This window comes from Paralichthys olivaceus, chromosome 4 (assembly GCF_024713975.1).
Source record: "Paralichthys olivaceus isolate ysfri-2021 chromosome 4, ASM2471397v2, whole genome shotgun sequence".
Classification (NCBI taxonomy): Eukaryota; Metazoa; Chordata; class Actinopteri; order Pleuronectiformes; family Paralichthyidae; genus Paralichthys; species Paralichthys olivaceus.
In genome coordinates, this window is record NC_091096.1 from 1,170,623 (window position 1) to 1,381,279 (window position 210,657).

General features: G+C 42.9%; 9 protein-coding genes and 1 long non-coding RNA gene across 30 annotated transcripts in view; 6 read left to right on the top strand and 4 right to left on the bottom strand.

Annotated features, from left to right (window-relative positions):
* sh2d3cb (SH2 domain containing 3Cb) overlaps nt 1–3,562 on the bottom strand; it is a 15,680-nt gene extending 12,118 nt beyond the window's left edge. Inside the window, exons 1-2 of one of the 2 annotated variants that reach the window (XM_069523220.1) lie at nt 2,992–3,562; nt 84–837 (exon numbers count right to left, since the gene is read on the bottom strand). In XM_069523220.1, the coding sequence (XP_069379321.1) occupies nt 84–837; nt 2,992–3,010 (773 nt within the window). In that variant the 5' untranslated portion in view covers nt 3,011–3,562. Of the gene's footprint in view, nt 1–83; nt 838–906; nt 1,211–2,991 lie in introns of those variants that run through there. The other variant, XM_069523221.1, reaches the window with a different exon arrangement.
* Nucleotides 3,563–5,868: 2,306 nt separating this feature from the next.
* On the top strand, nt 5,869–11,639 carry LOC109641275 (STAM-binding protein-like A). The gene is made up of 10 exons (XM_020105676.2): nt 5,869–6,073; nt 7,266–7,490; nt 7,835–7,910; nt 7,998–8,093; nt 8,396–8,798; nt 8,986–9,110; nt 9,858–9,995; nt 10,572–10,684; nt 10,805–10,904; nt 11,233–11,639. The coding sequence occupies exons 2-10, from the start codon at nt 7,285–7,287 to the stop codon at nt 11,287–11,289; spliced, it is 1,314 nt and encodes a 437-aa protein (XP_019961235.2). The 5' UTR covers nt 5,869–6,073; nt 7,266–7,284; the 3' UTR covers nt 11,290–11,639.
* A 1,529-nt stretch (nt 11,640–13,168) lies between these two features.
* Nucleotides 13,169–32,345, top strand: ppil2 (peptidylprolyl isomerase (cyclophilin)-like 2). Its single transcript, XM_069523222.1, has 20 exons — nt 13,169–13,350; nt 13,545–13,594; nt 13,953–13,998; nt 14,166–14,228; nt 14,340–14,391; nt 14,810–14,861; nt 15,196–15,287; nt 15,582–15,671; nt 15,776–15,851; nt 16,344–16,504; nt 19,433–19,508; nt 20,433–20,539; nt 23,292–23,381; nt 25,019–25,052; nt 27,589–27,706; nt 28,112–28,168; nt 30,977–31,049; nt 31,157–31,219; nt 31,462–31,598; nt 32,118–32,345. The coding sequence occupies exons 1-20, from the start codon at nt 13,319–13,321 to the stop codon at nt 32,221–32,223; spliced, it is 1,575 nt and encodes a 524-aa protein (XP_069379323.1). The 5' UTR covers nt 13,169–13,318; the 3' UTR covers nt 32,224–32,345.
* Nucleotides 32,346–40,222: 7,877 nt separating this feature from the next.
* On the bottom strand, nt 40,223–64,461 carry ypel1 (yippee-like 1). 2 transcript variants are annotated; one of them, XM_069523223.1, is made up of 5 exons: nt 61,547–61,810; nt 57,288–57,571; nt 46,872–46,915; nt 45,596–45,704; nt 40,223–44,567 (listed from the first exon to the last, which is right to left on the bottom strand). In XM_069523223.1, exons 2-5 carry the CDS (start codon nt 57,402–57,404, stop codon nt 44,478–44,480), a joined length of 360 nt encoding a protein of 119 aa, XP_069379324.1. In that variant the 5' UTR covers nt 57,405–57,571; nt 61,547–61,810; the 3' UTR covers nt 40,223–44,477. The 2 variants fall into 2 exon arrangements, with proteins under 2 accessions (XP_069379324.1, XP_069379325.1); XM_069523224.1 differs by lacking the exon at nt 61,547–61,810 and adding an exon at nt 63,983–64,461 and having other exon boundaries at nt 42,916–44,567.
* An 889-nt stretch (nt 64,462–65,350) lies between these two features.
* Nucleotides 65,351–85,206, bottom strand: mapk1 (mitogen-activated protein kinase 1). Of its 2 annotated transcripts, none has more exons than XM_020104808.2 (9): nt 84,827–85,205; nt 74,024–74,206; nt 73,410–73,599; nt 73,081–73,197; nt 72,687–72,801; nt 72,299–72,430; nt 72,007–72,116; nt 71,772–71,900; nt 65,351–66,124 (listed from the first exon to the last, which is right to left on the bottom strand). In XM_020104808.2, the coding sequence occupies exons 1-8, from the start codon at nt 84,970–84,972 to the stop codon at nt 71,784–71,786; spliced, it is 1,110 nt and encodes a 369-aa protein (XP_019960367.1). In that variant the 5' UTR covers nt 84,973–85,205; the 3' UTR covers nt 65,351–66,124; nt 71,772–71,783. The 2 variants fall into 2 exon arrangements, with proteins under 2 accessions (XP_019960367.1, XP_019960366.1); XM_020104807.2 differs by lacking the exon at nt 65,351–66,124 and adding an exon at nt 67,898–70,824 and having other exon boundaries at nt 84,827–85,206.
* A 1,013-nt stretch (nt 85,207–86,219) lies between these two features.
* grsf1 (G-rich RNA sequence binding factor 1) lies at nt 86,220–89,321 on the top strand. Its single transcript, XM_069523232.1, has 10 exons — nt 86,220–86,590; nt 87,183–87,327; nt 87,482–87,637; nt 87,739–87,873; nt 87,997–88,135; nt 88,245–88,333; nt 88,442–88,527; nt 88,628–88,763; nt 88,993–89,044; nt 89,203–89,321. The coding sequence occupies exons 1-10, from the start codon at nt 86,393–86,395 to the stop codon at nt 89,204–89,206; spliced, it is 1,140 nt and encodes a 379-aa protein (XP_069379333.1). The 5' UTR covers nt 86,220–86,392; the 3' UTR covers nt 89,207–89,321.
* A 377-nt stretch (nt 89,322–89,698) lies between these two features.
* rufy3 (RUN and FYVE domain containing 3) lies at nt 89,699–103,262 on the bottom strand. 8 transcript variants are annotated; one of them, XM_069523226.1, is made up of 19 exons: nt 102,563–103,262; nt 97,683–97,856; nt 97,444–97,561; nt 97,219–97,320; nt 96,863–96,986; nt 96,221–96,285; nt 95,630–95,695; nt 95,469–95,538; nt 95,284–95,373; nt 94,916–94,999; nt 94,578–94,745; nt 94,165–94,262; nt 93,020–93,139; nt 92,695–92,815; nt 92,530–92,615; nt 92,415–92,442; nt 91,836–92,051; nt 91,634–91,711; nt 89,699–91,440 (listed from the first exon to the last, which is right to left on the bottom strand). In XM_069523226.1, exons 1-19 carry the CDS (start codon nt 102,801–102,803, stop codon nt 91,297–91,299), a joined length of 2,193 nt encoding a protein of 730 aa, XP_069379327.1. In that variant the 5' UTR covers nt 102,804–103,262; the 3' UTR covers nt 89,699–91,296. The 8 variants fall into 8 exon arrangements, with proteins under 8 accessions (XP_069379327.1, XP_069379326.1, XP_069379329.1 ...); XM_069523225.1 differs by having other exon boundaries at nt 95,630–95,704; XM_069523228.1 differs by lacking the exon at nt 102,563–103,262 and adding an exon at nt 99,581–100,129.
* A 5,004-nt stretch (nt 103,263–108,266) lies between these two features.
* Nucleotides 108,267–146,647, top strand: slc4a4a (solute carrier family 4 member 4a). 11 transcript variants are annotated; one of them, XM_069523242.1, is made up of 27 exons: nt 108,267–108,417; nt 109,030–109,125; nt 112,973–113,046; nt 117,468–117,644; nt 123,659–123,794; nt 124,926–125,086; nt 126,162–126,341; nt 130,039–130,115; nt 133,100–133,257; nt 134,126–134,213; nt 134,318–134,472; nt 134,671–134,781; nt 134,969–135,143; nt 135,230–135,363; nt 135,552–135,826; nt 135,926–135,984; nt 136,704–136,889; nt 137,016–137,129; nt 137,944–138,105; nt 139,039–139,217; nt 139,783–139,855; nt 140,248–140,316; nt 140,398–140,571; nt 140,711–140,866; nt 141,763–141,856; nt 142,708–142,787; nt 144,486–146,647. In XM_069523242.1, the coding sequence occupies exons 2-26, from the start codon at nt 109,112–109,114 to the stop codon at nt 142,749–142,751; spliced, it is 3,225 nt and encodes a 1,074-aa protein (XP_069379343.1). In that variant the 5' UTR covers nt 108,267–108,417; nt 109,030–109,111; the 3' UTR covers nt 142,752–142,787; nt 144,486–146,647. The 11 variants fall into 11 exon arrangements, with proteins under 11 accessions (XP_069379343.1, XP_069379337.1, XP_069379344.1 ...); XM_069523236.1 differs by lacking the exon at nt 141,763–141,856 and adding an exon at nt 127,958–128,053 and having other exon boundaries at nt 108,281–108,417; XM_069523243.1 differs by having other exon boundaries at nt 108,281–108,417; nt 126,162–126,314.
* Nucleotides 146,648–171,068: 24,421 nt separating this feature from the next.
* On the top strand, nt 171,069–193,789 carry npffr2a (neuropeptide FF receptor 2a). The gene is made up of 5 exons (XM_069523302.1): nt 171,069–171,387; nt 176,853–177,187; nt 183,910–184,009; nt 185,661–186,543; nt 187,761–193,789. The coding sequence occupies exons 2-4, from the start codon at nt 176,860–176,862 to the stop codon at nt 186,511–186,513; spliced, it is 1,281 nt and encodes a 426-aa protein (XP_069379403.1). The 5' UTR covers nt 171,069–171,387; nt 176,853–176,859; the 3' UTR covers nt 186,514–186,543; nt 187,761–193,789.
* Nucleotides 193,790–202,961: 9,172 nt separating this feature from the next.
* On the top strand, nt 202,962–206,863 carry LOC138407427 (uncharacterized). Its single transcript, XR_011240833.1, has 2 exons — nt 202,962–206,018; nt 206,258–206,863. It is a non-coding gene; the product is annotated as an uncharacterized lncRNA (long non-coding RNA).
* The last annotated feature ends 3,794 nt before the right edge of the window (nt 206,864–210,657 follow it).

The window sequence follows — 210,657 nt, forward strand, 5'->3', positions numbered from 1 at the left end:
TTCTCGAGTCATTTGCTTGAAGTTCAGGTTAAAACACCAGACAGACCCTGGAGGAACCATCACTGCACTGAATCAACTCTCACCTTACATCCTGTGAGCCGCCCCCCCCGGCTGTGGGTTCCTGTGCTGGGTCTCTTTGCTGCTTCTCTCTTTGGTCGTAGCGAGCAGCTTCAGTGATCGGGTCCATCGGTACGTACACATCCTGCGCTGGAACCACTTTGGGGCCATTAGTTGCCATGTTTGATAGATTGTTCACAGGTCTGCTGATTTCTAAAGCATCCTTGCTCCTCGATGGTGCCTCCTGGCTCTTACCGAGTTCTCCTGAAGGACGTCGGAAGCCTTCGGGGCCTGAGGTCAAAGGTGAGGCTCGGCTGGGCGTTGGAGTGGCGGGCAGCGGCCGGGCCGTTGGAGAAACAGGCAGAGGTCGGTCCGCGCTGGTCAAAGTGAGGCTGGACAGGGCACTGAGCAGGAGGGAGTCTGGGACATGCTCCCCCGCCTTCCACTGGCCCTGCCCTCCACTCACCCCCCCATCATCCTCCTCATCCTTCCCCCTCTTCTTCTTTTCCTTCAGACTCCTGCTGCTCTTCTTCTGCCTCTCGCTGCGGGGCACAGTGCCCACATGTGTGTACATGTCACTGGAGCGGGCGTAGCTGGGGCTGTGGAGGCAGGACTCCATGTCGTCCACTGACTGGTCCCCCAACGCTGCTGGTCTGGCGCCGCAGAGGCTCCCATCATGCTTCGGGGCTGCCTTGATGTCGGCCGTGAGGTCGGCCTTGATGTCGGCCTTGGACTGGCGGCGGGAGGAGATATTGGCGAGGCTCCCAAACCACCTGAGACCTGGAGATAGAAGGAAACAGTTAATCAATAAGTTTATTAATAAGCTCTCCAAGTGAGATTATCATTTACCTTCTCATGCAGATTCACTGAGGAAAAACTTTCTGTGAAATAAAGTCAAAAAACTGAATTCGGCTTCTTTGCATGTGCACCTCCAGCATCTCTGTTCTCAGGATCATTCGTCTATATTTAGCTGAGGAAACGGAGGAGGGGGCGACATAATAAAACACTGCCGAGATCTCCAGGGGCCGCGGATCAGAATAGAAACCGATGAGAGTTTAAAGGGTACAACAACAACATTCCTTGAGTGACTCCAACGCAAGGACAACCTTTATTTTCTCACAGCAGAGAAAGAATTCTCCTCCTTTAACCTATTTAACAAGATTAATAGTCACTCTGTGTATTTTCCTGTTTCACTCAACATGTCAGTTCCTGCTCTTCAACATTCAGTGTCTCAGATCAGTGTCGGGGCCTGAGAAAGGAGATTTAAGTAAGACAGATGAAAGATTTTACTCAAAAGATATTTATCTTCTACTGAACGCTAAAGAAAACTTATCACACAAATAACAAGAGCAAAAGTCTTGGAGAGCAACTGGGTCAAAGTTCAGAAGAGTGAGAGAAACCCAGTTGACAGGAAACAGCCACATGAGGCTGTGATGCACATAAACAGTTTGTCCTGAGGCGTCTCGTCAAACTCAGACCTGCTATCAGACGTATCTTAGAGTCAGTGTGGGAGGAGTTAGAACAAGTGGTTTGTTTAGACGGGATGTGAGACCAGCTTTTACTCTACTCTTCTCCCTCACCTGTGATTATTAACACGTCCTCCACCTGAACCTCTAAACTTCTGTCCAACTCATCCCGACCCGTCACCTAAACTCTAGAGCATCAGTGAGGCGTCCTGCAGGTGTCAGGTCCCACCTTCTACTTTATCCTTCTCTGATTGGTTAATGGCGTAATGGAGTCTGGCTGCGACATCGCCACGTGAAGACACGTCCTGCAGCGTACTTCTGTCCTGACGGTCGCTGAAGCCCAAAGAGAAGCTGCAGCACAGTGAACAGATCACTGTGCTGCAGCTTCAGGCTTCTGAATGAACGCCCCTCAGATGCATCGTGGGTACGTTTGAACAGTGAGCGAGCAGCGAGCAGACGGACAGAAGCACAGTGACACTCGCTGTCTTTTCTTAGCCCTGAGCTAAACTCCGCCCTCAGCCGCACCAGTGTCCATTAATGCTGCACAAAGACTCGTTTATGCTTCGTTTACAATGGACCAAAAACAACCACAGTGTGAGTGGAACAGTGGACAAAGGGGCGAGACACACAAACACCACATTATCACACAGCATCACACAGCAACACAACACTCAATAGTTCACAGTCTCTAAACTCTGCCCCTTTTTCGCTGACTCATGAAACACTGAAGCCTTTTTCGGACATGAACTCCAGAACATGTCTGCACAGTTTGGTCTGGACATGTTGTGTAGTCATGTTGTGTAGTCAGTGTGTGTAGCAGATTGTCGACTCGTTCACAACAACAGGAACATGTGGGGACATTCAGGTGAGGGGTGGAGCCTGTAGAGCAGCAGGAGGCGGGACATGACGTCTAAACTCCGCTGTGTAAAGATCAGTGTTGTTGTTTACAGCTCGTCCACACGGCGTCGGCCCTCATCACCAAAACATCTGGAACCTCCTCGTCTTTCCAAGTGGACGTCTTCGTCTTCTACGTGTACGGCTCCTCTTCTTCATCCTGAGACATTTGTGTTCTTCCAGTTTCACGTCCGTCACGTGTTAGAAACCTCAGAGACACGCCCACTCGGCTACTTTCCACCAACTCCCAGAACTCATCTCACGACCCTTCACATTTATATAGGGACCCTTTAAAGGGCCCTGACCCAGAGGTTGGGAACCAATGGATTAAATAACATCTACAACTTTATAATTGAACGGGTTTTTTGCGGCTTATATTTCCCTTTATTATTATGTATGATGTTGAATAAAGGAATTCAACTTGTAATTGAATATTTTCACATAGTACTTGTACTTCAGTTCACATAAAGACCACTTCTGTCATATTTAAATCAACATCATTGCAGTGAATGAACAAATACAGTCTCTCATCAGAGAGTGTAACTTTCCTCTGCATCAGAAACGTGGAACTTACTCAGTTTTCGTTTGTTCATGTTCTCAGACGTTGACGAAGATGTTCCCTGAAGAACTCGGACATGAAGATGTCGTAAAGAACTGTATCTTCCTCTGGTTCCTGCAGTGTGATGATGAGGAGCCGCATGTTCTTCACTCCGCTCAGTGAATCTGCTTCCTGTCTCCTCATCACAGCGGAAGAACTGTGGTTTTGAGTTGTGTTGATGCAATCAGATGGCACATTCACATTCCGCACAGGAAGTGTGTGTCACTTACTCTTTCCCCAAAACCGTCCAATCTGCCGAGCAACAGTCACACCAAAAATAATAAAGTTGTTAAATTGGACAAGTCAAAATTAAACCTTCCTCGTTGAAGAGAAACAGGAAATTGAGACCTTGTACAAAGAAAAAAAAAATTCAGAAAAACACTTTTTATCTCTCTACATTTACTTCACAACCTCCGCTATCAATCAATCAATCAATCAGAAATGGGGCGGTATTGAATTACAGTTCAGAAATTCATCTGAGATCAGCAGGAGGATGAATTAGAGAAGAGGATAAAAAAAAACCCTGAATCCATTAAAAGACTCAAGTTTCCCAAACAGATTCACTTCCTGTTTCAGTTCTTAAAACCACTGGGTGGAGCTCAGCTGCACTGATAAACTAGATGAGTCCAAAGTGTTGCACAATGAAAGGACACAATGAGAAGTAGAAAGATTTAAAAAAAATCTAAACTGTTCAGATTTTCTTATTGTGTTGTATTTGATCGAGTCAGTTGTGTGTCTGTGCTGTAAGAGTCATTCTTCTCGTTCTCTCTTCTTGATGATGTTAAATAAAACTCGACTTATGTTTCCAAATCTCTCAAAGAACTCACGACAGACGTCTCTGTGGGGCAATAGGTCAGCGTGTCGGACTGTTAACTGAAAGGTTGGTGGTTCAAACCCGCCCAGGGGTTATTTGTTATCATCAGAATCAGAAATACTTCATAAATCCCCGTAGGGAAATTCAAACGTCACATTGCTCCTGAGAAAGAGGTGAAAGAGCAAGAAGCAGGTATAAACATATAGCAATATAAAATCAAGGAAGAATAAAATGAAATAAAAGATATACATAAGCAGATATGTATAGATTTACTTTTGTACGTAAGTTAAAGTAAACACAGTATACAGTATTAAGCTTTGTTTACAAGTTGTCATATGAAGTTTGACAGCCACAGGCAGGAATGATTTCTTGTGGCGTTCAGTCGAGCAGCGTGGGTGGATGAGTCATTATCATATATTCTGAGCGAGCACCATATCTCTAAACCAGCAAGCCAAGAGAATTAAACATTATTTCATCATATATTGGTTTTTCTATAGAAATGACTCAACTTCTCACTTTTCCCTGAGAGAGACAGATTCAAGCAGTGACTCCTCCTCATGTTCCTCAGCTCAGCTGTGACTTCAGACTGGTCTTCTGTCTCAAACACACAACAGTGGTTCTATCGTCTGAACAAGGACGACTCAGTGTCAACACACAGGACTGTACCAACCGAGTCGTGTGACCACACTGAAACAAGAAATCAGCTCGGAGGAAACGTTCACTGAGTTCAAACAAAGGCCACGGTCATCTGATACGTGCAAACAGCATCATGTCATGTAACCGTGTTTGTGGACATCATTCTAGTGTCATTCTGGTTAAAGCCTCTCTACGGCCTCACTGGAGGTCAGTGCGTTCAGCTGTTAACTGAGAGGTTTGAGGTTCAAGTCCACCTAGCGATGATTTACTCTTCTTCCCAATGCACTGAATTCATCACACCACAATCACGATGAGCTCTGACCGGCTCACTGCATGTTGTTCTTACTCTCCTCTAGTTTCATATTGGTTAAGTCTCTCTGAAGACTCACAGGCCAGGTCTCTGTGGTGCATCAGCTCAGCACATTCTGCTGTTAAACGAAAGGTTGGTGGTTCAAGTCCATCCAGGGACACGTTTCTCTCCTTCCAACACTCAGCATTGTTTTCACTGTTGAATGCAAATATATTTATTTGATCAGATAATCGACTGCAGGTTGATTTATAGTTTCTCACACTTTATACTTTTTTGATTTTTCCATTCCACATCATATCAGAGAGAAAAGCCTTTTATAAGAACTGATGATTATTCATTTCTACAAGAACTGAACTAACCATGTTTGTTTCATTTTGACAACTGGACTCTTCAAACATTTCAACCCAGGACCTCTGACTTCATATTTTCTCTTACTTTGTGTCATGTTTCCGTTTCGCCATATATGAGAGCGAGAACACTGGAGAAGGTAAAGACAGATGATTACAGGCACTGATGAGTATTTGAGGAGGTCTCACTGATAACAAGGAGTAATTCTAAAGTAGAACAAGAGAACAGAACATTACAAACAGGTAAATCTGTATTATTATTATATTCAATCAGCACACTGACACTCAGCTCTCTGTACTCCACTAAATGTGATAGTGGAGTTTAGCCACAGGGTGGAGCAGTAGACTCACCACTTACAATTTGACAGCCTGTGACAGGAGCTGATCTGATCTGGGATCAGAACCCAGAACCTCCTGCAGACGGAAGGAGTCAGTGATTCCTCCAACAGGACACTGCAGTCACAGGACCACGGTTCTACCTTATTATACATCAAACTGGACGAAGCTCAAAGTGTGAGAGCTGAAAGAGAATTCAGTTTGTTTCACCTTCAGACAGTTTCTTAAATTGTTTTTTTATTTTATATTGTTTTTGTTTAATTGAATTTAAATGAATTAAATTAAATTAAATTAAATTAAATGTATTTTTGATCTCATCTTATATTGTTTTGGTTTAATTGAATTTAAATGAATTAAATTAAATTAAATTAAATGATTTTTTGATCTTATCTTATTTTGTTTTTTACGTTACCCAACATCCCGCGGGGCGTGTGTCGTCATGCGGAAGTTGTTGGGATTGCGGAAGTGTGCAGCGGAGTTGGGTCGCTGGAGTGAAACCAGAGTGAAACCATAGAGAAGCCACAGTAACGGATCGTCCGTGGACCTGAAGCGGTTCTGGTTCGGGTCATCTCTGTATGTAGGACCTGCGGGAGCCTCGGGTCACTGCTCGGTTCGGTGAGGACCAACATTCACTTCCTGTTCGAGCATCTTAAACTCGGAGCCTGGTTTAGCTAAGTTAGCCGCTAACGCTCCGTGGCACAGAAACAGTGAAGCTGAAACATCTCGATCTGTTTGAACAGAGGAGCTTCGAAGACAACGTGGTTTGTAGAAGACGTGAAAAGGTTTCTCGTCTCGTCTGGTTCACGACTGAAGTGTCCGTGAGTTCAAGTCCCTGGAATCACTCGTTGTGTTTCAGCTTCAACTGAAACTCATCTACAACTTTCACTGACATTTACACTGAAGCTTCCACATCTAGCGTTTCTCAACGGACCACGTTGATATTCATTTATTTATTCATTTATTCATTTATTTATTTATGTGAAGCATAAAACACCGACTTCATACTTGTCTCTACTCCACCTGCATCAGATCCGGTGGAGCTCAGGAACCACCACCTGTCAAATCTGCTCCGGATTTAACCAGAGAAGCTGCAGAGTTTAAAACAAGGCTTGAGATTGAAAACCTTTATTTCTAATAATAATAATGATGATGATGATGATTTCCCACCTGGACCACATCAGATTAAAAGACCAATAAACCTGTGAATGTCAGGACTGTTAAGTTTGTTCTAAACATAGTTTGATATTTGTAAAAAACTTTATTTCTCCTTGTATAAACACAGAATTTGCAACGTCTCAGTTTTTTCTCCACCTGGACCCCATCACATCACGTTTAACTCAAAAATCAACAGTCCTGTCATACCTGGACTGGATTAACCCAGAGAAGCAAATGTTTTAAACTTGGATTGAGAATATTAAAACTGATTTATATATATAGACACGAAACAAAGTACTGTTTTGCTGCCTCTTTCCTCACCCACACCACATCTACCGTTTGGTTTTTAGATTTAAATTTGTTTCCTCCAGAGACTAACAGGCCTTGTGTTAAATAATCTTTCAAGTGCATCAACCTTTCACCTTTTATCAGAGCCACACCTCTGTGTCTACACCGCTCACAGCCACAATACAATGTGTGGCTGTGGGCTGACATCAGCACACCAAGGATCTGTCGGTGTGGAATCAGTGCAGCCCATGTGACTGTCAGTCAGCGCGCCGATGAAGCGTTCTCACATTTGACCTCAGTTGATCGATGAGCAGAAAAGCCAGAGTCATGGAGCAGCATGAAACATCTGTCCCTCTCTCCCCAGTGTTCGAGGTTGGGTGGTCATGATGGCGGAACACACGGATGTCAGCCTGCAGCCGGAGGAGCGGGTCCGCGTGCTCACCAAGAAGGGAAGCGCGGTGGAGGTTAATGACTATGTGCCTCTGCGCCGCTACTTCCGCTCAGGCATGGAGATGATACGCATGGCGAAGATCTACACAGACGAGGGCAACATCGAGCACGCCTTCGTCCTTTACAACAGATACATTACGTACGTGTGCTGCCTTTGTTCCAGTGTTTACTTCGTCATTCCCTGCAGAGTTTAGAACCACAATTAAATGCATTAAATTTGTTGGGAGGACATTTTTATATGAAAGAAGGATAAGATGCTGAAGAAGGAAATTTTTATCTTGAGATATTCAAGTCAGAATGCTGTCAACCCGTCCTTGCCTTAGTTTTGTGGCACTTCAAAAAGAGGACAAACAGCCAATTCAAAGTCTACAGTCTGTCATTACTTTGAATTACAAAGTTTAGTCCCTGGTTTTGAAAAGACTTTCTCAGCACAAGCACACAGATATTTCAGTCAATAACTAGAATTTCTTTTCTCTCCAAAAGGCTCTTTATAGAAAAACTTCCCAAGCATCGCGATTACAAGACCGCTAACATTCCCGAAAAGAAGGACACACTGAAGGTACGAACACTGAGTTCATTCTGTCCTGTAAAGTGTATTTCAAATTGTTTTAGCTCAACATATAACTCAGCTTTCTTTCTTCCGCAGAAACTGAAGGATGTTGCGTTTCCTCAAGCAGAGATTCTGAAAAAAGGTCTTTTGAGGAGATTTGAACAAGAACACACACAATATCTTGCCAAAAAGGTAAAGTGTCCTGACTTTCATCCGTCAAAATGACTGTAGATCATATGCATTACAGCGTACAGTACTCTGATTTCACTGTGTATCGTCTGGGCTGTAAATGGGCTGAAACATTAACCAGGGTTGTAATGAAAGGAGGCAGTCTTTCATTATCGGAGGCAAAACGAAAACATTGACCCTGAATAGTCACATTGTTTATTACAATGAATGAAACACATTCATTTGAGATCAACTTACCACTTTTATTAATTGTTCTGCTGCTGAAACTAAAACCTGCACGTATCTCGTGTTTGCTTTGTGCTCAGAAAGTGGCGGATGAGGCCTTGGTGCAGGAGCAGTCAAGGCGGCGAGCGCTGGACGCCGAGCGGGAGCGCGTGGCCGAGATGCAGCGGCGGCAGCGGGAGCAGGAGCAATTCAGTGCCTTTGAGGAGATGATCCGCCGCCAGGAGCTGGAGAAGGAACGCCAGCGCGTGCTCCTTGAGTTCGCCACACCCAACGTGCCCCCCCCTGAAGCACCCCTCCTTCCAGGCATCCAGGGCCCCCCGATCGTCTCCCCCACCGCCCCCCCACAGAGCCTGGGGGACGTGTCCAGTGGCACCAACCACGAGCACAACCCCCCTCATTCAACCGTCGGCACACCTGCCACCGCCCTGCCCACCTTCGACCGGTCGCTCAAGCCTGGCTCTCTGGTCAGCCCAGGGAACAATAGTGAGTTAATCTTTTTGTGACACGAGGGGCTGGCCCTCAGAGGATTTAAATACTGCCCTGTTCCTGCTCCAGTATTTATTCTTCTGAGCTTGTTTCTTCCCCCTGACCTACTTCCTGTCCTGTTTACACCATGCCTTGCTCCAGAAGAGAATCTAACTTTTGTGCTTTAACTCTCTGGTTTGTGCAGATACGATGGTGGATGCCCTTCGGCAGTTGTCGGTTCCTGCGGAGCTGTGCCGGAGCTTTCTGAGGTTGGCGGAGGCCAACACGAGCCGAGCTGTAGAAACTTGTGGCATCCTGTGTGGCAAACTGGTAAGACTCTTGAATTGAGCAAGTCGTATTAAACCTGTTTTCTGCTGGGTCGTAAAAAGTCTAATATTTACTCATCTTCATTTTTGGCCTTAAAAAGTCTAAATGACCAAGTACGTACATTTTACGCACAAGCTCTTGAATACGCTGATGCGTTGATTTCAAATATGTTAATGTTCATTGAACGCTACTTCCCTCGTGCTTTAAAACGAGTTTCTTAAAGAAAAGTTTGTCCATAGTTTGTTGTAATTCTTTGTCATCGATCCAGATATTTGGCAACGCTGTCATGAAGGCTACACTCACACTACTACGTTTTCATTTGAAAATAATGTTTTCAAACTAAAACGTGTGTTTTGGCTCCGTATCAGTTGTTTTCTTCTAGAAAGGAGGTCATGTGATAGGAGAACAACGAATCAGCGAAAAAGCTACATCGAGACCGCAAAGACCCAATCAGCAGGCGGTTGTGTCTGTTGCTGCAGAGGCCATGATGAAAACTGCTTCTGTTACAGGAGGCACAAAAACAATAGAATGATTTTAAATTAGCAACGTTAATCCAGAGCCAAACATGTGGGATTGAATTTAGTCACTTTTGATGACTGGCCCTTATTTGCTCGACGCAGCGAACTGGTCAGAACGCAGTTCATTAGATTCAGAGACTGTTGACAGCTTGTTGGCAGACGGCGACTTTGCATCATTTAAAGCAGTGCAAAAAAAAAAAAAACAGTGTGACGCTTTGTGTGTTTGTTCCAGACCAGAAATGCGTTTACTGTGACCCACGTCATCGTACCGAAGCAGAGCGGTGGACCAGACTATTGTGACACGGAAAATGAGGAGGAGCTCTTTCTCATACAGGACCAGTACGATCTCATCACCCTGGGCTGGATTCACGTGAGTGAACGTCACAAAACCTCAGCAGCAAATCAGAAGCTACAGCAGCTGCTCTAGAAATATCATCGTCTTCCGAGATATTTGTGTTCCTGTAGTTTCAGTTTCACCTCTAGATAATCTGCCGTGTTCTCACGTGAGCTCATTCAGACATTATCCAGAGTTTTCACTCAGGAGAATGTCCGCAGCAACTGGCTCAGAGATTTGTGTTCTCACTTACAGATCCTCTGGATAATTTCAGGATTATCCGGAGTTCAGTGCAGGTCTGAGAGCAGCTTTACAGTATTATTCATAGCAACCGTTGGGTTTGAGTTATTATCAAATTCAGAATCAAGTGCTTATGTTTAATCTCTGGATATTAATATTTAGATGAAACATTAGATTTGTGTGAGTGTCAGTAATTCATAGTTTTACACTGAACTCCTACAAACTACGTGCAAAATGTGGTTTGTCAAGTCAGAGGCTCACGAGAACAAGTCGTCATGTGGAGGCGCCGTTAACTTTTCACTCTGTTCTATTTTTTACAGTAAATTGAAACCAGCGGAGCAGGAAACTGAAGTCTGGGCTTTTTCTTTTCAGACTCACCCGACACAGACGGCCTTCCTGTCCAGCGTGGACCTCCACACACACTGCTCCTACCAAATGATGCTGCCCGAGGCCATTGCTATCGTCTGCTCGCCCAAGTTCAACGAGTGAGTCTGAAACCCGCTCGTGTCTCGTGGTTACAAACACAGGATTATTTCTGTGTTTGTCCGTTTGTGCCAACGTATTTCCTCTTTGCTGAAGTGTGACTGCGACTGTGTTTGTCCCAGAATCGGCTACTTCAGGTTGACGGACCGAGGAACAGATGAGATCTCCACGTGTAAAGAGAAAGGCTTTCACCCTCACAGCAAAGACCCCCCTCTGTTTACAGTGAGTACACCTCCACTTCGAGAGCAACGCACAGTTCAGTGTTTAAACCGTTTTCCTTATAGAAACTGTTTTATTTTATTTTTGTAATCGTCAAGTATAGTTTTCTAGATATTAGCCCTGACAGAATGGAAAGTACTCGTGCTTATCTTATCAGCAGATCGTCGACTCGTTCACAACAACAGGAACATGTGGGTGACATTCAGGCGAGGGGTGGAGCCTGTAGAGCAGCAGGGGGCGGGACATGGAAACATCAGTGTTGTTGTTTACAGCTCGTCAGGTTCATGTGTGTCCATGTGAACAGACTCTAACACCTGTCTCTTCTCTCCAGCACGCGGCACACGTCACCATCACCAATGACTCTGTGTCCATGATGGATTTGCGGTGATTTTATTTTTGTTTTCACCAGAAGACTCACTGACTGTTTTATCAAACTACAGACCGGACCAGAGCCTTGTTTTATTGTCAGGACGGTACCGAGCAAATGCCGCCTACGAGTTTACCATTTAAATGGACTTCAGTTGTTCTCAAAGGGAACAACAACAATGTGAACTTATCTTTTGCCCTGTCAGGAAACAAATCTACATATTACTGCACTTTTCGAGCAAAAACAACTACAATCCACTTCATGGACTCACAAACCTCTGGCTCTTCAACCCCTTTGTCTTTGTGAACGTGTGCTTTACTTCCCATTCAGATTTTTGTTTTATAAATAAAAGTGTGTTTGTCAGTACCAGGTAAGCGTCTGGAAACTCAGCCTTTGTTCCATCGTTGTAAAAGTTTGGTCCTGCCTGACGGGTAAAGTGCCAAAGAAGAGAACGTTCACTCGTCCAGTTGTTCGTTGTGCAACATGAAGTTCAGTGTAAAGTCTAAAGTTTGCAATCGAGGCTTTGTTCTTTTAATAGACTGTAAATAAAGATGGACGATACGTCCCCACCCCCTCCAACTGTGCAAAAATAAAGCCAATCATCCCAAATAACTAACTTCAGTCATGTCCCATAGTTTATAACCTAAACTGCAGCCAGCCACCAGGGGGCGAGCCAGATGTTTTGGCTTCACTGTCTGGGAGCTGTCATGTCGTCCATCTTTATTTACGGTCTACTGGTCATTTGACTCATAAGATGTTCGAAGTGCTGTGAGTGATGAGAAGTGGAAGCTTGTTGTAACTCAGGTATGTCGACAGTGTTGCTGCTGCTGCTCTGTTTTATATTTTAATATGAAAACACATCATCACTTCCCAGCATCCTTTTTTAAAACAAGCGTTTTGTTTGAAGTTCACTTCCTGATGTCAATGGCTCCACCTCCTCCACGTTTCTCTGTGTGATTCGGGGGAAAAGAAGTTTGAAGTACCTGTCGAGGCCGTCCCTGCTTCAGACGCACGACAGGTAACCTGAATGTACCTTCTGCTACTGTCACTAACCCCCCCCCGCCACGGTTCATGCTGCTCTCCGTGTTTTTGTCAGAAGTCAATGATTAGAGATAAATCTGAGAATTCCCTTAATGAATGAAATGCCAAGACAAAATAAATTTATTGTAGATTCATTTATTCTGTATTGTTTTATTTGTTGTGTGTTCAGTTACTTACAGAGTATAAAAAGTTATTATTACTGCTTTAGCATTTAACATGTGTCACACTGGGATTACGAGCACCCAGTGTAGAAGAAGAGTAAACATTTGCTCTAATAATAAATTCTACAGCTGCTCTTAGTGTTGTGCTTACAGAGAATGTTTAGATTTACTCTGATCATAAGTTATTTGCAGTCAAGCAGGTGGAGAGATACGAGCATCAACACTGAGCTGTATATGTACAGAATATTTCTAATATTATATATTATATATAATGATGGCGTTTTTTTAAAAACCTGGCAACATAAAGTCGTTCCACACGTTCCTGCAGGTGAGTAATCACTGCTACTGCTACTTTCTGTCTTGCAATTCCACTTGGTTGGATGTTGGGCAGTATATGGAATAAGCACAATTAACTTGTAATCAGGTGAAACATAGACAGACTCGTGTACTTTGACTTTTTCTAGATGTCACATATTTGATCGGTTACAGGGAAGCGAGATAAACGTTTATTTTATGGAACCAGAAGGAAAATAACTTCGGTGATACATTTTTATTTCATTTATTAACTTATTTACATATTCATGTATTCACTTATTTGTGTATTTATATGTATTTGTACACACATGAGCAGACGTGAACTTGTTGATGCTGTGGAGGTTAATTGGACTGAACCACTCTTCCGCTAGGGGGCAGCAGAGAGTCGCTGTAGCAGGTGGAGCGGAAGAAGATAAACGACGAAGAAGAAGGTAAACCGGAAAAGAAACAGAGCACTTCGTGTTTTTGTGTCGGTGAAATATTTGTTTTTTTTTTCTGGAGAAAATCTTTTGGTTTTCACACAGAAACTAAAAATGGGGAAGCGGCAGCACCAGAAAGATAAAATGTGAGTGTTCACGTGTTTCCGGATGAAACAGCGACACCGCGACGCGCTGGTTGTTGTTAGCTTAGCAAGCTAACGCTGTTTGTAAACGAGCTAACTTTACATTTACTTGTATCCATGTATTCCATGTATTCCATGTATTCCATGTATTCATGTATTCCATGTATTACATGTATTCATGTGTTCATGTATTACAGGTACATCACGTGTACAGAGTACACGAACTTCTATGGAGGAAAACGAAACGGTGAGTTTGTAGTTTTTTCATCTTTCAACCTACAAACAGTTTTTATTACAAACGTTATTAACTTAAACTTATTCTCTGTTTTATTTCACTAACGTAAATAATAATAATAACAAAGATAATAAAGTCGGCGCCACAGCGGGATGATAAACCGATATCGATACTTATCGCGATATGAATTTCATTAATCGTACTAAAGTCCAGAACAAATCATTGGTTTATTGATTATAAATTATGTAATCACACGCATGGCTGTCTTCAAAATAAAGTGTCGAGCTGCTGTTCACGGACCAGTTCTTCAAAATGTCTTAAAAACAAAGTAGATGCGTTTAAAGTTTCTCTTTATGCTTTTACTTTTCAGTTATCCCTCAGGCAAACTTCAGACGCCTTCCATTCGACCACTGCAGGTAAGAAGACACTCGTTTAAATGAGACAACCATGAAATCAAGTCCTCGCTGTCCCATTAATATTTGATAATCTGACAATAGTATTGTAAACTGCTCGGATGTTAAAAACTGGATTCACTCTAAATTTCACTGCTGAATTTGAACTAGTTTTCTCTGAAACTTTTCAGCTTGTCCCTTCAGCCATTTGAGTATCCTGTCTGCACGGAGGAGGGAGTCGTCTTCGACCTGCTGTAAGAACACGGTGTTATTTAAAAGATATACATTTTAAAGATGTCTGTTGGACTATACCTGATATATTGATGTGATATGCTGATGCTGTTAATTCCTTTCTTCCCTTTTAGGAGCATCGTTCCCTGGATTAAGAAGTTTGGCACCAATCCGATCTCTGGAGAGGTAAGAAAACATCAAGGTCCTTTTCTCTACTGTCATTTATTTACCACAATGTTCACATGTGTTCTGCAGCTGTTCGGGGGTTGAAATATGAAAATGTGTATATGATATATGATGTTTTCAGACCTGACTCACTGGTGTTTTCCAGATATTTTCTGGAGGGGCTGCATGTGGGGATACAAAAACAACTTTTCCTGCAGCCCCTCCCCCGAGCAAGTTGACGTGTTGATTATGTCGCTAACACGTGACAGACATCAATAACAATACGTTTCCATTTTATCAAATATGAGGATTTGTTTTTATATTTAATGCCATTATTATCGAGACAGTTAAAAATCAAAAATGAAAATCTTAATTTGTTGTATCTAAATGTAAAAACGTGGTTGATTGCACATTAACACTTGTTTATTCATTCTCATAGAAACTGGAAGCAAAGTCCCTCATCAAACTCAACTTTGCCAAGAACAACGATGGTAAATAAGCAGGAGTTCCGTCTAATTTAACCTTAAAAGTTTCACACAGAAACTAATAACAGAGCATAATAAGGTTAAAACTGACATTAGGGCTTAATTGCTCAGCTGAAAATCACCAACATCAGTGGGTAGTTGGGAAATAGAAAGGTCAGAGCCGCACTTCAGTAACTGCAGTTCTGTGTGAGAGCAGCTTGTGAAGGAGCAAATTAAAGCAAGTGGAAATGGGAGGTGATGTAATTCAGCGGGGGGCACATTCAGTCAGGCGTTCTTGAGTTCTCAGTCTGTGACTCTGCTGCTTTGCTTTCCTCTGATTCTTCTTTTCCTTCTGGTCCAGGGAAATATCACTGCCCCGTTCTGTACAACGTCTTCACAAACAATTCTTACATCGTCACCAACAAGGTCACAGGCAACGTCTTCTCTCATGAGGTGGGTGACATCACAGACGTACCACTGATCCTTATACGACACACAAACACACACTGAGATGTTATTGGTTTTGTTTCTCTAAATAAAACGAGGATTAAACATTGTGCACGATACATTTCCTCTGCTTTTACAGATCATCAACAAAGTAGAACCTGCCGACATTTTTTTTATAATTGAGTAGGCTAAAAGTAGTAGGGTGACGATTAGAAATAAAAATAAAAGACCTCTAGTTTCCTTCTCTTTCAACTTGGTGTGTGTCAAAAAGAGATTTCAAATATTTCTGTTTCCACTCAGGCTGTGGAGCAACTCAACATTAAGACCAAGAGTTACAGAGATTTGCTCAGTGATGAACCCTTCACCAGAAAGGACATCATCACACTTCAGGTGGGTTGTTGCTTTGCTTCGAGAAGGTGAAAGCACATTGTCATTATTATTTTTGGGGGAAAGTCGTGTATATTTTATAATTTATTTTTGTTTCATCTTCGTAGGATCCAACAAACCTGGATAAATTTAATGTTTCCGACTTTTTCCACGTGAAGAACAACCTGAAGGTGTTGGATCCAGGTGAGTTGTAGAGTTTGTTGTTTGCACATTAAACTTCTTGAAATCAAGTGATGATGATCTGTTGTTCTTTTATTAAAGAAGAAGAGAAAAAGATTAAATACCGGGAAATAATATTGATGAAGAACTTTGTGAGTTTCACTGGTTCAGGAACTTCAGCCGCTTCAGGACTTTTTCCAGGATGTTTGAGGAACTGCTGCAACGACCGCTCATAGTTTCTATATTTAATCCTCAAGTTTTTCATTTGAGGAACGTCCTGTTTGTTCCCAGCTTTGGTTAATTCATTTCTGTCGCCTGTTGCTTGATCCTATTTTCAGTTTAACTACATCACATCCTTTTAAAGACAAAGTCAAAGGAACAAGAGCTAAAGACGATTATGAGATAAATCAACAAATAAAATTGAGTGTGCAAACGTCTCAAGTGTTCTTTGGATTTGAAAGAGCTTTTATTAAACCATTTCCTTCCTCTCTCTATTTTTGGTCTGGCACGGCTCAGATGAGGAAAAGGCCAAACTGGACCCGTCGTACCACCTGAAGAGCACCAACCTCGAGACCAGGGAGACCTTAGCTGAACTCTACAAAGACTACAAGGGCGATCAGCTGCTGGCGTCCACCATGAAGGAGCCCGTGGCCAAGAAGACGGACAAGTTGAACGCTGTAAGCAAAAACATTGTGATGCTCAGTTTATTAATGACTGAAACACGAGGAAGTGACTGAACAAGAAACAACAATATCAAACAGATTCTCATCTTGGAGATGATCGAGTCTGAACAAGTAAATCCCCTGATGGTTGCTGGTTCACATCCTCCTCACACTCAAATATCACTCACATGCTTTTTGAATAATTCATTATTCTGATTCATTATTCTGATTCATTATTATCAGGCAGGTGTTACGCACATGAAAGATCTGGAAGTCTTCATCATCTTCCTCCTCCTCAGTTTCCTGTAGCTTTAATCCCACGATAAATCACTCAGATCGTCAGTTGTCCTAAGTTCATCTCGCTCTCTCAATAACAAACACTTTCCATGTGGAACGTTCGCTTGAAACGATGTCATTCGGCTTTGAGGTACGTTTTCTCTTGTTTGGTGTCAAAGGTGATTCAGCAGCGACGTGTACATACTGAAGAGAGAGAGAGACAAGTGGAGTCAGGATTAATTAAATGAATATATATATAATTAAATATACCTAACAAGTGCCAGTTCAAAGGTTAATTTATTCAGTAGAGTGAATTCTCTCGGAGGCCGACTATTATTTTAGCTACATAAAATTCTTCCACATCAAAAACTTCAACCCAATCAGCAATAAAAAGTAGTAATTCTCTTATGAATAATTAATTAAAAACATTTTAATAGATGTACCAGTTCTACAGTAGAGCTGCTGTGAGGAATTTATCCAGTGAAGAAGTGTAAGTTTTAGTTTGTACACCAGGAGGAGCCAAACACACACTAATGGATTAACACAGCACTGACGGCAACAAGACAAAACAACTGCATCCAGAAACAGAACAAAGGATGTTTTCAGTGTTGAGAGGATTATAGATCATATTCAACACGTTTAATGAATTACAGCAAATTTATATATTCACAAAACATGTTAACACCTCAAATATTAGACATGATTAAACCTTTGTGTTTGAAATGTAATTGGTACAAAGGATTCCTCAGCTAAGCTGCGGGTCGGTGTGATTTACTTTAAAATACCGTCAGGATACTTTGTGCGTGACCTCGTGTTAACATCTGCCCTCGGTCGTTTCTGGTCGGGTTTGACTATCAGGGAAACAAACGTACAACTGCTGAACAAAGAAGGTCATCCGTGGTCACGTTACACTGAGACTGTATCCTTGAATAACCGGGTGGGTGGTGGTGGAGGGAGGAATCCTGATTCACTTTGAAAGACAACATCACTGCTTTTATCAGCCGATGCTCCTCCGTGTCTGGTTTTCAGAGTTGGAGAGCAGCAGAGTTCATGGGGAAGATATTAAAAATACAAATTATGAGTAAGTAGATTTAATTACAGTTATAATGTGTAGCGCAAACATACATTACTCCCATTGGAAATTAGAGAAAGATTTTACTACTACCTTTTGGTAAGTGAGCTAGCGTCACATCTGGGGGAAAGTTAAGTAGAAAATAAAATCACATTTTATTTTAAGATGATTAGTTGCAGGACAAAGAGAAAATTCAAATAGTTTAATGTTTGTCTTGTCTACTGGTTTTCACTTTAAGAAAGTAACGAGGGAAGGTTGCATCAGACTGAACATGAGTTTTTCTGTCACTGTTGTTTGAATCAAGCTCGACCACTGATGATTTTGTCATTTGTAGTCATATTAATTTAAAAAAAATCAATCCCCCTGAACTCTGCTCATTTCACACCAGAGCTTTTCCTCGGTTGCTCTCTGCCTAAGTTCACCGTTGAGGTGACGCTCAGACGACATCTGAGATAAACAGGGAATATAGGTCAGACGGAGCAAACAAGGTGAAGTCTGTGCTTTCATGCGTCTTCACAAGAACTAGAGCAGAAGAATTCTAAGCCAGGACTGTAGAATAGACGTGAGCTTTTGAAATCCATTTTCACTTCTCGGCTTTCATCCTCGCTCAGTTCTTATTCTCTCAGACTTAAATAACTCCCCCAGTCCCACTGCAGTGTTTTGTGGTATTTTTAGGTGAACATCACTGTTCGGCAAATGTATTCTACTATAATTTAGGCTCAAACAACCTGAAAGCATCTTAAGTGCTGTTAAATTATGAGATGGCAGCGATTTCTCCACACCGAGGTGGGGGCTGTGCTCTCAGTCATACAGAAGCCGCCGAAGCCGCACGTGAGAACGCAAATGTACGAGTCGTTTGCTTCGGACATTTTCTGCAATTTGTCCTGCAGCCCCCCCGGTATCATGTCTGTAAAACCTCAGAGTGATGTGAGAAAACAGCAGGAAGATCCACAGCGAGCGAGTGGACGTGTCAATGACGTTTGTAACACGTGATGAAGGTGATGGAGGTGAAACTGGAACAAATATCCACATCATCGCTTTAAATCTTTCACTTATAATACTTGTTATTGTTCTTCAAGAAGGTGCACCTCCGAAAGAAAACCAGATTTCTGATTTGAAAATGAAAAATGTGCATCTTTGGCAAAGTTGACCCTGAAGACAACTACACGGTTGTAAAGAGAACGTTTTAATTGGTCACTGTGCAAAATATGAAGTCATTACCTAGAACCAATCTGCAGTTATTAAGGTGTCAGACACAATTCTCACAGGTTTGTTTTCTTCCTTGGTTGCCATGGCTATTGTGCCATGTGCTTCTGCTTCCTGTGTATCTGTCTTCACCCCCGAACCTCTCTGTGTCTGTCCAGTGCAAGTTTTATTCTGCCATTCATTTTAATTAATAGCATAATCAAACTTGCATGAAACAAAAATTATTAATGAGGTCTCTGCTGTGTACAACTAAAATCAATTCAATTTTTTAAATTCAGTGGCTGTTGAAGTGAACCAATATTATAAATATGTTCATTAACAGTAGAAGTAGTGTTTAGAAGATAGAGTGAGAAAACATTAAAACTGTCATCTCCTCTTTTCTCCCTCAGGCTCATTACTCCACAGGCAGAGTTTCCGCCTCCTTCACATCCACGGCCATGACTCCTGCAACTACACACGAAGCAGGCGAGTGAACATCTCTCGCGCTCTGAGAATGTCTGCAGAGCCCCAGCAGAAAGAAACGTGCACCTCTGGTTTAGTTTTCTGCTTTAATCGTTATTCATCCAGCGAAGACGGGACAGTCAGACAGTTTGTCCTCACACAGTCGACTGTGCTGCTCAGTTCTCCTCCTGTCAGACTGAGCTGCTTAATGGGAAAGATTCACTGTTACGCAACTGTGTTGTTGTACGTTCACTACACTTCAGAAGAAGATGATAGGTTTTACATTCGGTGACCGTGGAGTTGTTCCCCCCCCTTCGCAGCCATAAAAGCTTCCACTCTTCTGGGGGAAAGCGTTCTATAAGATTTTGCAGCGTGTCTGTGGGATTCTTTGCCCATTCATCCAGAAGAGCATTTGTTTGGTCAGTCATCGATGTTGTCGACGTCTAGTTCGCCCCAAAGGTGTTTGATGGGGTTGAGGTCAGGGTTGAGGTCAGGGTTGAGGTCAGGGCTCTGTGTGGGTCAAGTTCTTCCACACCAAACTCACCAAACCATCCCTTTAAGGACCCTGCTTTGTGCACTGGGACAGAGTCGTGCCTGATCAGAAAAGGGTCAAACGGTTCCACAAAGTTGTCACAGGAACTAAAGGACCTGGTCCAACTAATGGGACTGAATGAGACACCTGAATCCAATGATTAAGAGGCGTTTGTCCCAATACTTATGTCCATATGGTGTATGTATATAAATATATGCATGTGTTTGTTTGTGTATATAGTATTGAATAGACAGGAGTTACTGATTTTGTATTTTTGAATATAACTCGTAGTGAAACAGTGAAAAATCTAAATAACAGTCACACTGTCGAAGCTCTGAGGGTTTTTAAAGTCTCAATCTCAAAGGTTGTCAATGAAGCTGCACCTCAAGAACTGAACGTGTATTTCTCTGTCACAGACGCCATCGCAGACGACACCGTGCGTTACCAGTACGTGAAGAAGAAAGGCTACGTCCGTCTACACACAAACAAGGGGGACCTGAATCTGGAGTTACACTGTGATAAGGTAATAACATTATACATTCAATCTGCTGATATAGAGTCGTCATGTTATGCTGCTGTGACGCAGGTTCGGCCTGAGCTGGCGGTCGACTCATCCAAACACTTAAATCCACTTTGTGCGGAGTCCGTCCTCCAGGTTGCCAAGTTTACATCTCGGCAAAAATGTGTTTCTTGTGTTCCTCCTTTCTAAGGTTAGACTCGGGGCTCCTGAGAGACAGCATGCGTTCCAGGAATGCGTTTCTACCCTGGTAACCAGGCGTCTCATGTGCTGGGTTTTTATTGGCTTCTGAGCCGTCGAATCAGAATAATGAGGCGAAAGTGGCAGCGGTTAGACAACCTGCCCTCGGTGCCCCGCATCCTCCTCCTCCTCCTCCTCCTCCTCCTCCTCCTCACCACCTTCCTCCCTGGTGGTTTTCACACAGCAGCTCTATTCGTGGCCTGCTGTTTATGAATTAATGAGCGCTGCTTCACTGTCACATACACTCTCAGTCACACAAATCCAGAGCCCACCTCCCCGTAAAGTGCCCATTTGCTGCCCTCGTTGTCCCCGAGCCGGGATGAGATGTGAGGGGGCAGACGACGGATAACTGGATGACACAGCTTGTACCTTCAGATTAAAACCGAGGAAGGTACAGCTTCATTATATTCGACAGCTTCACCTGAGTGGTGGGATGACTGTGTCAGATTTACAATTGTTTTTATATTCAGAGACAAACACAAATCTGAATCATTCCCTCCATATATTTATATTTTCATTGCTGTTTGTTTGTCTGTCAGCGGGACATAAAACCACTGAACCCGTTTTCTTGAAACTCATTATTTGTTGAAAGCGATTAAATCGAGGGGGCGGACCCAGGATGTTTTTGTGTTTGAGGGGATTTTGACATTTTCACGAGAGTTCCCAGGAACAGTTTATGCATCTTGAGGAGAAAAAGGGGTGTCATTTTTAAAAGCGGATTAAATTAAAGATCTAGGTTGTTCTTTTCACTCTGTGACCTCAGTACATGTATATATATATACATATGTCTTGACCGATACCACATCCAGCTGTTAACGTTAATGAAAATCCCTCCAGTAGTTTTTGTGTAAATCCAGACAAACAAACAAACGCAGATGAAAACACAACCTCCTTGGCGGAGGCGATAATGTCTACATTTATAGAACATCCTTCAGGCTCTAATGTCAGGTTTTAAAAATCCAATGATGTGCGTCGGTTGTTGGGGATCTAAATAAATGTGCACAATCTTGGCAGAATACATTTTTTTATTTTTTCAGACTAATGAAATTATTTTAATGGATTTTATGTCCCATCGTTTTATTGTCTCACCCCCCCCCCCCTGGGTAATACTTGTAAAAGAGAAGAGCTTGTAAGTAAATGTGAATTAACAAGTCAGCATCAGCAAATTTAGTTTCCACGCTGACATCACTGATTGCTGACAGCTTTAGGCAGCCAGGCGTGTTTTTATGTGGATTGAAACATTGCCGGACTAAAAACCCTCTCAGGGAAACGGACACACAATCAGAGGCATGCAGGCAGACACGCTAAATTAACCACTCGTACCGGGCGGCAGCAGCAGGCAGACGACGCCTGCGTGTTGCAGATAAAGATCTCTGACGTAAAAGTTTCTGGTTACAGATCAGAAGCATTTAGATGAAAGAAAGGAAACACAGAAAGGAAATGTTATTCATGCAAACTAGTTATCTGTTCTAACAAGACAGTTTGTCATTAGATTACTGTTTGAGGCGTTCTTTTCCATTCCAGAAATTTAATTTAATGGCTAAAATTGGTTAAATCCTGTTTTGTTTTTATTTATTTTTTTAGTCGAAGGGTTGTAAACAGTAAGCCTCTTTGTGCCACAGTGAAAAACCAGGGTTTATCATGAAGGAGGTAAAGGAAGCAGAGTAGAGACGTAGAGGACATAAGACCAGTAGAGCTTAGGAGAACAAGTTTTATGAAAGCATCTGGTGGTTCTTGAAAACCACCAACCATTGTTGCCGGGGGGGGGGAGGGGGGGTTTAGATTTTCTCATAAACACACAGAAGTGTTCCTCGAGGCTGTCGATGATAACAACACTGGACCAGCCGGCTCATTTCACAGAGCGACAGTCGGTCGACAGCAGCTTCTCTCAGCGGGTGTGTTTGTTACGATTTACCAGACGCCAACGCTTTTTTTTAGGAAACAGGATGACCCTTCGGCAAGAGGAGAAAAAAAAACATACCAACACAACATCTCTGTAGGATTTATATCACATTTCTAACAATAGATCCTTTCACCTTAACTGTAAACACTGGACCTTTAAATGGAGATTTAAGAAGGTAGACTTACCACAAACTACGAGATTGTGAAACGAGTTTACATGAAACCTTGTTTTAAGGAAAACTCATTATATAACACGATATGTGTTCTGTTCTGATATCTATGGGACGATATCTGGAAGTTGGAACGTACTGAAACCTGACGCCTGTTCTGTGTCTTCTGATAAATACATAAGAAATATATGTTGAATGTCAAAGTAAGAAAAATCTCTGTAGATCCATCCCAGAACAAACAAACAACACAGGTGACAACATAATCTCTTTGGCAGAGGTGATCAGCTTACAGAGCAACTGATGTTATTGACTGTGGAGAAACTATTCACGACGTCAGTTACTGAGAAACGGAACTTTGTCCGTTAATGATGACGTTTCATGGTGGTTGATCTAATTAACGTGTCTCTCTCTCTCTCTCTCTCTCTCTCTCTCTCTCTCTCCTCCAGGTTCCCAAAGCTGGAGAGAACTTTGTCCGTCTGTGTAAAAAAGGATTCTACAATGATACGATCTTCCACAGATCCATCAGGAATTTCATGGTGAGGACTTAAACTCGACTGAAATGCTTTTCTGCTTTGCTCTCGTCGGGATGTTCGCTCTCCTCTGCACGATATTGACCAAAACAGCAATGCAGAGAATTTTAATACAGAGAGTGAAATGTAATAAAAGCACAAGTGACAGTTTCCAGAAAAAAAAAAAAAGATTTTTATGGAAGCAATTTTGCAAATGGGTGGGAATTTTTTTGTGCCTAAAGGGACGTCTCAGAACTGGACATGTCTCCAGTTGAATCCTGGTGTATGTCTGTCCTCAGAGACAAATGTGCGTTAATAGTAGTCAGTGATTATCCAGAAGTTAACACCCACCATCACAATGTATTTTTAAATCTGAATTGTTTTTCCCCTAACGTAACTGAGACACTCCAGACTGTGACATGTTACATGTATGTTGGTGAATAAGACATTATTTTATATGTAGGTGGTTCCTGTACCCAATCCACCTACTCATGAATTACTACCCAGGGTGTCATTCACCTCGTCTTTTGTTGAGATAATTATTCATTTGAGTGTTTCTCACTTCAGAGACGAGGAAACACACAAACTCTTTGTTCTAACTCGCTCTCCAACTAAAGCGTCTTGACCCAGACTCTGAATTTGAACCGACAGATCTCTGATCAGCTCCTCGTCCGTTTACTTCACAGCCTCCGCTCCCATAATTAAAGTGGCTCTGAGTGGACATCTGCTCTCAAGAGGACTCTTGCCTTTTTTAAATTCTATCCCCCGGTTTTTATACGCAGTGGTTGCAAGCTTTGAATTGTTTATCCCTAATTACTGGGTGGCCTCCAAGGTGGCCTTGGAGAGAATATTGTCGCAACAACAAGCGCTTAAAATGCAGTGTGTTAATGAGAACAGAAACGTGGCCCCTGCTTCCTTTTTTAAAGCTGTTCATCCCGACCGCGTCCTGTATATATAAATCACAGTAGGACGTAATGTTGATGTGAGTCATAGTCTGAAATGAAGTGTAACATGTAAACAAGAACATGAATGGATTATTTTAGCTACGACTCATGTAAACATCATAATGAAGATAATGTCTTAATAATAATAAGTTAAACAACAGTTGGATTATTCGTGTAAATGTAGTCAGAGTGTTGGTAGAATATCTGTGTACTGGTTTTTATTCAGCTTTGTGAAACGCAGAGTTTCTCCTGCTTCTCTACTCTCGGTTCTGCTGCTAAATAAACAGCAAACAATGGGAAAACGTTTGACAAACAATCAGCTCCTGCTTCCTCTACTGTTGGCAGAAATGATTTTGCCAGGCCTGGGGTCATGACGTCCACACAAACACTGCAGGAACCCACTCATCAAACTTTGCTCCGCAGCAGCGGTGGTCAGAACCTGCAGCTTTTCAGAGAAGTGCTCTTGATTAACAATGAACAATAGAGGCCAGTATCCTGGACGGCTTTGACGTCTGTTCCTAATGATTACAAGGAACATGACTCCAGTTTGGCTGTTTGACAAAATTAAATATAAGGTTACACATTAAACTTTCATTCCACCACTTCACAGAAATTGAACATTTTCCTGTAATAAGTAAAAGGAACAAAGTGTGTATTCAATTTTGAATCGCACGCAGCCAGCGCCACCCATTCGTAACAAGAGTTTGTTTTTGTTTCCAGATTCAAGGAGGAGACCCGACTGGCACCGGTACAGGTGAGACGAGGACTGCACTCAAACCGCATTTTGACTTGCATAACATCTCACTGTGAATTATTAATAGTTCTCCTCTGGAAGCTTCGCGTAAATACCTCCAGCAACTTAAGATGTAAGTCAAGAGTGTTACTAAATATACTCCGTGGAGGTGTGCACAACACACACACACACACATGCACACACAGGGAGTGATTATTTGGAGGGAAAGGGGCTGAGTGTATGGTGCAGAAAGGGGGGGGGGGTGTTGAACAACCAAACAACCAGCATGTGGTGTCATTTTCCTGTTTTTAAAAGTGGGTTTAAAAGGCAGCTAGGTGTAATTGACTGCAAGGCCTCTTGCAGTTAATTTCCTGCCTTCATGCCGTCTGTGCCGCTGCGAGACTCCGCTGCACAAAGCGTGCTTTGTGTTTACACAGAATACAAGACAGGTTTATGAAGGTGCAGAATTCCTGGCCTGTGGGTAAAATTCTCCCCCTCACCTGGACCGAACAACATGTGCACTCAAACTCATGGACGGACCTTCAGATGTTTTTGAACGTGACTTACATTCACAGAACGAACGTTGTGCTTTTACTTTGAAGACGAGCCGCTAACGAGGAAGTGATTCTATGATTTTGTTTTTACCATGACAGAGATCTTCACCCGTCTCAGTCCGACATCGTGAAATAAAAGTCGTCAGATTATCAAAATGATTTTCAGAATCCTCAAAATCGTGTGTGAGGCCGATAAAAGACGGTTCTCGAGATATGAGACACAGACAGACAGAGATCTCTGGAATTAATGGACGGATGGATTATTTTACTCACTGTAAATAATCGAAATAAAGACAAAGGGCAGGAATGGAAGGAGGAAATTGTCTCCCTGAATTTAGGCCATGCGATAAAAATGTAAGCTCATTTTGAGTGAACCCTCTTTTTCATTGTCTCCACGTAAATTGAAAAGAGACACATCCTGGAGCTGCTCACTGTGACGTTCCTCCGCACGTTCAGATAAGCCTCGTTTATCCAAAACCCTTGAGAAGGAGACGCTTCGGAGGAAGACATGTTTTAAACATTGACTTGTAAAATGAAAACACGGACACGTGTTCCACCAAGTGAAAAACGCAAGCTCACGTCTTCTGCAGTGGTCAAATAATGTGCTCGTTAGCAGAGATGCCTCACAGCTGTCAGACGGCCAAGTCCATTTCTATTTCCCCCACGCTCTCTGAATTGAGATGTTGATGTTGAAGGGGAATCATCTGAAATGACATCAGAGCGACTGCAGCTTCATTTATTGGTTGAATGTTCGTCGAGAAGTCATCTCTCTCTCTCTCTCTCTCTCTCGCTCGCTCGTCGTCCTCCTGTTCATCTATGATCCAGACGTACGGAGGTAAAATGTCAGCAAGATGATAAATTATGCAAAAATGTCACCGGGGGGATGTTGACGGCTGCACAACACCTCTGAGGAGCTGATTGGTTGGTGCTTTATGTTTACATACCTCCAACCAATCTCACACACACACACACACACACACACACACACACACACACAGAGTTTCATGCACGTACACCAGCTGGCAGGACACAAACTGAAACGCACCTCAGGGCGACGGATCCTCTTCCCCCATCGTGAGCCAATAAGCTCCTGTGGCGCGTGTTCCTGTAAACTCATCACGATGATTCTCAACGATGAAGTCAGTCTGAATAATGATTCACAGCTGATCCATGTTCGAGGGCGAACAGGCCTTTTGCTTCTTATGGAATCACACTGTCTCTGTGAGGGTGCGGTGGTTTAATGACAGAGCAAGTTACTTTTCATTATCGAGGACCTTTTTTATTCGTACGTTAAAATATTCCCTGTGTGATTATTTGAAGATGCTGTTTTTTTTTTTTTTACTTACACTCACATGATTCCTTTCTTAAACTTTTGCAAACTGAGGTTTTGACTTGTTGTATCTGGATGATAAAGATGGACGACATGATTGACAGCTTAGACTGACTCACCATTGGTGTATGTGTGTGTGTGTATGTGTGTGTGTGTGTGTGAGCGGGACGTTGATACCACAGCTCAATCAAAGTTTGAATCCGGGACGTTCTGGCTTCATTTCTGGAGAGTGGGAGAAAGTGGAGATGTGTCTTTATTCCTCAGACTGAGACACAGACTGGAAGTGGTTTTCATTTTATACAGTTTTTGCTTTTAAGAGAGAAGAAGTAAGATCTTATTTGTGACAGTTTAAAAAAAAAAAATGTGTCAAGTGTGTATCATCGGGAAATCTTCTCTCCGTCTCCTCGAGTAATTTGTTCCCCTTCAAGTGAAAACCCACTGATAGAAAGTCCTGTCCTTGAGTGAACCGGGACACTGACTATGTCAAAATGTCTCCTGCGAGGAAACTTCATCGTCTGAATAAATATTTGAGTTTTACCAAATATACGTTACCGTGCCACACTGACTGATGGGGGGGGGGGACGAGCTGAAGCTCCATCTTCACTAGAAATCAGATAAAACCTTTTCTTGTCTCCTTGCGTCTTTCCTTCCTCCCTCACCCTCTCTCCTTCAGGCGGAGAATCCTTCTGGGGAAAACCTTTCAAGGACGAGTTTCGGCCCAATCTGTCCCACACCGGCAGGGGAATTCTCAGCATGGCAAACTCCGGTCCAAACACCAACAAGTCCCAGTTGTAAGAAGTGTTTCTTTAAAAACGTTGAACAGTCGCTCTTGTCCTAGAAACTGGTTTGGTTTCTTCTCTTCCTCTGTTCGATGTCTTTGTTGACGTCCCACAGGTGAATAAGAAGAGAACCGTGAAATTCTGTCAGAATGTCTTCCCATAGACGTACAGAGAAACCTTTTACTGTGTTGTGGGATTTATCGTCCTCATCTATTATTTAACATCATCGTTTCACCACATTCAATTCATTTTTATTAACAGTGAACGATTAAAAAGGGGGTGGGGGGGTCGTACCTTTTTAACAGAATATAACAAAATGCGTACGCAGCTACAGGTCTGCTACTCTTTTCTTTTTTTAAATCTTATTTCTAACGATTTGTACTAACGTTGCTTTTTGTTCTGTTTTTTTTTTCTCAGCTTCATCACATTCCGCTCGTGCATCTACCTCGACAGAAAGCACACAATCTTTGGAAGGTAAGCTTTTTATTTTTTTGTTGTTGTAGTAAGTAATTTAGATGTTTGAGAGGAGATCATCCTGACAGACGCTTGTTAAATCTTCTCCTCAGTCTCTCTGTCTCTTCCTCTCACATTATTTTTTAATACCTGTGGAGCTGCAGTCATGAGATAAAGAAGGAAGGTGGTGCTGTAGTTTTTGAGTAATCCTGCAGATAAACAAACAAACCAACAGCGGTGAAGACGTCCTGCTGCAGGTAATGAAGCCAAAGGACTTAATATTGTGGAGCCACGACTTCAGTAGTTTGATTTAGACGCTCGCTGGTCTGCAGGCTGTTTAATCCACAATTAAGAAACGGAAATAAAGTGGTCTGACTTTTTATTGTAACTAGATTTGTGATGAAATAATATTTTACTTGGTGTGTGTGCACATTCACAATGTGGGGGGAGGGGGGGGTCTTTGTTTTGTATAATGCATGACTCCACTTGTAAAAAGCATTAATTTTGAGCCTGGTGCGTCTGAGTGAGTGACAGTCGAGCTGATCCTCAGTTCAACAGAACTCCCTCTCATGTGAGATTTCCAGTGTGACTCTGCCAGGAGCAGTGAAAAATTTATCAGATGCTGAGTCTAAACTGAATCTCTCTCTCTCTCTCTCTCTCTCTCTCTCTCTCTCTCTCTCTCTCTCTCTCTCTCTCTCTCTCTCTCTCCGACGGCTTTCAACTGATTCTTCACATGGTCAACGCTCTGAAAGCTTTTCTGCTTTAACCCAGTGCAGCTTTTCATGCTCTCCAGCCCGTGGTTGCCTTCAGGACCTTGTAAAGTTGGAGAACCTGGTGTTCATCCTGTTGGTGCAAAAGACTTAAAGAATAGTCAGTGTATTTTATTTTGGTAGAATGAAAGGTGTCGTTGGCAGTGATGAACGAGTACTTTCCTCTGTATCTGCCGCTCCCCTCGTGTTTCTCTTTGCTTCAGCTCATTGTTTTGCTCTCAGCCCACATCTCTACTATTTTGGTTCACTCTCGTCTCACAGCTTCCATCGTGTCTTTTTTTTTTTTGGTCCCAGCTGTTTGCAGTCTAAAGACAGACGCAGTCAGAGAGCAGCTGGACAACACAGTGCAGCATTTAGCAGCTGAAGAGACCGATGCTAACTCAGGCGTCGGTAGAGACTAAAAACTGAGCTGGAAGAGGCTGAATATTGGTCTCCAGGGGTTTTCAGACAGCGGGGGACTCTGCTGTGGCCACCACTCAGCAGTGATGGTGTTTGAATCAGTGGCAGCATCCATCCAGTGTAACGTCCCGACAGGAGCTGATTTTTATCTTGTGGGCACAAGATATTAACTTGAATCATTTGCTGCACATAAACTAATTTGTTCCCACACAGTCGTTATCTAGTGGCAAGAAGTTCAGATATTTATCCTGTGGGAACAAGTTAATATCCTGTGGACACCTGTCGACTTTAGGGACTAGTATCATTAAACTTGGATTTCTTTGCTCAGACTTGATAATGATCTGTTTCCCATCTTGGCTCGGTTACTTTTTCGAACTGGGACACAAATGCAGTGCCTGGTTTTATTTTGCACAGATGTTAAAAATGGGTTCTGCACTTTTGAGCGTTCGTCCATCTGGAGGTTCTGTGACCCAAATCCAACTATAGTACCTTTGGTCAACGAGGTTCTATCATGAATTATTGCCGCCATGTTCAATTCCCTGAGTTATGAGATCCTGTCACACACGTCTACAATCTGCAGTTTGGTGTTTGAGCAGCTTAGAAACTTTCCGTCTGAACGTCCTGGCTTGTGTTTCCTCTTCTCACCTTTACACACGTTATCTCAGGCTCCTGCACACTTTTAAACACAGAACCATTGTCCGTCTGAACAGGAAGTCGGGTTTAAGTTCTCCCTCCCTCCTCCGGTGGAAGGTCGGCCGCAGGGTCGACTGCAGTTCGGCGGCCCTGTAATGGAGATGGATTTAGTGTCTGGCTAAAGGGCACTTCACCAGCCTGAGTGATGTCACATCTTCATAAAGGTTATGTAATTTCGAATTGGGAAAAATAAAAAGCTGCATTCGCTTCGGTGGCCGTTCCCTCGGCGGGTCTGTTCTGTCGATCCATTAATTAAGGCAAAGTTAAAAAGGTAACGTTCACAGCTTCTTCTTTAAAGTCGACACGGACGTTTCCGTTCTCGGGTTAAAATGTGCGTCAGTAGATTCAATCAGCTGCAGCTAATTAAAGGTAACGGTGTAACGGCTCCACTGAAACCTAAGCTTGTTGGTTGTAGCTCCTCGCCGCCGCTGACTCGCCTCAAAAACATACATCACCGTGTTACATCACTGTTACATCACCGTGTTACATCACCGTGTTACATCAACCCTACGACTGCAGGTGAACTGTGGTAACGATCAGCTGACGAGAGTCTGAGCTCATTAGACTCATAGTTGTGAACGAGGGACTCGATTACATGGATCAAGAAGTTTGTGGGTTTAGTAATTAATCAATTAACATTTATCACGTGTGTTTCAGGTTGTGAAATTCAATGAGGCTAAATGAAAGAATCTTGAAGAGTCTTGATTGACCGTCATTAAAGTGTATTTCTGTCTTCTCATATTTCTTCTCTTGATCTTTCTCTTCTAGTTATTTACAGTGAAATCTACTCAGTGAGATTCTGTGGAGGATTTGAGAGGATTCAGATTTGATTCTAGATTTGGATTCAGTAAAATATTGGTTTGGTTTAACTTGAGCTGGGAACCCGGGCCTCTCTTCTTCTTCTTCTTCTTCTTCTCCTTCTCTCGATGAAAATGGTAGAACATGAAGGATGTGTCTGCCTTTGCAGGGTTGTTGGGGGGTTTGAGACCCTCACAGCGATGGAGAATGTGGAGAGTGATCCCAAAACCGACAAACCAAAGGTGAGAGTCAGAGATGGATTGGGAACGTTAACAGGAGCTGAGAGCTCAAGACTCAGTCACAGTCGTCTGCTCTCCAGCTTCTACATGACTCTGCCTCTGTGTTCCAGTCGGAGATCAAGCTCATCAGTGCGACGGTGTTCGTGGACCCGTACGAAGAGGCCGACGCCGAGGTACGTGTCTGACTCTTCACATCCGTGAACAGTTCTGAATCAATGATGGAATAGTTTTATCCACATCTGGACAGAGTCAGACTGAAGAGTCACAGACAAACTATTAATGCCACTGGAGGTCTGACTGTCTGAGTGGACGGGAAAAACTTTATGGAAACTTTGTCTGTAGTGTTACTGTTAATCGTTTAAAATAGCTGCGTCATGATTTGTTGGGTGACTAATCAGTTCATCCTGATCCTCAGATCGCAGCAGAGCGAGAGAAGGAGCTGCAGAGGCAGGAGGAGGAGAAGCAGCAGGTCTCCCTGAAGAAAACCAAGGAGGAGGAGGCGCCAAAGACCTTCAAGGAGGGTGTGGGGAAATACATCAACCCTTCCACAGCGTAAGAACACACACACACACACACACACACACACACACACTCACACCTGCACTAGATGTTTCCTCCGTTAGTGGCTGGATGAAACAAATGGATGATTGAACATTATAGTTACACAGGATGAGCGGAGGCATGAAGTTCTGAATCATCAGTTATAGAGAAGATTACCTTCTTTCCTCTTGAGGATAATTCAGGTACGTTTTATTGGATTTGGGGTTTTTGTAGGATGGTTCATGTTCATGTTTCATGTTTGTAGGATGTGAAGAGAGGTTTCTTCATTGAATTCAGCCGCACGGGGCTTCTATGATGGTTCATGGTAGAAAGAGTTTGTGTTGGAAGACGTTTTTTCTTCAGAATGAAAACCTCTTGTCCTCTTGTTGCTGCCGTCTCATCCTGTTCAGAGCACGTCAGGATAAACGCTTCCAGTGAAGGAACGTGTGTGTGTGTGTGAGCAGTGAGCAGGTGGTGACATACGAAGATTCATCTTCCTCAGTGTTGATCTTCTGGTTCTTGCTGTTTCAGAAAACGTCCGGCAGCTGAATGTGACAGCGGACCGTCCACCAGCGGAGCGGCTGCACCCAAGAAGTCCAAAGGCAAGACGAGTCTCGGAGACTTCAGCTCCTGGTAGCAGCGACACTCCGTTCTGTATTTTATGAATGAGTCTCATTCACACCTACACGTCTGTTATTGTTCATCTCTCAGTTTTTGGCGTCTTGTGAAAGTTTAGATTAAAGCTACGTTTTTATCAAAGACGGTGTGTTACTTTTTATTCTGTCACATCCTGTTTGTGCACGGAGCAGCAGCTCAACACTGCTCAGCAAGAAGTAATTTATATTATCACCGAGACCATCTGATCAATATTCGAGATCGATCTCTTCGGTTGTGGGAAGTTTAATCAATGTCGGTGCAGGACGATCTCCTCAGTGAACATGAGGAACACCCGAGGAGGGAAGGAGAGGGAGAGAGAGAGAGAGAGAGAGAGAGGAAGGAGGGTTCACGCTCTGGTTAGAGAACGACGCCATCGCAGCCCCCAGCTCTGTTGATGGTTCTGCTCGTCACGTGTCTATAATCCTTCAGCTCCAGGTAAAGATCGGATCAGAGTCAAGGTTGGCCACACATAAAAAATTCATCTGGAGCTCGGTCACTTTATGTCCACAGTGGACGTCTGGTTATTTTAGGACACGCTCAGATTCTCCTCACTCAACGAAAACCTTCTAAAAGTGTCTGAAACTGAAGAGAAGAGTTTCTGAGGAGCTCCTCTCACATCACCGTCACATTCAAGAAGACAATCAAGTTGGAATATTATGAGAATAAAGTTGTAATTTACCAAGAATCAAATCTTAGCATTATGAAAATACACTAAAATCATAATATTTGGCTGAAGTTTTAACTTAACAAGAAGATTAAAGTTTTAATTTAATGATAAAAAGAGTAAAAAGAACCGATCATTGCTCTGTTGCAGTTTAAAGTTTCCGACCCTCGAGTGTCATTAAGATCTAAAATGGCCGCTGTTGTGTGGGATGACTCCTCGTGGCTCAGGAGCAACGGTGGAACCTCGATCACACTCTTGTGTCACATTATCTATAATCCATCAGATGCTCGGTTGCAGCTCTAAGTCTTTTTTTTTTTTTTTTTTAACTCTGCAGCAGTTTGTCAGGGTTTTTATTTTTTCTTCTCCGCAGCCTGAGTGAGGTGAAGCTGCGTGAACACCAGAGGTGAGAGATGAAGTCTGCGTCCTTCAAAACCGAAGCTACACGATTTTGCTCTTCACACGCGAGCGGAGCGCGAGTCGTTTGTTTTGTCTCGGAGGCGGAAGATGAATTCCAGCCGACGCTTCCTCACTGAAGTCGCTAATTCAATGAATAATTGATGTCTGGTGGTTTTGGACGGTGATTTGAAACTGGAGTCAAGTGTAACTTTAGACGTGAAGTCGTTCACATAATGTAAAGACACAGTGTCACTAGGTTTACCTGCACAGTGCAGTGTTCAGTACAACTGACCTGTAATATACAGATACTTGATATATACGTACAGATACTTTAAGGTTTTGTAGGTTTTCTCGGGATCAAGTAATTTAAGTGTTAAATTCTCTTGATGAATGTTTGAATCAGATCCTGGCAGAGTTTTTTGGAGGCCCAAAGTTTCCAGTGTAATAAATAAATCGGCTGATGTGTATTTAAATGTGCGTTTGATAAATATTAAATACTTATACTTATAAAATTGGCAGTGAGAGTTTGAGCAATTCTAAACTTGAGACGTGCACTGAACTCCACATCATCTCCCGACACGCTCAGAAGGAGCTGATGAAGTTATAATGTTTTCTGGTGTTGATGCTTCAGAATTCTTCCTCGTCATCAGTGAGTCATCTTCCTCCAGCCGCTACAACCCGTCTCCTCCTCCTCCTCCTCATCAAACATCTTCTTCCTTCAATCCCAGAGAAACGATGAGAGTCAACTCTTCTCGGCTCAACCTATCCCAGAATTCATTGGAACTACTTTTGGACTGAGAGACCCCTCGAGGCCAAAGTTACATATCGTCTGTTTTCAGTCATCAAATCTGACCAAAACACAAAATCACCAAAACACAACATAGAAGAAAGACGTGTTGAACCGAAGCGTGTGAGAAGTTCAGTCTCACGGCCTCTGAGGGACAAACCGTCAACTCGTCTTCAGGCCTGTTTGTGTGTCCTCTCCTCAAAATTACAACCATCAGCTGTTTTCATTTCTCCATCCTTTTTATAGTTTCACTGAGATTCGTCTGAAAGTAATGGAGATCACTTGTTACTTGTTAAGACGGGAAGTGAATCAGAGGAAGGTAATCCGTGACGCTCCCTTCCTCTGCGCACCGCGCCGAGGGCAGAGGGTTTATTTGAGCCGCAGCGTTTTAATCTAAAACATTTATGATGTGACACAGTCCAGAGAGAGTTGTTGAAGCCACAGAAACTCTCCCCGATCAGAACAGCTCCCCCACTCTCACTCCGCTGGATTACGAGCTCGTCTGAGCGTTTGCAGACGCAGTTAAAAGCTTTTTTCTGACTTTCCTAATCTGATTACGACACAAACGCTGTATTAATTCTGCTAATATGAAGTTATATTTGTGATGAAAGCTTTTCGTGAAAGGGATTAAAGACTCATCACAGACTCACGAAACCACCGGGTCTAAGAAGCCAAATGGTGAATTCAGCTTTATTGTTTTTTATACGTAGAGAAAATGTCCCAAAATGATACGGGCAAATTTAGAAATATTTATATATATATAAAATATTTATTTTGAAGATTATATATATATATTTATATATATTTATACACACAATCTTTGTTTATTTTGAAGATTTGTGAATTCTGGTCGGCAGTTCGTTCAACAGTTCAGTGAATCATTCAACTCAAAGCTCGAACCACACGTGAAAACTGATAAAGAAAATTCCTTTTGGGAAAAACTATGAAATCTTCCGTGCAGATAAACCAGAGAGGATGAACACAACGTTCTGTTTATAAAAGCTCTGCACACACAGACAATAACAAGTGACAGAAGAGTAGAAGAAGAGTTTGAGGACGAGGAAGACAAGAGACACAACTTTAGACAAACGTTTACAACATTATATAATACAGGAGTTTACAGTAAAGTTGTAACTGAAGCAGAAGAATAGAATAGAAGCAGACGGACAGGAAGTGTTAAAGGTAAAGAACTCGTTAAAACGCTGAAGATGCTTCAAAGGTGATTTGACATCAGACTCCAGGAGATCACAGGACCATGATGCAGCAGTGAAATCAGAAAGAGACGAGAGACGAGGCACGAGAAAACAAATGGAAATGTCTCCACTTGCACGTCGTGGTTTCAGAGACGTCTCCTCTCGTCATCACCAGCATCCACTGGATTTCATTCTCTCCTGCTGTTGTCACGGGAAGTTCAGATGTTTTCACTTGTTCTGATAAGTCGCCTCGTCTTTTTGAAAACTTTTAGTTTTAGTTTGAAAAGTCTGAGGAGTTTTAGTTTGAAAAGTCTGAAAAGTCTGAGGAGTTTTAGTTTGAAAAGTCTGAGGAGTTTTAGTTTGAAAAGTCTGAGGAGTTTTAGTTTGAAAAGTCTGAGGAGTTTTAGTTTGAAAAGTCTGAGGAGTTTTAGTTTGGACGAGCAGAAACACGATGTTTGGAAACGATGACGTAGACGCTCGACTGCTCGCTGTTTGGATTCGAAGAAGAAGAAGAGGAAACAAGAGGACGTTCATTTGGTGCATTTGAACTAGTGTGAAGTACTGTAGTACTGTGTAGTACTGTGGAGTACTTTGGAGTACTGTGGATTACTGTGGAGTGCTGCAGTAATGTGGAGTACTGTGGAATACTGCGGAGTACTGTGTGTTTCCGGTAAGTGACAGTAAAGTACAGTAAAGTTTAAATCATTATATTCAAATCTGTTTTTTCAGTCCTGTGATATTTTCCAGCTCTGTTCCAAACTCCGCCCTGACTCCTCCCCCACCGTGACGAGCCTCTGGGGGGGGGGTTCATCAGCTGACGTCCTCTCACCTGCGTCCTCCAGAGACACGACGGCTCACGTGACCGTCCGTCCCCTGGAGTCGGTGCGTCAGCAGATCTCTGAGTACTGTGGCAGATGCGGAGCCGTAACCATGGCGACAGTGGATGCTGTGTGGGCAGAGTCTGAATGAGGATGACATCACTCAGGGAGACGGGAGAAAAACAACGTCTCCCTCAGTTCCTGTTTTTCTGTCTGCGACGAACAACAACTCACGTTTTCCAGAATCTGATGGACGAGTTCGATTTGTCGACAGGAACGAACGAGGCCACGACCGAAGCTGGTTTGTTTAAAAAAAAAAAGGTTTAAAGAGAAACGACAGCTTTGATCATAAAATGTAAATAAATAAATAAATAAATAAATCAGTTGTTATTGATATAACACTGATTATTATTATTATTATTATTATAATTATTATTATTTTTATCATCGAAGCAACAACACCATCAAGTCAAATCAAAGATTAGATGGATGAAGATTTAAACAAATGAAGAATGAATTCAAAACAAATTAACGTCAAGAAGAGAAATAATTGAGAAGTATTTTAAAAAAAGATATAAAATATTTATGTTTATATAAACGTCTTAAGGTTTGATGAAGTTTACAGAATAAAACGGTTTCATCACAGTTTGAAACTGGTTTCACTTCTGTTGTTGTTTTAACATCGTGTTCGACCACAGAGAGAAGCTGTTGTTTTGATGCTGTGAACCCCCCCATCTCCCCCGTCCTCTCTCCTCTCCTCCTCTCTCTCCTCTCCTCTCTCTCCTCTCCTCTCCTCTCCTCCCTCAGTCTGTGACTCACCCCTCATGATGACCAGCTCCTCCCTGATGACATCAAACCTCCTGAAATAGCTGCAGCATCGAGGAAGCTTCCAGCTCAGGCTTCACTTCCATCTGAGAGGGGAGGAAGGAGGGAGGAGGGAGGAATGAGGAGGAAGGAGCCAGGAGCCATGGGTGAGGAGGAAAGAGTGAGGAGGGAGGAACGAGGAGGAAGGAGCCAGGAGCCATGGGTGAGGAGGAAGGAGGAGGAGGCTGGAAAAGAAAAGCGAGACAGAGGAGATGATGAAGTGACGGAGCAACAAGTCGGTGAAGGTCACATCCTGTTTCAGATCAGAAATCACAGTCTCTCCAGACTTGTTGAAAACTAATTCACACACTCGTCTTCTCTGCTCTTTAAGAGTATTCAAAGTATTCCTACTAACACAGTACTACTACTACCACAGTACTACTCCTACTACCACAGTACTACTACTACTACCACAGTACTACTACTACCACAGTACAACAATCCTGTACTTAAGGTTTTACTTTGACCTCCATGTGTTTCCTTGTGAACGTGATCTCACAGAACATCTTGAGCAGAATCGTGTTTATCTGAGGTTTTTCACTTTTTGATCAGTTTTCACTGAAGATGATTTTAAATAAAAACATGTCGTTACATCCAGAGGAAGTAGATTCTAGAAAACTGAGTGTGTGTGTGTGTGTGTGTTTGTGTGTGTGTGTGTGTGTGTGTGTTCTTCATGGTGGTGGAGATCTATTCTGTGTTGTTTTGTGTTTGTGTTCATTTTCTGTTTTGCAGAACTTGTGGTTTGTTTGATGTCTTCACTTTGTGTCTCTCTCTCATAATTGTGTGTCTCTGTCTCTTCACTTTGTGTCTCCTTGTGGTCAGTTTGTGTTTGTTTGTCCTGTTTTTCTCTCTGTGGTTTTTTTTATGTCTTTTCTCTTCATTAAGTCTTTTTCTTGTCTGCTCATTGTCTCGTCTGTTTTCTAGTCTTGCGTCTCTTTGTGGTTGTATTTTTATCTCCCACCGTGTAAAACTGATTATTTACATTGTGTTTATCAGTGATAATGGATTAATCAGACACTAAAATAAGATGAGTCTTTCATTTTAGTCTGAAGCTGAAGTGATGACTGTGAGAGAGAGAGAGGGAGGGAGATAAATCTGACGGCTGCTTGAAGACGAGCCAACTCCTCAAGGCCGTGAAAACATGAAGCTGTGTGGGCTTCAGCATCACCATCATCTACTGCCATGGCAACGCCAGACCATCAAACTCTGAGGTCTGATTGGCCGAGCTGCAGCGTCTCTGATGATTTCATTTATCTTTATTTACAGATGTTTCATCATCACGTTCCCTCGTCTCCGAGCTTCTACAACAGAGAGACGAGCGTCCCACAGACACATGAACAGGTGGATCATAATGAACTGATTTTGTTTGTCTGCTCGTTGACCCCTGCAGTCACACACACACACACGCACGCACACACGCACATGCACACACACACACACACACACACACACACACACAGACTGAGACGCTCTGAGATTCACTCGTCGTCTCTGAGCAACATTTTCATCAGGTGAGAGAAAAATATTTGTTTTTGTCTCTGACTCGAAACACACAAACTTTATTCGTACGTCATAAACATGTGAGCGCTCAAGTATCATATCGGCACCAGGATCATTTCTTTTGAGTCGCAGGTCCATCCTATAATAATAATAATAATAATAACAATAAGATAATATAATTATATAATAATCATAACATCGGCACTGTAACATTATTTTTAGCCTTAATCCAAACAAGTCCAAGCTTCGGTGAAGAGGAAGTGAAGCTCCCGACTTCTTAACAAAGAAGTTTCACAGTGATAAGCTGCTCTCTCCTCCCGTGAGACTGAAACACTCAGTGAATCTCACGTTTCTCTAATTCTTCCACATTTAAAGAGAATTTTCAGACACGTTCTCCGTCTGATGTTAAAGTTCAGCCTCTGTTGAACCGTCACACTTCCAATCTTATCACATCGACCACAGACAAGTTTCACAACTCGTGGCTTCCTGTTTTTCTAACTGTAACATGCTGATGTTCATGTTTTATGAATCTTACCATGTAGAAATATTTGTGTTTATTTGTGCAAATCCAGTGACGGAAAATCATCTATTTTTAAACCATGACCTCAAAATATCAAATACACAAGTTACTTCATAAAATAATTTACTTACTGTAAATACAAAGAATCCGGACAAATTGCACAACTACACAATTTTATTTTTACTCTGCACATTTTAAAAAAGCCTCATTTTTTTAAATCTTATGTATCTTTAGGTTTGTATTTTTATTTCTTACAACATTTCCCCCTCATGCTGCTACTTCCCTGAGCTGCGGGGTCAGTTTACAATCATTCAAGGTGCATGGTATCACACCTTAAAGAAGATGATCGTATCCTGTATCATCGTATATTATCTTATCTTATTCTACGTTAACGTATCAAATATTATTTTTTACAAGTTTAAATAGAAATGTGCAAAAATACATGAAGTTCAGTCCCCAAATCCAGAACTTTAAGGAAATATACAACTGCTTCATGAATGTATACAAAGCACTGAGGCGACATTTTAAAGTGTTAAAGGTTCAGTGTGTAGAATTTAGTGACATCTAGTGGTGAAGTGTCATGTTGCAGCTGAACACCCCTCCCCCTCCCCCTCTCCTTCCAAACATGAAGAAGAACCTGTGGCAGCTTCAGTCGTCATAAAAACTCAAAAGGTTTTTAGTTTGTTCAGTCTGGACTCATGTAAACAACATGGCGGCCTCCGTAGAGAGGATCCCCTCCATGTAAATATAAAGTATTTAAATATAAAGTATTTAAATATAAAGGGCCTTTTCTGAGGTAAAGAAAACTACAACTCATATAATTTAGATGAAACAAACTAGTGAAAACATCGTGAGGATTATTCTACATTTCTGTTTCCTTTCACCTGAATCTTAAAACTGGACCTTTAGTAACGTTGAGTGTTTGTCGACAGCTTCCAGACGTCCTGAGTTTTGTCTTTATCTCTGAAGCTGCTGATCTAAATCACTGACGCACGTTTGTTTTTCAGGCTTGAGGAGTGAACGCTCCTCTCGGCTGGTGAAGTCATCAAGGAATAACCTGGAATTCTTCTTCTGCTTGAATTTCAGAAACAAATGATCCAACACGTGGCGGAGACGGAAACAAGAAGAAAACTTCCACCGTCGTCCGACAAACTGCGAAAGATCACGTGCGTATTTTTAAAATTCACTTTCCTCTGAAAACTCAATAAAACTGTGAAATATTTGACAAACAACTTAATGCCATTGAAAATTTATTGTGATATCTGATAGTTTACATTAGAGTGAAAACAGACATGTGACATGGCTTCACTAATACAGAATGCAAAGCAATGTAGTCAAATAAAAAGCATATATTTGTTTTAAAATTTAGGAAAAAATAATAATAATAATAATAATAAAACAGGCACGACATATAGCCATTATAAATACAACATGCGTCAGACCTGTCGCTGCACAGTCCTAAGAAAAGAACAGTCTGTTCCCCTGTGGACCCTCGGAGCAACATCCCGTCAGGTTTGTGTGTCGCGGAGCAGCGGAGCTCAAAAAGTAGGTAGCCAGTGTCACAGGAAAACAACGAAGAGTAAACAGTGTTCAGCAGCGAGTATCTACATCTGTCTTCCAGGACGCAGTGACGCTGCCGAGTCCAGAGAATCAAAACATTCTACAGAAAGACAAACGTCACGACTGACGGGATTTCTCCTCTTTGATTTTGGTTTTTCACGGTTGAATCTGCAGAAGACGCCCGGTGCCTGGCGTCTTTCCTTCCTGTCGACTGACACGCGACGGTTTCGATAGAACCTGGTTCTTATTTGGTAAACGCCGGCGTGACACTGGCAACGGCTTTTTGTCGGTTCCACTTATTCTGACTGATCGAGGGGAGAGAACGGAGGCTCTGCTGCCGGACGCCATGTCGGAGTACACGGGCTGCGTGGAAGAAGAAAGTGGGACCAGTGCCGCTCCGTCCAGCAACGATTAAAGCAGACGTCTGCGAGAACGAGCCAGAGATTTGTTGTGGCGCCCCTGCTGGCCACAATTATAATTAGTGATTAAATGTTCTAAATCATATTTTAAGCAGAAATCCTGGTTCCGGCTTCTTATATTTAAATATTTGTTGTTTTTATGACGATACATTTAACGTTGTATTTTCAGAATGTCACTTTGGGCCTTTTCCACTATTTTCCACTATTATCGATAATTGAACTGACACAAACAATAACAGTTGACGGACCAGTCATCGTTTAAAACTTGTGATTAATCAAATTTTATGGGCCCAAAAAAAAAAAAGGTTTCCTACAAATGCTGGTTCCCTCCGAGTTTTGACACGAACCTAAAATGCTTCATCCCAGTTCAGGAGCCGTTATCTTTAAGGGTGGAGCCCTTGAAAGTCAGAGTTTGAGTTCGAGTTCAAGTCAGGAGCAAAGTTGAGACGTGGATGTTCAGATGTCTCGTCCTCGGAGCTCTTTAAAAAAACTCAGGGACAAAAACAAAAGTGTGAACCTCATCAGTTGAATCACTGAGAAACTCTGGCGAGTTTCCAGAAACCAGAGTTCATGAAATGTACTTTACCAGTTTACCAGCACCGATGACTCAGTGTGGTCACGTCTATTTCCCAAAGGTTACGGTTTAACAGAGACTTTCATTTTTGGGCTTTAAAACTGAATTATTTTTGAAATGTCTTGAAACACAAAGTGTAACGGCAGCAGCTCCTCGACTGGGACGAAGCAACTGAGGTCGACATCATCAAAACAATCAAATCAAAGCGTTCAGGGAAAAAAACCTGCAAGAAAATGAGCAAGTTTTCAAGAAATACAATCAGACATTCACAGCCAGCGTTGCTCAAAGCTGAGGACGTCCACTGCGGCTGCCAGAGGGACGACGTCCTCCGTACAGACACTGACTGTGGTGGGAAAGGTTTTTTTTTTGTAAAGGCTCTCCCTGCGACACGGTGGGAGATTCCAGCTCGCCCTCGACGTCTACATGTCTCAGCAGAGACCTGAACCCTCCAACAGGCTCGCACCACGAGCTACAATAAACCAACCAAACGAACAACGGGGATAAATCTCCTCCAAACAAACTACAACCTGACTCCAACACCGCAGATCACCGGGAGAGACGGTGACACCGAACAGCTGTGACAGAAAAAACACAAACAACTGAACCCATCAGATAAAAAAACTTCCAAACTAAACAGACGGAAAAACAGAGAAATAAAACAGTCGGAGGAAAAGGAACTGAACATTCGCTTTCGTGTGCCGGAGACACACACACACACACACACACACAGCCAGAGGTACAGTGAACAAAAGTGCTTCAAGTTGGGGAAGTAAAAGAACTAACCCGGTAGAAATACATATAAAACCTTAAATATTACTTTATGTACAAAAACTGTAACAGGGCCAATATCTCAGCTGTTTATCTTCAAGTAGGTTTCACTGCTCAGGGTTTGCATTGTCTTTGTTTTCAGGATTAAAGGTGGTGATATGACTGACCTCGCCGGCAAAGTAATCAATCACTGCTGATTTCTAAATCTCTCCCTGTCCCACCTGCGGCCATCTCAAACGACAAGCCCCGCCCCCACCCCTCGTCGTCCAAAACGTCTCCCTCCGTCTTCACCCGGAGATTCAAGAGACTGAATATTCATCTGTGTCTGCACCTCGAAATCTGAACATAGAAAATATATATACGTGTGTCTGTGGAACGCAGAATCAGGAATTTGGTGAAGAAGGTTCTCGAGGGCCACGTCGAACCAGGGGGGCGGAGTTATGCACTGCACAACAGAAAGAGAACACAATAAACGGAGGGGGGGAGGGGGGGCGTTCATGTTTTGAAGAGGCACAGGATTCATGCGGCTTAGAGGCAAATCACAGACGGCGTCCGCAAAGAGACGGATAAGCATAAAGTGCAAAAGACCTACCGGAGGGGGGAGGGGAGGGGAGAGGGGGGAGGGGGAGGGGGGGTGACAGCAGCAAAGAAACAACTCTTTTCTCCTCAGGTTGAAAATCAGCCCGAGGTGAAAAGCAGAATTGATTTAGATGAAATCAGAAATCTGCTGCCGACACTAAAGTCCCGACAAACCATCAAAGCTCCTCTCAGTCTCCGACAACCTGTCGTTCATCTGCGAGAAAACACAAAACTGAAAAACAGACGACGCTTTGCCTCCAAACCGACACGAAGCGACGGCCTCTGCAAAGTGCAAACGAAGTAGCGTCGTTCAAGTGTGCGGCTGTGTAATGGTGACCACACACAGTGCATATATATACACACACACAGTCATATGCATATATACATATGTGCATGACAGCAAATATATATATATATATTTAGAATCCATGTTCCAATATCTACGTACTACGAACATTTTCATAGTATTTATGGATATGTAATCATAGGATGTGTTTTTATACTCATATGTACTTGTGTCTCTCATATTACTACACGATGGAATAATACAATCTGTTTTATGACGAGTGACACTGACGTCAGGTTCTGCTCCTTTTCATGTTTCTGCTGCAAAATGGGACCAGCCACAATCGCAATTAGCCAAACACCACAAATATAATTAATGTGTGTGTGTATATTATATACACACACACACACACACACACACACCTTTATGTCGAAAAGGAAAATATCAGGTGCTACCAGAAGGGGGAGTAAACGAAGATTCACAACTAAGAAAAAAAAAGATATAAACAGAAAATAGTATCAGGTATAAAATCTCACACTACTGCAATCAGATCCGCTGCCACTTTAAAAACAAGCGAGATGCTGCTACATGTTCGTTACTACGCTAAACTCCCTTCCCCCTCCGCACCCGTCCCTGATCGCTCATTTGGACATTAGCAAAGAAAAGCATGCTCAGCTACAGGCAGAGTCACGACGAGCCCGAAACAAATAAACAGAACGTGACGGGGAAATAAAATGCTAACCAGTAACATTCACACGCCATCAAACCAAAAAAAAAAAAAAAACCTTGACCAAACCCACTAAACTAAAGCAAATTAAAAATCAAACACGTCGTCAGAGTCGTTTCGCTGGATGAGGGAAACAAAGAAATGTCCTTTCAGTGAAGTCCGTCCCCGGTGGCAGAGCGGGCGCCACATCACCACAATCACTTGTAAGCGTGTTTCGCGGTGGGGAGGAGGGTCGGGGGTGGGTGAGTGAGTGAGTGGGTGAGTGAGCATCGAACCCAAAAGCTCTGGAGCCGCGAAGGAGGACGCACAATCTTCAGCGTAAACGACCGGACTCCTGCGACGTGATTTTTCAAGAAGAGTTGCCCCGCCTCCTCGCCGTTCGCCCTGTTTCACGATGAGCAGGTGGGCGTGTGCACGCGAAGGAGACGAGCGGGTGACTGTTCGTGGAGGTGTGTCTTTGCTTCTTTTTGGGCGCGGTGGGCGGTGGTTGGGGAGGGGCGGGGTGATGGGAGGACATCATCGCTCCACGCAGTTCAATAAAGATTATTCCAAGGTCGGAGGAAAGGAGGAGTCGGAGCGTCACTCCCAGCCGTTGTCCTTGATCATGTGAGCCAGCTCGATGATGAACTTTCCCTCCTTGTACTTCTGACTGCTCTCGAAGGCGTGTTCCTGCAAAACAACCAGAGACGAGAGAAACACGTCAGCGACGCGAACAATCCCTGAGAACCAGAACCTTTCAAACACTCATCTAGATTTAATTTGAATTTAGTTTGATTCACTCAAAACTTTAAAACTTTTCCCTTTAGAGTTTCTACTCTAACACGATCTACTCTGATGGTTTCCTACATTTTAATCATTTCATTAAAAAAGTAATTAACAGAAGGAATAATAAACAAAATCAGAGAAATCATATGATAATATATTTCATTTCACGTTTATTAACACGTGACCACTCTCATACTCTGGACATGCGTGTTCCGCTGTCAACAGGAAGCTTTCGGTCGTTAGCGGCAGAAGAAGCTGTTAAATAATAAACCGTCTGTTCGTCATCCTCTTCAGTGAAAAGCAGAATTTTGAGCGATGCAGTGAAAACTGAAGTTTCCTCTCCTGACCGTGCGTCTCATGAAGATCTGTGTGAAACGTCTCGTCCTGCTGAGCGTCACGAGAACCAGGACGTCGCCCGGCGCCCACGTCTGTGATTATTTTCCTCCGCCTGCTTCGCCTTGTGAACCAGCTCCGCTCTGATCTGCTCGCGGCGCCTTTCTGAGAATCTCTAATTGTTTCTGTCACTGACTGAAGCTTTAAGTGAGTCTCTGTCTCATACTCTGTTCAGTTATTTTACACCCTTCTACAGCCGTTTCAGACAATTACCGCGACAGGCCTCCTCAAAACGTCCTGACATTTAATCACTGCAGACTCTCCGAGGAACCGCTCTGGCTGTCGGCTGCCAACCTTTCGGCTCTGTAATTATCTCCTGCTCCAGGAGACCAAAGAGCAGCTCGGCCTCGGAGTCTAAACACAAACCTGAGCATAAAAAACCGTCACCACGGCTTTAACAAACGGCTCTTTAATGAGCGACCCTGTTCTCCTGACCTGTCGCTCTATCGTTCGTCCATTTGGAGCCACTTAGCCACCGACGTGTTGTAAAGCTGCACATCACAAACAGGTAAAAGGTCTCAGGTGGAACTTTGACTCACGTATTTCCAGCCCAGCGTGGTTTTACAGTTTTCACAGTAGATGTCAGCCACAGCGTGTAAACCCGTGAGGAGAACCCGCTCCTCCGCTGGCCCGCAGCCGACATTCACCCTGGAGACGAGAGGTCAGAGGTCAGAGACAGAAGATCTGAAATCACCACATAGAGGAATTAACATTTTGAAGTGCTGTTCGAATGTTTAGTGAAATTTGTTATGCCCTATATATATATATAGTGCACTCATTGTTTCCCACAGTGCATCGTTAAAAAGTAGTGTGCAACCGATGGTCACTAACCATCATGCATTGCGCTTGTGGCATTGACAGGAAGAGAAATGGCGGAGAGACGAGAGGAGAGAGAGAGCAGCACGTCTCAGCTCTCTCTCTCTCTGGAGATTCTTCTCCTTCTTATTCGGATCAAAATATCTGAATCATTGTGTGAATAAAGACAAACAGGTTTATGAGGTTTACATTGAGTCTAATGGTTCTGATGGTGGAGTTTGTTTTCATGACAAAACAAACCTGCGACTTGCTGCAGTGAAATATGTGAAAAGAGCCGAGCAGCTCATCACAAACTGCAGAACACAAGCTGATTTTTTTATATTTAAAGATCAATTTTACTTAAAATATGAAACTCAAGTGTGAAATTAACATTTAAAATGTTTTTTCACCGGCCGACTTTGTAAAACTGGGTTAAAATATTCATATTTAAATTCATATCTCTATTAATTGTCCATATATGAGATTTAAAGAAATTCACTGAATCTTTGTCTAAAACATTTTGGCATCAAACAAAATGAGCGTTGACATTTTGGAGACAGAGCTAACGACTTAACACAAACAGCATCAATTAAAGTTCTCAGACAAAATAAAACTCTGGAAGACGTCGACGGGGACTCGTTTACTCGAGAAACTGCACGTTAACCGGTAATGAAAATAATCATTCAAATCTGAGGAGACTCCCAGCAGGGTCGTGATCAAGGACTCAAACTAAAAGAGACGATGGAAACATCACTATCGTCTCTTCTCTGGCCCGAACACCTCACACGGATCCTTCTGGCTCACATGCATCTGCACGCGTCCTGTTATTGTTGTTACTAGCTTGTATGTTAACTTCACGTGTGCCAGCGTCCCGTGTGTCGGAGAACACACGTAAAGAACGACACTGAATGACACGAAGGCAGAGGCTTCAGGAGAATGAGTCCAACGAATGACTTGTGAACAAACCATCATCACTTTGAGATGAGAACAATGGAGGTGAGTTGTGAGACTCGTACTTACACTGAGTTAAACAGGTAGGCTCGTCCTTGACTGCCTTGAAATGACTGAAACAAGAGAGAAAAACAAAGATCATGTAAGTTGACATTGACGAGCGGCACCAGACTGAGACACAGGAACGTCTGCAGCAGACGCCCCGGGCGGCTTCTCTCCCGCTAACTCCTGCCCATACTCGTTCTTCCACCTCATCAGGTTTCCCACAATCCAGTTTGGCTGCAGGTGAGAATAAAACGAGGTGGAAACACAAAGACAGAGCGAGTCAATCAACCGTCGTGTCGAGAGCTGACGCTGGATTTCTATCGTTCAACAGGAAAACTTCAAACTTCATTTTAACTTTCTGGAAAACGTGACGTTAAAAAGCTGGTGGCACTTTTAAAATCTGTCAAAGTTTAATAGAATGTGAAGCGATGGATGAAGTTACATTTACCAGATTAATCTAAATCTGGATAAAAATCCGTTAATAAAAAGGGTCAGATTTCTACTTTGGTGTTGAGCTTCACCGATGATGTGTCGTGTTCCAGATATTCAGCGAATCAGCAGAACAACAAAACAGCGTTTGTAGGGAGAAGAAGAAGAAGAAGAGACTTTAAGGCTCCACATGATGAGGATCTGAGCTTTTCTGAATGAAGGAACGTCAGTAACAAGACGCAGTTTAGTGGGATATTACATAAACTACACACACACACACACACACACACACACACTCGATACTGAGCCCTGATTCAAATCATCCTTTTTAAATCCCAAATGAGATAGTAAACACTAAAACAGCTGAATACTCAAACACACGGAATAATCATGAGAACAAACTTCCCTGTGGAGTTTGATTTAAACAAACATTCACGTGTTTACATTGTCACTAAATGCAGTGTGTGTGTGTGTGTGTGTGTGTGTGCATGAGGCTGAAATGAATGTTAATGTATTTATGCGTTTGAATTAAATATTAAAATTCCATGTAACTTTATCACATTCTATGTAAACTTTTTAAATGTAACTTTATTTAATCAAATCACCTTCAAGTTTTAATTTGATCAAACTAGCTGAACTCGATAGAAAACATTAGATGTCAGACTCTTACATAGAGTCAGCTGTTATTTAGTCAGCGTGAGGACGACGCTTCTCATCCTGATACCCAGAAATATCCAGCTGTAAAAATCTCATCAGTGTGAAATGTTTATGAAGTTTCTGGAATAATCGTCTGTACAGTTTGAAAATTCAGCTTCTTTCACCTCTAAATAAAGCTGAATAATAAATAACCTCCTGAAACCGACCACAGACGTGCGGCTTCTCCTCGCCGTGACGAAAACACAGTGTACAATAAAACATCCCGAGTGGACGCGTGACGTAACTGGATGTAAACACAGCAGTGAAGCTGTCACAGCGGGTGACGACAGTCCGCCGGGCTTCTCTCCCTCCGCCCCGTCACCCTCGGCCGGCAGACAGGCCCCAATCGGCTTTGCCTTTTCCATTGCAAATGAGCACAGCAGATAAGTTTGTGGCTGCGGTTGAGGGCGCTGAGCTAATTCTACCTAATAGGAGCACCAGCTGGCTCCTCCGCTGACCACAGCCACCACCGCAGAGGCTCAGGGGAGCAGAGTGTTCACGTTCCTCCACGCTGGGAGGGTTTGATTTCAGATCGGAGCACTTTCACTCGAGGCCGATTGAAGATCACAAAGATTATTATTCTCCGCTCGCTCCTCTCCTGTCGCCGCGGGCGTCGACGTCGCACTGTCACATCCTCGGGTTCATTGTTTGTGTGAAGTTTGAAATCTACAAACACACACAGTCCGCAGCAGCAAGACATGTGACCTTTAGCTGCGAGAGGGAACTAGGTCGATCCCTGTGGAGTTGACAACAAGTCGTCTCCGCAGAGAGGAGGCCAGAGAGGAGGAGGAGGAGGAGGAGGAACTGGGTGTCGTATCTGCAGCTCAGCCATCAACTTAACCACGGGGACGTCTCCATCTCTTTCTGCCCTTATCTGTTCTCCACTGTCTATTTTTACTCAGCAGCGTTTTCCTCTGTAGCCCAGATTCACTGTCGATAACTCAGCGACAGAACCATCAGGAGCAGGAGGACGCTTGTCGCTCACACGATACAGCGACATCCGATTAAATCAGGCAAGAAGAAAACTTGAATGTCAACTTGAAACATATTCACCAGCTTCAGATTCACTAGATGTCCCCGAAACATTTTTCATCAAGATCCAGAAACGATTCTCCGTGAAAACAACGAAAACGTTGATCCTGGATCTGCACCATGATTAAATTAGTTCTGTCTCGACCCATCACCTGTTTTCAACCAACAAACTAGAATGTGACTCAGCGGAGCTCATATCTCTTCAATGGTGTTTCCACATTTAAATCACCAGATCCAGATTTTTATTATAAATACCAGCTCCGTGATGTTCAATCTCGAAATGTTCAGGAAAGAGAAAAATAAACTGTTATGACGTCTTCCCCGACTCTTCCCACGTCCCTCCACTGAGTTTCCGTCCAGAAGTTTCTGCGTAATCTCGCTCACAAACAAACGAAAGACCAAAACGACTTCTTTCCATTTTAAGATCCATGAATGATTCTTTGGGAAATCCACTAAATACCTCAGGAAAGTCTCACAACGTGAAAACAAGTCAAATCAAAAAGTCTTGGGTTCTTCTCCGTCCTCGTTCCATCCTTCTACCACGGGTCATTAAATCCATTCAAACAAACAAACAAACAAACGTGACCTTGCTCGGCGAAGGTAATAAATTTGGTTTCATGGATCGTGTTTCTTTTTAATGACAAACCTCCGTCTTCTATCAGACGACCCGACAGGATCCTGGAGCTTCTGAGCCAGATGAAGGCTGCAGAACTCCCACAGGTTCTTTTTCTGCTGCAGCTTTAATGAAACACGAGCAAACAGCAGCGTTGTTACCGAGCTCGTTTTCTGAAGCCGCTGCAACTGCACGTGTTTTAAAAAAGGCTTTTCCTCAACATGAGAATCCTACAAAGAAAAAAATCCCTGAATCCTCTTGACCACCGGGGACTGAAGGGAACAAAAGCTCGCAGAACACAAATCCACCTCGAGAGGCGAGACGCAGGCAGAGAGGCGTCTCATCGTCTCTCAGGCCCAACGGCCGCATCTGGTTTCACAGAGACGACTTTATTTTGTTTTAAATGTGTATCACAATAAAGATTAACTGGAATAAATTCAGATTAACTGGAAACTATTAACAGAGCTGCTGTTGACGAAGGTTCAGCATCACAATCAACCCAGACGTTCCGTTAACATTCAGTTTCAAACAAGTAGTTTTAAATATTACATATCTTATATTTAAAATCCTACATTATGTTCATTTTATCCAAAATACTTGTGTTTCATTTAATAATTCTTTACAAATTGTAACTGAAAATATAAAATAGGATTTAGTCCAGACGAGCGTTTTTAAATCCACATGAGAACTCTCCTCTGCTCATACGAAACAAATAACAAGACAAATCACGTGACCATTCACACGCACTGGGCATGTGTGTGCCGCTGCGGACAGGAAGTAGGTTGTTTCCTCTGCAGATACGATTTCTGAACGAGGAACCGCGATGGTAAAAAGTAAGAGCATGGATTTCTTTTCTTGGAGCGACGACGAGGTGGAACTGTCCCGTCCTGAAATGTGAAATATACTCTTTGATGCCATCAGCTCTCTCATCGTGATTACGAGATCGTGACTTGTATCAGGGTCATCGTCCAAGTCGTAATAAAACCCTGGGAGGTCGAGGAAAGTCACAGCGACTCCAAACTCATCGCAAACCAATTCTGAAGGTGACAGGGACGTTTGTACCGACCCACCCGACGTCTGTTCAGATTCCTCGTGTTGGAACAGACGTGCTGGAGGTGCTGTTAGCCTGGCTGCTGAGTAGGTCAATAAATCCTTGCTGACCCAGAATTCACTTGGTTTAATTATGATATTAAAAGCAGCGACATTAAATTGTTCTGTCGTGGCCGCCCTCAGTCGCATGTCAGCAATCCGAGGTTGGGCAAACCTCTGGTTGGACGAGGGGGGGGGAGAAAAGAAACCAGCTCCCGTTAACGACCAGAAATGAAAAGTGTGATCAATCCATTAGAGCGGGACGGAGCCAGGGCATAAACCCCTCCCTCCTCAGTATTCAGGCCTTCTCGCTGCCTCCCAGGCGCCGCTCGCACCGCTATCGGATTTCAGGATGATGCTGGTATCTGCTCTAAGACGTAACTCAGATCTGATAAAAACACAAACTGACAGCGACGCTGAGAAGATGCTGCGCGCTCAGGATCACAATAACAACAACACGTCAGCTCTGGTTTTCTGCAGGTTTTGCGTGAAGGTATCAACTTGGATAAAATCTGTGATTTCGTTTTCCTGTCAGTTTGCTCATCCAGCCCGTCGTATCCGCGGAGCTTCATCCGGTCGTGCATCAGGCCTGTCAAACTTTGGACGTGTCCACATGTTGAGGTGGAAAAGTGAGTCTGATGATCCAAGAGCGGAAACACAGAGCGTCAAAGAAACCTGGATAAAACAGCGCGGTCTCTCCAGCTTGAGCTAAATTTAGTGGAAACAAGCATTTCTGGTCCTTTCTGTTATTTTGCCATTTTTAGTTCAGTGTGAGGAGGGAGGTGGCGGGGGAGGGGCACTGAGCCTGCCATGCTTCCTTCAGTGCTCAGGTTAATCCTCTCTTTTGGCTCCATCTGCATCCTCGCTCGCCGGCTGACATGAAGCTCAGGGAGGAGAAACCGTTTCATTTTTTTTTTTTAACCTGGTTCAGGAGAATTCCAGCTCTCACACAGTAACTGTGAGGAGGAGTCAACCAGAACCTGCAGAGCTCCTACAAAATAAACCTTCATTTGTTACGGACACGACGGTCCTGTCTTACTTTGTGTGCAGAGAAAAGAAGAATATCGGAATAAGCGCGATAACATTTCTACATGGGGTGAAAGTCAGACGTGGTCGTGGCGAGCGGCCCTTGGCAGCGTGTGGTGGAAAACACCAGACTACGGTGTCATCTTCTCCTGAGCAACATAATCAGCTTAGACGTGTCGATGCTGAGGAGCAGTGATGATGGAGCTGAACACGGACGAGAACTTATTAATACATCAAGATGTTAATAAGGTCAAAGTTTCAGATATTGATCAAATGGAGAAAATCTGATTAAACGTGAATCAACCATTTAACAGAAATGATTTAACGTACATTCAGAATATTCTCTAGTGACAGCATCTTAAATAATCTGCTACGTTTCTCAAAATCATTGTAAATTTAATATTATTATTATTAATTCAACACCTCTGGGTTTTGTTCAGTAAATTTATTCTGTGCTTTCAATCATTCATTTGCATTTTATCATCTGTGATCACTACGGACGTCTCACTAAACCTTTTTACCTTTAAGCTTCTTTTAACAGTTTTAAGTATTTTGTTTTCAGTTATTTTACTACAAATACAAAAGGGGCTTTAAACTTTTCATGATTTAAATTGTCCTGATTTCTGTGTCTTCAGTTTGAGTTTTACCCGTGTGTTACTGAGAGTTCGGTGACTTTATAATTACAATAATGTGGAGATAACTTTCCTTCCTACTCGTGTTATTAATTCCTCAGCAGCGTTGTGGGCTTAGAAGCACAACGATCCCGGACCCGTCATGAGGGTGAGTGTTGGGTCAGACGTCGGACGGCTGCAGGACGAGTTGATGCGTCTTCATGAAAACAGCGTGTTTACTACGAGAGGCCGACAGGAACAAGAACGGCTGCCAGAGGAAGCTCCCCCGATGAAATCCAATTATTATCAAAGTGGATTGTTTAGACAAATGGGGTCATTTGTTCAAGCGTCACCTTCTGGTGCAGACTCAGTGAACAAGACGAGCCAGTCAACAGTTTGCTCATTAAAAGCGGCGACCTGAGTTTTTACTGCAGAGAAAGTTTGACTTCCCTCGACAGCTGGAGGCAGCGACTCTGTTTTCTGTTCCTCTGCGTCAGAGGGTCAGAGGTTAAAGGTCAGCTACAGGCACAAATCCTGAAACCGACAAATTCACACACACTTCTAAGCAGCACTTTGTCCGTCACACGTCACTGTCTTCAACCCATATGCTGAAAAAGTCTCCATAGAATCAAAGCACAGCTTTAATTGGGTTTCGTTTCTTTCTGCCAATTAAAACAATAAACTTAAAATAAACCACAACACGAGACGAGTTCCTTCTTTGTGCAGAAACCTCAAATCGTGCAGCGGATTATTTCGTCTCTCTGGGAACTCCCTGAGACGTGGCTCCTGTGTGACTGTAATAAATCTGACTTGTTTCCCTGCTGCTACTGGTTCTCCAGCATTCCTGCTCCAGCGTCACGTCTGAGAAACTTCTGCAAACAATCAAAAGAACTCTCCGTCATCTTCAAACTCTTCGTCACCGGCCTCAGGAGCAGCGACGCCCGAGCGCTCACCTCAGGTTCTACACCCGTGATTGAATCAGGAGTTTCAACTTATTCTAGTCTCTTTAAATCAAACTACTTTAGAACAAACAGATTCTTTTGAAGAGAATTTCTTCACAAAACCACGAGCAGGCATTTGTCTGTCCACACGTCCTGAAACTCAACCAAAGCAGTTCTGTGGGAAGTAACAGTACTTGTATTTAGATACTGTCCATTGTTCATGTATCTGTAAATCTATATGCAAATATGTGGACTTTCTGCTCCACTACATTTTATAAAGCGTTAAGTTAAAAAGATCAAATAGTATTCTATGTTAACGAGAGGGGAACTGGTCCTTTTATCCAATCAGAGCGTGCAGGTAACATTAGACCCCGCCTCCTGCAGCAGCATCACCTTGTGAAGAAGAAACAGACTCAGCTTCGTCCATATGACCACGATTTCCTCTGAGAACATTTTCAAACTAAACGATCTCGTGCTTACTTAGTTTTACTGAAGTAGAAAAGTTGATACTTTCACTTGACTAGATTTCTGTCCATGTATTTGTACTTTTACTACAGTAGTTTCCCCACATCCACCCCAGTGCTCTCTTATTTCCACCTCCAGCCCCCAGCTGCCTCCGACCCCTCCCAGAAAAACCTCTACAAGCCGACACTTCAACAACTGACCTCTGTCTGGCGTCTTGGCTCAAACTGAACTGTGGGCGTTCCTCTGACCTCGCTGTGCGCGGCATCACAGCCAACAGTGGGCAGAAGCATTTCTTAATCTCCGGCCACGTGGAGTCAGAATGAAGTGAAAACGGTGCGTCGAGCTACAGACGCAGAGACACACTCTGAAGAAAAAAAAACAGCCTCCGAAAATCTGCTGCTCGGTTTGGAGCCGCCGTCATCACTTAACATCTGATGAAGGTCGATGCTGTGATGTTCAATAACCTGCTGCTCGAGCAGAAACAAGCAGTCACAAGTTAAAACAACCTGCTCACAGCATCGGGAATCAATGATTTATGAGCTTTGTTTGTTTGTGCACGAGGACGTGAAAAAGTGCACGCGTGGGAACATGGGAATGACGCAACACACATTCCTGCCGGTGGTTTCACACTATTCCAACACTTTACATATGACGGCAGCGTGTCAGGAAACACACGGATGTGATAAGAGCGAAGAGGAAGAAGGAGACAGCTTTTGTTTCTATATGTTGGAAAAAAAATGTCAGGAGGCTTCATTCATATTGTATTTGTTTGTTTATTTGTTTAGTTTTGTGCATGACACAAACACAAACACAAACTTTCATCCTCTAACCCGCGTGGTCACGGTTTTCACTCTGACCGTGACTCCTCTGATCCGACACGTCAGTGAGGTGCAGACAGACGAGGAGAGTCGCTTTCTTTGGCCAAAGGCGCATCAGTGTGTTTGCGATGGTCTCAAATTAAAACCCTGTGAGATCCTCGTTGTGCAGACTTCACAACACTAGAAGTGATCACGTCGAGGCCTCTGACGCTGCAGAGAGGAACAACAGTCTGGTGGCCGAGCTGTTAACTTCCTGCTCGCGCTAACGAGCCGTGAGCTTCCGAGTCTCCGAGCGCCAGCAGGCAAATGGATCTGGACACGGAGATGGCGAGTGCACAGACTGATCGTCTGTCATCTTTGCCATTTGAATAATCAGCTTAGCGAGTGGCGAGAGTGCAACACACGGGGAGCACACTGTCACCATCTTATTGTGAAAGGTCGCCGCCTCAGTCGCCGCTTCATCTGATCTTTTAGGAACTTTACTCTCTCAGCAAACGGGCCAAATCTTCAGCGTCCGACTGAATATGATGTGACTGTAGAAGGAGTCTGTTTGTTTTTGTCTCTGACGATGATTGAGGACAGGATGTGGAAGGATTCATGTGCTGGAAGCCACAAACTTGTCTATGTTCAAGACCAAACTCGTCGTGTTCATATTAGTTTTAGAGACACTTTGGAAACGATGACGTAAACACAACCACATGCTCGTTGGGTCTTCTCGGGTTCTCGATGTTCACACGAGAACTCTTTTAGACGAAAACAACCAGCACGAGCATCAGGTTCATTGCTCATAGAAACAATCATGAGTTGAAGCTTTGACCAGCAAGAAAAAAAATCTGCTTCCTTTTGCTTGACTGAAAAATGTCCCATCAAACCTACAGATGCACAAAACAAGACGCGGCACGATAAATGAAAAGTATTTTTCACAAACAGAATCATTTCACCACAGACACTTTCTGAGTGATCGCACACAGGACGACGTGTCTGAAAAGACTCGACATCAAGGTTTGTTGTCGTCCGTTCGTCTTTCAAATCTTCACTTTTGAGACGAACTCCTTTAAATTCAGACGAGCGCCGCCAGACACTTTGTGACTCTTATAATAAACCGTGATCTGGAGTCACGTCAGGTCACAGTCTCACAGAGACGAATGTCTCCGACAGCACTGTACAGCAAACACAGCGTTAAATAACTGTCACATCTAATCTTATTTTCATGAAACCAGACGAGCGGAGAGACGCTCATTTATAATGTCGATGCTTCGCAGGACTGGAAGTTTGCTGCAGATGGAGACGGTGATTTTTAAAGGTTAAGTTCAGGGGGAGAGGTGCAGGAGGACATTTGTCAAACTAATCTAGTGCCGACTCAAGATGGGATTTATCGCCTCATTTTACAGGTGATGTTTTTACCCTCAGCTCAAACATGAGGTTCTGACCAAACTTTTCTTTTTAACACAAACAGTAAAAAAAAAGGTTCAGATCTGAAACATGTCGATTTGTTGTTCGTTAATTGAATAACTAATTTAGCCTCTCGTGTGATTTTCTCGATAGTAACTGATAATAAAACTAAATCCCTGTTCTCTTCAAATGAAACGATCTGAAGACGACACCCTGGGCTCGGGTCTTTATCCTCATTATCTGAAATATTCAGGCGATAAAAAGATCCAGACAATAAAACCATCTCAGAGCAGTTGACAGAAACATGTGGGCGCTGAGGCCCGTCTTCATTTTCCGTCTCGTGTGTTCGATGCTGAGACAAGACAGATGCTCAACAGCTGCTTCTGTATCTCTGCTTTTACGAGATCGGGAGCTTCGGTGATGCGACGAGGCAGGTGAGCATGAGATAAAACGACACTGAGGTCAAACTGATGGGAGAAGACAACAGTCCATCACCGCAGAGTCCCGACTCAGAGACATTTAAAATGGTTCCAGTTCTGATGAGCCACGAATAAACATGAACCTGAACCAAGACGTTAGCATCGGTCAAGATGAAATGTTAGCATGAGCCAAAACAAAACATTAGCGTGAACTAGACCAAACATTAACCTGAACCAAGACGTTAGCATCGGTCAAGATGAAATGTTAGCATGAACAAGGGCACAACGTTAGCATTAAGCAAAACGTTAGCATGAACAAGTCCAAACATTAACATGAACCAAAACGTTAACATGAGGCAAGATGAAATGTTAGCATCAACCTCGACAAAACGTTAGCATGAGCCAAAACATTAGCATGAACCAAAAAGTTAGCATGAGCCAAAACAAAACATTAGCGTGAACTAGACCAAACATTAACCTGAACCAAGACGTTAGCATTGGTCAAGATGAAATGTTAGCATCAACCTCGACAAAACGTTAGCATGAGCCAAAACATTAGCATAAACCAAAACGTTAGCATGAGCCAAAACAAAACATTAGCGTGAACCAAAACGTTAGCATTGGTCAAGATGAAAATGTTAGCATGAACAAGGGCAAAACGTTAGCATTAGGCAAGACCAAACATTAACCTGAACCAAAATGTTAGCATGAGCCAAAACAAAACATTAGCACGAACCAAACCAACTGTTAGTATGAGCCACGTTGCCAAGACGACACATTAGCATGAACCAAGACCAAACGTTGGCATGAACTAAGATGAAACTAGCACGAGCTATGACGAAACACCTAGCCTGAGCTACGGTGAAACGTTAGCACGTTAGCTGTGAGACCTGTGACAGGTACTCGTACCTTGGAGATGAGCTCGTCGTGATTGGCCAGGTGCGCCCGGCAGTGGATGCAGCTGTAGGTGCGGTGGCAGCTGGGCAGGTAAGCCTGGAACGTCTTCGACTTGGTCATCTTCACCATGTCAGTGGGGCAGGGCTCCTCGCTGGCGTCCGGGCTGGCACTGGAAGAGTTGCAGCTCTGCTGGACTTGCTGACAGAAGAAACACTGGAGGATGCAAGCAAAAGCCGTCGTTGTTGTGGAGTGGGTGTGTGGCACGCTCCACACAGACACCACGGAGAAAATCAAACCTGTGACAGAGGGAGAAGACACACACGTGTGTTGAGTGACATGTTCCACACTTCCTATTTTTAGAGCTCCTGATTCTGATTTGCACTTCCCAATATGAACTCATTTGCCGCGGCAATCATTTGATTACAATCGTCTATTACACGATTACGATCACGTGTTGACGGCCAACATGGCTGCACGATGATGTAACTTTAATTTGAGGACGGGCCAGACACACCCGTGTTTACATGAGGACACGTCACAGGTGGAGGACACCAGCAGCTCCGTGTTAACGAAGACGAGCTGCTTCAGTTTGTCAGAAACTTCAGCATCGTGTTTCTTACTGTTACTTTACAATAAAAGTTCAAATCAGTGTCGAGTATTTCTGCCTCGAATCGTTTGAGTCCACGAATAATGACATTTATCTAAAGTCAAATTTAAGTGTAAATAGAAATAATTAGGAGGAAAAACTCCATCGGTTTTTTTCAGTTTCATTATTTTAACTAGTTTTGGAAACAAGAACCAGCTTCAGCCAAACGTTTAATTATCATCAATTATTATCTGAGGTCGGAGGCAGATTGGTTTGGAAAGATAATTGTGGTTTATCTTAATTTGGCTTTTATTAATCATGAAGCAGAGACTCCCAACATCAATTATTAAAATCTAAATGAAGCAGATGACTTTTTTAAACTTGTTGCAGGAAACAAATCAGATCAAATCTAAAACTGAGAGAAGAAACTTTGGTTTGTCAAGTTTTCACAGCTGAGATGAAAACAACCGTCTGTAGAGAAGAACTCCACAGACACAACGAAGAGCGGCTCAGGTCAGGTCATAAACAGCACAGACGGGAACAGACAGGAACAGACGACAACAGACGAGAACAGACAGGAACAGAATAAAACAGACGAGAACAGACGAGAACAGACAACAACAGACTAAAAAAGACTAAAACAGACAGGAACAGAATAAAAAAGACTAAAACAGACGACAATAGACGAGAACAGAATAAAACAGACGACAACAGACGAGAACAGAATAAAACAGACGGGAACAGACGACAATAGAAGAGAACAGACGACAACAGACGAGAACAGAATAAAACAGACGGGAACAGACGACAATAGAAGAGAACAGACGACAACAGACGAGAACAGAATAAAACAAACGGGAACAGACGACAACAGACAACAACAGACGGGAACAGACAGCAAACTTTTACAGGATCAACACACAGACCTGTGCAGGTGAAGAGCACAGACATATGCTCGTGTTCTTGTTTCACGTCCTCCAACATCGTTTACTTTTAGTTTGATTCTCTCGTCTATTGAATTATTGTTGATGATGATTCACAGAGTGGAACTAAAAGGCTGAGGTCTGGTGTCTCTTCACACCGAGGTTTGTTCGTGCGGTTCAGAGAGAAAACAGTTGATCGTTGTGAAGTTTGCTTCTTGTTTATGTGAAACTCTTTTACTTCAAATCTCCACAGTGAGTTTGATTTGATCTGGTTTCATTTAAACACATTCAGTCACAGAGCAGCTGTCTTAAATAAATACAATGTAAACACAATGGGGTTTGGAAGAGGGTGGCTCGTCAGCTAACGTTAGCGAGCTTCAGATAGAGGTTGTTTGATTAACACGTCTCTACGACACCTTGAGATCAACAGGTTCAAAGCAGTGTTGACTCAACACACACGTCACAAACTGCTCCTTAGATATATAATGTAGAATAATATTGACCAACTGAACACAGCTCACGTTAGCTTGCTAACCTGTTCAGAGTGAAACATTAAAAAACATTACGATGAAAAATTCCCACGTGAAACGTGATAAATGTAAATCTTTAAAGATCCGTGACGTAAACAACCTCAGCGGGATGGTCACGGTCATTTTAAACTTCGCTAACACTTTTTACTGTCACGCACTTATTTCTCCAGGTTCAGAGTCAAGTTAGAAAATGTTCATGTTTCGTGATTGTTGTCAGTTCCTCCTGTCTCCAGAGTTCACGGCTGCTGATTGGACGGTTCTACAGAGGAGCTGATTCACAGATGACTGAAGTCTCTACTTCTTCAATCTCCATGAACTAAACAAACCGAATCAGGGGATTCAGCAGAAGGATTTTCACATTGTGGTACTTTTACTTCAGTGAAGTGTGTGTGTGTGTGTTTTTACTGCTGGAGGTCAGACGACGAGGGCGGGACTCTGACATGTTGTGTCTGTGTTGTTGATTCAAATGAGACTGTGTGTCTTTCGTCTGCTCAAACAAAGCGGCTCGAACTTCTGGTGTTGACGACAAAAGCAGGTTAAAGGAACAAGTTATCGTTCCGAGGAGACGGCGTCAATAACAAAACATCCACTTGTGAGGAAATGCTGAGAACTTTAGTTTGATTAGAATGAATTCATGCTTCTCTGGTTTTAAAACGACTTCTCTCAGACACGTTCAATCACCTGATTCATCTTTCTGCTGAATTATAATTAAGTACAGCCGTCGTCAAAGTGTCATGGTTTCATTTTCATCTTTTTATTGATAATCTATCAAAACCAGCTTCACTGGGACACCGCCACCTTTGTGTTAGACTCTGAAGTCTGCTGCAGCTCATCAACAACCAAGCAAACACAATGGAAACACGATGAAAACGAGCTTCAGCGGCTCGAGAAGTTTCCAGTTGAGCTCGATGTGCAGCAACAGGAAGAGCAGCAGCGAGACACGAGCCCAGCGGCCAGACATGAAAACAAAGGAGCTTCCGCAGCTCAACAGGAAGCAGCCGTGACGTGGAGCATGGCTGCACACACACACACACACACACACTTCACACGGCTGGGGGGGTGAGAAGTGGAAACTGACCCTGTGGCCCCAGAGGAGCCATATTTACATACATACTGAATAATCTGCACAGGTGCCAGAGGAATAATCCCTGCATGAAAAGAACCAAATCCCCTTTCTGAATTAGCCCAGTTTAACCCCGCACGTGCACAGGGAAAGGTAAACACACACACACACACACACACACACACACACACACACACACACACACACACACGCACACACACACACACACACACACACATATCACCGTCAGTGATTAAATCAGATATGTGCATTTAGACAACCCCCCCCAGCACACACACACAGCTGTTGTCTGGTTGGTAAATGTCCAATGCAGCTTCTTTGTTTCTCTTGATTCTGTTCATCTCCACACGTTTACTTGGATCGTGGTTTTTTTTTTTTTAACTGTTTCCTGTTATCTGCCTTCCATCTTCACTTCAAGCTGTGCAGAACCTTGTGCCCGTGTTTGGAACGTAAACTTTATTATTCTCATTCGACAGCACTTGGTTTGACGTGTTGTCTTTTCTTCAGTTGCTGCTTCACAGTTTTATGTTTTTGGTTTTTGTTGCAAACTCTTGAATTTACTTCTTCATGGATAAAACAAAAACAAACAAACAAAAAAACCAGTGCAGAGCTCGTGTCTCCTTTGTTCCAGCCTCGTCTCCTCACCTGCAGCTGCTCAGGCTCACATGAGGAGGCTGAGGACAGAGGACATGGAGGACATGAAGAGGACATGGAGGACATGAAGAGGACATGAAGAGGACATGAAGTGGACAGGTGAAGAACAGCTGACATTCACACAGAGACTGTGCAGCTCTGGAAACAGGAAGAGTCCGGACAAAAGACTTGGCTGCTCTGACTCACAAAAACAACACAACCACACACACACACACACACAACGTGCCTCACTCTTCATCACGACACCGCAGCCTCCTCTTCCTCCTCTGCTCTTAATCCTCCTCTTCCTCTAAACGTGTTTCTCTCCAACAAAGAACACGACGGCAGCTCGGGAGCAACAGTGTCACTGCTGCTGCTGCTGCTTTGTTTCTCTGATCCTGGTGCAGCGAGTGACCAACACTACACAACACTACACAACACAACACAACACAACACAACACAACCCTGGCAGCTGTTTCCACCGGGACTCTTCCTCCTCTGCTGCTGTCACTCACCTGGATCAGATGTGAGCAGGACGCTGCACGATCAGCTGTGGTTTGTTGTTGTTGTTGTTTGTTGTGTTGTTGTTGTTGTTGTTGTGTAGCTGGTCCGCTGGTTGTCGTCTCGCGGCCTCAGCTCCATGTGTGTGTCGCGGCCTCATCAACTTATTGTCGCGTCCTGCTGCTGCTGACGCGTCTCATTTTGAGCCACTCGAGCTTTTGTTGGATCTTTTGTGCGCAACGAGCTGGCCTCGGTACTTTGCGCGCACACGTCACCACGTGGGAGGGAGACGGAGCCTTGATTGACGGCCCGGCTGGCCAATGGGAGGCTGCGCTGCCTTCAGGCTCCCGTGGGAAAGATGGAAACCAGGCGGAGCGGTTTATTTCTCCGCTCTTAGTTTCATTTTTTAAGTTGTTTCTTTTGCTCTTGTTGGAGGTGAAGAACAGGGGGTGTTTGTTAAGATCTATTAGACGAGTTGTGGTTCGTGAATGTGGGATATAAAACACGCCAGAGTAAAGCTCTGTGAAAGTGAAACTGCGAAAGAGGAAGAGATTCTGTGTTGTTTCAGCAGCCACGACTCCGAGGATGAACAAAGTGAACAGAGTCATCTGGAGATTTTCACAAGGTTGCCATAGTTGTTTTGTTTCTATTTCATTATTTAATGCTACTTCTTCTTCTTCCTCTATAGTTAGTAAATAATAATAATCTCATTAAATAGAGTTAATCTAATTCAGTTTGGATTTTCTTTAGTTTGTATTTATCTTGATTCATTCTGTTTTTTCACCTTGATAGAGCCTTTGTGTGTTTATATTAAACAAAAGCTTCTTTCACTTCAGGTTTCAGGTCTTTGGCTGTGGAACCGTCTCCTCTCCAGAAGTTATAGATGCAACATAATTTCCTGCAATAAAACACAAACGCCTCTCGTATGAATACAGAGCTTCTCTGTGTGAACTTTGACAGAACCGATGTGTTATTTACTGCAATAAATTGAATCATATATTTTAGTTTCAGGAAAATGAAGCTCTCAGAGTTATTGCCCTGTTCCTGCTGTTGCTGAGAAGATTATTTCCCATGCGGCCTGAACGCACCTCAGAGCAGAGGAGGGAGCGTGCAGATCCCCGGATGTGTAAATAAATACAGGATGAGAATATGAATCTCATTCTTCATCTTCCTCTGATATTAGAACTGTGACAGTTCCACCTGCAGCTCCTCGTCTCCTTCAAACACAAGCTTCGGTTCCTGGAAACTTTCCCCAGATGTTTCACACAAAGAACAAACTGATGATTAACAACAATCTGAGCTGATGAGTTTGTGGATTAAAAGTCAAAATGAATAAAAGGATCCTCGAGTATTTAACATGAAGGAAAACAACAGACACAAATAAATAAACCTGCCCTCGTTAGTTAATTGTAGAAACGAATCAATCATCGAGCTCCCAGTGTTTTTTTTACGCACTTTCCACATTTGGATGCAGAATCTTCAGGATGAGAGGATTTCTCCAAACAATGGCGACGAAGATGATTTTTGATTTGCTTGTTTAGTGTCAGCACAGCAGCATCACTCTGCTCTGATCCGCATGTGAAACATGAGATTCAATCAAAAACAATTCAATCTGCCACCAAACACAAATCTGCTCTGGTCCTGATGCTGAGGAAACAAGGTGCAGCCTGAAGCAAAGACTCATGGGATATATCATCATCATCATTATTGTTTTTATCATCATCATCATCATCATGATGGCTGTCTTTGTTCCTCGTGTGTGTTGTTGCTTCAGCAGCACCACGAGAGGAAGGGGACGCACGTAAACACATCTTCATCATCATCATCATCATCACACTGCAGCTTCCCTCAGAGTTGCGTGGCTGCGCGCGCGTGACCGTTATGAAATCCGTCCTCGCGCTGTTTTTGTCGCCCGTTCACGTGGCCTGTTAAGCAGCTCCAGAAAAAAAACACTGACCGAGATCTGCAGCCGAGGATGAGGAGGATGAAGAGGATGAAGATGAGGAGGATCTTCCTCACCATCATAACAGAGATGGCGCAGATGATCATGTGACAGCAGCAGAGGAGGAAACGCCAGCTGATTGTTGAGATGTTGAAACCTCACACACTCATTAATGGAAGCAGATTATTACCGAGGCCTGAACAGTTACATAAAGAAAACTGTGTCAGATGAATAAACCAGCAGGGTTATAAAATATATCAAGATATAAATATATAAAGAGAATAAATATATAAAGATAATAAAGATATAAAGATAATAAATCTAACCTGGACCTGGGATGAACACATGAGGGTGTAAATACAGAAACACTTGAAATGTCCAGCAGGAAACAAACTGGATTAAAGTAGAAAAGTGTGAAGTTGTTGTTGTTGTGTTGTTGTGTTGTTGTGTGTTGTTGTGCAGATAAACTTCATGTGTGTCCTCAGCGGGTCACCGGATCAACACTCACCGCTGGACCTCGTCCTCTTCCCCCGCCTCAGACACCACAACACGCCGCTGAGGATCCTCCGGTGTGTCCCCCGGAGCTCCAGCAGAAGCCAGAGTGTCCGTGTTCGTGAAAAGAGAAGAGAGATGATGGAGACACCGTCACTGTCCCATGGAGACAGCAGCGGAGAAAGACATGGGGGTCCCCGGTGATGGTCTCCTCTGAGCCGGGAGGTGTGCGGGGTCACTCCGGAGAAGAGTGCGGTCCGTGCGGCGGCTCAGAGCGGGTGCATGTTGGAGCTGTCCGGTTCCTGAGGGGTGAGACAGGCCGAGCTGTCCCGTCTGCGGCCTTTCTATCCTCGGATCCTAATCAGCTGTGATGCGCATTACGCACAGAAAGCTCCGGGACAGCGGCTGCGGTCGATGCCGTCACTGGTGTGTTGTTCAGGCTTCATGCTCCCCGTGGGATGAACCGTGTGAGATGCGTTCACTGTCAACTTGTTCAGGAAAAGTGCAGGAAACAAGCACTTTTATGTCATCCACCAGGGCTGCGTTCAGGTGCCGTAGGACAAAGGAACGATTGGGTTTGAGCGCACAGCAAAAGAACCTGGAACATGTCGAGACAAGTTTAACTTCAGGCTGAAATGATCCTGAAGTGAGTTTAGTTTGTAACGAGACGTAAACACACGAAACAGACGCAATGTGTTTTCAATCAGAGACAACAAGGAAATGATTTTAAAAACCAGTTTAAACTTACAAACAATAATAACTTTATTTCTATGGCGTCACAAAGAGGTCGAATAAAATCAAGAACACACAACATCTGAGGCAACAAGCAAACAAGTACAAGTTCATTTATAACAACAGATGAAAAAATCATCGTTCAAAAGTCTCGGCCAAAGATAAAGATAAAAAATATAAGATATGGCAAAAACTATTATTACTACGATCACTCCTCATATACTACTATTAGAACTAAAACCAACAAACTTATAAGATAAGAAATAAGTGCAGTTCAACCCAAGTGTTTCCAAAGCGTGAAGACGACCACAAGATATGGTTGAAAGCTCTGGATGGAGTTGATTAAAATGTATTAACACTCTCGTTATATAATAAATAACAGGAAACAGCACACGTTCACACTGTTGTGGGTTTTATTGTCTTTTTACCAGTTTATAAAGAGATTTTCTTAGTTTTGTACGTGAACCTGTGTCAGAAGCTGCTGTAACTGTTTCTTCTGTCTATTTAGGGAAATAGTGACTGTTGCTGTGATTTTACTTTCACCATTCAGCTCTTACATTTCACACAGAACCTGTGACCGCCTCAAAAGTTAAACCAAAGTTTACTTTCAGCTGCTGATTCCAACTTAAACCACAGACCTCATCTTCAGGGACTCTTAAATCTGACTTTTGGAGGAGAGCCTGAAGGCAGCAGCAGCAGCCTAGCTACACGGCCGCGTCTACAAATAGCGTCCAATCAGCGAGCAGGGGAATCAGCGCCCGGCCAATCGGCTGCGAGGGAGGGCGGGGCCAGAGGACGGCAGCCAATCAACCCGAGGCCATACTTTGGACTGCGCGCTCCCGTGGCTGAAGGTTGTTTTTAACTGTGCGCGGCACCGACACAGACACTGCGCGCATGCGTGACCGCATTGCGAGCACGTGGTCGAGGCGGAGGAAGTAAACAAACCCAGAGATCGAAGTTTGATTCATTAAATATTATATTAAATATTAAATATATTATTTCCTCAGAGCCTCAAACTGGATTCTTCTCATCGGGTTGTTTTATAATAACGTTTACTTTTTAATGTTAAACCAGAGTTTTCATGTTTCCTTGTTATAACAGATTCAAATATCTGGAAACCAAACACGTGATTCTATAACATTACATCAAATACACTACTCCTCTTCAAAATAAAGCTGATTTCCGTTCACAATAAAGCGAACCAGTTGAGTTTGGACCTCGCAGGCTCCACTAGTGAATGACTTTAATTTATGAATCAAAGGAGACTGCACCAGATGTGTTTAGCCTGAACGACAGCGCCCCCTACAGGACACTGGATTAAAGTGAGAGGATTCACGTGTAGTTTCTTGTTCAAACTGAGACTTTAAAAAAAAAAAAAGTGAACTCCTCGTTAGTTTTGATGGTTAACTTCTGTGAAGTGAATCTTCTGGAAGAGACAAAGGAGATTTGAGTTAAAGTTTTAAAAATAAAAGTGCAGAGAGTAAAATTCTAGAGCGACGCATCCTGAGGATTAGAAGAAAACTCTTCTTCTAACACGATCGTATTATTTCAATATGAGGTTTCGTCCAGAGCTCCAGGGGCTCTGCTGTTTAACGCTCGACTTCACAGAGGACTCGTTGGAACGATGGTGTTTGTTCTCTTGTCAAACCCTCAACATGAAGAACAGAGCGAGTCACCGTGTGTGGCTGCAGGGGGCGCTGTTGCTCTGTAACAGTTACATAACTTTGATTTGTTTAAACCTTCAGATTCTCCTCCTCCAGTTTGTGAGGGTCATCGAGAGGACGTGTCACATGACGTCATGTTTAGGAGAAACGAACCAGTTTTATGAAACAACATTAAACACATCGATCGTTTCCTCCGTCGCTCCAGGAAACTTGTGTGTGTGATGATATCAGGTGAGTTACAAAGACACACGTCACAGACTCGAAGAAGGTTCAGTGTTTTTAATGAACGTCTATTCAAATGTCTTGGCAGAGTTGCAAAGAGAAAAGATTTTTCAAAGTGGCAGTCAGTTTTTAATAACAGCCGAGAAAATGCTTTGTTCAAGTCGAATCCTTCACATGATAAAATGAAACCGATCGATTCAAACAATTTCTGTGGCAGATCGAACGGAAACCTTCGAAACACAGGCCGAGGATCTCCGGGTTTCTTTTTTCCTTTGAGAAGTGATCAACTACACGATTAAAGGTTTATACTGATCAAAACATACAGAGTGAAGCAGTTCCACTGGAGACGACAAGATTAGTGTCCGATAGAAACATAACATTCATCTTACAATAAAAATATCTGCACAGAAACATCCCAAAAAAAAAAAAAAAAAAGGGTAATGCAAAAAAAATATAAATGTTTGCTTTTCATCTTTTCAATACAGTCACAAATCACACAGCTGTGGCAGCGATTCTCTTTAAAATGTACAGAAGTGAAAGATAAGGATCCCCGCCCCTCCGCCCCTCCACCCCTCCACCCCCCCACCCCTCCCAGCCCTGGCTTGATTGTGTTCATTTTTAAGAGCGTTTACTGCGAGTACAACGGATTCCCGACTAAACAAAAGCTGCACGTCAAATCTTGGATATCAAGACTATCAAAAAAGGCACAAACAGACAGGTCGCACAAAGAACTCAGCAGAAGCTTCTTTTTTTTCTTAATACAACTAATATCAGGAAGGTTTTTTTTCCAGTGCCCGCAACAATCTCACTGAACCCTCCCCCCACTCCCACCCCGGCTCCCCCAAAGGAAAAAAAAAACAAAAACACTATCTACAGGCGAGTCAAGTCCCAGCAGGCACCTCGGATTACAAGTCCCATCCCCACCGCTGTAGAAGCAAGTGCATTTAGTAAGAGTGTGACAGACGAGAGCGTGAGGACGAGTGGGACAGACGAGTCTTTACTTCACGTCTGTGCAGGTGAAATCGGGGGGAGTGCAATAACTGTCATTACTGAAATGAGTTTTGGTCATAAAGTTTTTTAAATAAATTTCAGTGGACATAAAAAAAAAACTGTTTTTTTTTCCTTGAGCAAAGAGGAGAAACTTTATTTTATGTTTATTTTATTTTATCACCTCCTCGTTTTCGCCCGTCTGATTCTTCGTCAGCAGGATTTCACGAAAACGAACGATCTCAGAGGAAGGATGGGAGATGGGCCGAGACAGAACTCGTTAAATTTAGCTGATGATCTTTTCACATCGTGAGACAGGACTTTTCTTATTTATTTATTTTTACATTTTCACTCATTTTCAGAAAACAACTAACGGATCTTGATGAAAAAAAAAAAAAAAATCAGGCACATTTAGAGAAACTAATATCTAATATCTGTGTGTGATGCTTTCATGAAAGTTTCCTGAAGAAAAATTATTTATATGTTAAAGACATTTATCTAAGTTTGTCTAACATCTGCAGCATTTAAACGTTTCCTGCTTCATCATTCATTTATTTTTAGAAAACATTAATCCTCATACATTTTGAGTTGTCATCTCAGCTGGAGACAAACCGAAGTCATTCATCGAGATAAAATATTAGCGATTAAACTGCTTTCATTTCAAACTGTTCTTGACTTTTAAACTGTTAGTGTCAAATCATTTATCTGAAATTATCCAGGATTGTTTTTAGACCAAACCATAATTATATAAACCGGTTGTATCATCATGAATATAATTGAAATGTATCTACATTAGCAGCTAATTACAAATGTATTAGTTTTACGATGTTATCAATTACAACACACACACGTGTCGTCTCACGTCGGCAGCTCAGTGAGTTTACCTTAATCTGAAATCTAAACATTATCTGTCAATGTGGATTTTGTCGACCTCCGGTGGTTCAACTCGTCACAGACTTGTCCTCAGATTTTATTTTTGTCCACTGGGATTTAATTTGACCAGAAGAGTCTGTAAAACTCAAACTTGCCTCTGACATGTGAGTAAATGTAGAAGAAGAATCTTCTGATAGAATAAAAAATCATGAGTTTGCAGTCGGGCCCAGTAACAGACGTCTTTAAAAGCAGCTCAACACTTTCAACCTCTTATTTCTTCCGTTAAGCGTCGGCAGAGTCCGACTCTCAAAGAATCCGTGCAGGTAGATTTGGACTTTTATCTACTGTCGACTTTGTTTCGATCATTCTAGAATTTAATCTGACCCGAGCCTGGATTTACCACGACACTGAGAATGTCTGAGGCTCGTCAACGAAAAGGAAATTAGACGCTGCGGCGAAAGAGGAAATAAAAAGACCTAACCCCCCAAAATAAACTTTCCAAATCCACATATATATATATAATCATTGATGTCGTAACTTCTTACTTGAATTAAAATCTTCTAATTCAACAGTCTTCAATCAGCAGTTACTGACGAGAAGTGAAACGATGGTTCTGACTTCTGCTGCAGTTCTGTGTTTTTATTTTTGTTCTAACGCAGTCGTCTGCGTGAAAAACGTGCAATTAAAGCAAAGGCAAAGAGTCACAGAGGACTGAATGGAGAACACGATCAGTTTCACGAGTATTATTCTAACAGCGACACGTCTGGACCCCAGTTCTCAGGTTCAGGGAACAACGTGTCTGTGTTGTAATTGGTATAAATACAGATATATGGTTATTCTCCTATTTGCAACCACAACAACGTCGATGTCTTCACGTGCACACGGAGACTGAAAACTGTGGAAATGAGCAACGACGGAGGGGAAGAAAAAGAAGAAGATGAGAACGCTGAAGAAAGAGAGCAGACAAAAAGCACCGTGTGACTGGGAGGTGTGATGCACCACGGAGGGTCGAAGGTCAGAGCCTGGGCGCTCCCCCCGTGGGTCTGCTCGGCTTGTGTGGCACTTAACATCGTCGTCTTTGTATACAGAGCTTTTAACAGTCATGCAGAGGGCACAGTATTATTCTAACAAGGCGAGAGAGAAAGACACTGAAGAAAAACCAAAACACCGACCAGGACGAACAAGGAGGCGCAACAACGAACCTCCAGAAAAAAAAAAAAAATATCTGCAATGAACGAATTCTTCTCCTGATGCAGTAAATTTCCCCCAAATATGAAAACTACTCTACAAACAGACGCGTGTGGAGTCAACTGGACGTTTCCTTTAGTTTCTCATGGCTAAGGCAGAAATCGATGGTGAAACTTTCCAGCGCATCATGAAATGAGATTTTTCAATTAATTACACTGAAGCCGACGAGAAAGAAAAAAAAAAAAAAAAACGGGCATTTTTCAAATGTTTTTGATAAAAAGAAAAATGGTTATAAATTCATCTGATTCACCTTCTCTCATCACACGTGCCATTAAAACATCTTAAGACTCTCTAGGCTGTATATATCTATATATCTATATATATGTTCATATGTATGTATTTGCATTAGGGCCTTCTGTGTGAGTGCTTTAAGGATTAAAACGGTCGCTGATAAAATATCGATCAACACCGAGTGATGGCTTGTGGCCCGCAGAAGATGATTATGTGATTTCATTGCATAAATCAGTTAATTTCATTTGTGTTTTTCTTTTGTCAAAAGACACAGAGAGAGAGAGAGAGAGAGAGAGAGAGAAATGTCCCTTGTAACAGTGCGTCAAAGGTTCGAAAATTCAAAAGACCCTTGTTTTTAATGATGAATGAATCTTCTTAAGTAATAAACCGTCGTTTGTGCGATGTAGGCGGAGTTATCACAGCGACAGTTGCACAAAAACAAAAAGAAGCTCGTCTATCGCTGGACGTGAAAAGGTCTCGAATAAGAAAAGCCAGAGCCGAACGCCTTTGAGACACAAACACACACACACAAATTGTTTATCTTGGCTTAAATCACAAAAATCAACCCCCCCCCCCCCCCCCCAAAACTGTAAGCTGTGATCTGACCCCCCCGCCCCCCCACCGCTGCCCTCACTCTTCACCTCCGGGGGGAAAGAGACGTAATGTTTGATTGATTGATTCCTGACGCCATTCCTGAGTAAAGTGGACTTGACGAGTGAGACCCAAGGAATCCAGGTGATGTGGAAAGCAGGAGAAAGAAAAAGAAAAAATTATATATATATATATATATGTGTGTGTGTATATATATATATATATACACACACACATATATATATGTATCACAGCAACAGAGTGGAGGCAGGGAGGAGCAGTGGCAACGCAGAGGCCAGTCCACAGAAATCTGGAGGGAGAAGAAACAGTGACGGATTTGAAGTGAAACAATAAAACATGACTGAACAAATCTATTCTTCACGTGTCTTCACATCACATCTCCATCCTTCAAAAGTTCCTGTCATGGTCTTTAACCCATTAGGACCTGAGGCGCGTCGAACTCAAAGGGAAGCATCGCATTGCGTTACTCGTGTTCTGCGCCGAGAGAGGTGGAATACTGAGTGAAGGCGCACGCAGCTCAGGGAGTTTCACCGTCTTCTCCAGGAGCTGCGTGTGGATAACTGTCGTTTCCAGCACTGCCTCATTAGAGGCCGACATGCACAGTGCAAAATAATGTCATAATAATGTTACTACACCTACCATGACCACCTTCACTCCGTCCTACGCTCTGATTGGCTGGAAATTTGAGTCTGGGCCGCATCCGAGCGGCGATCTGATGCTTTAGTCGGCGAAATCAGGCTGAAAATCTTGGAGCGTGAACTCGGCTTTACTGACGGAGCCTCGGTCAGCGGGAACATCGTACAGACACACATGTGGCATCAGGTGAAAATGGGTTGAAGCATGTAAACCATGTTCTTTAGATTTATTTAGATTTAAAGGCACAAATGTAGGAAGATCTCAGGTTTTGCTTCCACAGTGATGAAGTGAAACCGACTCTGTGTCGATTGTTTAAAGCAGCAGCTCAGACAGAAGCGGTCTGACCCTCTGCTCCACAGAGTTCAGCGTGAGATCTAAACTTCAGCTCGTAAGTGGTCAGTTGTTAAATTTAACAGAGTTTGGAGCTGATGTGGGACATCACTGCGTTAAGTGGTTTTCATGAAGGACACTCCACCCCCAGCGGAGGTGGGATCTCCTTCATCTTATACACCTTGAAAACCTGGTCTGTTAGTTCTGAGCCCTCTCTGGGTTTATGTTTCCTCAGGTTCTAGACCGCTGACGGCACCGACGTGGACTGACCTGTGTGAGATGTTAGGATCTGAAGGCGGTCTGGAAACGTGCAGTCTCTTCAAAGATGAGCTCCTTCAGCTTCTCTTTGGGTAGATCGTCCAGCTCCATGTCAAACTTGAACGGAGCCTCAGCGACGGGCTACGGCAGGACGACAGAGACGTAACTGGTCAGAGTTATCAAGACAGATGTGGACGAATATGGGAGTCCCAGGATGAAGAGGTTTTCGGACATGAACTCGTCTCACCTCATCTGTGGGGTCGTAGTATTGCTCCAGGTAAGGATGAGCCAGGGCCTCCTCTACCTCGATCCTATTGTGAGGGTTAAAGGTCAACATCTTGTCCAACAGGTCCAGAGCTGCAGCGCAAATGACACAACAGCAGAGGAGGAGTTAATGTCAGTGATTTTTTTTCCCACATTCATTTTCATGCGGACCAGCGCTTCGAAATGAAAGCAGCTGAAACACTGAATTGATGATTTGAGGTAATTAAATGAACGTCTGGGACGATTGAGTGCGAAGCCGTCGTCCACGCTCTGACCTTTTGGATCAGCGTTGGGGAAGAGGCGGTTCCACGGCACTTTGCAGCGCAAGGGCAGCGACAACAGGTAGTTCCTGGCCTTGATGTTGATGATGCAGTTGAGATCCTCCTGAGAGGGAGAACCAAGGATTCCTGAGGGACAAAGAAAAGATGATAAAATATTGTCAGGAGCCGAACAAAACCCACTGTCTACTACCTTTGTCTCAACCTACAGTAAAACATGACGTTATATGATTATATCTATAATTAGGAAGGAAGTGGGCACAATATAATATAAATAAATATCTCTCCCACATCCAAGTGGGCTGGAGATTTGTTATTAAGCTTCTGCATTACAGCAAACCCGGTTTACACTTCACCGATCAGTGATTCAGAACAGAATAATTACCCAAAATGTGGTTGAGCTGATCCAAGTAGTGTTTTCCAGGAAAGATTGGCCTGTTGGACAACATCTCAGCCAGGATGCAACCCACTGACCAGATGTCTATGGACTTGGTGTAGCCCTGATAGTGAGAGGCACAAAGACACAGTCACATAACAGCAAATTAAAGGTCAATGAATTCAAAAGAGTATTTTGGTCTGGCTGGGGCAGCAACAAAAGAGGCCTGTAGTCTGAACTGTTGAACTATAAAAGATTATTTACATCAGAATTTAAAAGAATAAGTGAACCTGAAATTAAAAAGGTTTTCAGTCGCCCTGCTCCCGTGTTTAAACACTGAAATAATGTAAAACAAACTATTTTCTCCCCTCCCCGACATTTTACGGCAGGTGAGGACACTCACCTTGGAGTTGAGCATGATCTCAGGTGCTCGGTACCAACGAGTGGCAACGTACTCTGTGAGGAAACCAGTGTGATCGTGGTCGGGATCAGCCACGCGAGCCAAGCCAAAATCACAGATCTGCAGAAAGACGAGTCGCAACACGATGAGCGGCGGGTGAGAAACGGCTGCCTGTTTGTTTCAGTTTTCATGATTTCCTCTTTAAACACGATGGTCGGACACACTTGTAATTAACTGTGAGTTTTATTATATTTATTATAACAACTCTTCAAATCAAATGTTCCAGTAGTGAATGCAGATGTTTGAATGAATAGTGGGTGATGGGACACAACCTTGAGGTCACACGTGGTGTTGAGCAGGAGGTTGGAAGGCTTCAGGTCGCGGTGCAGGACGTTGGCAGAGTGGATGTACTTGAGCCCACGTAGGATCTGGTAGAGGAAGTAGCAGATGTGGTCGTTGCTCAGGTGTTGAGTCCTCAGGAGCTTGTACAGGTCTGTCTCCATGAGATCCTGGACAATATATCTGCACATTTCCACGTTAAAGAACTTGAACGCGAGCGAACCGGTGCACGTGGATGTGTGCTACGAAAAAAAAAAAAAGATCCCTAGGGCGCCTTTCATACAGAGATGCAGATATATTCATGTTTAGACCCCTCGTTATGTCGACACTACGTGATGAAACCAACTACGATTATGGGCTCAGCCAGTTAGCTGTTGCTGCTGGGCTACAGTGAAGAGCGTCTCTGCCAAATATATGGTGACAGGTGGCTATTATGTAATAAAACACAAGTGAACAGCCCCCTGCTCTTCTGTAAGTGGTGGAGAGAAGAGAAGACACTGCTAGAAACTTAAAACTGAAACGTCTTTACACACGTGCTAGAGGAATGTACTTCATGACATCATTCACATGACCTTACTACCTCAGCTGAGAAAAGTCAGAAGGATACACGTCCTTCATCTGGTCAATGGTCGGCGTGCGGATGATGTCGTTGATCCCGATAATGTTCTCGTGTTTGAAGCGCAGGAGGATCTTGATTTCTCTCAGAGTGCGCTGACAATACGTCTGGTGCTCAAAGGGGCTGATCTTCTTAATGGCCACGCGGAACTTGTTGTCCCAGTCGTAGGCGGAGCTGGAAGACAAACAAATAGACCCCGAGGTTGAAGGACAGAAGATCGGGATTTTACACGAGTGAAAATCAGTTGTCCTTAAGTAGGATAATGTTATTTGTGTCCGCTGCTATAGAAAAGGATGAGACAATAATGTCAAGTTTTTCTTTATATAAAGTCTAATGTATGAATGTACGCAGGCGGCTCTGCTCCGTTTTGTAATACTGGCATCTGAAATCCGATAAAGAAAAGTTTTACATGTACAGGAAATAATAAAGCACATCTGCATGCATGGGATGTCTGAGTCCGTCAGACCTCACAACACAGTCTGACCCAGAGAAGAGTCAATGAGCTGAAACAAAAAGCTGAGGACATTTGTGTCTTTCACATCAAACTGGAGATTTAACGTCAATTCCCTGTTTTTTTTTCCCACTTTGTAAACAAGAGTTTGATGAAAAAAGTGGACGAACATGAATTAAACTCCAGTAACTGAGACATGTTGGACACCAGCGACACATTCATGTGATCAGACGCAAACAGGAAATAATTATTTTAGCATAAGTCAATAAAGACAAGCAGGGAAATCCAGTTAATCCAGCTGTTGCCTGCAGGCCTTTTTCTTTACAGGATGACCGTCCATCACTTGTTCGCGTTAACGCATGACAACATGCTCGTGGATCACTACAATCCTTCGAGAGCATCGGATCTTTAAGTTTACATGTTTGTTAAATTCTGCTCCAGCTCGTTCACCTCGGTTTGTTTTGAGAATAAGACAACTGAATGATGACGATGCAACAAAACGCAGTAACAACTAACAAAAAGATTTACTCTTCTAAATGTCTGACTAATTGCCTCAGTGTGTCGACACCCAGAGGATTAAATGTTCACTTCCGCTCAAAACTCTTGTCCCTGCCTGTGATGAGACATGTCCTCCACACAATGAAAACAGTCCAGGTACAGACACGTCCACTGATACGTTTCAGGATCATTTCACTAGTTCACTGGCTGTTTTAACTTTCTCATGCTCGCTATGCCTGAGATATTTTAACATCAGCATTTTGCCAACATTAGACCTGAAAAAAAAAAACTCCTCAGTATTGTTTTTAATGCAATAAAATGAGGATAGGTAGAAATACTGGCTCGTGGTCTGACGTCGCCACCAACCAGTCAAATGGCAGGAAAACGCTCCCTTCTGTTCCCAAGTTGAAAAACGATGGACAGAAATAAAAACATAATGACGACACCGTGAAGTTCACTGAAGCTATTCATCATTTAATCAAATTAAACTTTGTGTCATAATTAACAAATTCATTCTCACATTATAGACAGAATCGTGTTTTGACCAATTATAAATCAGGTCATCCATAAGTCGGAGTAAAATAAATTTCCCTGAAGACGCTCTGGAGGTATCACATTCAGGAGAACACATGAAAAGATTCTTGGGGTGTTGCCATCGTGACTAATTCATTCACAGACGTTCTGGACGTGTGTGGGTTACAGGAGATTAATTCTAATCCAATTCTAAATCATTCAAGCACACTGACGTTCAGTCTGTCGTGAGGAATGTTGATGGTCAGGCTGGTGCTCAGGAACTGACACATCAGAACTTACGTCCAACTCACAAGCCACTGCCAAGAGACACAAGCCACGGCTGCCGGCCTCCAACATTCTCTGCATTTATAAGTCATCTGGTCTCAAACTGTTGCAACTCGCTGCCATTTGGTGCAATTGCAAAAAAAAAACAAGAATTGCCCAACAGAGCTGCACTTCAGAGTGACAAACAGCAAACTTGCAATATTAATGGTTTCCTCAAGATTCAGCGTTCACATCCGGCCAAGTGTGGTTTTATTTCTGCACATTACAAACAACGGAGCCGAGTGAAAAACACCCACAGAGTACGACGAAATAAGAAAACGAGTTGCTATAGTGATGGGGGGTAGGGACCGGAATGTAAACGCAAGTGTGCCAGCCTTCTGCGAGGGAAATATGAGTGACCTTCCTTTCCACTTGTGCGAGAGGAGTGTGTGTGTGTGTGTGGGAGGAAACAGTTCTCCGTGCTACTGTTCAACACCAGCAGATACCCTCGTGTACAGAGATGCAGGGAGTTACTCGTTCCAAGCTAAAATCCACTGCAGAGTCGGTTTGACACACAGACGTGCTGTTTGTTCAGATACAGTCAATGGTACGGCCTCCAGCGATGTTTCTACACACAGCACAATGTCTTTACAACACCTGAACAATATAACGTGAATACACATGTTTTCTGTTTCTCTGTTGTTTATTCTGTAAAACAAATGTTTTAATGTCGGCGAAAGAACAGACATCGAAATATTTCACCTTAAGGGTCCAGCGAAGGACGCTCTTCAAACTCACTAACGACCCGGGGAGAGACGGAGACGCTCATTTGGGTTTTCTCACTGTAGACGAACGGTAATTTGATCAACAAAAATAAGGCTGACGCAGTAAGAAACATCAGCCATGTGTGTCTACTGATGACGTCATCGGTCTGCCTACTATTCTCAGGGCTTTCGATGTGTTGAAAGACCTTAACACGACTAACGTGTGTTTGTGTTACATTACGTGCCAGTTTTAAACCGAACTTCAGAAAATAAGTGAAAACATGCAGCGATTACGCAACTGTGGGGATTAAAACGTCATATATTTAAATTTCCAGAAATAGTTGTCCTGCAAATTCAGAAGCGCTCGAATGTGGGGAACCAACGAGGACAATCTTAGCACGCACAACATTTCACAATGTTTGCTGAGGCAAGCCCCACAGTTCCTTGTCAGTTTGACCAAGCATGAAAGAGAGGGAGCTTTCTGAGGAAGTACAAAGTACAGTGGGTTGAGTGTAGTATCTATACGCTTGACTCAGTCTCGAGCAGCTCAGCCTTATCACTGAAGGGTGGACTTTCACTTATGAGACCGTTGCTCTCAGGTTCTAGAGGCTTATGAAACAGAAGCTAAAGCTTCACGGGTTTTGATCGATTCTTTGCCTCCTCTGGCACAATCGTCTTCATTCTTATTGTTGTTGACATCGACTGAAACACTTCTGCTCTCTGCATTAATGTCGGTCCCCTCGTTTAGATCAACAGCCCTCGTCTGAAACGCTGCTTTAAAAACTTCTTAAGAACATAAACTGTATTTCCCATCACGGATTTTGTTTTTCACAAACAAGCATGTTAGCAAATCACAATGTATTTCACACACAGAATGCAACATGCAAACATGGGGAAATGTGACCTCTGTGTTTAACCCATCCGTGTGAACACGCGGAGAACAATACACACAGTGACAGTGGGCAGCTCAAGGGCACCTCGGCAGTGCCAACTTCCGTCCATGCTGGAGTTGAACCGGCCACCCTCCGGCTCCCAAGCCACGTCTCTATGGACTGAGCTACTTGTTGGACACGATGACATCATAGATGAGAAGCGTGCAAATGTTGCATCCGGCCATAATTGGTACACACGCGTGTTGCATCCTGTCTAAAGGGTTGTATGCAACACACCAATGTCTGTCAGAAGACAGAGCTGTAAGGATTTGAGTGATAAATGGGCCACACATCTATCAGATGATTTCTCTTTGAGAGCATTTTTTTAATCTGAAATGTCCAAATCACTGTGACAATCATTACAACTCATGATAATAATAATAATAACGCAGTCATAGGAACGCAACTCCTTTCATAGTCACATAATGAGTATATGCTTGGAGATGACTTTCCTGTTTCCCCAGCTCCTGCATTGTTTTCTGAGCATGCTCAGTGCACAGGACGCCGGGGAGGGAGGGGAGGGAGAGCTCTGTTTCCAAGGAGACGGGAATACAAGGCTTTACACTGCAGCCGCTGTGTTATGCAACAGGGCTGTTACCATGACGACGTTCAGGGGGTTTGGTTGAAGGAGGGGGGGGGTGCAGATACGAACGTCCACGCAACAACTTCAGATGGACAACGTAGAGTCTGATGCTCTGCAGAGACGACTGTGTCAGGTTGGAGGGATGGGCATTGAACAACGCTCACAGGCTAACGAGCAGCGACGCTGTTAGTCTGCTGCGTGAAGCAGTGGTGCTGCAGGATTACGTCTTTGCATCATTACATTTCACTACAGAATTCTTTTACAGGAGTTCAATCATCAATACCACACGGATGCTGTATAGAACTTATTCATGGTAACAATTTCACATGTAGATGAACCTGCTTTTTCATTTCCTGGTAGACTTCCTGTCACTGTTTACAATCTAACCACAGCAGCCACTTTCACCAGGTGACTATGAGGAGTTGCTGTTCGCACACACACACACACACACACAACCCTCCACCAGTGGGATTTAGTGGCTCTGTGACCGGTTGCAAACCTTCTGTCTGTGAAATGCCTCCTCAGATAACCTCCAACCCTCCACAGCACAACACACTGCACACGTCAAACCTGACATATGGACATAAAAACGTTTGTGGCATTAAATTGTTTGCAAGAAGGGAAACAAGGCTCCTCATGCGAGAACATACTCACAAATTCCATGAGCAAATTGCCGGCAAAAGATCAATAATGGAAATTTGTCACTTACAGTGACATTGAATATAAACTAACATTGGTTTCTTTAGGTCTGTATGATTGAAGCTAATTTCAACACTGAACTTCAGTAACTTGTTCTGTTAGGACTCTTGTCTTCATATCGAACATTTGACTCCTTCATCACAGCATCTGTCCTGAGCGTCAGATTGAATCAACGTCGTTTCACGCACCTTCGTTAAACGGCTAACTGAGGTGGACTCACTGTAAATAACTGTGTCCACTGTAAAACATTTTTTATGACGGGTTTAAACGATCCCTTCATGTGCAACCATCTGTCATAAAACGGTAAAGTTCAACGTCAGTATTTCACGTAGACACAAGTTTAAGAATTTAAAACTACAGTAGCTCTCCTGTAAAAACATGAGCTTAAAAAATAATTGATGATTTTTGCAACAAACACGTCGGTTTACCGAAGTGTTAAGTTGTACATGATGTTTGTGATTTAACACTCAGATAACAGTTTGGTGACACTCCAAAGACAAGTTGACAAATGTTGCACACGTCACGGTCGCAGGAAAACATGCACAGGAGACACGGTCCACATGTGTGTTGTAAATTCAACTTCACACATAGAACAACAGCCCTCTGTCTCTGTGTGTCTGATTTAAATAAAACCGAGAGAGACCATCAAAGCCGACCGAACGCTACCAGCAAATTTTATTTTGCATAAAATAATCTCCCCTGCGCGCACACACACACACACACACGCACGCGCACGCACACACACACAGTATCTTACAATGTCAGTTAAGCAGAATGCTTTGTTCTCATTTGAATTGAATTTCCTCAGAGGCACGTGGATGCAGCGAGTGAAAGGCGACAGCAGCTCTGTGAACCCTGACGATGAACATCAGCTTCAACAAGCAGCCGTGTGCGGAACGTTTCACGTGCCTGTTGAACCAGAAGTCATTGTGCTCGTCTTGGCCGACATAATCACCCAAATTACACGAATTACATCTCCTTCTGAATCGCACAACAGGATTTCAGAGCGTCGAGGCTCTCATACGCTCCCCCACTCTCCCATTGGCTGTGGAGTGGTGGTGCTGATGTCAGAGGCAGAGGGGTTGCCATGGAGATGGGCGTCACAGTGTCATTTCAAGAGGACGGCTCAATGCAGGATGAAGCAGAGCATCAGCAGAGGCTGAGAACCAGGAGGGTCACGGAGTCGACACTGAGCTTAGAAGGAGTCAGAAGGAGGAACAAACGGTTCAGGGCGGAACGTTTACTGGAGAGGTGTCAGTTCTATATATTTGTTTTGGTAAAAGGTTCTCTGGTGCAAATTAGGGAACGGCATTTCTCAACAAGTGGTTCCACCGTAACATTTCATCTGAATTAAAAGTGCGGAGCTTTGTTCAGACTCCACACCTGCTCACTTCCAGACTGCACGCAGGTTCAGATCAAACATCGTGGCTGAAGCTTTTAGTCTGGAGCCGCTGAGATGTGAAGATCTGCTCATTTTCTCTGGCGTGAAGGTTTATGGCAGAAACAAAAGATTCTTCTTCTCTTATTGATTGATCTGTTGATTGTCTATACAAGGTCAGAACATTGACACCCCCCCCCCCCCCCATGATCTAACTGCTCCTATGGGCATGGTGAAAAGGCAGAGTATGCAACGACAGAGCCTGAATATCATCACGGAGGGCGGTACACTATCTCGTGACCATGTGAGCAGACGGCGTACGCGAACAGGAGCTCGTGTGAAGAGGCTCCGTGCACCGTCAATTTGCGCAACCCTCTGCCACTGCAGAGCGCTGACATGCAACAGCCTCAGCGTCAACAAGAGGCTATGAAAACAGAAATAGACCCACTCTGAGAATGACACAGACGTGCCTCACTGTCGACCGCCCTCATACGGTTTGTAACACAAGGGATCCTGAAAAACTCAAAACTTCCATACGGGTCTAAAACCAGTTCACTCCCCGTGGCGGCCAATACCTTCAATAATACAGTGATTCAAATAGTTTGTTCCTGGTGAAATGTTCACACCCACAGAAGTCAGGAACTGAAACACGACCCTCTTGAATAAGGAGAGAAACTCATACTGAGAACTCGTTCAAATCACAGTGAGCGAGTGGACGTGTTGATGAGGTTTCTAACCCGACTGACGTGAAACTGGAAACAGGATGAAGAAGAGGAGTCATACGCGTAGAAGACGTCAACTTGGAAAGACGAGGAGATTCCAGGTCTTTTTTGTGATGAGGGCCGACGCCGGTGCGGACGAGCTGTAAACAACAACACTGATGTTTCCACAGCAGAGTTTATACGTCATGACCCGCCTCCTGCTGCTCTACAGGCTCCGCCCTTCGCCTGATTGTCCCCCGCATGTTCCTGTTGTTGAGTCTGAAGACAAATCTTCAGTAGATAAAAATCTTTTTCAATCATTCTGCTGAAACTGTTAAACGCGTGTTCATACGTTAGATGCATAAAACCAACATCACTTTTTGACCTCAGCACTGAGCGAAGCTGTTTACGAGACGGCAACAGCAGCAAACACAACGCCACAAGAAGAGACCAACGCAGAGCAACTTCCTGATGTGGCTTAGACAATATTTTAGATGCAAACCAAAAGGCCGTCTGTGGAGTGCACGTTGCACCGCTTCGTGCTGCACATCAACGCAACGTGACCAAGAGACTGGAAACCACAGGTCTCAAGAAGAACACGAGGAGACAAGTGCAAGGAGACAATAAGACACATCAATGAAATCCATCTGGTTAAACTGAGCTAATTACTGGACTCTCATATAAACATGAGAGAATAATGGACACGGTTTATTTGGCTCTGCTTCTGGTGTGAGAGGTTTGTCATTTATAACATTGCTATTGTGAATTACATTTCACTTTTTCCTTGAATATCGTATTATTTATTCCAACTAATGCATTTTTTTTCTTTAATCCTTATTTATAGCCTGCATTTCAGATTTTATACGTTTCGCATTTGCATTTTGAATTATCATGGGGTGTGGTTTTCATTTGAGCTATTGTTGGTTTCAACCAGACCCCACATGTTTCCATTGATGCATGAGTGTGAGTGATGTGGTGCTGGTGACATAATTATGTTCGTGTTCTGAGTTTGAATGTTCCACAAGGAAGATTTTCAAGAGCCACGGAATTTAATCTCTTCTCTTTTATTTTCACCTGGAAGCTCGTTGTGTTTCAACTTGAAATAAATGTTATCATAACTTCCACAGCTATTCTCTATTTCTCTTTGACATCATTAAATGATTTGATCATTATTTGGTTTCACATGATGCACTAACATGCGAGAGGGGCTTGTGAAAGAAAATCATATTTATGAACATTCAGTTTCTGTTATTCGTCTGATCCCTGTAACCTGAGTCAACCATAACGGAGCTGTCTGTGCTTGTTGCTATAATTTGCGATTTCAGGAAATAAGAGATGCTCAATTCTCTCGAGTCATTGTGTTGTTTCCTGTATTGGGTTTGAGATTATCACACTAATGCATCATATCACCGTTTCCTTGGAAGACTCAAATTTAAAAGCAGAACAGCTCATGGTTTTGGGTTTTGATCTGAGAGGCTTTGTTCACACCTGCTCATAAATATACTGATAGATTAAAACTTTCCAGAGTGGAAATTCACTGGTCACATAAAATGTGTGGTTTTTAGCCCATTGAAAACCATAAGTGACGATAATCATAATCAGATGATAATATTTTGCTCCAGACAAGACGCAGCACTTGGTCTATTGTGGGACGAGGAGGTCAACATTTGGAGAGCTGTCATTTTATTCTGCTAATGCATTTCACATTACCGGAAGATGCATTTCCAGAAACCAGTAGAAAACATGGGGTGGAAAGACGTTGCTCTGGTGAACATTTAACGACTGACAGATACTGAAACAGCATAAAAAGAAAGTTCACGGTAGAAAACGCCAGAGTGCCGCCGACACTGTGACGAGAGGTGAGGAGCAGAAACACCAAGTGAAAAAAAACAAGTTAGTGCTCGTCACATTAACGATCATTGCAAGTGTAAAACATGCCCAGTGCCTCTCGTAACAAAAACTGCCCTTCAAACTAGAAGAAATGGAGAATATCCTTCAAGTTCAAATATATATTATTATTATTCTAGGTTTCCATGATTTATATTCTAAAATCTTTTTAGCGCTGCAAATAAGGATGATTTCCATTATTCTTTAATCTGCAGATCATTTTTGGGGGATAATTGTAGCTGGTATAATTCTTTAAAACAGCCTCAAATATAAATTCCAATGTAAATCTACTTTACAAAAAAAAAAATTTAAATAAAGAAAACTGTCACTAATATGATGCTGGAGCAAGTTAATGTTTGAATCTTTAGCCAGAAAAAAAAAACCTCTTGTTTATTCTATAACATTAAAAACGTCACATCCTAAAAAAACCTTGTGTGAGATTTTTGATTTGAATTGCAGGAATGTCACCATCACTTCACAGCTTTCAGCCCTCACTGTAATGTGCTACCGTCCCTTTTACTTTCACTTTACCACCGAGCTGCTGCACAGCAACGCTCTCTCTGCTCCACTTCAGCCTTGAGCTGCGTTTTCCTATTCTGCAGACATAACGATGCTAAACAAGCAGCCGTGCCTCGACTCTGAGAACGGGCTGTGAGTCAAATCGACGCTCTCAGAAAATTCCAACTGGTCTCACCGCAGAAGAAAAGGAGACCTGCTGTTGTTTGAAATGACTGTAGATTATGTAATCCAGTAGAGTGTGAGCATTCAGGGTGAACTGCACCACCGCAGGCTTGAGATTCAGAGTCTCAGTGAATGTATGATATACATTTAGCAAAACTGAGGAGAGAGTTGTGCAACAGGATCAAATAAATACACACCACAAATAAAATGGAGCGTCAGTCGAGTTTTGAATCTTACATGCTTGACTACAGGTCTGATAACATATCAGTGGGTAGAACAAACAGTTTCCAGATTGTTTATCTCCTTTAGCATGTACTAGATCTGCACATCAGCTGCTCCTTCTGCAAGTACACCGCGAAAATATCACGAACAAAACTTTAACATACTGTGCACGACAACATCAAGAGGGAACACATGCGAATATTATCAAGTAAAAAAAACTAAATGTACTATAAGAGAACGCAACGACCACAAATGTGAACACGTTGAAAACGTAAGATAAAGAGATCGAGACGACAAATGAGTGAAGTGAAATCAATGTTAATTTAAGGTGGAGGATCGTTCACGTCCCTGTCGTAGAAATATCACGACAATACAAAGAACTTTGTTCATTTTATGGTCTGGATTTCTAATTGAAGAGGTTAAAATAAAGGAATACTGGTGTTTTTTTAATGTAGTTTACCATCGATAAACTGAACAGCAATAGAAAGACAATCTGCTGTGATTTAATTCAATCTTCACAATAGGACACTAGCTTCTGTTAGCTAATGCCACTGTTGCTGTGACTGTGCAGATAGAGACTGAGGATAAATGGTCAAGATAAGAAAAGTTAATGCTGATAGAACGTTGGGGACTTTACAAATATAATTAAAACGAGAAGTTCGTTCAGCTTCAGTCAGTTCACAGACGATAACAGAGTTTTTTTACTGGAGTTCACCAACAACACAAGTTTCTGGTTAAAACACACTAAAAGGTAAAGTTCAGTGTAGTTGATGGAGAACAGAGTTTTCTTCACTGGCTTCATTCAGCTGGTGACACATTGTGATGTGAACATGGAGATGAAAACATGTCAACTGAATTCTTCTGTGTGATATTCATATAAAGTGGAGAAAACATGACTGTGATAGAACTGTGTTGATCTCATGAGTCTGAATCAGATCAAGACAACAGAGATTGTTACTGAACTTTACCAACAACACAGGGTTAGTTAGTTGGTTAGTTAGTTGGTTAGTTAGTTAGTTGGTTAGTTAGTGATTAAAAGCAGAATGATGAGTAAAGTGTAGTTGGAGGAGAACAGTTCCCTCGCTGCTTCGTGCAGCTAGTGACCCAGTTGCTCGCTAGCATCAACATGTAAGATCGCCTCGGATGTGAGTTAAGCTAACTGTGCGCTGTGCTAGCGGAGCGACACGCCGCGTCGGTGAGCCCGTGTCCGGCTGCACTCACCACACCATCCCGTAGGCTCCCTCCCCGATGTAGGAGAGGTTGCTGTACCGAGGCCCGACGTCGAAGGCCTGGCCGCGGACGAGCTCGGTCCCGGACCCGGGGCTGGGGCCGCATCCGGCGGGGGCAGACACCGCAGCGGTCGCCATGATGAGGAGCGAGTCGTGGTTTGACTGGTGAGCTGTGTTAGAACGAGGAGGAGCCGCTGGAGTCAAACCGGAGCCGAACTGGAGTCGAACCAGAGTCGAACTGGAGTCAAACTTCTCGGTGTTTATTTCCTTCGCGTGTCCGAGCAGCTGTGAGGCCTCAGCGACGTGCGCGCTGCTTTCTACTGCCGGGGACGCGCCTCGGAGCTGCGGCGCTGTCGCAGGCGGGAGCGAGCAGAGAGGGGAGCGAGCGGGCGGGAGCGAGCAAAGAGGGGAGCGCGCCCGTGCATAATAATAATCATAAGAATGAAGATGATGATAATAATTATAATAACAATAATAATGTTCATAATAATAACAACAACAATAATATTCATAATAATAATAACAACAATAATGTTCATAATATTCATAAAAATAATCATAAGAATGATGATGATGATAATAATGATGATAACAATAATAATAATAATAATAACAACAACAATAATGTTCATACTAATATTAATGTTCATAATAATAATAATGTTCATAATAATAATAACAGCAACAATAATGTTGATAATGTTCATAATAATAATAACAGCAACAATAATGTTGATAATATTCATAATAATAATAATGTTCATAATAATAACAACAACAATAATGTTGATAATATTCATAATAATAATAATGTTCATAATAATAACAACAACAATAATGTTGATAATATTCATAATAATAATAATGTTCATAATAATAATAACAACAATAATGTTGGTAATATTCATAATAATAATAATAATGTTAATAATAATTATAATAATAACAATCATAAGAATGGTGCTGATAATAATAATAGTTATTATTATAATAACAATAACGATAGTAATAATGTTCATAATAATATTCATAAGCATGATGATGATGATAATAGTGATAATAATGAAGGTGGTGGTATTATTAATATTGTTGTTATTATTATTATACATCACATACACTGGATATAAATAATTAAATATAGATTAAACATCTACAGAGTTTATTTGTTTCCTCTTTTTTCTTTCACATGTGTTTTATTCGGTGAATATTCAGATCAAGTCCTTGTGTTTTTATCACAGAATGAATCTATATCTAATCTTATATCATAATGTGAAATATTATATCATACATAATATGATTATACCTAATATATTATATTATATTATGACATGTTATATTACTAGAACCCTCCTCTCCATGCGGTGGCGGTAATGCACCGACTAGCTGTTCGCTAACCTTCATTGAACATAGAAGAAGAAGTGTCCTTCACCCATCGTCGTCCCGCATGTGATCGAGTCTCACCGGGAGACACTCGGAGACAAACCCGCCTCAGACCCGCCGGTGGTCCGCGTCCTCAGCCCCAGAGACCGCTGCTCTGCTGCGGCCACACACCTCCACCATGTCCCGCAGGCCGCTGCTGGTCCTGCTGCGGAGCTGCGCCGCGGTCAGACCGGGGACGTTACCCGCAACTGTGACGACCAGAGGCGGCTTCATCCAGCAGAGAACTCGGTCATCGACGACCCGGAGCGGATTCCTCCAGAGAGCGTGTCCGCTGCTGTCCGCGGTGAAGAGCAGTCAGCTCGGCCTCTGCTCCAAGGTGAGCCCCTGGATATAAAATATATATATATATATATATATATATATATATATATATATATATATATATATATATATATATATATATAGAAGTGTTCTAAACAGGTACTAAACTTACTGAGGTACTCGAGTACACTTCTGAGGTACTTTATCTTAGTATTTGTATACATTTAAATACAGGACTACAGTTTTGAGCTACATGTGCTTGAGTATTTGTATATAATACTACTACTTTGATTACTACTACTACTACTACTAGGATGAATATGGTGAACAGAATTCATGTACTAAATACATCAGTACTTTAGTATAATGTGCTTGTACTTCACTTTAGTATTGGTATATAATACTACTTTATATTTAATATGCACTGAAGCAGAAGTATAGATGCGTTTTGTATATATTAGTACATACAGTAGTACAGTTTTGAGGTACCTGGGCTTTAGTATTTGTATATAATACTATTCCTCTGTAGACCTGGGTGACTACAGTTCAGATATAAATATTAGAATCTGATACAGTTTAGTTTGTAGTAGTTGTGTATATAAGTACAGTTTAATGTGTATGTGTACAGTAATATTTCACGCCTCCAGGCTGGAGCACCGGATGAGGACGAGTACCCCCCCCTGCCGGCCTACCAGAGCGACTCTCAGCCGGAGAGGAAGGAGGTGTTCATCGTGCAGGTGAAGGGGCTCCCCTGGTCGTGCTCGGCTCAGGACCTCATGCACTTCTTCTCCGGTCAGTTGGTCACTAGTTATTTATTATTCTTATTTTACTGACAGTCGATCGATGAGGAGCAAAAGTCTCATCCATTCTAATATTGGCAGCATGTGTATATATATATATATATATATGTGTGTTTTGAGTACGCTCCTGGTTTGATGTGCTGCAGAGTGCAGGATCCGGGACGGGCTGAAGGGGATCCACCTCCCCGTGAACAGACTGGGGAGGTCGTCTGGTCGAGCCTTCATCGAGCTGGAGCACGAAGAGGACGTGAACAAAGCTCTGGAGAAGCACCGACAGTACCTCGGCCCGCGATACATCGAAGGTTCGTCTCCTCGTGAGAAACCGGTCGCGCTCAAACGTCCTGAACATGTTTACAAATCAGTGACAGCAAACAGAGGACAAATCATTCCAACGTGTCCGCAGTGTACGAAGTGACGAACAGCGACGCTGAAACCATCCTGAGGAAAGCCGTCCAGGCTCCAGCTGAAGACTCGGTGGTGCGGATCCGGGGCCTCCCCTTCTCCTGCTCCGAGGCCGACATCGTCAAGTTCTTCTCAGGTGAACCACAGGATGGAAAAATGATTTAACTCACCGATAACTGCTTCTTTATTCAATCTTATCTCGTGACTACTTTATCCAGATCTGCTTCTGATATAAAATTTCCTCCGTCCAACCTTCCAGGTTTGGATATTGCGGAGAACGGGATCATGGTCGTCCCAGACCACAAAGGAAGGAATTCTGGCGAGGCCTTTGTGCGGTTTAGCTCTCAGGAAGCAGCAAGTGGCGCTCTGCAGAGAGACAGACACCTCATAGGGAGCAGGTACGACTCCGCCGATTCAACCGTCCTGCACCGACCGTTACTGTTCAAACTCCTGCTTCTCCTCCGCCTGAGGTCAGCTGACGTGTTGTTCTTCCTGTCGAACGTGCAGATACATCGAGGTGTTTCCCAGCACGAGTGAGGAGATCAACTCGAGGAGGAGGAAGACGATGGGCTCCACACAGACCAACCACAGAATAGGTGACGAGTTCATTATTATTTCATGTCCCCTGTGCTAACATGGAGGAGGCATGGTTTATTTATTTACAGTCTCCGATCTAACCTGACATCTCGTATCTGCTCCGTCAGGTTCACAGCTGAGCTCCACGGTGCCGCTTCACTTCATCCACATGCGAGGTCTTCCTTTCCAGGCGTCCGGAGAAGACATCGTGAAGGTGAAAACCAAGATGGAGACAGTCGAGGTGTTGAAGCTGGAGCTTTAGTTTTATTTATTTATTTTTTTAAATAATGTGTTTGTTTGTTTTTCTCCTGCAGTTCTTTTTTCCTCTCGCCGTCTCAAAGATCCTGATCGAATGCGGCGCTGACGGCAGGACGAGCGGCGAGGCGGACGTTTACTTCACCTGCCACCAGGACGCCGCCGCCGCCATGTCCAAAGACAGACAGTACATAGGTGAGACCGAGCAGCTCATGCAGTCTCGTTTAAAAACGTCTCATGGTTATTTAGAAAAATATTCAGAGCATTACTTTTTGTTGTGGTTTGACTTTATTAGTTATTAATGAACTTTTCTGTCTGTGTTATATCAGAAACGAATCATTATATTTTTCTGTTATAATAAGAATTATATCTAAAGTGATCGCTGTTGTCAGAACTTAACTTTTGAACTTTCTCTTCCTCTCAGGAGAAAGATACGTCGAGTTGTTCCTGAATTCTGTATCTGATTCCAACGAGAGGTGAGAAACACAGATTTGATAATAATAATAATAGAAAATGCAATCAGAGAGATGCTTCAACAGCCAGATTTGGTTTTAAAATCTTGCTTTTTAAAAACAGGAGTTTTACATTTTAACTGCACGTGTGATTTAACATGTTTTCATGTTTTCTCCCGCAGGTGAACGATAACGACCCCTAACGCCATCTTCATTTACCGACACACCGGATTGTTGTATTAATTTTCCAGCCTGATCTGAGCACTAAACAATAAAACGTACCTGGTGTCAAAGAATCAAACTCCTGAAGACTCCTTTTCCAAATGCCAGAAGACAAGTTGTCCCGTTAGATTTCCCCTCCCCCGACCGTCAAAAACCCACCGGAAAATGAGGCGCGCTCTCAAATGATTGCGTTTTTCACACGGACGTCACTTGAACTCCTGGACTGAAGACAAAAGCCAGATGTCAGCGGTGCTTCTGATGAATGATGAAGGAGGTCGATATTCAAGTGGGTGAGTAGGTGGGGATACGACCGATATATTTAATAACTGAAAAATATAACGAAGAGTTCATTTTAAATAGTTTCTCTACAGAAAAATTCTAAATGAAGAAATCACAACATTTTCAACATGAAGGGTTTAATGAACTAAAGATTCAATTAACGTGGAGTCGTCACTGTTAAAATAGAACAAAAGTTTATTGATCTCAGATGCGTTTTCACAATCTCACATGTCGTTTAGCTCCAATGAGAGAAATCTACAGGTTTGACCAGTTTCTGATTCCTCCTCAGATAAACTAATAAAACATAAAAACAGCTGATATGATGATTTGTCCACTTCAAACCAGGCAGGTGCGTTTTTTTTTAAAAGTGCCAAGAAAATCTCAGAATGTCATTAGAACCTAAAAGCAGCAGATTTAAAACCTTAGCAGAAACATTTTACCCAGAATTCTCATCTCTGGGGAAACGACTCGTGTTTGTTTGAAAGTAAAAGACGAAAATACAGTTTCACAGTTTAACACTGTCTTTTTCTCTCCCACCTCAGAAATGTTCCATCACATAGAACCACAGCCAATAGAATGCCAGGTTTAGCGTCGATGAATTAAATTGTCCCGCCCTCGTGATCTCGCCGTCTGATCGCTGATCAACACGGAGGCAAAATCCACGATCTCAACGTGTTTGTACATTTATGGGAAAGTAACCAAACAAGGGACGATTTCATTTGTCATCACTTCACTCTGAAGTTTGACAGACTTTGCACGAAAAAAAAAAAAAAAATCAGAGAGCTGATGTTTCAAACTCAAACAGGAGCAGCTGAAGCTGAAGTGCAAGGAAATCTGAGTGCAAGCGCTCAGTGAGGACAAGCGGACCAAATCTAAACACGAGCAGGGCCTATTTGATTTCAAGGTTTTGGGTGAACGCACTTCAAAATCAGAATCCTTCTCTCAAACTGAAATACTATGCGCTGGAGTAAAGAGGAGAAACGACACAATCAACTTTAATCCTCAACCTGTCAATTTAACATTCGGGTTTTCACGCAAAGCCAGGACAGCAAGACAAGCTAGCTGTTCTCACCTGTTTCCAGTCTTTATGCTAAGCTAGGCTAATCCTCTGCAGACAGATGCCTCACATTTAAACGTGGACTCAATCTCCAACATCTTCAGACACATCAATACTGGGATGAGACACGAGATGCTGATCTGAGTGTTTATTGAAATTTTGCATCGATTTTAATTTTCTAAACTCAATCGACTGAGTGAAATAAACATTTTCCAACAGTTTCCTATCGTGTCAAAGAGTTTTTACAAACAGTTTTCTATCTGTGTGTTTGGTCACAAGTGTTTTATCTCCACCTGCACAGTCACATTTCATCGTGTGTTGTGAAAATCCAGTTTTCGCTTTTTCTGTCTTTTAAAATTGAGGTTAAAAATATCGTCAGTTGACCTCATGAGTCCACTTAGTGGACGCTGTGGAAAGTCAGTTTTTACTTGAGATGATTTTTTTTTTAATGTCCGACCACTTTCCGCTGAGTAAGTGCAGGTTTGTATTTAAATAAAAAACACCACAGCAGCTCAACACTCGAGGTTTTAAAACTCCAACAGCATCTGATCTAAATAAAAACCTGCACGTACACAGCTCTCCGTTACACATCTGGACACTGCTGGATTAAAAGTGATTAAAAAAAATTCCACAGAATTCAGGAGTGAAAAAGTGCATTTGTTTGCGGTGCCAGTGTCACGCGTCGATGCCTCTGGTTTCCCACGTGTCCGAGGTGCGTTCATGTTGGCGTGGAGGCGTATTGCTGCAGTAACAGAGAGTAGCAGGCGGCGCACACCGTCTCTGGGAGGATGGAGGAAGGGAGCGGCAGCTCGTTGCACACGCAGCTCTCACAGAAGACGCCGCTGCAGTTCTTACACTGTTTCTGGAGGAAGTAGAGAGGCAAGCGTTTTAAAGTTTTATCTCCTTAACATCATCTTCTGAAACATCTCAGGGATAATATCAAGGTTTTCTTATTTGTATGGATCCAGATAAAGAGTCTGGTGAATTTAAATGCGGCTTCATAAGGAGGTGCTGGAGCTGGCGGAGGTCGGAGCTCTGCTGAGTTCTAGTTGTACCTTAGTCTTCAGGAGGGAGTCGTCCTGTTCACACATCGTGCACACGGACGGCTCGCTGATCTCCACAAACGACTCGTCCTGCACAACATTTAACAATAACACGACATCGATATTACAAACTGGATATTCGACGTGTGGACACTAACTGCACTTTAATGTCAGTTCTGTGGAATAACTTCTCTTTCTATAAATGTTACTCAACTGTTTCTGAACGAAGCCGAGGAGACGAACATAAGCTGCTTCCAGACAAACTCTGGAGATCCTCTGCAGGGATCTCTTTGAACAATGCACCTGATTGAATTACTTCCTGCCTCGGGCCTCTGCGTTTGACCAGAGAACCTTCGCTGCACTGTTCACGTGTGAGAGACAAACTGTGGAGACAGTTTGGACTCAATGGTCCAGGGATCCTCCACAGGGTCTGGATTATGTTCAGAGGGAATGATGTTTTTTTTTTAATTTAATGAGTCAAATAGTTAAATAATGATTTATGGCCTGAACTTGATTTATATGGAGTTGGTCAGGATGTACGGCGGCCGCACAAACTGCAGCATCTGAGGTTCAGTTCCGAGAGTCGAAAATGTTCTTGTTAATGTTTATTAATCCAAGAGTTGTATTTTAACACAAATGGAGAGAAGTGGAAGCAGCTGCAGATTTTACTTTTGTGTTGAGGAGTCCATTATTTTTGTTACCAGAAAAGTTTGTGTATGAGAATTGGAAATGTTAAAAGTTCTTCTACAGGATTTAATACTTGCAGGTCTGTTGTAAAAAGGTAACTTCTCACCTGCTCGTCCTCGTGATGTGACAACGACCTTAAAGAAGAAGTAAGACAATTTAAAAAGTCAATATTTGTCCAGAACATGAAGGATTGTTGTGACTCTTGACTCTGATCTACTCACAAGCTGGAGCTCAGACTGGATCTGTCCTCGTGTCCAATGTGCAACGGCTCAGTGTCTCTTTTCACTGACGGAGATTCTGGGAGCCGCTGCGGGAAAAAAATAAAATAAATCACAGATAACGTAAAAGAACTTTCAACTGGAGGGTAAAGATGAGCAGAGACGTACTTTGGGTGTGTTCTCCGGGAGAGTCCGCTGCCTCTGAGGACTGGCAGGTCCGGCACCGGCGATGAGATGATGCTCGCCGCGCCGCTCTCGCTCTTTTCTCAGCTCATGATCCAGGTGTGACCTGAAACATCAAGATGAACCAAAGACAAAGCAGAGGACACAGATTTATGTAAACACAGAAGACACATTATCAGACCGATAGTAATCCTGCTGACGAACAAACAAAGACATGGACGGGGATGAAGACAGGACGACCTCGATGTAACTCTGGACCGTCACCAGACATGAACACAGATTTGAGGCCTCCTGTTTCCTCGGAGCTCACCTGTGCCTCCTCAGCTGCTCCACCTCCACCTGCAGACTCTCTATCTTGTCTCCAAACTCCTGCTTGAAGAGCCGGTTGGCCTCCAGAGCCAGGTCCCTCTCTCTCTCCGCCTGTTTGCATCTGGTTGAGGTGAGCGCGTTAACACAAACTTATGATAAAATGAAAACTTGATGAAGAGAGAAAGAGGACAGAAGAGGGAAACTAAAGCCAAAGAAGATGAAGCAGGCTGTTTTCGTTCATGGTTTTATTAGCCTAATGATCACTACAGATTACACCAATGTTATGTTCACATACAATTCAAAATTAATAAATTAATTTTGCCCTTTTATTCTTACGTTACATTTCTCCTGACCTGGCCTTCGACTCTCGTGGATCAACAAATGACAACTTAACTCTTTTTTTTTTTTGGGTGGAAAATATTGAACCACAGTCTCTGGTAGTGGTTGAATTCTTCAAAACGACATTACAGTCAGTCCACTAGACTCAAATATCCAGGATGTGTCCATTGGCACATTCATCATCATCAGTCCATCTCGTCTTAAAGCTGCTCTCAGTGGACTTTCAGACACCGTGCCGTCTACTTCTCTTACCATCGCCATAATGGGGGTGTTTTTAAAATTTCTACCAAAATAAAAGCAGAACTCTGATGTGCTGTGAACACACCAGTCGGAGAACACAAGGACTGGGAGGAGGGGGGGGGGGGGGCGCTAAAAGGATCGATTCAGTCCACACTACTCAAAGCTGATGCTGGAGAGCCACTGCAGGAGGATGTGGCGAGATGGTCGTTATTTTCAACGGAGGAGCATCGTACAGAAAAAAGATAACATCCTAGTTGGGTTATTATTATATTAGCCAGGGTTGTATGTTTATATGCAGATGTGTGACAGCGGCGCGGAGCTACTGCTGCAGCTGGAGCAGCTTCCCCGCCGTCGAGTTCAGGTTCTTGGCCTGCTTCACCAAATGTTTCTCACTGATTCGAAAAATAACATAAATGATGGGAAATAAATAATGGTAGAGAACGAGAAGGAGAGAAACAACAAACAGGACAGTAAGAGATTGTTGTAGTTTAGTGAAACCTTTATAAACTTTCTGTCCACTGTTACAAACGTGATCAAATATCAATGATGGTGTCTAAGTGTTCTCACCTGGTCTCCAGCTGTTTTACTGTCCCCGACATCTGGTTTATTTTCTCCTCCAGGCGAGAGATGACCTCACTCTTCTGTTTAGAGCCAGCGTCTGCACTCTGAGGATTCAATAATAATCATTTTAATAAGACTCAATGTCCATACGTGGATTTGTTTGTGGCCACGATTTCAAAAAACTGAATTCTTAAATCCCTCCTGACTTTTCTCTCTCTCACTGACAGCAGACACAAAAACCCAGACTCGGCTAAAACAGGATAATCTTTTACGGACAATCTCAGAGCTGAACACTTGAGATCAAATCTCTTCGGACAGACGTTAATACCAGGTGTGAACGGGCCCAAAGTTTAACGGAGAAGTTGTCGATCTTGTTTGAGGTTTTCCTGAAGTTCAAGGATAAGAAAACGAAACGTTACCTGTGACTTGTGTCCGAGCTGTTGGTTGATGGCACGAAGATCCTCCAGCTGCTGTCTGAGCTCCACCAGAGCGTCCTGCTTCTCACAGATGTCTTTCTCCAGCATCTTCATCGACAGCTCCATCTCCTGCTTCATCCCGATCTGCACCTCCAGCTCCTTCTCCACGTCCTGCACAGAGAGCAGCTGGAACTTCAGACGCACAGCTCACGTCCAGAACCCACTCGGAGCTCGCTCAGACTCTCAGTTATGTATCACACATATGTGTAACTAAGCTACTATCAGCGCAGTGTAAGACCTCAGTAAAACAGTCACATGACGCTACACATCATTAAACGCACCAATCGGAGCACAGTTTCCTCTTTGAGCTGCTTGCGTGTTTCACCGAGCGCTTGTCCATCTGCTGCCGAGTCGCTTCTTAGAGCCTGAAGAAAACAGGAACATGAACATCACAGATCCTCTCTAGGTTGTAGAGTCATTTAACTTTTACACATCGTTCATGAAGAAGCGACGGTTCATCATCTCACAGTCAGTGTGACGGTCTCAGGGAGGAGCTGAGTTCTCATGTTTATTTATTCACACGTAACGAAGCCAATTAGAAATTAAATACGTGTCTGAGGAAAGAAGTTTGGTTTAAAGTTTAACTAACGTTAGCGTAAAGAGAGGATCCTCGTTTAGCATTAGTATTATGTCAGAGTGTCGTCTTCACCTTTCTGGACTCCAGCTGATACGAGCTCTCCTCTTTTACTCTCTCCACATCTTCTTGTAGAGTGATGATCCTATTATTTGCCACTGCAAGCTGAGGAGACACAAGTCAACAAAACCGCTCGGTAAACAAAGAGAATCCCTGCAGGTGTTTCAAGAAGCAGAGATGAAAACATATAGAGGACTCACCTCTTCTGTGAGCTTCGTGTTGGACTTTTCTAGAGCATCCACCTTGGCCTGGAGGTTATTTACCGACGCGCTGAAAACAGACAGAAACGTTACGTTAGAAGAACGAGAGTGAAGATGGAGGAAGGAGAGACTGAGTGAAGCGAGTCGTCGACCTGACAAACCTTAAATGTCTGTTCAGCTCCTCCACGTAATTCTTCTGATCGAGAATCGCTGTGATCTGACCGTCACTGAGGGAGCAGCGAGAGTAAATAATGGAAGTAAAGATAATGTAGCATTGAAAATAATAAAATACACAAAGTGACTCTGGTTTGAATTCACGTATAATACTTTCAACAGTCACCTGATTCTTACCCCCTAAATAAAATCCAATATTTTCTGTTACTTATGTAAAAGAGGGATGAAAGAAAGTTTTATATTTTAGCATTTCCCTGAGCCAGGATGTATTTTTAAAGTTCTCGGCAGAGCGCCCAAGTCTCACAAACGCAGAGCAGCTAAACGTTCACCCACGTGAAGCACGCTGCGGTTTGTCTGGAAGTGAGGTTCACTGAAATATTTGCAGATGTGTGACGGAGCCCTAAAGCTCCTCTGTCAGGACCAGAGGCCTCCAGTGTGGGGACACGTCACAAGGTAAGATCGAAGCTAACGTCATCGTGAGAAGAGATTTATGTTGGTCCGACTCCAGGTCCTGACTTTACTGTAACTTCTGACATAATGAAAATCACTTTGGTTAGAGGTCAGGAAGCAGCACTCACCCCTCTGCACTCTTACTGCTGTGTCCTCCGTCTTTGAGGTACATTGAGAAATCGATCACTCCGACCTGTGGAGGTAATTTAACAAGTGAAAGAAAATCAATGGCGACAGAAACCACACCGCAGCTGTTAGAGAAAAGAATTCAAGAGTGAAACACCGTGGAGAGGTTTCAGGTAAACATGATGGACGGATGATCCCACAGCTTTGCCTCAAGTTGTTGAGAATTTAAAGTAACTTGAACCATCTCAATCAAAATAACAACAAAAGACCGAGTTCGATGACGTTGTGAAGCAGCAAGGGCTCATGGGAGTTCTTGTCTTCACCACCGTCACTATAAAATCTGCATGACACGACAGTTCACAGAGGAGGTAATCATGACTCGACACTGGAAGGAAAAAAAACAGCTGACTGTGTAATCCAGTGTTTACATGAATGGTCCCAACCCAACTACTTAAAAAGGTAAAAAGAAAAAACTCCTGTCTCGTTTATGAAGAACAATAAAAGTTAAAGTTTAACCTTCACATAAAAATGAACGCCACCACATGAAGACAGAATCTTCCTCCTTCCCTCCTGTGACCACAGATCAGAAACTGTCCCGATGGATTTGATCGTATCATTTCTAGTGTGAGTGAAAGCAGATTTACCTGCGAGTCCAGATCCTCTCCCTTCATGCACAGATTGGCATCGATGACATTTAGTCCAACGAGCAGCCCAGCGATGACGGCTCCTTCCTCCTCCATCATCAACGCATTGGCCTCATAGAATTCACTACAGACAGGAGGCAAGAGAGCTCAGCTTTACATTTTCTTTTTAATAACATACAGAATTACATTTATTAATATAGATTGGCTTTTGTTTGTTTGTTTGTAAATGAAATGTCTTGATACATCTAAGGCCTCATTCTGAGTCAACTGCATTCAAAGCTTTTTAAGACTTTTTAAGAAAGAGCTGCAGAAACAACTTCTGGTTTATTTCTTTCTAAATGTGGATCCTCACACACCTGAGCAGGTCCTTTCTGTTGATGATGGTCTTCATGTAGTCTGAGAGCTTCTTCTGCATCAGAGCGAGTCGCAACCAGGCCCGACCTCTTCCCAGAGGAGTTCTGTCGTCAAACAGGTTGTTTGGGTTAGATTTTGTAAAATGCATTAATCATATCAATAAAAATCCAAAAACTGACGGAGAGGAACCGTCTGCCTCCTTCAGGGCAATGAACTGACAGACTCACTTGAGGCCTGGCAGGTCTTTAACGCTGGCTGTGATCTCTCCTGCCTCGGGCGTCAGCTTCTCAACCAACTCCAACGCCCCCCAGAACGACTTGTTCTGCCCCAGGAACGTCTTCTTAGCTGCCGGTTGACAAAGTGGGATTTTATTTTAAGGACTCTGGGTCACAGAGTCATGACACACAAGCTGTGACTGACTGAAACAGACATGTAAACTATTCTGAACACGTGAAGAAGTGAGTACTTTTCAAGCCGTGCTTCAGACAGTGCTCCATCACGACAAAGAACTGCTGGAGGGGTGCGTAGTCGGAGTCGAGCGTGCGTCCCAGGTTGAGAGCAGATTCGATCAGGCCCTTGATGCTCAGTTTGGCCATGTTCATCAAGTTAAGCCTTTCAATCGCGATGGGATCCTTGGGATCTAAAAACCAAGACAAGAAAAAGTCCACATTTTTGATTGATATATTTTATAAGACACCAAACGAGACAGATAAACTAATTACTTTACAAATTCGATCGATCTCAGACTTAAAATTCAGTCTTTTCTCCCAAGAATGGAAAAATAAAATCAACTAAAGCACATTTTCATCAGAGGCAGAAGAAATAAGATATGTCAACATGTTACAGAGAATTAAACAAATCCTGGATTTTTTCCTTTTTACAGATCTGTTCCAAAATTGTATTTTCAATTTAAATGAATAAATTCTTTCTCTGCCCATGTTCCATCCTTCCACAAAGTTTTAGGGAGTCCGCTCAGAACCTTTCGTGTTATCCTGCCGACAAACAAACAAACCTATGGACAGTGGAACCAAAGAAGCATCTTTGTCTTTTATATAAAACTATACGTACAACTTTTAGTTTAAACCATATATTTACAGAACCCTTTTTTCTCCGTACAAGAGGAAGTTGTTCTTGCTCCTGATCGAGACCTGTCCTGGAAAATAAATGTCTCATCATTCAAATAAAACGAGGATCCTCACGGGAGCTAAACTTATCAGGAGCCGTCAGTTCACATTGAGTCAGTTCCGTTTTGTCACCAAATCTTTTCCAGGAAATAAAAGCCTGGAAAAGTAGACGATAAAAGATGGAAACTGTTTCCTGTGCGACCATGAAACCAAAGAATCACTGTCCAACTACAGTCAGCACTTAATTCTTGGCATGATCCATAAATACATGTAGAACTAATCCATTATTTATGTCTGTACATAACAGACACTCAGGCTTTTAGTGGAGCAGCTTCACAGGGTTACAGTTTCTCTTTATATCGACGAGTTGGAAATCAGAGTTAAGGAAATCACATGTGCCGACACATTCACCAGTTCCCCCTCAAATCTCAAGTTGAAGTATTAGTGCTCAGAGCCTTAGTATTACAGTTTTAGTATGAGAGGTTAACTCCGCTGGTCGAGGCTCTTGGGTACTGCATTGAAATGAAAAAACATCACAATCTTGTCGAGCGAAGAATAAAATATTGATCGTCCCTTTTAATAAACCCGGTCATCTTACGCACCACATCAGAGACTTCATCCTGCAGACAAACAACACAATAAATGTCTCTGTGGGTGTTAATGCTCCAGTGAAATATCATTACAATAGATCTTCTGCTGAGCTGGAGGGTGAAGTGCTGCACCGCTGAATTTGCCAACTGGCTGAGGGAAAGTCTGAACTGCCGACCTGCCTGGTCTGTGCCGAGAGAAGGCGTGGCAAGAGATGAGGACGTCTTCCTCTCTGACAACAGACACAACATCATCTGTTGTGTGGAACAGAGAAACCACAGAAACACCGTAAATACTGTAAAGACACGCGTGTTTAAAGCTGATTTATGAGACAATTTCAGACCAGAAATATCTATTTCTGTTGCAATTTCCAAGGATTTGAGAAAACAGAGCAAATATCAACCATCAATTAATTCTGCTGCTGACAAAACAACCTGCACTTCCGGGTTGTTTTGTCGCCCCATCCCCGTCTCCTTCCTGCTGTGTGATCCTGCTCCGAGAAATCAAACCTCCTCCCCCGAAATGCACCATGACACAGCTCAAACGGGACACGTTACCAATCATGCAGCGTCTGGAGACCTTGTGTAACCACCACGCCCTAACGCACATCACACAAACCTCCTCGGACCGATGAGCTAATCTGCCTCATTACCTTCATGGGCCGGCTCTGGGTCTGGGGTGAGCGAGATGTCGTTGAGCTCGCGAAGGCAAAGCCACTCGCCATCGACAGACACGCGGAAGTTGCAGAGATAAATGGTCTCGCGGGCGGCCTGGGTGATCTTGTCCGTGGTGGGAGTTGGGGTTTCGCTCTGAGGCGTCAGATCGGACATGATGACTCAGCTGATGTGAGGCAAAACCAACACCGCTGAGGGAAAAAAGGCGTAGCGGCTCCAGAAGCCAGCGAAGGCCCCAAAAAAAACAACAGCTCAGAGAGAAAGAGAAATCAGACAGGATGAAAAGAGAGTCCACACAAAGGAGAGAAAAGGCCAAGACGGGAGGGGGGGGGAGGCTGGCAGCAGCGTTTAGCAGGTGTCTGAAAGGGTGATGCTTGTCCTCCTCTTCACGCCTGCATCCTTCTCTCCTCCTCGCTCCAACTGAGTTAACTAGCTGCCGTCTTGAGAAAGGCTGCCCCGTCCTCTCCTCCTCCACCTCCTCCTCCTCCTCTTCAACCTCCGGCTATCCCCTCCTGTGCAGACGGGGGGGATTTAAAATGCAGGAGAGCACCGTGCAGGAAATCACAGCCCTCCTCCGGTCAGCTCAGCACCGCCTCACTCTGATTGGATTGCCTGTGCACCGCAGTGAATGCACTGGGTGGGTGTTGACCAAGATGGCTGACATTAGTGCTGGGTACAGCAACACACACCGTCACGTGAGCAGATGGTGCATGCGTAAAAAAAAGGATGGAGGGAGGGAGGGGGGGGGGGGGGGGGGGGGGGTCCCCAGAGAATGCTCAGGCAATGCTAATGATGCAGCAGAGAACTCATCTGTCTCTCAAGCATCAACAGCGTCGCCTGAGCGGAGACAGTTTCCTGTTCTTTGTCAATGCAATGATTGAACTGCCAGCAGCAGCAGCAGGGAGCACAGAGGCTGCAAGAAACCAAATATCCAGGATGGAAATGGTCATGTTGCTGTTTTAGTTTCTGTTTCCACATGCATCACTTTTAAATATGAAGAAGAAAGAAGAACACTTGTACCCTGGTTCAGTTTCAAGAGTAAAACACACAACTGACACTGAGGAGAGGAAATTCAGGGGAGGACGTTCTCATCACATAAACAAAGGCTATAAAGTAAAAAATATATATATACTACGTCCACATTACATGTAAACGCAACAGCTGAGTCAGTCAAGTTGAGTGAGGAGCTGCTGCTCCGTCACGTGAAACCAAACCACAGACCGTAAATACAGATGGGCGATTACAATTGATTAATCAATTATCAAAACAGTTGCTTCGTTTGTTCAGATAAGTTGTTTGTTGAAGCTCTTCACGGGGAGACTCATAACTGACCTACTTACACACGAAGGTACTTTGCTTCTACTAATGTTTGTCAGAGAGACAACTTCGATACACACCCTTTACTTTCTCGTTTAAACGTGCACGGAACTGTTGGACACAGTTTTTTACTGCTCATTACTGGTGATAACTACAGGTTCTAGAGTTATATACAGTTTTTATTACTAAGGCTTTTGTGGATTCGTGTTTCCTTGACGTCTTGGAATGTTTTGTTTATATTTTACTACTACTTCCTTGGTGTATTGATGATTTGAAATTCAAACTGAATGAATTTTGAGGAGCCAGTAGATGTGACAGCAGTGTTAAGTTATTTAAAAGCTGTAAGAGTCATTGACCAGCTCTAATTTGTATTTCCTCTTCAGTTAAATCAGTGAAGAACTGTCGTAACTCATGCTGGGTGAGAAAGTGTGAAATGTGGGTGACAGACGTGAAAATTATCACCACAGACACATAGAGCCTCCAGCTTAACGAGCGAGCGTCAGCTGTGACTGATCCACCGTCAAATTCAAACAAGAGCAAACAGCAGAGTTACTGTCAAACAACGAAACCCTACAGAGAAGATTCACAACTCTCACATCATCTGGATAACGTAAACCGAGGATATTGTATTTAAACATCTGTCGGGCCTGTTTCCTGTTCAGCTGAAGTCTTTGATTGTGTGAGTTACGGAATGAGTTTCTGACGCTCTGTTGTCTGATTTTACATGTTTGTTTAATACTTACAACTTCACACAAGTATTATATATATAATAAACTGCAGTGAATGTATACAATAATACAGCTTGTGTACAGATGTGTCAGCTGATGGACGTGACACATTAAATTACTGAGGATCAGTTGGAGAAGATAATCTGTAACTTGTTTAACTTTCATAACTCAAACTACGTCAGTTATTATTATAATTGAATTAAAGTAAAAAGAGACAAGACGTTGTTTGTTTGGGAGAATCCAAAGATAGCCAACTCCTCCAACAAGCTAGATGCTAACAGCTGCTACTGTAGTGTTGTTATGTACTTTAAGTGTATTTAAGATGCTAACAGCTGCTACTGTAGTGTTGTTATGTACTTTAAGTATATTAAAGATGCTAACAGCAGGTACTGTCGTGTTGTTATGTACTTTAAGTTTATTAAAGATGCTAACAGCAGGTACTGTCGTGTTGTTATGTACTTTAAGTTTATTAAAGATGCTAACAGCTGCTACTGTGTTGTTATGTACTTTAAGTGTATTTAAGATGCTAACAGCAGATACTTTAATGTTGTTATGTACTTTAAGTGTATTTAAATGCTAACAGCAGGTACTTTAGTGTTGTTATGTACTTTAAGTTTATTAAAGATGCTAACAGCTGCTACTGTAGTGTTGTTATGTACTTTAAGTGTATTTAAGATGCTAACAGCTGCTACTTTCGTGTTATGTACTTTAAGTATATTAAAGATGCTAACAGCAGGTACTTTAGTGTTGTTATGTACTTTAAGTTTATTAAAGATGTTAACAGCAGGTACTTTGATGTTGTTATGTACTTTAAGTGTATTTAAATGCTAACAGATACTGTAGTGTTGTTAGCCACTTTATCTCAGAAGCTCGTGTTGGAAGTGAGATCGCTGGAAGTGAAATCCTGTTTCTTACTCTTGGTTCTTCTCTTGGACTCGATCCTCTCGATGTGGAAGTCATAGTGTCGGAGCGGAGCGGGGGACGCGGAGCCGGGAGTCCCGAACCTGACGTTAGCGGAGCTCAGAGCCTCCCTGAAGTAAATCACCGAGGTGGGGGACAGAGTCTCGTCCGGGCTGTCAGCGTGTCCGTTCCCATCTGAGGAGCTCCGTCTGCCCGGAGCGTCCAGCCCCTCCGGTGGGGCATCCTGCTCCGCCATCCTCCTCCTCCTCCCCCGGTCAGACCCACTTCATGTGACCGGCGGCGGGGCTGGGACTGCGGGTCAGCGCTCGGCTAGCTGCGGTTAGCCTCTGTGGCTACACCCCGCTGAGGTTAGCACCACAACCGACAGGCCGCTCCGGGGAGTCTCTGCGGGATCACACCGGGATCACACCGGGTTCAGCTCGGTTCAGTCCGCTCGTCCCGTCCTCCTCCGCCTCTTGACCCGGAAATAACTCGGAACTAACATTTTGTCCAAACTGTTTAATTCCGCGAGACTTTCAGTGGTCACGTGACTGGAGACAGTGCACGCGAGCGGAGAGGAGGCGCGAGCAGTAGATCCCTGACCGACGTTCTTCACTGGAGCGCTCCCATGATCCCTTGCGGTGAGGTGCAGCGACTCGGAGCACTTGTGCCTCTTCCGCTTTTAGAGTCTCTACGAAAATAAAACGATGATATGGCAAAATGTTGAGTAATAATAATAATAATAATAACAATAATAATACTAATACTAATAACAATAATAATACTAATACTAATAATAACAATAATAATACTACTACTACTACTACTACTAATAATAATAATAACAATAATAATACTAATACTAATAATAACAATAATAATACTACTACTACTAATAATAATAATAATAATAATAACAATAATACTACTACTAATAATAATAATAACAATAACAATAATAATAATAATAATAATAACAATAATACTACTACTACTAATAATAATAACAATAATAATAATAATAATAATAACAATAACAATAACAATAACAATAATAATAATAACAATAACAATAACAATAATAATAATAATCATCATCATCATCATTCCTCATCAATTCATAACAGCTGCAATACTACTACTATCATTGTGTTATTATTATGATGTGTTTTATTTATATAGCACATTTCATACATACACTAAAGTCAAATCTAATACATGGAAGCATATAGAGGTACAGGACAACAATGGAATGTTATATAAGTTCAAAGAAGGGATGACATAATAATTGACCCAAAGTCACAGTAAAAACAAAAACAATAAAATGAGACAGACAATAAAACAAATCAAATCGAGTTGAAATATCAAATCAACTAAATCTTGTTCTTTTGAAATCTAGTTTTATTGTCACTCTTCTATAAAGTCTGCACTTGATCCTCTGTGTGATCATTGGATTGTATAAACTTAATAATTACAACCATAAACTTTCATTCTGTACTTTAATATAATTATAATAAATCTCTACAGGCAGAGAGAACTATGCCACACATGTAATACCATAATGAACAACAGGGGGCGCTGAGTTAACAGGCTGCAGAGTGACACGTTACTGAATCTTTATCCTGAGCAGAACAAACCAAGTCTGAGGAAAGTTAAACAATATGTACAAATATAAATGTTTCCATAGAGAATCTCTTCTTCTTAGAAAGAGAGAGTAACTTGATTTAGGTTCATACTAAATGAACAGACTCACTGTCAGCAGGGCTCAAACCACACAGACCTTTTCATTAAGATTTAGATGTGTCAGAGCAAACACACACGTGCACATGTATGATCGCACCTGAAGCCATTCACCAGCTCTCAGTCACACATTGACAGAAACATGGAGACCAGAGCAGCAGCTCGGTTAGTCGCTCCACAGATCCAGAGGAATGCTAACGACCTAGTTTACCTCCAAGCGTCTGAACGAGAAAACACTCATGATGATAACAAGGGATCAGCTGGAAGATCAAATCAAAACACAACTAATTCAGTCTGAATTCATCCTTCAGATGTTTTCATGGTTCATTAGTTACATGTTCATCAACATGGCTGCAGGAACGAGAGGTCACTTCACCGCCCAGAACCCGAGTCAGTGACTCATCCTGTGGTTGGACACGTTTGTTCACAAACAAACAAGACAAACAACACGAATAAAGATAATATGAGAGAAAACAATCTACATCTCACAAACCAGTAGATGACCACAGAGAGAATTTTATATATATATATATGTATGTATATATAGTGACATTTCCTGGTGCCCTTATTAGGTAAAAAAGTATAAAGCAATCATATATATATATATATATATATATATATATATATATCGCCACCTGGTGGTTTGCTGCAGTATGGCTCATAAACTGTGCCTACACATCACATAATTTTTTTCTCAAAGATTATTTTGTCAGTTTAGTTCTTATCTCACTGATGTTTGTTCAAGTGTTTCTGATCGGTTTGGTTTTTACTTAGTTATCTGAAAACACATCATGATTGAGAGCTGAGACTGACTCCTGATTGGTCGGCTGCTGCACAGACTCCAGCTCCAAATGACGTTTTTTTGGCGAGACGAGATATTTTGGCTTCATTTCCTGAGAGTGGACACGAAGTCGTCCATCTCTATTTACAGTCTCTGACTCGGATGTATCGCACTGAAGATTTTGGGTTCACAGAATATATCACATGAAGAAATATCGACATTTTGAAAACATTGTGTAGTTGATCCGGTTTAAGTCAACAGATCATTTGTTCCTAAAACCGACTGGAAAGTTACAAAACATCGACAATAACCCGATCAAACAAACTAGTGGAACTCTTTTCCTGCTTTAAGAGGATTTAACTGAATAAAACAAATGGACATCAAGTGGGTTTGAAGAGTTTCCAAGAAAAGGGGTGAGGTGTAGTTCCTGGAACAATTTTCTTATGCAAGGCGTGAGTTGGCACAAAATAAAACCCAGTGGAAAGACACCAGGAATCAAACCAGAGGCACCAGTACAGCCACAGTTTGAAACTACAAAGCACCAACGGGCCGATGAAATTCCTCCCGGATCCTCCTCAGACAGAGGAAACCCAGTCAAACTCGTAGACGGCTTCATGCTTTAGAGAGGGACTTTAAAATAAATCTGAGAAAATGTGAAACAAAGATGTAGCCGGTCCCTTGATGTTGCACCCCCCCCCCCCCCCCCCCCCCCCACACACACACACACACACTAAATAAAAGTTGACGTACACGATGGAAACACATGGAAGTGCTGACATGCTTGAGGTAGTAAATGTGTGAAACAGCACCTGTTTTGCGTTATACACTCATGTATGAGGGACAATCAGCGCTCACACTAACTTGTCTCAGATATGTCGTACTGATGTTAGCCTTAACAATATTTTGTGTTATGAATAAAAACATAAAACATTGTTTTGAGAACAAATTTCAACTTGTGGAAAATTTAAGTAGTGTTGGTAAAGGCCCAAGATGGAATCTTTCAGTCTTTACTGGGTGTTCAGGTCGAAGTGATCATGAAACAATGGTTTGATGATTTAATAATCCTTTGTCCTTATATATGAGGTACAGACCAGACTGTACTATTACATCTACACTTAATTATTTACACCACAAACAACCACACACTTCATTTACATGAGGAATATAACACACTCTCCTATAGTCACATAAAAAAACTTTTTCTATCAATGATTATCATCGTCTTTTTATTTTAGATGAAGAAACCATCTTTGTAAATATCAAAATGTCCTTAACGAACAAAATGAAGATTCTTTTGAGACATAAATGTGTAAAAAGAAGAATAACAGTGTGTCTGTTGAAAGTGCTGTGTGACTTTTTAAAAAGTGTTTAAATGAAAATCACAACTCGCGAACATCTCGGTTCAGAAACGTGTCGACAGGCTTCATGTCAGACAAACAGTGTCTCGGGCAGTAAATTCCCCTGATATCACAAGTCTCTCTGCCGCCTTTGTTTTGGCAATAACCACGACTTTCCAAAAAGTATCAGGTGTCCGAGCGAGTCTTCACCTGAAACATTTCACACGTCCAGCAAATAACGTTCAACCTGGATTTTCATATGAATTTAAAGATCAGTCCCGTTGCTGTGTTGGATCATTGGGACGTTTTAAACATAAACTCTGTTTGAAGCAAATTTGACTCTTTCTCATTTGTGTTTTCTCTATTCCGAGTTAAATAAGGGTTGAATGAATGAATGAATGAATGACTGAATGAATGATCTCACATGAGCTCAGTGCAGAACCAACGGTGACACAGAAAACAAGGCGAGTCTGTCGACTTTGTCTGAAACTTTCTAAATTTTAAAATCCCTCCTCTAAACTCAGATTGAAGTTGAATAGTGACTAACCTGAACTCCGCTCAATAACTTAAATGAACTTGAATTAAGAAATGCAGCTCAAAGTACTTCACATACGATACAGATGAAAAATAAAACCGTGTAAACTTGGTTTAATGAAATCTCGCAGGCTAACATCGGGATCACAGTGATGAAGCTGTGATCGTTTCAACAGTTCAAACACAGAACAAATGGACCAAAGTCAAACATTTGTTAAATCGTTCTATTTAAACTGTGAGAGCAAATAATTAGGTGAACTTTTTTTCTTTCTCTTATTCCGAGGAAAATAAATATTAAACTTTTATTGTCGACTGCTACAGAAAAGAAGACTCAGCCTGGGATTGGTTGAATATTCTTTCCTCTTTGTCCTGTGACACATGACAGGAAGGTTTATAAACACGTTCAAAAGATTTTCCTGTAATTTAACTTTGCTGCAAAACATGTTTTTGAGTAAGAAACATTTTGTACCTTTTATGGACAAAATACTGAAAGAACCAAGGTGATCACACACGGGAGCCGGAGAAGAAAGTGAAAAACATGCAACAAAGGTATGTGAATGGATTCTGGTTCAGATGTGTCCAGAGTTTCAGATCAAACCATAAAAGCCAATTAACTGCCCTCGTTCTTTTCCTTTTGAGCAAGAAGTTTTCTATAAAAAAAAATCCTGTAAACACAAAGTTAGAAAGCTCGGAGACGATTTGAGGCTTTGAGTGAAGAAATCCTCCAAGATCCTCGTGTCAGGAAACTCAAGAGGACTTCAGCTCAACATCGGACAGAAGCCTCGTGTAGGTTTGTTTCATATGGAACTGGAAAACTTGTGTCTGGAGTTTTGTGTCTGAATATTTCTGATCTGTGGGTTTAGAGGTGAAACAGATGGAGACACAGTCATTTAACAAACTTTCAACGGAAACTGATGATTTATCCAAACATGTGTTTGTTTGACAGCTGTTAATCTGAGCGTGTCATGTTACCTCCAGCAGATGGCGCTGTACATCCAGAATCCTGTCATTCACAGCTGAAATAAATAAACAACCTCACATGAATAATAATCCTGTTTTAACCTTTTCTTTTAATTTGCTCTGGGTCGATTTAGAAAATGTTTCCAGTTGTAATGATTCTCAAACAGGAATTTACACTTTTCTCTTCCTTCTGTTTTTGACTGTTGAACTGTGCGTAAAGGCTTTTGGCTGAATGTGGCACAGCTGTATCTCACCATGACGCGGTCAGACTGGAGGGGGGGGGGTGTAGAAAGTGTTGTCTGGAGTTGTGTGTGTCCCCCCCCCCCCCCTCGGAGGAGTGGCGTTGACAGAAGGATGGTCCAGCCGCAGATAGAGGCGGCAGCTCGGTGCGCGCAGCCGCCGCGTGACGCCACATAGAAACTTGACGGAGCAGTGAGAGGAGACGTCTTTCCCTTCATGCCACCGCAGGTCTGACACCAGGAGCCAAACTCCCTGAGCCACAGAGACAAACACCAGCGGTGAGTCTTCACACAGCGTGTCCACTCATTCCTCGGGGCCTCGTGCACCCGCGTCCTGCCTCTAAACCATCCTGTTTTCTCTGTATTTGTCCCTCACAGCGAAGTTGAGTGACCTTATCCTGCTCTGCTTCGGGTTCTAATCTCTTTTCAGGCTCAGTATCAGCGCGGAGGAAAGTTTAAACCACACGGGTGAAGGGTGGCTCGTGCGTAAAAGCGCAGCTGGAGTGTGTTTTTGTTTTGGCTCTTTGGAGCAGAGACAGTACGTGATTCATGGGACAGTTTCCGGTGCTCCTTTATCAGCAGCTGCATCGTGCCATTAAATCTGCTTGTGTTCTGTAAATTGTTGTGAAATCTATCACAGGATAATTACCGCTCTGGCAGAGGTGCACAGAAAGTGCCAGCATGATATGTTTTGACCTGTGGTGCCTCATTAATGACACGTTGCTGAACTGTGTTTAAAATCTCATGGATCATTAACCTTTGTGCCAGCAGCAGGTGCATAACGAGTCTTTTTGATTCCAGTGTAATGTTCCTCATCCCGCTCCTCTCAGTCAAACTGTGGTTGTTGGAGACAGAGCGGATGAATGACCTCTCTATGTGTTGCTCTGTCAGGTCAAACATCAAGCAGCCGCTCTGGTGATCGGCTCTGCTCAGCACATTCACTAAGGAGATTTATCGCACGCAACCCGCAGAGATGAGCAGCAAGAAGTAAGTGACTCCCACAAGCTTTACAGGAGGGACTCTGACTCCGCACAATGTCCTTTGAGTAGATTCAATACGACACATATCACCTACAAACATCTCCTCCTGGGCACATGGGAGGAACGACAGCTCCTACATTTGGTGCAAAGAGTTCTGTCGAGTTACATTAGCTGTAATGGACAGACAGGAGAAATGTGTAGCTTCACTGGAGGTGGATTTCAGGTTCAGCTTGAGCTGCTCTGCTGAATCAGCTACGAATCCCCCTCGGTAGAAACAACCCAGACAACCTAGAGGTCGTTTAACGTTTGACCACGTTAAAGTTTAAGCTCCGAGACATCAACCGACGTGTAATTGCTTTGCAAAGATCGGAGAAAAACAAACCTCGGACGAGACCGAGAGCAGAAACATGTTGATTTAATCCTGCACAGTCACAGAAGCAGGGTTTCTGGTTTAGATCTTAGAGGAGTGTTTTATTCCTCTTTACATTTGTGACTACGACCAGAGAGCTGCACATTGAAAACACATCAAAAGTCAGTGAAACACGTTAAAACTGTGACCACTGAGTGTCTATAACACAGTTTTTAAAATGTGTCCTAGTCATTTTCACACCAACGTTTCAGGGCTTTGATTCCTGTGTTTTGCGTCTCATGTGACCTCCGTGTATTTTGAGTAAAAGCAGTGGAAAGTTTCTTTGTCACCACGAGAGCAACTCTCAGGTTTTTCATCCTGGTGCAGCGTGAAAACTACAGTCAGGTGAAAACTCTGTGTTGTTTTACAGGATGAGGCGAAACCCTTTGAGCTTCCTTGGAGGTTTTACTTTCTTTGCATCGACTTGATCTGAGTCGACCTGGAAACATTTACTCACATCTCAGGCGAACGACTGCAGCAGAAACTGAGTCTGTCGCCAGCTGCAGAGACGCCTCCTCCTGTCCACGCAGTCAGAGAATGTAGGCCACATGCAGACGAGTGTCGGCTGCACAAGGACAGAGATACGTTATCTGTGACGGGACGGAAAGCTGCTAATTTACAATCACCAGAGCGAAGTACCGGCCTATCAAGCTGTGATTGCTCTTGCAGCTCGTTGTTTTAAAGGATCAGCTGTTGCTCATCAATACAAACATCTTCAAATATTGATTACAGGAAAAAAACTGAAATCCTCAACATTCCTAAATGCACGTGTTGTTAATCTGGGTTCACATTCCTGTCTTCTTCCTGCTTCTCGTTCCTCGGACTCCTGGTAAATGCAGTGACGTCCCTGTGAGATGTTTATTGTGCATCTCTTACGTAGTTTGAGCAGAAAAGGGAACTTTGCCTTCTGCATTTTGTGTAAAACACTAATTGAACATTTGCTCTGTGCAGCTGTTTACTTCTCATATGTGAGAAGCTGCAGTCGTTTTATTACGAACTTTAAAATTATAATTACACGATAACTTTAAAGTGACTTCGTGCTGTAGTTGTTTTCCAGTGGATGTGGGCGGAGGCGAGACAAGTTGTTCAGTGGTGTCACCTGAGGGCAACTCATTCATACAAGCTGATATCAGCAGCCTGCAGGGTAGTAGTAGTAGTAGTAGTAGTAGTAGTAGTAGTATTGATGATCATAAGCTGTATTTGTATAGTACTTTTCTTAACTACGTTAGAAAGTGCTTCACGAGATGATGAAAAAAAAGTTGCTTAACTTGCGTCTAAGCCATTATACAAACACAATTTATAAAAACATGCGGTAGATTGATGAATAAATGAATTAATGAAAAATGTTTTATTTCCTGCAGCTTCATAAAGACGTCACGTGGTTTGTGCATCATCCCAAACTAAAGTTAAACTCTTTCATTCATGAAAATATTTTATCCATGGGAAGAAAACTATCTGTTAATACTCGAAATAATATATATATATATATATATATATATTGTTTTCATTAAATTAATATACTCAAGTATTTTTTGTAACTGCTTCAGAATTATTTTATTGTTTCTACCTCTGAGTATTTCAATCTGGACATATGAAGATAATTATCTAAAAATATTGATTTAAATTCTTCAAATCTGACTTGGTTGATCTCAGCGTCTGCACTCACTGTCTCCGTTGTGCTGTCAATGGATTATTAAATAAATCATTTTATTGTGAAATAATCCTGAGGCAAAAGGAAGTCTGAAGATGTGTGTTGTAAAAAGTCTTTGAATCAGTGTTGGTGCCTGTTATGTCCTCGGTTGTTCTATAGGTGGCAACGGAGGAGGACGTTTGTGGGGAAGCTGCTGAGAAACAGAAACAACATTTATTACAAGTTGATCCAGAACAGAGACAGTTACACATCGGTGCTAAAGCTGGAAGAGACGTTTCCATGAAAAAGATTTAGCTTCATCAAATCTTTATTATCATGAATGATAATAAACCTTTCAATAAGATTCTCATGGTGATTTACGAGCTCAAGACGAAGATCTGGACAATAAAATAAAATGCAGTTTGAATATTAGTCGACAGTTGCTCAGGTTTTATTATTTATGAATAATTTAATGAGTTTCTATCACAGGGACATTAAAAAATTAACTTAGAGAAAATCAGAAATCAAAATAAATGTGAGAGTTAAAAGACAAATATATGAAAACTGAAGTTGGTGGAAAGGTGTAAAATAATAGAACGATAAAATAAAATCCAATGATGGTGTGAGCTTGTGAAAGAGTTTTTAAATATATAAATAAAAATAAACAGGTCATTTTTTCCTTGTTGACGTTAAGACTAAAAACCTGAAGCGTTTTCTGGCTTCATCCACACGACGTCGTGTTGGTTCGATGTTTGTTAATGTTGATGCTCGTAAAAAAATCCAGACGGGGCAGAAAGATCGTCAAAGATGCTAGTCTGTAGTCCGAGTTCTGCGGTGCGCCCTCTACTGGAATCCTCAAGTAACACATGTAGTACTTAAGAAAGTATGTGAACAATAGCGTTCAGGTTGGCTACGCAAGTGTACCACTGGCCCATCAGCGTAAAACCCACGAGTCAAGTAGTTCTGGTGTTGCTCTACGTTTATATATTGAATAATTTACCTTCAGCACTAAACGAAGCAGACACAAGTTCTCCTCAGCTGAATGAAACATTTGTTAATCCTTTACATGTCGATGTTTGTTGGGAAACAGTGTGTGTGCGTGTGTGTGTGTGTGTGTTAAATTGTCTTGGAGAGCAGCGTAGGTTCCGACACGCCAGCCTGTTACAGGTTTGTGTGTGTTTGTTGTCACTTAAGTAAAGCCGGCGTAATCCTGTAAGGGCGGATGAGTAGACAGACATGTGATGGCCCACTTGTGTCTTAGGTGGAGGCCGGTGGTGAGGGGGGGCGGCGGCATTAGCCGCCAGATGGAGCGGCTTTGTAGTGTGTGTGCGTGTGTGTGTGTGTGTGTGACTGATTAGACACAACTCTTTTCCACATGCTTTTATTTTTCGTCTTCCTCCCACCGATAAGACTCCTCACTGTGATTCTACCAGATGAGGTCCACGTGGTCAGATCTGAATTAAGTCACAGACACTCGCCCCCGTCGCTCATCACGCTCAATTAGCAGCAACTTCCTGTCCTCGCCCTCACCCTCCTCCGCCAGATTAAACCCACGACATCGTACCTATTGGCTGCTCCCTCAAGGACGACACACATTCACACACCGGCACAAAACAACACATGTCTAACGTAGACGTAGCCTCACACAGGGCGTCTGTCGATGAGTGGTTGATGGGGAGACATGAGCGCCACCAGCAGCACCAGACTGACTCCCAGCCCCAACTTACTGCAGGTGAACGAGCCGAGGAGTTATGGCTCCACGCTGTCGCTGGAGGAGAAGTGTGAGCAGTCTTTCTTCCTCTTTTATTACTACAGGATGGAGGACGAGGCGGTGCTGGACCGGGGGGCGTCCTTACTCAAGCACCTCTGTGACGAGGAGGAGGTGGAGGGTAAGTTCACCTGTGCACCTTCACTTCTGTCTCACACTGTTTGTTTAATATATTTATTTTATCTTGACGACTCATTTATCTTCAAACGAAACAATCGTAAACCAAACCGCTTTTTAAATCGTTTAGATTTTTTTCCTGTCGGTGAAGTGAAACAGGACGTCACCCGTCCTCTCAGTCGGCACCAAGTTTCACAAGCGTCCTGCACGGTGACGCTCACCTGTGCAACGAGCTGGCACGGGGGAGATGTAGAACGAGGAGCATGTGATCCTGTGTTTATGTCTCTAATCTGCTCCGACAGGACAACACACAAATCAAAGCTTTACTGATCCTCATTCAGAGAACTGAAGACGTGAGTCTGTCCTAAACTGTGCTCTCCCATCAGATGAAATCAGATCTGGGTAATGACTCGATGTCGTGAATCAGAATAAGAATCGTTAGGGGCTGATCTGAATTCAGTTGCTATAGAATAGAAAATATTCCTGGGCATATTCCTGGAAAGTGGGCGGAGTGTCCTTCTACTTCCAAATGAATTCAGCGGCTGAATATTTTCGAAACTTCCAACTCTCGCTGCCTCTTGTTGCCGAGGAGAAGTTATGTTGACACGGTGCTGACGTCACCCTGCACCTAACAACAGGCGCTGGTTCTGGTCCAGCTGATTAACCAGGCCTGGCTCGCGGCCGGGTTTCTGTTTCTTTGTGCTCAGAATGACTCCGGCTCTTTGATGCCTTTGTTGATTTCTGACGAGGACAAAAGTCACAAAGAAACAAAAACCGTTCGAATGTTTTGAAGAATGTTGCTTTGAATTTTTACGGAAAGTCTCCCTCGGCAACTCGTACACTGTCCCTCACGCTGGAGATCAACATTTTGTCAGGTGTCACCTCAGCTTGAACTCTGTCCAACTTCCTGTGCGTAACCAGCGTCTCAGCTGTGCGTCCTCCCCCCCTCCCCCCCCCTCCCTCACAGACGACCCACTGATAAAAAGAACGAGGAGAGAGGAGGCCGTCTGACAAGATAAAGAGAAGCGGCACTTTGGTCCGATGGTCAAATGATCTGACGCTGCTCAGTCTGTGTTTTGATTCCAACGTGTTCGTATCTGAGTCCGTGACACAGACGTCGTCAATGATCCCAACAGAAGATTGAGTCTCACTCGGTGACCTTTGTCCCACTGAGGTCGATAAATTACAATAGTTCTCCAACCACACGACGTCACCTCTGTTTTAAAACACTCTGCCACAGAGTCGTCCACAATAATCCAGATATTCAGAGACGCTGAAACTGAAGAACCTTGGAAATGCTGCCGGTCCCTTTTCGGTTTGAAATCTCCGGGGCTGTGTTTTAGTTTGGACGAGGACAGACTGAGACGAAGACGCTCGCAGCCTCTGACTCACTGATCGCGTCTTTTCGGTCGGGGATTAAAACTGATTGATTTGTTTTTCGTAGTCGTGTGGTTGTCGCCAAAGAACTCTTCAGGTTTTTAGTCCTAACGAAGCAAGAAAAAAAGATTATTAATATAAAATGACCCTCAAGAATATCTTTTACAACCAACAATCAAATGCTTCCTGTTTACACCGGCACACACGTGTCCAGTGTCCGCGAGTGGTCACGTGCCCCTGTCCCCGCCCTCCCTCTGCAGAGGCAACCACACAGAATCTTCTGTGACCTTTTATTAAAGTCATGCATGTTTATATTTGCTGGTTTCAAGTTGAAATTGTTTTTCTGCCGAGTCAGCAACCGACAGGAGGCGTCTCTTCTTCTTCTAAAACAAAACCAGAGCGGCTCTCTCTCTTAATCCAGCAGCACATTTTAAAGCTGCTCGGTATTAGCATGCTGTCGGTGCCGCGTGGCGCCTCGCCATCCTCCCCGACAGGCAGGTCCCAGCGGCGCGGTTACTGTGGAAACTGGCGGCGGCGTTGCATCCCCTCAGAAATCTAGAGAGCGAAACAAACCTCCCAGCGAACACAAGGATCTCGCTTCATTCAGGGAGTTCGAGCTCCAAAAGAAGTTCTTCTTCCATCCCCTGAAAAAAGAGGAGGAAGTCATTTCACAAAGCTGCTCTGGCAGAGTGCAAATCTTCCTTCCATCCCCTTGACGCTGCCATTTTTTATTCCTCCTCCTCCTCCGGCGCTCTCCTCTCATTCTCTCACCTCCCGTCTTGTTGCCGTTCAACCTGTGCAAACGTCTTCCCTCTCTGTTTTATTGCTCGTCCATCAGCTCTAATGGCCCCGAGGTCTTTATTTCCTTCTGTTGGTCTGTGTCTCTCTTGTCCTTTGTCGCCGTTCAGCCATCTGCCTCCTGGATGTTCTCTCGAAATGAAACTAATGGGTTTCAGATAAATAAAGTCACTTGTGTTCCAGGAGGGAGACGTTGTTCTTTTCTTTTTTCCAGTGGATGAAGGAGGAAAATCTTCTGATGTTGATCAAACTATGAGTTCCTCCGCTGATCCGTTTGTTTGATAGTTTGCAGAATTAGAAGAAAACTACTGGATTTCCGCAAAACTTGGTAGAAGTTTGTAGAATCTGTGGATCAGGGAAAAAGATCCGGATCCAGGAATTGTTTTACATTTTCCTTTTGTGGAGATCGTTGACTTCTCAGAGAATACTTAAAAAAAAATCTATATTTATCAGTAATTTGGTGCCGATCCAGATAAAAACCAGATCTAATGAATTTAAATGTGGTTTCATTTGGAGACTGTTTGTTTTAACCCCTCAAACTCTGTATCTGCACAAAACATCTGCATCTTCTAAAACAACTAGAAGCAGTGATTTGGAAACATCTGGTTTGAAATCTGTTCTGCGTGGACTCGGACTCTCGGGTCGTTAATCCACAGTTTTATAAGTAAACCTGCACCGACTCAGATATATCCTCCTTTTTTTTTCTTCCCTCTCCGGCCGATGATGCCGGCGGCGCTTCAGCCGCGTTCGATTGATCTCGTTCCCAGTGTTTTCATGTTATCACATAAACATGGGACAGATGCCATCCTTGTTGAACCAAAAGCCGAACGTGAAGCAACTCTAGTGAGGGCGATGCTGGTTGTGCCCACTTTCTTCTTCAGTCTTTGACGCTTCCACCTTTCGAAACATTCTTCCTTCCAGTGTTTTGTTCATTTTGTGTCACGCGAGAGCGGAAAGTTACCGAAACGGACTGAAGGAATTTTTAACATTTGACACATTTTTCTTGACATTAATATATTAAATTCACATCGATTGTTGAAGTTTGGCTCTTTTAGAGAACTAAACTTTATTTTGAATGTGATTCTCTGTACGTAGCTCAGTTTATCTTCAAAAAGACAAAAACAAAGTAAAGCTTCACCTTGAAGTTAAAAGCTGCTCAGATCTTCCCGTCAGCATCTGATTGTTATTCTGAGCCCTGGAAAAACACAATGCATTGTGGTACGAGTGAATAATGAACGCCGTTGTTTCCTCAAGAGGAGATCATTGTTTGTCGTGTCGAGGGGTTCAGCTACTTCCTGGTTGTGCCGCGCTCGGCTCATCGTCTCCCGACCTGCTCGGAAAAAGACGGCGTCCGACACTGAGCTGGTCATTCAGAGCGTTCCGTTTCAGTTCAGCTTAGTTTCTGTGAAAATGTGCATCGTCATAGTTTAACAAAAGTAAATTACAGGCAGATTTGAAGATGAACCAAAACAAAAACAGAACAGACAAACTTCTCCTTCAGTCTTTAGTCTGAGGGAAACTGTGATATGACGAAGCACAGTGATATATTTAAAGATGGCAACACACTGTACAACAATGGAGCCAGAGTTTCCTGCAGACGCTGCCGCCATCTTGTGCTGGTGATGGAGCAAGAGTCTGCGATGTTGAGATGGATCTGAACTTATCACCACGTCTGTGAGGATTAAGCTTCAACTGGAATTTCACACCTCAGTAAAAATAAATTAAGACTTAATGTCGGGAATCGAATAAACGTAGAACCCTGACCCGGCTTGTGCAGCATGTTGGCGTGACGTTCCATGTGAAGGCGTTTTCATCGGCCCACGGTCTGCTCTGCTTTTCATTATTGACCCTGAACCAGACGACTACATGTAAAACTGTTGGTGTAGTGCCAGCATGAAAAACAAGGATGTAGTCATGCACGCAGTCACGGCGTCTTCGCTGCTACGTGCTACTTCTTTTATGTCCAAATATTTGTTTTGACAGTGGACTGCCACCTCTGACCCGGCTCGGCTCCGTGTCCCGGCTCTGTTGTGGGGCCACGTGAGAATGTTCCCTGAGCTGAAGAGTGGTCACGACTCCGTTTGGGTTATTTACTGTATTTCACTTTCTGTCACGTCAGGATTTTTCAGGACGAGGTTCAGCTGCGTCGTGCGCACGATACTAATAAAGAGCAGAATAGAACGTGTCGGGATGTTTGATCAGGACGTTCAGGGTCAGACTTCACATCTCCTTGTGTTTATTCTTCTGCAGGTCACCACACCATTTACATCGGCGTGCACGTGCCCAAGAGCTACCGGCGTCGGAGGCGTCACCGCCGGAGAACCGGGGGCCACAAGGACAGAAAGGAGAAGCTGACGGAGAGCACCTCTGACAAGTCGGACGCAGAGAACAACGATGAGGCCAGCAACAGCATCCTCAAACCGCTCAGTAAGTTCTGATGGACTCCACGTCGGGGCCGATTAGTGCTCATGTCCGTCTCTCCGCTGAAGGCTGCTCTTTTACCAAAGCTGCTGAGTCCACTTTGTGGCCAGAAATAGCCGAGCAAGTTCCCGCTGAGTGATTCTTGACAGGAAGTCACGGATTTTCAGATGCATCTCGTGCTGATCAGAGTCTCCTGAGCCTCTCTGTGTCCTCGGCTGTAGACATTAGTGCGTCTGTTGTTGTTGTGCGTGCTGGTGTGCGAGCATCCCTACGTGTCAGTGCTCGTGTTCTTGGTTGGCTGGAGCCTCTTGTGTCCCCGCAGAGAGTAAAGTGCGATGTGGCCTCGGGCTCGGACAAAGAGCTGCGGCAGCTTTGAGTGAAGGTCGAGAGAGAACGGGGGGGGGGGGGGGGGGGGGGTTAAAGTGTAAACTTAACTTTCACTCATGTCAGCGGATTCTCCCACGTTTAGAGGTGAACAGCAGCTCACGTTGTGGAAATCATGGCTGGAAACTTTTTAACAACTTGAATTGATTTGGTCTAAGAAGTGAAGCGTGCCGTTTGTTCCCTGGTTACACGAGGTTCATGTTCAACAATCCTCCTCTGGGACTGAGGCTCAAAACGAATCCCCGTCAGATCCAATAACGAAAACGATGTCATTGCGCAAACACTCGCTCACACATGATGCGACGAGACGACCGCAATCCACCAGAACTGGATTTTATCCCGTGTAAACATCGCTGGATGTGCAGGAGGGATTTTGTTCAGGACTTTAATCCAATCAGAGAATAATTTACAGCCGGCGCATCTGGTTGTTGCTGCCGTGACGAGGCCAAGTTACCAAAAAACTGGGTACGTGTCACAATCACAGTCCCATGAGATGAATGGATCAATAACAAACTGAAGAGGAAGTGATGGATGTTTGGGCGGAGTCGTTCCTTCCTGTTGTGTGTAAACAGTGACACAGCTGCTCTTCAGACTCTCAAGATTAGTCTGCTCATATTTAATGTTTGTGATGTGGTTAATATTCATTACTTGTGCTTTTGTTGTGTTCTTGGGAAACCGTTCTGGACATTCCACATGTGGTGCAGCTCACGTCTGTGAAGCAGCAGCTGCAGATGAGAGGTTTCCAGATGTTTTCTCCCCAAACGTGAGCGTGTGCGAACATTGACGACCATTTCTCCTCGTTCCTGAAGCCCTGCACACCTCCGCTTGTTTACAGCAACACTGGTAATTCTCCATTCATGGAAAATGCGACTATGTTGGCAGGAGAATGTGAGCGTTGACGTCGTGTTGACAGTCAACGAGGCGGCGTTCTGCTGGTTCATACGGGCGAGGCAGCGTAACCGCTGTTGACGTTATGTAGAAGTGTGCACGCTGAAGTGACAACACAAACATGGAGCGAGGACACTTGGTTTTGTTGTATAGTGAATGGTTCAGTTGTGTTGTTGAATGCAAACAGACTTTATCATTTAAAGCTGTCGTGCTCTACGCTTGAGAAACGTCTCGGTGGTAGTTTGTACTTTCTCCGTGTACTATCTGAGTGGTACAGATATTAAATACCTCCTGTCTGAGATAACACCGTGTTCCCAGGGTTGTTCTTCACTCGGCCGCGTCAACTTATCTTCAGTTATGACTCGGATGTTCCTTCACATGTCCGCAGATTTTAAATCACCGTGCTCTATAAACAAGTCTGAAATGGAACTTGTTGAAACCTGAAGAAACCCGTGTACACGCTTCACACCCCAACATACTACATACAACATACAACGTATTACATACAACATACGACGTCCTCTATCCTGAGACTCGGCTAAATGAGGATTTCCAGTGTTTCTGATCTGAATGGATGAAAGTCAGACTTTGACTCTGTGGAGCCTGAAATAAAATAAACTTATACATATGTAGAAAAACTCTCCAGAGTGAAGTTAGTCTGAGACAAAAATCTCATAATTTTAACGTGAGAAGTTTTTTAATCTTCTCATCAGCTGTGGCTGAGGGGTAGAGCGGTCATCCTCTAACCAGAAGGTCGGTGGTTCGGTCCCATTCCGCATACAAACGTGTCCTTGGGCAAGATTAGAGTCGAGAAGAGCTCGATGTTAGCATTTAGCATTTAGCTCCGCTCTCTGTGAGGCAGAACTCTGAGGATTAGAGAAATAATTTAAGTGCAGTTTTTATTCAGAGATTCTTTCTGTTTGTCTCTTCTGCTGTTTGATGAATGTTTTTGCAGCCAAAGCTCAAATCTGCAGGCGTCAGTGAAGCTCATGTCTGAGCTCCTCTGCCCTCCTCCGTGTTACTCTCTCAGGGAACCAGGTCCCGGGGGACGGCCCCCGTCCGTCACATGGATGAAATCCTCTTGTTTGGTCAGATGGACGCTGCGGGGACGGAGACAACGTCTCCTGGTTGCATGTGTGTTCGCTGCAGTTATTTGACCCCTGCTCATTTTGATGAGCAGGTTTTTTTCTTCTCTATCAGATCAAACGTTCTCTCAGAGCAGATTACACAGATTATTCAGAAACTTGATTCTGATACAAATGGGTTTAATTCTCCAAAGAGAGTCGACCTATTGTATTTATTCAGTTTTTACCCTCAGATTCATGTGATACTTGTTCCTCTTGTGATCCAGAGTACGATCATAAGAAATGTGAAAGTTGATTAGTGAAATAAATGAGACAGAAACCCACAGATCCTTCTGATATTACAGAAGATATTATAAATATAATAACTTATATACTGAAACACTTGTATTATAACTTTATTATTATAACTTATATGTATAATAACTTATATGTATAATAACTTATGTACTATAATAACGTGTATATACACTGAACAGAGATGACTCCATGAGCTCGACCTGCTGTGATGCGTCGTGCTGCAGTTGAATCCTATGAGTTTGTACATTTATACAGTTTTACCCCCCCCCCCCCCCAGCTGGTATTTGTGACGCTCTCATCAGAACGTTCCCACCTCAGCTGTCACAACAACATACCAGAGCTGGACGGCCTGAGTATAAACACTGCGCTGTGAATGGCTCACCCTCAGGGTGTCACTCTGCATTCAACCAATCCCCCCCCCCCGTTCAGTGGCCGTGAGCGAGCCGCCTGCATACTGAACATTTCCTGAACTCCCGGTGCTCCTCCGCTCCGTGTGAATGAGCCGACGCCGCGTTGCGTTATCGCTGCGCGTACAGTCGCTAACAATGAACGAGCTATCAGATCCCGCGTGACCTTTGAGTTTTCAGAAAGGTCAGCGGAGATGCGAGGTATTTGTGTAGGATGCATTTCAAGAGAGGGACTGAACCGGCCTTTAGTGGCAGCCACACTAAGCTTTCTACTGGGCAGCGGGCATTCTTCCTCCATCTATCCCATGAGCCTCTGCTGCTGGGACAAAGTCCTCTTTGTGTGCCCATGGCTCTTGGCGAGAACACACAGCTCTGAAATTGTGTTTGAACGATGGGATTTTCATTTCTCTCCCTCCTTTTCCGTGCCTGCTCTCACCCCTCTTTGCTTTCTCTCACCCTCCTCACCCTCCCTCCCACCTTTCTCTTAGCAACTGCTGCAGCGAGACAGTGTCACATTGAACGCTGCTCGTTTTCAGGATTTTCATCGATACATCCGCGACATCAGTTTTGTGATTGTTAGTTTTCTCAGGCCTCTCGTGTTTTAGAGGAATCTTTAGTGAACTCGTTTAGTTTTGTTCTTCTCTGGTTCCTAAACGTCTTCCATCCTCCATCACTGCAGGTTGTTTAGACTAATTATTAATTTGTTATTACCTCCAACAGGCAGGTTGTGTTTCGTATTTCCTGCTGTGTTCTCACACTCAGTGGACTTTTTTTACTCAGATCCTTTCAGGAGAAACACATAATGTCCAGAGACTCACTCGGACATTTGCGTTCTCACAAACAGCAGGAAACCGGAAGTTCTTTATTCCTCAAAATTTTCAGGAAGAGATTTAAAATTTGATTTAAACTAGGGATTATTTTTTTATTCTGGGTTGATGATAAAATATTCCGTGTCGCTCCTTTATAAAGACGTTTACGTCTCTCATGCATTAACAGAATGCACATGTGATGAGTGCAGCTTCTCTGAGGCTTTCACCCTCACATTGTTCACATGCACACTGACCACAGCAGGTTTTTAAAGCTTGTTTCAACTGTTTACTGTAATCACCGTAAATCACTGTGGATAGAAGCGTCAGCTGAATGTGTGAAACGCACATGTGCATTATTCCACCACAGCTGTTATTAAACAGGTTGTGGCCACTTCAGCTAGTTGCAGCTTGTGTGTGTGTGTATGTGTGTGTGTGTGTGGGTGTGTGTGTGTGCGTACCAGCAGACAGTTGATCCTCCACCTAGTAATCTTACTCCTTCTTGTCTGGCTCGTACCTGCTGCTGCTGTTGTTGTTGTTATTGTGCTGCTGAGAGAAAGATCAAGATTCATCTCATTTACAGTTTGATCACTTGCTGCTGAATGAATGAATGAATGAATGAATGAATGAATGAATGTGTGGTTGTTTGTGAAAATGTCTGAAACTCCAGTTAAAGACTCGACGCAGATCTAATCTGATCCTGCATGAATCAAGTCTCACACTTCATTATAAACACGATCACACTTGTGTTTACAGATTCTTCATATAAGAGCCGGTGTCATTTCCTCCTGTGACGTTTTTCCCCCGGAGCCGTTTTTAGATCCGTTCATTTGTTTGGACAAGATTAGGATTCTGTGTTTTGAGGAATTGAAAATGTAAATGTTCGGTATCTGCAGTCACAGTGTGGTGCGGTGGTATTAGTGATGTAATCTGATGAGGCAGCTTTGTCATTATTACTCACTGTCACACACACACATCTGTTGGAACCTCTATACCTGTGAGGACCCTCACTGACATGAAGCAGTCCTGAACAGTGACTGTAACCAACATATATATATATATATATATATATAATATATAATACTGTATATTTATATACTGTATATACTCAAAGTATGAAAAGGTCAGATACAGACTGAAACAACAAATATGGAGGTGCAGGAAAATGAATCTGAATCTACTCTGCAAACATCTGATCTCCCACTGATCTCCATCGTGTAGCGTGTAGCGTGTAGCGTGTGCAGAGATGAACATGTTCTGCACGGTAACACTTTGATCCCTGGATCAGAGGAGCCATTGTTTCATGTATGTGAACATGTGCTGATTCACTTCTTCTTCTTCTGTGGTTGTTTGCTGTTTCCCATGAAGCATCTTGTGAGTCCTCGATCAAAGTTCAAAATATTGTTTCCACTTGTTGCGACGTGGTTTGACGCCGCCGACCTTTCGCAGAGTGTTTGAGAAGCACTGAAAGGTATTATTCACATATCGAACCCATTGAGATTCGCTCTGGCTGCTTTGTGCCGCTCTCGAACTATTTAAATGAGAAGACAAGGGGAAGGAGAGCCAAGCCTCGGCTGAAGAATGGACCAGTTTGTGAACCATTTCCTAATTGTTAATGAGGGGCTCCAGGGCACTTTGCCAAGGCTGCAGGGCCAATGGCGAAGGCCTGTTTGTACAGCGGAGGGGGGGGGGTGTACAGAGAGGGGGCTAGCTGTGGGGACACTGTCACTGAGGGGACCCCCAGACCCCATCGGCCCCCCCCCACCTGGTTTACACAGAGCTGGAGCTGCTGAGAGCGGCCGTCACTTCCACCAACACTTTGATGAGGGTCGGGCCGCTGCTGCTGGACTCTGGTCACTTTCTGACTGCGATCTGAGGAGACCCCCCCACCCCACCCCCCCCGCTTCAGTTGATTTGAACAGGCAGGTCTTCAGAGATGTCCAACAACAACAACAACCAGGAGGAGAAGGAGGAGAAGGAGGAGGACACGGAGGAGAAGGGAGAGGAGGTCATGGTGAAAATCCCACCACCTCCACCTCCTCCAGAGATCAACGGGAAGGGTCCGGCCGAGGACGCCAAGCCGGCGCCCAAACCTCTGCCCAACGGGCACCAATGCCAGGTTATGAACCGCAGCATTTTTCCTCTCTCCGCAGTCTCACCAGCGGCCGAGAGGATCCGCTTCATCCTCGGGGAGGAGGACGATGGACCGGCTCCCCCGCAGCTCTTCACCGAGCTGGACGAGCTGCTGTCAGTGGACGGACAGGAGATGGAGTGGAAGGAGACGGCCAGGTAAGAAGCTCAGAATCAGACTTCACAGCCGATTATCAACCTGGTCTCAATAATGAAAATGTCTCAAAAGTCTTTATGGTTTAACTCAGTCCTCCTGTGGCCCGGCCACGTCATATCGTGGTTCATTGAATGATTTGCAGAGGAACTAAAGTCTGTTTATGAATCTGAAGTAGTTCAAGAGCTCGATTGGTTAGATTGAGTTTTAAACACTTGATATTATATCAGTGTGAAGCCAAAGGTCAAAGGTCAAAGGTCGCGGTGGCCTCACAAAGTAGTTTTAAGTTTTTATTAAACGTGACGTCTTCAGATCAGTTTGACTCAGAAATCAACTGAGTAGATTTTGGTGCCTGGAGGTCAAAGGTCAAGGAAAGACGCTTCACATATCATCCATTCATGTCTTCAGTTCATCAACCATTCGTCCATCTATACGTCCATCCATAGACACGTCGTCATTTTCTCAGTATATAATATCCAGCAAACACACAACATGTGAACTAACTTATATAAAAAGACACAAAAAGTTGAAAACTCAGAACAGTGTCAGTCATTTTGGGGAATAAAGAAAAAAATTTTTTTGTTTTTTTCACGAGGGCAAATTATTCTGCAGTCAAGTGTAAAAACTTAAAAAATATCTGTTCACGACCGAAGTACAAGAATAAAACTGAACAAGTGAGAAATCAATACAAGAAGGTTAAAAATGAAAAGTTAAAATAAATTAATCCGATTTGAATCAGCGATGTCGGAGTTATTATTCTGTGAATAGATTGAGATGTGGTGCGACGTCTCACGAGTTCACTCAGCGACTCACAGAGAATAAAAGATCTCACAAGTGCCGGCTGGAGCTGGACGGACGCCAAGTGCAACGCTGTCCGCCAAACTGAGGCCGAATAAAACCCCAGAAACAACTGCTCAGCACCCGAGTGTTCACTTTCTCATCCTCTGACCGAGGAGACGGAGGGGGGGGGGGGGGGGGGATTTAACAAAGTGAAGTAAATAAACCAGATGTAACAAAATAAACAAAATAATTACTTTGAGGACGCAGCCTCACGTCCTCTAAGGTCACCTCGTGTTGGCTGGTTTCATTTCTTTCTCTCAGTTGACTCCGGTGTTTTTTTGGCTTCGTCCCTGCAGGTGGATCAAGTTTGAGGAGAAGGTGGAGAAAGGCGGAGAGCGGTGGAGTAAACCTCACGTGGCCACGCTGTCCTTACACAGTCTGTTTGAACTGAGAACGTGCATCGAGAAAGGCACCATCATGCTGGACATGGAAGCTTCCACTCTGCCTCAGGTTGTTGGTGAGTCAACAAGACGAGCAGGTTCTGATCTGTTTTCATCGGATCACGTGTTTTCAGAGATGCAGACCCAGATTCTGTGCTTGTGTTGGTAAAGTGCACAAAGTTTTTTAATAACAGACCAAAGACCAGGATTTGACATTACACCTTCAAACTTTGAGAATGTTTAGAAAAAAGTTTTTAAAAGTCCAGAATTAGACGTTGCGTGATAACTTCTGCTCTCAAACTAGAACAACAGGATATTAAACCCATAGAGGTCGTCAGTTTTTTTTGTTCCTGTCCCACAAAGACATCGATGAAGGTCAGCGTCCTGTCTGCCACTAAGTGAAGCTGCTCTGCAGGTTTACGGATCAATGCACATCACACACAAGACTTCCCTCCTTCCGCTCTGGTGTCAACGAGAAGACGAAGCTCACAGCTCAGGTCCTGTCCTCCACTTTAAACAGAACTTAATACAAAACCTCTCCTCAGAGGATTTGAGATGCTTGTGCCGCTCTGTCCTCTCGTCTCACTCCACCACCCCAACATTGTATCTGCATGAGGGAGCAGGAGGGAGAGTCACTCACTCGGTGATTAATGTGGAGTAATTGAGTGTGCTGCATGGGGCCGTGCAGGCCGAGCCGGGCCTCTTGCTTTGGGGCCAGTCAAGTTGAGTGATGGGCCATTAACGGCACCGCTCCTCCACAAGAGGAGAAACTCCCCGAGGCTGAGATCCGTCACCACTCAGGCTTCTGACCTTCTTTTTAAAAAGGGGAGAAACCTTTTGATTGAGTCGTTTCATGAAGCCACGAAGACTCCGGAGCAGCACGGGGAGGGAAAGAATTAAAGACGAGGAGACCGAGTTGTTGGATGAAATACTCAAAATAAAAGATATTTGAGAAACTAATCGGTAGATTTGCGTTCTCGCTGATGCCCGACTCGACATTTAAAGAAGTATCTTAAGGGATTTCTGATGCTGGTGTCGGTTTCTATCTTTCCATATTTAAATTGAAAAAACAAACTGAAAATAAAACGTTCTTGTTGTGAGAATGTCTCTCAGATATAACGTTCCTCCTCCTTGTCTCTCCTCGCTCCTCAGAGCTGATCACCGACAACCAGATCGAGATCGGGCAGCTGAAGGCCGAGCTGAAGGACAAAGTCATGTACACGTTGCTACGGAAACATCGCCACCAGACCAAGAAGTCCAACCTGCGCTCGCTGGCTGACATCGGAAAGACGGTCTCCAGTGCAAGTAGGCTGTTTTCCAACCCGGAGAACGGTAATACTGATGCCAGTCTGGTGCAGTCTCTCTCTCTCTCTTTTTATTTTATTTTATTAAGACAAAAACACAACAACCATTTATTTCTCTTTATTCTAAATAAAGTGTAGTTTGCGGGACACGCTGCTGCAGCTCCTCTGCACCAATGACGATGTGAACTAACGAGTCATAAATAAATAACAAGACTTTCCTCAGAGACCATTTTTATTAGAGACCTTATCAGGAATCTGGGTCTTTTAACACTTTTAAAACTTTATAAAAACCTTTCTGTCACTAAACCTCATCCCACCAGTGAAACTAAAGCTTCTGTGTTTTGTTAAATCAAAACATAGATTTGCAGTCACCCCCTCTAACAACGTATTAACGCTGTGTGTGACGGTGTTATTCTACTAACTGGAGCTCAGTGTTTACGACGCTGACGAGGAGAGAAGTCCAAGGCCGAAGGAAATCATAAAACCACCTCAAGTGTTTTTATACGACTGACGGAGAGAGTTCTGTCTTTTACAGGCGTCAAGGATGAATTTGGTTTTTAGATTTATTTACTTTTCATTTTCTGGACATTTATAATAAATCGTATTTAATGGAGAACTACAGTGCGACGGAGTATTAGTGTCGTATTAAAGAAAAATTAATTCTGAGGTTACAAGAATAAAGTCGTAATTTAATGAGAAATATTATATATATATATATATTCTCCCTCTGAAATGAAAATTATAACTTCATTCAATATTGAAACTTTTTCTCTTGAACTACGACTTTAGTCTTGTAAAGTTACGACTTTCAACTTTATTCTTGTGATATTAAAATGATGTAATATTACTTTAAAACCCTCCTTTAAGTGGCTCTGATACTCTGTCATAGAAGAATATTGTGGCTCTGATTAATCTCACAGGACGATGATTCGTCAATGATTCAAACTTGAAAGTAAAATAATCCAAATGGATGAAATTGACTTAATTTGTCATTTTAGTATAATTACAAATAATAATAATAATTTTTAAATATGTAAATTAATGCTATAAAACTGAAACGAATTCTGCTCTGAATCTTTGTGAATGAAAGAGAAATGAACAAATGAATATTTTCAATTAAACACACACACACACACACACACACACACACACACGTCACACTGATGTCTATCAGACTTTAACATGTGTGTCAGTGATTGTTATTAATCTGTTTGTGGCCGTGGGACTTTGGAAAGTTATTTATCAGCTGGTTTATGAATCTGGTTTATGATTTTATCAAACTGTTCCTGTGATTCTGTTTGTCGCAGTTTGGAAAAAAGTCATAAAAGCCGGAGCCTCTTATCCAGATCACAGTGTTGAGATAAAGAGCTTCGCTGATAATCCTTAATTGAACTGAGGATAAAGTGCGTCCACAGTGAAGTTGAATTCGACCCAAGTTCTTCTGTCCAACGACCCACGGCCTCGTTAATTAATGACACTTCTTGTTTCTCTGCATTAATCATGTTTTAACGACCTCTTGATTTCTTTCTAACCTCGTGCTTCGCTCCGGGGCCTCGGCCGTTAACCCTCCGGTCGTTTCTCCTCTTCTGCCTTTTTCTTCTGCTTCCCTGGACTCTTGTGAAAACCTGCTGCTGCTAATCAAAGCTCGTAGTCCTCTTGAGAACTCTCTCACCTGCCTGTCGGGTCGCATCTCCATGGAGGACTTGCAGTCCCAGAGGAGTAGCAGCATGGACTGGCTTAGTAAGTTCACCGGACCCAGACTACGTTCACACTGCAGAACCAGTTCAGAACCAGTTCAGAACCAGGACCTGCTCCTGTTTCAGGATCAGGCACGATCAGCAGAGTCTGTAAAGACAAATGAGACGTCTTTAAAAGTGTAAAATGTCTCACTGGTTAAATAAGACTCGCTCACACTGGACTCACGTATGCGTCACGTTAATGTTTGACGGTTGTGACTCTTGGTGCGATCGTCATGACGACAACAATCACAGCTTCATGCCACGTTAGGTATCAACGCAAGACCAAAGACGAGACAGGACACTGGAGGGACAGCTCAAACCAACAGTCTCCATATCAACACACGGTCAAATCCACTGGATCTGATTCACGTGCTTCAAATTTCAAATAAACATCACACAAAGTCGATATCCAAGAATTATTGAAATTATAAAAACGTCTTATGTCAAAGAAAGTGAATAAAAATCAGTGGATCTGCATAAAAATTGGAAAAATGAAAACTTCCTCCTTGACTGAAAAATATAAATATCTTGATCGTAGAATCTCGACATCGTACTTTGCAGCACAGAGTGGATGAGCCTTAGCGTTAGATTCGGCAGCGGTTGAAGCTTTCTGTCGGTACTCTGCGTTCATTTTGTCCGTATTCATTCAAGCGTATGGATACGGACAAAACTGTTGAAATGAAGCAGTACCACCACAAATCCTGGAGGGGGCAGTAGTTCAAGCGAGACGACCGTAGAACACGAGGGAGAAACTTCAACTTGTCGCGATGTGTTTACTGACCTCACAGACAAACTGACGCTTCCAACACAGACGCTTCTCGCCTCTTTCTTCAGAGACATTATTGTTGTTGTTGTCAGAAACCTTTGACTCTGTGCTGCCCTCTAGTGGACGTACTGCTTATCAGCATAAACAAGTCATTGAAGTTAACGAGCAGACGCGTCTCTGTTCGTACGTAACAGCTGAATTAACGAGCTGCAGGTGTTCGAGTCCCGTCGTATCTGATCCACATCTAAAACAGATTTCAGCTGCAGTGTGAACGTAGTCATGACCGAAGTATTAACTTCTCCTGTCCTTTAGCCTCCGTGTGTATTAGTACAGAGGATTTTATGCAGTAGTTCCATATTAATAGTATTCACAGTCGTGTCCCATTTAACTTTGGCTCTTTATTTTTAAAGACAACTTTATTTTAAGGATTATTTTCTGGCTTTATTAAGATAATTTCCTCAGTTTTATTTTATTTTTTTTGACTGGCTGCATCATACTGACAAGCATGCTATTACCCACAATGCTCTGGGGGCAGATGTATGAAAAGGCTACAGTGGCTTCAGAATTTGCACTCGTGGACGTTTGTCCTCCTCTGGACGCCGTCTCGTACGTCTGACAGCTGCTGCACTGAACCGACATCACGTTCTGCCGTCACTTTGACAGAAGAGCAAACGTCAGCAGAGCGTCCGTCGGTCTGCTGCTCACCTGCGGAGACGAGCCGAGCACTTAGTGAAGACTGACGTGGAAGACGGACGCTCTACTTTAAGAGGACGGACGGACACACATGATAAAACATGTGTTGGAGGAACGGACACCTCGTAGTGACCGTCCGAACTGTGAAACCTGAAACATGAAAATATTAAATATAATTTATTTACTAACATATTTTTGCATCGTTGAAAATGATAAATGAAAACTGAAAATACTTTTAATATAAATAGAGAATAAGCTGGAACGTGTCAGTTTGAGACGTGTTGTAGCTCGAGGAGACGCTCCCACTCTTCACAGAAGGTTCAGATCCAGTGTGAGCTTCATCCTAAACATGCATGAATGTCACGGCTGTCTTGGTTTTTCCTTTTCCGCGCTGCATGGTTGTGGGGGGGGGGGGTTTGCAAAGCGTCTGGGCCACTGTCTTTCCTCGGGTCTCTGCCGTCCTCACGGTTTGGTCCAGGTGAAGGCGCCGCTCGTCTAACTGCTCAGATTGGCTGTGTTTCTTACAGACAGTCCCACCACGACGCACCGGAACCTGGCGTCCAGCAGCCTGAACGACATCTCCGACAAACCGGAGAAAGATCAGGTGAGTCCGAGGATTTGAGAATAGAAACGTGTCAGTGTCGTGAGTTTCTGACGTCACAACTTACTTTCCGCCCAAAATCTCAAATCTCTGAATGAATAAATTTCCCTTCATCGCTTCAACTATAAACTCAGGTCGTCACAGACGTGAACTTTGTTTTTGTTTGTTGTGACATTAAATGAAAAGTTGTCCATTGGTCCATTGGTCATTTATTGTAAACGAAATCTGTCCCAATGTCTTAAATTAGAATCCCAGACGACCTTTGTGATGAGAAGGTGTCCGCCTGAAACAGCTCCGTCCTCTGCAGTGGAGCCAGAACTGTTCAAATTAAACCAGTGAGACCAGTTAAAGTCCAGAGGTTATGTTATTTAGATGAAGTGATTAAACGTCTGTTGAGGACAAGGACAAGTGTCTCTGACTTAATGAACAGAGGAGAAGAAATCAAAGATTGAGTGACAGTGGAGACAAATTGTCCCTCACACTCACAGCAGATCTCAGTTTCTTCCTCTCTCAGCTTTTATCAATGAATTTCCATCTTTTATGAGAAGTCTTCTCTCCGCTCTGATCTTTTCATGACATCGCATCTTGTCCGACTCAAAGTCGAGTGGGCGAAGAATACAAGCGTCAGCCGTCCCTCTGTCCCACTGATGCAGGAGCTGAACCCGTAGCTTTTCATTTCCATGTCATGAGGTCGGAGGTCGGAGACACTGGGTGAGCCGCTGCTCGTCTTTCCTCTGCTCGTCTCACGTGCACACAGACAGACGGTGGAAATCATCTTTAGCCTGATCGTGACGTCAGGAAGTTTAATGAGCAGCGAGACAAATGAATTATTAGTTCACAGCTGCTGAAGTTGATGGAATGGACGTCTCCCTGCGTCCGTGTTGTCCTCTTGCACTCTGAACTCTGTTTGTGACAGAGGAGAGATTCGTGCACAGCAGAGATCTGGTCGTATGGTCTCAGAGAAGAGAATTAGGTCAAACCAACCCACGGAGTCGTCCTGAGGGACAGACAGCGTAGGACAGAGACAACTGAACAGGAAGCGTTTGTCCTCAGTGTTTCCACACCCACTCAGTCTGTTAATATCATTCACAAGTTTCCTCTGAGGGCCGACGTGCACTAAACGCTTGTTTCTCCCGCTCGTCGCTGCCTCTGGACTCGAGGACACGGACGGATCCCCGGGGGGGTTTTTAAAACTCACTATTTGATCCAGTTGATCAAACGTCTCCCTGCAGATCAAGAGTCTGGTCGAATAAATGAGTAACAGCAGGATGGAGGTGACGGTGGGTGAGTGTGTCGGATCAGCGGCGATCGGACACAGATCAGGGTTGTTCAGTTACTCTGGTTTAACCCGACGATCATTTACAGAACAACTCTTTGCCAGGAAGGTTTAACGGCCTCTGATTGGATCTGGCTGGATGTCACCGGTGGTCACGTCTGTGTAGGATTTCAGTCCTCAGAGGCTGACGCACATGATCTGGGTGGAATGCAAGGACATGGTGTTGATGATCATGTCCACACATCACTGGGCTTCTGTGGGATTTGTGTTTTCATCCCCCCCCCCACAGAAAATAGATCCCTGATCTATTTGAAAAAAGTTCAGTTGTCTTTATATCTTATTTTAGACTCTATGAATTCAATCCAAAGTGACAGACCCGCTCTGAGACTTTATATTCTGGGTGTGTGAGTGGGTGTGTGTTCTAATCCAATTAAAACCCTGGCACAGCTTTTAAAGACACATTGAACACTATCTGCTGCTGGTTTGGTTTTTTAAAAACTTAGAAAACTTTATGTCTTTATACTGTCGCAGTTTCCTCAACTGCTGAAACTCAAGTTATAGTTAAATGACGATCTATTGTTTCTTACATCTCTCTTGGTTTAAGATTTAAGGAACCTTCCTGCTGAGATCTGAGTGTTCCATGTTTAAGTGTTTCCATCAGTAGATGCTCTTCTGGAATGTTTGTGTGTGTGATGTTTTATTTCATCGGTTTAATACTGAGCCAGAAATCCAGTGTTCTTGTTGAAGCGGCTGCAGAAACTCAGACTGAGTGGAAGCTGAAGCATTTCAACAGAAGTTATAGGATCTCTCCTTCGATTTTATTTAAACGCAGTAAAGTAGATTGAATTATTTTGCATTTGATCGTCTGTCGGTCTTCTCATGAATTTGATCTGTTCTCTAACTCCAGATGTTTTGAAACTGATTTGTTCCTTTTGTATAAATACATTGAAATAAGATCAGCATTGATTTCACTAAAATATCTTATTTACGTCTTCAGAACAAGACAAAGTGAACGCTGTCGCCTTTTAGTCGTGAAGAATTTTGTTTCCGAAGAATTCACAGTGACGGTGTTCGTCTCTGTCTCTTGGTAAATGTTTCTCGGCTGTTCTCAAAGTTAATCGATAACTCGTAATCTAATCTACGTCTTTACAACTCTTTGTCTTTGAAGTTGTCTTTATTAATGATCTGCTGCTGTCGTCGTGTTTTTAATCAGGTGGAAAAATCTAATGAGAACGAAAGGTTGTCGGATTGAAAGTGTCAGACGATGTGTGACGACACAGAAAAGTGAATTTAGTCGATCATCTCAAACGTGTGAGAACGGACATTAGAATAATTTCAGGTTTTCATGTCCCTGGATCAGAGACAGTCATCGGCCGGACACATGTTGTTTTGTGTTCTGTTGTGTGTTGTCCGCTGGATTTCATATTTACACTGAGCTCATCAACTGCACTTCAACAAAAACTGACAAAGTCAAAGTCACAGCCTGGACTCTGAACCTGCAGAGCTCAGCTGGTGTCCGACCTCCGTCTTCATCTCAGCATCATCCCGACAGGAAGAAATACAGACCTCATGTTTCTGCTCTTTCATTGTCGCGATACGATGGAGCCTCCTGGTTTGGTATTTAAGCGATTGTCCCGTCGTTTAATTTACTGCTGGTGTGAACTTAACATTTAACGTCTCCTCCTGTGTTTCTCTCCTTTGTGCTTCTCAGCTGAGGAACAAGTTTATGAAGAAGTTGCCGAGAGACGCCGAGGCCTCCAACGTGCTGGTGGGGGAGGTGGACTTCCTGGACGCTCCGTTTGTGGCGTTTGTTCGTCTGCAGCAGGCCGTGATGCTGGGAGCCTTAACGGAGGTTCCTGTTCCCACGAGGTGAGATTCATGGATCTGCTAAAAGAGAGCTGACGTTTAATCAGACCCGAACTTCCATGGAGACAGCTGGTGGAGTTTTTATAGGTTTTAGTTTAGCTTTACTTCAGACTCGTGTTTCATATTACCAAGAGAACTAGATAAAATACACAATATAGAATAGTTGTTACACGAAAAACTTCATGTGACACAAAAACATCTATCTCCAGAACACCTCGAGGGAATCCTTTCAAATCTGGTACACGTGGTCACTTGGACTTGAAGGTCAAAGGTCAAGGTTGCTGTGACGTCACAAATCCTTTACTGCCTCGTGAACCTGTTTTTTCAAGACTTGGCTGTCAAGGGTCAAAGGTCACGGGGACCTCACTTAACATTTCTGGCCCCTTGAACACTGAATACGTCCCGATAACGTAACGTCGACACCGCTACAGTCGCCAGGTAGAGGAGTTAGCCTGTCTGTTTTTTCCCATGATGCCTAAAGTTCAACGTCACGAACTCTCCATCGACTGCGTCTCTCTCACCTCGCTGTTCGAACACGGTCGTTATGTTTCCATCGGCTGTTAAAAACCTGTTTCTGCTGCTGAGTCATTCGATGACAGACGATTGAATCAGATAAAAACCAGATGTCCGTTGGTTTTTCTGTTTTTTTAAACTGATTAGACTTCAGAGGTCAAAGTTCATCAGAGTAACTTCCGACCCTCACAGACTGGATCAGTGTGTAAAGAGTTCAGTTCTGCTGCTTCACTTCAGGAGCTTTATCTTCTGTCTTCACTCGTCTGATGAACGACTGAATGTCGTATAAAATATTAACGTCTCCAGAAACGTGAAACACATCAGCTCATTGTTTACATCAATGTTTTTTCGTTGGCAGGTTTTTGTTCATCTTGCTCGGACCCAAAGGCAAAGCAAAGTCGTACCATGAGATCGGCAGAGCGATCGCCACGCTGATGTCAGATGAGGTCGGTCTGACGTCGATGTTCATGATCTTCAATTAGGAGGTTTAGCACATGAATCAGGAGCAGAAGCCTCCTCCAGGGGTTCAGCCTCGTGTCTTTGTGTCCAGGTCTTTCACGACATTGCGTACAAGGCTAAGGACAGACAGGACCTGCTGGCCGGTATCGACGAGTTCCTGGACGAAGTGATCGTGCTTCCTCCCGGGGAGTGGGACCCGACCATCAGGATAGAGCCGCCAAAGTCCCTCCCCTCCTCGGACAAAAGGTCTGTATACGTGACGGTGCGCAAAACATCCTCACCTACACTTTTCCTGAAGGGTCACGAGAGGAGAGGAGCGACTCCCCGCTGAGAGTGAAAGTCCGAGTTCAGTCTGGACCGCTCGTTCCTACAGTCTCCGATTAACTCCCGATCAACACGACTGTTTGAACTCGCTCTGAAGAACTCTGTGTTTCGTATTTTTAGGAAAAACATGTACGCAGGAGGAGACTCTCAGATGAACGGAGGCATGCCTCACGACGGAGGTCACGGAGGAGGGGGACACGCCGTGGGGGAGGAGCTGCAGAAAACTGGAAGGTATGAAATCATGAACAAAACTTTATATTTTTCCACCTGTTTTATTTTTTTAAATTGTTATTTTCTTTTCTTTCAGTTTCTTGATTTAGTTTTTATTTATTTTTATTTATTTTATTTATTATTTTAGCCCATTTCATGATATCGATTTATTATTGTGGAAAATCTCCTGCTGTTCGTCTGCTCTCAGGTTTTGCGGAGGTCTCTTACTGGACATCAAAAGAAAAGCGCCTTTCTTCGTCAGTGACTTCACCGACGCATTTCACATTCAGGCCCTGTCGGCCATTTTGTTTATTTACCTGGGAACTGTGACCAACGCCATCACCTTCGGGGGTCTGCTGGGGGACGCCACGGACAACATGCAGGTCAGTTTCACCGCCATCAGTTTGTGGAGTGCTGTCGATTCGCTCTCTGAATAATTCTGTGGGTGTGTGTCCCGCGGTGCGTTCAGGGCGTGTTGGAGAGTTTTCTGGGGACGGCGATCTCTGGTGGCGTGTTCTGTCTGCTCGCCGGTCAGCCGCTCACCATCCTCAGCAGCACGGGGCCTGTTCTGGTGTTTGAACGGCTGCTCTTCAACTTCAGCAGGTTAGAAATGACTTTATTACTTAAAAAATAACATTTTACAAAACATCAAGTCGAAACTTTCTCGTTTCTTTCACATATTTATATAATATAAATTTTTCAGTAAGTGAATGTTGTGACTAGTTATATTATAACTTTGTCTCATTATAATTTTGGGGTCAACACATCTCGTCTTGGTTTCCCTGATGCAGAGATAATGACTTTGACTACCTGGAGTTCCGGCTGTGGATCGGTCTGTGGTCGGCGTTCTTCTGCCTGGTGCTCGTGGCGACCGACGCCAGCTTCCTGGTTCAGTACTTCACCCGGTTCACGGAGGAGGGCTTCTCCTGCCTCATCAGCTTCATCTTCATCTACGACGCCTTCAAGAAGATGCTCAAGCTCTCTCACCACTACCCCATCAACGCTGACTTCAGGTCGGAGTACGTCACGCAGTACGACTGCCTCTGCATGGCCCCCGCTGTTCTGGGTGAGAGCCTGTGAAACTTCGAATGACACTTTAAAGAAATACTTGATGTGAATACACGTGTGTTTAAAAAGTGTGTGAGTGTTTGCCGGTGTTTTGCAGTGAACAGTTCAGACGCCATCGATGATCCTTTAGACCAGAACTGGAACAACACGGATCTGGTGAGTGATTCAACTTCTACTGCTGCAGAACCTGGGATGTGGCTGAAGCGTGCGTGGCCGAGTGTAACTGAAGCGTTTCTCGGACATAGACCAGTTATCTCACTGCGATCCCACGCTAAAGTTCTGCAAAGTTAAAAGAAGCTCATGTGACATCAACAGAACCGGGTAGAGTGCGAGCGGAGGCCGACATTTCCTACACGTTACCAGGACGCAGGTCCTAAAGAGACAGGAGCTAGAACTCAGTGTTTGAGACAGAGGCTGAAAAGAGGAGCTGCAGCGACGGACATTCTGAGGATGAAAACATTTTCCAGTCATTACACTAATTAAATCATCAATCTGAGGATGAGCAGCAGTTAAATGGTTTTCGTTTCATGACACTGTGCTGCAGCTCGGACACTGCGCTCTGCAGCGTCCTGTAAATGTTTCTCCAGACTGAAGGACTTTGGTCCCAGTGCTCCTCGAGTTCTGTAAGTGTGACCACGCGTCTTTTAAACGGGTCACAGATCTCACAGCGACCCCGAGCGGTGAGATAAAGCTCTGAACCAGCAGCACTGTTGTGTTCACAGTCTGATAAGATAAGCAGACAGTTTTTAACTCAGCTGCTACAAGAGTTGTTGAACGTACAGAGCTTCGCCTGAAAGCCTCGTATAGTTTCTGTCGCAGCTTCTGTTGGACCCTCGTTATCATGAATCAACATTTCTTTTGTCTCCTCCGAGCAGCCTATGAACGCCACGTGGTCGTCCCTCACAAAGACGGAGTGCTTGAAGTACGGCGGGGAGCTGGTGGGGAAATCTTGCGAGTTCGTCCCCGACATCGCCCTCATGTCCTTCATCCTGTTCTTTGGCACCTACACCTGCTCCATGTGTCTGAAGAAGTTCAAGACCAGCCCCTTCTTCCCCACCACCGTGAGTCCCACGCTGGGATCATTTAACCCAGCAAGTCACCTGTAAAGAAAATAAATGAGGTTTCCCTCCGGCTTCTTAAAATAGCAGAGTAGAAAAGCTGAAGTCCGTCTGTTTGCTTCCACCCAGGTGAGGAAGCTCATCAGTGACTTTGCCATCATTCTGGCCATCCTCATCTTCTGCGGGGTCGACGCACTCGTCGGAGTCGATACTCCGAAACTCATCGTGCCAACTGAATTCAAGGTGAGTCCCTGTGGTGCATTACGTTTTGATTCATGGCTCCAGAAACAATAAGACTCCACTGAAGTCATGTCAGACTACGACGGCTCAGAGCAGGGAGCCGGTTTATTGTTCCACACCAGAGTTCTTCGGGGGGGGGGGGCGGCGCGATTGAAAATAAAAATGTGATGTGTTAAAAAAAAAGCACAGATATTCTTGAATAACTTTTTTTCTGAAGGTCATAGAGACTTGGAAGTTGGTTCCCTCTGAACTAATGTGGGTATGCCCGATCCACTGCTACCACCCCCGAGCTTCTACGACCTTTGGTTAGGGTTGTGATTAGGGTTAGGGATGAAAACACATTGGAGATGAAGATATTCTTGAATAACTTTTTCTTTGAAGGTCATAGAGACTTGGAAGTTGGTTCCCTCTGAACGATTGAAGATGCATGTAAATGGTCGATTCTCTACTAAATCCACTTCATCTCAGCTACATGCTGGCGTTAGTTTCAAGTTAGTTATTTCACAGCATCTGAAAAACCCTACGTCCCTGTTCAGCCACATTTAAATCCGGATCTAGACATCAGCTCCTTAAATATGTCCGACTCTCCTCGTTTAGACGTGAGAGAAAATGTCCAAAGAGTCTTTTCTCCTGCAGGTCGACACTTTGAAAAAGAATCATCTTCTGCGATGATTGACATGAATGTTTTTAATGTCATGTAAACCAATGTAATGAAATATAAAGTTATTGATTATTACATTCACATCATATTTCTGAAAAAGAAAACGATCTGTCTGTTGCACCCACGTGTTGAAGGATCTGTTTTCCTCTGTCACAGCCCACGAGTCCCAACCGGGGCTGGTTTGTTCCCCCGTTCGGAGGAAACCCCTGGTGGGTTTACCTGGCCTCGGCTCTCCCCGCCCTGCTGGTCACCATCCTGATCTTCATGGACCAACAGATTACTGCGGTGATCGTCAACAGGAAGGAGCACAAGCTGAACGTAAAGAAAACTGAACTGAGAGGATTCAAACGGCTGTTTTAATATGTACAGGGGCTGGTGTGTGAGTGGGGAGGGGGGGACTCTTATTCTGAAAACAGAAACTGTTCGAAGACGTAGACTCACAACCTCTTGGTAATTATGTCGTCTCGATGTAGCCTTCGCTGATTCGTCAGGCTCCTGTCACATGACCTCCGGTCACATGACCTCCTGTCAGGAGAAAACCAGCTTCCAGAGAAGAACAACATGGAGAATCGATTACGAGTGTCACTGACGATGTATTTTACTGTGATACAGCTGTTTACATGGAGGAGACCAGATGTTATCAGAGCAATCTCACACACATGACCAGTGTTTGAGTTTTTAAACTAGAATGGAGTAATGTGGATGTAGCCCAAGAATCTGCAGCAAGTAAACTGAGGTTTAGTTATTTAAATTTAATTTAAATTCAACAATAGTGTTTTTTTTAATTGAAGTTGAAGAGTGAGGCTCTTCTGTGTGTCTCCGAGGAAACGAGGGTCGTCATGTGTTTCTCAGTCTGTTCAGGACACGTCTACTTTCACACTCGAGTTAAATACAGGCTTCTCACCGGAGTGACAGATGTTTCACGGGAGTGACTGAACACAACTCAGCTCAGAACTTATTCACCTGAAATGTTCAGTCGCTGCCGAAGATGAGCAACGATTGTTTAACTGCAGCGATGGGAACATGATGGATCCTCTCAGAACGAATCAGGACGTCACAGTTCACGATCAATAAGAGCTGGTTTTAAATATATGTTGATCAAGCTATCATCAAATGTAATAAAACAAAAAAGAAAAAGAAAATACATCTGCTCCTGTGGTGTCGTCCAAGTGTCTGGAAACCCCGACTTTAAAAGTTCAATTTGAAACGACGTCATTTACAAGTTGTTTTTTTGTTTGTGTCGTGTTCCAGAAAGGGGCCGGCTATCACCTGGATCTGTTCTTGGTGGGGGTCCTGATGGTGATTTGCTCCTTCATGGGTCTGCCGTGGTACGTGGCCGCCACCGTCATCTCCATCGCTCACATCGACAGTCTGAAGATGGAGACGGAGACGTCGGCCCCTGGAGAGCAGCCCAAGTTCCTGGGTGTGAGGTGAGGCTGGAGAAATTCAGCAGAAAGCCCAGAACCTCTCGCTCCGATATTTGTCGGAGAAGGTCGGGAGGTTCACAGAGTTCACACACACACACACACACACAACAGTGTGGTTGGGGTTCAGTATCTTGCCCAAGGACACCTGGGCACACAGAGACTGGGATCAAACCGCCGACCTCGTGGTTAGCAGACAACCCGCTCTTCCCCCCGAGTCACAGCCACCCAAATAAGTGATGTTACGTTCACATGTGATTCTCAACCCTGGTGTGTCACGTGCACGTGTTTGTTAACGTGTCGTGTTAACTTCAGAGGGCGGTGGATGAAGTATCACGTCTATCTAATAATAACACGTACTCTACATACTACGCAGTATTCTGTGTACATGCATGTGTCGGGTTTTGTTTTTCCTCCCGAGCCTCCCGAGGCGTCAGCTGAACCAACAAACTCACGTCCTGTAAAACCAAACAGGGAAGAACTCCGGGGGAATCTTCTCCAGAAGTTTGGGACAAAACTTTTTTTTTTGGTCAAATCGGTTTTGTTCTTTTTCCTCCTTTCCTGTGCGCAGAGAGCAGAGGGTCACTGGCGTGTGCGTGTTCATACTGACGGGACTGTCCGTGTTCATGTCTCCGATTTTAAAGGTACGTCCTCACAGACCATCTGCTGATCTTCATGTGATGTCGCTTCCTCTCTTGAGTTCAATCTTTTCAATCTGACAACAACAACAAGACGACGAATGGGACGTTAATCTGAAATCATTTCTCCGTCTTGGTCATTAAAGCAATTATTTCGTTCAGGTCAAGTAACGAGCCTCCTTTAATTGATTGATTGACAAAAGTGAGACCAGGAGACAGATGTGCATCACATCCGTCCTAAATAAACCCCGAGTTAGAATGTGAGCAGTTCCAGTTTGATATTCCTGTGCAGCTCAGCGACAGACACAAAGTCTGTAGAATGTAAATTTAAATTTTTAACTGTAAATCACAGTTTTGTGTTTGTTCTGTCATGAAGTTTACATTTGTCTTGTTCACAGTTCATCCCCATGCCTGTGTTATACGGAGTCTTCCTGTACATGGGAGTCGCTTCTCTGAATGGAGTCCAGGTATATATAGTATAGTACCATGTATATTATCATATATAGTATAATGTATAGTATCATGTATACCTGTGTGTGTGTGTGTAGTTCATGGATCGTCTCAAGCTGCTCCTGATGCCAGCGAAGCACCAGCCCGACCTGGTCTACCTGCGACACGTCCCCCTCAGGAAGGTCCACCTCTTCACCTTCATCCAGGTGCTCTGCTTGGCTCTGCTCTGGATCCTCAAGTCCACCGTGGCCGCCATCATCTTCCCCGTCATGGTGAGAGACATCGAGATTTACACAACGATGAGATTCAATCTGTCACACAAGAGCTGTCAATTTCTAAGATTCCCAAAAATCAAACAACGGAGCAAACCACAACGTTAATAAATCAAAACTCGGACCTGTTGTTCCTCAGATCCTCGCTCTGGTCGCCGTCAGGAAAGCGATGGACTACATGTTCTCGCAGCACGACCTCAGCTTCCTGGACGACGTCATCCCAGAGAAGGACAAGAAGAAGAAAGAGGACGAGAAGAAGAAGAAACGCAGCAGCATCGACAGCGACGCTGAAGACGTAAGTGAAGCGTTGACACTTTTAAATCTGGAACTCGGAAACAAGCAGATCCTTGTGAATTAGTTTGAAGCGACCACACGTCCCCGAGTCTGTCCACGTCCCCGACGACCTCTGAGCTCAGCCCAGTTCAGTCTGAACTTGAACATCCAGGTGAACACGTCTCTCATCCACAGTTTTTATCTCTCAGTCAAGATAAAACGGATCAAAGCTTCGACATGCGTCCGAATCAAAGAATCTCTGTTGAATTAAAGTGACGCCAGACGAAAGCTGACGTATTTATATTTAGCGATAAAGACATTTAGGATTCCTCACGTTACTTTAGCCTCAGCTCTTTTGTCCTTTTGTCGGGATCCTGTAAATCAGGATTCAGGTTTTAATCTCCTCTCTTGAATGAAACCTGCTCCGGAGCAGGGGAGCGTTGGTTACCATGGTGATTTCACCTCGTTAAGAAGTGAGCCAGCCTCGTTCGGGCTGAAGACTTAAACCTGAAGTTACCCGGATGACTGTACATCCGGCCTCGGAGCGAAGGCCCCTTGTGTTAAACGGTCTCTTGTGTTTTTCTGGATGAGTGAAGCTCCTGAGGGTTAAGTTGTGATTAAACTAAATTCAGGAGATTCTCACAGGTTCGTCATTTATTTATGTTTTCCTGAAACCTCCTCCACGTTATTGTCTAACTTACTTTAGAGTTTTAAAGAAACCAGAGTTGAGAAGCAGTTTTTTACTTCGCAGTGAACGTTTCGTTTACACAAAGGCTCCGTGAATGACTGTTGATACAGCTTTAGTTGTAGTAAAGTGTGTGTGTGTGTGTGTGTGTGTGTGTGTGTGTGTGTGTGTGTGTTGATGCCAACTCACTGCCGCCCTCCGAGCTCTCAGGATGTGTTTCCTCTCTCCAACAGTCCGACTATCCTTACACTGAGAATGTTCCCAGCATTAAAATCCCCATGGACATGATGGAGCAGGAGCCGTTCTTAGGTGATAAGGCCTCTGACAGTGAGTAGAGCTGGAGGAGAAGCTCCTCTTCCTCCTCTTCGTCCTGCTCTTCGTCCTCGTCCGGACTCACTGAGGAGTCCTCTCCGTTGCATGTTCTTCTCTCTGCTCCGCTTTAACTGCACGTTTTCCTTCTTTTTTCATTTTCCAGAACTTCCACAACATGTTAACATTTGTTTCCTCTTTTCTTTGCTTCATGTTCTTTTAACCAATCAATGTTTTCTCCTCAGTGAACTTTCCTGTTTTGGTTGTTTGATATAAAACAGCATGTCGCTCTGACGATTCGCTCACTTACATCTAATCTCTTCCATTTGATTTACTTTCTGCTGTGTCTCTATTTGCTTGGTCTCTATCTTCTGTACTCCTGGTGCTCACAGAGTAAAATCTAACGCTACAATATCAACTCATGAAAAAGCTTCATGAATATCTTGAATATGTCTGAACAGTTTTCATTTAGACGCTGATCCTTTTGAATCTATAGAGTAAATTACTTATTTACTTATTACACTACTTATGATGCTTCTGACAAACGTCTCAGTTAAAATGTTCAAATGTTCTTTTTGTTAAGAAGCTTTTTTAATTTCCCACCTTTGACCAACTACTGAAGATATAAAAAACTAAAACTCAGCTGTTGTCAGACGTGTTGTGAAGCAGCAGATCGTCAGACTCTGTTTCACCCTGAGATATTTGGATTCTTCCAGACTGACAGGAAAAACTCCTGAGATGTCTCCACTGTGAACGTCTCCAGATGTTTGCAGCAGCTCATTCTACCACCGGTTCCTCCTCCGCTGGTGAAATCAGCTGCAGAGTCGAACGGAACGAACGTCTAACGTCTTTTGTTCCTTCTTCCTCAGGAGAGAAGTCTCCATCATTCCTTGAACGCCACACATCGTGCTGAGCAGCTTCGCTATTACCAGGCCAACTGCCTGTCCAGGTGAGACAGAGTGTGTGTGTGTGTGTGTGTGTGTGTGTGTGTGTGTGAGGCGGAGAGCCACAAATAAAACTGCAGCTGATTTCATTTTACATTTATTGATGATCGAGGCATCAAAGGTTGCAAAAAGGTCACGAGTGGAGCTAACGGGCTGAACTTTAAAGGTCACAGAGGCTAATCAGCTTAACGCCCGTTTACTTTAGTGGCGTGCAGAGTGTTTTTTTTATTTCAGCTCAGACGTCTCCTCCCTGAAGTTCAGAGCAGAACAACTATAGTTTAACTTGATCAATGACACAGTTCTGAATCTGGGGCAGTGGACGTTTATAATCTCATTTTATTTTACAGTATTTGATTTGTTTTAAAGCGTTCACTCAGAGAAAGCTTGAAAAACAGCATAATTAAGAATTTAGCTAAAACAATGTGTAGATATATATATATATATATATATGTGTGTGTGCAGATATTCTTATACAGTCAACTCAGGGCTAAAGATTCTATTTGCCTCAAACTTCAGATTCAAAAGCTTGTTGACTGGATCTATTTTAAATTTCCGTCTTTACCAGTTAATCCCAACATCTTAAACTCATCTTCCAACACTGAAGATTTCAGCTCGATTTATTTATTTATTTATTTGTAAAGCAGAAATATGTTGCGGGGTAGAGACGCTCTGTGACGTCAGTGCTGTATGTTGCGTGATGAACGCACCCTGCGCTCCGCTCAAATGAGCTTTAGAGGAAACAATCAGTCTCTCACGATGACCAGCATCCGGGGGTCGTATCCGCGGGGTCACGTTTGGCCCCCGTGCCGTCCCATCTGCTCCACCATTGTCGTCGAAAGAGGATTAGCGTTTCTGACAATGTGCGAAAAGCAGCTGTGATCACAGGACATCTGTGATGTCAACAAACAACTTACAAGATTTTCTATTTCTTTCCTTCTTGTTTTTTTTTTTTTAAGACCGGCCATCAGCCGACCGAGCACTCACACAACTCACTGAGTGTCGACACACACTTGTGTCTTTTCTCTCCTAAGGTCTGACTGAGCTTAATATTCGTCCTTCTGCAGAAATCAGATATGAGCCGTCGCCCGAATTTTGTCCACGTGTCCGTCACAGTCTGTGGCACTGGAGTCCACCCCCCCCCCCCCCCCTTTAAAAAATCTAATCCTGTCCCACTAAGACTGAAGCCAAATTGCTTTCAACTCAAATAACCTCAGGAACCATCAAACCGTGACGACCGATCGTTTTCCTGCAAACAACCTGAACTGAACACAGAGCTTCAGTAAATAACGGAGCCCGTTTCACTTCCTCTCGATTTCTTCAGCTCTGGATCAGTTGTCGCCCAGAGATGAACGGAGGTCAAAGGTCACAGTGACCTCATATGAATACATCAGAAGAGCACTGAAGCTGTTTCCGGTTTAATCAAGATCAGTGAATTATTCTCAGTGTTTAAAACAAATCATTCAGGTTATCAGACCGACTCCTTTCCCCTTTTCTACTCCAACGGATTAAACACGCGTCAGGTTTTATTCTGGTTCTGTGACGATCCGTCCAGTTTATCTACGACAGATTTAATCTAATTGTCGGTTTGATTCTCACATGTTTAATATTGTGTTTTTATCCGACCTTCAGTTTCCTAGTACTCACACTGTATGTACTTTGAACAGAGTAGTATTACTCCTGTCCTCCCTGTGTTTGTGTTTCAGCCCTGAGATGACTCCTCTGAAGTCTGTGCCTCAGATTAGAATCGAAATGGACCCAGACGATGATAATTCTTTCTACTGGAGGAGCAGAGGATCTGAAACGTCTCTGTAGAGACCGAACCACTCAACCAGCGCCGGAGCACAACTCTGTCTCTAACCGACTCTTTCTTTCTCACTCACACGCTCCTCCTCCATCATTTCACCGAACAGGAAACAGACGCAGTAGAATAAGATTTCTCTCTCCTCGCAGCTTCACATTCTGATGAATCTAACTCTTCACTTCTCTTCTATGCAATTCCCTCACGTACCGCTGATCGACGCTGCAGCTCTGAACTCGCATGGAGCGCCCCCCCCCCTGCTCTTTTTATATATAAGTATACATAAATATCATCGTCTGAATTTTTATATTCATTGAATTACTCTTAATAACATTTTCCTGTAGCAGGAAAATTATGTTTTTATAGCTCTACCTCTTGTTTTAGATTCAGTGCTTCTGATGAACCGAGATCAACCTGTTGATTCTTGATGCAGCGCGGAGGTTTGGACATTTTCCCAGATTTGAGATGATCGGAGAGACTCTCCGTTTCACAGCTTGTGAAGGAAACGTGTGCAAATAGAAACTTTAAGTTGATTAACGGTGAATTAACAGTGCGTATGTGTACGCGCAGATGAAGGATATTTTTATCATCACTTTTTGATGCAGTTTCGATCGCTTTACTTTCTCTAATTTTCTTTTCTTTCACGTGTTCTCTTCAAAGCTTTTGTTACTCGTTTAAATTAAATCGAACTTGGATCTGTTTTTTAATGATTGTGTTGCGTGTGTGTGTCGGTAACCTTTTTTAATGTCGTTCCATTGATTTTCTTTTGCTGGTAGAAAGCAGTTCAGCTAATCGTCCGGTTTTCCTCGGCCAAACTTAAACTCTGACTAGGTGCATATCATGTACTTGCTTGTGCTTTACCTAAGTGGCTTATACGAGATTGATCCAGACTGGAAGTGACATGGCGATGATTTGATAAAAGAAGGGACTCACGTCGACGTAAGCTCCGTGTGGCGGAGCGGTTTTTTTCTTTTCGTCTCAGCTGCTGTTGGAAATATCTGATGTGAAAATGGAAAAACTTGCTTCTCCTTGTTTTATATATTTAAAATGGACAAATTTGAATTTTATGGCGTCTGTCTTTACAACACACCTACAGGCCCGTACGCACATTGAGGGGGCGTTGGCTCCAGATGTTTGCGGTGCAGGAGGAACAGTTTTGATTTTATCTTGAAGCAGATCGTCGGTATGTGTGTGTGTTGGCCGAAATAACAATATGAACTTTATCTGAGGTTATTTAGTGCAGGTGCCTCTGTTTGTTTGTCCACTAGAGGGCACTGATGGCTCATTTTTAAACTGTAAATTTCAGCCGCAGCTAAAACGAGACTTAATCAGTCTTTACTTTGAATTAAGTTTCTTAGTCCTGAATTTAATTCTTTAGATTTAAACTTTGATCAGATTAATATAAATCCAGAAAACGTATAAGTGATTTATCTTTAACTTGGATTCAGGTCTCGGTCACGAGCCCTGATCCAGTTCAGAGTAAATAAACCTGTGTCTGTGTGATTTCAACTGGGTTTTTAGGGAAAACTGGGGATGAATACTACACTACCCACAATCCTCAGGTGTAATGGTGACGGCTGTGATTGGTGGAGCTTCCTGTTACCACAAGGATGTTGAGCACAACCGCCAAAATCACGTTGGGTCCGATTGGATCGTCCAGCGTGACATTACGTTTACCACAGAGGCAAAGAGGAAGGAGGTCACAATGGTTCATGGGATGTGTAGTTCCTTCACTCTGAATTATTACAGTCTTGTACTTTTGCCTTTTTTTCCGTCGCCCAACATTAATTTTGCTCTGAGTCAGAAGCTGCAGGACAAAACGTCCACCACCACAGAAGATATACGATTTAAAGTGAAGGAGCCTCCTCTTCCTCTGTGAATCCTGTGTGAGCGTCAGACGAGAATCAAAAACCTGTTCATCGTGTTAATCTTAGAGAATGGATTACTGACACTTCTTGTTTTTCTGGATTAGTGTTTGCGACACTTAGAGCAGGTGAAATGGTTTATTTTAGAATTTATATTTTTCAAATGAAATGTATATTGAAAATAAACAGAAATGAACAGACAGTGATGGTTTTGCTGCTGCTTTTCTGTCTCTGAGAACATTTCTCATATTTAACATCCATCATTTCCAAAAAGCGTCACAAGTTTATTATAAATACTTAACTTATAAATCTTGTCTCTAACACATATTGAAGAAACAAATACGTCATGGTATTTGTTCTTGTATCACCTGACGACATTCTGAACATAAATATTATTATTTTTATATTATATTATATTATATTATATATTATAGTATATTATATTGATATATATTATATGTATATATATTATATTCGACCACTATATCAACAGACTGCCCTCATCATAGAGTTTTTGATTCAGTACCACCCTCTAGTGTTGGACCAGCAACATTACACCTGACAGAGGAGAACCTTGGTTACCTCTGTAACTGTGGAGCCTCAATTTAAGAAGAACTTCAGTTTTAAGTTTTTACTTTCAAATATAATCAAACAAATTCATTTAAAAATGAGCAGGAAAATACAGAAGCTGCAACATGAAGCTAACGTTCCTCTAATCTTTGTGTTTATCCTGTGAATAATTCAGAATGAACTCTTTTTCACAACAATATATACATTATATTATATTATATTATATTATATTATATTATATTATATTATATATATATATATATATAGTGTGGATATTGTATATATGTGTATATTTCGTGTTCACCACGTTGCTGCTGACAGAATCCCACAGTGACAGTCACACAACAACAAGGTTGTGTTGTTGCTGCGAGGCTGTTGTTCGGGGCTGTTCCTGCTCTGAATGGTGAATGCTGTTTATTAAGATCCACAAAATGGACAAAGACGTGTCAACAACTTGAGCAGCAGCAATAAAAAAAACAAAAAAAAAATCCTTGAGCACAAAATCTGATAAAAGGAGAAAGTAAAGAAATGAACACAGACACATTCGCTCTCTGAAAGTTTCTCCAGCACGAATCAAACCGAGGAAACTCACTCGGCTTTCAGGACGTTCTGCTCAAACTAAACTAGAAAAGTTTCGGGTGAGAGAGTGTCTCATGATTTTCACTTCCTGTCCTGTCTGGTTTTCATCTATTTGTCTCTTTAATCAATTGTTAGGAGAAAAGTTTATATGTATTAAAATGTTTGATAAACTATAATTACAGGTCTGTGGTGTCTCCATCAGCCAGTGCAGTTTCACTCTATATATTTATATTTGATCTCTGATCGATGTGAACGTAACGTCAAACGCATTCATTGGTTTTTGGTGCATTCAAGTTTGAGCCTCCTGTTGAACCACTGGTCAGGAGAAATGTTACAGAAGAAACTAGTCGAATATTAACTGGATTCTGTTTTCGACCAATAAAATGATTGTAATTCGTCAAAAAAATGTGGAATATTTGAAACCTTCCTACAAACATTCTGTGAATCTTTTCTGATGGAAAAAAAAACTAAATCTTTCATTTCTTCACAGGCAGAAAAGATCTTCACAAGCTGAATGTAAAATATTTAACTGTCTGGCTAAAGTTTTGAGGAATTTTAAGGTTGAGCTCACTCAGAGTTTAAAGCTGCAGCAAGACCCGAAAACAGTCTCCTGAAATTCATTCAAGCCGCAAACTACACAAACGCATCAGTTCCCTAAACACACCAGAGTTTTTTACTGAATTATTCTCTGGGAACTGTGAAAATGTCAAAAATAAGAATACGCCCTCACGTGTGAAGGAAAGTGATTTGAATTAAACCCTGCGGTTCTACGACTCCACCGACCACGAACGCTTCTGTCCCATGTGTCTCTGACCTTCGACCTTTTGACGACTGGAATATAATCAGCTCGTCTGTGAGTCTAAGTGAGAACTGATCGATGCGTTATGTTCAGGAGGTCGCGTGAGTCCACTGGGAGCTTTGACCACAACATTTTAATCAGATCATCCGTTCATCCAGCTGAACGTTTGCATTAGAATTGAGATATCGTGTTCACGAGGGAAAGTTAGACAGACAACCTGAGAACGAGACGCCTCTGACCACTGGGTGTCGCCAGAATGGAGATAAATATATATATATATATATATATAAAAGAAGAAGAATGAAAGACAGACAAAATACATTTCACCGTTTCCAAAACCTCACATCAAGTTGTTCTTTGTTCAAATCACCTCAGAGACGCATGAATGAGTTTAACAAAGAAAGAAAACAGTTAAAAACACATCGAACTATTAAAGTTTGTTCTACGAGACCAAAATGAGTTTTGCAGTCATGAAAGATGAACTGATGAAAACTGGAAGAGTTTTCTGTATGTTTCTGTCATAATGACTCAGCTGTTGTTTTGGAAGCAGCTTTAGCTCCTTTATCTTCCTGCCTCAGCTCCGCTCCCAAAATACTGAGCAACAACAACATGAGGAGCGTCACAGAGAACGAGCACGAGGGACTCGGACGAGCCCGCATAGAATGAACTCTGACATCATCCCTCTGATGTCACGAATAACTCTGACATCACCCCTCTGACATCACGAGTAACTCTGACATCATCCCTCTGACATCACGAGTAACTCTGATGTCACGAATAACTCTGACGTCACCCCTCTGACATCACGAGTATCTCTGGCTTCGTCCCTCTGACATCACGAGTATCTCTGACTTCATCCCTCTGACGTCACGAGTAACTCCAACGTCATAAGTAACACTGACATCACATCTCTGACGGTGCAACGCTCAAATCAGGAGTAGCTCTGACGTCACGTTACATTTAAATAATGTAGAATTATACATCATAACAATCATTGAATGACTGTTCTCAAGAGGAGTTTACGGTTCTATACGTTTTCAGTACGAGTCACATTCACACATTCGTTCAGGGCTCTTTCTGTCACGGCGCCACACGTGCACTGTCGGCACATCGGTGAACCCAGCCGGGGCTGAGAGGATCATCCTCCTCTCCGATCCTGGTGCTGTGACGATGAGCTCGCAGGCTGGTTGTTGTTATTCTAGGTCACTGTCAAGACAAACCAACCAAAGAGCCACTCGGCTCCCTGTGCACCTTCTGCTCAGTTTGTAACACATCATTATCCTCCTCCTCCTCCTTGTTTATCGTGTCCCTGGCTGCACCTCATTGTTCTATGACATCCAGGCTGTAGCTGAGGAATAAAAAAAAGAAGATGTTTTCAGCTCAACCATTGAAAAATATAAAATATTTACCGAGAAGTCAAGAGGATGTTTCCTGGAGCAGGAAAAACACTGATCCACAAAAGTGAAGTGATTTCTTGTTCCCAAAGCAACAAACCACAGCTTGTTATAATTACTGACACCTCGCTGTGTCCGACATCACCACAGTGAGCTCCGGACACGTTCATCACTTCCTGTATCAGACTCATCAAGTCTCACCATTTGTCAAACGAACAATTTAACACTTGTATTCACAGAACGCTCACTTTCCTTCATTAATGTTCATTTCATCACTGACGACACGATGACGTCTTGTTCCTGAAGAGAGGGCTCGACCAATCCGGTGTCAGTCTCAGCTGTCAATCATTTTTTAATATCATCAAATTACTGATTAAAACCAAACTTAGCAGAAACACGAACATTTTACTCACGAGAACAACCGAACATTACAGAATCCAGTTTCATAGTCTATTATTTACTTACATATGAATTTCAATGTTCTATAAATAGAGTTATTGTTGGTATCAGTGTTAATGTGACACGTTTAAATGTATTTGCCACCAACAACGTAACTGAGAGTCGTGCATCAAAGTGTTTTGATTGTAAGGTCGTCCACAGTGAGCGACTCGTGTCAGAGCAGCAGCAGCTTCCGAGCTCCGTCCCTCGATGGAAACTATCACAGTCCAGAGACTAAATGACATGTTTTATCTCTGGTTCTCACACATCAGTCTTTTTTTTTTTCTTTATCTGCCGATCTGGATTCTGTCAGATACAGTGAATGGCGTTGCCTTGGCTGAGTTGCACTCCCTACTTCCTGTCTTACACCGAATCCGCCTCCTGACTCACACGTGTGAGGATCCGGATGACAGGGAAACGGTGTGATGGGTTCTGAAGTGATTCTAAAATATCCTCAGCTTTGACACATGCATTCAACATGCATTCAAGTCACACCTCCCGGGAGCTCGAGGTCCAAGAGCAGACTCATGTCCTTTTTATTCAGGCTTTCATGGTTTCGTGGTAACGTCTCTACAGACAGCTGCAGCTCTTTGAGAAGCTCGTGCTGAAAAACACCACTTTCCAGACGAGCGGGTGTCAAACAAGTCAAGTTTTCAAAACCTTGTTTGTCACATAAAACTCTGTGGCTGCGAATCACAGCAGTTTTCAAAGCACCACAATTAAATAAATGAATATGTTCATTTTTGGCCGAGGGGAAATTGTGATGATCAATTTTTTTTTTTTTATAGAGCAAACAATTAATTGAATAATCAAAGACTAAAATTAATCAATATGCAAATAATTAAAATGTTGGTTTGATTATAAAAATGTTTTTCAATGTGCAGAGAGATCCACCTGGTGACCGAGCACAGAAACAAGCTCACTGCCTCTTTTCTTTGATCCGAATCCTCTTCAGCTTCACGCCCCCTCAGAGCGGCAGGAAACCAAACCCTCGACAGGAAACGGATGAACTCAGCTGGCACCGACTGGCAGGAGCAAACTGTGCACGATGAGCCGACTGTTTAGACCCCCGTCGACCAGGGGGAGCGCCTCCCTGTCGGAAGCTGTGTGCGACATGTCTGCTCCAGATGTGCGTCGGTCGAGCGTTATGACCCTTCACACACGGAGATCTGCACCTCGCCGCTCCCCTGGGACGAGGATCCTGCAGCTTTTCACGGCTCAGACAGTGAGATCCACTCTCATGTAACAGAAACGTCTCAGAGCGGACATAACTCACACTCATCCTCGATGTGATGACTCTTATAGGTGTCTCGACAGCTGGGTGTTTTTTTGTTGCATCGCCAGGCAATAACACTCTGGCCTCTAATTTATGAAACGCAACACACCGTGAAAAGCCACCGCCATCAATTCCACCCGGATTAGGCTTTCATTTCTGTGCAGCGTCTACTGGAGGAAGAAATCCATTTCATTACAATTTCACCTGGACAGACTTTCCTCTCAGGCACATTCTGACATGCATTGCCGGCATTATTGTCGATTTGATCAGATTTGGACTAAAGTCTTTTGGAGACGGCGAGCATCAATCTGTGCCGCGTGTTGTTCATGTTTTTCAAGTTATTGAAAATCTCGCTTCCCTGACACGTCTCGCCGCTTTTAAGTTACATTTTTTATTCGGCCTCAAGTCCTCGGTTCTCCTTTTTTTTGGGAAGGACTAAATATCAGAGTTAATGTTGTGAAACATGGGAACGATCACAGACGTGTCAAATCCGATTCATTTAAAAAACACTCGCACATCAAATCAGCAAACAGTATTAAAACCGATAGAGACACAGAAACTCCTGTGCAGCAGCGGACAGCGTGTTCTTATTCCTGCAGCTCTGATGTAACAGGTGAGTGTGAATCCACGTTCGTCCTGATTCTCTGGCTGCGAAAGAACCAAGCTGTCACTCCATTGTTCTGGATTCAGCAGCACATCTATTCCCGTGTTGAGCCGACTCTCTGATGTCGTTTGAGTTTCACTGAACTCTGCACACAAACCTGTTCAGCGTTATTTTATGAAGCTGTGGAAAATTCACACAGTGGCTTTCTTCAGTCGTGCGTTCACTTTTCTTTGTCAAGTCTGACAGAGATGAAGGAAAAATCACAGCACGGTGATATTCCTCGTCAACAGGTCTCGTGTTTATCTTCAAGCAGGCTGCCCGGAGCCCTGCATGTTGAGAAGACAAGGCCCAACGTTTGTTCTCTAATATTTTGGGCAACATCTGCTATTTCACAAGTGGCCACTTTAGGCTCTTGTCTATTTTGTCGGGGCCACGGAAAAAGAAAGTGCTGCATCGCTGCCTGAAGTGGCTCATCTCCGTAAAGGATGCACTTCAGACTGAAGTTGAACCAACCGAAGGGCGCGTGTCATCGCTAACCGTCCTTAAGAGCGAGACGGAGGGAGCCGCCGTGTTTTAAATAAAGTAAATAACAGTCGGCGTCTCCGATGCACTTCTTCACAGCTGGCACGAGAAACATCCCGAGCGCTGAGGCTGCGTCTCCATGTTCATTAAGAGTCTTCATGTGTGAAAGCAGCTCGATTCTGTTGAACACACACTGTACACACACAGAGCAGACGACAACGCACACAGACACACAAAGGAACGGAGCGAACAAATCAACAGTTCACCTCCGTCCTTTGTTTCGGAATCCCTGTCTCCAGCCGATACGGCACCGTGGTGATTTCACATGTAGACCGTTTCCACACACGCAGCTTTGAGCCGATGCATTGTCTGTGAGGTCGCCTCGTTCCGTTACATCACTGATTGCTTCGTGTTTCTCTCACAATCAAACGTGGTTTGTTCGAAAAGAAAATCTCTCATTAGCTCCATAGATTCTATAGATGGTTTGAGTCTGCATGATGTTTACTTCAGGCTTCCTCCACACGACAGCAACCTCATGATCATCATCATCATCATCATCATCATCATCATCATCATCATCATTATCATCATCATTATCATCGTCGTCGTCGGCTGGTGTCCACATACGTGTCCAGAGTCCGTGTGTGAGTTTCCAGGCTCGTTACTGTGGACGAGGATTAAAACGGATGGAAACCAAAAGGCTTGTGTGGACGGAGATCTTCAGTAGAACTGCACCGACAGCAAAACAAATAACGAGAGGAATAAAAAGTTTCTACTGTCTGCGAACATGAAGTATCCGCGGTACTTGTACAACATCTATATATAAAGTTTACCTGCAACACGACAGTTTCAGTACGAGGATAAAAAACAGGAGACGCAACCTGAAAGTAGATTTTCCCTCCTGAAGTTTTAAAGCATTTTCTTTTTTTTCCAGCCTAAAAAGTTCAAAAGGATTTCAGAGAAAAGTGTGAGTTTCTGCAGACACAGGTTTTTTTTTAGATTTATTCTTTGATTAATGGTCATCGATTCAAACATGATTGAGTTTTTATGTGATTAGTTAAAGGAAACGAGCTCAGTCTGGCTCTTTTTTTTTAATTACAAACGGTTATTTGTGAATAAAAAGCTGAAAGTTGATCCGACAGTGGACGGTGAGGTGAGAGAATCCGGTGTGTGAAGAAGAAGGAGGAATGTAAAAAGTGAGGTGAACTTCAGGTGAAACTTGACTTTGCACTAAAAGCTGATGAAGTTAATTATGAGATAACACGAGCACAGCAGTTTTCTATTTGCTTTTTTAATTTCATGTCTCTCACCAGAGATTAACGTCCAAATTCCAGGCGTGACCATTTAAAAAAGGCTCCTACAACTTGAAAGAATTCTGCCTCCTTCTATATATTCTATAGATTTTAACAGATATAATGAATAAAACTGCAGGAACACGTCCACAGTCACAGACTCTCTCTCATATTCAGAGGCTCCAGGACGTTTCAGGGCTTCGGTGCAGGTCTGAAACCATCTTCAGTGTCTGAAGAGCATCGCCCAGGTGATGGATTCAAACACTAAATAAAGCTTTTGTCTCATTGAGATTGTTCTCGGGGCGCATTCACTTTCTTCGACCTAACCCTCTGCACTTCTCCGCAGTTCGACATCATGCGGCTGAACGCTGCAGAATTTCTCCCCCGCTAAATTTACACAGCTTGAAATCGCTGTCGCTGCCTGAGAGACTGTTTCCAGAAACAAACAAACGCAGGTGGAGCGAGCTGCCTCTTCAATCCTCCAGCAAATAGGCTTTGTTGTCTCAAAGGTACGAACTAAAAATAAAAAGGTGATCGTGTCTCTCGAAACACTGGAACGCTGAGGAATCTTTTAAACCGCATCACATCTCAATTTCCTTTGCTCTGACAGGCTGGCTTTTTTTTATTTTCAAATCCAAGACTGACAGTTTAATTATCTCCATAATAACATTAATGTTTAGATCCAGCCTTGACAACAACAAGAACAAAAACGCAGCATGTCACTTGGAGCATGTGCACGTTTGATCGGCTGCTGCATCCTGGGGAAGAGGGTGATGAAGAAGCCTCCCGGGGATCGGAGGTGCGAGCAGATATCTGGGGAAGAGGGAGGGCTGGAGGCGGAGGTGTAGGACCGAGGAGCCTCGTGTGATACAGCTCGTACTTGTTAATTGGCCTGTTTTTTATGTCCTTGTTAGCATTTCAAAGGTTCCCAGCAGCTCCTGATACCTGCTGCATGAGCTGTGAAATCACCTGGATTGCATCTGGGCGGCCATTAAACCCGAGCAGCTCTCACTGGCTTTTGAAGTTCGAGCGTGGCTTTGGATTCCTGTAATTCTGTGAGATGCACGGATGCATACAAACGTGTTTTCATATGTTGTTTGTTTTTGTACTGCCGGAAACTACCCGTCCTCCAGAATGCAGGTGAACAAAAGCTTCCCCGAGATTGTACTTTTCATTTCACCACAATTCCTTTTGACGTATTGAAATGTATACACTGAGGTAATAGGATTTGCAGTCATTATAGTTTCCCTTTGTTATGCGGGTCTGTGCGTCAGGAAATAAAGCCGTCTCGCCTTCTTCAACAGAAGGAGAGATAATATTTCTGTTTTTAAAGTCTGGTGATGTAGCTTCCTACAAAACAAACTAAACAAACAATGACTTTATCTCCATTAACAAGTAAAGACGCTCGATATGTCTTATTCCTCTGAGCTGCAAACCTTTTGAAACACATCGGTGCAGTGTCTCTCTGGCTGATATTTCTTTATTATCATAGCCACCGTCCCCAGACACACTGTCCTGATGCCAGAAACACTGACCATGCTATCTAAATATATATTAATCTGCTGCCAGAAAGGTCTTTTTTTAAAATGAAGCCACACAAACAGTATTTGTGAGCTGACTTCTGCCATTTTCCATCTTCAGGAACAACAAGACCACAGAGCTGAGATCCACGGAGAAGGCAGGGACGTCTTTCTGGGTCGGAAGAATGTCGGAGAGACGAGAAGCGGCACCAACACATGTTTCTGCTTCATGATCATTGTTCCGATTCGTTTCAGGTTCAGTCCGGAGGATTCGGAGACAAGTGTCTTACATGTGAATGTGGACATTAAATATTAACCCCGGGGACACGAGTCTCTCAAGCTGCTTCGAGACATGAAACACAACCTTTTATTTCTTTTTCCCCCAGATCCCAGAGAGAGAGACAGATCCATCACCCATATCAAAAGTTTAGTTTGGATCCAGCCCTGCCCGGGCCGATGGGTCCGGATGGACTCGGGTCGGACATCAACACTTAACTGTGCATTTGAATTAAGACGCAAATCGAAACCACGTTTTCTCACCTGCAGAGGTGTTTAAACAGTAAACTCATATTTATATAGTCTTTCTCTGAAAGCCCCTCCACTGTGACACTGAGATTCAACCACAAAGGGAGTCTGCGGCCGTCCCACTTGATCCATTCTTGTATTTTAGTTTTCACATTTATTTTCTGCAGGACTCTGAAAAGTAAATTTCTCACTTACGCTCGTCAGATGGGAACAAACAGCTCTAATAGAATTCTGATGCTGCTCATATTTGCTGGAGGGAGATATTCAGACCTCGAGAGGCCAAAAAATAAATTAATCCAATTTGTGGTGTGACACATTAATATATATATATATTTTTTTTTTCAATCTTCACAAACTGTTGTACGACTCTTACTTGTGCAACTGGAGAAGTAGAAAAAACCCACAAGTTGACTGTCGCACCGAGGGTTCATGCAGTTTACACACAAACTGTGGCGACGCGATAATTCTTCCATAGAAATGTGGATGATTAGTTTTAATTATGTGAATCGGTCTGGGTCTGGATCAAACTCAACAAAGTTCAGCTCTTTATTCAGAGTTTAAGACCAATCACAGGAAGTTGAGACAGAATTAAACAACAGAAGAAGAGGAAGCGGTCTTCACCTCCGACGATATGATGTTCGAACAACAAGGACGTTCATTTTGCTGATATCAAATTGAACCTGTTCGTTCATTTTCCCATTCTACGTTCTCCATGCACTTACGTCCAAGAAGAAATTGGCTGAATTGTCACACAAGCCCGTCAACAGACCAATCAGAGTCAAGCACAGGTAGACGACGCCCACGTAGGTGATGGCGACAGGACGAACGTCGGACAAAATTTCTTTCGTCCCTGAATTACAACTCGACACCAAAACAAATCAAATAAAACTGTGGAGCAAACACACGGAGCTTGTTTCAGACTTTCAGCTGAGAAAACCAACACGTTGTTAATTTCAGCGGACACAGTTCAGCAGGAGGAGACAGAACCTCAGTACAACAGCAGGGGGGCAGCAGCCGGAGACACGAGGAGTAATCCAGGTTCAAGTGCATGAGGAGAGGCCACGGCTCCGAAGACGGGAGAAAGAAAACAAGATGTGAAGAGTCAGACAGGCCACAACTTAAACAACACTCCCAGGCCGTTCAGCAGAAATACATCACAGTCATGCAATCACATACGTGTCCAGATCTGAGGGACAGGGCAGACATTTCAATTTAAAAGACACAGAACGGTCTTACGGAACATTGGAGGTGTTTGAAAGCCACTCGTGATGCCTTGTCCCTGGAGGACCTCCTCAGGACAGAGGGCACCTGGACAGGTTTCCTTCTTTTCCTCCTTCCTCTGCCTCGTCTTCTTCAAACTGATCGTGGCCTCTTCTCGACAAAAACACAAAAGCCCCCGTTACAGCGGCCTCAAATACACGTGTCCTTGTCTGTCTGTACGTGGACAGCATGATTCACAAACCGTTCATCACGTGAATGTCCTGCGGAGGGGCAGAGTTGAATTTGAGGCGATTAGAAACAGGCAACCGGACAAACTACAGCTCAGGTTGTGGCCAATAATAACCGTCCTGCTCGTCCTGGACGGACTCAGACATTGACGGGTGTCGTGGATGCTGATCTTCGCCATGGCAGCAACGTTCAGGAAACCACTCCTCTGATTTCGCAATCAATGCTTTATAATGAGCTGAATTACGCAGCTTTTATTTTGAAAAGTTGTGAACTTGGGGCTGAAGATCGTGTCGGTTGTTTAACAGTCGACGTTTATGAAAAAAACCTCTATATAAACCACACACGTGAACAGTAATAAATAAAACTCTGTTTAATCTGATAAAAAAACACTGAGTGTATTATACATGAGTATCTTCAGTGCAGATAAACCAGGTAGGATGAACACAAAGCTCTCTAACTTCACTCTGCACCACAGAATTCTGAAGCATCAACACAGGACAAGAGAACACAACACAAAGTTTAAATCATCGGGGACTGAACGCTGTTCTTCCGATGCCAACGACTCCCTGAATCATGCAACACTCTGCAACTGAAGAATCTCCTCAAGTGAGAAGTTCTCTGGAAATAAAACCGTCTCAAATCCCTGCTGAAGACGTAGCGTCCTCCTGCCTGCGTGAGCGACACTAAAAACGTTTGTAAATCGACCGGCTCACCGGGGACTTGTGCTGACACTCCTGCGGCAGACACCGAAGGGGTTTCGAGTCGATCCCCTGCCTGACGGAAAAAAACTCCTGGTTACTGTGATTAGCATCCGAGCTGCAGACAAACACCCTGCACGTTAAAAAAGGGGGAAATGTCTGAGAGACTCTTTAACCCTTCTGTCCCCCTGAAGAATGACTTCAGACTTCCTTATTGTCTGTGTGAGAGGGGACTGAGTGTGTCTAACACAAATACCAATGACTGTGGTACACAGAGCTTTAAATTACTTTCTCAAACCAATCAACAACATCTATTGCTTTGTCTAAAGGCAGAAAACTCATCTCGGAACCAAAAATACAGCAACAGCAGAGAACCGGGACTGAATCAATTCTTTTTATTGAATTTGTTTTCTATAAAAGAATTTACAAAAAAGGCCTTGAATAGATTCACGGGTTTGATTGAAAGCGTCGTGGTTAAAAGCAACAAATTGAACAGATTCTTTTAAAATATATTGTTGTAGACGGCAGAGATGTTGATTCTTCCTCATACAGAGGACGTGTTTTAAATAACAAAACACGGATTTTAGAATGTATAAGTAAAACATTACATCCTTCAAGACGAATCAGACGAGTGCAGCTCGTCTTTCAGTCACGGTTTCTCTTTTTAAGCTCCTCGTGGTCCCAGTGTGTTTCTGCCGTTAGAGTCTGGAGCTGCTTCGGATTTTATTCATTTACTTAATTTCCCATCAACAGGAATAACTGCTGCTGAATAATATGAAACTGTCTGATTGAATACAACGCCTCATACCTTAACGTCATTTCCAGATAGATATTGTGTCATATATCTTGGCCGTGCTGCTGAACAGGGAAACTTTTAACTTGAAACCTTTAGTTGACCCATCGTTTTAAGCTAATGGAGGTTCAACACTTTTCTTCATTAGGTTTAAGAGTTTTAACAGAACGTGTGTTTAACAAACACATTATCTAAAGTATTATCGTCTGTTCACTAAATGCTCACTTGACCTTGTTTTTCTATGTTAACCGGTCTTTTAATATAATATCATATGTGTCGTTATCAATTATCTTTATTACTCTTTTAACGTGATTCTCTAAAGGAGACACTGGAAAATGTTTTTAACCAACTCGTGAAGATAATAATTCAGCAGGCGACCTCTCAGCCATTTCAATAAATGCATGTTTGTTACATCCTGCTTCTGATCTTGTAAATTATATTCTATTTGCATTACTTCAAACCAGACCACAGAGAGGATTGAAATGGAGCCAGCACTGCAGCAACGTCATCTGTGTGAGTGTGTGGAGAGTTGTGTAGCTGTGTCTCAGTGTGTGAAGCCGAACCAGATTCATAAATGTGTCAAAGAAAAGACAGAGGTTTGTGAATGTGAACATTGATTTTAGCGGCTGAAAAGCAGCTGGAAGAAATACAAGTCATCAGTTACAACTCATATTCTTCACACATTTATAAATCTGGTTACACACACACAGACTGAGATACGGTGACACAACTCTCCACACACACACACACACTCACACACACACACACACACACACACACACACACACATGATATTGCTGCAGTAGCGGCTCAATCTTCTCTGTTTTCCGGTTTGAAAGAATGTAAACAAACTTTATTTTATACGATTAAAAGAGACGTAACAAAAATGCATTTACTTAAATATCAATTTAAATGGCAGAAAAGCAATTGCTGGAAGAATCAGCTGTGATTGGATGTTTGAGAAAAGGTTAAACTCCACACACACACACACACACACACACACACACACACACACACACAGAAAGTAATGCTCACAATATTGGACGCATACATTTCGTGGATTTGTCGGAGGCAGCACAATTTCGGGCTCTTTTCTATTAATTTAGAAGAAAACATTTGTGGAGGGAGAATGACAGGAGCTTGTAGTTGACAGTCACAGATGTGAACAGAAAGCAACAAGGACACATTTGTAAACATCCAGTCTGAACACACCTTGAGGTGTGTGGCGGTGGGGGTGATTTATACGAGACGCGGGGGTGCGTGGGGTGAGATGAGCCACCCTCTGCTCCAGGCATGTTCAAAACCAACAGGAGCACACTCATGTCGGACACGAACGCCTCACAGAATGTCACACAGCTCAAAATCCTCAGCTCCTCATTCGGAGCACCCTGTTTGGAATGTTGTGATGTGGCGTCTGGCTCGGCTGCGTCATCGTTTCACGAACAAAGATGTTTCAGAATCGGTCTTTTCAAATAATAACACATTTTGCTACGGGAGCCTTTTACAGCGCTCACAGTCCAAAACTGTTAAACTAACGAAAGGTCACTGCACCTCCAGAGGAGGAGCAACACTGCAGCCATCCTGCTGGTCCTCCACATGTACTCACACAGGCCTTATAGCTACAGCATGTGAGTTAATTATATTGCATTTAGCTGACCCTTTAATCCAAAGCAACTTACAATGAGTCTGAATTATCGTTGGGCAAACTGCAGCAGAGTCATTTAAAATGTGCTTTATAAAACATACTGTGCTGAATATGTCAAATGTAGTTATGATATTAAATTAAATTAAATGCTTCCCTCTACTCTTCATTTAATACTAACGGGGAGAAAAAGCACAAACAGCATCGTTGCATCCAGTGATTTGACAAACTCAGGTTTGCAACTGAAGGACGACGCTGCAGCCGATAGGAGAGTTTGAAGTGCAGGTGATCAAAGTCAGTGCTCGTGTTAGGGAGGTGTCAGGAGAGGATGGAGTGGGACGCCCTGTAACTGGGGAACCACTGCCAGGCTGTGGTGGCCATGTGTGCAGGGATGCCAGATGTTCCTTGGATGAATGAAGAGGCTGAGAAGCAGCAGAAGCCTGTAAAATTGAGTTTGTCCCTTGAGGGACTTGATTTTGTTTCAAGCAGCGATGAGCAGCCAGTGGACTTTTAGGTGGATTTCAAAAGCTGCACCACTGCATTCTGAAAGACATCGCAGCAGACGAGGTGAGAGATAACCACGGTCATTACCCAGAGCCGGGCGGCATAATGAGCTATTGAGCCATTGTGCTGGAGAAATTGATCAGACAGAATAACAAAGAGCTCAGTGTTAGATCGGTTTGGTTGAAGGTGGCGTTCCCTCACCCATGACGATACGTACAAGATACAACGGAGGGTGTCATGTGGTGGGATGACAGGAGTCGGTGTCATCTGTATAATACTGATATGAGAACACAAGCAGATACTTGGACCCTAGGAAGAAGGAAGTAGTGTATATCTTAATCATTGGCCCGGACACCTTTACCCGCCCTCCTCTGGAATTCAAATTCAATATTGATGGCTCCATCGTCACCGCCTCCACCCACATCGGTAACCTTGAGCAGTCAGTGTGACCTCGTTCTGAGAGGGAAGAACCACAGACGTGATGAGGTGGCGAGCAATGGCACAGCACTATTACATGATTTGCTTTTTGAGCCTCGCACTCAACCAGAGGGCCGAGTGAAGACGGTGGTGAGTCAGGTGGGGACAAGGGCACGAGAGCATGGTCGCTATATATTTGAATCTCTGATGCACTGCTCCCAGTGAGAGACGACCATGGAGGGGGGGATGTGCCCTTGACCATGGGGGACTGGCCGTCTCTGAATTGGCCACAGATGGCGTCCACTTCTCTGAGAGAGACGGAGGCACAGACGCCCGCTCAGAGATTAGTGTCTGATGGACGAGGTAAAGAAACGAGTAACGCTCAGTAAAAGCAGAAATCATTTGTCTTTCGTCCCGTCATTGTCAGAAGCAGTTTCAAAGGAACAGATGACTTCTCTCTCAGTAATGACCAGGATAAGATTGAAAAATAATAATGAAAAACCTGTTCCCTGTAATACAATCACACACAAATAAATATATAAATAAATATATAGTATAAATACAGATGAGAAAACCGTGAGATGTGCAAAAAGAAACTCGAGAGGAGATGGGCTTTCATCCAGTGAGAACGACCTGTGAAACTCCCCCACAAAGAGAAATCTGATCATTGAAGACACCAGGAAATAAAAGCAGAGGAAAGGTCTCGACAAGAACATATATTGTTGAATCTGCTGAGATCTCAGCTTCCAGCCCTCAACAAATACGACCCGCCTCCTTTTTGGACAATTCAAAAGCACGTCGATGAAAAGTTGTAGGTGGAGCGGCTCCCTCTGGTTCGAGTCCCTCGCCTCGGCCACCTCCAGGCTGCACCAAACCACAGCTTATGTCTTTTCTCTTTCTAAAATCTCAGCCAACGAGCAGAAATACAGTTCAGCCACAGACAAGAGAGCTGCAGGGCTCAACTCATTTCAATTTATACAATGTCAAATTACATCACGAATTATCTTAACTGAGTAAAACCTCAGGACATAATAGAGAAACCCAACAGGGACGAGCACATGGCGACGGAGGAGAGGAAACAAACGTCCCCGGGGAAGTTGTCTTGAAGCTTGTTTTGTTCTACAGCGGCTCTGATGGTGTGAGGGACGGATTAAACCTGAATAAACCTTAAAAAAAAAAGAAAGAGCCTGCAGCTAAAGAACATCTCTGCGACCAGTCATCGCACACTAAGCCATCCAGCTTAAAAAAGTAAAAATAGTAAACATTGATATCTGATTGTTTGTGATTGAATCAGCATAATATGTATTACTGCCACTCTCACTTAATGCCAGTCTTCACAGCACATCACAATATTTATCTTCATCTGCGCCTGAGTTTAATGTGTGCAAACCGAGTGTGTCCTCGATCCACCGGGATGCAGCGTGAGACATTGATGGCCGTGAAGGGAATCTGACGGAGGAAAAAATCAGAGAGAAGGCGTGTGGGTCAGTGAGAGGACGCAGCGGACCTGATTTAGAAACGTTACAGCTGCATCGTCCAGTCGTGTCTGTGGGAACGACATTTAACTCACCGACCAGCATCACAGGGTCAAAGGTTTTTCACTGAAAGAGGAGTCGCTGGATTTTCTCTGGAGAACAGACGGGTGTCTGTCTGGTGCTGAGGAGTCATTCTGCTGCATCTGGGTTTTTTTGGGTGATTCAAGGGTAGAATGAGGCCTTGTACTGGATCGGGCTCAGAGTTTTAATTCGAAGGTGTTTTAAAAATTAAGTGATGAGCGTATTTGTTCTTAGACGATCGCTGTGGTCGTCTGGTCTTTTTTTTCTTCAAACGGAACATGACAATTATAATCGTTTGACTGGAATGAAAAAGGTTCTGGTGTCTAAACCACAACGTCATACAGCTTCATGATGCAGGTGGTTCCTGACTTTCCACATGAGAGCAATGTTCCACCGGTGCTCTGAAGGTCGTTCATTGTTTGAATTAAATAATTAATTTAAGGTTTACGTCGTCTGACAAACTCAGTTATGTACATTTACTGCAGAACTTCTTGGAACACTTAATTAGAGTACATTGAATTAATTTAGATAATCAGAGACTTCAACAACAAACGTCGATCTTCGCAGCCTCAGAATGTTTCCGTATCGTTTCGCTGTTTTCTGGAAATGTTCATTCACAAGCAGCGACAGGTGTAAAGTCATCAAGTCACTTAAAGACAACGTTCAGGAAAAAGCTTTTTGCTTCGTTGTGTCAAATACTGATGCATTTATTTATTCAGTGCTTCTTATACACAAAGGGAATTCAGAGAGAAATGAGCGACAATACTGAAGAAACAGAAAAAGATGAAATGATTACAAAACCTGTTGGAAAGAAATGTCTTGAGATATATTTGTGGGCAGCTGCATCAAATATCTGCTGATAAAAATCAAGTGAGCCGCTTGAAAGCTTGATTAAAGTTTGATGTTTGATGGTCACAGAGTGAAGCTGAACTGCAGATCAGAGTTTATCTTCAGTATTCACATATAACATATATATATAAATATTGTAAATCCAATGATCAGATGATTTCACAACTTTTCTCTGAGATGTTGAGCTCCAATATTTTCTGTTTGCTTTTTTCTTCTCGTCATTAATTGAAGTGTTTGAACAAAACACCACCAGAGCTATGATTCATTTTGTCAAAACAAACTCGACGGTATCTTGAACATACTTTGGAAAGTGTTTTTGAAAAGGTTTGATTGCCCGACACGTTGTTATCGTATCAAACGGTGGAATTACTGGTTTCTCACAATCACACAAACAAACGGCTGGAGACAGGATGTGAAGCTCTTTGTGTGTTCACGTGTGTTTTTAATCAAACAACAGGAGAATCAGGTGGAGACTGTATTTCTCTAAAGAATCAAGTGTTTGGTTTTCATGAGCTAAATCTGAAATAACGACGTCTAACATGGTGCCACTTGAAGCTAAATCTGTTATTCTTCAGTCATACCTCAACACTTTTCACTTTTTGCTTGACGGTAAATTAATATGGATTTATTTAAATCAGTTAACCCTTTGGAGCCCTGGGTTATTTCGGCCGTTTTTAATTTGGCCTTCAAATGCACAAATTAAAAAATTGGGTATTTTAGCACAACACTCGCCGACACGACCAGACAATTAATTTCTTACTTTGACATTGGACTGAAAACCAAACAAGTCTGATCACATGATTTGATCATTCCGGTGAATTATAACTAAAATCGTTTCTCGGGTCCAAGATTCACAGGTTTTGTTCAGAAACAGTAAATGTCACTTGAAGATGTCGACTTGGGTTCTGCAAGTCATTTCATCGAACGAAAAAAAAAAAATTTCCCTCTGTCACATCATTAACATGCAACGTGCTTCCACTTCACTTCAATCACATTTCTAATCAAATCCATTGAGGACGTAACTCACCCTCTGTCAGTTGTGCCTTCAGGCACAGTGTCAGTTTACTGCTTCAAACAACGTAAAACAAGAGCGGACAGAGATCAAGTGCCTCTGCGGCACAGTGACCGAGCTCCGAGAGAGGAGTCAAAAACTTTCGGCAGAATACTTCAACAGGTGCAAACTGGAGTCGGCTCCTCAGGGAGTTTTTAAAAAACATTTTCTTTATGTCTAACAACTTGTTTTGTCCGGCTCCCTGTGGGTCACTGCCACATTAATGTTTCCAAACTCTCCTCAGGTGTGAAATCACAAAAACCTACTCGAGCCTCGGTCGTCAATTATCCAGAGGACCGGAATTTCATTCCACATTTTTTAACAGCAGCAAATTAATTCAGAGCGAAACCGAGTCAACTGAACAGTTTGCAGGAGAAACTTTTTCAAAAAAAGAAAAACAAGTCGAACTAATTCCGAACAGATTATTATTTTCGAAACGTATCAACACTGTGTTCGTCTCTAACGACTTCGTGATGGAGAGAACCATCTAAGAATCATGTAATGATATTCTGACTGAGGAACACACAGACACTGTTAACACATCTTCAGAGGCTGTGGACACACAACACACACACACACGTCACTGAGACTAACACATTATTTTACCGCTTTGCAGTATTTGTAAATATTATTCGACCTCTGCGGAGTCATTTGCTGCTATTATTGTTTTTGTGCTTATAGTTTTCATTTCTGTGTCTGTGCTGTGTGGTCGTCAAATGGCTTTTCAAATCGTTTAGAAAAGTTCATTCGCCGTCAATGAAGCATTTTCATCACGTGAAGAACCTTGATATTGTCTTTTTAAAGGTGCTTTATGAATAAAGTTTAGTATTATCATCATATATCTTCACTGGAGAGTGAAGCCTCATTTCTTTGTACAGTGACATAAAGATCTTGGAACATTTGAATCTTCCTGCTGCTCTTGTACGGAGACACAAAGATTGTGGTCCGCACAGTCATTTTGCTCACGCAAGGTAAAAATCATGCGTGAAAAATATATTAATCATGTGCGAACAAGATATCTTTGGATGAATATGAGCCACACTAATCAATTTTGACTGTTGGATTGATTGAAATCAATATCGTCCTCGTGAACGAAACGTTTTCCTCGTCCATATTTTCGGATCCATGTTCCTCAGACAACTTCTCAGTTGTTTTTGATGCCGTGACCTCGGGCGACATCTCATTATTGAAAACTTGTGAAGCAAGAACACACATTACTGCAGCTCAAACAGCTGCGGGCAACGCTGCTCCAAAACTAATACATGAGTTTGAAACTATTCTCAGCGGGAGACAGAACTGAAAGTCATCTGAGGAGTTTGACTCAACAAGTCGTCCACAGGAAACAGGAGCGTTTTTTCGGCGGGGAACAGTTTTGTTTGGCAGCTGACAAAAGCTCAGTGGGCGAAACTTTCACGGGACGTTGCCAATCGCACCAACGGAAAATGTCCATTACAATGGAAAACTGTGTTTGTTTGGTTTAATTGATCACGGCGGGAATTCTGTTGTTCTGAAAAGATTCTACATTCATGAGTGAAGCCAAACTTCTCAAGGACTTTTCCACTTGACGTCCGAAATACTGTTGAAAAAAAGAGTCAAGCACAACGACCCTGAGCTTCTGTACAGACCACTGTGCCACTCTAGTTTTTCTGTGCTTGAATGAATCGGCTTTGTGTTACTTTTAATTATCAGATTTGATTTTAAATGTACCCGTGTGCTGAATTTCTACTTAACTTGTCTCTGGTTTCATTTATTTTTCTTGTATTCAGACATTTAGAGTCGATGTCATTCTACATCCTCTGTTAATCTGCAGCAGCGGTCGCTAACAACAGATCATTTTAATAACTTTATATTTCACCATATCAGACTGAGACGGACACACACGGACCTGTGCTGGGAGCTGATCTCCGTCATATCTTTAAAGTAAAAAAGCTCTTACTTTGAAAAGTCTTGAACTTGGGTCTGAAGATTGCGTCGGTGGTTAAACAGACTCGGAAACAGTCGACATGTAACGTAGGAAAAAAATAAAATCGGTGATAAAGAAAATTCAGTTTCATTTGATGAAAAACATTGAGTATGGAAATCTTCAGTGCAGATGAACCAGGTAGGATGAACACAAAGGTTTCTCTCTGCACCACAGACTGTTTATGAAGACGAACTATAGAAAGTGAATTTTGTAGAGAAGTTTGAGGACGACTCACTAATGAGGAGGAATAAATGTGAAGTTTCAACAACAGGAGCAGAGAACCAGTATAAATAAACTTTTACTCCGTTTACTCCGAGTTTCTTTTCTTCTGTTTCAGTTTCGCTCTAATGTTTCCTGCACTGACCCCAGTCTGGTGATTCTTTCAGCTCCACTCGAGTTTGTTGATTTCAAGTTCGGGGAAAACTTTCTCAGACTTCAGCTGAGTTGGCTTGATGTAAATAAAATTCCCCCTCCACTCAACCTGCAGCGCTGTGTGTGTGTGTGTGTTTGTGAAGCACATGAGGAAACACCTGCTGCACCAGCTGCCAGTCAGACGCTGCCATCTCGGTCTGATTTTCAAGACGCTCAGTTCAGGTGAAGGCAAAAGGAAATTTAAAAAACATAAAAACCCCGAAGACAGAAACACAGGCAGCTCAAACTGTCTGTATAGACCCTGGAGTCTCCTGAGGTGAAGTCTGTTCGGCATAACATGAATAAAATGTTTCTGTCAGTGAAGAAGAAGTTAAAACTCTGCCTGGGTCTCAGAGACTCAGATTATATAAAAAAGTTTATTGACCAGGAAATAAAACTCAACTGAATGATGAAGTCTCTGAAAGTGGTTTTCATTTATATTAAGGAAAGAAAAAAACTTGTCGGCCCACTACACTCAGTCCAAACTAAAATATCCGAGCTACTGTTGAATGAATGATTTGATCAATCCGTCCATCATCTTCACACGCTTACCCTGTTACAATATCTATATGAGTATTAATTTCCCACCATGTTGCCTGCACACAGATAATCTTGTACTTCTGCATTTTGTTTCCACCTTCCTGCTGCATGGAACCATGGAACCATGGAACCAATGTTTATCCTTCAAGCAGATAATAACATATTAAAAGGTCGCGGCGGACCGGAGCAAATCCCAGCTGACGTCGGGAAGAGTTTAAATGTTGATTTTCATTTAGAATAATTAGATCGAGGCCTTGGGCCACACCCCCGACTGTCTGCAGCTCCGCCTGTGTTCATGTCCAGAGTGTCAACGTCTAAAACCACCGTGAAGCCTCGACATTGAACGTGATTGTTTGTTATTTGTATTTTTTTTTTTTTAGATGAAACTTTTAGCCCCAATGGAAATGTTGGACGGACAGAGTTAAGATTTAACTGTGGGTGAGACGTCAAACCTGAGAGTAAGTTCGCTTAAAGCAGCAGAAGCTAACTTGACGTGGAGCAAACTTCTGGTGATCCGCAACCAGCCTGTGGCTATTTCGTTATCAGCCTCCTGCACATTTGCACTCTTCAAACTTGACAACTCCCGTCCACGAGTCTCAGAGCGGAGCGCGCTGGGTTCCGTCGCAGTAAACTCGATGACGGCTGCAGCAGCTATCAAAGCTTCGCGCAGAACCGCATTCATCGGAAAATCAGCCGAGTAATTAAAACTGCCTTCGAGGCATCACTTCACATTCAAGTGATCCAGGTCAGAGGGAGAGTGATCACATGCTCCATTCAACTTTTATCAACTACAAACTAGAAACCCCTCCCCCGAAACAAACTTCATATTTTACTAATTCAACGGTTTCTCATTAGCTGCAGATCAAACTTTGAGTTAATCATCAGTTCCTGTTGTAAACACGTGTGTAATGTTGTGTTCATGTTGTAAACATGTGTGTGATGTTGTGTTCATGTTGTAAACATGTGTGTGATGTTGTGTTCTCTTGTTATATTATGTTGTAAACATGTGTAATGTTGTGTTCTTTTATATTATGTTGTAAACATGTGTAATGTTGTGTTCTCTTGTTATATTATGTTGTAAACATGTGTAATGTTGTGTTCTCATGTTATATTATGTTGTAAACATGTGTAATGTTGTGTTCTCATGTTATATTATGTTGTAAACATGTGTAATGTTGTGTTCTCTTGTTATATTATGTTGTAAACATGTGTGATGTTGTGTTCATGTTGTAAACATGTGTGTAATGCTGTGTTCTCTTGTTATATTATGTTGTAAACATGTGTGATGTTGTGTTCTCTTGTTATATTATGTTGTAAACATGTGTAATGTTGTGTTCTCTTGTTATATTATGTTGTAAACATGTGTAATGTTGTGTTCTCTTGTTATATTATGTTGTAAACATGTGTGTAATGTTGTGTTCTCTTGTTATATTATGTTGTAAACATGTGTGTAATGTTGTGTTCTCTTGTTATATTATGTTGTAAACGTGTGTAATGTTGTGTTCTCTTGTTATATTATGTTGTAAACATGTGTAATGTTGTGTTCTCTTGTTATATTATGTTGTAAACGTGTGTAATGTTGTGTTCTCTTGTTATATTATGTTTTAAACATGTGTGTAATGTTGTGTTCTCTTGTTATATTATGTTGTAAACATGTGTAATGTTGTGTTCTTTTATATTATGTTGTAAACATGTGTAATGTTGTGTTCTCTTGTTATATTATGTTTTAAACATGTGTGTAATGTGTTCTCTTGTTATATTATGTTGTAAACATGTGTAATGTTGTGTTCTCTTGTTATATTATGTTTTAAACATGTGTGTAATGTGTTCTCTTGTTATATTATGTTGTAAACATGTGTAATGTTGTGTTCTTTTATATTATGTTGTAAACATGTGTAATGTTGTGTTCTCTTGTTATATTATGTTTTAAACATGTGTGTAATGTGTTCTCTTGTTATATTATGTTGTAAACATGTGTAATGTTGTGTTCTCTTGTTATATTATGTTGTAAACATGTGTAATGTTGTGTTCTCTTGTTATATTATGTTGTAAACATGTGTAATGTTGTGTTCTCTTGTTATATTATGTTGTAAACATGTGTGATGTTGTGTTCATGTTGTAAACATGTGTGTAATGCTGTGTTCTCTTGTTATATTATGTTGTAAACATGTGTAATGTTGTGTTCTCATGTTATATTATGTTGTAAACATGTGTAATGTTGTGTTCTCTTGTTATATTATGTTGTAAACATGTGTGATGTTGTGTTCTCTTGTTATATTATGTTGTAAACATGTGTAATGTTGTGTTCTCTTGTTATATTATGTTGTAAACATGTGTAATGTTGTGTTCTCTTGTTATATTATGTTGTAAACATGTGTGTAATGTTGTGTTCTCTTGTTATATTATGTTGTAAACGTGTGTAATGTTGTGTTCTCTTGTTATATTATGTTGTAAACATGTGTAATGTTGTGTTCTCTTGTTATATTATGTTGTAAACGTGTGTAATGTTGTGTTCTCTTGTTATATTATGTTTTAAACATGTGTGTAATGTGTTCTCTTGTTATATTATGTTGTAAACATGTGTAATGTTGTGTTCTCTTGTTATATTATGTTGTAAACATGTGTAATGTTGTGTTCTCTTGTTATATTATGTTTTAAACATGTGTGTAATGTGTTCTCTTGTTATATTATGTTGTAAACATGTGTAATGTTGTGTTCTCTTGTTATATTATGTTTTAAACATGTGTGTAATGTGTTCTCTTGTTATATTATGTTGTAAACGTGTTTAATGTTGTGTTCTCTTGTTATATTATGTTGTAAACATGTGTAATGTTGTGTTCTCTTGTTATATTATGTTGTAAACATGTGTAATGTTGTGTTCTCTTGTTATATTATGTTGTAAACATGTGTGTAATGTTGTGTTCTTTTATATTATGTTGTAAACATGTGTGTAATGTTGTGTTCTCTTGTTATATTATGTTGTAAACATGTGTGTAATGTTGTGTTCTTTTATATTATGTTGTAAACATGTGTAATGTTGTGTTCTCTTGTTATATTATCTGTGTTCAGAGTTTTCCCCTCATGTTCTTTGTTCCACCACCTCGAGCTCCATGTGAGACCTTCACCATCACTTCAGCTTCCTCCGTCGCAGACTCTTGACATTTCAGAAACAGCAGCTGGAGGATATCCAGGGGTGAGGGTGGGGTGAGGGGATGGGAGGTTTGAGAGGGGGGGGGGGTTATCACTGGTCCATTTCGCAGCTCTCATCCCTCCCCCTTCTCTCCCGACGTCACGCGTCAATTACGCACGGATCCCACTGTAAGTCCTCCACTTGCGCTCGGAGCTGCCGCCGGTGCGCGTCCTGTGGCACATGCAGCAGCAGCGGACGGATACACAGGACCAGGACACAGGGGGACATCCTCTTCACTCTTTGTCTCCCTCATGCTCGTCTCTGCGTTATTTTTTTTTCTCCTCTCGTTCAGGGCAAAGTGGACTTTTGATTTAACCCTTCTCTTCTTCCCGTCGTCAGATTGATCTGAAATAAATCGAGGTAAGACAAGTGACTTTCTCCAGCGTCATGTGAGATGTTCATCAGTGAAATTCATTTCTCCTCTTCTGGTGGAGTTTTTTAAAGTTGTTGCGTCTGGAGCTCTGTGGGTGAACAGGCTGTCGTGACACGGAGCTGTGAGGTCCGGTGCGCACGGTGTCACGGACCACAGGGACATCTTTGTCCAGCAGTGGTCAGTCATGCGTGCGTTTGAGCGCAGGCAGCTCCTCAGCCCTGGTTCCACTTCCGACTGGAAGCGCACTTTGTGGAGAGCAGCGACTGCGAGGCGCGCAGAGCGTTGGCACGAAATATGTGAATGTGTGTGTGTGTGTCCTTCGTCCTCTGGCTGTGATCCAGGGGCGAGAGTTTACTGTAGCGTGTGTTCCCCCCCCCCCCCCCTTCAGCACAACTGAATAGAAACCAGGGGCGTAGCTACAGTGCGATACCGAGTGGAGCTGAAGAGTCAGAGATGGATGAGCAGGAAAATAATAAAACACATGTCCACCCTGAATGAGTTTCCTTTGTCCACGTCATGTAAATGTCCCCCCCGAGTCCCCCTCTGACTGCTCCTCTGGAACACGGGGAATGTTCCAACACTCAGCAGCGGCTCTGGTTATTTTCTGACATGCAGTGACACCACACAGATTTATCCAACACCACTACACTGCACAAAGAAACACAGAAGTTATATATGAACACAAAGGGGGGGGGGTTCCTCCTGGTGTTCCTTCTCTTTATTTAAGAAGAAAGAAAGCAAAGGGGGGGGGGGGGCAGATGAAAGATCTGCTAAACATCAGCCCGATGCATTTAGTTCAGCCTCAGAGAGCCAGTACAGCCCCCCCCTTGAGGGACAGTGTAATTGATTTATGGGTTGAATGAACAGTGAAGGCACGAGGTCGTGTTTCATCATCTGGACACTGTTCACTTGGAGCTCCGCTGTACGAAGTGCAACCAGCAAATGTGAGGAGAGACCGTGACGTGAGAAGAGACTTGGCTCACAGAGATCCTCGGCTCCGTGCTGCCGTCAAGTCTGTTGGTCTCGTACACGAAGCCTCTTCATGGCTGCTGTCCTCGTCTCATGGGTGATAATGAACTGATGACTGGATAATGAGGTCTAAATGATGAGGTTATGATCAGTGCGATTCCCTGCAGTCTCTGTTCAGCACAGGTGGATATGAATCAGTCACTAAAGATGCATTTCAATCTGCACATTCCAACATTAGATTTCATATTTGTAATATTTTTCACAGCCCTATCATGGATGGTGACCTGAAGCATTATATATATAAAAACATTTTTAAATAAACAACCTCTTTAATCTGACATATGCATCATGTCATCCTGCAGCAAATCCTAATCCACATCATATCTGTATCAGTGCAGTTCTCAGTTAAAACACATTTAGTGAGGTCACGATGCCGGTAATCCTGATAATGAGCTTATGTCGCTCCTCCACTATCTCGCCTCCGAACTTATGAGCCTCTGATAGAAATGCGAGTCATCAGCAGTCATTGAATCTGGTCCACTCGTATCGTTGTGAGGCAGAATCCTCTCACGGAGGAAATAAGAGCCTCCACATGTGGACCCTGTACTGGAAACAAATGATTTCCATCGAATCTCCAGAATCACTGTGACGTTAACGGCGCTGCCAGGGTTCGGCACATTTTACCCAAACCCCACAGAGACCGATATCTTCTGGGAGCAAACAATGCAACACAATCATTTTCCCTCCCTGGTTAAACAACGGTTAAAGATTCACTACAGCCGTGGGAGAGAGGAGCGTCCGTCGTATCTGCTGTGGACTGTGGAGGCATTTATGAATTAAAAATGAATGAGGAGGAAGGAAGCAATTTAATGTCTTTCCCATTCATGACTTATATAATCAATGCACAGATAAATTGTGCTCCATGGTCTGAGATGGAACTGCATCATTTCCATTTTTATCTGTGTCGAACGTTTCTTTTGCAAAAGAAAACAGAATATCCGTGCGTTGCTTTAACGAGACCATGAGCGTGTGAGCTGTGTCTCTCTGTCACTGTAAAACCAGGAGCTGCTCATGATCGTAGAGAGAGCAGCTCAATCCTCCAGAGACTGACTGAACTAACAAGTAGAGCGAACCACTTCCAGTTTAATAAAAAAGATGTTGTTTAATCTGCTGTGGACAGATGGAGTATTACCTCATAAAGATTCAGATGACATCTGACACCATATGTCAGGCGGCTTCAACGACTGACCCGATGCAGAACAGACTCGTGGTTCACGCAGTGAGGACTTTGAAGGAATTTAAGAAAGTTTATTTTCTCATTATTAGCTCCACAGGGGGCGCCGTGCATTCACCCGTCCCTCAGGTGATTTGTTTGTCTGTGAGCACGATTCTGCAAAAACTACTCAACCAATTTCCACGAAGCTTCTGAGAAGGATGTGCCACGTGTCGGGGAGGAACCCATTGAATGTTGGTGTGGATCAGGGGACGGAACCAGGATCTTTTTGCTTTTGAGCTTTGGCCACTAAATTCTCAGGAGGTCATGTCTGAGTTGTGATGTAAAGGAATACTGCAGCTCCACCACCTCCTTGGGCAATGCACAACTCACACAAACCACATTTCAGGTTGACATTGGTTTTACTTTTTCTGTCCGAGATGACGGATGCTGCATCTCTCTCTCTGGTTTTTGACATTTGCCCGACTCTGCATCAAACTCTCCACATGGAGAGGCCATCGTTATATTTTTTTAGTATCTGCAGTCAGAGAGGGACTGAGGTTGAAGAATCTAATAATGGACAGATTGATTAACTATTTAGCAGCTTCAATTACTACACACTATCCTCAACTGGTCCCACACGGACCTTCAGAACACACCGACATTTCCTCGTTCATGTTTTATTCACATTTCTTCATCAGCTCATTCACGGAGGGGAAAGCGCCTGTGGAGCGACATCACCAACTTTCAAAGTGTATCACCGTCGGTGACGTGGAGTCATTTTCATGGCAGCGGTCGTAACGCAGGGATCGTTAAGTGGAGTAAATACTGTGCAAACATCAGCAGCCCTTGATTTTGCCCCAAGCAGCGCTGCGATATATCGAGTCATGATTAAACCCAGCTACATGTGTGATTAAGACAAAATCAGCAGCATTCATGATCACAACACTCATCCGCAGTTAAAACACTTCTAACAGGTGCTCTGGCCCCAGTCTTCTACTTTCTCATAATGATTATGTGAATGGGAAATGTCAATGTGAAATTTTACTCATTCAAATGAAGTTTTTAATGGAGGTTTGCTGCACGATGCTTCAACCTTCCACTGCTCGGGCGATGAATGCTAAACGTCCCAGCGAAATAAACAGACTCAAGCACAGCGAAGGTTTGTTCCTGTGTCTTTAGTCTGCAAACAGGAGGATGAGTATTTATAAGAGGAAAAAGAAATTCATAAATCATCAATCGATCAATACTGATTATCTTTAAAGAGCCTCAGGGGCCGGAGCCAATTCCAGCTGACATTGGGTGGAAGACACAGATCGAACCGGGTTTCGAATCAAATCAGATTTTACAAATGATCGTTTGCCTGATAGGGTTTTACAATCTGTACGAGGTTGGAGATCCTCTGCTGTTAACCCACAGAAACCTCAGAGAGTCATAAGAGAGGGATCCTTCTCTCACCACAGGTTTGCAACCAAGAATGTTCTTGCTGGGAGGCATCAATGCTAACCGCTGTACCACCGTGCCGCCACGGGATAGTCACGAGTGAGACTTACAGCTGGTGAAGATTGAAGAAGAAGAAGATGAATCAAATCAATAAAACCAACCATCCAGCAACATTTAATAGACAAAGATCAGAACAAAGTTTTGGTTTCAGGCCTTCACTGAGCAAACATCAGAATCAGAGAGCCAGGATTTCTGTCTAAACTCCCCCATCACTAAATAACGAAGCAGAGTGAAATCAATCAGAAGAAGAGACAGTTTCAGCCGTGATCTTTTCTCAGCATCTGTTGTCGACTGCGACAGCGTTGTTCTTTCTGCTTGCACTTTTCTCTGAAGTGGAAAAAAAACAAACCTCGCTCTGCTTGTTTTTCGCTCCGTCTTCAGCTGCGCGTCGGCAGCGAGGAGCGCTCCTTCTCCGGCGCCTGATGAAAGGCGTTTGAGGAACTTAAGAAAATCACCATCTTGTGTAGAAGTAGGTGAGGGTCGGCGCAGCGCTGACACTTCGTCGTCATCGTGAGAAAAGCACAAAAAAGCACCGGCTGAAAAGAGGAGAGAGCAATTTATTCCACCCAATCACTTGTTTCACCTGAACTTCACCCTTATTGCACAAAGGTTGAACCTTTGTCCTCGTGTTTTCTTCACTGAAGTGAGGTCACCGTGATGTCACTTTATTATCGACGTCCTCTCTACCCTGTTAATTGTCCCTCACGTGTGCAGAAGCTGCGAAGCGACAGACAGACGTTCTCTAAAGGTTCAATAGTGTTTGTTCCATCTAATGGCTTTTTACACCTCTCCCCATGAGGACGAAGAGGATCTGGGATGTTAATGGATGTTTTGACAAACAGTCTCCTTATGGAATCCGATTGCTGAATTTATCTGGATTGCACCGAATTTCACACATGCATAAATATCAGTCTCCTAACGTGTGATTTCGGTTTTTCATGGAAAGCTAAGAATCGTTTTTTGGGGAAATCAACGAAAATGTCAAATAGGTTTTTGCAGCAAAACTTAACGGAAGCTTTTCTGACTCCTGCTTTCTGTGTTTGTGTAATCCTGTGGTGATAACAGAGCCTCCTGAGCCGAGGTGAAAATGTACAGAGGCCGTCTCATTTCCCACACGAGCGCCAGTGAACCAATGTCAGTATGATGAATTATGCACAACAGAGATATAAATGGAAACGATAAGACTTCATCACGCATGTGCCACAGGAAAAAAAAAGGTTTAACTAGCGAAGTTGCATGACTCTGTCAGCAAAAGGTCACTCGGCAACGTGTAGCATGAAAAAGCTCCCTTGTGGTGATGAGCTCTTAAAGAAGTCAAACAAACAGGGGGGGGGATCATGCAATAAGGCGACGTGTACTACTAAGACACATTCATTCACACGTATGCACTAGAACATATGATCGCAGCCTCTGACAGACTCGGTGTTTGTTCTCTTTGGCTGAACATGATGAGAAAACCTAGAAACAATACAGAGAACAAGCCTGGAGTTCAGTTTCCTCAGCACGGCTGTAATGGGACCAATCAGTCCAGTCACACAGTTTGGGCTCTTCTACCCTGTGGACGTGCAAAATGAGTTTCTGTTCCGTGCCATCACAGCCAAGGTTTTGGTTCAAGAAATATTTTGCTTCCTTGTCTGGCCGTTGAATAGAAACTAGAAAGTATTAAAACTTAAATCCAAGACCTTTAATACTTCTCTATTCTTTGAAACTTTACTAGAAAGAAAGACGATTCACCCTGAAGTCACCTCCTCTTCTTTCATTCCTCAGGTTTAAAATGAACGAAGGACCCGAGACCAACTTGACTCAACTCGATGTCAACTGGACATTTTACAACAGCTCTGTGGAGTCGGTCATCCACAGGAAAAACATCACCTACGTTGGATTTTACCTGCACCAGCCGTCCATAGCAGCCATCTTCATCGTGTCCTACCTGCTCATCTTCCTCGTGTGCATGGTGGGGAATGGAGTTGTGTGCTTCATTGTGCTGAGGAGCAAAAACATGCGGACTGTCACCAACTTGTTCATTCTGAACCTCGCTGTGAGCGACCTCCTGGTCGGGATTTTCTGCATGCCCACAACTCTCCTCGACAACATAATTACAGGTGAGCACGCCGGCAATTAAACCTTCACTGTGTGCTCTGACTGGGACTGTGACTTGTGTCAGGATTAGGGACATTTAGCCGAGCCGGCTGCGTGGTCGTAGGGATAACAACGTCAATCAGTCGCTTATAGTCCGTTCAAACGCCGGACTGAAATATCTCAACAACCACAGGATGAACTGTGATGAAAACATGTTTTCTTCAAGTCAAGTCAGGTCAAGTTTCATCTATTATCTTTTCTGGGCTGCAGCACAAACATAATCTAAAATACCTGAACTCTGTGCGCACACTGTACAAACCTTCGATATATCACATGGACGGCCGTGAAACTCGGTTCAGACCGTGCTGGACTTCAGAGGATGAACATCAGACATTTGAATACGTGTTGAATTCAAAACACTGTGAAAAAAACATGAACTAATACCCGTTTACCCGAGTTTTGTTTAATGCCAACTACTTCAATCAAACCGCACCAAACTGCAGACACGTTCAGATATCAGTCGTCCGCACCAAACGAATGGGTTACATTCGTGGCCCTTCATTCCAAGTAGTTCGGTGGAAATCAGTTGCTGACAAATAAACAAACCAACAATCATCAGCAGTGACTTAAAACTCATCCTCAATTCACTACAGACACAAATCAACCCAATGAAACCCAACATGCCTAAAATAGCAGTTTGACATGCATGTTATAATTAATCTTAACGACGTCTTTCATCTACATTTCAAGCGAATCGTGGCGTTTGTGATATTTTATGTGCAGACAAACGTTGACGGGGTGGATCCACGCTGCAGTCACACGTTACCTAAACTATCTGTTCACGCATCGTTCGCCGAGGTAACGCAACAAATCAATCCAACCTTAAAAGGAGGAATCCAGAGGAACCAGAGTGTGTCAGTCAGGTCACAAACACTTTTTCATTTTGCTGTTTCCTCTGAGTCTTCATGCTCATTGAAGCGGAGCACGTTCATATCAATCTCCCCATCAGACTCTGCAAGAAACCAATAATCACAAGTGCATTTCCCCAAAACCCTGCAGCGTTACTTTGCTAACATGGCTAACTGGTACCTCATGAACATCAACCTTGATCCCTGGTCACTCATATGTACACAGGGGCGCCCCTTGTTCTTCGGTTCATACTCAGTCCATCCTGTGTGAACTGAACTCTGTGAACAACACAACCTATTGTTATCTTAGCACAAGCCTGTGGTCTCACAAGTGAGGACGGCTCAGAGGCTGAATAGTGATTTTTCAGGGAGGCGATGGTCTTCCCACCATGCATGAATGAGACCGGGGCTTTTTGCACGTTGAGCTGATTGGACTTGACAGTCGCCTCTCGATGACACAAATCTCACATGAGCGGATCTTAAGGCGAGTGATAGCGGCTGAGAGTTCACATCCTTCACTGAGGCTGCAGACACTCGCTGCTGCTTTCTGAACTCATGACTTCTGCTTTGAAACCAGAAATTATAAAAAGAAGAAGAAGAAATCGGGACGATCTGCATTTCCTCTCGACCGAACCTGAATGAAAATGTATTCCATGTGTTTGTGAGGCTTTTTGAAATGACCTTGATTTGGATCTAACCTTGTGTCGAGAGTAATAACAAAAAGAATTCGTCATAAGAACATCACTAGAACAACAAGAATTGCAGAGACTGTAAATGGCCTCATTCACCTCCAGAGATGATTTTAGATCGAGAACTAATACTCAATAGGTGATTGCACCAATTATCCACCCATTGCCTCATCACATGAGCTGATTTTATCCGCTCAAAAACAGCATAAGAAGAATTATTGTCTTTATCGGGCAAACGGGGCCTGAGGAAATCCAGCTGCATTTTAAATCCCTGCAGTAATAATATTATTCAGAGTTAAATACTTTAAATGGGAAGCTTCCATCCACACAACTTACTGTGCTTCCTCATGTGGAAGCTTTGGGTCTATTTCAATCAATCAATCAATCAATCAAATTTAATTTATCACAATTGGTCTCATAGATCTTAACGAGGTGCAGCATCCTCTGTTTTTATTAATATTGTGATGAGCACAGTTTGACCTACTCTATATAAAAATCTCTTCAGATAACTTGACTGTATTTGTCGCTGTATAAAAGAAAACATTTTCACAACATGAACTAAAGTGTTTTATTAAAAAATGCTTAATGCATACATGGTATTTCCTTCTGTTGCTTTTAAATTATTCGGTTCTGCCGTTTGAATACAGAATGGAGCAATAACAACCGTTTTCAAGGGAAGAAGAGTTTGTACTAGGAAGTATTCATCCCCTAGTCCTGACCTTTCTGCTGAATTAAATTATTTTCAGATTCCTCTAAATTGTGTTGAGCTGTAGTCAATTCACATAAAATTCACCTGACTCAAATCCAAACTCAGTGTGTGTTTGTTAAAAGGACCCACCGGCGCCAGAGCCTTCTCACAAAACCGTCAACAGAAATCAGAAACTCGTCGATCTTGAAAGGAGCTGAAAACTTCTCCTCGGGTTTAAAGGGTTCATCAGACAGAAGTTGACGTTTTTCATTAGGCTTGATCCAGTGAGAGATGTTAAATAGGATTCTAAGCGTGGAAGCTGCGTGCTGGTAGCCGGTATCACGCTGTTTGTTTTATTTACAAAGTTCAACAGATAAGCTAATTAGAAAGTTTTTCATTCTACAGTAACAAACAGAGCTCAACATTAAAACCAACAGAAATCCTTTAAATTAAAGTTTCATTTGAAATGTTTGTGTTTCCCTGTTGCAGGTCAATGGAGAATGTATTTAAAACAAATTAACGGAAATGCTCAAATGCTAATTTCCCGTAGGGAGTACATATATATATATATTTCATATCTACGTAGAGACGTCCTCAACAGTTGACTCTACGTAAGCATTGAAGCATTCAACCCACAAATGTGTTTCTTTTTAAAGATTAAAATTAAAAGGTGAGATATTCAAACCAGCATTAAAGTATTTCTATACTTTAATAATAATGATGCCATGTAATCCAGTTTACAGCATCTCACTTCTGCAACACAGAACATGCTTTTAGTTTGTTATTCGAGTCGGATGTTCTTCCAGATTTAATGAAATCGGACTCTCTGTTTCATGCTCTTATTTTAAGTTGCTGTGGACAAAAGCGTCAGCAATTCTTGTCATGCGGCAAATTACATCGAATCACGTCACATTCATTTTGCAGAAGTGGAAGAAAGTAGGAAAAGTTTTTTCCGGCCTCACAACTGGTTTGGATGTGAATCACGTATGCATTATGCATGTAGCACGCACCTCCCTCCGAGTGAGGAAACCAATGGCTCCAACAGTAAAACAAACGAGCCAGTGTTTAGTTTGTCCCTTCTGGGCTACTGTGGAAACCTGATTATACCAGTCCCAGGTAAATATACACCTATGAACACATAAGTCAGGTTATTGTATTTATGGCAGCACTTGTCAAATCAAATCAGAGTACGAGAGACTACAGGGACTAACGGTCGAGAGGCTGCAGCTCACAAAGAGGCACACGAAAGACTGGAAATGCAGCAGGAGAAAAAGACCTGCCGGTGTCACATCGAATGAAAATTGAACTCACTCAGCTGTAACGCCAAACCGCCTCGTCATCCACAAACATGGGCAGGCTCGTCTGTGAATCAGCCTCATGCGGCGCTCGTCAGTGGCGCTCGTTGGGAACATTTGACCTGGAGATGCTGATGATTGGACGCAAGTGTTTGTACATTACTGGTTTTGCTTCAGCGTCGGGTAGAAAAAGTGATTTCACTGACGTTTCTATCAGGGATATAATGCACCACTGGTCCTCCATTAAAGTGCATGTACAGTGCTTTGATGCTGAGCGCGGCCTAAACACTCAGCGATTAATGAGATGATGGCAAAGTGGACACTAATCTGTGCTCAGCCGTGGCTTCATCCTGTTACCATCGTCTCTGGGAGATGGTCTCTCCCGGTACAAATGATCCAACGCAGTAGATTTTTATCGGCTCCTGCTCCGATCGGCACTAATGGACACGACACCTGGCTGAGAGCGCAACACGTTTCCCAAAGTTAAGACGCACATTTAACTTTAAAGTGTTAAAAGTCACGATTGTTTGCGCGCTTATTGTTTTTTTTTTAATTGTTTTTATTCACCTGGTACAAAATGCTACACTAGCGAGACAGCGAGGTGAGACAGCCGCTCAGATTCCAGTGTGTTTGTGATGACGGGAAAACAAGTCGATGTGTGTCGCATGCCCTTTCTAATTCTGGTGTAGGAGAGGTTTAAGGGGCCTTGGTGGAGGTATGCACTCTACCAAGGACCCTTAAACCTTCTTATTGTCCAGTGTGATGGACGGAGTTGGCCTGACTCACTCCGAGGGTCAACACAGCTCTGTTAATGACGGACAGCTCTCCACCAATTCTGAGAAATCCACATGCAGCTCTCTCACTGTGACTTTGTGGCTGCAGTGATACGAGCCTCTCGTCTGCCTGCTCCGTTAAAACGGGAATATTGGAAATCTGAGAGAAAGCTTTCATCTAATGCACCATTATGATGTTTACAGCACTTCAGTCAACAATGCTTTAGAAGATGGAGCTTTTCGTCAGCGTCGGTGATTACAGGGCGCTGGTAATTTGTGAATCCGATGCATCACAAGGAGATGAAAGTGTCATCAAACAATCTTGTCTGCATCTATTCAAAGGTTTATCATCGGGATATTGTAGGTAACAGGGGCAGCAGATCACCCTGCACACTAAATCATTACAATTAGAGAAATTAGTGTTGTCTGCCCATAATGAAGATATTTTTCAAAGTGGAGGCATATTAATTCATCATATCATTTCACTCAACAGATCCAAGATCAGAAGATCAAGTTTTATTTTAGCAGAGTCACGGAATTAAATTGTTGTTGCTCTTGCACAGAGTCACATGATTGTCAGGGATCATTTCAACAGGCTCAGCCGACAGAAGGACCATGTTTCATAACTTAATGAAATAAACTCTCGATGCAACTTAGTGTTGTCTTCAAATTATCTTGTTCGCTCTAGATAAATATCTTTTGCGCACAAGATTAAAAAACAATCTTCCTCAGGTAAAAACTTTTAATTGGATTGAAAAAAAATCAGAAACAAAATAACTCCATGGATGAATTGGGAAGGTATAGGTTCAAACCAGCAAATGGGCGAATCGGGAATATGAGCTGCGACCACCAGGAGGACTGTGTACATGCAGATTCAAATATTTTCAACATTCATCAACCTGCTTTCTCAGATTAGTGCTCAGTTTGAATGTCAATCTTGACCACGTCCGATAAATAATGTTTCCTAGAATCTGACATCATCGACGCGGTCAGTCTCTGTTTTCTAAAGACCACGAGTTAAAGCTCTGATGTTGTCGACATGCGTGAACTGGCTGGTGAAGTGCTTTGGATCTAAAGTGCTCGTGCTCTTGATCAACCCTTTGTCTGCCACAACAAGCAGCAGCCGGTGTTCCTCGAGTATGAATTCTAATACTTCCGCAGGTATTTCTTTGGGCATCTTGCTGCAAGATTGTCTTCATTGGAGTGTCTCTTGACGGCTGAGTAGTGATTGAGCCGCGCTCTGTGCTTTGGCATTAGCCAGCCTTGAAACCTCCACATTTTCATTAAAAAGACGAACCTTCAAATGTCTTGTGAGGTTTGTAGCGTTTAAAAAATATTCAGTTCGTCTTTTTCCAGACACCAGAGAAGCCAGTGAGCCGTGTTAGCTGCAGGTAGAGAAAGAGTCTCAGAGGTTTTGTCTCTTATAGAGAGCACCACCAAATAATTTACAACAACCTAAAAACAGATTATTACACATACAGTACCTCTGCATACATTTAAACTACGGAGTGAAAAAAACAAGATCACCATTTCTATCTTTCAGCATTAGTGAGGCCAAATCACAAGTGTACTAGTACTTTGTTCGAGGTAAACATCTTTCTTCTTGCGTTGCTTCTGGTCACAGGAACATTTTAATGTTTGACTGGTTGTCACCGTTACGTCGGCCCTGCTGGGTTAAACTCCGCCTCTCGCCCAATGTCAGCTGGGATCGGTTAACAGGATGAACGGTGTAGAGAATGGATGAATGGATCTGTAACGTTAATAAAACTTCGATGACGAAAAAGAATCCGGCAGAAAGAACCTGACGATGTTTCACCTCTGCAGTTCTGGTGGGGGGGGGGGGTCCCAGACGTTTAACTTATTAACACCAGTTACTTTTACGCACTTTAAAAAGCATTTGTTCACATGCAAACTCTTACCTAAAGTAAAAATACTGTATGTACTCAAGAGTCAATTAAAAAGTCCCAGCTAGAAACTCCAGAAACCTTTTTCTTCTCAGTCAACCTTTACTTTAGACGCAATGACAATCAAGCACAAGTACAGACTGTGGAAGCGGGGGGGGGGGGGGTTTATACCAAGGACAGCCTGCAGTCAGTGATTATTTTAGCGAGCCACATTATGACACCTACACTCTCCACACTGCTGCTGGCACCCTGCAGCCCTGATTAAGCACCGCTAAAGAAGGAATTATTCCCTTTAAGACACTCGGATATGACACTATTGCAAATCCCTTTAGCTGCTCCGCTGCTCCGATTTATTGGTGGGCGTGCCTCCTTCCATGCATGCAGAGATATCAAATCAACTTATTCATGCTGTACGTTTATCACGCTGTCTGTCTGAACTTGCTGTCTCCTTTTGTAAATCGGCCGAATGCATCTCTCCTGTCGAACAGGATGGCCCTTCGGAAGCCTGGTCTGCAAAATGAGTGGCATGGTTCAAGGGATCTCTGTGTCAGCATCTGTCTTCACTCTGGTCGCTATCGCTGTCGACAGGTACAGTGGCTGTATTTTACCATTACTGCCGCATTGAATGTGTCTGTGCGTGTCTTTCTCCGAGCATCGTTTATCCTTGAACTGCAGCTGCAAACACAGATAAATCAAGAAAGAACTTTCTATGAATTCATGTGACAAAATGATATCTCATTCAACAGGCAACAGGTTCAGTTTCTTTGCTAAGTGCTCTTGACAGCTACATGCCGTCCAATGGGTGCAGATCACAGATGAAGGCTCCACCCCTCTGCTCCTTCAAATATAGTTATTTTCTGGTTTCAAAAAAGGCAAAGAAAACAAATGGAGACAGTCTAATACAACAGCCCTGAAGTGAATCCTCCCTTACTGACGGCTATAATGTTCAGTTTCTGGGGTGTGATCACTTGTGAGATGACTGTTGTCCGATGCTGTTGTGTTTAATTACACAGAGAGGAGTTTGTTATTCAGCCTACCCTCACTGAAGGAGGCCTGCGGAGGACGTTGCGGAGGACAGGAGGGTGGCAGCAGCTCCACAAGCTGTAAAACTGACAGAGCTGATATTTTATCTGCGACGTCACTGTTTGAAAATCACTGGAGGGTGTCCGTGACTCCGGAAAGGACAGATGGAGTTTGAAATGCTTCGACATCCAAAAGTCAGATTCACCTTATCTTCCAGCCCCTTGATAAGAATCAGTTCGGAAGGGAAGAGAAGATGGAAAGCTCTCCACGCTGCAATCCTGATGAAAGTTTCCCTGTGTGAGCGTTAAGCTATCACACCATCATCCATTAGATCCACTCAAACACTGCAGCGTGGGGGGGGGGGACTTTTTAAAAAACAAAACTAGTGATTCAGGAGTAAATGTGGTGAAACTAAGTGAGAACTTGAATCGATCCCCTGCACAGTGTTTCTGCTCATTTAAATCACGTCACTAAAAAAGGAGCTCTGGAGTTGTTTGAATCTTTGAGGTAGATCCACTGGATTTCCTTCAATGTTTTATTTTAATTTTTTTAAATATCTGCCACTCTTACTCTCTTCTAACATACAGTTCCCTTTACACTAAACAGAACAACAAGCCCAATTCATCCGTTTGCATTCAGTCTCATCTGTTTATGTTGGGAAACAGAGAAAAACCAATATTGATTTCTTTGGGGCTGATACTGACGTTAGAAAGTATTTCATATATAGCACCTGTATATTTTAGTTGGTCATTATTCTGAGGACGTTGGTATCAAACCTTTGTGACAAAGAAATGTCATTAAGGCCTTTAAATATAAATATCTATAATAAAAAATAGACACAAACACAATCAAATATATAGAACTTGAATCAAGAAAATAAAGTCAGCCGAGCACAGTTTGGTTTGAACATTCAATCTTGTATAACGTACCGCCCGTGGTCCCTGACACAATGAATGTAGTTCAGTTGGTTGATTGATTGGCTCTATTGTACATGTTGCTCAGTGGGGAAAGCGGCATGTTCAGAAATCCTGACATGCAAATCAATGTTTCTATATGGATTTGGCCTTTTAGAAATTGCATTGACCCCAATTATATAATGTTCCATTTAAATGATATGTTCTTTACAAGCAGCTCAATTTACAGTGAAAAGGATATTTTTAGGTGATCATGCTTCATTCATATCTCTCATTCAGTCTTTTTTAAATCCTTCTTACAGATTCAGATGCATTGTCTACCCGTTCAAGCAAAAGCTGACCATATCCACAGCCACCTTGATAATAGTCATTATCTGGGTTCTGGCCATATCAATCATGTGTCCCTCTGGGGTGATGCTACAAGTGACCAAGGAGCAAACCATCCGGGTGTTGCTGGGCTACAACAACAAGACAAGTCCGTTCTATTGGTGCAGAGAGAACTGGCCCAACCAGGAGATGAGGAAGATTTACACCACCGTCCTGTTTGCGAACATCTACCTTGCTCCTCTTTCTCTCATCGTGATCATGTACGCCCGGATCGGCATCACGCTTTTCAAAACATCGGTGCCCTCGGAGGGGAAGCCCGGTCACAACAACCGCCACACTGTGTCCAAGAAGAAGCAACGGGTGATTAAAATGCTCTTAATAGTTGCTCTGCTCTTCATCCTCTCCTGGCTGCCTCTGTGGACTCTCATGATGCTGAGCGACTACGCCAGCCTGACCGAGCAACAGTACCGAATCATCAACATTTACGTTTACCCCTTTGCCCACTGGCTGGCCTTCTTCAACAGCAGCGTCAATCCAATCATCTACGGGTTCTTCAATGAGAATTTCCGCAGCGGATTTCAAGCCGTGTTCAAGTTCAGCCTGTGCACGGCGGACGGACAGCTGAGGAAGACCTACTCGCACAGGCTGCAGGGAAACTCTGTGCTACCAGCCAATAACGCACAAACCGCTCTGGAGCCTATTTCTCTCAACAGCCTGGATAAAAGCACCTCCAGGCGACTCAACCACATCAATGAGCAGGACTTGGTCATGGAGGACCTGGAAAAGGCGTCTTGCAGTAGTGGCGGTGTGACTGCAGTGTCTATTTGAGCAGACACACACATACAGACAGTCGTGAAGGTGAGGAGCAAAGGTTTTTACATTCAGAGAAAACGTCCCATTATTCAAACTCAAGCCCCCTGAAGTGGAAGTCGACCGCACGTCTCCACAGGTTTTAGAAACACGCGTTTACATGTAACTTGTGCAAGGCTGTACTAATACTGTCAAGAAGAGCAGGCAAAGAAAAAACACGTTGTGCACCACTTAAACATTCAACCCAGCAGGGTGACTTCAGTGTTTGTCCCTGAAATACATACCAAACTAAATATCTGTAAGGAAACACTCTATTAGTTTATTTAAGGCACAAAATGTGCACAACTTTCACAGCTATACAAAATACATTAATTAGGGTTTGGTGGAAACTGCATTGATAAGCTACCGTCTTTACTGTCTCTATGAAAAACCTTCTAAAAAACTGTTTGTATAAATGTATAAAGATGCATCAAACATATGTTTGTACTGTGACGTTTGCAGAGCAGATTTCAAAAGTAAAGAAACTCATCTGATGTAATCTATCGTATAATGTCCTTGTCGATCCGCACAATTGATGGAACAAAAAAAAAAAAAAGAAGATTATATTTTTAAACAAGGCTAAAATTCAAAAGGGCTCAAACATCAAATCACAGCAAGACACTGACGTGAACAAACCTTCAGGTAACTTTTATCGAGGCCGTTCGGAACAATGGCTTTTAGATCTACAGCTGAAACTTTATTTCATAAAACAAAACCAATCGCCGGACGCCGAACCAATCGAGTCTTGACTCCACAGTGATAAAGATTTAATTTCACTAGATCCAGATTTTAAATTTGATAACATTTTAGATTTTAATTATAAAACTGTTGCTTAGTAACCTGAGACGATTCGTTTGTCTCCGTTAGTTAAAACGCTTGACTTTCAAACTGCAGTATTATTTAATAATAAAACACGTACATTATAAATATCAGCTCAGAAACCAGATGAGGTTCACACTCAATGTGTTTTATACTTTTTGATCTGGTGTTAGAGGCATGGAGAGGAAACAGTGATTGTATGTTAATCATTTATATTAAAAAAAAAACTCTCTTTTTTTTTTTAATCCAGGCTTTTATTCTGAAATCTGCAACGTAAACACGTAAATGAAGAGGTGTAATGATGCAGGATTAAACTTTGTTCATTCATGAATCTCCTGCTACGAATGTGCCATGTACATCTCAGATGAACTGTGTCACTGTTATTTTGTGTTTCTCTCTATGAACAGTCTTGTGCAGTCGACCTCTGCTGTAAAAGGGAAACACACAGTGTCTGTGTCGGCCTCGTATCGTCTGCTGTAAATATCAACTACTGAGTCTGAAGCTTAGTGCAAAGTGATAATGTGAATATTTCTGTCTGTGTAACTATCTGATCAATTCTGCCTTCTGTTCAAAAGGGTTTTATATATTTGAAGTCTCTACTGTCGGTGGTGTCTCACATTTTACCTTTTTTTTTTTTTCATTAAAGGTGCACATTTTAGGAAACGTGTAGAAAAGATGAGGAACATTATCGGCAAAACTTTTCAACCACACGTGGGTAAACTGACAGCTTGAGGTGGTGCAACACAAGGAACACTCTGGATTTTTGGAGGTCCTTAAATCTGCCTGTGCTAGATTTTTATTTATATTTAAGTCCCGATCGATCTCTACTGCGTCGCAGGGAAGAGGCCTTACATGTGTAAAAGCAGCAGCAGCAGGAAACGGTATCAGTCGCACAGAATGAGGTCGTATTCAGACAAACACATTCAAAGTGACAAGGAGCTAAAGGGTGACGACTTCAGTGAGAGGAAATAGCCTTGGGGATGCAAGAATATAAAACATTTACATAACACAAACAGATTTGAGTCAGATTTTCTTTGCCGAACTGCGGGAGAACTAAATAATTCGTCACGCATCACGAGCGAGTGCCTGTTTCGAGAGTCGTAAGTGAGGGTTAGTAAGAAAGGCTGCTGCCATATTTGTGCTGTACTTGCAAATGAATCTCAATTCATGAATTGACTCGTGTATTCACACAGGTCAACTTTAAATGAGAAACATCCACTGAGACACAAAGGATTATTTATTTCAAAGCACAAACTACCGACACTGTGCCAAACGACGTTCCACTCAATTCAGAAGGGGGCGTTCTGGAAACTAAATGCAGTAAATATTTCTCCATTCAAATAAAATAATGTCCGTCGACACGTCCTTTGTTTCGATCAAATCAAAGCAGGTACATCTGTTCTTGACAGGTTGTCTCCAAAGTGTCTCAATCGTCCAGGTCAGTGGACACCTACACCACGGTTTTTCAAATCAAATGGACTTCGTATTTGTCATTGTATAAAAAACGATTTCCCACTTTTCCAAATGGCCACGTCCGTTCTGCTGACTGCTGCAGAGCCGCGGGCGTTTCAATCTCGCTGAGGTCAAGTTCTGTCAGACGAGTCACGAAACAACACTTGGACATAGTTAGTCTCAATAGTTTGAGTTTAAAAACACCGCGTGGACAAACACGTTTCTGTCTGCGGACCTCCAAGATGCTCGGAGTTTCCACCGCACTTTCCTCACACCCTTGGTGTTTGTGCTCAAAACTCATTCTGCTATGCAACGTTTCTGCATCCACCAATAAAGCCTTGACCTCTGCGGAGGAGAGGGTTCACGTCATTCTGAGTTCTATATTCTACATGACGTGTTAACACGCGACTCAGATTTGATCCCTTTTTGTAGAGTTCGTGTCCTCTGAACACTGCTACTCACTCGGGCTGGGTGTTGTCTATTATTCCGGCAGAATTAACCATCCTGGGAATTTCCGGTTGACTGACCATCTGGAGACCTTGTTAACATTTCCAGTTATAATTGGATTTAATTCCCCTTCCTGCTACCGAACATACTGGGTGCATCTGTGAGAGTTCTTGCGTCAGGCTCCAAAGCCGTGGCCCGTGGCTCATCGCCGGGGTTTGATGGCATTTCACCGTAATCTGAATCTCTTCTGAATATTAAATCTAATAAACGCAGAAACAGTCTCCTGACAAAACCACAATTAAATCCGCTAGATTCAGGCTTTCGTTTGGATCGGCACTAAATTGCACACAATTATAAAGATCACGCCAATAAACACATAGTTTTCATCAGGATTCATGAATTATGGAAATCTGTAGTTTCTGTATGAACCTGCAAACAAACAGGATTAGATGGATAATTCTACCGTTTGGTGAAATTTACTGACATTTCAAGTGAAGCGTAAAAATATCCGGTTATTTTACCGACTCCCGAGCGAGACCAGCGACCAGATACCCGAGCACATTTTCCAATATTATTTCAGAACGAACCACAGAATTGTGTTTTCAAATTGAATTCACCCCTGATACCATATTTGGGCAAACGTTTCCATGTTCAGTCTTTTAGTCTAAAAGCAACACGATGCAACTGTTATGGATCAACAGCGCCCCCTGCAGCATGTGGTGATTAATTCTGTTGGGCGCGGTGTTCAAGCGATGACGTGGTTTTTTATGTAGACGCGTCGATGTCAAGAGTGAGCCCCTTTGAGAATACAGTAGGAAACTGTTTGGAAAATTCACAGCGAGCGTGTTGGCGTGTTGAGCGGCGCCGTAATGAAGATGTAAAGTTGGTAAACAACAAAAGTCAAAAGGTTGCATCGCGTCGCTCTAATGCTAAAGACGTGTAGAGACTCGTACAGTTTAGAAGTTCAGGACCGAGCTCTACGTCTAACTTCAGTATTTCCTATCACACGGCCAACGAAAGCAAAGGGAATGAAAAAAAAGAAAAGGTTCAGTTTCATGACAAACGTTTTTCCGTTTCTGTTTATTTGAAAATCTTCATTCCCTGAATTCCCTCAACGGACTCTTGATGACATTTGTAGAATTGCTTGTGACGTTCACGACTACAACATTTAGACATTTAGCACAAACAAGATGTTAGGTGTGACTCTTCAGTATTGAATGTAATGAATTTGTACTTTTTGGTGCCTGTGGTGAAAAAACACTTTTTGCTTCATTCTTATTTTATTTGTGTTGAAGTATGAATGATGTACTGTGAACTTTATTTTCAGGATCTCGAGACTCTTCGGTACCTCGGTATAGTCTGCATGTGAATAGCTTGTGTACTAGCATGTCTGCATTTGCTGTTCTTAAATAACAAGTTTAAAGATTTATTACTGGGGACACAGATTACGATTAGTTTTTTTATAGAAAATAATGAAGTTAATAGTGTCCTATTTAATTGTGAAGGGCTATTCATCACATTAAATCTATTACCTCTGTGACTGTCTCTGCACAAAACACAACTGCAAGATTCATGGAAAAGGTTCTGAGCATCAACAAAAGGCTTGTTGACGCTACTGCTTTGTGGCATTACTGGTATAATGACTTTCCTGTGCACATTATCTCGTAATTAATTCGTACAAAAAGGGAATGAGAGTTTAATTAGATTTTAAAATGTTGAAAGCTAAGCCTCTGGGGGAAAAAGCAAACTCCCATCTATTAAATCAATTAAAAAAAAAAAGCTTTTCAGCCAAAGCTCTGATTCGCTTTGGAAAAAAACAAATTTGGCCTGATGGAAATAATTGGTACATGGGTTATAATATTATACTCACATGATAGAGGCAACACAAGATTCTGACTTTATTGATATTATACACGTGTAAATCTAACTGCATAACACGTCAGGCCTCACTGGAGAAAGAAGCTCCGTGTTTAAACCGTGCACGGAGCGGGGGAGGAGCGTTTTAAAATAGTTAAGGGTGAGACACTGGAATTCAACCAGGCCGTCCATAAAATATATAAATATACTAACATCAATACATTTTAAGGTAAAAAAAAACCTGTTGCAATACAAACATGATTTAATAATGTAAATCTACCAGTAGAACAATTTGTTACCCCGGTGTTTTGGTTTCGTTGAAGCCGTCTGCATGAACTAATTAAATAAACAAGAGGGCTGCGTTTATCTCATAGACTGTAAATAAAAGATGGACGACGCGTCGCCACTTCCTCCTGGATGCAGACGCTGCCACCTTGGGCCAATGATGATGCAGAAGTGATCGGTCACGATACCGTGATCCCGCTGATACATGTGCCTAACAATCATGTCTCACGATATTTCACTTTTACTTACCGGGACAATTAACATACATCTGCTTTGACGTCTTAGTTTGGCCCATGTCCCATCCACTAACATGGAGGAGGAGGGATCATTACCTCCAGCGGGGTCATTGAGATGCTTTGGCTTCACTTGTGAGGGGCTGTCACGTCGTCCATCTTGATTTACAGTCTGTTTTTTTCTACACATTCAGAACGTGGCCTTGCTGTGTTTACTGACATAGAAATAAAAAAAACACCGTAAAAAGATTTGATCACAACGAGCAGAAAACATGTGGAAGTAACCGCGACGTCAGCAACACACACACAGAGGTGTTGTTATTCACATGTATGAAATACAAATGAAATAAAAACTGACAGGGTGGCGACAGAGAGCGGAGATATTTTCCTCCAATGGGCTCGTTTTGTTTGAGAGCATTTCATTAGATTTAATACCGCAACATCATTTTTTAAGTGTGTTAGTACTTTTATTTATGCTGGTGTCGCCATTTAGATAGCAAGATAATGATAAGTTAGCGCTGGCCTTTTCAGCTTGATGTCTCCTGCAAACGGTCGAACAGCTCAATGAACCAATTTCAAATTAAAATAGGAAACCAGCCACAAACAAGCACCTTTTAGATCACAGTAATAATACTTATTAAATCATTGTTAATGGAACAATTCAACAACAGCGTCATATGAATGTTTTTTATTCAGAATAAAGTCACCGCTCTGATAATCACAGTCCATATAAATGTCGGTGAATGATTCACCTGCGTTATGTGGAGGCAGAATAAAACATAATGTGCCCGGAGGAATCTCATTCAAGCCAAATCCTCTGTCGACTAAGTAGGAAGACAACCCTGGAAATGGAGAATATGTAAATAGCTGGTTGCTGCTTTGAGGATGACCAACTCTATAAAGATAGATATTCGTCATTGAAATGTCCTTCAGCATACGTAACTGACATGTGGACACAGACATGAATAAATGTAGAAATACAGAAGTGAGTAAACATAGAAGTACAGAAATGTAGAAATACGGAAATAAAATAAATGAGTGAAGGTAGAAACACATAAGTGACCAACTTTATTTCTACAGCGCATTTCAAAACCAGAGTCAGTCACAAAACAAAGTATGAATGCAAAGTTAGAAAATCTTATATATCCGATAAATCTCAGCAATGCAACTAAAAGAAAATGATTTTGGTCCTTGACGCTACAAAGCCTGTGTTGTAAGTGGGGAATATGTTATCTCTGAAACCATGTTTATGTTCTTTGACTTATTAACTGCTTTATTCTCTGTCTAACTGAAAAATGCTTGCCTTCTGTCTAGTTGCTCTGAACACTGTACATTCAGTGACCAGAATAAAAGAGCCAGACTCTAACCCTCCGAGACCTTCGTCTCATTGTGGCAGCGGAAACAAAGTTCCTGGCTTTTAAAACTGGGGGATTTGATCGTCCACGGCTGAAGCGGTTGGTACCGTGATCTGAATTGTGGCAGGATTCGTTGTGAGGTAAAATCATGCCTGGGTGTCAAATGTGCTTAAGCTGAAAGCTTTGTCTGTACAAATGTATTTGAGTATTATGTGTGTTTCTATGTTCCCGCTCTGTGGGGTCTTGACACCAGATTCAAATAGAGGCATTCGTTCTTTGTGGAACTTTCATTCATTAACTAAACCGCTCGTCCTTTGAGGCTCGAGAAGAGTCTGGAGCAAATCCCAGTGTTTGAAACATTTATTCATGATGTCTCACTATTAACCAATGTTAAATTGAACTGTGGCACCTCTGGGCGTTAAAGTCATGTTCTGGCACATTCATCTACCAGCTGCTTCCCAACGCTCTCCTCACACCTCTTCAAATATTCATCTGTTCACAAATTTAGAAAAGCAATTAGAGTTTTTTTTTTTATGCAGAAGCACAGGCTCAATATTTTCTGGTCACTGAGTGTTCATGTTCTTAAAAAGACCTTTGGTTTTGATATTGTGCAGAAAGTATCGACTCTAAAAGCTGTGGTTGTGTTTATGCTTTTTTGAAACTGTCGAGCTCATTTCTGTCTTGATATTTCAACGTGCCCGAACTGTGAGAGGGTGCATCTGTGTCATTGTGAACGGCAAAATGTCCCAAGTGGTCATTAATAAAGATATGGGTCTTAACTCATTAACAATAAAGTACTAAAATCTCTCTGTGACCCAGCAATTGATTGAGAGGAAGAATTTAAAAATGAAATCCACAGAACAGCCCACGAATTCTGTGAAATGCAGATGAACCTTCAGCAGTGGATGAAACCTGGAGATGAATCTTTGAACGCCGTTAAGCTCTTGAGTCCCGGAGTGTTTCTGAGTATTGTGTGATTTAGAGCACGGTGCTCGGACGAAGATTTAAAGACAAGCGTGGAACATACTTGTCCTGCGTGTATATCTTTTGATGACATCACCATCATGCTACTCAGCAAATTGTATTAATAACCAAATCCCTCCCAGAGAACATCTAACGAGGCCAACATGAGAGTCGATAGTGACGTAAAGGACCGCGGTTGATCCAGGACCCCCACTGTTCGGAACGCGGCTCAGTTCATTAACTGGAAAATGTACATATCACTGTAACCTACTGTCACCGTCGTGAATAATTGAAAGTATACTCCCAGAGTTGCAGTGAAATCAAAGCAGCTGTGTGAACCGAACATGTTTGAAGCAGCCGACTGTGAAAGCCTCCAGCATCATTTCAGCCTCCCTGTTAATGACGTAAGACAGGTGGTGGGCAGCTGCTATAGTGTGTAGGCACGGTGCAGAGGATTTGGCCACACAGTCGAAGCCACGTCGCCCTAATTTAACCGTAGCATAAGAGCAGTGTTTCCCACAGAATTGATTCCACCGGCGGCGGAACCGCAGGTGCACGTCCACGAGCAACAGAATCTGAATGACAGAGGAGAGAGAGCGAAACACTCACCTGTGAAATATATGGACGATAGCAGAGACGGAGAGACAGAGCGAGCACGAGACAAACAGCCCTGCAGACTCTCTACAAGGAATAGACACAAGAAAACAATAAGAGAAATCTCTTATTCTGTTGAGTTTCTTTGCTTCATTAAACAGCTGATCCGAAAAATGATCCGATCCGTGACTAAAAGCCTTGATTTGATATGAAGCCGTGAGCTGTGTGATCCCTCGGAGCCAAATCCTGAATATTGACCGGACAGAACTTGTGAGATGTTGCAGAGATGAAGTCAGACTGCAGCGAATGGAATGAAAGTTCTGTTTGTGGAGTGAGAAGAGCTGAAGAGTTCCTGTGAGTCACGTTGTGATTCATTTCATTCATCCAAGTTTTCTTTGGTAATTTCAATATTTTAATAATCATTTTTCCCATTTTTATCCTAAGACCACGTGAATTCTCCCAGAGGCAGGTTTTTTTTTTTTTTTCAAAACAGAGACTGTGCTGGAAATGAAAGGTCATAAAAAAGATGAGGGTCGTTGCATTTGTAAGCAGCAGTTTCCCTTTTATCTTCAGATACAAAGGCTGTAATAGTTTTGTATAAAAGGCCATTTTAATATAGACAGGAAGGATTCTGCAGAAGAACTGAAATGTTCTGTTGTCACAGACAATCTAAAAACCAAAAAATTAATCCCAACGATCAATAAAGGGATGATTTACTTTTTGAAATTACTTAACTTTAATTCCTTTTAATATTTGTGGGATATTCTCACTGATCCCGATTTGTGAAAGGCAGAGAATAAAGAGATGAATCCATCGTCTTCACCTTAAAATCCCTCATATGAAAGGATTAAAAAGACACAGGATGACGAGAGCGGATCAGAATCTGGTCTCAACAGCGACGCAATCATGTCTCCAGACGGCCAACTGCAAAATAAGAAAACACACCACCCACTCACAGATCTAGATGTCAGATTTGATATTCAATCATTTTACCGGCCGGTGTGTAGCATTTACAGCTTTTCGGGTTGGTTGCAATCTGCAGCCTGGCCCCTAGAGGCCACTAAAACCTACACACTGGTCATTTGATCCCATAAGAGGCGTCGCCTTATCACTGTGGCAAAACTGATCAGTTAATTAATCAATACACTGTTTATAATTGACAAAAATTTAGTCCGTGAGTCAGCCGTCAGTCCACGGCCATGCTAGCAGCTTCGCAAGGTTGTAACGTGAAACTGTCTTCATGCTGACGTACTCAAAATGACGACGCCAACATGCTGATGTTAATCACAACGTTTACCACATTCTCCATCTTAATTAAGCATCTTAGAAAAAGTACAGTTAGCCTGTGCAAACACCTGCTAATTAGCACAAAACACAGGATAGAGCCGAGGCTAACGAGAACATCATTAGACCTGATGAAGGGGCTGGATCAAATACCCTGTTGCCATGGTGAACATCGATGTGTTTCAAAATCAGTAAGTGCTGACATCACTCCGAGTTTGTGTATCGTAGAGAAACTATAAGGATCTCGCTGATTCACATCATTTCTAAAACACAATGACAATAATTAGACCAGATGGACAAATTACACTAATTACCTCAAATGACTGCAACCATGAAAATGAATAATGCAAAATTAAATGGCTGCCGTTCGTCAGGAGCAGGGAAGGGAAATCCATTTGAACTGGTGTGTCTGCGTCGGGTTCAGCTGTTCATACGTGTTAGAGTAATGTTCAGAGTCTGAGCTGTGACAGGACGGTGAACTGTCCGAAGCATTTACTCAGTAATTCTGAACTCGGGGTAAAGATGAGGACAGTGTTGTTGCATTAAAGGAGACACTTTAAGCTTTTTCAGGGATTCTTTCATTTGGTGTTATATTGTTTTTGTAAATATAAAAAGTCAAAAGTCTGCACCAGCGTGATGACATATGACATCATGATGCCACACCTATGGCGGCTGGTCTGAGATTGAGGAGAGCAAATAAAACATTCAGTGCTTGTGGAGAGTTCAACTTTGTTGAACTGCGACATAAGTTATTTATTCCGGAAAAGTTTGGAGCATGATTAGAAAAATAAAAGAGATAAGGCTTTACAGAGGAAAACGAGAGGATGAAAGGATGCTGAAGACTTTAAACCGAGAGTTAACTGGTGTTATCTTGGTTTAGAGGAACAAGAGGAAGGATGATACTGAAACGCACAGTGGATGCCAGTAATGGGGTTAGGGTTTCCACTACGTTCCGCCGCTGCACAATGATCAGAGCAGAATATTAAAAACTTATGAGGACGGAAAAAGTCAGTATCCGTCCTTTGGTAATAAATGTCTTGATACATTTCATGGCCTTGCAGTAGATTAGCCACTATCGTCTGTTGACTCTGGAGCTCGCAGCTAGTTTTCTTGGTTGTTTTCTCATTAGTACAGTTTGTGCTCTGTGTGACTCGTGGCCTGAATAGTCTCAATAACAGCACTTGTTAATTAATAGACTTGATGACAACTCCAGCGGGTTTACACACAACGTGGCTTTAGGTTTTTCCAAGGCAGCAAAGCAGCACACTTCTTTTTCTGCCAGTTCTGTGGGCTGACGTTGAAGCTGAGGAGGATTTTTGTTTGTTGGATCAACATCTCCACTTCACTGTTTTCTTGTTACGAAACTGCTCGCGACTTTGCCAAAGAAAGATCACAGCCACTTAGTTCACGAGTCACCAAACAGCTTTAAACATACATGTCTGCACGGAGCCTCAAAACACAACTGTCAAGAGAGTTTTCAGGCACATTTCGCCAGTCAGCCATTCCTCGGTGCTGCTGAGGGGAGGAGAAAGCTGCTGCCTCGAGCCGGCCAGGTTCCCTGGGGAGGGATGTCGGGACAGGGAGGCAGCAGCTCACTGCTCTGGCAGATATTACTCAACCCACAGCTACTGCACTGAGATGCCACAACAAATGGCATTTAGTACAGAAATCCTTATTTTTATCCCGGCATCAGGGTTTGTGAAACATTTTTTCGGCAGAACTAACAATAAGAAATTGATTTTGAGCTGAGATAAGAAGGCAAATATTTTCTTTCAACGTTGGCTTTTAGGTTCAAAATAAAAATTGGGCAGATCTAAACTAACAACTCTTACAATTACCTGCAAGAAATTATCTGCACTTAAAACTCTGAAGATCTGTGTGATTTTCTGCAATTTGTCGTGCTGTGCTCCATCCCTCTGAGCCTGTGAGGGGATAAACTGAGCTGCAGATCCAGTTGCTCTGTGATTATCTCAACAACAGTGAACTCCGCTTTCAGGCATTTAGTGAGCACATATAACTTCTATAACATCAAGCTTCTGTGAAATTACAGCCAGAGGTGAAGCAGCAGATTCCCCATTATCTGAGAGACCAGTGTGCTTCCTCGAAGTTTCTTCACAGCATCACAGAAAGCTTCTTCACCATTTGTTTAATATCTGAAAGTGGCTTTCACACAGGGTTTTTATCATTTCAGAAAAACACCACATGGATTCATGTTGCTTTGTTTTTTTTGAATATTAGCACCGACTACGAACGGGGTTAAAAGCTTCATATTATTATGATAAAAGAAACTCGGATTGTAAACACTGTACGAGGAAAGGAAGACGGCAGCTTGGCTCAGAAGCACGTGTCATGTGACACCCAGTGTACGAGATCACGCTCCATATCGCTAATGAGTCAAATATCAAGATGTTTGATTTATTTTTAAATTTCTGGTGTCTTCAGTTTCAACATGACTTGTTGTGCTCAAATAAAACTAATTCATGCATCAATGTTGCCCAACAACAAGAACTGATGAAATGATCAGAATCATGTAAAACACTGTTCACTGAACCCCGATGCTCGAGTATTCTCAAGCTGTCGTATCTGACGAGCTATTAATAACATTCAAGACGACACGAATGAGAGGCTGTGGAGGGTCAAGGGTGTAATCTGAATAATATGCTTCCATATACACATACTAATGATCTCTATTATATGATATCTAAACTTACGGTAAGCTAGTTTTACAGGTTGTAAGTAACATCGTTATTCCACCCGTCAGAGCACAGGTGACCTCTGGAGCAGTTACCTGCTGATTGGTTGGCCTGACATGATGCATTATGGGTCCAAACACAAAAACAAAAACCAATTTTCAGATAATCTCTCACCTGTGAAGGACGTTGACTCACTGAGCAGTTTATTAAGAACACAACGCGATGACTGGGAAGGTCGTCTGTTAGCCTCGGTTCTTCACACACTTTATACAAAGATGGACGACATGACGTCTCCCCACGCGTGAAGCCGAATCATCTCGATCGCCCCCCAAAGGTCATATATCCCACCTCCTCCATGTTAGCAGATGGGACATGAACCGAACCAAAAGTACAAAGTAGATATTAAGAGAATATATACAAAGATGGTTTCTGTCATTTGAGGTAGTTGTCATCTCACTGATCGCTGCACAGACGCTCTACTTGACGTCAGCAGCACAAGATGACAGCACCAGCGTCCAAAATAGTTTGGTTAGTTTCTGCACAACAGAGGGAAGCGAAAAACATCCATCTCTATTTACAGTCATGGTTCTTCATGGCAAAGATTCCACAAGATGTAAACTTTCTTTGGAGACTCTGCTTCATGTTGACTGAGTTTGCATCACATCATCTCTGTCTATTCTCATCTGAAAGGCCTTTCCACAGAACTGCTGCTCACAGGGTGTTTTTTTTGCATCACTCTGAATAAACCCTAGAGATGTTGATGTACCGAATCATCAGCAGCTTCAGATCAAACCACACCGTCTCACAACAATGATCACGCCACCGCCACAGTCTCTGCGGCTCGCTGTGAACGCTCACTGAAGCTCCTGACCCGTTATCAGCAGGAATGTTTTGGTGCGCTGCTGCAACACGATCGGATGAATGGATAATCGCACAGATAAGCATCTGTTCAGGTGTTGATAATAGAGTGCTCAGCGAGTGCACATTATCAATTTTCCTTGTTGATCGTCACAGGAGCCGCATTGAACTGCTCTGACCAGGTGAAAACCAATTAAAACGTCTGCGACTGTACAGCAGATATACGGGATGTTTCCTCTCTTTCTCTTTATTGTATCTTCAGCGTTTATTGTAGTGCTTTAACACCAAAACCCTGCACTCACACCGTTAGACTTCCTGTGCTCCAGCTCTTCTCCTCGGGTGCCTGTCTGATTATTCTTAGACAGGCGTAATGAGGACATCGATTTGGAAATTGGCATCGATTTTATTTACGAGGCAGTGCAGGAAATCGAAGCAAAAGCAGAGTATATTTGAGTGCGAGCACAGGGTGTGAGTGGAAGCATTACAAGATCTGAACGTGAAATCTATAAATCCTGCTCATAAAGGGAAAGACCGCGTCCAAAAACGAGGGGAAGAGAGGGGAGCGAAACTGTACATCTGCAGTTCTAACTTGATGCAGCAGAGAATCACAGACGGTGAAACTACTTTAACCTTAAATAAGATTCATTTTAAACCGAGACACGTACGAGTTACTACTACTGCTGTGATGATCTTATAATCTCTGCTCACTCAGGATGATGTATTAGATGACAATGCAAAAAATAGCTGCAGTAAAAGATAATTAGCTCCAGTGTGGCCAGATGTTCACTTTACAGTCACTAGACAGCAGTTGCTTCTGTATCATGAACCCCAGAGCCTGCGATGTGTTGCCGTCTTTCTTTAGGTGCATTAATCTTCTCTCTTCCACTTTTGTCAGGTCTTTTTTTTTTTTTTTCCTCTTTGAGTTTATGCATTTGTATTCTCAGCAGCCGCAGTCCTCCTCATTGAATTCCGTGCATTGAGCGGGGTGAATAATAAATGGATTGCTCTCTTAATAGATACCGTTCTGAATATACCGATTTGCAGCTACTTAGCAATGACCTCAGGAAGAGTAAAACAACATTAGACCCACTTACTTACGAGGCTGCCGAGTTTTACAACTAATGATGAAATATCAAGAGATGGAGCTCTGCGAACAGTAACAGGCGACGTCCTGATCGCTCCGAGATAAAAGACCAAAGACTTAAAAAGATAAGACGCTGTAGAAATCAAGACTGGTTTTTTATTTGTGCAGAAATTCAACCACTTTTTCGAGGAGGAAGCTGCACATGTTGTGGGGAAATACCAGTTTCAGTTCACAAAACCAACTAGAATTAACCAACTGTGGTCGTTTGCCTCCACCAGCCAGTGCAGTTTGAGTCCAAATACATTGTTCACTCACATGATCTGTGAGGTCACAGCAACCTTGACCTTTGACCTCACACATGTATCAGTTAATCTGTTAATCCTCCTGAACATTTGTACCGAAGCTGAAAGGATTTATTTGAGATATTCCCGAGATATCACGTTCACAAGGCAACAAATGTGTTTAAGAGCAGCCACCGTGACCTCGACCGCCAGAAAAAGAAAAGTTCATCCTCTAGTCAAAGAAATTCTCTGCAGAACAGGAATAGGACAGAAAAAAACCTGCAGACACATTTATTTCAAAACTTTTGCTCTCGAAAAAACTGTCTGTCACACTTTTAAATGAAAATCAGACGATTCGGAAATTCTACTTCCACTCACACACTTTGTTTGTTTCCTTTTCAACAAGCACATGATTATTCTATCCATCAGATAAAACACACAACAACAAACCCCTTCTTTCACTCAGTGTTTGTAAAGTAACCTCCTCAACACAGATTAGTAGAAACATTACAACAGGATCCAAAACAGCGGCTTCATAATGAAATTGAAACAAGCAGCCGAGCTCCAAACTGAAAGAAAACCACCAGAGAGACAGAGACACCGAACGGAGACAGATGCAACATGAAGGGAAATAAAAGGGAGAAAGTAAGAAGAGCTACAAATCCAATGCAGACGTGTCAAACCGTTCGTACTGACACGATCTATGATGTGATGGTTCTGCACCCAGCTTCACCACAGACCGTGGAGACAGGGAGGTTTAGAACTGGTGTCTGGAATTCACCCATCAGTCCCAGACATCAAACAGCCTCATCATACAGACACAGAGGCTCATGTCAGTGGCCACACAGTGAAAACAAAACAAAAAAACGTCTGACATTGTGTGTGCTCGTTCCAAATGACGTCTGAGTCGCTGATGTTTCAGTCAAACCCCTCTACATTTATTCATACCTCATGGAACGCAGCCGGGATGTTGAAGATCCGTCTTTAGTCGACTTCTGGAGCTGCAGAGGAACTGGATCAGGCCAGAGGAGCGAATACTCACCTGCAAATACACAACGAGTTAAAAACACATCACATCCTGTGGGCTGACACCTGTCTGTACAAAGTGCCTGATGAGGGAAGACTGCAGCGCTGTGAGCGGACTGACAAGCAGTCAAGCTAACAAGCTGCACTGGGGCCAACGTGGGGAAGTGCATATTCCCTAAAGTGAGGCAGACACGACTTTCACTGTTTGTTTTTTTTTGTCAACGAGTTCTGTGTCGGACACGTTCGCTGGAAACAAGAACGAGAAGGTGAACGGTTTGTTTGAGGAAACAGTTTATTGACTTTAGAAGAAGAGTTCAGGAAAGGTTCAATCGATCTTGATTCAGTTTCAGGAATTAATGTCACCGAGTGAATAATGGGACGAGTCTGAATTTTGATTGCTGTAACTAATCTCCAAGTAAAACTGTCCTGTATGTACGTTTGGTTGATCCGCCTGCTGCTGAGTGGACCTTTTGTTTTTATAATAAAACCTTTGGTAAAAGATTTTATTCTTTAGTTTGATTTTGATTTCCTTCCTGAGCTTGAGAGATGTTATATAAATCAAATCTAATTTTATTTGTATAGCCCAAATTCACAAAACACATTTTGCCTCAGACGGCTTTACAATCTGTACAGGGAGTGACACCCTCTGTCCTTAGACCCTCGGATATATAAATATATAAATATAAATCCACGCTTTTATTCTTACTACTATTACCACTAATAGTAATAATAATTTTAGATTTCTCATTATAAATACCTACTCAAAGTAAATATGAATAAACTTACATATACATCATATATAATCATAATAATATAACATTTGAATTTGTCCAGTGCCTCATATTTTATCCTTCAATAGAAACTTAACCCACAACACCATCATTTATATTCTTTCCTGTTCGTGATATATTGTCCGTCATCGCACAACAAACAAAGAAGTACAACTTCAACAGCGTGGGACAGATGTGAAGACATTTTAATTCATGTGGCTTAACCAAATTATTTTGATTTTGATTTTATACAAATTGTATTTCCTTCTTCATTTACTAGACCTTCTTCTTTTAAACAGATTTATCTTTTTGATTTCTCTGATATCAGTTTGCATATTTTCACACATCATCACATACTGAGTCTTCAGACTCCAATCACAGTAATCTGAGGAAACACACGTGTCAGGTGGCGGAAGCTGAACTCACCAGTCATCAACCAGGGTCAGTGAAGGCATCTCCTCCATGTTGGTTTTGTGTGTGAACACATGAATCAAAGCTCGGGTGTGAACTCCGTCTCTTCAGTCACGAACCAGGTGAACTAAACTAACAGCTGACTCACAGTTAGCATCACTACTGACAACATGCTAACAAGCTTCACTGAGCACAACTAAATCATCATTCACTAAAACCAGCATTCATTTCCTGATAAAGAAGAATTAGTGTTAACTGAACTTCTTCTTCTCAAATGAATTCATGACTGTTGAATAAACTTGAAAAAACTCAGAGAAAAGATCAAGAACAGGTGAGTTCATCCAGCTGTCCTCAGGTGTGCTTCTTCTTCTGCTTCTTCTTCTTCTGCTGCTGCTTCTTCTTCTTCTTCTTCTTCTTCTTCTTCTTCTTCTGCTTCTTCTTCTTCTGCTGCTGCTTCTTCTTCTTCTTCTTCTTCGGAGCACTACCGCCACCAGCTGTTATGGAGTGTGGATCGGGATCTCTTAAATTATATTTTCTATTCTCTGCTGAACAATCGATTTTCTCTTTGACCATAAACATCTTCAACACAAACAGATAAACACATGTTACAGACGTTCATGTACTGTTACCTGCTTTAACCTGCTTTAACTTTCTGTTTTACTATTACAAATGTACTTTTCACAGTTTCCAAGGTCCTGCATGATACACACACACACATAAACATATATTTATATATCGTATATATATTGTGTATAGAATATTGCAGCCTGTTGTCTTGTAATATTTGATGATAAATATTAATGTCTCTCCTTTTACTTTTGTTGCAAGACGTTACAACCACATCAGTCTCACTTTTAGGTGTCTGTACATTTTCAGGATGTGAACTTTGAGCTGACATCTTTTAAACTCTTCAACTTGGACCAGCCAAGCATTAAGTCAAGTACAATTTGGAGGGGTACTTGTACTTTCTTTAATTATGCCCTTCTTAATCCTTCCGCATTTATTTGACAGCTTCACTTACGAGTTACACTTTCTCTGAGTCTCCTTCAATCAAATGATGAATTCATTAATAATAAGAGCTTTTCCTAACTTGAGGAGATTTTGAGTCTCGCTGCGGATCCCGGTTCAAACCTGAAGTCTGACGTCTACAGAACCATGTTATTGCCACATCGAGTGAGCGGAGCTTCATAACACACTGAGATTCAGTTGCACAGCTTCCTGCAGTCTGTCTAATAAGGCAGATTAAAGAGGAGCTGTATGCTGCAGGGGACAGTGAGGGGAGCAGTGAGGCTGAATTAATAAACTCAGTGAATAAGCACCAGCTCCAGTGGTGTGGAGTCAGAGCAGCCATGCACACAGACTCCACAACAACACAGCTGATACTCCAGAACATAGACTGTGTCATTCAGTCTCAGTGGAGTTTCCATCCACAGGTGCTGCTCAGTCAATCGAATGAAAACAGAGAGAAATGGCAGCAATGGTTGTTTCCAAAGAAACACTGGTAATGTTGATTCGGTTCATTTTCTAGTTTTACATCTTTTTTCGTTCCAACCAAAACAAGTTGTATTTTAACCTGTGCTGCTGAAAAATGTATTTCACTAAGTCCCCTGTTGTTGTGGAGATGAGATGAGTTCAGTTTCACGGGGGTCCTGGAGACGGTTTGCACAGATAATGACGACCTGCAGAGAAACTGCATCAGAATCAGACAAAACCAAAAAATCGTGAATACAAAGAAAACTCATTTATTCATGAATTCATCCATTTGTCAGGATTCAACTCTGACCAACAACTCTGACAACCAGGAGAGAGAAGTTTCATCATGAAACTATACGGGTTCACAAAAAGAACAGATTTTGCAATTTCATTTTACTTTCAATTTTAAAAATGAAAAAAAAAATGAATTCAACTCCACTTGACTTCTCAAAGCCGTGGAAACCCGATTTGTTTCATGTTAAAATGCACAAAGTTCATATGTACAATTATAAAAATTAAAAACATCTTTTCACTTCTCATGATCTCGTTTCCCACAGAGCAGGAACATGGACGCAGCTTTACCTCTTCACAATAAGAGCTCGTCAGGTTGAATAACAGAGTCTGAAAGTCAACAGACTGAAACTGTGTGCGACAATCTTCATGTAGTCACTTCTGTTACTTGAACACAACATCATGCAGCACTGTGACGCCTGAGAAGACACTGTCTCCACATGAGTGTGATTCACAGAGTCGGGACTACTAAGACATGCAGAGGACGCTGACTTGATAAATCATGTTAACAACAAATCATTTACTTATTTTATTTATTGCATTTTGCAATAAAACTAGTTTTAACTTTGGAGCTCTCGATTTAATCAACTCCTGTTAAAAACTCTAATGAACTTAAGACGAAAGTTAGAATCTTGATGTAGTTTCTGTCCCAGTTTTTTTAAGGTCTTGAAATATCCTTTAATCTTCCTTTGAAGTGGAAGAGATTGGCTGAAGTGAGGCAAACGTGAATAAAGAGTCAGGATTCTACTACGAGCAGGAAACAACACCACAAACATGAGTACTGGTCAACACATGGGCGCGTTTTCACTGCTTGTGTGCCTGCCAAGGACTGTGTGGTATTTATGGATGTTATAACCGGTCAATGTGTTTGTGGCCGGGAGAAGCAAAGAGTCCTGTTCTTTTTGCTGCCTTTAGGTTTCAACTCTTAAACTGTGGATGCTGTGATTTAGTCGGATGCGACTGTGCATAAAAATTCTCTTTCTGCTCCCTCTCGGGAGGAAGGCTGAGAGGGAGAGGCAGGAAAGGCAGATTATCGAGGGGGGGATTATTCGGTCATTCTGATTTAAAGGGGACGGCATCTCCCTACAAATAATCTACTGAGCCTGATGTGTAAAAAACACAGTGAAATGTTGACAATAGACCCGAACTACCAAACTAAAGTGGAAGCAGAGGAAGAGTCCAGGTTTTTACAGATCTGAGGGAGCTGAGAGTCAGAGGATCAAGCAGAGGAGACGAGCAACAGAACAACAAGGTACAGCAGCGTTCTGGCCCGGAGGTGGTGACGGGGCTGGAGTTAACATGGAGCAGGTGAGTAATTGGCAGAGCAGCTCACACACCGGCAGAGAACGGTCCTCACTCATCCTCATCATGATTCGACCACAGATACTGATTTTACACTCATCTCTCTGAATGAAAATTGTCTCTTCACTGAATGGATGAAAATAACTGCTATTGACCACTGATGTGTGTGTGTGTGTGTGTGTGTGTGTGTGTGTGTGTGTGTGTGTGTGTGTGTGTGTGGCTGCGGCCGGACACACTCTCTGCAGTTGACCGTTGCTCCGCTGAGACGACTCTGTGGAGAGATTACCACGTCTGCACCACGTCTGCATGGGAGGTTTCTCTCTGATGAAAAAGCAAAGTGGCTGCAAAGTGGTTTACAGAAGTCATCATAACCACGTCGAGACACACAGAGATTCATTTTGAGCCTCTAAGAAATGTCTTAGCGTCCCAAACATGTCCTGCGGTGTGTGGGGAGGACCACAGATTAATACCAGGGGTGGGAGACGACTTCTTTAGTGCGGCGAGGCTGTTTGTGTACTTTTTAAAGTGTTCTGTGACGTCTGTGAGTTTCAAAGAAGTTCAGGTGAGTAAGTACATAAAAAAGAATCAATTGTAAATGTGTGTTTACTTGTTACAAACCACTGGTCCGTCAGCAAACACGCAACAAATGCCCAACAGTCAAATCCCAGATGTTTCAGCGGAGCTCATCACAAACCGTCTTCCAAGTCGAGCCGCCGTGAACAATCTTCAACAAACTGATTCAGATGAGCTCTGACGGATTTCTGCTTCGGATGAACATGCTGCAAAATCTGCCAATAAAACAGTCGATGGTTCCGTCTGACTGGACACGGAGACGTCCACGAAATACGAAATCAGCCATAAATGTTTCTTTTCTTTTTAATGAGACAGCTCCTGTGTCGTGTCGCTGATTTCAGATCTGTGATGTGCAGCACAAACACCGTCCTCCCATTTATGTATATTCATAAAAAGCTCTAATGTGTATTTACAGGTCAGGTCATGGTTGCAGCTACATCCTCGTGCTCCTCCGGGGGATCGTTCAGGACAGATCGAGTGTGCAGTGAGTCCAGGGTCGACTCCTGGATCTGCTCCCTGGTGGAGGTGGAGCAGAGGCTCAGGCTTTTCTGGATGTCCAAACTCCTCACCCTCTCTCTGAGGCTGAGCCAAACTATAGAACACATCTGGCTGCTTGAATCTTCAATCTCAAACCCAGATGTTGCGTCACTATGAGATGTGAGAGCGGCCCTGTGGTGCAGCACCGTCGACCAGGACCTTCAGATGTTCTTGTTCTTTCTGCTCCTGAGAATCGTGTCTCTCGGTACTTCTCATCTTCCTGCTCGGTCACTTAAACTTCACATTTATTCCCCCCCCCCCCCGAGTTGTGTCGATGTTGAGTAAAATACCCTCGACCCAACTATTTACTGCGAGGTGACGGAGGAACGAGGAGCTTCCTGACAGCTCATCCTCGCTTCAGCCAGTTTGAGCCTTTGAGCTCTTGGAGGCGCTGTCGATTCCCTCTGGCAACTAAAAAACCTCTTCTGGAAATCCTTCAATCCAAGTCAACAAGAACTGGGAGCAGTCCAGCCCTGTGTTCCTGCCTGCTGCTGGTTTTATGTTGTTTCTGTTGCAGCTTGTTTTTATCCTCGTCTGTTTTCATGCTGTTGTTCGTTTATTGGTGAGCGGACGACACTTTTCCTCTTCTCTTCTCTTCTCATGGTTGTTTGTCGTGGTGTAATATTCACAGTGGTGCATAAATATAAATTGGCATCTTCACACCAGCACTTCAATGTGTCTCCCTCTCATCACTGGTGTCGACTCGAACACAAACCCTGACCTCCAGCGTCAGAGGACCTCACAGTTCTGCAGCAGGTGGACGTTCAGGCGTGTTTACTGAGACGTTTGATATCTGACGTGCGATGACACGCTGCGATGTCAAGATGCCAAGAGAGTCAAGCATCAGCTCACGTCACGTTTGTGCTGCGTCGCTAAAAGCCGCCACCCAAGTGCAGAGCGGTTTATTCGGTTTGTCAGCTCACAGGATGAAAGCTCATCGGTCTCACGCAGCAGCTTCTGGCTCAGGGCAACACAATGAGAAGAAACACAACGCTGCTGCTCGTGTGCAGCTCCTCACGGACCACAGCCGCCGAGCAGGAGACACTGAGATCATTTGGGTCCAGTTTATCTCGAGCTGCCATCAGACCGATTAACTTCCACGTGGCTTTAACGAGAGTGGACCACGTCTGTCACTTCCTGGTTTCGTCACAAGCGTTGGAGACTCCGTTTGCGTCGCCGCTGTCTCGTGATATTTCCCAGAAGAACTCAGAGGCTCACATGACCTGAAGTCTGCAGCCGTGGGAGACGTTTTAATTAACTGAAGTTGCCGCTCCTGTCGTTGCTCTCGTCTCCTCGGTGACTTGACAGAGAAGCCGTGAACGGAATCATTTCTGGAACTTGGTTTTTTTTTTTTTCTGTGTTTGGACAAAGTCTCCTTATAGCACAAATATTTTTGGGATTTTCTTTCCCCTCATAATCATCTCTCAACTAATCCCAATTGAACTGAGAGAAAAGAGAATAAAATAAAAAAGGAAGAATTAAATGTCAGCTGAACATAATCTGGATCCTTATTAAGGTTGGAATAGAAAACCAGACTAATCCAGTTTGAACTATTGTTGTGTGCTCGTCTTATTGTCCCACAGTCGACGTGGTTTGATGAACACAGTTATTTTAACACCGGTGAGATTTTCTCTCAGTCTAACCAGAATCCTGCTGTAACAGACAAACAGGGAACACGGGAACAATCTTCCCTCCTCGTGTGTCTCTCAAGGTTTTGTGGATTTTCTCGCTCTGGGTGTTTTATCTTTGATTTGTTTCTCCTTGGATTTTTGTCACTTGTCAATTTTTGTCGCCTCATGCGTCGACTTTCCAAGGAGAAGTGTTGTTGATGCTGTTTGTCGGAACTGTTGAAACATGAGTGAGGAAGCTTCAGGTCAAAGATTGTAAATCCTCCTCTTCGTCGTCAGGCTGCTCCGTGTGTGGGCGGTACCACTGTGATAGATATCAGGCACTTGAAAATAAACTTGAATTATCACAAATCAAATCCAATTTAATTAACTGATATTCATCTACTGGAGAGAAACATTTGATGCAACACAGGTTTCTAACATCGATGATTGTTGTTTTATCCACACAAACATCACACAGTGCATCTATGACCCTCACATTAGAGAACGACCCGCTCTCCCCCCTGAGCCACAGCCGCCACACACGTCTTTTCTCCAAATTGTCTTTTATGTGGTTCTGGATGTTTTCTTACGTTCTACACTAATTAATATTCTCCTGACCCCTGACCTCCACGTCATGATATTTATCTGTAAAAGACCCTCAGTGATAAACAGCAGGATGATTTCTGACCATTGACTGTAAATATAAATATAAATATAAATATAAAATCGCCACTTTCTCCCAAAGTACAAACATTGAATATCCTCACCGTCTTAATGCAGTTAATGGATCGTCCATCTGTCTTTCAGTACGTTTTATTATTACTGATTGTGTTTTCCTATATTTGTACGACGGTCTGGAAAACTCGTGCTTTAATTATCATTATAATTAAATGTCATCGACGTGTGCGACTGTAAGCAGCTGCGATGTCATGCACTGCAGTTTCACTTAAATGGAAAACGATTACAGTGTCTCACTTTAAATCAATAAAGCCTATAAATGAACATCTGATATGTGTGTGTGAGCAACAGAGGCTCAAACTCAGATGTAAATACACGTGAACGAAGCTGTCGTTTGTTAATCAATGAACTTATTTAGTCACAGATGTGATTCAGAAAAAACTAATTTAGGAGAGAAAACAAGGAAACGACTGTAATCACGTGTAATATCTCACTATCGATTATTTAATTAAACGACTTCGCTACACAAATAAAAACTCACTGTATTAATTGTAATTTATTTGTGAAGAGCACAGTGATTTAAAAACAGCATCAGGACGCAGGAGTCACAGAAATCCAGGGAAATAGATCACACACGGTTTTTCTAATAACCTTCCTCCTCATCTGGAATCTGGCGTTTGGGAAGTTAATGAATTTATGTGTTAAAAACACTCTCTCTCTCTCTCTGACCCTGTTCTGACCTGAGGTTAATGTCCGCTCAGCTCTAAGTGCAGTTGTAAAAGCACAAAATGTTTTGTGGAAGCTTTTAAGATCCCGTCACTCGGACCTCGGCCCATTGTGTTCTGGGTGATGGGATCTTAAAAGCTTCCCCAGCGATGTTTGGGTGCGTTTGCTCCGACCACAGTATAGGAAGTGTTGTGTGACGTCTTTTATCTGTGACGTGTCCTGGACCACAACGGAGGACGACCTCAGCTGACGACCTCTGACCTGCTACAGTTTCACGATAAAACAAAACTCTGTGTTTTCGTTGTAGAGCTCCGCACGTTCATCCCCTCAGCTCCTCCCGGCTCCTCTCGTCTCTTAACCGCACGCTCCGACTGAAAACCACGTCATTCGCTCTCTCAACTCGAATTACGTTTCATTGCATAATGAGGCGGGAACGGAGAGACGCAAACACAAGTGGTCACTTCCAGAACACTTTCTGACGCACAACCACACATTGTGTCAGAAAAACTCTGCTGGGAAAC

What these genes read in the sequence shown, in the direction of transcription:
- ypel1 (XM_069523223.1), bottom strand. Translation starts at nt 57,404, where the DNA reads ATGGTGAAGATGACCAAGTCGAAGACGTTCCAGGCTTACCTGCCCAGC. An exon ending in ACGACGAGCTCATCTCCAAG is followed by an intron (nt 46,916 to 57,287) that starts GTACGAGTACCT and finishes CTCTTGTTTCAG; the next exon opens with TCATTTCAAGGCAGTCAAGG. An exon ending in CCACGCTGGGCTGGAAATAC is followed by an intron (nt 44,568 to 45,595) that starts GTGAGTCAAAGT and finishes GTTGTTTTGCAG; the next exon opens with GAACACGCCTTCGAGAGCAG.
- rufy3 (XM_069523225.1), bottom strand. Translation starts at nt 102,803, where the DNA reads ATGGCGGAGCAGGATGCCCCACCGGAGGGGCTGGACGCTCCGGGCAGA. An exon ending in GTCCAAGAGAAGAACCAAGA is followed by an intron (nt 97,857 to 102,562) that starts GTAAGAAACAGG and finishes CTTGGTTTTTAG; the next exon opens with ATCCCAAGGATCCCATCGCG. An exon ending in ATCAGCTGGAGTCCAGAAAG is followed by an intron (nt 95,000 to 95,283) that starts GTGAAGACGACA and finishes TGTTTTCTTCAG; the next exon opens with GCTCTAAGAAGCGACTCGGC.
- slc4a4a (XM_069523233.1), top strand. Translation starts at nt 112,839, where the DNA reads ATGAGCGCCACCAGCAGCACCAGACTGACTCCCAGCCCCAACTTACTG. An exon ending in ACGCCACGGACAACATGCAG is followed by an intron (nt 135,144 to 135,229) that starts GTCAGTTTCACC and finishes CGGTGCGTTCAG; the next exon opens with GGCGTGTTGGAGAGTTTTCT. An exon ending in CAGGCCAACTGCCTGTCCAG is followed by an intron (nt 142,788 to 144,485) that starts GTGAGACAGAGT and finishes TTTGTGTTTCAG; the next exon opens with CCCTGAGATGACTCCTCTGA.
- LOC109641275 (XM_020105676.2), top strand. Translation starts at nt 7,285, where the DNA reads ATGATGGCGGAACACACGGATGTCAGCCTGCAGCCGGAGGAGCGGGTC. An exon ending in TCACCCTGGGCTGGATTCAC is followed by an intron (nt 9,996 to 10,571) that starts GTGAGTGAACGT and finishes TTTTCTTTTCAG; the next exon opens with ACTCACCCGACACAGACGGC. An exon ending in AAGACCCCCCTCTGTTTACA is followed by an intron (nt 10,905 to 11,232) that starts GTGAGTACACCT and finishes TCTTCTCTCCAG; the next exon opens with CACGCGGCACACGTCACCAT.
- mapk1 (XM_020104808.2), bottom strand. Translation starts at nt 84,972, where the DNA reads ATGGCGACCGCTGCGGTGTCTGCCCCCGCCGGATGCGGCCCCAGCCCC. An exon ending in ACACCACGTGTGACCTCAAG is followed by an intron (nt 73,198 to 73,409) that starts GTTGTGTCCCAT and finishes GTCTTTCTGCAG; the next exon opens with ATCTGTGATTTTGGCTTGGC. An exon ending in CCCCAACGCTGATCCAAAAG is followed by an intron (nt 72,117 to 72,298) that starts GTCAGAGCGTGG and finishes TTTGCGCTGCAG; the next exon opens with CTCTGGACCTGTTGGACAAG.
- ppil2 (XM_069523222.1), top strand. Translation starts at nt 13,319, where the DNA reads ATGGGGAAGCGGCAGCACCAGAAAGATAAAAT. An exon ending in CAGCACCAGAAAGATAAAAT is followed by an intron (nt 13,351 to 13,544) that starts GTGAGTGTTCAC and finishes CATGTATTACAG; the next exon opens with GTACATCACGTGTACAGAGT. An exon ending in GGAGTCGTCTTCGACCTGCT is followed by an intron (nt 14,229 to 14,339) that starts GTAAGAACACGG and finishes CTTCCCTTTTAG; the next exon opens with GAGCATCGTTCCCTGGATTA.
- npffr2a (XM_069523302.1), top strand. Translation starts at nt 176,860, where the DNA reads ATGAACGAAGGACCCGAGACCAACTTGACTCAACTCGATGTCAACTGG. An exon ending in CCTCGACAACATAATTACAG is followed by an intron (nt 177,188 to 183,909) that starts GTGAGCACGCCG and finishes CCTGTCGAACAG; the next exon opens with GATGGCCCTTCGGAAGCCTG. An exon ending in GTCGCTATCGCTGTCGACAG is followed by an intron (nt 184,010 to 185,660) that starts GTACAGTGGCTG and finishes TCCTTCTTACAG; the next exon opens with ATTCAGATGCATTGTCTACC.
- grsf1 (XM_069523232.1), top strand. Translation starts at nt 86,393, where the DNA reads ATGTCCCGCAGGCCGCTGCTGGTCCTGCTGCGGAGCTGCGCCGCGGTC. An exon ending in AGACACCTCATAGGGAGCAG is followed by an intron (nt 88,136 to 88,244) that starts GTACGACTCCGC and finishes TCGAACGTGCAG; the next exon opens with ATACATCGAGGTGTTTCCCA. An exon ending in ACAGACCAACCACAGAATAG is followed by an intron (nt 88,334 to 88,441) that starts GTGACGAGTTCA and finishes CTGCTCCGTCAG; the next exon opens with GTTCACAGCTGAGCTCCACG.